Source organism: Vipera ursinii (assembly GCF_947247035.1).
Source record: "Vipera ursinii genome assembly, chromosome: 4".
NCBI lineage: Eukaryota > Metazoa > Chordata > Lepidosauria > Squamata > Viperidae > Vipera > Vipera ursinii.
Genome location: NC_139514.1, coordinates 39,824,919 through 40,109,866, shown reverse-complemented (window position 1 = coordinate 40,109,866; position 284,948 = coordinate 39,824,919). Strand labels below are relative to the sequence as shown.

At 39.7% G+C, this 284,948-nt stretch overlaps 5 protein-coding genes across 8 annotated transcripts; 2 read left to right on the top strand and 3 right to left on the bottom strand.

Moving 5' to 3' along the window:
• Positions 1-7,065: 7,065 nt before the first annotated feature.
• Positions 7,066-8,295, bottom strand: GJA8 (gap junction protein alpha 8; the record flags this gene model as incomplete). Its single annotated transcript, XM_083361980.1, has 1 exon — positions 7,066-8,295. The coding sequence occupies one exon, from the start codon at positions 8,293-8,295 to the stop codon at positions 7,066-7,068; it is 1,230 nt and encodes a 409-aa protein (XP_083218106.1).
• Positions 8,296-64,527: 56,232 nt separating this feature from the next.
• Positions 64,528-65,631, top strand: GJA5 (gap junction protein alpha 5; the record flags this gene model as incomplete). The annotated part of the gene is made up of 1 exon (XM_083361979.1): positions 64,528-65,631. The coding sequence occupies one exon, from the start codon at positions 64,528-64,530 to the stop codon at positions 65,629-65,631; it is 1,104 nt and encodes a 367-aa protein (XP_083218105.1).
• A 16,014-nt stretch (positions 65,632-81,645) lies between these two features.
• Positions 81,646-97,080, top strand: ACP6 (acid phosphatase 6, lysophosphatidic). The gene is made up of 10 exons (XM_083361581.1): positions 81,646-82,068; positions 83,549-83,677; positions 83,753-83,883; positions 84,196-84,275; positions 85,559-85,646; positions 91,156-91,288; positions 92,977-93,074; positions 93,242-93,337; positions 94,685-94,844; positions 96,279-97,080. Exons 1-10 carry the CDS (start codon positions 81,679-81,681, stop codon positions 96,417-96,419), a joined length of 1,446 nt encoding a protein of 481 aa, XP_083217707.1. The 5' UTR covers positions 81,646-81,678; the 3' UTR covers positions 96,420-97,080.
• A 2,982-nt stretch (positions 97,081-100,062) lies between these two features.
• BCL9 (BCL9 transcription coactivator) lies at positions 100,063-216,697 on the bottom strand. 4 transcript variants are annotated; one of them, XM_083362273.1, is made up of 11 exons: positions 216,595-216,697; positions 187,711-187,795; positions 140,648-140,731; positions 134,276-134,354; positions 130,421-130,717; positions 128,768-129,084; positions 125,717-125,906; positions 121,433-121,529; positions 118,837-121,072; positions 111,734-111,994; positions 100,063-102,181 (listed from the first exon to the last, which is right to left on the bottom strand). In XM_083362273.1, the coding sequence occupies exons 5-11, from the start codon at positions 130,471-130,473 to the stop codon at positions 101,079-101,081; spliced, it is 4,257 nt and encodes a 1,418-aa protein (XP_083218399.1). In that variant the 5' UTR covers positions 130,474-130,717; positions 134,276-134,354; positions 140,648-140,731; positions 187,711-187,795; positions 216,595-216,697; the 3' UTR covers positions 100,063-101,078. The 4 variants fall into 4 exon arrangements, with proteins under 4 accessions (XP_083218399.1, XP_083218398.1, XP_083218401.1 ...); XM_083362272.1 differs by lacking the exons at positions 187,711-187,795; positions 216,595-216,697 and adding an exon at positions 149,540-149,761; XM_083362275.1 differs by lacking the exons at positions 187,711-187,795; positions 216,595-216,697 and adding an exon at positions 135,563-135,621 and having other exon boundaries at positions 140,648-140,675.
• A 56,697-nt stretch (positions 216,698-273,394) lies between these two features.
• On the bottom strand, positions 273,395-274,327 carry LOC310639511 (olfactory receptor 5V1-like; the record flags this gene model as incomplete). The annotated part of the gene is made up of 1 exon (XM_083361261.1): positions 273,395-274,327. One exon carries the CDS (start codon positions 274,325-274,327, stop codon positions 273,395-273,397), a length of 933 nt encoding a protein of 310 aa, XP_083217387.1.
• Between the last annotated feature and the right edge of the window lie 10,621 nt (positions 274,328-284,948).

Sequence of the window (284,948 nt, the reverse complement as noted above, 5' to 3'; positions counted from 1 at the left end):
GCCAAACTATGAATTCTTGTCCTCTTAGAGATTACAGTGGTCTTCTGATGAACATTCTGAACACCTGTAATGCCTGAATGCTAGTATGTCATAAAGGTTTTATGGGAATAAATGAAATATAATTAAGACATGTAAGCATTGTAGCTATATATAAATTAATTTAAGAATTGCTCAAGTTCAAATTCACTTCACTAATTGGAAGCGGTACAAAATCTAATCTCACACACTCATCATAAACTTTCAGAAAACTGATTCTGTTCTTCACCAAAACATGTATGGCTTAATTTCATTGGTCCTTTTCCACTGGAGGGAAGAGAACTCTCCAGTGTCTGTAATCATAATGGGAGAAACCCCTACAACCTAAAGATGGCATTCTCTAAACATGGTTTACTTCATAAAATGTTGTACTGTGTTCAGTTGAAGTCAACTCCAGAAATGATTGCAATGTATAATACAGTATACAACTGGTAAATTTCCCATAATCATTTCCTATATTTGAACTAATATAATTTAGCAACCATCATATTTTCATTTATATTCGTCATATGGCATCTGTGGCCTTTGCTGCACATGTGATATTTGCCTTATATTTCTGTGACCCCAGAAAATCACTGATCTAAGACATTGTAATTTGCAGCTCTGAACTGATGAAATGATTTGTTGCTCCAAGGAAATGCTTTGAAAGTAGGATTGCAGGGTTTTCTCTAGAGCTGCAAGGTGAGTCTATTCCCAATAGCAGGAATGTCTACTGTCCGCCACGTTCTTTGATTCTTAACTCCAAACCGAAATCAAAACCTTGGGATGTCTTGCTGTTATTCCCCATCCTCCCCAGCAATTCAAGGGGTAGCTTTGCCACTCTCTCATGCAGAGGCCCTTTTACCCCTCTCACAGCACAATAGGAATGCCAAGACTAAGAATAAGGTAGACCCAGGGGACTGACTGAAGCACCATTTTTGCATTCCTCCATTGAGAACCTGAAAGGAACAGTGGTCAGTCCACAAGGTATCTTAGCAATTGGCAGTTAGGATGTTCACAGGGACACAAGTACAATTTTAAGGGTTTGTGGAGTGAAAAATGTGTCTGTGGAATGTTCCCTATGCCTTTCGATGCTTGTGGCGCATGTGTGAAGGGCAAGCAAGCGTTCTTCAGTGACACCTTTTCACATTTAATAAGCATGAGTACATAAGAGCGGCTGGAAATCTCAGATCAAATAGGAGCTAATCATCTCTGACTAAGTGCTATAAACAGTGCTGGGAAAGTGACTGCTAGTGTGCCTGTGTTCATTTGCTATTGCAAGTTGTCTAGTTCTACAATGCCATCCATATACATTATGGCTCAGAGCAGGGATACCTGAAAAAAAATCTCCTCCTCCTAAATGAGCCTACCCGTAATCTACAATTTCAGCAGAAGTCCTGCTGGATTTTCCCCACCAGGAGAGGTTACAATTGTGGATACAAACAGTAGGGACCTTTCTTTATAGGCTTCTTCTTAGGTGTCAGTTTGTCTTCTAGACCAGAGGTCCCCAACCTTGGCCACTTTATGACTTGTGGACTTCAACTCCCAGAATTCATCAGCCAGCCATGCTGGCTGAGGAATTCTGGGAGTTGAAGTCCATAAGTCATAAAGTGGCCAAGGTTGGGGACCCCTGTTCTAGACTGAGGAAGTCAATTTAGCCATCTTGCTACTGAGTTTTAGAAATGCTGTAAAAAATATTTTGACTTATTTTGTCCCATTAAATCATTTTATTTCACTGATTGGTTAGCATTGCTTTGAGGCAAGTTGAACCCTAAATATTTATAATGAAAACAATAAAGAACTGTCCTACAGCCTTCTTTGTTTACATTCCAAGGTATTCTTTTAAAATTCATTGATCTCTCCCCAGCAAGCAAAGGTGTAATCTTAGTGATTTCAAGTGTCAATAATATGCAGAGATTTAAATATCAGATTGATATATTTGCTTATAATTACATTGTACATCATAATGACTAGAATGTGAATTAGATCTATACAGGTGCTGTGATCACTTTCTTCTATATTAATTTTCTTTTCTTATAATCTTCAACATTTTGCAAAAAAGCAGATTAAAAACACTAAAATAATATAAAAAGTGACTTGAGAGGAAAGAACGTAAACATATTAAAAACAAAAACAATATTTTCAATAATTATTTTTAAAAATCATAGTAGTTTAATTTTTGAACTTACTTATTGAACTACACACTGCTAGGGAAGAAATTGTGAGCTGAAGACATTTTTCTGAGGTGACATTTGCCACTATGAACAAACAGCTGATGAATAGATTGGCTTCTTTGACCCTCTCAGAAATAAAAAAAAGGATGTAAGATTGTCCAGACTGCACTCCATATGGTTGCTCCTCCCAAGAAGACTGCAAGGCAATGGTCTCTGGAAAGTGCTGAAACCAGGAAATGAGGGAATTTACCATTCTTACTCCAGCCACAGCCGAAGCCTTCAAAGGACACTAAATTCAAGCTTTTTTTGTTAACCACCTTTTGTAAATTGCTTATAAACTGCTTTAAAAAGAATTTAGATACCTTCAAATGTCAAGGCTGGAAACACGGGAGTGCCTTCAATCCTTAATATAAGAAAACGACACAGTATCTTTAAAAGCCTTAAGAACTCAAAACTGCAAGAAAGGCAAAAAGCAAGACTAAGTACTGACTATAGAAAGTCTTAAACAGGTTAAGAAAAACTTGGAATATTTGATTTTAAATATTGACTGATATTAATTGTAAAGAATAAATACATTTTTGTGGACAAGAAAAATTATTTCCAATAGTGGAAACAAGTAGCTTACAATGGCATTCAGGAATAGCAAAGAGACTTTGAATCAACATTGTCAGCTATGTTATATTTTTATGAACATCCTGTTGCCAGATGTTGTTACATCAAAAAACATTGTTACAGAAAAAATAGGTAAAGGTAAAGGTTCCCCCGCACATGCGTGCTAGTCGTTTCCGACTCTAGGGGCCGGTGCTCATCTCCGTTTCATAGCCGAAGAGCCAGCGTTTGTCCGAGGACGTCTCCGTGGTCATGTGGCCGGCATGACTAGACGCCAAAGGCGCACGGAACGCTGTTACCTTCCCACCATAGTGGTCCCTATTTTTCTACTTGCATTTTTACGTGCTTTCGAACTGCTAGGTGGGCAGAAGGCAGAAAAAATATTTGGGGGGAAAATATATCTGAGATGTTTGAGGAGAACAACATGGGCAAGAATTTATCACTGAATGTGAAAGAAAATTGGATGAGCCTCTAAAAATTAGGAAGGAAATAAAAATGCCAATTGAAAAGAAGAATTGGAATAATTTCTTCCTGATGGATTCACCAAAGAGGCTTGTTAAAGTTCTGAAGAAAATCCTATGGGATGGTGATCTTTTGAATGGATTAAAGAGCAAGGGTTTTTTTGTGTGTAAAAAACGATGATGATGTTGATTGGGATGAAGAATTTTATATTTGCTAACTAAGAGGAAGTGAAGAGATAGTGAAATTGTTGATGCTTTTTGCAATAAAGGGGGAAGTTGCTTTTCTGGTTTTCTATTCTCTCTTTTTCTTTTTTGCACTTTTTCTTTTTTTAATTTGTATTTTTATTATTGTACTTAAAACATTTCATAAAAACTTTACCTTAAAAAGAACTTATTTATTAAACTTATTATACTGTAATGAACAGCTGCAACTTGTTGTTTTCTAATTTTATGATAAAAATTGTAGTCCATGTCATGGATGGAACTAGTAATTTATCTTTTGATTTCCTCCTAAATATTTTTTCTCCTATTTTAATCTTTTTGTAATTTTTAAAAAACCTGTTCAAAAGTTTGGTCATCTAAGGAAAATTCAAATGTAATTTGCTGTGTTTCTTATCTGTTCCCTCACTTCCAAGAGGATATATTATATATTGCAGGCATGTCAAACTAGCGACGTCTCGTGACATTACGCGACGTATCAGAGCTTTTTCCCCATTGCCAGCAATGGGATGGGCGCAGTTTTGTCGTGACGCATCCGGCCCGCGGGCCAGCAGTTTGACACCCCTGATGTATTACATCATATTACCTTTTGTTGTCATTGTTGTTGTTTAACATTCTGATTTATCCAAACACTTTGTGAGGCTTCCAAGTTTCAAAATTCCAAAAATAATAGATTTATTATTAATAAAAGAACAGTAGAATATTCTACTAAAATTTTTTAATAGAATAGTACTATAATTTTTAAAAAATGAATCATAATTACATATACTTAAACTTCTTTGCTTCATTTAAGAGATTCCCCTTCCTTGCTTCCAGGATTCAAATGATGAAGGATGATATCTATACATAAATAGAATACATTGTAATTTGGTGAGGTTTAAAGTCCTGATCCCAGATCATGGGAGTGATTATGGAGAAAAATCCCTGGCTTCATTTGACCTCTGAATTAGGCGTTTATGCCTTTAATCTGCTGAAAAATTCTATGGGTCCTTTCTGGGTGTGTTGGCAGTTTATGCAAAAGGGATTTTCTGAAATGGATTAAACCTCCCTTTGCATTGTTTCCGGACTGCAGAGAATTTGCTGAGCCACTAAGGACTGAAAAAACAGAGCCAATGAAAGTGCATACCTGCACATTTCTGCTGGTATTAGTCTCTACTCCCTTAAAAAAAATGTTTTGCTACACGTATGCAAGTAATATTTTCACCAAATCAAAAAGAGAGGAGGGGTGTTTTTTTTAGATCACAAGATAAAATTGACATTTTCAAGATTGATTTCTCTTTCCCTCTACTCAGGCACAAACCTATATGTGGGTTGCGCAAAATCTTCAAAGAGGTGTTTTGCAAATGTTCCACTACAAAGCATCTCTTTTGGGACTGTTAAAGCAGCACTACTCTTTGCATAGCAGCTTTCCTAAGAAAGTGGGAAATGAGCAAGTGTTTTACTAGATCAAGAACTAATTTGTATCACTCTGCACATTGTGAATCACTTCTCTGGAAAGTTTTGCTCAGCCCTAATAGTCTGCTGTTAGATAAACGGATGGCTTTGGCTGCCAGATAAACGTGTTGCTTTTTCTGAGGAGTTTCCCAGAGCTTCTGTTTTTACCATTACTCCATGATATATTGCTATCAGAAGAGAAAGCTGCTGAATCTTATTTCAGTATTGGAGATGGGACTTTGAAGGACATAATAATATTCTCTGTCACCTCGCTGCTACTTCTTGTTCTCCCAAGTAGCAGGAGGCTGCCAAGAAGACTGCTTTACTCTACCAAATAACAGGGTCATCACATGCTACTACTGAAAACACAATAGTGAATAGTAAATCTCAGTTTGCTTCAACAAAAACATTTAAAGGTCTACCCAAATACATCCAACTAGCTTCATTCTGCACTGGTCCGACATCTAGCTCAATGACTTGAAGCCTATGCAAAACAGACCATGCAATCAGCACAGTAGGAAATATATTACTAGGAGTTCAGCTTTAACACATAGCTCTAAAGCAAAAAGCAGAATAAGGTATCCTTTTGAATACAATTATAATTCAAGTCTATATTCTCAAGTTTTGTTTTGTTTTTACTTTCCATTTGCTGAAACTGATTTAGCTAAGGATAATTTAGCCTTCAGCTACCTATAATAAGCAAATGGCATTTTCATTATATAATACAATCTTGGGACCATTAAAATCCACATTTTATCCTGGAGCTCATAATATATTATAGCTACAGGGAAGAAAATAAGATACAGCACACTTCAGTACATACTGTAAAATGCCAGTACTTTCTTCCATTTCTAATGTGATCATTAATGGTCTAATAGCAATATTGTTGTTGTTGTTAGCTGCGAAGTTGTGTCCGACCCATCGCGACCCTATGGACAACATTCCTCCAGGCCTTCCTGTCCTCTACCATCTTCTGGAGTCCATTTAAGCTCACGCCTACTGCTTCAGTGACTCCATCCAGCCACCTCATTCTCTGTCGTCCCCTTCTTCTATTGCCCTCGATCTTCCCCAGCATTAGGCTCTTCTCCAGTGAGTCCTTCCTTCTCATTAGGTGGCCAAAGTACTTGAGTTTTAGCTTCAGGATCTGGCCTTCTAAAGAGCAGTCAGGATTGATCTCCTCTAGGACTGACCGGTTTGATCGCCTTGCAGTCCAAGGGACTCGCAGGAGTCTTCTCCAGCACCACAGTTCAAAGGCCTCAATAGCAATATATCTTTCACCAAAAACTGGAACAGTTCAAAGTGGGCACAGTTTTACACCAGTACAGCTTTTTCCCAAGTGTTCTAAGATACCCATTTAACCAAGCATTTACTACTTACTATACTGTACATTTTAGAAGAAGTTCAAATAAAATAATTTATATTTTTCACCTTTGTTTTCATCTGTCCCTGTCCCGTGATGAGAAACAATCAAACAAATAAATCATCAGATCTCCAAAAGATTATTTTGATTATGCCAACAGTTTGTCTGACACAATCACAAATATTGGCTCTGTAGCTAGGTTAGGTTGTCTGTAAGCTACGCTGATTTACAGAAGTAAAAACTCATTTGTCTCCATAAGCAAACATTTTTGTTCCGTCACTGGGAGATGAATCAAAACCCCTTTTTGAAAGGTAATTGATTTAAGTTCCACAACAAGGAAGCAGGAAAAGGCCCCGAGCTATCACTTTATCTCTATATATGACCACCAAAGAAATAACTCCCTCCAAACGCTAGGAGAAAAGCAGAGCATAAAAACAGTTGCAATCACAGTTGTTACATTTGTTTTCCACGTTGCTTTCAGTGGTTGGTTGTTGTTGTTCTTTGCCTTGTATCTTAATATTATTATAGTGCATTTTATTTTATAGTAATGAAATCATTTCAAGTGAAGAATTCATTTCATCGTTGCATTACATGACTAACATGATAACTAGTACCAATATCATGGAAAACAATCATGATAAAACAGTTAACTTTCATAGTACTTTCTTCCTAGCTAAAACATTGATAAAATATTAAGAAACCATATTAAAATGACCACTTTAGCATCTTGTTTCAGACATATGAGGTGTGTGTATATATGCAAGTGTAGGGAATGGACTCTTAGGCTCTCTACTCATACAGTCAGATCATCAGACCGAGCCCGACTACTACCTTTGCTTAACCTGCTAAGGGGTCTTGTGTCAGTTGTCACATCAGCAGATGATAGTGGCAAGTTCTGCTGTGGTGGTTCTAACTCATTCTCCATGGGTTTTTCTTCTACTTGTTTTTCTGTTTTCTCTGTTAACAGTTCTAACCTTGGTGGTTCAGCTTCTTCAGCTTCCTTCTCTTCTGATACCTCCCCTGCTTCTCCTTTCTCATTGTCCTGTTGGTCTATGTGTGTGTAGGAATGCAATTGTTCATTAAATGTCCTGGAGAGGTCTTTCAGGTGTTCCATGCTAACCTTCTCTTCTATGTCATGCAATGAAGTTTCTACTCCTACTTCTGTCAAAGGAAAGTAATGGAATTCTTGCTTCCCTTCCTCCTCTAGCAATTTATACCCCTTGGCTTTTTGGATAGATGAAACAGCAATAGAATGAAGACGAGTCTCTGGCATTTCCACTGGTGGTGGTTCTACTGGTTTTTTGAAAGCATTCAAAATTTTCTTCAGACCCAAGTGACTGATCTCTGCAAGATTAAGGAAGAGGGATACCGATGCCACAGCCAACATGAACATGATAAAAACAGTCTTCTCCGTAGGCCTGGATGTAAAACAGTCTACAATGTTGGGGCAAGGCCATCTGCCACAGCGGTAAAGAGGATAGATTCGGAAGCCATACAAAAAGTATTGACCCACTATAAACCCAACCTCAAAGAGGGTCTTAAAAAAGATGTGACAGATATAAGTTCTCAGAATGGTTCCCTCAAGATGGAACTTTTTGATCCCTCTGTGGCTTGTGTCCTTCACAGAAACAGAGTTGCCATCATCATGGTCAAAAGGTGAGTTTTCTTCCTCTGCTTTTCTCTGCTGAGCTCTTTCCGCTTCTTTCCTTTTCTGTTGCACCTTTACATAGTGGGCAGCGTGGCCCAAATATACCAGTGAAGGAGTAGAGACGAAGATGATTTGGAGGACCCACAGACGGATATGAGAGATAGGGAAGGCTTCATCATAACACACATTCTCACAACCTGGTTGCTGAGTGTTGCAAACAAAGTCTGACTGTTCATCACCCCATACAAATTCTGCAGCAGTTCCTAAGATGAGGATTCGGAAAATGAAGAGGACTGTGAGCCACACTCTCCCAATGACAGTGGAGTGTTCATTCACCTCTTCTAAGATGTTCCCTAAGAAACTCCAATCACCCATTGCTGGCTGTTTAAAAGAAAGACAACGATTACATTGTGTTATTTTAACAGTTTAAATATATTCTCTACATGTCTTATTGATTGCTCATTCGTTTTAACATGCTTCACATTTTCATGATCCACATGCCAACGAAATCAAAAGCTTATTGCATTCTGAACTGCATATTTTAATCCAAAGAGGTTGCTGCAGGCAAACAGCATAACAAAGGGTGCAAAGCCATGCTCTCTTCTCTATTTTTTTTAATTTTTAAAAAAATACTCCAACTACCCTGAAATTAGAAGCCATTTCATGCTATAAGTTGCCACTGCCTTCTCCAAAAACTCAAAATCCAGATATTTTTGGAAGGCAGCTCCTGGAATTCGGCATGCTCCTCTGAAGAATTCTGGTTCCAGTATATTGGAAGGATGCTAGGTTGGGGAAGATTAAAATGCAGATGGTTCTAGCCACCACATTTCCTGAAGGGAATCTTTGCAGATTACTTCTGCAGTGTGCTGGATTTTGTTGAAAGCATGTGGGTGGCAATGCCAGTGAGGCATATTATCAAAGAAAAATTATTTTCATTACGCATAAAATCTGGTCCTAGCAGCTTCTATTTGATTATCAGTAGGGTGGTCACTATCTCCAGAAAAGATTACATAATCTTTACATGTTAGATAAGACGTTGTTAATTATTAGATAGGCATTGTTATCTATATGCAGTTGTAACAGTGTCTATAATTACAATGTAATTAAAAGCAAATGCCTCATGGACATTTAGCACTTTATCAAACTCGGTGGTTTGGATTCATACCTTGTGCTAAGCCATGGTTCGTTCATTATGGTTGAGTTTATGCATTACTAGGTCGTAAACTTAGTACAAATTATGTATGTCACATAATATTACTAAACCAAAACCAAATAATCTACCATATGGTTTAGCACTATGAAACCAACCATTGTCTGAGAAATGACAGCTATGAGCTGGCTAGACTGGGAGTTGTATGGGATAGAAATTTGCTAAGAAAATATAAAGTTGGCTTGTTACAATGTGTAAAGGTTTGAGACGTACAAGCACTTTCCATATTGAATATAGAAATCAAATGGGAAATATGTAAGCTATCATTGCACTATATTAGAGATCTGAAGAGTCTGGAAATGTTTATGTTCTGTTCAACTGTACAAGCGCTCTGCTTCTCTAAGTAATATCAATAAGGCATTCCACATATTATTCTACATGTAGCATTTGTAAATTGCATTATTCTTTAACAATTATTCATTTCTCAGGGTATTCATCTACAGTGCAATTCAGTTACCAGTTCACAATAATTAAAAATAATATAAACCAAATGTAATTACTTAGAATAACTTCAGTAGCACGCACTTTCATTAATATAATCCAGAGCAATACCCACACACTACCAGTTATGCCCTTATAGTTTATGCCTGCAAGTCAAGGAAAGAAAAAGACCAACACATTGTACAGTTCCTTTTAACAAATTTAGAAATAATCTACTCTAGTTTATTTCAGTAATAGGATCACCATAGTCATAAATACTTTAACTTTTCATGAACAATTCCTGCCACAATGATAGGATGCCAAGGTTATGGTAAATTCTTTTGAAAATTCTTTTCAAAAATTGCAAAATCTTGGGCAACTTCAAAGTGTTTTGAGAAAAAACATATTCTGAGAAGACATTAATCTAATATTAATCTATATTTAAAGAATCATCCAAGCAACTTGTCCTTTAGTTGAAACAACCCACAGTTCATCCTAAGACCCAAATTGCACACTTTTTATAAAAAGCAAACAGCATTTGGGCATAAATGTGCAAGAAAATTCTTAACTCCAAACCTCCTATCAAACAGGACACCTTTTCATATTCAAGCTGAATGCATGTTTCCCCAAGTGCAGAAGTTCAGAAAGAAGAAAATAGGATATTATAGATGGTTTCACTAACATGTTTCTACCACCATGTTAGCTGTGTGCTTGTAAAATAGCCTGATATCGCCATCCATTCAGGTGTTTCTTTAGAACACCAAGACTTAATATATTTTTTTTAAAAAAAGGAGGAACCTAACAGTTGGCCTCTAGGTGCTGACATCTTCAGATTCCAGGAACTGGGTTTTTTTTCCCAACCACCTAGGAAGAAAACAATATTATGAATTTATGAAGCAGCAAACTTGCCACAGTGGAAGGATCCGCTGAAGATATGTGCTCCCGTTGTTGCTGGGTACTCTGCAGCCAAAAAAGAAAAAAGTTTTAACTTTTCCCTCCTCTAAAAGTCCCCAACTTTGTCACATGGCTGAGCAAAAGTGACTGGATCAGCATTGACAGGTAGGCTTTACTTGCCCCGTAGTATATAAGCTCTAAGCCAGACATCTTTACAAAATGAATGACATTTGGTGACAGGAAGAACAATAGAGAGAAAAGGCAAATAAAAAGAGGCCCATACTGTGATGAAAAAGAAAAAAGAAAAAGGTTCTGCCTGTTGAATAGAACTAAAATGAATTGGTAACAGGCTCTGGGCACCAGACACTAACAATATAGTGCAAGCAAACATGCTATTTTCAGATGCCAAGGTCATCTTTTAGAGTAATGGTCTTCAAAGTTGAGATCCCCAAGGAACCTGTATCCTTATGAAAAATTAATGGACCCATTAATAAATAAATTTTGTGTACTATAAATACATTTAATTTGAACAACATGTTACAATTATTCTTCCAACAATACATTTCGTTCAATGTAAGCAGAAACTGCCAGGGAACACGGTTTGAATGCTGGGGCTACAGAGGATATTCCACTGGCATATTATTCTTCTTATAATCAGAGCAACTTAATTCTGCCTAACTTCTGTTTGGGGCAAATCAAGAAAATTAAAAACATATTTAACAATTGTATCAACATATGGGGAATTGCGGAAAGAGAATCACGAGGAACTTGTGGGCCTTCATATGTTGCTGAATTGAAATTCCCATCAGCCTCATTCAGTTTGGACAATAGTGAGATGGTTGAGACTTGTAGTTCACAGATATCTTCCTTTAGTCTTAGACAAAGCATGACCAAACTTTCTTTCATAAATCTTAGAACAACTTCAGATGATACTTGAGTGTATATTTCTCTACATTTAGCAAGATGATACATAGTAGATTTTTTTCAGGATACTTATTTCACTTCAATTATGTGTTCAGTATAAATAGATTATAGGGTATTTTTACATCTAAGTTGCAAATTCCTACACTCAGTGAGCACACATAATTTGAAAGCAGTGCAAAGAATACGGACAAGAGCATCATATAGTGTCATTCCATTATAAGAACAAAGCAAAAGGAGTGTTGACAGAAAACATAGAAGAAACAATAAAGCTACTGGTACAAGGTTTAGGAAACTAGAGATTTTGAGAACAAGAGAGGAAAGAATAACATCAAGGCCATTAGATTGCTAGGTATAAGTACCCTATAGCACAAGATGGTTGGGGGACACACAAAGGAAAAGTGCCACCTTTTGCTCCTTTTCATTTTCCTTTATCCCTGCCATTTGCTCTTTCCATCTGCAGTCTTAGTTTGGCCACTCTCTATGGCAGTGCCAAATATGATTGTGAATCCATTCAGGAAGTAAACAAAATCCCTACTCTTCAGTCAATGGCAACATTCATTGCTTTCAATTGGACAGGTCTTCATGCTACAATGATGTTTTCTGAAACAAAAGATTTTTTTTTGCTGGTAATGCCCCTTGCTTTCTTCATATCTCACTTCCATCCAAGAATAGTTACAAACTTATCTCTAAAACTGGTTTACCCTATTAAAATTCGCATGGAGCCTATATTTTATATCAAGTGTGGATGCAATTACAATGACTGAGTGTAGGGTCAAGCCACTTAATATGCTCCAGATAAGAGACACTGAGTTTGTCAGTTAGAAAGTTGCTGAATCCTAGCTCCATGTGACAGGGTGAACTCCCATTACTTGCCTCAGCACCCGTCCCCTTAGCCATTTGAAAGCATACATATATAAGCAGATAAACAAGTGCCATTTCGGTGAGAGGGTAATAGCATTCTGTGTGCCTCAGTGGTATAATCATGCTGGTCACATGACCATGGAAGTATCTTTGGATAACCCTGGCTCCCTTGGCTAAGAAACAGAGGTAAGCACTGCTCCCTAGAGTCAGACACAACTGGACAGGGCAAACCTTTACCTTTACCTTTATACTCCAGATGTTTTGGATTGTGTCTTATTATTGGCTAGACCGATTCAAGCTCATGGAAATTGAAGTTCAAGACATCTGGACCACACCAGGCTGCTCATCTTCACACTAATGGAAAGGCATGTAGAGCCAGCCTCATTATTAAGTAAATTAAGTTGACTTCCTCAGGCAACAGGCTAAGGTCAGCTCTACTACATACATAAACATGTGCATGTTTTTTTCTAAGTGGCATTCTTTCTCTTTCAACAACAGGCTGGATTATTATTGTTATGGAAAGATTGGGTGACTTTTTTTATCTTATCCTTTTTCTCCCAGCATGTTGCAGAGTAATACTGGGAAAGATTTTTGAGTAAATGGCTCACATTATCTAAGGGGCCACCTCTTCCCCATTACATCTACCCAACCTATCAGGTCCATCAGGAGACGCATGCTGTGGGTCCCTTGTATGAAAGGGTTCCAGATGAGCATTTTCTGCATGGCATCCACTCTCTGGCACATCATCCCTCCTTAGGTGAGGTGACCTTGTGGAAAACTCACAAAACATTTTTTGTTTTCCAGCAAGCATGGGAATCCCCCAGAAATAGGAAGCCTGCAAGCTGGTTATATTGTATGTTACATCTTCCCTCTCATAATCTTGTTTTAGCTAGATGTATTGTGTTATGGGTTTGTAAAATGTTTTGATTGCTGATTTTATTGTGTGACACCCAGAATCACTTTGGATGAGATGGTAGCCATATATATTTATATAGCTATCTATATCTCTATATCTCTGTCTATCTACATCTACATCTATATATTAAAAAAGAGCAGCCTGAGAGGCTATGCATTCCAAGAGGATTCCTCATATATATACATTATTCTGTTCCTATGATCCATATTGGCAAAGGTGCCACATAGCAGGAGGCCCCATGTGGAACACTGAAAGAAGCCAAAATTACATGTTACACAGTTTGTGCAGCAGCCTTGAAGCAAATTAGCTCTGCTCAGTTACATTGGGAGGTGTTGTCCTGCTAGCATTTTTGTGTAAAGAAAGTCCCAGCAGCTTCTTTTTCTTTCCTTTAAATACCAAGACACTTTTTTGTTCTTCCATTTAGGTAGCAAAATGCCTTTGGGTCAACTTTGCCAAGTTTTGAAGGAACCTCACTCCATTTCTTGAAGAGGTTGTATTTCCATTAGATCAAAGCCAGGATGATGTAGGGATTAGCATGTTGGACTAGGAAGGAGAAACCTTAGTTCAAGACCACAGACATGAAAGTGTATTCTCATTTGCTCATTCACACTCAACGTAACATGGCTGTTGTTACACATATACATTGAAAGAAATGTTATGTTTGCCACTTTAGTTTCTTAAAGGAAAAATATGACAAAAATCTAATAAATATGTTAAAATACATTTAAACATTCCTATTAGACAATGCCAATTTATGTTCCTGTTCCTTACTCCTTACACTTATTGCCTTTAATTCACTAACATTTTAAAGACTGTTTGACTAAAGACTTACCAGCTATTAATTCAGATACAGAAATGAATTATCAATAGAAATATAGGATGGAAGCTGTTGTGTAGTGGGTTCTTTGGAAGCAGGAGGCGAGATGAGAGGGTTCAAACAGGAGCATTGCTTTATTGAAGTAACAGGAACAGAACTGAATCAGAGACTTCTGCGCAGCTACTTATACGGTTGGCCACTAGGCGGCGGCCAATAGGTTTAAAGGAACCTATTCCCACCCCAGAGCCAACCAATGATTGTCCTGGAGACTGCATGTCTGGGCAGTCAGAGACCGTTACACAGACACCCTAATTAAGCAATCTTAAGCAATATTCAAAAGACATGTGAAAACAGTTCAAGTAAAAGGCCCAATACATTACACCCCTCCCCCCTAGAATGTACACATATTATTAATATTATTTGAGAATAAAGTCTTGTAAATATGGTGGTGGTCTGCATGACCTTGCAGACCACCTGGGGGATCCAGGCAACTCCTGGTCTACCAGCTTGCCTGCCAGGCTGGGTAGACCAGGACTAATGAGTTCATGAGAGTCTGATTGATTCGAGTCCCTTTGGCCAGCCATTCCAGGTCGGCCCAAACCAAAGTCCAATGAAGAAGCAGAGTTAGCACAGCCTCTGTCTTGATTAGGTTGACTTTCCCCGTCAGGACACCCATGTTGCACTCCTGGGCTTCACCCATCTACGACCACCTCCCCGTTGTAGTGAATGGTTGAGTCCTCAGAGCATGTGAACTGCCCTGCTTGGCTGCCAGTTTCTGGCTCTAGGAGCGGACCCATTGTGAGGCGCTCGCTTTGTGGCCGTTCTGCGAACCACTTCTGCAGCTGATCAATACGGTGACAAATGACTTGCCCCCCCATCCAGAGCCACCTCATATGAGAGAAGGCCTGAGATTTTGACAATTTTACCCAACACCCACAAGTTCCCATGCCCATAGTTCTGGGCCCACACCCCACCAACCACTTGCAACCCCATTGGAGGCTTTAGGCACGAGGTGTCTGCTGCCACCCGATCAGGGTGCAGCATGTCCAGCTTCGTGATGAGCCTTCTCCCCCAGCGAAGCTCTGCTGGGCTCTTACCTGTTGCTGTACAAGGCATAGTGTGCTGGCAAAGCAAGAAATCAGCCAACCTATGGTGCCAATCTCCAGTCACTATGCACTTGAGTGACTCCTTTGTAGTGCGCACCATACGTTCAGCCTGCCCGTTAGTCAAGGGGTTAAAAGGAGCTGATGTAGCATGCCTTATGAGGTTAGTCCTCAAGAAGGCTTGAAACTCTGCCGCTGTGAACTGGGCCCCGTTGTCCGATACTACAACTTCCTGTAGCCTGTGTGTGACAAAAAGCTTTCTAAGCACCTGGATGGTCCTAGCAATAGTCATATTCACTATCAAAAACTGCTGTCCCTGAAAGGGCCCAGCAAAGTCAGTGTGAATCCTTGACTATGGTGTATGAGTTTCCTCCCATCTGTGGACAGGAGCATGTGGCATTTCTGGTCTGGATTGTTGACATGTGTAACATGCGTGTACTTGGGCCTCAATAGCCTTATCTAACCCTGGCCACCATAGGTAGCTTTGTGCCAATGCCTTCATCCGAACTATGCCCAGATGTCCCTCATGCAGAGATTGAAGTACATAGTTCCTTAATGAACTGGGGACAATAACCCTGCTCCCCCATAAAATACAGCCTTTGTGAGCTGAAAGGTCATGTCTACATGTGAAGTAATTCTGGAACTGAGGTCCAGGGCTATGTTTAAGCCACCCAGTGTGAATCCAAGCCAAAACTCTACTTAAAACCTTGTCTGCAGCAGTTTCTGCAGCCAAATATAATAAACTATAAACTATAAACATCCCCTGCATGGAGAGAAAATTCAGGCAAACCCTGAATTGACAAAATGCGAGCTGCTGGAGCCGGATCTGGCTCTACCTGTGGCAATGGCAACCTGCTAAGGCTGTCTGCATGGCCCATGTCTTTGCCAGGTTTGTGAACAAGCCTCTAGCGGTAGGCTGACATGAAAATGGACCATCTTAACATTCTAGGGGACAGAATTTGAGGCATCTGCCTATCAGTTGTAAATAGCCCCAACAGTGGCTTATGGTCAGTGTAGACTGTGAATTCCCTGCCATACAAGTAATCATGGAATTTCTTCACCCTGGCCACAATGGCCAAGGCCTCTTTGTCAATCTGAGCGTAGTTATGCTCAGATGAGGACAGTGTCCTTGAATAATAGGCGATGGGGACTTGAGTCCCATCACTTGACAAATGGCTTAGAACAGCCCCCACCCCATAAGGGGATGTGTCACATGCAATGCACACAGGCAATGATTCTTTAAAGTGGGTGACCACTGAATTGGAGGACAGTAGTGATTTTACTGCCTTAAAACTGTTTTCGTGAACCTTGGTCCACTCTGCCACTGCGGGCTTGTTAGGAAGGAATGCATGGTAAATATTAAGGAGACCCAGGAATGCCTGAAGGTCTCCTTTGGACCTGGGGCTAGGTGCCAGCTGAATGGCCTTCAGCTTAGAATTGGAAGGATGGATGCCTTCAGCATTAGTACAGAATCCCAGGAACTCAGTAGAAGGAACCCCAATGTTACATTTATTTCTTTTTAGTGTAAGGCCCGCTTCATGGAACCATGGAAGGATGGCTTTGAGCCTCCTTGCAAGCACCTCAGTGGACTCACTGGAGATGAGCACATCATCGAAATAGGGGCAAACCTCCGGAATGCCCTTGAGCGTACTTGAAATTTCTTGAAAAATCCCAGGGGCTAAGCTAACCCTGAATTGGAAGCGTTTGATTTTAAAAGCCCCCCTGTGTGCTACAATGGTTTGTGCAGCTGCTGTGGCCTTATCCACAAGTAACTGCTGATAGGCCTGTGCCAAATCTAATTTAGCAAAAATGTGGCTAACAACTGGCACCGGGTACGCATGCTGCTTAAGTGCCCTATTTATGGTGCACTTGTAATCAGTGCAAATCCTGACCTCCCCATTGGCCTTAAGTGGTGTGACAATTGGGGTTTCCCATTCACCCCTATCTACGGGCTGTAGTACCCCATGACTCACTAGCCTGTCTAGTTCTGCATCAATTTCATGTTTAAGCGCAAATGGCACTCTACAGGGTTTGATCCTAATAGGCATTACGGCAGGATCAAGTTTAAAGGCTATCGGAGGGCCCTTGTACTCTCCCAGGCTTGTATCAAAAATGTCCGTGAACGCCTCGCATACTGACACCAAGTTCACCGCTTGTGTCTGGTGGATTCTGGTGATTGGATGCCCAGAGCGTCAAACGAATCAAGCCCTATTAAGCTCATTCTCTGGCCCTCCACCACAATCACATCCAGGGGCCCCAAAAACCCCTTGAACTTGATGGCCAAGGTGGCCTCACCTTTGATGGCAACTCGGGATTTTGGAAGTCAGGATGATGTTGGATGGCCTAAGCTTGGCCCACCTCTTGCTGCGTTTGCAGATGAAACGGAAGGTCTCCAGGGAAATGATGGACACAGCTGAGCCAGTGTCCAGTTCCATCCTGCAAGGAACGCCTTGCAGCTTGACTTGAAGTTGCAGTTTGGCCTTAAGGGGACGGCGAGCTCCCTACATTAAGCTGCCCCAGGGCCCTGGTACCTCTCCTGATCGGAATGTCCAAATGGCGGTCCTTCTGGTGACCTCTGCAGACTGATGCAATGTGACTGGTCTTCCCACAGGCCCGACACGTGGCTGTCCAGAGCCTGCAGTCCGCTCGTTGGTGGCGGCCACCACAGCCCGGACACCAAGGGAAAGGAACTGCCTTGTAAGGAGTCTTCAGTTACTTTCATGGTACCGTTGGATCTTGTCAACTTCATGGTCGAAGTCGATGTCTTCTGGAAGTTTGGCGTCCTCATGGTGGACAGTTTCCTAGTGCTGAGTGCTTTTGGCAGGCCACATGGCCTTCACAGCTCTGGCGGCGGCTTCGTCCACCATGATTTCTTTTAAGGCTTCCTGGAGCGAGAGAGTTTCTTTTGCAAAAAGTTTCTGTTGTAGGTCTCTGCTCTGAATCCACAGACGAGTCGGTCTCAAAGCCTTTCTTCTAAGTCCGAAAATTGGCACAGGCACGAAGCTTGTCTCAACGCTGCAATGAATTCTATTGCTGTTTCTCCAGGTTGTTGAACTCATTGTTCAAAGGCGTGCCTCCATGCTATCACTGACAATTTGGGCTGAAAATGGTCACCGAGCTGTTTCTTCAGGTCCACGTAAGTAACGGACTCCAGCTGCACCGGTGCAACCAAGTTCTCCACGATATCGAAGGTTGCAAGCCCGCAGACACAGAGGAGTGTTGTGGCCTTCATCCCACCTTCGGTGCCAGTGTTGTATAGTGGGTTCTTTGGAAGCAGGAGGCGAGACGAGAGGGTTCAAACAGGAACATTGCTTTATTGAAGTAACAGGAACAGAACTGAATCAGAGACTTCTGCGCAGCTACTTATATGGTTGGCCACTAGGCGGTGGCCAATAGGTTTAAAGGAACCTATTCCCGCCCCAGAGCCAACCAATGATCGTCCTGGAGACTGCATGTCTGGGCAGTCAGTGACTGTTACACAGACACCTTAATTAAGCAATCTTAAACAGCATTCAAAAGACATGTGAAAACAGTTCAAGTAAAAGGCCCAATACATTACAGAAGCAATGCAGAATATTTATATGAGACTTCTCATTCTCTGGAAACATGAAATCAGTATATAATTAGACCACTATAGCACTAATGAGAGACTTGGTAGAAAGCTTCTCCTGTAAGATGGCAAAATTTTAGAGAATTTCTATAACTTTATTGGATTGTGTTCCCCCAGAGCTTGAAATATTGCCATGGTGTCTTAATAAATGAGAATTAATTTGATTAACTCTCTGTCTTATCAATATATTTTGTTTGCCCATCATATTCATAAATGAATTTATATAATGACCTATCTTATTTTATTTTAAACATGGACTTGTAACCTTGAAGAACTTTGCAAGCTTTACAAACTTTTGAAGTTTCTAAAAAAGCTAGTCATTGTAATAAAATATGGTCTATATATACCATAAAATCATTTTCCATTCTTTTGGGCTTGAGCTAAGAACGGAGATTCTTTGCTAATTATCTGTATTGTAAATCACTGAGGGTTTCATGGAGAACATAATGGTGCTGAACTCTAAGATAGTCATTTATCCACTTATCATAATGTCAAAGTGGGTTGATGCTTGTAAATGGATAAATTACTCTGCTCTTAGAGGAAGAAGACTAGTCATCTGAGTAGGACCAGAGAAGGAATAAAATGAAAAGAGAATGATAGCGAGCCAGCACAGTGGTGGAAGCATAATAGCTTAAGAAAAGGTGGAGAATATTTGTGGGGGGTGGGGGGAGAGGGCAGACTGGAGAATAGGCAGTTGCAATAAGAAATCACATAGCTAAAAGATTTTACATATAGCTGCAAGATCACTCCATGGAGTGATGCTTATGTAGTCACTGGGGATCAAGTATGATTCAAAGGTAGTTTTATATGCCTCTGTCATATAATCATTCCACAAGAGGGTGTTGTATTGCTACATTAGTATGCCTGCCTAAGATCAACATAGAAATTTTAGGTTGTACTTTGAATCTGTTTTCCCTGTTCCACTTACTCTAGATGGCATGATTCTAAATATAATGATCCTACACTGTATGTATATATGAAACTATGTAAATCTCTCTCTGTGTATATTCATATTTATGTGGGGTGCTAAATGCTTCATTTTACCTCAGTAAAAAGGCAATTGGATTGAGCCTAAACACAATCTCCTTCCTTCCTTCCTTCCTTCCTTCCTTCCTTCCTTCCTTCCTTCCTCCCTCCCTCCCTCCCTCCCTCCATTATTTTGGATGACTTTCTCATCTAATTTTAATGAGGAAAATCATGACATTTCGTTTAAGATAACAGTGTGCACTTTGTGGCCTGTAAACAGCAGGTAACCTCAACAATTATTTTTTGTGACAAGTTAGGCTGCTAATACTTGACATCCAAGTACCAAATAAGGTCTCCATTTTTTCCCCTGTTTTTCAGTAGGACTATAAATTGTGTTAGGCTTAACTCACTATAAAAATTAAACAGTCCAGTAGCACCTTTTCAGCCTAACAAATGTTATTAAAAGTATACTCTTTTATGAACTGCAATTCTCTTAATCATATGCATGGAATTCATAAAATATTATACTTTTTAATAACATTTGTTAGCTTTCCTGTTACAACTTCTATGAAAGTTAACCCACCCAAAGGGGAAGAACATGCTTAAAATCTTGCTCCCCCTCATCTATTCGGGTGATATCATTATATCACTATCCCATCCAACAGCAACCTTCTCCAAATATTAAAAATGTTGTTCGCTATTGCTGCCTAAGCTTGTGTAGAGAGATGTTTTAAAAAAACAAGAACATGATACGCAGGGATGGGCGATACTTGAATCTCGCTGCATGTGTCTTCAACATTGGCTTCAACAGCAATGAGTTCCATGATGCCCAATGCCCACCCATTGGCTATATCAGTGCAAATGAGGCATACTGTAGGAGAAGTTGCATGCCATTTTCAAATTTCTGAAAATTTAATTGCTTGTGACTAAACATATGTTTTTAGCATTTAGCTCTCATCTTTTATTATGTTCACTGGGACTTTTGGGAGGTAGTCTCTAACAATATCTAAAGAGCCACATGTTCTAATGGAGAATATGAAGATGATTTCTCGCTGCTCCATCCTTTTACCTGCCTGGATGTGTACAGATAGTCCCAAGTATCATAGTAAGAAAGGGGGGGGGAACCCAAATGATTTCTACTTCTGTGTTACTTCTGCTCTTGTTGGCTGCTTTCCCAGCCCTAAATGAAGCTATGTAAACCAAAAATACTCCTTGGATCTTTCCAAAAGCTGCCAAGGCCATCTCCTCTCTGAATAGTAAAGTCAAGTTATTGTGTAGTGGGTCCGACGCAAGGAAGAGACGCCAGCCGGTGTGTGAGTTCAGCTCTTTATTGGAAGGGGGGTAGCGAACTGGGGAATGAGGGTTACCTGGCCTCCTTAAATACCTAGCCAGGTAAGCTGACAGCCAATGGGGTTGGCCCTAGGTTTCCCGCCAAAACTGGGTTTCCCGCCAAAACTGTTCAGGCCAACGCCCCCTGGTGGCTGTTGCTATGCAGGTGGCTGCATACATAACACAAGTTCCTGCAGATATACTTCAAAACTGAGGAATAAGAAAAGCGCTACTGACAGAAACTGCCCTCTCATCTGAAATCATGACTGCCCCCATAGGAAGACATACACCCACCAGAGAGGAATTTTTCCCAGAGCTTCTGGAAGCAGAGCAAAGAGCCTGCTCAGAACCATTGGTATTTATACCTTCAGAGAAAAGGAAAATTAAGGGACCAAAAGAAAAATGATGAAAGGAATAAAAAAAGGAAATGCCAAGAGAACTGTAAAAATAAAAATTAAATGGAGAGTGACAACTGGCGTGGGTCCGGGTTACTTACGGGAGCACCTGCGGCCGGCGTCAACTTCCCTTCATCCAGTGCACTCCCACAGAGAGGGCCTCCTTAGGGTGCCGTCGGTCAAAGAGTGTCGACTGGTGGCCCCCAGGGGGAGGGCGTTCTCTGTGGGCGCGCCAGACCTTTGGAACCGTTTACCGGTGGAGCTCCGGATGGCTCCCGACCTTTGCTCCTTCCGACGTGACCTAAAAACATATTTATTTGAACAAGCCGGCCTGGTCTGATGGGTTTAGGGGTATTTTAATGTTATTGTATTAACGTATTGAATTGGCCTGTAATATTTAATATCTTTTTAAACTTTTATATGTTATATTTTATTGTATTGCCCTGTACACCGCCCTGAGTCCTTAGGGAGAAGGGCGGTATAGAAATTAAATTATTATTATTATTATTATTATTATTATTATTATTATTATTATTATTATTATTATTATTATTATTATTATTATTATCTGATATAGAGGGAATGAGAAAGGCAGCTAAGAATAAGGTAGCAAACAGAATGATCACCTCAAGAGAATAACATGCCTGGATCTTATTTATTTTAATATCCAAATATAAAGGTGTAAGACACAGATAGAGATGGGGCTGGCCAGGACCTGAATCTAGGATCAATGCTTAATATCAACAAACATATAATGGAAAAGCATATAATATATTTTAGATTAAGTCTTTATTGTGCAACTGTCACACTTCATTCATAGAATTAACTGCAGCATCTTTGTTCCAGCCACTATTCCTATTTCTTTTTCTTATGAGGAAAAATCCATTGGGGACACCTTGTGATAAGATGGCGGCAAACACATTTAATAAACATATAAACTCTGCAGTGGCTTTTGAGTGGAATTAGGAGCTATTATCTGGATGCATACCCAATCTCATAATTTCATTATATTGTACATGCATTCTTGTATGAAAATAAAGCATAATTACCCATTCTTCCAATGATAAAAGCTACATGTTCACAGATATCTTGAATGTAGGAATTCAAACTCAGTATTTTGGGGCTGCTCTGTGCTAATATCCATGTTTTATTCAGCACATACAGCATGTACAGTGTTCCCTCTTTCTATTTTTCCTCATAATAACCCAGTGAGTTGAAAGAGAGCTAGTGGCCCAAATTAGCTTCTATGTCTGTAGGTAGAGTAGAACTTTAGTCTACCCACTTCTAGTCCAACATCTTAAATCACTACATCAGTTGTTTATATTTATTCATAATTTTCTTTCAACAATTATTGACTTTTTAAAAACTTGAATATTCTAGATTTCCATCATTATTGTCTCCTGAAATAGTCATCAACTATTTTAGAAAGGGACTTAGGTTCAAGGTAAATATACTTACAAACATACAGTACACATCTAGCACATTACCCATTTTTGTGGGACCCAGTGTTGTACCTGTGGAATGTACAAGTGTAATGGCATGGATTGTTAGCACTTCAAAACCTAGTGACTAAAAGGGACAGTTGGGAAGTATTATTTTTCATAGTTGCAGTCATATAGATGTCTAAAATGGTTTTGGCATTTTTTTTATCCATTTATCAAGTCCTTCCCAAGGACCTGGGATAGGCAGATTTCGTTTATTAAATGGTGTTAAAGGTATCATCACAGGGTAAACTGTCCCAAATAAAGTGGTATTTCGCAGTTGACTAATGGTGATTTTGTCAATACTGATGAATGGCTCTAATGACTGAAATTGCACAGGTGTTAATTGCCTTGATTGTGTTTCCATAAGTGAGTTATTATTATTATTTATATGCTACCTGATGGTCCTCAGAAGAAATGGCAGCATGCTAAATATCTAAGACAGGACCCTCCCTAGCTTCTTGGATGGTAAACTGAGGAGGGAGAGACATACTTTCAGTCTTACAAGATTCTGTTACTGCAACCTTACAAGAAAGGTAGTGTTAATACTTATGGTTGATGCTTCTTGTCTGCATTACCTTGAAGGACAAACAGTATGTCACATTAGGCATTTTCTCTGCAATCCTTTGTTTCTTAAGCTACCCACTCTTTTGGGGTAACCTACTCTCCAAAACACACAAATAGCTCTCCCCAGTAATGCAAAGGGCATAAAAAGAATAGGCTTAAACCAAATAAATGACTGGTAAAGCATATGATTTGCATTTTGAAACACAAAGTTCAAACTATTATGGCATCACCAATTAAAAACAAACCTTAATTTTATGATGACATAAACCTCCTACCATAGCTACTGTATGTTGGCCTGTCTGACATCCCCACTTGGTTTCCAAAAGAAAAGAGCATGCAGTTGGGACCTGGCTTTGAAACCATCACTGTTTTCCCAGTCCTAACTGATCAAGTAGATACTTGGCCGTGAACCTTAATTGAAATTGGCCCCGCTGTTTTCAGCCTTTCTGTTTGTTCCAGAAGGTGGTTGACTTCCCTCTCAGGAGGACATCCGTAGAGACAGTTCCTGTTTCCTTGCCCTTCCCACTACTTGCCTTCCTGAGCCTGATATGATTGTTTCTCTGGGCAAAATACAAAATATGCCAGCAAGGAACGGAAGCCTCTCATACTTCAGCAATTTACCAAAAAAGAAAAGCTTCATGGGCATGGGAGCAGTTTCTTTTCCTGACATGGGATCCGGGCCATTCTCAGATCATTAATCTCTCACCAGAACTGTGGCCAGACACCCCCTGATTCATAGAAAAAGGCATGTTTGTGGGAATATTGCAAACTGTGAAGCAAGGCTGTGAGCAAGGCTGGAAGGACAGATTTATTTTGCCCATACATGGAGATGTTGGCTACTGCAACAACTTGGTTGAACAGAAATGTGAAGTGCTATCATTAGCTTAGTTTGGGTAATAGCCATACTTACTTCTACGAGACCCATTCTCATAAAAGCAGATTTAATAATGACTCAGATAACAGTTAAAAATAAATATGAGAATCAAATTGCATGTTGTTTCAATTATCCAGCAAACTAGATTCTACTGTTTATTCTACAGTAAGATTATGATGTTAATTCAGATCATGACTTAATGACCACACTTAGATTGGAAAATTCCTCCATTTAACACTTGATTCTTGATTTAAAGAAATAACTATAAAGTATCCATTTGTATCAATTAAGATCTTTCATCCCTTTTTCTAAATGCCCAGATTGAGGAGTGGGGAAACTAATCATACAGTGGGGTTTTAGTGGATCCAGTTTGTGTGTAAGACATGAGGAATAGGGCAACATGAGTATAAATTGTGCTGTGTTAGTGTGATTTGATAGGGGAAAATGTCTGGGATATGATTCTGAAAGACCTCCAATGCAACTGATATACAACTTTTTCAAGCATGAAGTGTGATAGTACTGTTTCATGTAGAGGGCTACCAAACAAGGACTTTTCTGCATCTCTGCAGCTGCACTCACCCTAGTAATTGCATGATCCAATTTAGGCAATTCTTTGATAGATGGGGCTTAAAACTTTTTAAATGAAATAATTAGATAGTTTTGGTGGGGAATAGGCAATTGGTAATTAGCTGTAATAGCTGAATGGCTCCCTATAAGCTCTACAAAATTGCATGCTAAATGTAAGCTGAAGAAGGGTGCAGGGAAAATGGCCAAAATTAAGGCTGAATTTAAGGAGGCAATGGCTTGCAAGTTACACAACTCCTACAGTAGTCTGAAGATTCTTTTTTCTACATGATTGTTGATAATATTCAGAGTGTTATCTGGATTTTAGTAGGTTGAGGATATACCCCACAAAATATTGTAAGTATTATTAGTTTAGGAGAAGGTACTATATTAAGAAGGGACGCGGTGGCTCAGTGGGTTAGGACACTGAGCTTGTCGATCAGAAGGTTGGCAGTTTGGCGGGTCGAATCCCGAGTGCCACATAGCAGAGTGAGCACCTGTTACTCGTCCCAGCTTCTGCCCACCTAGCAGTTCAAAAGCACGTAAAAGTGCAAGTAGAAAAATAGGGACCACTACGGTGGGAAGGTAACAGCGTTCCGTGAGCCTTTGGCGTCTAGTCATGCTGGCCACATGACCACGGAGACGTCCTCGGACAAGCACTGGCTCCTGGGCTTTGAAACGGAGATGAGCACCGCCCCCTAGAGTTGGAAACGACTAGCATGCATGTGCGGGGGAACCTTTACCTTTACCTTTTTACTATATTAAGCTTAGAAAAGGGAAGGAAAACTCCGAATATACAAGTCTACGAATTGAAAATTATACTTCAGGAACATCTCTGTGTCAACTAGAGCAGATGGGACAGAAGAGAAGCAATTGAACACTATAAGTTCTGTCTACCACTAAATTGAACTAGAAGCTGCATAAAATATGTGTGTTGCTTATAAAAAGACTTGTTTCAAAATAAATGTTAGAAGGAGGCGGGGGGAGGAGGAAGAAGAGGAGGAAGAGGAGGAAGAAGAAAGATTATGAAGTATCAACTGAAGAGCAACTTTCCCATGCAATTTTTTCATACATTCAAGTCCCATATACGTAGGGGTCATCAACACATCCTTACAAGAATGCTGAATACTGTGTCCATGACATCCAATAGTCTTGGCAAAGGTATTGCTACGTGGAAAGATTCTGTGAGCTACTAATCCTAAGAGATCAACACCTTGCACTTCAGTTACTGTTATCATTAAAATTCTCATTCCAGTTCTTAGAGCACCAATTACTTCTCGGGTGCTGGATTAAAGAGCAAAGAAATGCATTAAAAATAACTCTTACCACTTTCACACAACATGTTTCTTTCTTCCTCCTCCATTTCTTCCATTATTGGCATATTTTTAAAAGATTACTAGCTGTTAGCCCTCTTTGTCCTAGAATTAAGGTTAGCTAATTTTGTATTATTAAAGTATAACAACAGTAACACATTTATAGTCCTTCATTCATACCCCAAAATATTAATAAGGGCAAAATAGCCTATATAGTTATTCATTTATTTTATTTTGAATTTCTTGACCACATATCTCACTCAGGTGAAACAATTATAAAATAACCATAAGTACATCTACATTAAAAATAAATAGATAATGAAAATATTAAAATTGTGTAAATGTCTGTGCAGATTCTCGATCATCTAGGTCATATTTGTCTCAAAGGTGCTTTTTCAAAAGGAAATTTGACTGTTTTTTCCTTGAGGAAGAAAAACAAAGTATTTTGCTTCTCATCCAAGAAGCTTCATCAGTTCTGATGGTGGGGAGATGGAAGGATAGATACTGACAGTTGAGACTACATATTAAAATTGTGTAGGCTTTTAAAATAATTCAGAATTATTGATTTGAAGCTTGCATCAGTAAAAGATCTCTGTCATTCCATAAAATAGTGTCTTTTTTCCAAGCACTGATGGAAAATGTTGTTGTAGCATTTCAGAAGCATATTACTGTGTGTCCCCAAAAATAAGACCAGGCCTTATATTAATTTTTGCTCCAAAAGACACATTAGGGCTTATTTGGGGGGAAATACGGTACTAAATGCATCCGTCTGGCTGATGATCTTAACTGGGGCTTATATTATGAGCATTCTGAAAAATCATGCTAGGGTTGGGTTTTATTTTCGGGGAAACACGGTAATGGAGCAGGTTCTTTTAAAGTAGGCACAACAGATACACATAAAAAAACTGGAAAAAGGAGGTTGCTTTATTGTAAAATTATAAATAGAGACAATATTTAAGAAAACAAAATTTTCCCACCAAGTAGTAGGTACTCATAGCCAAAGGCAAAAGATGGGAGTAAAGATAGCAATCTTTTTTTAAGTCAAAATATAATGTAACCAGAAAAATATGACTATTTACTCAGTAAATACACTTTTTTGAAAAAAAATGAAGATCTATCCAGTTTATTCATGCCTATTAATGCATTCCTCTAATTAGTAAAGGATAGATTTTTGTTTTGAATATGGATATATGAATAAGTCCAGTAAGCCTCTGCCTGAAATCAACTAAACAGTGGTCAACTACAGTAAATCCAGGCTCTCAAAGGGGAAAGCTGAAATCTAAACACATATCACATTCTACTAACATGCAATTTTTTTAATACCCAGAAAGAAGAATTAAATGCCCAAGTGTTACCAATGAATAATGGACTCTGGGCCTTTATTAACAAGAAAGCCAAAAGAAAAAAAAGCACACGTCAGAATAAATGAGATTTTGGCAGAATAGCTGGTTCATTCCCTAGCCTAGTGGGTGAACTGTGTGAGTGCAGCAGGCCAGGCCATGTGCTGGGTCACAATGATAACATTGTGTGTGGAAACTGGCATGCAGTATCTTGATTTTCACAGAGGCCAACTAGGCCATGAAATTCCATTCTTCAATCAACTTAGTTCTTCTGTGTCCCCATAGAATTTTCTTAACCACACCCATGATATTTATTGCACCACTACGTTTTGCTTTTTCTTATTCATTAACTTGTTCCAAGGCTGATCTATCTTATCTATACCAGCTACATTATCAGAATCAGATGGAAACAGCTTGCTTTCTCTATATATCTGATACACATTCTTCCACACATCTTCCCTTCTTTTGAAACTTAGAGGGACCAAGCCCATCAAAGAAGATAACTGCAGGTAAAATGAAGGTAATAAGGTACCAGGTACTAAGAGAGCAGTCGTTTTTAACCCTAAATAAAACAATGATAAAACAATGCCTATTCTCAGGAACCAGAAGGCATGCCTTTTCAGTGGCAATGATTGTCTTTGGAATAACATCTCTCCAGAGATCTAGGTTGCTTCCAAGCTAATAATTTTCAGAAAACTATTATTTGGTTGCTAATTTGTGTTATTTTACTTTTTTTACTTGTAATAATACTTACTATATATTTTTATATTCTTAAGTATACATTTTTAAAAGCATGATTTCCCATAAAATTATGCAAATAGTTTATGTATTTATTGTTAGGTACATATTCTATTGTTTTCTAGGAGCTTATGGTAGCTTTTAAGAAAACTGTGCTTCATTTTATGCCTTGAACAACAACCTCAGAGGTGGGCTAAATTCACACACTGAATTTCTGTGTCTGAGGATGGTTTTGAATTTGGACTTTCCCATTCTAGTCCAATCCCTTAATATTATACCACACTAATATGATCTGCCAGGCAGCACAATCTCTTTAACAGATCAAATTATACTCCTTCTATAGTGACAATCTCTGATTCCAGTCCAAGGGCTACAGTATATTTGGAACACATCTGTGGCAGCAAATGTGGATTTTTAAAACTTTGTTCCGCCCAGAAAAAATTAATTTGAGTTCTATAAAATAAGTGACTTGGAGAAATGCCTTCCATATCTTTAGGGCAACCAGGACAAAAGATAGTAGCAGATACTCAGAAATGCAGACAAGATTTGGAGCTTTCATAAAATATATCTTAAAGTGCATGACCTCTTTTTTGGAATTAAATGCTGAATTAGCATATTTATTGCCTGCGTTTAAGCGAGCATATATTGAACTGGAGTTAATAGTATACAAAAGCCTTTAAACTGTTAAATAAAGATTTCATTCTGTCTGGCTACTAACTCCTTGTCTTTCATCATTTTACATCTTTCATCAATACTTTTTGTTTCTACATATTTTTTTCTTATTATTTATTTCATTCTTCCATCCCTTCTAGGTGTTCTGCTTTTTGTCTCCATTTGTTTACTTAATTTTATTTATTATCTTTAATTGTGGTGCTCTGCTACCTTCTTCTCTAAATTATCTCTTCTTCCTCGCAGGTCAGTTGATGCTCCCCCCACCTGCGGAACATTCTCCCTTTAGCCCTATCCTTCTCTTAGTCTCCCTCCATTTGTTTCATGAGGAACAGCTCAAACAGGTGCTGTGTGGAGTGGTGGCAACTGCCCAAGATCAACTAGGAGGCCAAGGAAAGGCATCAAGGATAAAAAGAGAGAATCCCATAAGTACAAAGTAGGATATACAGGAAATTCTTGCCCATGGAAAACCACTCATCCTGCAGCTCCATGAGAAATGCTGCAAATATTTGGAGCATTTCTGATGGAACAGCAGCAGCACTGAAATTCTGTATTTATTTAGTTAGTTTATAAATAAATAAACTAAAGGCAGGGGACAGGGACACATACAGAGAAGCCAGGGCAAATCTCAGAAGAGGCATTAGGATGGCGAAACAACAATATAAACACAAGGTGGAGAACCACTTAGCAGACAATGATCCAAGGCAAGTATGGCAGGGACTGCAGCACTTAACCAACTACAAGGGCAGTACGAGGAGCATGGTTAACACCAATGCCTCATTGGCTGAGGAGCTGAATATCTTCTTTGCTCACTACGAGGTGAAAAGACCAGACCCCGTAGCCTCTGCTAGCCGGCCTTCTGATTCTCAGCCACTCACCCTGTGTGAACACCAAGTGAGAGCTGTATTGAAGGCTGTGAATCCCAGCAAAGCCGCAGGCCCAGATGGGGTGCTGGGGATAGTGGTTAGGAATTGTGCCGACCAATTAGCAGGGGTCCTGACAAGGATTTTTAACATCTCCTTGCAAACGGCATGTGTACCATCGTGCTTGAAAGCAGCTACCATTGTCCCAGTCCCCAAGAAAACCACAATTGAGTGCCTGAACGACTACAGACCTATTGTATTAACGTCTGTAGTCATGAAATGCTTTGAAAGATTGGTTCTCCAACATCTCAGGATATGCCTCACACTGGATTTTGATAAACATCAATTTGCCTATAGGGGAAATAGGTCGACAGACGATGCCATAGCTACTGCTTTACACTCTGTAGCAAGTCATCTTGAGAAACCTGGAAATTATGTCAGGATGCTTTTTGTTGACTATAGCTCGGCTTTCAACACCATTTTGCTGAGCATTCTCATCGAGAAGCTGACTGACTTGAAATTCTCCCCCGCCATCTGCAATTGGATTCAAGACTTTCTTAGGGACCGGTTACAAACAGTGAGGGTCGGGTCTGCTTTGTCCACCTCCCTGAAGCTTTGTATCGGCTCACCACAGGGCTGTGTGCTTAGCCCCTACCTGTACTCTTTATACACATATGACTGTGTATCATCTGACCCATCCACTGCGATAATCAAGTTTGCAGATGATACAACTGTGGTGCGTCTCATTACAGGTGGGGATGAGACAGCATACAGGGCGGAGGTACAAAAACTATCCATATGGTGTAGTAACAACAACTTGCACCCGAACATTGGCAAGATGAAAGAGATGGTGTTAGACTTCCGGAGAAAAAAGGAGGAACCTGCCCCACTTTACATCAGGGAGGACTGTGTGGAGAGAGTTTCCTCCTTTAAATTTCTGGGAGTCTACCTCTGTGAAGATCTGACCTGGAAAGTTAATACAACCCAGGTGGCTAGAAAGGCCCAACAGAGGCTTCACTTTCTTAGGGTCTTGTGGAAGAACAGGGTAGAACAACGGCTAATGACCCTCTTTTACCGGTCTACTATAGAGAGCGTCCTCTCGTATGGTATTGTGGTTTGGTATGCTGGTGTGACAACCGCGGATAGGAAAGTATTACAGAGGGTGGTGAGTACAGCACAAGACATTGTGGGCTGTCCCCTGACACCACTGGATGACATCGCCAGGGCTCGTTGCCTTGGAAGAATGAGGAAAATTCTCAGGGATGACTCACACCCTGGACGGTATCTCTTTACTCTCCTACCATCAGGTAGGAGATATAGGAGTATAGCCAGCCGTACCAACAGGCTGAAAAACAGCTTTTATCCGTGGGCTGTTAGGCTTTTGAATGAGAAATAACTTTTGTGAATTTTATGCAGAATTGACTTGGGAGGCCGGTGTGTGGTGTAGTTGGTTCACATGGTATAGTAAGATGGAGGGTTTGTTGTCACTGTGTCATTTCATATGATGCCCCTCTTGCTGTCATACGATTCTGGGTGGCTTACAATCTGATACAACGATACTATAAAAAACAGCAAGACAATAAGTACCACATTAAATTAATCAGGACAGCTGCAGAAAATCTAGGAAACCCTCACAGTCTTCAGGAGCCATCGGCACAGTGCGTTCTTGCATTAGTGCAACCTTCCATGTACACAGGTTTCTATTTATATTCACCCCATGATTCACTTATCTCAATAGTACTATTCTTCTAAATCTCTGTAGACAAAATGTCATTCTCCTAATTTCCACCAGATACTTGTTGCTCAGGAAAATGTTAATGTGGAAAGTAACACTGGCAAAGTATGTGTCCTTTAGCAAAAATATTTCAGGAATTTTTTGCCTTCCATGTTCCTGCCAAACAGCTGAAGGGAACCAAGAATTCTGTCACCCCTACAAATTATCTGCTCTATATTTTTCATACTTCCTGAAACCAGCACTACCTTCAGACCACCAGCAAATGTGCTATCATATATCTGGCTGGATCCATGCAATCTGAGATGTCATCTATATCAGGGAGAATGATTAATAACCAAGTTTATTTAGAGCTATCCTTTTTTGACAGCCCCAGTGCATTTTTGGAATGGCAGGCAATGTACAGAGCCTTACAAAGCCCTTTGATCACTGGGAAAACATCTCTCAGAATGCACTGACTCCCTATATTAATCCAGTCCAGTCCTCTTTCCAAAAGTGTGTCTGTGTGTATGGATGGATGGGTGAGGAAGAGAGAGAGAGAGAGAGAGAGAGAGAGAGAGAGAGAGAGAGAGAGAGAGAGAGAGATGGCTTACATTTGATCTGAAGCTAATCTTTGCAAGGTTTTTGTTACAGGATCAATTTTTGCACATTTTATTCTGATGTTGCAATTTAAAGTGTGTACTGATGAACTGAAATAGAAATAAGTGAAAATCTTTGAGGACCAACATTGGGTTGACTGAGAATAGACAAAATGATGTAGAGAAAAATCCCCTTGGCTTTTATTCCAAGCAAATGCTTTTACAAGAGATGTATTATGCACTTAATAGGCTTATTTGGAATAGGGTAGTCAGTACATCCATCCTTTGCCTAGTTGACATCTCAGCAGTTTTCAGCACCACTGACACTGGTATCCTTTGGGATCAGCTCAGAAGATTGGAGTAGGGGGTATGGTGTTACGCTGGTTCACCTCCTTCCTTCGGGATCCATTCCAGTTGATGATGATTCGACTCCTGCTCTTGGCCTCTGCTATGTGGGATGGAGGGCTAAATAAATAAATAATAAACAAACAAACAAACAAACAAACAAACAAACATTCTCTTACTAACCACAGCTAAGTTAATGGGAAATCATTTCATCAGGCAATTTGACTGTTGTAGTTTGTTCAAAGAGCCTTGGTGGAGCAGTGGGCTAATGCCTCCTTAAGTAACACCGGCTGCCTGCAATTAGTGCAGGTTCACATCCCACCAGGCTCAAGGTTGACTCAGCCTTCCATCCTTCCGAGGTAGGTAAAATGAGGACCCAGATTGTTGAGTGCAATTAAGCTGACTTTGTAATAATGCCGCTTGGGGGTGTTTGTGAAAGCCCTAATAAGCAGGCATATACATAGAATGAAGGCTACTGCTAAGCTTGTAAGCCGCCCTGAGTCTTCGGAGAAGGGCGGGACATAAATGGAATTAAATTAAAATAAAAATAAGAATTCTTAAAAGTACCTGACAAAAGGTATTAGATTAGAATTATTTTTATGGCTACCTATTGTTTTGTAGACATTTAAGGTAATAATGTAATATAGAGAACCTGGGATACAAAAGAAGATAAATTCTGTTTTAATTTCTCTTCCCAATTACAGGACTTCTAGAGGTTATGTTTTCTTAATTTAAGTACCTTTGGGGAATCTTGAATGAGGTTCAGTTGCTTTAGAGAAGGCAATTCCTCTAGAGAGCCACATGGCCGCCATGAAGGTTTATTCTAAGCCCTCCTTAGAGTGAGGTAATAATGGGTGACCATTGTAAATGTCAAGATGGTAAACAAACATTGCTAATAAGTCCATATTCTTCTCAGTCTCTCATATTATCCAAATCTGAGCGCATTGAAAGTCCCGCGTCTGGTGCTACTACATATACAGTACTGTATAAAATATATGGTTAGAAGTTAGAACTGAGATAGAACAGTTTGAAATAAGTTGAAAATTGGCCACATACTGTACAAAACACATACAAATTTCTCAATGTTTTGAGTTTCACTGTTAGTTCCACTGCTAAAACTGTTGCATTCTCAGCAAGCCTGGTCAGAAGACTTCACTGGAGATGGTATTTTATCAGAACCAGAAGGAGGTAAAGCAACAAAGTGATAAGCAAGTGTTAAAAGTTAATAAGAAGGTGCTGTTGAAGAGGATTATGTCCTGCCAGGCACACATTCTGCAGCCTTGTACATGCAATGTCCTTAGTATTGTTCTCATTTTAATGTGTCCAGGCTTCGATAGCATTATTACCATGGAAAGACTGGCAGAATTAATGCCTGTTTCATGAAGATATCAAGAGGGAAACCTTTAGCATTTGTGTACATAAACTACATTATAGGCAAGTTCTGCATGCTGTAGAACCGATCTTTGGCCCATGTCATTTCCTGGAAAGAAAGTTACAGCCTGTCAGTAGCCATTGCTGAATAAAAGCGAACAGTGGTTTTATTAGGTAGAAAGTAATTTCTGTAAAGGTAAAGGTAAAGGTTCCCCCGCACATGCGTGCTAGTCGTTTCCGACTCTAGGGGCCAGTGCTCATCTCCGTTTCAAAGCCGAAGAGCCAGCGCTTGTCCGAGGACGAATCCATGGTCATGTGGCCGGCATGACTAGATGCCAAAGGTGCACGGAACGCTGTTACCTTCCCACCGTAGTGGTCCCTATTTTTCTACTTGCATTTTTACGTGCTTTCGAACTGCTAGGTTGGCAGAAGCTGGGATGAGTAACAGGCACTCACTCTGTTACGCAGCACTCAGGATTCGACCCGCCAAACTGCCGACCTTCAGATCAACAAGGTCAGCGTCTTAACCCACTGAGCCACCACATCCCTTGTAATTTCTCTATTTATTCTTAAATTCCTGTCATTAATGCCAAATACAAGCTTCAAATGCATCACTGTCAACAATTAGAACTTAAATAAGGTCAGTGGGTTTTATGCATCATGTATTTTGAAATCCATCAACTTTTGGCATGTCACAATATACTATGGTGAAATGGTTCATACTGTAGATAATTGATATAGAAACTCAACTGATATACTTTTTCATTACCAATATATCCTGCCTCCATATGAGCTTCAACACTTAATACATGTAATGGTTGAGTTTTTTTAGATCAAAAGCATAATCTAAAAATATTTCTGTGGAAAACCTTAAGTATGTGACAAATTATATTTTCTGATTTTCTGATCAATTATATTTTCTGATTTTCTGATCAAAGTTACAGTTATGGATAGTTATGATTGGTTATGCAAATTTATATTTAAGAGACTTAAATTAAGAAGATTTGTATTAGCATTACAGGTGATAATTTCAGATTATTTTTACACTTTAGGACAACTAGAATAATTCCACAAATCCTAGTTGACTAATACTTCGTAATAATGACTAGCTTGAGAATGAAATACAGCCTGCTTTATTTGAATTAGTTTAAATCTTCAGGTTCAGATAAATTACTTCCTGAGTTTTTGAAGACATGGTCAGCCTATATTCTTACATATTATATTTAAGAAAAAAGTGGAAAAATTATAAATTAGCAAATGAATGGACGAGGCCAAAATCTGACTTAATTTTTAAACAAATATATCTTCTAACTAGAAAGCAGTCATTATAAGTACATAATTGGTACATGGCAAGATTCTAGAGCAGAATCTCTCAGAATAAAGAATAAAAGAGTGGAAGGGACCTTGGAGGTCTTCTAGTTCAGAGGTCCCCAACCTTTTGGGCACCAGGGACCAGTTCCATGGTGAAAGGTTTTTCCGTGGACCAGAGAGTGCTTAGTTTTGTGTGCTGCCTGCATCTCACAGATTTGCTTGTTTCTGCGGCCCAGTTGCTGGCATGCTGCAGACTGGTACTAGTCCATGGACCAGGGATTGGGGACCCCTGTTCTAGTTCAACCCCTTGCCCAAATAGGAGACTCTATACCACTCCGGACCAATGGCTGTCCAACCTCTTCTTAAAAACCTCCAGTGATGGAGCACCCATAATTCTGAAGGCACACCATTCCACTGATTGTTCTCACTATTAGAAAATTTCTCCTTAGTTCTTCTCTCTTTGATAAGTTTCAGTCCATTACTTATTGTCTTGCCATCAGGTGCTTTGGAAAACAGGTAGTCCCCCTCTTCTTTGTAAGAACCCCACAAATATTGGAAGACTGCTATCATGTCATCTCTAGATTTTCTGTTCATTAGACTAAACCCAGTTCCTGCAACTATTTAGCATATATTTTAGCCTCCAGACTCCTAATCATCTTTGTTAGTCTTCTTTGCACTCTCTCAACATCTTATTTGTATCATGGTGACCAGAACTAGATGCAGTATTCCAAGTGTGTTCTTACCAAGTACATATGATCTTGATACTATTCCTCTGTTGTAAGCTGCATTAGCTTTTTTGGTATCTGCAGCATACCGTATTAGCTCATACCTAAGTGATTGTCCATTAAGACACCTAGATTCCTCTTACAGTTACAGCTATTGAGCCAGATACCACCTATTCTATACCTGTCCATTTGGTTTTTCTTTCCTAAGTGTAAAACCTTACTTTTCTCAATACTGAATTGCATTTTGTTGGATAGGGCCCAGTGTTCATGTCTGTCAAGATCTTTTTGTATTCTGAGCCTATTTTCTAAAGTGTTGGCTATTCCCTCTAACTTGATGTCAGCTGCAATTCTGACAAGTTCCCCTTCTATTCTCTCATTTAATTTATTTATGAAGATGTTGGCCTAAGACAGAACCTTTGGGCACCCCACTGCATACTTTCCTCCATGTAGATGTAATTACTTTAAAGGCTACACATTGAATGCAGTTGGTTAGCCAGTTACAAATCCATCTAGTGGTAATGTTGTCTATCCCACATTTTTCCATCTTACCAAGAAATAGGCTGTGGTCTACTTTGTTAAATGCCTTTCTGAAGTCCAAGTATACTATGTCCACAGCATTTAGCTGGTCTACTAATTTAAGTCACTTTGTCAAAAAATGCAATAAGATTTGTTTGGCATGATCTGTGTCTGACAAACCAATGTTGGCTTCTAGTAATAGCTTTGTTTGCTTTTAGGTTTTTGCAGATCCACTACTTATCTTTTCCAGGTATTGATGTCAGGCTGATTGGTCTGTAGTTTTAGAACCATTTTTTGTCCTCTTTTTGAAAATGGGAACCACATCAGATCTATTTTTCCCTTTTTGAAGATGGAAACCACTTTGGTGACTCTTTTTCAGTCCTCTGGTAATTCCTTGGTGCTTCAGGATCGTGCTTCAGGATCTTTGAAAGATATGGTTCAGTGTCTATGGAGATTCTCAGTCATCCAGGTCATAGTTATCCTAAAGTTGCTTTTCCACAAGGCAACTGGACTTTCTTGTTTTTCTTTGAAGATGTTTCACTTCTCATCCAAGAAGCTTCTTCAGCTCTGAAGAAGAAGCTGAAGAAGCTTCTTGAATGAGAAGCAAAATGTCTTCAAAGAAAAACAGGAAAGTCCAGTTGTCTCATGGAAAAGCATCTTTGGGATATGGTTCAGTGATTCCAAGACCATGTCTATCAGCTCTTTCAGAACTCTGGGAAGTAATCCATCTGATCCTGTTGATATGAATTCATCTAGGGTGGACAAGTGTTGCATTACTGTTTTCCTGTTTTGACTTGTATTCCTAGTCTGTTTTTTTCAGTAGGTTGGGCTGTTTTTTCCTTCTGCGTGAAGACAGATGCAAAAAAATGAATTACACAGTTCTGCTTCCTCCCTGCTGCCTATCACTTTCTTGCCATTAGTGGACCAATCATTTCCTTTATTTTTTTTCTTTTTCTTTTACACATTGAACTTTTATTATTTTTTGACAGTTGTTTCAAGTTTTAGTCCATTCTGTGCCTTAGCTTTCCTGACTTCATCTTTGCAGATTCAGCCCATATGTTGGTATTCTACCTTAGTTCTGTGTCCTTCTTTCCATTTTTTTATGCTTGTCCTTTCTGTCTTTCAATTTATCAGAAAGTTATTTATGCAAACATGTTAGTTTATTTTTCTTTTCAGTGGCATTATGCTGGACTGGGCTTTTATAATTTCATTTTTCAGACTTTTCCAAGCTTCTTGAGTTGTTTTCCCCTTTTAAGATTTTTATTCATTGAAACTTTCTCAACCATTCTCTAAGTTTGTTGCAATCAGTTCTCTTAAATCAGCTCTGTCTTAAAATCAGCTCTGTCTTAAAATCTAAGACACTAGTTTGATTTTGCTCTATTGCTAGTGTCTGCATTATTTTGAATTCCAACATAACACAGTCACTCTGTCTCAAAGTTCCTGCAACTTCAACCCCATCTACCATTTTGTCTATGTTAGTAAGAATTTTTTTAAAAATCCAGAGTAGAGAATAGAATTGATGATTTAAAGTGTCACATACAAATCTATAATGTTATGATTCTACATCCAAAGGATAAATTAGGAATGAAGTAAATTTTGTATGTAGAGATCAGGGTTCAAGGGAAAATGACAGTTCCTTTCTCAGCATCTAGCAAAAGCAGTTTAGTAACCTGAAAGCCCAGCTCTATGGCATTGATGTATTTGTTGACATCACTTATAATTATTAAAACCCTTTTTCTTTAATCTGATGAATTAATCTGAGGAATTAATTCATAACCATTTCTCCCTAAGTAGGTGATCTTCACGTTTGCAACATAAACTCCAATCTACACATAAAACCAGCCTAACTATAAGATATCTGTGTTGAAAATGACTGAGATTGTAGTCCAGAACATTAAAAGGTTGCCAGATAGGGGATGGCTTATACAAGGCAGCCTAAAATGGCATTAAATCAGGTTCTACCAGTGTAATTAATATTATGTTAAAATATCCTAACTAAATAGCTACCATTACAAAAATCTATTTGGGCCATATCTCCTAACTCTCAACTTTTGCCTGTTTAACTCAGAAAAAAAATTGACATATGCCAGCCTAGTTGAGAAACTAAGCAGCAGAATGAAATGCTGCAGAATCTTCACAGAATTGGTTGTAAAGAAGTAGATTATAAAGACATACAGAACATAATGCTGTAGATTTATATTTATATTTATATTTATGCCCTGTGAACCGCCCTGAGTCCCTTTGGGAGAAGGGCGGTATAAAAATCTCAATAAATTAAATTAAATTAAATTAAATTAGATTTAAACTGTTTTTAAAATGTTATTTCCAATTTGTAAGAGTTGTTTCTACATATATAAATATTCCCTTCCAATAGAATGAAATCCATTCTATAAATTATGTGGAAAGACAAACCAAACATAGATTTTAAGAAGTATAGTAGTGGGTCCAACAGAATATGCATAAAATCAATATAGTAGGCTTTTTAAATACAGTATATGTCAATTTAGAGAGTAAGGTGGCAAATAATAATTGTGCAAAGGACAATGCAATACATATTTTAATCTAAGGAGCACACTTCTCTAATTTTGTGGTCCCGTGTTAATTGAAATATAGTTCCAGTCAACCTCATCATGGCCAAATAAGATGAGAGTAGTAATCCAACACAGGGTTGAAATGGTTATGCTAGTTGTACTGGATGACATGCTGCTGCAAAGAAAGCTTGAATAGCTGCTAGAACAGCTTCTGCTCCCTAAATTACACCATTCAGAAAAGATCATGTTTGTCTTTTCTTTTAGTCAGTGTGGTGAACAGGATTTTTTTTCAAGTAGACGAGCAGTATTTTATCAAGCTATGTAAATGAGTGCTATTTTTGCCAGGTTTCCATGTGTCTGTTGAAAATCAAATGACTTGAATTGCCCTTCTTGACCTCTAAAAGTCTTGTGGAAATATTTTTGAAATGGAAAAATTCATTAAATATTTCATGCCTGCATTCCTTGCCCTCATTTTTAGCATAGATATTTTTTAGCAACAATGATATGCATCAGAATGGTGGCATTTGGGAGCCAAATATCTACTGTACATCAGGGCTAGAAAAAAACACACAAGACTATTCTCATGATAATCTCAGCCAGTGCCTCTCATGGTTGTTGTTTTTTTAAGCAGTTCTGTTGATAACCAATACAATAATTCATGATGAAATGGTTGATCAATACTCCAAAATCAAACATGATTTACTCTGGATCAAAGCTTTGGCATGTGATTACATAGAATTTTTTTAAAAAAAATGCTACTTAAATGTGCTGCCTTTCATCAAATTTTACATGTTTATGGGTATTATAAACATACATTCAAATCTTCTCAAGAAGCAAACTGGGTCTTTCCCTATTTGGTTGATTGCCACAACAGTAAAAAGAAAGCAGAAGCAAACCGAATGGTGAGTGCCTGTGAATATCAGTGAGAGGACTGGCTCTAAACCAGGGGTGTCAAACTCAATTTCATTGAGGGCCGCATCAGCGTTGCGGTTGCCCTCAGGGGGCCGGGTGGGTATGGCCAGGGTGGGCGTGGCCTACTGGGTGGGCGTGGATAGAGTGCATATGGCTTACTGGGTGGGCGTGGCCAGCTCTACATCATTCGCATCAAGGGTGCCTATGGGGGCCTGGGCAGGAGTGGGACAGATCTGAGGGTCTCTGGCAGAAGGAGGGTCTCTGGGCCAGGGCCAGGGCAGTGGGGGCCATTCCCTCACTGTTTCCAGGATGGCTTCGCGGGCCACATGAAACCTCTTCGCGGGCCGGATCCGGCCCCCGGACCTTGTGTTTGACATGTCTGCTCTAAACTAAGGTCAAATAAGCATAGGCCTGAGTGCCAAATTGTAGTCAGCACCAAAATTGAAAAGTCTTCCAACAAACACAATTAAAAAGAATGCAAAGCAATGCATCCTGTGAACCACTATGCCAACTCGAGAGTTAAATATAATTTCGCAGAATTGTTGCCATATGACAACAATGGGAGCTGATGTAATTAAAATTACCCACTATGTAAATAGGCGGAAAATGTCTGAGAAAAGGGGGGGGGAATACAGGGTTGAAAATCATAACTGTTAAGTCTAAAAACTCAAAGAAATTAAAAAGAAGAGGGTGTAACATTCCTAATAACATTGGAAGATGAGCCCAGCCTTAAAAGGCGCCAGCATATGAATTTGCCTAGGATACCAAAATGATTCTAGAGCCAGCCCAGATCACTGATTGTCTATAAGGGGATCAATTCTCTTCTTATATGGATAAAAAGCAGAATTTGGTAATGCCTATGAATTGCTGCAACCATAAATCAACATCAAAACTAAGATCTCAAGAATAAACATGAAAATAGCTGCAGCTCTGGGCAACAATTGCCATCAAGGTGTAATTCATGCTGCTTCCAGTGCCCAAGGGCCATTGATTGGAGAGCACTGTTCATCTGTTCTACTGTTTTATTCTTCTTTATCAGATATTCTCTGAAAAGAAACATAATGAAAGAAGAGGTGACAAAAAGCAAGTTACAAATCAAAAGTAATATCAGCTAGATACCGCTTCCTCAGATTCCATAAATAATATCCGGTGATCCTTCAATAAGAATCAATTAAAAATATCTGTAACTCTGTAACTGCTACCAACTCAAGATGCTGCCACATAAATTAAAAATATCTTTCAGTATATGAGCTTTTATTGGGGTTCTGCTCAAATAAGCCAGCCAAAGGATGGGAATGTGCAGAGGCTGTTCCTGTTGCATTGTCTCAAAGATCGACATGATCACTAGTCAAATGAAAAATAAACAGACAAAAGAGGCTTTAGATAGATCTAAACTACCACTTGACTCAGCGTCTAGGCAGGATATTGATCAGAAGGGCCATTCTTTATTGTTCTGCTATTGTTTAGCATTCACCCTGTCCTATCGTGGGAACCTAGCAGATTGAATCTATGTTAAATATCCTATTATCCACAAGGCAAATGTAAAAGCTCTCTGCTCCATGTAGAATGGGAGATAGGCAGTGCTTACAGTAAATTGTTTTCCTGAAATATTATGCCATATATCTTGTAAATATAACCGAGACCTTTTTGCCAGTTCAGTCTCTCACCAGATAAGAAAAAGTGGAAAAATAAAGTAATTTAAAAGAAAAGAAAAACACAGTCCTTCAGTACATTAAATGTATGTTTGCACACACACACACACACACACACACACAAACATATATATATATATATATATGTGTGTGTGTGTGTGTGTGTGTATGTGTATGTGTATGTGTATGTGTTTGTGTATGTGTATGTGTATGTGTATGTGTATGTGTATATACAAGCATAAAGGTAAAGGTAAAGTTTCCCCCGCACATGCGTGCTAGTCGTTTCCGACTCTAGGGGCCGGTGCTCATCTCCGTTTCAAAGCCGAAGAGCCAGCGCTTGTCCGAGGACGTCTCCGTGGTCATGTGGCCAGCATGACTGGATGCCAAAGGCACACGGAACGCTGTTACCTTCCCACCATAGTGGTCCCTATTTTTCTACTTGCATTTTTACGTGCTTTCGAACTGCTAGGTTGGCAGAAGCTGGGATGAGTAACAGGCACTCACTCTGTTACGCGGCATTTGGGATTCGACCTGCCAAACTGCCGACCTTCTGGTTGAAAAGCTTAGCGTCCTAATCCACTGAGCCACCGTGTCCCTTTTTATACAAACATAAGCATATATAAATACACATTAAATCTATTCAAATCTTTGTTACAGTCATAGATCAGCATATATACATACATATATACACATCCACACATCTACACATGCATACCTACAATAAAATAAAATAATACTCGTTGACATCAATCTAGGCCTTTCTAAAGCAAAATATTGTACAATATTTACGTCATTCATTTTTCAAAAAGTAATTAAAGCAGGCAAGATTATATATTGATTAGAACTTGACAAAATGCTAGGACTACCTCCCCAACTGTCAGCTTCCAGAGATTTAGGATTACAAATTCCATTATGCCTAGTCAGCAGGATTATACAAACTAGGTTGGAACTGCTAAGACATTAGGCCAGCATATCTTGCAACTAGCATGTTAGATATTAAAAATTATGCCTATCAGTTCCAAGACAATATTATGAGCCTTTCCCCTAGGCATAATTACACTAAAAAAACAAATAACATTTTTAAATAACAAGCTAGGAAAGAAAATTAAAAGAGTTATGAAATAATTTCTTTATAAGATTTTTATTCTGCTTTTATTATTTTAATAAATAACTGAAGGTGGAGAAGATACTTAATACTCTTTCCATGAGCATCTATCCATCCTAGATGAGTTCAAATCACCAGGACCAGATGGATTACACCCAAAGGCTCTGAAAAAACTGGGAGATGTGATTTCAGAATCACTAAACTATATCTTTCAAAGATCCTGGACCACTGGGGAACTACCAGAGGACCGGAAAAGAGCTGATGTAGTTCCCATCTTCAAAAAAGGGGGGAAAATGGACCCAGAAAACTACAGACCTATCAGTCTGACCTCAATACCTGGGAAGATCTTGGAAAAGATAATCAAGCAATGAATCAGCTAAAGGCAAAGTCATTACCGAAAGCCAACATGGGTTTGTCAAAAACAGATCATGCCAGACAAATCTTATTGCATTCTTTGACCAGGTAACAAAATTAGTGGACCAGAGGAATGCTGTGGATATAATTTACTTGGACTTCAGTAAGGCATTTGATAAAGTAGACCACAAGCTACTACTTGATAAGATAGAAAAATGTGGGTTAGACAGCATCACCACCAGATGGATTCGTAGCTGGCTGACCGGCCGTACTCAGCGTGTAGTCCTCAATGGAACTGCATCTACATGGAGAGAAGTGTGTAGTGGGGTGCCCGGGGCTCTGTTCTGGGCCCAGTGCTCTTCAACATCTTCATCAATGATTTGGATGAGAAGATAGCCATTTGGGGGGTGAGTTATTACCCCTCATAGATAGGGCTCGCAACTTGGGGGTCCTTCTAGATTCACAGCTCTCCTTAGAAGATCATATAGGAGCTGTGACTAGGGGGGCCTTCACCCAGGTTCACCTAGTACGCCAGTTGCGGCCCTATCTGGACCGGGATGCCTTGCGTACAGTCACTCATGCGCTCGTGACCTCTCGTTTAGACTACTGCAATGCTCTCTACATGGGGCTGCCCTTGAGGACCACTCGGAGGCTTCAGCTGGTGCAGAATGCAGCCGCGCGAGTTGTGTTGGGGGTCTCCCGATACTCCCATGTTACACCTCTGCTCCGTGAGCTGCATTGGCTTCCAGTTGCCCTCCGGGTGAGATTCAAGGTGCTGGTGGGTCCAGATTACCTACGGCATGGGTCCGGATTACCTACGGCAACACCTGCTGTCGGCGTCAACCTCCCTCCATCCAGTGCACTCCCACAGAGAAGGCCTCCTCAGGGTGCCACTGATCAGAGAATGTCGACTGGTGACCCCCAGGGGGAGGGCATTCTCTTTGGGCGCGCCAGACCTGTGGAACCGCTTACCGGTTGAGCTCCGGATGGCCCCCGACCTTCGCTCCTTCCGACATGATCTAAAAACTTATTTATTTGAACAAGCCGGCCTGGTCTGATGGGTTTGGGGTCTGGGATTTTAACATGGATTTTAACCAATGTACTACATCGGGCATAATTATTTAATGTTTTTAACTTTTGTATTTTGTATTTTGATATTTATTGCCCTGTACACTGCCCTGAGTCCCTCGGGAGAAGGGCGGTATAACAATCTAATAAATATAAATATATAAATATAATATTTGTCTGAAATGGTATAGGGTTTCCTGCCTGAGCAGGGGGTTGGATTAGATGACCTCCAACATCCCTTACAACTTTTGTTGTTGTTGTTATTGTTGTTGTTGTTGTTGTTGTTATCACCCTATTTTCCCAACAACTCTATGAGGTGTGTTGGGCTAAGAGAGGGACTGGCTCAAAGTTATCCAGCTGCTCCTCATGCCTAAGGTGAAACTAGAACTCACAATCTCCTGGTTTCTAGCCTGGTGCTTAAACCACTAGACCAAGCTGGTTCTTTTATGCAACTTATTCTTGCATAAAGAGGGGGCATTACCACTGCAATGAACTTACTTCATTGTAAGTGGATACCCTTCAGTCAACAAACCAGCTATTGAAACAGGACAGCAACACAGCCAAAGTTAAAGAAGTATTAATTTCAGCATGGGACACTAGCAGGCCAAGGCTGCCTACATTTTATCAGACTTTCCCACCACACCCTAATCATCTACAAGTAAGCAAGAGCAGTGGCATAATAAAAAGGCATAGGACCAGGTTTTCTGAGGAACCACTTCTCCCCAAGGGTACCTGCCCAGAATAGATTGGATAGGCATGCTCCAGGTCCCTTCTCTTAAACATTGTCACCTTGTTGATTCTCAGAACCATGTCTTTTGCACTTATCTTTCTTCCTCTTTAGTTTGATGGGTTTTTATTCTTGTTGTATATGGTTTTTATATGGTTAGGCTATAAGCCATCCAAAGGATGGGCAGTTATACAAATGCTTTCAATAAATAAACAAATAACTATCTCATAAGAAAACCATCTCTTTCACAGTAGTCAATGAGTTTTAAAAGGATTTTGCTTTGGCTCAGTAAACTAGATGTTACTCATCGGTTCTTATATACAAAACCCAAACCTCCCAGTATTATTGGTATGAAAATATTTAAGAAACTTTCACTCAGCTATATTACTTCATTTCTTTGACTTTTTAAGCATGCAAATGCTTTAATATTTATATTTTTTCTATGTTTGCCCTGTTTCTTGCCAAGACTAGGCAAATTTTCCCTTTCATAAGGATGTACCTATGAATATAGTTTGAGATGTCATTTTCGAAGTTATAATTTGCCTGACTCTTAAATCATTTCTAATGTTCTGTTAATAAAATAATGATCCAGAACATCCCATGATATACTTCACTTGTTGCCAAAACTTTCAAATAGTGGGTGCATTGTGTTAAGAATCCATTGCATTCTTTTGAACTTTAAAAATGATTTGCTTTACAGGGACACATAATAACTTTCTGAAAGGCTTTCAGAAGCCCACATGAAGATCACATGTGGCACTGATGTTCCATTTTTTCTTAAACAGTCAGACACTTAAATCATTTTGAAAAACAGTCTCAGATCTTCATCTGGTCATCCTAATCTGTCACCCATTTTCCAGCGTGCACGCATCTTTTTTTCTTTTTCTCTCCCCCCCTCCCCAATTTTCTGTCTGGCAGATGGCAGGTTTTTTTTTTTTTTGTGGCATTTCCTGTCATACAAAGAGTTTCAGATTGCAGGACTGAAAGATGTAGATAAAACGAAATAGTCAATTAGCTCTCTAGCTGCTTTTCCTTCTTAAAAGCGCACATAATGTACATTCTCACAATACTTCTGTTAAGAAAATATCCTTTGGAACGCTAGTTGAAAGATAAACTTGACTGCTGTTAACTTAATAAAGGTGGGGAAAGCCACCCTACTAGTCTCAGTGGCCAGGATACTTTTACAAACAGGTTTATAAACACACCCTAACAATTGGAATATTCCAGTTTCTTTTGTATTGGGACTGCTGTAGGAATTAAAGCACGGGTGTCAAACTTGCCAGATCATGTGACATATAGCGATGTATCGCAACTCTTTTTGCATTGCTGGCAATGAGATGGGCCGGCAGTTTGACACCCCTGAATTAAAGGCAACTGCAGTATCTGTTTTTTCCAGCTACTACACTAAAGTCTTTCCTTGATCCTAATAGCAGCATTAAGCACTGATCAATTATCTGATTGATCATCTCTTCTCTCCTCCTCACAGTGCACACACATTGCAAAAGATGAAAAAAAAACAAAAAACCCCAACACTTTTGGTAACATAGAATACTGGAGAATTTCTGATTTCTTTCACCTGCAACCAGTATTATAGGGTCACAATCAAAGAGGCTAACTTACAGTGATTATCAAAAGGAGTGTTCTTTGAATTTATCCTGACATGAAGTTCAGCATTACTTGCAGATCAGGAAGTCTTAAATATTACGCATTAAATCTTTGCTGCTCTGTTTCTAGGTTCTACTGTCTCACCCAAGTTAATCCTACCCTCCAAGGATGGACACTCCAGCAATTCAGAATTACATATGCTACTGTTTCAATTTCAGAATCAGAGCAGATGCACAAATACTCTTGAAGAGGAATACCCCTGAATCTATCCAACAAACCACTGAGGGAAGTGTATCCAGATATTCCAACATGAAGGCTTTCCTATGAGATGCAACTGGTAAATGATACAAATATTAGAGAATAGTGAAGGGAGGGTACACAAGCTCCAAACAGCAGAGAGGTGAAGTGTGAGTTCTCTTTCTTTGTAAAATTCTTTGTTAAACTCTCACCAGGTTTTATTCAGGGAAGCAGCAATACAGATGGGACATGAGCCCACTGTGGGTCAGATCATCCATTATTTGTTTCTTCTAAGGAAACTAGTATACATTTGTCAAAATAATTTGGACACACACAGCCAGCCTCCAAAACCTGTTTAAAACCTGACCAGCAGAGTTGCAATCAAGCCTCAACTGAAATCAGCTAAGCCCTAGCTGGAGAAGTGTATTAGTGATAGAATAGTGAATTTAAAGTGGCAGCAGCAGCCCATTTTAATTTCCCATAAGGACCCGTGGTGGAACGATGGTTAGAATGTAGTATTGCAGGCTAATTCAGCTCACTATCAGGAGTTCAATCCTCACCGGCTCAAGGTTCATTCAGCCTTCTACTCTTCCAATTCTGGAAAAATGAGGACCCACATTATTGGGGGTAATATGCCAACTCTGTAAACCACTTAGAGAGTGCTGAAAAGCGGGGCTTTTCAACTGGCAGTAGGAATACCACTGGTGGTACTTTGGCACCTTGTAGGTGGTACGTGACTGTCCTAGACAAGTGTAGCAGGGGAGGGGAATGAGCTGAAGCAGCGGCAGTGCCACACAAGCCTGAGGGAGAATCAGCTGGACCTGCAGGGCTGTCGGGACTTGACAGAGGTTCCAGGATTGGTGCGCATGGCTATAAGCTGATCAGTGCTTCTGCAGGACTGCAGAGGCGGGACAGAGGCCCCAGGATCGGTGCACACAGCTACAAGCTGATCGGCGCTTCTGGCACACCTGGAAGACAAAAAGAGGAGAAGGGGGGGAGAGAGGTTTTGGTGGGAAAGGGAGAGGGAAAAAATGACAGGGAAAGAGAAGGGACAGAGAAAGAGAGGCAGAGAAGAAGAGAGGCTTTTTGAGACAAGTAGAGGGAGAGAAGGGGATAGAAGAGTGCAAAGATTAATGTCAGAGAAACAGGCACAAGTTTCCCAATAAAAGTGTGGTAAGTGGGTGGACAGATAGTTCTCAGCCTACGACCACAATTGAGCCCAAAATTTATGTTGCTAAGTGAGAAATTTGTTAAATGAGTTTTGCCCCATTTTACAACTTTTCTTGCCACATTTGTTAAGTGTATCCCTGCAGTTGTTAAATTAGTAACACGGTTGTTAAGTGAATCTGGTTTCCCCATTGACTTTGCTTCTCAGAAGGTTGCAAAAGGGGATCACATGACGCTGAAGCATTGTGACCATCATAAATATGAATCAGTTGCCAAGCATCCAAATGTAAATCATGTGACCCTGGGGAGGCCGCAACGGTCATAAGTGTGAAAAATAATCATAAGCCACTTTTTTCAGTGCCATTGTAACTTTGAACAGCCACTAAGCAAACTGTTGTAAGTTCAGGACTACCTGTACATTATCACTTTTTTCCTTTTTTTTTTTTTGGTCGTCAAGTTTTTGACACCTTGCTAGGCGACGGGTGGTTCAGAAATATTGCCATATCCTAAAAGTGGTACAATCTGTGAAAAGGTTCAAAAGCACTGCTGTAAAGCACTATGAAGTGGCATATAAATCTAAGTGCCGTTGCAATTGCTACAATCCTTCAAAGTGATGCTCTTCAAAGGTATTATGGGAACTAAGATCGGTTGTTTAGTATTGGACCAGGAGTAAAAATTATGAGAAGGGGCAGTCAGGAGAAAGCTGTCTAAGCTGCAAAAAGCCATTGCCAACTTCCATGAGACAATTTACACGTAAATAAAATGGCACCAAGAAGGGCCTTTTATAGAGGCAGAAAGTTAGCTCCTCACCGTTTCGTTCTAATGTTCTCCAGTCATTAACCTGAATTCTATAAGCTAATAAGGGTCTTTAATGCTTCTGGCCCTTCTGTGAGGGAGAGGAGAATGGAATTACTTTGTGCAGCAAAATAACGCAGGCAGGAATGCGGACTCTCAAAGAAGACTCCAACACAAAATTCTCCAGATGCCAGCACTGTAATGTTTAGTCTTCCAAAATGCAGCCAGTTTCTCAGCAAGCAGCTATACTGAAATAGCAGTTTTCGTGCCTCTCCTAATTTACTCTGATTAGGAATAATTTTATTCATTAGTAAAAGGAAAAAAAGTGGAAACAAAACATTTTTGCATAGCCATCCTGCTGTTACAATTCACACCAGGTTGATTACAGAGGACACTTTAAAACAAACTGGAGACTTGCTAGTGAAAAGCCAACGTCATCCATAAATCCATATTTGATAAGGTAAGTTTTTTTTAAAAAAAAGACAAATTTCCTTCTCTAGAAACAAAAGTACAACATCTCCTTATACAAAGGAAGTTTTCCAATCAAGTTAATATAGTAATCTAAAAAAAAAGAATATTGGATACATATTTTACTGGCTATATCTATGCTACAGAAATATCTGCGTTAGGATCTACCTGAGTGGTTAAGATCTTCCTGTTTAGGAAGGTGTTAATTCTGCAGACAATGTACACTTTTTGTGCATACTTTTCCTAGAAAAAAACGGTTTGTAGCTTTTTTGGCTTATTTTTGGCTTTATGTTTGAAAGATTTAACATATTATTTTTATAAATTAATAAGACACTTCTGACTGTATTAAAATATGAATAATAAAGTATATATCTGCCATGATGGACATTGTCCCCTCAAATTCAGACAGGTTCTTTAATTTGTTTGTAATTTTCTTGCATCAATCATTAGAGAATTTGTAGCTAACTACAGTCTGGACCCTTCAGATATATAGAGTATAATCCACATCATCCTTGCCTATATAACATTCTGGGAATGTTATATTGTGTGTAACATTAAGGAATGTTAAGCTTACAAATCTAATGCACCAACTTTGGGAAAGGTCTTTAACAAAGTAAGTACATAAAGGTAGTCCTCAACTTACAACAGTTTGTTTAGTGACCATTTAAAGTTACAACAGCACTGAAAAAATGACTTATGACCGTTTTTCACACTGACGACCATTGCAGCATCCCCCAGGGTCACTTGATCAAAATTCAGAAGCTTGGCAAATGACTCATATTTATGATGGTTGCAGTATCCCAGGGTCATGTGATCCCGTTTTCTGACCTTCTGACAAGCCAAGTCAATGGGGAAGCCAGATTCACTTAACAGCCGTGTCACTAATTTTAAAAAAAATCTCTCACTTAACAGAGGGAAATTTGGGGCTCAGTTATGGTCATAAGTCAAGGACTACCTGTACTTCTCTACTGCAAAATACTTTTTAAAAGTTTAAAATTTCTTGCCAGAGGTGTTTGAAAGTGAAGATCACAATGATGTTAGGAAAATGGTTTAATTATTTATTTTGCATTAGTGCGATTGTGTGACTGTCTGATACTAATAAAGGAGCAATCATTTATTTTACATAAGCCAGTTGTGAATGCTTCAACATTTTATTTTTTTCCAAATTTTGCAATATTCTTCACATTATATATATATACATACATATATACATACATATATATACATACATATATACATACATATATACGTACATACATATATACATATACATATACATATACACACATACACACACACACACACACACACATATACATATATGTATATATATATATATATATATATATATATATATATATATATATATATATATATATATATATATATATATATATATATATATATATATATATATATAAATATATATATAAACTGGAAACAATCATCTACAAATCTGGAGAAATGGGCACCAAAGGTTTCTGTGAAATGAATAGAGAAGTTCTCCGCTTTGATCACCAAATCTTATTTGCAAAAATAGAAGAGCCTGATTGAAACTGACTAATCAAGAAAGTGACTCATTCATCCTCCAATAAACAGATTATATTGGTTGCTTTCACCTCCTCTCGATCATTGCACAACTGTTCTGAAGAAGGAATATAACTCAAAACCAGTTGCTGGCATGCATAAGTGGAAGGCTACTGTTCCTATGACATCTGGTGGGGCAATAGGAAATGGTTTCAATAAGCTTTTGGTTTGACCTATCCAAGCTTTTATCATGTGTTTACATTTCTTGACTGTTTAGGCAAAACATTCTTCCCCGTTCGGTTTGCCATTCATGTCCATGTGCACCATAATCTGTCTGTAAGAAGTGTAGTGTCATCCTTTTCTAAACACTTGTAGCCTTTGTAAACCATCAGTTTACTCAAAATATCAGGTTTCAAACCTACAATTAAGTCTTAGCTGAATAACTTTTTTCTTTGCTTTTTTTTTGGACAGTTGAAAGTGAAAAGTGAGAGGTATCATTATTTGCTCTTATGAACACATAACCTTTTCTTTTACCCATTACTGTATCAGGCTTTTCAGACAATAATAGAAACTTGCAAAAACCTGATTACTGGAAATGGTAGCAGAGCAGCTCAACATATTGTAGGAAAAGACCTCTCTGTTCTAACCCATTCAACACTACATTTCCAACTATGGATGATTAAACAGAAGAGATCATGCTAAGCCATCATAATATTTTACGTCGTTATTTGTTAGAATTCAAACAACTTGTCCTGTATGGAAAAATGCTGAATAAGGTTTAAATTAAAAAGTAGTGAACTTTTGTTTTAGTGCAGAGAAGAACAACAAAGATGATTAGGGGACTGGAGGCTAAAACATATGAAGGACAGTTTCAGGAACTGGGCATGGCTAGTCTAGTGAAGAGAAGGACCAGGGGACACAAGATAGCAGTGTTCCAATATTTGAGGGGCTGCCACAGAGAGGAGGGGATCAACCTGTTTCCCAAAGCACCTGAAGGCCAGACAAGGAATAACGGTTGGAAACTGATCAAAGAGAGATTCAACCTAGAAATAAGGAGAAATTTTCTGACAGTGAGAACAATCAACTAATGGAACAGTTTGCCTTCAGATGTCGTGGCAGCTTCATCACTGGAAGCTTTCAAGAAGAGATTGAACTGCTATCTGTCAGAAATGGTGTAGGGTCTCCGCTTGGGCAGGGGGTTGGACTAGATGACCTACAATGTCCCTTCCAACTCTGTTATTCTATTATATTATTAAGAAATAATGAGAAAAAAATGTATATCAAGAGCCCAGACCCTGGAACATTCTTCTCAACATTTTATACTTACAGTTTAAAAACAACGTATGAACATCCTTGTAAACAGTTATCATAAATTTCAATGAAGAGTGTGTAAGCAGATTCCCAGTGGACTATGCTCAGTGAGGCAGAGCAGAAGACTAGTATTTTCTCTGGGAAGACTTTCTTTCACTTCTAAAACACTTTTAATTCAAAATAGAATTACTTAACTGGGAAAACACTGTGGAGAAATGAGTATGATGGGCACAAACATTTAGCCTTAGAGGAAATCATACTGCAACTGTGCAGTCTAACAGATACTGCAACTATATTGCCACTAACATTTTACTTGAGGTGCTAAATTGCTGCATGGCTTAGATTCTGTTGTGGATTTTTTTTTAAGTATAAACAAGATTAGGCATGCGAGCCCTAAGAATTTGTTTTTTAAAAAATAAATAATCCATCCATCACATTAGTCTAATTGACAAGTCTATTCCAGCCCTCAGGGGAGGAACTAATAAACATTTAGATACTTTGCTATTGTTTTCCGAAAACAATTTGACTTCCTTTGCGATAACCCTGAATTCCTTCATTAAAAATAGAGAGGCTGAGAGCCAGAGGAAGTGCTTCACTGGAGCCAAGTCACTGCTTACAATAAAGCTTTCTTGGGACCACATTTACATCCCGATTCATGGCAATGACTCTATAGGAGGCTGACAGCTGCTGGGGCATGTCATACATCACGCAGAAGCTGGAAGACCCTACACTCTGCTTCTTTCAGGTTTTTTGGGATCCTCCAGCCAGCTGGTTGATCCCAGACAAGAAGGCTTGGAGCTCCAGAAACCACCATACTGGATATAAAGAGAAAAGGTACAGTCCTGCAAACTCTAAAAGAGATCTGAAAGCTAATGTATTATTAGTAATTGTATTATTAGCAATATTTTTAATTTGATGGTCATGGTTTTCTTCTGTGTTGTCAAAATCTAAAAATATATTTAAAAATGTATTTGTATATGTGTCCATGATTCCATTTCATTCTACACTTTCATACTTACATTTAATCCAAGAATTGGCAGATATTGTTGAATACAAATATGCATTTCTATAGTTTTTAAAGATGACATTGCTACATGATTCTTGGCCAATAATGTAGTATCGCAAATATATAGTCTGCAAGATAATCTGATAAATTAGATGTCATTGTAAGTCTTGTAGATGGGAGAGCTTCCCAATGGGGGGCTCCTAACCCTGCCATTCCAAAAACTGTTTCTCTGATATATGTGTGTGTGTGTGTGTGTGTATACACACACATATACACATACACACACACACACACACACACACGAAAACATAATTAAGGACAATGCAAGATGCTCTAAAACTATGAGAATAACTGGAGTGCCTGGATGATGAATGCCTTTTCTGGAAGCAATCCATGTCCTAGAGTAGTAAGTGGGATCCTTTATACTCAAATAACTGTGCAGGGACACTGCCGGCCCTAAACAGAATATTCATGAGATTGGCATGATTAAAAAAGGCTGAGGAAGAGTAGCTTAGATAATGAACTTCTGTTCAGTAGCTATTATTAAAAACCATTACAGCATGTTTAGAAATATGTTTTCTTTTACTTAAGCATCCTGACATATTTTTTTAAAAAAATCCTTGACTTTAATTTATAATGTAAAATATATCCTCTGAATTGTGTCAGGACCTCCTGACTCTTACTTGGAGTTTCTGCCTGCTCTTTTGTTACTGTGCAAAGTGACTGACTAGTGAAGCATGTAGACTTAAAATAGAAAAAAGATAATGGTCTGGATTTAACACCAAGAAGTAATTTTCGTATCGAGCAATGTTTCTTTCATCTCCTTCAGTGTCCAAAACCTTAATTACCAAAAAGCCTACTGTATGAAAAGTAATGCATGTAATGGCCGATGGTTTTAATAGGGTGCGTGTATATGCAATATGTTTAGACTACAAATCTATTAACAAATCAGAGTGCTAAGTACAGGGGCCAGGGCCAGGGATAGGGGTTGTTAGGACTGAGTAGATTACAATTTTTATGGATCTGAAGCACTAGTTTAACAAATTTGATGATTGATTAGCAGGAACAGCAATCACTTGATACTGAAAAGTACATAAAAAGCAGATGAATAAATTCACAAATTGGTATAGTATTAGGAAGGGATATATTTTTTTCCCTCATTTTGTATGCTACCCAAAGTTCACAGAAGCTGGGTAGCCAATAAATTTAAATAAATAAATATGTCAAATCAGTTCCGTTTTGAATGTTGATTCAGTTTTGAAGTCAAGCTTCATGACAAATTTGTGACACTGCAAGTTTCCAGTTTCCCCTTGTAGCTCAAATGACTGAAAGAATAATGAAATGACAGTATGGGTTTTGCCCCACCAATCCATCAGTGGGCCAGTGAAATACAAGCAAGCAAGCAACTGCTATACTGAGCAAAGATTGGACAAGAAGATTTCTAAAGTTCCTTCCATTGCATGATTCTTTGACCACTGGATGTTCTTTGCCCATGTGGATGGAAACCACATTGTCACAAAGACCTTCCCAGAGAAAAGAAAGCAAACAGCGCCAGGTGGAGAATCCATAAATTAGCTATTGCCATACCTGTTGTCCCAAAGGTTCTTTTTCTTCTTGTTGTTTTTTGTATTATAGAACACTGTTTCCTTTTTTATATATTATTTATTTAATTTATAAAACACAAAGAAAAATAAGAAATAAGAAATTAGGGGAAGGAAAAAGAAAAAGAGAGGAGGAAAGTGGGGGGGAGTGAGATACAAGGGGAAAAAGAGAGAAAAGGTGTTGACTTCCGACTCTTTTTAGCACAGTGCAAGGTAAAAAAATATTGCCGCCTCAACTTTTTGCTTTTACACATTAGTATAAATATATTCTCTTCTTTAAATAAAATTTGTTCTTTGTCTCTTTTTCAGACTTTGGCACAATTTACCAATTAATGCTATACAGAATCAGGGACCACTCCCATTAAAATAAGGAACATACTTTCTAGCAACGTGTATAGGATCATACTGCATATTTATTGTAAATAATTAAAAAAAACTTAAGGTGCTAGGAAAGGCAATTTAGTGTAGTGGATAGAATATCCCCACTTACCAGGTGTCCTTGGCCCTTTCTTATCTCTCAGTACAATTGACTTGAATGGCTGTCACAAGTGACAAACCAACATACCATGTACATAGGTTTGGGTTTTGGGAAAAGGTGTAACCAAATAAATACACTTGTAAGATTATTTTTTTAATTGATAAATTTTTAAATTATAGGCTCTTTCAGACATTCTTTCAAGTAGTGAGAACGTAGTTCCTGGATATAAAATCTTGCATCTTGAAAAGGACGATCTTCACTTTTTGTAACATTTAACAATATAAAGATTGAGCAGCAAAGTCAATTGTCCTGCACTGGATCTGCAAAGAAAGAAAACACTTACCCACCTTCCAATCTTTGCTGAGTTTCCTATTTTCCTAATTCAGCAAAAACATAGCCTGAATAGAAGGGCCTTGGCCTTTTCTCACATTTTGCTTCTAATTGGCTCAAGAAAAAGTGTGATGTGATCTATTTTTCTTAGGTCATTTTACCAACAATCTCCTCTATCAAAGTTGTGCTTGGCAATAATGTGCCTGAACATTAGAATCTATTACCTGGTTCCATGAGTCCCTTACCATCTCTTTCCTTTAAGATATCCATATTAGCTCTAAATTTCATTTTTGCGCAAACTTGCTTGTTCTTCTCAAAGTGCCATGAAAGAGATATTCCAATTTTATATTTACATCAGGCTTAAAAGCCTATTTGTTAACTCTGTTTGCTTGCCAAAGTTTCAGAGGTTTTTTTTTCTTTTTAATTAGAATATAAGATATTTAAAAAGCAAATGATGTTCGTTTTTAAAAAATCAATATTCATTCAATATATTAACTGACCAGTATATTAATCTTCCTTTCCTTTGTTTTCCCTTTTCTCTGTTACTAGCATTATACATTTCTTCCTGTATTCATGTCTTACTATGCCTTTTCACACTTGCTTTTCTGATTAACCCCTCCACTGCAGATCATGAGTAAGCCACCTACACCTCTAAAACTCTTGCCCCTTGGCCTAAATGCTCTCTGCAAGAATCAAGTCCTGCATTTGGCACAATCTGTATTATCAACTTCCCAGTTGAAAAAGGCCCCCAAATGGGAAAAGTCTCCCTGACTACCAGTTCCATTTGCTGCTCTAACAGGAGCTGTGAATGCAGGATCTCTCCGAAGTTATAGACTTTGCTGCTTTAGGAAGGCTGCAACCCCTTCACCTTCAACGCTGAAGCCAATATTGAGCCAGAATGACCACTAACATGTAATAACTTCATCCTCAAGGGATTTAGTCTAAGCTTGTTTTGGGCTCAAGTCCCTTACAGCCTCAAAGGACCAAGACAGGACTTGAATGACAACTCTAGCCTAGCCTAATGTTACTTCAGTCAACTTGAAGGATTATTTCCCCCAGCAGCTTCATGTAGCTTCATTACATAACAATATATGGAATAGAATAGAGCTGGAAGCTCTTCAAGTCAGAGAATCTATACCATTTCAGATAAGTGACTGTCAAGCCTCTTCTTAAAAACCTCCAGTGATTGCACGCCCATGATTTCTGAAGGCAAGTTGTTCCACTGGTTAATTGTCCTCACTGTTAGGAAGTTTCTCCTTAATTCCAGGTTGCTTCTCTCCTTGATTAGTTTCCATCCATTGTTTCTTGTTCTGCCCACTGATGCTTTGGAGAATAATTTGACCCCCTCTCCTCAAATGACAAATGATACTGCTATCATGTCATCCCTATTTCTTCTTTTCTTTAGACTAGCCAAACCCAACACCTGAAGCTGTTTTTCATATGTTTTAGTCTCCAGGCCTTTAATAATCTTAGTTGCTCTTCTCTGAACTTTTTCCAAAGTCTCTACATCTTTTTTGTAGTATGGTGACCAAAACTGGTTGCAGTATTCCAGGTGTGGTCTCACTAGGGTTGTATAAAATAATAATAATAATAATAATAATAATAATAATAATAATAATAATAATAATGATGATGATGATGATGATGATGATGATGATGATGATGAGGTTGGAAGGGACCTTGGAGGTCATCTAGTCCAACCCGCTGCTCAAGCAAGAAGCCCTATACCATTTCAGACAAGTGGCTGTCCAGTCTTTTCTTAAAAACTTCCAGTGTTGGAGCATTCACAGCTTCTGGAGGCAGGTTGTTCCACTGGTTAATTGTTCTAACTGTCAGGAAGTTTCTCCTTAGTTCTAGGTTGCTTCTCTCCTTGATTAGTTTCCATCCGTTGCTTCTTGTCCTGCCTTCAGGCGCTTTGGAGAATAGCTTGACTCCCTCTTCTTTGTGGCAGCAACCCCTGAGATATTGGAACACTGCTATCATGTTCCCCCCTCATCCTTCTCTTCATTAAACTAGACATACTCAATTCCAGCAATCGTTCCTTATACGTTTTAGCCTCCAGTCCCCTAATCATCTTTGTTGCTCTTCTCTGCATTCTTTCTGTACTATGTCCACAGCATTTTGCTGGTCTGTGGTACTAATTTAGTCACTTTATCAAAGAATGAAATAAGATTGGTTTGGCATGATCTGTTTTTAACAAACCTGGACTGACTACTAGTTATACCTTTGTTTGCTTCTAGTTGGGAATGTATCCGTCTCATGCCCAGGTCTGAAAATCCATAAAATCCATTTCCTCTGGAACCCTCTATAGTTGACACTGAACCATCTCCTCCTCCAAAAACAAAATTGGCAATTGGCTAATAGTTGTCAGAAATAGGTGGACTGAGAGGTGATCTCTTTAGAAGAGACATACCATACCATCTCCTCTTTAAAGGGCAGCCTGCACTAACCCCTCCCTTAAAGAAGATTGATCCACTCCTAAATCCAGTCAATTATGACTGCCTAGACATACAAACAAGCCATATAGACCATGTATCAATAACACAGTTCATGCCCTAGAGCAGGCATGTCAAACTCGCGATGTCATGTGACGTCGTGCGACGTATCGGAACTTTTTCCCATTGCCGAAAATGGGATGGGCGCGGTTTCTCCATGACACTCCGGCCTGCGGGCCGGCAGTTTGACACCCCTGCCCTAGAGGGTTCTTCTGCTTCCTCAGTTTCCACAAGTTCTGAAGAATCCCAGGTGATCTTAAAGGACCTGGCTGAAGTTATCTGGCCAAATAGTTATATTTCACATTCACTCAGGTATTGACAACAAGCTCCTGAAAGCATTTGCAAACTTCAGTTAGTGAGGATAAAGCAAAAGCAAGCTATGTTGAATTTCAGGCAATTGGAAATGTATTGAAATTATATAGATCATGGTGTGATAAGACTCAATATGAATGGTGCCATCATTGTCATTAAGCTGGTTGCTTTGCCATCAAAGTCCACAAATTTCTGGTTCTGTTTTTAACTTTCCAGCAATGCAGTATAATTTATGTCTATCTGTGTCTGTCCTTAAGAACACATCTTTGATAAATCAGGGACTTGCTGAATAAAGGATTGTTCTTTCATTGGTTGAGTTGTTCAGAAATAACTAGGGACAACCTATTTCTGTCCCACCCATTAACATCAACTATTCCTTTTCTTTATGAGTGGTAAAAACTTTTTCATAGAGCTGCAACTGCAAAAGGATTCACACTGTTTCTCAGTTTCAAAGGACACTTGACTAGCTCTCCTGACCACCAAAAGCAGCAATTGAAAATCTTCAATACAGCAATATTTATGTAGGAACAACTGCAAATGTATACCATGGAGGAAGAAAGAAACCTATAAAATTACTAATTTTGCCAAAAAAGTGTCTACAAAAGGGGTGAGCAAAACACATGATGGAGAAGTAAATAACATATAAAGAGAGAAGACAATAAGTGTCTGATAAGCTGCAGATGGAGAAAATAAAATGAATAAATGTAGAAATATTGAACACAAACTCCTAAGGCTCTATACCGGATAAAAAGAACAGCTAATTTCAAGAAAAAAGAAGTTAGGTAAGTAAAAGTGTTCTTTGAAAATCGTTACAAACAGAAAGCTGGATTGCAATGAGAAGGTAAAAATTAGTCACTTCTATCTTGAGAAAGAAAGCTGTAATTCTAAAACACAATTAAGAGGGTAAACGGTTGCCTTTTCGAGTATAAGAATTTGTCATTTTTATATTACGTTTAGAATATTTTAAAGTACATTAGCAATCATGATTAATCTAGAGATATACCAGGTTCCCTTTCACTGTGTATATTTAAGCTTATATAAGAATGACTAGAGGAAGCCACTTTCTAAATTGGGGTACAACTTTGGGACAATTCAAAAATGAGCAACAGCAGTGCTGTAACTTAATAGGCTTTAACTTCATTTTTTTTGTCTCATGTCTATGTTCCCTTTGTTACTCAGTGCTAACCTGCAAGATATTTTCAGAATTGTACTTTCAGAACATTGGGGGACACAACAGTTTGAATATATTCCCTTATTTATATTTCATAACCACAGAAATATACAACTGATCCACCCTTTTCAGTTGTAGATATGGATTTTTGTTGCTAATGAATTATATTGGAGGGGGGGATTTTATTTTCACAAAGAATAATTTTATAGAACGTTGCTTACAATATATCAGTGCAGTTCTATACATTTTTGCTCAGGAGGTTAAATAGGGCTACAGCTTTCTGCCTCCTGATTTGAAGCTTACATCTGTTAATAAAATAGAGAGGTATAGTATTGAATAGTCTATTTGCATGCTGTTTTTTTCCCATATGCTTTTAATTTTAGAAAATCACAAACCACATTCCCCTGTGATTTAGAAGCACAACAGTTGTTTAACTGCAAGCTAGAGACAAGCCTTATCTTGCAGAATACAATAATTATTTATTGTTATCTTATATCAGATTTATAGCAAAATGTAGACAGAAAATGAAGATTTGCTATTAATACATGCACATTGCTATTATGTGGTGTGGCTGAAAGTATTCTTTTCCCTTTGTATTTCTAGAGTGCTCGAGTTTGCTTCATCAGAATCAGAAGTTCCATTGAATTAGTATTGTCTGCAATTGATGAAAAAGCAGATCAAAAGAATGCAAATGACAAATAACAAATATTTTGAGTCGCTTCAAAATTAAATGGGTTGCATATAAATTTAATAAATAGTAAAAATAAATAAATAACAATATAATTTTGGAATTTCCAGGATATTTTTTTGTTTTAAATATCAGATTATCTAAATTAACCTAAGAAAGAAGGGGAATTGAAGAAGGTGTGGCTTAAGGATAGCAGGATCGATTAATTTCATGAAATAGTAAGGATTTCTATAACATCTTCTCTAGCATCAAGGCTTCTCCAACTACTAGGCTGCTTTGAAGTCCTAATCAGGCAAAAACTTGTTAAAAGATAAAGATTTTTCTCTGTATCAAATACAGCTGCATATAATCGGGGTGGGGGGAGAACAATACATCTTCTGGTGGTTTTTTGTTTGTTTCCAAGATTAACCCCAGCTTCAGAGATTACACATGGTTAGTCAGTTGCTACTAGCATATATGAATTCTTCTGGAAAAAAAATTTAAATACAGCATTTACCATTGCACTGATTATATTATATTATATTATATTATATTATATTATATTATATTATATTATATTATATTATATTATATTATATTATATTATATTATATTATATTATATTATATTATATTATATTATATTATATTATATTTATTATATTATATTATATTATATTATATTATATTATATTATATTATATTATATTATATTATATTATATTATATTTATTATATATTTTGAAACAATGATTGGAAAATGTGATCACCTCTTATTTCTATAAAAGAAATAACAACTAGTTAGGCAAACTTATTTCTCACAGCTTTTGTCTAAATTTTGGTATGAGAAGTTCAGAATGATACGATTCATCATCACTTGGGAATTATGCCAATTACAAATATTGCATTCTTTTTTTAACTCCTCTATTTTGCCCTTGGAATGCTAAAGCTAGAAGGATTTGGAAACATGAGAGAATGTGCTATTTTCTTTCTCTGTTTGGTTTGAAGGCAGATTTCACACATCCGTCTCCGCTGTCCTTGTCTTTTTTGTCACATGGCATTAAAAAAAATAGAAACAATGAACAGTTTATATGTCCTAAAGAAAAATCAATTGTGCTTCATTCCTTGGTAAAGCAGCGAACAAATTCTTTTTATATTAACATACTCTAATCAGTAAATTTGCTTATTTCCTTAAGAAAGAAAAGTTCAAAGCAAAAGTGATTTTTGGCGATCCATAATGCTCTGCAGAATGTGTAAGTTGCAGGTGCTATTGTATAAGCAGGATCATGTGGCTCCAACATTTAGCAGCAAATTAAATAATAAAAATGTTAGGTAAGGTAAAGGTTCCCCCGCACATGCGTGCTAGTCGTTTCCAACTCTAGGGGCCGGTGCTCATCTCTGTTTCAAAGCTGAAGAGCCAGCGTTTGGCCAAGGACGTCTCCGTGGTCATGTGGCCGGCATGACTAGATGCCAAAGGCGCATGAAACGCTGTTACCTTCCCACCGTAGTGGTCCCTATTTTACTACTTGCATTTTTACGTGCTTTTGAACTGCTAGTTTGGCAGAAGCTGGGACAAGTAACAGGCGCTCACTCTGCTACACGGCACTCGGGATTCAACCCGCCAAACTGCCGATCTTCTGATTGACAAGCTCAGCATCCTAACCCACTGAGCCACCTCGTCCCTAATAAAAATGTTAGGAAGTTTAATTAACCTTGCAAAGTTGCAGTTGAATTTAAATATGGAATTATTGTTACATACAATATAATGAAGATACACCTATCCAGCTATGTAACATACCAGGTGTTTAATGGAGTGATCATAATTTTATTTATAATGTAGTTGGTTATACAGAATGAATGCTGCCACTGCTCAAGAACACATGCACAATTTCTACTCATAGGGCCTCCTCAAGCATCAGCTGCACTACCCTTTCCCTTGCTTTCTCAATACTTCCAATTCTCAATTTATGCCATAAATCAGAGCATATCTGGTATAAGTTTGGGGCCCTTGAATTTAGAAGATGAATTAGAATAAAACTCCAAAAATATTGTTCTCATCACTCTTTTGCAAATTCATATTTGAGATTGGACAGAAAGAGTCTGACATTTTTCTTCCTTAGTTCTTGGATGTATCCCCAATCCTTTACACAATAATGCAAGCTTAAAAAACTATTACAAATGTGGATATATCTCACACTTGATTGTGTGTGCACCAACTGCAGCCCTGTGTTTCTTGTTCTCTGGAGATGGTTAAATGGTTCTTCTGGACTAGAACCCACTTTATTTTATGCATGAGATATTGTTCACAGTTGGGATACCTTGGTCAGAGGAAAGAGAGAAAATGAAGGATGAAGATATTATAGACCACAATAGACTTTAGTAGTAAAATCAAGAAGGAAGAATCTGAAGAAGCAATAAGAGATAAAGGGATCCTGAAAGGTAGAGTTAGGAATGCAGATTATTATTAGAGACACAGAGTGGGGACTTTTTTACTGCTCTGGAAAAATTTACTTTAAGTTGCACTTACTGTTTATCTTAAGCTGTGAGTTGTTTCTTTAATTATCTAAACAGAATCACATGAAAGAAAGAAGACATGCACTCTGTGATACTTGTCTGCAAAGCATAAGCATATAAGTACATAACACAAGTATTTCTTCTGAGGCTAAAGATTACATTGCATTTTTGCTATGTACTGCCTTTAATGATCCTCCATTTTAAAAAATGTATTCTTAAAAGAGTAAAAGTCCCTGTTACTGGCTGCAAACTAGTAAAAACTTGGAGAAATTCAGCAGCAACAGCAGCTGTAACTTTTTGTTTCAACTGCCTTAAAACTATGTCAATATGCCCTAATCTCTCTAGGTTGATCAAAATTATTTGGCTGTCCTCACATACCCAACACCTCCCAATTTAGTACCGGCCCTATGATTTTCACACTTAGTCATATACTGGTTAACTTGACACTGGAGTCACTGATAACAAACAAGCAAAACTAGATCTAACACCCATCTGGACAGCAGCCTTCTGTACACTCACACCCAAGGTCATTATCTCCACTTAGCATTATCCTTTGGTTGGAGTCTGAAGTTAGTTTGTCAAGTATACGGCAGCATTCATTGGAAGTTCAGGGTTGGAATTTATTTAAAGCTGCAAATGCTTTAAATAAATTTGGAAACAGAACATCTGTCAAGCATTCTAATTCCAGTGCAGCTGACAAATCAGTCAATTAAAAATAAGCTGTTTCTCTGGATGGAGCGTGTACAGTGCTACCAGGCAAATGATCTTCTGTAGCTATTGTATCTTTTTTTCATTCTCTTTTCATTTTGAAGAAGTAATGATGGCAGAAGCAATGGAAAAGAGATGCAGGGTAAGAGAAGACTGCAACATCTAACCCCTTAAATAAGACAAGAAAAAACTGTATAATAAAGGCTCAGTTGGAAACGTTAACTCATGTTTTCCTATTCAACTGTCTTTTTTTTCCTTTTAACTAAAAAGATAAATATATTAATGAGTCAGAGATGGGCAGCCTGAAAAGGGCTCATGACTGACTGTGCTAAGTGTTGTTTAGTGGGTTCTGGAGTGCAGGAAGGACGCCGAGACGATGAGTACAGCATGGCAGATCTTTATTAGGTGGAAGTGACTGTACTGGGGAATAGGGGTTACCTGCCCTCCTTTTATACCTGGCCAGGTGAGCAGCCGGCCAATGAGTTTGAACCTCTGTTTCCCGCCAAAACTGGGTTCCTGCCAAAACAGTTACAGTTCAACGCCCCCTGGTGGTGACTGCTATGTAAGTGTGTATGTGTTCACTTCACCTGGATACATAACACTAAGAATCCCCTTGAGTCTTTCTTCACAAGTGTTTCACAGTGGAATTCAGCCCTTGCAATAATTCAGAGATCTCAACTTTTGCAGGATGTGAGGACTTTGATCCCCAGAATTCCCCAGCCATGTTTATTGGGGATTACCAAAGTTACCAACGTTGAGAAAACTTGCTGTAGTGAAAGAAGGCCAGCATTTTTCTAACTTCCCATACTATCCAGGTATGCTGTGGCCAACAGAGAAGACAGTTGGGATGATAATGCATATGGGATAGTCTACTGCTAAGCTTGTAAGCCGCCCTGAGTCTTCGGAGAAAGGCAAGATATAAATGGAATTAAAATTAAATTAAATTAAATTAAATTAAAAAATTAAAGCAGTGTTTATCAGAATGGCTGACTGGTGAATTCTTGTAGTTAAAGTCTACACATCTTAAAGTTGCCAAGGCTGAGAAACACTGTCTAAAGCTTGGGAATATGAACAAATAAGGTTAAAATGAAAGGATGTATTACTCCCTAAAAATATTTTGAACCTATTTTCCTATGCTGCACTGATTTAAAGTTAAAACAAATAACATGCTTTGCTTATTATTTTTATGATAATCTGCATTTTAAGGTAGTATTTTCATGCCTTTAATGTCTTTTAAAGCCACTTTACAAAGGCTTGACAGCTTTGGCCAATATGTCATCCAGATGTGAAGGACCGGCCATCTGTAAAAAAATTAGAATCCAATATATCTGGAGGTCATTAAGTTGGGGAAGACATCTCGTTGCCCTACACATTGTTCACCATAACTCCCTTTTTCTCTTTTGCCCTCAGACGCCAGTCTCCCAATTGAATAAACATGGGTGATTGGAGCTTCCTAGGAGAATTCCTTGAAGAAGTCCATAAACATTCAACAGTAGTGGGAAAAGTCTGGTTGTCTGTCCTTTTTATCTTCCGGATGCTTGTCCTGGGCACAGCTGCAGAATCTTCCTGGGGAGATGAACAGTCCGATTTCAAATGCGACACCCAGCAACCCGGCTGTGAGAATGTTTGCTATGACAAAGCTTTTCCAATCTCCCACATCAGGTATTGGGTCCTTCAGATTATCTTTGTCTCCACACCATCCCTGTTATACATGGGTCATGCAATGCATACAGTGCGTATGCAGGAGAAGAGGAAACTTAAGGAGGCCAAGGAAGGAGCAAGGACAATCCAGAACAACTGTGACTCTTTTTCCCAGCAGGATTACCCAGCACCAGAGAAGACAGAGCTGTCCTGCTGGGATGAACCCAGCGGGAGGATAATTCTTCAGGGCACTTTGCTGAACACTTACGTCTGCAGTATTTTAATCCGTACCACTATGGAGGTTGCTTTCATTGTTGGGCAATATATGCTGTATGGAATCTTTCTGGAGACCCTCTATGTCTGCAACCGGCAGCCTTGTCCTAATCCAGTCAACTGTTATATCTCTCGGCCAACGGAAAAGAACATTTTTATCATTTTCATGCTTGTGGTAGCAGCCTTCTCTCTCTTCTTAAGCCTGGCTGAACTGTATCACCTAGGATGGAAGAAAGCTAAGCACACCTTGTCTCAGAAAATGAACCCTACACCAGCAATTGGAAAACTGGAGGGAGACTGTCAAGTGAAGACAGATGAAAACTGCACCCCTCCTCCAGATTTTAATCAGTGTTTAGCCAGTCCTACTGGGAAATATATCATCCCCTTCAGTAACAAAATGGCCTCTCAGCAAAATACAGTCAACTTTGCAACAGAGAGGGTTCACAATCCAGATGATTCAGGTGGAGAAGTCCCCTTTATCCAAGTAAACTATATGCAAAATTCTGAAGCCAATGTAAATTCTGCACCGAATCTGACACCAAATGGATACTTTCAGAACAAACGCAGACTTAGCAAAACTAGTCACACAAGCAGTAAGGCGAGGTCTGATGACTTGTCAGTGTGAGGTGCTTCTACTGGAGGTAGAAGAACGGAAGAAGCTGTTATAGCAAATACCTGCAGTTAAATTTTTGAAATCCTGTCAGTCTAAACTCTGGATCAATTAGCCTATTAATTCATGTTTAGCTGACATATTCCAAAAGGACTTTTTGCATGCTCTGAATCCCTTACTGTTCCAAAATAAGAACTGTTGCGTTTCAAAACAGCAAAGTAACTTTAGGCGTTACATGGTGTTCTTATACTTCAAGTGATTATCTCATAATCCTGCACTGTTAAAACAATATAATCATTGCAACTTTCCCCAAGAACCTTGGAAATTATAGTTTGGGAACAATGCTCAGGGGGTCTCTGTCCCAAGCCCTTGCACAGAATTACAATTCTTAAGAATCCTTGATTGAACAAAGAAAAGGAGTAAATTATAATTCTGGAGAAAAACTCAGGGCATTTCCACAATCCTCTGTGGGATTGGCTACAAGTGAAATGGATTCATGCTGTAATCTCTTTCTGTGAACTGAGTCAGGTTATTTCTGACTCTTCTCAGGTTAATTTAAAACTTTTGGATTTTTTTTCCTTTTAGATCACAGAGGTTCTGCAGACATTCTGGGCAATCTGTTTTCTCACTTGTGATAACTATTGTCTTAACCTTCTTCTCAGTTCAGTAATAGCTCAGGTTAGCTATTACTACCAACCTTCACAAAAGTTCAACCTTCATGGACCTTGACTTTTCTCTATGTGTTATTTACAATATGCCTTCCCCTCATCAAATCCAGCCACGATGGTCCTGTTGCAAGCAGGGATACAGTTATTGGAAAAAGTCAGAACAGACTTTACCTGTGATGGGGACATTAAAATACAAAAATGGAACAGTGGCAGAATAGATAAGAAGTCTTTGAGCTTTCTTACTTTCTTTTCTTTTAATTGATCTTTCCTGCTTCAAATTCCCACCCTTGCTGTTTTTCAGATTGTTTTGCCAGCCATCGAATGCACATAAGCCCCTATACTAAAAAAACACACGGATAAAGAGATTTCTGAGATTTTATCTTTGTGTGGAATGAGGTGAGGGGATTCAGGAAACGGAGCACTTGAATTACATTTGATACTCTTTTTTTTGATAAACTAAAGGATGAGCATTGACTGACTCATGGGGGCTCCTCCATTTTCCAAGTTTCAAAGACAACTGATGTGAAGACAATAGATCAGATTGAAAAGGCTTTGTGGGGGATTGGGGGGAGGACTATGTGGGTATGTTACTGATGTGGAATTTGCAAACTAAATTTGCAGCCAGTATCGTATTGTGAGATGTGTACAAAGGAGTTAGGATATATAGCACTATTTTTCTCTCCTCCAAGATGAAGCTCAAGCACTGGCTTGCTGAATCTCAGTGTAACTTCAAATTCTCATTTACAGTGCAAACATAGGGCCAAGGCGTCTCCACCTCTCTTAAAATCATTGGACCATTTGGAAACATAGCATACCAATAAGCTAACTCCCTTCTCCTGGAAAAGTAAAATTTTGCTTTTTCTTCTCTTCTCAAAACTATACAGAAAACCATGCTAATACCAATTAAAATGCAATGAATTCTACTTGAATATTTGATGTATTTGTCTATAATAAGCCTTGAATCCTGTTTGGTCTCATAGTATTAAATGTGCACCATCTCAGGAGGATAGCAATGGAAAATACTTTTTTGAGTTATTTCAACAAAAATATTGAGATAAAAAAGTTTCCCACTGAAATTAATACTCCCCTATGAAACAAAGTAATTCTCTGCAGAACACTAATAAATTGTGGCTTTTTAAATATGATATTCTCTATTCATTTTAAAGTTACTGCTGCTGGAACATGGTCACTAGGCCAAAATACATCAAGGAACAAAAAAAACCCCAACAACCAAAAACCAAAATCACAGAGGCAGACAATTTTACTACATCCAAACACAATGTTTCACGTTAGTAGTTGTTGGTGTTTTTTTTTCAGTATAAAGGAATCATAGGAAGACAGCTGTTGGTGATGTTATAACATCCACTGGAAAAATGGGGTTACATTTCATGAAGTTTTGAAGAATTATCTTTACGGTTTCAGGTGTGGACCATTTTTTCCCAACCGAAGTCCACTATGCCTATTCGGAAGACTTCACTGCACTGTTTTAGCTAATAGCTGTAGATATGTCTATTAATTTTCAGCAGTTAAGGATGGGATTTTATGGGCATAATCCTGCTGAGGTCAGAGAATGCCTAAAAAAGGTGGCTGGATCTCTTTAATAAGTTAACAGTATCAAAGTCAGTTCTGGTTGTTGCTGAATAATTGCTGTGGTGAAATAGGTAAGCATGAGACACTGGTAGGCAATGAGAACTGGGATAGTGCCAGGAGGTATTATCAGGCAATTAAAGAAGTAAAGATAATATTTAAGCAACCAAATCCGAAGATTCATCTTCAGGAATTGAGAGTTGACTGAAAGATCAACAATTTTTATAGCATTTCTAGCACAATCTAAATTCATGCAAAATCTACAGGAAATACAGTTCCCATGTAATAGTAGTATTTCTGCATCTTTGGGAAGTAGAAACGTATTTTCCTGACCTTCAAACATTTAACTTCAATGGTCTAGAAATATTTGAATTTATTTACAGGAAGCCAAAGGCTCTGATCCTTCTTCTAAGACTTTAACATTGGACTCACATTTTACTTGTTAAGCAAGTCACACATGACTGTTTTGACTGGGATTATTTTTTACTATGGGATATTACATCAAGTATGGTTGTTACATTTTCTCTTAACAAGCTTGTGAACCCTATAATTTAGAGTAGATATTCCACCCAATATCACAAAGAAAAGTTTAATTTGAACATTTGAACCAAAATAGTGTGAGCATCAATCTGATAAACTAAGTTAAGGAAATTCATTTCATTTTCCAGTTGTCACAATGTGTTCTACTTCATTTCCCAAAATATTTGTTTTACACTGTATCATATATAGTACAGAAAAGATTGAAGAGATTGGAAATTAATGCTCTCGCTGTTTTCAAGGCAAATAAGTATTTTCTCGTTTCTGGGAAGGAAACTAAGGGCATTGGGAGTATTTGTTTTTGTGCTAACGTACTTGACAGAAGACTGAAAAAGTTTGTGTCTTTAAGCTTCCTTTCTTTGTGGTCTATTTTCCTCTGTAATGTAAACCCAAGCTGGGAAGATGCATGTTATCTTTGATCATGTACTGTGCTTGTTATGTTTTAATAAAGTTTGGGTTAAAACTTGTCTTATTCACATTTCTCTTCTTAAATGGGGAGTAACATCTTATAATATCAACCTGTCAAACTGGCATAATTTTAATACAAAACAATTTGAGCCTAGATACGTATATTCAGGACATATACCCATTCAATTTTGCTAACAATAGTTGGAAAGGAACAAATAAAAAGATGCTCTTCTTAGGCATTGCAAAACGTATTGGGAGGATAGTCTTTCTTAAGTGGCTCTTCCAAGACAATTGTTTCTTCATCAGTTTGGGCACACTGTTTATTCTTTTTAGCTGAAGTTCATGTCACAGTTCGTCTTGTACTGTTAGTGGGTCTTTTTGCCTTTCTTTCTATCCTTTTTAGTTAAACAATTTATGCTATCAAAATGTGGAGAAATGTTCTTTATTGGTTGAGATCCTTTGTTACTGAAGTAGAGCAAGAGAACAGATATATTCCAAACTGATAATAACTCTCATATCTGATGCTTAATAAAAACATTTATCCCATTGTTAGTAACTCAAGATAGAAAAAGTGACACCGAAAAAGTCAAAACAAAACATAGCATTCTTTTCATTTAATTTTACAGATATGGTAAAACTTTATGATCGTTACTGCTCTCTGTTATACAATGTATTTGAACTGGAAAATGAAAAGGATGAATCACACAAATAAGGACAATTTAATTCAATTCCTCATAATACTAGAATCCAAAACTTACCATGTCAGATGTGGATACAGTATTGAACTATTTTTTTTTCTCATATAAGGAACTTTCCCTCTTTTTTCTTTTTTTAAAAACATGGAGTAGGTATCAAACACCAGAAGTTTCCGGATGATCACTACTTGACCACTCAAGGAGAGAAATAAAGGCAAGGCATCCCGCACCGGGAGCTGAAAGTTACGGAGACTGTTGAAGCAGGTTGCTAGACAACCTGTTCATGCTTGGCCCTTCTTACCTTCCCACTTTTGAATTAGCCCATACGGAATGTGTTTCCTTCAATTTGAGCTATCTGAAGGCCCGTCACTGCAATGCATTCTGGTCCTTGGCAATATGGCTGCCTCCTTGGTGTGCTCCTGAGGAGAATTTGGCTCTCTGGAACAGTTTCCTTCAGCTGTGTGTGTGTGTGCGTGTGTGTGTGTGTGCAAAAAAAAAGGTGCCAGAACACCATTCTGAGCGTTCTATGGGGGGGGGAGCCCTGATTTTTGGTATAGAGAGTACATTGTACAATTATATTTTTTATTCTGTTATTTTATTTTACATTGTGAGCTGCCCAAATTCCCTTTGAAGTCCAATGATGTCTACATAATGAAACAAATCATGTTTGTTTAAACATGGGAAGCAGAAAAACATTATCTTACTCTTCCTTGAGTAGCTTCAAATGTTTCAGAGTTATAATACAAACACACAAATCTCATTTAGCAAGAATGTTAGTTAAGAATATTTGTGAACTTCAGCACCAGAGAGACATAGAACCCCCGAATTGCTTAATAAATACCTTAGTAATTAGTGTTATCTATCCAAATGCATGCACATTTCCTGCAAAGTTCCTGGAATATAATAATAGATTTCTATGTGGGACAGGGGTCGGCAACCTCGGCTCTTTTATGACTCGTGGACTTTAACTCCCAGAATTCCTGAGCCAGCATAGCTGGCTCAGGAATTCTGGGAGTTGAAGTCCACGAGTCATAAAAGAGCCGAGGTTGCCGACCCTTGATGTAGGAGAACCAGCTTACTCTATACCAGTGTTTCTTAACTACAACAACTTTAAGATGTTATGTGTTGGCTGGGAAATTCACATCTAAAAGTTCCTGAAATTGACAAATACCCTTCTATGCTATATAGGGATCCTATCCTACTTTTCCCTGCCTTTAGGGAAAATTAATATTGTTAATTATAGAATGTGACTGGATTGAAATTCAATCACACCATGAATTTACTAGGTAATCCTGGACCAGTCAATTTTTCTTCATTTCATCTACATTATAGGACTGTTATGGAGATAATAAAGGGAGGTATGGAGAAAAACATACATACTACTCAATACTCCTTGGAAGAATATAATATGTAACAAAAATATAATGCACTTTGTGATTATAATGGTATGAGAACAGAAGGAAAATATGTCTATTTTTGTTTTACTGTGTGATTTTGCTGTGGCTATTCCTGTATTCCTTACACCATGGAATGTTACCAGTCAGAACAATTTTGCAGCACTGACGCTAAAGCTGTTTATGATCAGCTGTTGAGAGTCAAATGCCATTGCTGAGTTTCAGCTGCATCAGCAAGGAATTCAGAAACAAACTCTTTTTCCTCCCAACTGAATTAATGTTTACATTGAGGTTCTGTAAACAGAACTCCTGGTGCCTTTTTCTTTCTTCAAAAGTAGGTTTTGGAGCAGAGAATGCAGTATCTCCCTATAAATCAAATATGTTGCTCAAAACCATTTATTGATTATTGTAAACCATTTTTAAAGAATTGCAAATTTGAATGTGGGGAGCAATTGAAAGTAATTTACAATCAATTAAATTAGGGAACTTTAACCCTTACCTTTGCCACAGCAATTCCATATTCCTCTAGTGATTAGTAGCAAGGGAGGAGACAATAAAGTAATGAAAAAGAGACTGCTTACAATTTGCACCTGGAAATTATGAATCCTTTTAAAAAAAAGAAGAAGAAGAATCTGATAATGCACCTATATCATTCTCATCAAAAGAGAGACCACTTGTTGACTGAAAAATACAAAGGACTTCCCTGAAGCTTCTACATGTAAAGGAAACTATTCCCTCTGGTATCCTCCAGGCATTGCTTCTCAGTTTTTTGGATACAATCAAGCACATAGGTGAACTCTAGTTACTCTATGATTGGAGAGTTAAAATCAAAACTATCTGAAAGTACTACATTGAGAAAAAAATGAATATTCTTAACCAGTGCCTTGGGGAAGGGATGCTACCATGCACCTCATCCAAAATGTAGTTCGGCATTTCAAATGATCAGATAGTTTGATATTTTTCACTCCAAGCAGTAAAATTAGTCAAATATAATAAAATACCAAGTATTACATTTAATTTAATTTAATTTAATAATATTTCTATACCACCCTTCTCCCGAAGGACTCAGGGCGGTGAACAGGGCAAGAATAAAAATACAGGATTACAAAAGTTAAAAAATAATTAAATACATGCCCATATACTAAAAATACATCTTAAAACCCCAGTAAGATAACAATAACACCCCCCCCAGTCCCCCATCAGGCCAGGCCAGCTTGTTCAAAAAAGTATGTTTTTAGCTCGCGGCGAAAGGAGCGAAGATCGGGCGCCGTCCGGAGCTCAACCGGTAGCTGATTCCACAGCTCCGGGGTGCCCACAGAGAAGGATCTCCCCCTGGGGGCCACCAATCGACATTCTCTGACCGGTGGCACCCTGAGGAGGCCCTCTCTGTGGGAACGCACAGGGCGGAGGGAAGTTGATGCCGGCATTGGGGGGGGATATTGACATAAGATGCATGGAGGGGATTTCAAATAAATATTCAGACTTTTAATGGCTCTTCAGATCCTTTAAAGCAGGGGTGTCAAACTCAGTTTCAATGAGGGCCACATCAGCATTGCGGTTGCCCTCAGGGGGCCGGGTGGGTATGGTCATGGTGGGCATGGCCTACTGGGTGGGCGTGGCTAGAGTGCATATGGCCTACTGGGTAGGCATGGCCAGCTCTACATCATTCGTATCAAGGGTGCCTATGGGGGCCTGGGCAGGAGTGGGACAGATCTGAGGGTCTCTGGCAGAAGGAGGGTCTCTGGGCCAGGACCAAGGCAGTGGGGGCTATTCCCTCACTGTTTCCAGGATGGCTTCGCGAGCCACATGAAACCACTTTGCGGGCCGGATCTGGCCCCCGGGCCTTGTGTTTGACATGTCTGCTTTAAAGGCTCTATCAATATCATTTCAAAGAAAGGTTAGAAGTGGAGAGCCAGCAGCAAAGAGAATGGAATGTTGCAGTGGTGCTGAATGTATCATTAGAAGTTCAGAAAAAGCCAGCAAGAGACAGATCCCCATAGAAAAAAACCTATGTGCTTGCTAGGAGTTGAAAATGACTTGATACAAGGTTTCCTCTATATACTGAATTTGAAAGTTATGGGCCACCAGACATTTGAACAGAGTGTTCTCATTCATACTCACTCAATCTCCATTAGCTACTAATCCTCGTTATTTTCCCAGGATCCTCATTTGTTGGCTTACAAAACAAAATACTGAAACATAACAAAAGTCCCAGTAACTAAAAATTTGGGTATGCTGGCTTATCACTTCTGTCTGCTTCTTCTTTGATCCAAATTTTCTGCAATTTATGTATTAAAATTCACACATGTATGTGCCACTTTTTTTCTTCAAGCACAAATGGCAAATATCAGAACTTCCTCAAAATTTATTTCAGCAAATTCGGCATGAAAGACTGAATTAAAAGAGAATGGCTCAATACTATCTCACAAGTTCAATGGCTGAACAAAGATTTAAACTTGGATTTCTCCAAGTGCAATTCCTTAGCTGCTAAAAAGCAGGACCAGCTAGCTCTTAGTAAATGCTTATAAACAGAGGTTCAAGATTAACACGTTAATTCTGTCACAGGTGTTGTGGCTTGAAGACCAAGCAAGCATTTGTGGAACACAGTCATAAATATTAATGGGTATGTCAATTTCAAAGGTACCACAAAACTTTTTTGTTATTTTTCTGGCAGCACAATTATTATAACAAAGATCATTGGGTCTCTAGAAACTGTATATAGACAGTAGAGCTGCAAAATCCCTGCAATTTATATATCTCTATCACCGGTGCCTGGAAATGATCAGCTGAAACCTAGTAATCTTGTCAGGGAGCACAATCTAACATTATTTGAGACAGAAATGGCCCATGAGGACCACAATCTACTGGTGGAGAGGGAAGATAGGGGGGAAAGGTAACTGGGTGTTTGTCAGCCTTGGCAACTTTAAGAGATGTGGACTTCAAGTGCCAGAATTGTGAGTGACTCAGACCTCCTAGAAGTCCACATCTCTTAAAAGTTGCCAAGGTTAATAAACATTGCCCCAACTGATACCACTCTTTTTACTTTTGAGGTATTCTCTCATAACTTCTGGGGGGAAAAAACTCCTCAAAGTGCCAAACTGGTAATAACCCATTATTGGGAAAGCAATAAAAAAATAAGATACCAAGTAGTTGTGAAGTATAGATGCAGATCCTTACAATGCTATGTGACATACACCTGGCAGAAGAAACTTCCTAAAATTCAATGGAGTTTACTCCCAGGCAAATAACCCCCTGTATAGCCCTTTTAAAAATGGTACCATGAAAAGCCTTGCTAATAAAATTTCCTCTCATTCATCCAAAGTTCTATCTTTATCTTGTTGTTGTTGTTGTTAGTTGCGAAGTCGTGTCCGACCCATCGCGACCCTATGGACAACGTTCCTCCAGGCCTTCCTGTCCTCTACCATCTTCTGGAGTCCATTTAAGCTCACGCCTACTGCTTCAGTGACTCCATCCAGCCACCTCATTCTCTGTCGTCCCCTTCTTCTATTGCCCTCAATCTTTCCCAGCATTAGGCTCTTCTCCAGTGAGTCCTTCCTTCTCATTAGGTGGCCAAAGTATTTGAGTTTTAGCTTCAGGATCTGGCCTTCTAAAGAGCAGTCAGGGTTGATCTCCTCTAGGACTGACCGGTTTGATCGCCTTGCAGTCCAAGGAACTCGCAGGAGTCTTCTCCAGCACCACAGTTCAAAGGCTTCAATTCTTTGGCGCTCAGCCTTTCTTATGGTCCAGCTTTCACTGCCATACATTGCAACTGGGAAGACCATAGCCTTGACTATACGCACTTTTGTTGACAGGGTGATGTCTGCTTTTTAGTGTGCTGTCTAGATTTGCCATTGCTTTCCTCCCAAGGAGCAAGCGTCTTTTAATTTCTTGGCTACAGTCCCCATCTGCAGTGATCTTGGAGCCCAGGAAAATAAAATCTGTCACTACCTCCATTTCTTCCCCATCTATTTGCCAGGAATTGAGAGGGCCGGATGCCATGATCTTGGTTTTCTTAATGTTTAGTTTCAACCCAAGTTTTGCACTCTCCTTCTTCACTCGCAACAAGAGGCTCTTTAGTTCCTCTTCACTTTCTGCCATTAGAGTGGTATCATCTATCTTTATCTAATGGGCGCTAAACTTCAGCTGAAATCATCTCTCTGTGTTCCTTAATTTGGGACTCCTGAAAGTTTTTTTTCAACCTCACCCAATTTATTGACACAATTCCATCCCCAACACTCCCCCCTCCCCCAGGATTAGTATGTTTCTGAAAATAACATGCATGGAACAGCTGGGCAGACCAAGAATGTCTTGAATGCATGTAGCATGATTCCCAAGATCAGGCTAAAGCTGCTCGCTCATCCCCACCACCCTTTTCTCTCCTGGATTCTCTTGCCATATCAAGCAGCTGTTTGGAAAAGAAATTAAAATATAAATCAATTAGAGTGGGAAAATCATACAAAGGCATGAAATTTTAAATAATAATTTCGTATAAAACCAGTTTTAAAATAATACACTTCCTTAAGATTTGTCCTGAAGATAACTGAATGTTTTCAGGTCAGGAGCTTATTAAATAAGATTTGGGGATGTGATACAAATGTTGAAAATGCTTGGTACAACCATAATAAATTATTACCTTGCTTTCTCAAAAATGCTAGCCATTCATCATGGTTTACTAAATTGAACTATGGTTTACTAAACTCATACCACTGGTTTATAAAACATATTCAATTCCATAAAACAATCTTTTTCAATGCATCTTGCTGCAGTGTCCAACAATAGTCAACCAGCATTGATAGATTCCAGTTGCTCTGAAACTATTTTTCCGTTATAGCAATGTCTTGGAGAAATCTTTTACTATGTTCATCACCGACTGCACCTAGATTTGGGGGGGAGGGGGGGAAGTCCAAGTGTGAATGCAGAAAGATGAATCTTCAGTGAAATGTTGCACTTTGTGGTCTTGTATGTTGAAAGAAGTTTGTCAATCAGCCGAATACAGTTTTGTCCTCAATAGTTGCTAAGAAAATTTTCAACAACATACTTGAATATGTTCCAGGAAATTTTCTCTGGACCTCTGGATCTCTAACAGATCTTCAAACTGCTTGTCATTGATTATATATCTGATCTATGGGACAATAAAAACATCATCCTTAATCCTGGCATTAGTTATTCTTGGAAACATCTGTCTCAAATACAGGTAGTCCTCAACTTATAACCTTTCATTTAGTAACCCTTCAAAGTTACAATGGCACTGAAAAAGTGACTTATGAGCATTTTTCACACTTACGATCTTATGGTCATGTGATCAAAATTTGGACACTTGGCAATTGGTTCATATTTTATGACTGTTGCAGTGTCCCAAGATTATGTGATCCCTTTTTACAGCCTTCTGATGAGCAACGTCAATGGGAAAGCCAGATTCACTTTACAATCATGTTATTAACTTAGCAGCAGTGATTCACTTAACAACTGTGGCAAGAAAGGTTGTGAAATGGGGCTGCACTTTACAACTGTCTCGCTTAGCAATGGAAATTTTGGACTCAATTGTTGTCTTACGTTTACCTTCCTTGATCCTTGCTTTCACAAAATTTTTCATCAGTCTTGAGTTTTACGTGAAGTGGAGGCAAAAACATCTTTGCTAGGTGAACAGGTATTCATGTACTACCTGTTTCTGTCCTGGAAACAAATTCTTTCTGAGTGGCCACTTCTTTTTAATATAATGTGACTTTCTTGCACAGCTGTCCCATTTACATATGTAACAACAATACTTGGTATATCCAAGCTGCATTTCAAGCAACAGAAACATTACATTTTGATCTCCACAGATATTCCAGCTGTACTTGGTGTACTGCGTGTGCTTTAATAACAGTTCCATATTTCTGTATGCTTTTATGTTTGCAATGTAGCCAAATGGTACTGAAGGATATACATTGCAAAAACAAAATGATTTCAATAAAATGGTACATGATAGATTAAATTACAGACTATTTTTGTGTTTAGCAGCCAAAAATTTATAAGACACACCCCAAAATGTTCAAAATAAATTAATCACAATAGCTGGGTTCACACAACATCCTGAGATCTAAATAAGCCAAACACATTTAACCCTAATGTGATGAGAAACCAGCCCTTGTTTTTATAGTAGTACAAGACTGTGAAATATTTTGTGCTTCCATCTTAATTTCTTAAATGTTATAAAATTAAATATCCCTTCTAAAATGATGAGTGCCCTGTCTCTCTCTCTCTCTCTCTCTCTCTCTCTCTCTCTCTCTCTCTCTCTCTCTCTCTCTCTCTCACACACACACACACACACACACACACACCCTTTTTTCATCTCATAGGTACCTTTGACAGCTTAGCAATGAACAATTCTACCCAAAGTCTGTGTCTTCCTGGACTCACAGATCCTGCTTGAAGACCAAACAGAGATTGTGATCAATAAACTCTTTGTATGGTTTCATCTTGTATTTATCCAATCAAGGATGAAAACGATGAAATCTTTTCTGCTTATTTTTTTTCTCAGTTTGGTGGCTGATAGTAAATGAAAGGGGAGGGGGGGTTGTTTTGTTTTCCATTATTGCAAAAGAGATTAGTGAAGAGGAATGCTTATGTGATTTTTGGATATCCATGAGGAAAAATTATCTTATACTTATTCCTAAAATTTTGAGAAGAACTTAGAAATACTGTAATTCTGTTTCACATTACAAAAAGATTACTGTAAAACTGATAGATCTGTTTCTTGTTTGTTGACAGGGAGAAAAACTATATTCTGTAAGCGATTCTCTATCTTTATCTTATTCCTGGTTTTAGGGTGTTCAATTTAACCTTATGAATTTCTTAAACTCATGAATATTGTTCATGATTATCTTAGCTTAGATTTATACAAGATAGTACACTATATATTGTTACATTAAAAAGGTAGGACCCTTTTTTCTTTTTTCAGCTGAAGGGAATTTTCTGAGTTTGTAAATCCTTCTATTGCCCTCTAATGGTCAATGAAATTTAATGCAAACTTTTCATCAAAACTTATAATTTGAAATCATGTTAAATGTTAATGGACAGTCATAATGTGGTAAATGGAATAAAACACAAAAGGGATCTCTCATCAATGGCCATGCCACTAATTTCTCTTAATTTTTGCTTAAGAAAAAGGAGACAACAGATACAGAAGTAGCATGAATAACACACACGTGTCCCTGGCTGACCTTTTCTACCAGGATGCAACTGTCTTATAAACATGACAGAAACATCCAGCTTGATAGGATCTTCATTCTTCAAATAAAAATTCAGGACAGGATTTCCCCTCTTCACATTACTGCATAGTCCTTTAGGGAATGCTGTACCTAAAAAACCTCCAACAGCTTAACAATTTATTTCCCACAACACTACATCAGTAGGTGCATGAAACTCCTGTGTCCAATATATTGACTGACTCTCTCCTTCCCCAAGGTGTATGGAAAAGCTTGGCTGGAGAATTAGGAAACATGAGCCCTAATTTTACCTTCCAGGTTATGTTTGCCCAACCGTATCCACTGAAGCACTGTTAAAGGTAAAGGCAAAGCTTCCCCCGCACATGCGTGCTAGTCGTTTCCAACTCTAGGGGCTGGTGCTCATCTCCGTTTCAAAGCTGAAGAGCCAGCACTTGTCCCAGGACATCTCTGTGGTCATGTGGCCGACATGACTAGACGCCAAAGACGCACGCAACGCTGTTACCTTCCCACCGGAGTGGTCCCTATTTTTCTACTTGCATTTTTACGTGCTTTCCAACTGCTAGGTTGGCAGAAGCTGGGACGAGTAACAGGTGCTCACTCTGTTACACGGCACTCGGGATTCGACCCACCAAACTGCCAACCTTCTGATCGACAAGCTTAGCATCCTAACCCACTGAGCCACCGCGTCCCTGAAGCACTGTTACACATACAGTATAATTAATCCCCTAAGTTAATTATCTGTATAAGAAATCCCATGTGAGAAGCCTATTTCTGTCATTTAGGACTTTTAAAAGGTTATAATTTACAAAATGAAAAGAATTAGTGATGGAGCATATTCCCATTACAGTATGCATTAATTTTCCCATTTCAATATACTGTGCAGTAGCAGCCCTTTGCAGTTTATACATTGTTAAACTATAATTCGGGTCTGTATACACATTTGCCTGCTGACTAGCAAAGTATAAGGGTAGAGGCATTAGTCAACATATCTGGAAAGTGCTGAGAAAAGTTACAAAAGGCTTGCTTCATCTTATTTGCCACATTTTCAACAGATGTAAATCATGGCTTCCTTTAACTTTAATTTAAAGGAATAGTGTTGACATCTTAAGATAAGGCAAGAGCAAACAAACTTTCATATATTACTCAGCAGAACCTCACAGATTTATCAGTATTTGCAGACTCTAAAAGTGTTCTGGGATGGTCTCCCTCAGCTTGCCACCCTTCAGACAGGTTGGGATGCAAATCCCTGAATTCCTAGTGGCAGGTTCTATCCAAGTCATCTAGAACACTCCTCTGGATATTCTTGCTTGGGGAAAATAATATTTTAACTAAGCATCACCACTGCACCATTAGTCAAAAAGACTATGAATTTTGATAGCATAAACTAGATAGTTTGGATAGTTTTTGGTTGGAAAATGTTTTTAAAAATTTGTTAAAGTCTTTCAAGTCCACCTTAACTGTTATTGATGACATAAATATGTGTGTGTGTGTGGGGGGGTTGCAACAAAATTTATTTATTTATTTATTTATTTATTTATTTATTTATTTATTTATATTTAAATTTATATAACGCCCTATTCCCGTAGGACTCAGGGCAGTTTACAGGGAAAATTAAAAGTTAAAATACATCATATACAATTAAAAATGATTAAAACTAAGATTAAATTAATCCCTGAACTTAACTAAAACCCCATTAATTAAAAATTAAAACCCCTCAGTCTGGGCCAGACAACTCAAAAAACCAACTTTTCAAGTCCCTACGAAATGAGCGAAGGTTGGGGGCGGTCCTAAGCTCCGTGGGAAGCTGGTTCTAAAGGGCCGGCGCGCCCACAGAGAACGCCCTTCCCCTGGGGATAACCCGCCGGCATTCCCTAACCGGTGGTACCCTAAGAAGGCCCTCTCTGTGGGAGCGCACAGGATGATGGGAAGTTGATGCCGGCAGCAGGTGTTCCCTTAGATAATCCGGACCCAAGCCATTTAGAGGAATATTGCCTTTTTCTGGAATTTTTTGGTTACTTCCTAATGTAGCCTACAGCCCCAATTTTTCCAAATGGCCTTCCATCCAATTAGTAACCAAATCCAATCCTGTCTGGCTTTTTCAAAATCAGCCATGATCAGCTAGCAGCTGTTAACTATGGGGACAATTCACATGTATAAATTAATTGCTTGATATTTTCCTGTCTTAATTAGTGTGTGACTTAGCTGAATTGTGAACTAGGGCCTATTTACAAATCCAAGGCTCCATGCCTATCTGAGCATCACTCCCTGCCGCCCCATTCTTTCATTGCAATATCTCACATTAATGGACTTTTTGATAATTGATTTTTCTCCATTGGAAAGTCAGTAGTCTGCTAACTGAAAGCATGAGGGAAACGCGAAAGGCTCATTACATTCCAGTATTATTTTTAACTGATTCAGTGACATGGAATAAAAATTACTTAGAAAATACTGATAACTAATACTATTTAGGCGATGCACACTCCAAGTGCTGAAGCAATTACCCAACTGCCATCATTTAATACAGACATGTCAAACACAAGGCCCGGGGGCCAGATCCGGCCCACGAAGTGGTTTCATGCAGCCCGCAAAGCCATCCTGGAAACAGTGAGGGAACGGCCCCCACTGCCTTGGCCCTGGCCCAGAGACCCTCCTCCTGCCAGAGACCCTCAGATCTGTCCCACTCCTGCCCAGCCCCCCACAGGCACCCTTGATGCGAATGATGTAGAGCTGGCCACGCCCACCCAGTAGGCCATACGCACTATAGCCACACCCACCCAGTAGGCCACACCCACCCTGCCCATACCCACCCGGCCCCCTGAGGGCAACCGCAATGCTGATGCGGCCCTCAATGAAATTGAGTTTGACACCCCTGATTTAATAAGTCCAGGTGTGAACAGATCCCATGAGGAATAATGGATTTTCTCACTATTGGAGAATTATCACAAGAGTATTAAGTTTGTGCTTATCTTTCAGAAAGAAAGTAATTCCTGTGGGTATTATGTTCTTGCACTCTATGCAGCAAGTATAAAGTTAAGACTGTTTTATTTTTGTATGTTATTAAATAAAAATAAAATATGAAAACGAGAATACTGTACTAATCACACATCACTACCAGAGTTTTTAGCTTATTAGAATATTTTAAACTGGCACTTTTTGCATTATCACCGATTAATACCATTAATCTAATACACAACCGACTTGTGTTAGTATTTATTTACTTATTTTATTCATTTATTTATTTTAATTCCATTTATATCCCGCCCTTCTCCGAAGACTCAGGGCGGCTTACAAGCTTGCTTACTTACTTATTTATTACTATACTGCAACATGCCATGCTATAACTAAGTCTAAATCAAAGTCAAACTCTTCCAGGTCCCACCTCCACTCCCTTTCCCGACCCCGCACCAGCCACCGTCGCCCAAACAAAAAGGACCCGACGCTCCCGCCCTGAGATTTAAGTATCCTGATGTCCTCTGGGAGTCGTAGTTTTTTAGCCGCTGTTTGCAGAGGGAGGGAAGGAGGAACGAACAGAAAAGGAAAAGCTCATTTCTCACGATCCGCCTCCATGTTCAATGGGTTGGGAATTTGTGTCAGGAAGTCTTGGCAGTTGCCGAGGAGAAAAGTGGGTTGGCGGGTGTTTCTATTCGATGATTCGCGGGGCGTTCCCGGGCAAAGGCAGGGAAAGCCGCAGGCGGCTTCTTTTGAGTTGAGCTTCTACTTCCTCTGGATTTTTATTTTTTTAAGACGTTACATTAGCATGGATCTGTGGGCTCGGGTAGGCATGGTTGGCGCTCTGTCTTGTTACGTGCACCGCAAGAAGAGCGTCCTGGCCGAGGCTGGAAAGAGCAACGGAGAGAGCGGCAGCAATCGCGGCCGGCCAGAGCTGAAATTGGTGCAGGTTCTCTTTCGGCACGGGGCTCGTACGCCTCTCCGGCCAATCCCGGGCGTCGAGCAGGTGAGCAGGAGAGCGCCGCCTTCTATGTATGTACCACATATCTAGCTAAACCAGGGGTCTTCAAACTTGGCCCTTTTATGACTTGTGGACTTCAACTCCCAGAATTCCTCAGCCAGCTTTGCTGGCTGAGGAATTCTGGGAGTTGAAGTCCACAAGTCATAAAAGGGCCAAGTTTGAAGACCCCTGAGCTAAACCGTGATTGACACCCAAAGTTCTGAAGATGTGCATTAGGAAACACAGTTACCAGTCTCCTCTACAGGATGGTTGCTAAATTTAGATAACTTGCAACCATCCTGTAAAGGAGAGTGGCAACTGTGTTTCCTAATGCACTTCTTCAGAACTTTGGCTGTCGGTCACGGTTTAGCGCTCTGTGTGGTGCACACGTAGCCTGGGTGTTGGTTAGAGATCAGTGTAGTTGCTGTTCAGTCACTAAGTCGTGTCTGACCCTTCATGATTCCATGGACCATAGCACACCAGGTCCCCCTGTCCTCCATTGTCCCCCTGACTTTGCCCAAATTCATGTTCATTGTGTTGATGACACTAGCCATGGGCAATCATGTTCTACGAACATTGGCTGTGAAAGAGGATTCCTGGCTTGGGTGATTTCCTCTTAGAAAGAGAGAAGGAACTGGTGCTTTCAAGAATGTTTTTTTTTTTTTTCCATTGAGCCACAGTAGAAGTTGCCTTTTCTGGAAGCGGCCCAGCCATAATCTTGATTGCAACACAATTAAGACAGAGGGCTGTTGTACTCAAGTGGCAACGTGCATTTTACATGTTTGCACAGCTCAAGTTATGATCAAGCATGTAGAATTTTTTTACTGTACAAGATCAAATTTACAGTGTGTTTCTGTTTCACAGATCAAGTTAAGAAAAGTAACACATCTTCCAAAGGAAGTCAAATAAAATATAGAATTGGAAACAATTTTTTCAAACTTCCTGATATAATGATTTTTGCTCCTAGTGAATCTGATAGAAAGAAAAAAAAGGCATCCTAAGGCCTGACCCACAATGACAGTTAAACATGTTACAGTATTCATGGGTTCGAAGACGAGCATTGTACAGTACATCTATTTCATGGGACCACTGATTGTGTATGAGCAAGGGAAATTTCTTGGAAAAGCCCTTGCTTACATTGAATGCTAATGACTGGTACATCTGTATTCTTAATTTTGGCTACAACATAATAGTCTGAAGGAGCCCTTCCCACCAGCAGCTTTTAATATGTTGAGGACAGCCAAGATGGGAAGCATCTGAAGGCTAATAGATAGACCTGATATTTAACATTCTTTACTGTATTATATATTCAGTGTTAAGGTCCATAAATACATTGTTTTCCATTTTGCTTAGATGTAAAAAAAAATCCAATCTAGTTAGTTCTAATTCCTATTATCCCATCATTGATGATTGAGCTGAAGTATTATGTAAGTGGTTTAGAACTCATGATTTTTTAAATCAAACCTTTGTCATGTTTTTGAAACAGGTAGAGTGGGATCCTACTCTTCTGGAGATCCCTGCTCAAATGAAGTTTCCCTACATAGTAACTAATCTCACTGGTGGACCAAGACCATTTTCTCCTTATGAAGAAAATTACAAAAAAACAGTGCTGAAGGTATTTTACTTCCAAAGCATTGTGTTTTCCTGTCTGCTGGTGAGCAGCTTTAAATGATTTTTTCTTTCTTTCTAGGGAGATGTAATTGTAGGACAGTTGACAAAAGTTGGCATGCAGCAAATGTTTGCCCTGGGGGAACGGCTAAGGAAACGTTACATTGAGGAGACTAATTTCCTGTCATCATCCTACAAACCCTCTGAGGTCTTGTAAGTTAGTATTCAGTAGTATATTTTATGTAGTATGTACTAATATTGAAGAAAAATGCAAAACTTATTTTTCCCAAAAATATCTCTGTGAGGTGGGCTCGTCTAAGACAAATTGACTAGTTCAGCCACCCAATGAGTTTCCATGGTTGAGGATAGAATAGAACTTGTATCTCTCTCCCTCATAATTCAGCATCCTTAACCTTTATATCACATTTAATTTTACAAGTCTTGTAACACTCATCTATAATGTTTGTAAGAGTGTATGGAAGCAGTGGCCACCTTTGCTTAATTTCATTGTTTACTTTCTTTCAGCATCCGCTCCACTAATATTGATAGGAATCTGGAGTCCACACAATGTTTGTTAGCTGGGCTGTTCCAACAACAGAAAGAAGGTTAGCAGTGAAAGCTTTTCACTATTACTGAGTTTCCCCGAAAATAAGACTGGGTCTTAATTTTTTTTGCCTCCAAAAGAGGCACCAGGTCTTATTTTCAGGGGGTGGATTTTTATATTCACCTTGGCACCCACAGTCCCACCTAGCCGGCCCACTTCTTCTGTGGCCAAAGGAGCAGCTTCATTCTGCAGCTGCATTCTGGCCTGCAGTCAGGCCTTTCCAGAAGGCCACTGTATCCGAGTACCTATGGATGAATCCGTAGCTCAGTTCTTAGCTGCAGTGGCCTTCCGGAAAGACCCATGACTGAGAAATGTAGGCCTGGCTGCAGAAGAAGTGGGTGGTGAGGAGAGGCCAAGCTGCAAGATAAGTGGGTGTGGGGCGTGTGGGGCATCTCCACCCCCACCCTAGCTTGATTTTTAAGTGTGTGCCTTGCCCCAAAACTAGGGCTTATTTGGGGGGTAGGGCTTATATTAGGCCCAACCCCAAAAATCAAGCTAGGATTTTCAGGGTAAGCCTTACTTTCAGGGAAACACAGGAAGTTTTCTGTCCTGCTTCATATCATGTCTGCCATCATGGATTCCCAGCCATTTTGTCACTTCGTCTAGGTGGATAACCCCATAAATAATTCTACCATAAAATGAGGTGTAAAAATGCCAAAATCCACTATCCAAAACCTCACTAAAAAGGCAGCCCAATAAATTCCAGATTCTGTGTGGAATAGATGAAAGTTCTGGGATCCAAGATGTTAGAGGAGTTATAGGTTACTCAGAATAAAGTTATTTTGGCTTAAAGCTTGAAAGTCATGAAATTATAGGGAGAGGTAGTATCCTCTGAGCTTAGATTTGATTTGGTATCCCCAGCATTTATAATTATTAAAGGTTTTGTTTTAAGACATCAAAGCATATGTGATGTCTTTATAAAAAATTACAAAAATCTTGTAGTATGAGCTATTAAATGCAAGAGTTGAATATATCTCTGGCAAATATCTGATATGTTAATAAGTATTACTTGGCAGTATCTTTTAGTTTGCAGCCATGATATATTATTAACTTGCAAAGTAATGTACTTAGGAATAGAGGCTTGTAGACTTTCAAGAGTAGAAAACGTTCTTTACTGAGGTTGTTCAAGTAGTAATAAAATGGAAAGGATACCACAAATATTTAAAATCCAAAATGTAGTTCAGATAGTTTTATATTATTTCAGAATGCAAGAAGTCTTAGTTTGAATCCTTTATATCTTTGATATTACAATTTGTGTAAGAACAATTTTTCTTAATTACCCAGGAGCTGTTACCATTGTCACAGATAATGCAGAATCTGAAATCCTTTATCCCAATCCAGGGAATTGCCAACAACTTAAACGTTTGTATAGGTGAGTTGCCAGTATATATATATTTTTTTTTTAAAAAAATCAAGTTTTATTAATTTTCCAATTTTGCATCAAAATATCAAAATGTTTAGAAAGCAATGTGGTAATTGGGTAATCAGTAGTCCAGTAACAAAATCATTTGTACCTACCTCAGGTTAAATCATCTAAAAATCCTCTCTCTGTTTCCCATAATTACTATGTCACAATCAAGTTAATACATTTCTAGTTATAACACAATCAGTTAAGATATTTATCGCTATATTTTTACTTACAGTTACCATGTCCTGTTTTTAAGATTTTACCAATTTTCAATTACAGTGCTCCAATTTAGCTTTTAAGATCCATAGTATTTAACTTTCAGGTAACCCAAATTTCTCCTATTTCTTTACATAATAGTTATATCTAAAATACACATATTGCTTAGTTAAATACATTCTTATTTTATATCACAAATATATTTCACAGATATATTCTATTTGTCATCCTCATCACTTACTAATAAAGTATCCTTTATTGTCTCAATCCAACTTCCATATTATAAGTCAAAACTATATTCTAATAGCTAATTTTAATTTCCCTTGTAAGTCTAAATCCTAAATATTAAATCAAATAATATCTTTTAAAGTCACCCCTTGACCCATTAAGTAAAATTTAGGCTGTTCCATTATAGATAAAAAAGAAAAAGAAAAAACATTTTTTAAGTCTAACTCTGGCTTTCTTTTCGTGCCAAGCAGGCTTTCATACCCTTCATTCCTACACATGTTATTTGAATCAAGGGAGAGACCATCCAGTTGTCAATTTTTCAAAGCAACTGGCCTCTTTGTAATTAAATTGTGCTCTGATAGTTCAAGTCTCCGTGTTTGGATCAGTATATTTGTCATCAGTTCAGTCTGGTCTTCTTCTTCTTCCAGTTTCATCTGGCTTGGTGAGAGCTCATGTCCAGAGTTGAAGTTGTTGTATGGTTGTCTATGTTTTCAGTATGTTGTAGTTGTAAGTCTTTAGAACCCTCCATCTTAGTGTTGTTTTATTCAGTTTGTGTTGTTTTTTGGGTTGCAAGTTTTATAGTTGAGATCAAGGTTTGGCTATCGAGGTTCTCAGTAGATTGTACTTGTTGTTCTTTAAAGTCCTCTGTCTTGATATTAATTTCTTCCTCTTCTGTTGCTTTTTGGATTGTAGATTCGTCAGTTGAAATCAGGGCTTCATTTTGTAAATTTAGGCTGGCACCTTTGTCTTTCAGTCTGGATTTTGTCTTCTCAGTAATTTCAAGGATTGTTTCAAGTATAAGTTTATAGTTAAGTTGTGGATAGTATTCCTCACTTTCTAAGTTGTTTAGAGACAGTTCTTTAATGGAGGCTATTTTTAATAGAAGTCAGTGAATGTCCACCTCCACTATTTCTGGAAGTTGTTTTGTCCGCCAGCTGTTTCAAATGCCAAGGTCAGCTAGGCTGTAGCCAGGTCTTACAGTAAAAGGTAAATTTCCTTGCTGTTCCAGGCTTCACCACAAGATGTCCTTAGTAGCATATAAAATCTTTTTCCAAGCTCCAGTTAAGTTTTTATCCAGTTTAATTTTTCCCTTTTTCTTTCCCCAGCTTAACAAGTAGATAGGGCAGGGGCAGGCAACCTTGGCTCTTTTATGACTCATGGACTTCAACTCCCAGAATTCCTGAGCCAGCATGGCTCAGCATGAAAACCTCTCCCTTTCTCCTCAGCATGGCTGGCTCAGGAATTCTGGGAGATGAAGTCCACGAGTCATAAAAGAGCCAAGGTTGCCTACCCCTGAGATAGGGTAATAGGTCCCCATAGAAATAGGAACTTTTTGGGACCCCAAATATCCAAAAGGTGCAAGTCCAATTTTTAGTTGTTTAATTTAGTTATATTTTTCTTTTCTTTTCAAAGCTTTAAATCCCCAAGTAGGCAGACGCCGCTATTCCAAAGGGGGAGAAGAAATTTTCAAAACACTCCCACAGGAAAGTAGTTGGGGGAATAAGAAAGGTAGGGTCTCACCCAGTTCCTCTGCGCTGCTTTCTTCGTGCTTATTAGTGCTTTTGGCTTTTGGCTGGTATGGCCATGTTGATGGCCAATCTTTTCTTCGTCGTCCAGAGGAGCTGCACCAGATCAAGCAGAGGGGCTTCCGCCCCTCTGCGATCAGTCGAAAGGCCTCCTCATGGTTGTCGCCCCTCCAGGGCGACTTTCGACCCTTTTCAAGGTCTTCCAATGGAGGAAAACCAAGCGGCAGGAAGGAGAGCTCTCCGCGCATGTCCGCGAGCGCAAACCAGAAGCCAGTTGCTGGTATATTTTTGATTGATGTTATTGAATATTTAATATGTATAGAATACCCTGTGATGGCCCAAAAAGCAGCTTGTAACAGCCTTGTCCAAAGCAGCCATGGGTTCTAATTTGAATTTCTGAACAGAATAATTTTAATGTATGTAGAGAGCTCCAGGTTGATGACAACTGATGTAAGACAGCTTCATTATCAAAAGCAGCATGTGTTATCCTAAATTCATTGGTTATGCTTTTAGGAATGGGTAGTTAAATTTGGCTTGTTGTGCACAGTTGATCTTCAAAGAGTGTGGCCATGTTCCAGGTTTATGCATGGAGCAAGTTGAACCTTGCCTCTTTCACTATCATTATAGGTAAGTGTAGATAACTACAAAAGCCTTCCGCAAATGGTTGTAATCATTATTGCCAGAGTCTCAGACTAATGTAGTAAGAACAACTGCAAAATACTAATACAAAATAGAAAAAGGCTCGTTAGCTGTTTAGTTCACAGCTGTATTCCATGAATTACTAACTAGAACTCCCAGGAAACTGTAATAAATAACGTAACACACATTCCATTTGCAGTTTAGAAAATGAATAAAATTCTTTCAGAAGGTTCCCTGAGGTTGAAATGAAAAAAAAGTAACAATATGGTATCTAACAATGCCTACTCAATCATATGTTATGCTGATGTTCAAAGAAAGCCAATGGTATTTAGTTCCTGGGTCCTTCAATGGTAGCTACTAGGTTCCATGTGTCACGAGATCTATTTTTTCCATGTAGATAGAATTCAAAACAAATGGGAACTAGCATACAACCCTAATTTCAGGAATGTCTCTGGCCTCTGTACTTACCCCAGGGAACTTCTTGGGGAGAAAAAAAATGCAGAAGGCTGCTGCCCACTGATAAATTTTAAAGTGTCCCTATATAAAAGCAAAAGTGAAATAGGGTGGTGATAAGCATCTTGCATAGCTGTAAAAAGTCTCATAATAATAATAATAAACCTTTATTGTCAAAGTACAACCTGTGTACATTGAGATTAGCTGAGCCTCCCCCCCCCGTGCTCTCTCCCCCCAACACACAGTGATAACAAACCCTCCATCCTACCACACCATGTGAACCAACTACACCACACACCGGCCTCCCAAGTCAATTCTGCATAAGATTATGTCCCATTTAAAAGCCTAACAGCCCACGGATAAAAGCTATTTTTCAGCCTGTTGGTACGGCTGGCTATATTCCTATATCTCCTACCGGATGGTAGGAGAGTAAAGAGATACCGTCCAGGGTGTGAGTCATCCCTGAGAATCTTCCTCACTCTTCCAAGGCAACGAGCCCTGGCGATGTTATCCAGTGGTGTCAGGGAACAGCCCACAATGTCTTGTGCTGTGCTCACTACCCTCTGTAATACTTTCCTGTCCGCGGCTGTCAGACCAGCATACCAAACCACAATACCATACGAGAGGACGCTCTCTATAGTAGACCGGTAAAAGAGGGTCATTAGCTGTTGTTCTACCCTGTTCTTCCGCAAGACCCTAAGAAAGTGAAGCCTCTGTTGGGCCTTTCTAGCCACCTGGGTTGTGTTAACTTTCCAGGTCAAATCTTCACAGAGGTAGACTCCCAGAAATTTAAAGGAGGAAACTCTCTCCACACAGTCCTCCCCGATGTAAAGTGGGGCAGGTTCCTCCTTTTTTCTCCGGAAGTCTAACACCATCTTTTTCGTCTTTCCGATGTTTAGGTGCAAGTTGTTGTTACTACACCATATGGATAGTTTTTGTACCTCCGCCCTATATGCTGTCTCATCCCCACCTGTAATAAGACCCACCACAGTTGTATCATCTGCGAACTTGATTATCGCAGTGGATGGGTCAGATGATACACAATCATAAGTGTATAAAGAGTACAGGTAGGGGCTAAGCACACAGCCCTGTGGCGTGCCGGTGCAAAGCTTCAGGGGGGTGGACAAAGCAGACCATCCATATATCTTCTAATAAAAAAAGGTTGTATTCTTATCCCATGGCCATTTTGTTAGGAGTGCCATAATCTACATTCAAAATCTATGCTTAAGAAAACTGATAATTACTGATCTGGAGTATAATATAGGCTTCAGTTCTGCCATTCTTGATGAAGCCCATATAGTGATTGTAGCCTATATACAGGTAGCAGCTAATCCCAAGTCTCACTGACCACCTGCGTGCGCACGCACGCGCACGCGCGCACACAGATGGAGAGAGAGAGAGAGATTGAGATTTCAACTGACAGCAGTCACCTGGGACTTGCCACTTCCCTAGTGAATTTGGTTGTTGAAAACTAACATGAAATTGCAAAGAGGTGGTCAACAATTACATCACTTTGTGATGGAAATTACAGTCCCAATTGCCTTTGTAATTCAAGAGCTGCCTGTAGTGATATGGATAGATCTTGAAGATTCTGGTATTTTCTTAAAATATTGCAAACATTTTTTTTAAACTTTTTTACTTCAATCTTCTAAATCAGGGGTGTCAAACTCAATTTCATTGAGGGCCGCATCAGCATTGCAGTTGCCCTCAGGGGGCCGGGTGGGTATGGCCAGGGTGGGCGTGGCCTACTGGGTGGGCGTGGCTAGAGTGTGTATGGCCTACTGGGTGGGCGTGGCCAGCTCTACATGGTTCGCATCAAGGGTGCCTATGGGGGCCTGGCCAGGAGTGGGACAGATCTGAGGGTCTCTGGCAGAAGGAGGGTCTCTGGGCCAGGGCCAAGGCAGTGGGGGTCGTTCCCTCACTGTTTCCAGGATGGCTTTGCGGCCCACATGAAACCACTTTGCGGGCGGGATCTGTCCCCCGGGCCTTGTGTTTGACATGTCTGTTCTAAATGAATATGGGTAGAAATTTAAACATCTGCTTAAATGAGCCCGTGCTATTTGAAATTGATTTTGAATTTAGTATCTTCTATAGCTGTATGTTTTGAAAATGATGCAGAAAGAGTGGTTCAGAACTTGTCTGATAAGCCTTAAAGCAGTTGCACCTTTTAAGGGCTACTGTAGAAAGCACACACAAAAAACCCTCTCATTGAAGTATAAGCCTAAATACGTTTATACTTATACAGATTCTGAAACATGCAGAACTATACCTTCAGCCTGTGTATTTCACATTGCTATACCCTTCATTTTTGAGAGGTACAAGCCAAAAAACCCAGTACATCTACTGTTGATTTTTGTGACCTACAAAGCAACATTTAAGAAGCACCTAAAGCACTTTGTTTTCCTTGACAGAGATGGATGGGCTAGTTTGAATTTGCACCAAGGCATCTTAGAAGATCTGACAAACATTAAACAAAAGTTGGGCATTAGTAATGAGCAAAAAGTAGACTTCCTCCTCCTCCTTGACAACATTTTTGCAGAACAGGTAAACTTCTTGTTTTCTTCAACTGTTAAAGCGTTGTATGCAATTCTGTGGGAAAAACCACACTCAAGAAATCGTCATCAAGCATGCAAGATTCCTCAGTGCAGAAGTAGGAAGAGGGGTAAGTCTAGTGAGGCAATTGCACAACTTCCTTTAAACAAGACAAAATGCGTTCTTTTTCAAGTCTGAGCCTTAATCTCCTTCTCTCAATAGCTGTACCTTGCCTAAATGCTCAGTCACATTCATTGCTCTTTATTGTCTCCCCACCTAATGTATTTCCATTATTTTTCATAAAACTATTATTATTATTATTAAATATACCTGTTTGTAAATGCTGAATTTCTCAAGCTGATGTCATTCCTCTGCTTCATTTCCCGTAATCCCTGGTCTGAATATTTACAGGAATTAAGCATAAAAGGCAAGACAGCAGCAAAGGAAATATTTGGACCCGTTTTTTTACTAATATCCTAAGATAGGAGCAAATAATATGTATGCAATTCCCATTTGTAATGAACATGGATTAGATTTTGTGTAATATTAAGGTACGCGGTGGCTCAGTGGGTTAGGACGCTAAGCTTGTCGATCAGAAGGTCGGCAGTCTGGTGGGTCGAATCCCGAGTGCCGCGTAACAGAGTGAGCGCCTGTTACTCGTCCCAGCTTCTGCCAACCTAGCAGTTCGAAAGCACATAAAAATGCAAGTAGAAAAATAGGGACCACTACGGTGGGAAGGTAACAGCGTTCCGTGCGCCTTTGGCGTCTAGTCATGCTGGCCACATGACAATGGAGATGTCCTCGGACAAGCGCTGGCTCTTCGGCTTTGAAACAGAGATGAGCACCAGGCCCTAGAGTTGGAAACGACTAGCATGCATGTGCGGGGGAACCTTTACCTTAATATTAAGGTAAAGGACCCAGATTGTTGGGGGCAATTAAGCTGACTTTGTAATAATGCCGCTTGGGGTGTGTGTGAAAGCCCTAATAAGCAGGCATATACATAGAATGAAGGCTACTGCTAAGCTTGTAAGCCGCCCTGAGTCTGCGGAGAAGGGCGGGATATAAATGGAATTAAAATAAAATAAATAAAATAAATTAATTAATTAAGGTAACCCTTTTAAAATTAGTTTTATTTCTCTATATTTGTTTAGTTTTTATGTTGATTTTACTTGACAAAATCTTTGAATGGTAGACTTGGAAGTCAGTTGATCTATATGAAAGTCAGTTAATGTAGAAATGGCTCAGGCTTTGATAACATTTGCATAAACAGGAAATAATACCTGAACACATATTGCACATTTTGTTATGCAGTTAAGATGAGTTGTTTTTCAAGGAAACCTGGCATGGTGTGAATGGCATTTTATCATTGGAAGGTCAGAGTTCCTTGCAACATATTTAAAAGTCACAGTTGCTGTACACAAATTTCTAGATTTTTCAAATTTTGTTCCTGTCTACTATTTTTCTACTGTTGAATACTCTAGTCTTAATTTATATTTAGGTATGTCAGCATATCTGGATTCCTGACCATATAATTCTATTTTGGCCCAAGGAAATGTGCCGTTTTGCTATCGCCTAAAATTTCTGTCAAAATTACTATTAGTTAACTGTCTCCAGACATGCAGATGTATGTCCATGGTAGTGATCTCAACTTAGACGTCATTTTGAGATTTTACTTAATTTACACAATGTTATCTTTTCAGGCACATGACCTACCAAGTCACCCTGTTTTGAAGAATTTTATGCAACTAATTGAGCAGAGAGCTGTTGACTCATTCTTTTATATTACTAACAGCTCAAGGTGAGCATGGGATGGCTGAGTGGCACCATCTGTTCGATACTAGTAACTTTAAAGTCTACTTTAGGGTCTCTTACCTGTTAAACCAATTATGTAGAACTGATAAAGAGGCTATATACGGTATCTTCAAGACTTGTTTTGATAGTGTCCAATATTTTTCTTTCCCATAGGCAGATTCTTCAGATGACTGTTGGTCCTCTCCTGAATGCCATGGAGGACAACATTAAGAAGGCAATAGAGCCTCCCACTTCTGATATTAAGACCAGGTATGTAAATTGTAGAAATTAGTCTCCCTGTCTTCACTTGCAACAGAACACATAACTGAGAAGCATTCAAAGATCACCATTACTCTGAGCACATCTTGCTAATAAAAACCTGCACACATGGACCTTACATGCAATTGATAATTAGAGACCAGACCAGGCATAGTTTAAAGCAGGGATGTCAAACTGCCAGCCCACAGGCCAGTTGCATCATGCAGAGGCTGCACCCACCCCAGCTCCGGCAATGTGAAAAAAGTCATGATACATCACGACACGTCACGTGACGCGGCAAGTTTGACACCTGTGGTTTAATGTCCTATGTGTTATCTGTGCACTGGGAAATTCTGCACTGGGAAATACTAGTCTTAGACCAAAGCATCTGAATAGGCAAGACGTTTGTCTATTTTAATATTGTTGAGTAGTTCTGTAATCATAGCCCCTTCCAGGAATTGAATCGGTAGAAAAAGGCTAAATAAAATGATGAGACTGTGATGGCTAATCATCAATAATGAGTTAGAAAAGTAAAAAAGAGAAAGTTGGGGTAGCTTGGTAGGATGGAGAAGGGACAATGATTAGGCAATTGCTATTAGATTTAATATTAGGTCCTGCATGTTCAAGACTATTGTGCCTGCCTGCACAGCTGTCCTCTTAAAAGCACATTTGGGAACACTTGACTGTAAGGCTCATTTAAGGGTAGACCCTTCACCCTTCCAGAGTGTATGTTTGGAAGAAGAAAAGTATCATAGGCTTCCTAACATAGCCACCCAATTCCTATGGATTCAGTCTTTTTTTTTTTTTGGCAGGAGGTTCGTTTCTGGTTTTGTTACTGTTCATGTGTAATGGAGCCTTCTGTATTACATAGATGTAAGGAAAATGGGTAAACATTGGCAAACACTGGCGATTCACTTTGGTTAAAGGAAACTTTTGTTAGATGAGGAATGTAAGATTTGTGAGAACCATGACAAGTTTAATATTTTGGGTTGGTCGTTGCATGCTTTAAATTGGCATGATTTTCTTTAAATAGCCTGAATTATTTTTAATATAGATTACATGAGTGTCTTTTACAATAGCTACCATGAGACCCTTGAATATTTCTACTAGGTGGAAGCATTCTTCATTTAATTCAGCTACTTCTGCTTGTGTGATTTATAGAGCTTCTATCCTCTTCAAATGGAACTATCTCACTGAATTGTCTGAGAATGAAATCCTTGCAAAAGGATTGTGTATTTTGCTTTAAAGTATTAGTTCACTGTTCATGAAAACTAATCCTAAATGGAATGAAGATATGTAATAAATAGTTCCTTATACATTGGATGTGCTAAGAGTACATTATACTTATTTTGCATTTAGGAAGCTCATCCTCTATGCTGTTCATGATGTTACACTCTTCCCATTGCTGGTGGCGATGGGGGTCTTCAATTCAAAGTGGCCTCCATATGCAGCAGATGTGACTCTGGAACTCTATCAGTATTCCAAGGATTGGTTTATACGACTGATCTATAATGGAGAGGTACAAATTCTGGGCCACTTCTACTACTATTACTATGTGGCTATCCTTAGCAAATGTCAGGTTGCATGTTTCATACGAATATGAGCAATATAACAGATCACATCACTTTCCAAAAATGGCATATTGGATCTTTGCCATCATGGTTTGTTCTAATCTCTGCCTTGTTAAAAAATGAAGCAATCGGTACTACAGTGCTTCTGAAGAAATAACTAAGAATGATGTGCCCTATAAATTTGTTGTTGTTGTTAGCTGCGAAGTCATGTCCGACTCATCGCGACCCTATGGACAACGTTCCTCCAGGCCTTCCTGTCTTCCACCATCTTCTGGAGTCCATTTAAGCTCACGCCTACTGCTTCAGTGACTCCATCCAGCCACCTCATTCTCTGTCGTCCCCTTCTTCTATTGCCCTCGATCTTTCCCAGCATTAGGCTCTTCTCCAGTGAATCCTTCTTTCTCATTAGGTGGCCAAAGTATTTGAGTTTTAGCTTCAAGATCTGGCCTTCTAAAGAGCAGGCCCTATAAATAACAGGTATCAATGTGTCAATCTTCCCTAGATGCCGTTTGGGCTCTGTGCCTCATTTTTCATTGCTCAGGGCAATTGTTTTAAGAATGGGCAAACTGCTTTTTTTCCCATGGCAATTAACACATCCATGTAATGCATTCAAAATTTGAAATGAACCCATTTAGCAAAAAGTTGGGAGTTGTGCTCAAAAATGTATCCAATGGCAATTCAAAGTACTGATTGTCATCTTTATATGGCATGGGACCAGGTTGCTCATGGAACTGCTTTTCCCTATGCACATCTTTCTGTCCCACTAGTTTGGTAGATGCTTGTTCCAGGTCCCCTCTTTTAAATGTTGCCATTTAGTGGGGCCAAGGAAGCAGGCCTTTTCCATAGCCTCTTCCACAGCCTTCCTCTTGAGTTGCAGAGTCTCTTTCCTCCTCACCTTCTGGGTAGCTGTTAAGACTTGGATTTTACTTCAGGTGCTAAATCAGGAGGGGATGAGAGGCCAATATTTGTGATTCTGCAATGAGATTATTATAGGGCTTGGTGGCTTGAGTTGTTTTTAATTATTTTTATTTTATTTTTATTTTTATTCCATTTATATCCCGCCCTTCTCCGAAGACTCAGGGCGGCTTACAAGCTTAGCAGTAGCCTTCATTCTATGTATATGCCTGCTTATTAGGGCTTTCACACACACACACCCCCAAGCGTCATTATTACAAACTCAGCTTAATTGCCCCCAACAATCTGGGTCCTCATTTTACCTACCTCGGAAGGATGGAAGGCTGAGTCAACCTTGAGCCTGGTGGGACTCGAACCTGCACTAATTGCAGGTTCTTTTGTTATTTAACTGTTACCCATCCAAAGTTATTTTATATAAGGCTGGCCATTCAAATCTCTTTTTGCCAAATAACTTTTTTATTTTATAGGAGCTGATTCCAAGAGGATGTAAAGATGGCTTGTGTCCACTAGAAGATTTTTTAAATGCTCTTTCGGAACATAGCACAAAGCCACTTGTGTATAAAATGATTTGTTCCCAAACAGAAGAGGCAGTTTTGCAACACAATTGATCAGGAAAGCACATTACGTTTTCTAACTATTGTAAAAATAATGTATTAATCACTGCTATAATTTAGTAGCTGAAACAGCAAGAAAAAGCTTGCTATAATGGTGAAAATGGATCATGGTTTCACATTTTGGAAATGAGCATTAGTAGTAGAATGTAAATTATTTTAGACAGGGTATACATTACTACTTACAGACAGTATTAATGTCAAAGAGCAATTAGCTTATCATTCTTCATAATATATTCTCCAGTAATATATTCAAATTCCCTTTTATAAAGAACATGGACTGCTTTTTAAAGTTTGAATCTCTTACTAAACGTTTTAAATTGAGCTGAATATAATCTTTCTAGACAATTTTTAAAGTTAAGGTATAACCACAGAACTAATTTTTCCTACATATTTTAATTAATATTAATTTAATGAGCCTGCCTAAAAATATAGCTTTTAGAAACTACTTGCATTATCAATAATAAAGTTTCCTTCTTTTAACTGTCATGTTATCCTTATCATATCAATCAATAATAAAGCAGTTAAGGCTGAAAAATAATTTCTCATTTGAAATGGGAAATAGCTTATTAGGTACCATACCCTAGGGGAAATGGTTTAAAAAATTAGCTGTGTGTATATCATTGAGCCAGAAAACATGTTTGAGTATTTTTACTGTTATTAAGAATGCAGACAATGTTAATGTTGCTGAAGTACTGAATCAATGAATATTCCATGTGGCTCTTAACTGCGTTAGTAATTGTGTATAGTAATCGTATTTACTATTGTAATAGAACTAGTATCTGATTGTGATTTATGTTATGGGTTATAGCCAGTGCTTTTTTTGTATAAGAAAAAGGTGCCAGAACTCACACATGTCATACAACCTGCCTTGCCTGTCCTACAAGGTTCCATCCAAAAAAGGTGCCGGAACTCCGTTCTGAGCGTTCTGTGAGGAAAAAAAGCCCTGGTTATAGCAAAACTAGGCTACCTAAATTCACTATCTATATTCTTCAGCTATCAAGGCTTTCTAGTTGGTAAAATTTTAATTCCAGGCCCGCTCCATTACTGAGTAGGGAAAGAATTCACATCTGACCTACAGATCTGCATAGATCAGCTAAGATGATGGAATAGGGAAGGATATTTTTGTGTTAAATTTAGGGGTGCAGATTAGTCCTATCCATTTCTCTCATGCGATTCATCATATTTTTAACCTTGATCAATTTAGCCTATGGCTGAAAATATTGTTCAGTGATGTCAGTTAGGCAAAAACACACGGCACAGTGTGACTTAATAAAGATTCCTCTGCAAGGAAAAAAATAATAATAATCACTGTCAACATTTAAACCTGACATCTGTCAGCAAGACAGTAGTAATAAATCTAGGTGGTTTATTAATAGTTACTCCAAGCGCATGAAATACATGTTTTGGGAGAAAACATTGTTTATTTTATTAATACCCTGTCTTTACCATTTTTATAAATAGCTCAAGGCAGCAACAGTTCTTCCTCTTCCTCCTTTCCCAACAGTAACCCTGTGAGGTGGATTGGGCTGAGATGTTTCACAGCCAGCTTTCAAGACTAAGAAAAGGACTAGAAGTCTGTCTCCTGCTTTGTAGCTTCGTGTGTTAAACATTAGAGCAGGGGTGTCAAACTCAATTTCATTGAGGGCCGCATCAGCATTGCGGTTGCCCTCAGGGGGCCGGGTGGGTATGGCCAGGGTGGGCATGGCCTACTGGGTGGGCGTGGCCAGCTCTACATTGTTCACATCAAGGGTGCCTATGGGGGCCTGGGCAGGAGTGGGACAGATCTGAGGGTCTCTGGCAGAAGGGGGGACTCTGGGCCAGAACCAAGGCAGAGGGGGCCGTTCCCTCACTGTTTCCAGGATGGCTTTGCGGGCCGCATGAAACCACTTCATGGGCCGGATTCGGGCCCCGGGCCTTGTGTTTGACATGTCTGCATTAGAGGGAACTGTCCCATCTCCATCCAAGGCCATCTCCAGACGCCTATGTTTCAGCTTCCAGAATCCCTCAAGCCACATGGCAATTGGTGAGATTTCTTAAGAGAAGTCTGTACATCTGGAAGACCAAATATGTGGGAAGTCTGCTCATGTTTAGGAAGGTTACACTGCTAGCAGTGATACACATACATTCAAAATACAGTTGCCTGCAAATTTAAGTACCTGTAGTCAGTATTTCAGTGAGCGTTAAGTGAACAGCTGACACAATTTCTACATAATGCAAATTTGAACTTGAATCTTTCTGCAAACATGACTGTGTTGTGATTTATATTCAGTTGATAGATTCCAAATAAAGTAACACATACAGAAGACGTTTACATTTGGACATCTTCTCGTTCAGGCTTTGTAACACCTCCTTTGACTTCAAATGTTAGCAGTAGTGATCTAGGAATCTCGCTGTTGCTTTTGAGATTTTTCCCCACTCTTACCTTACCTAGGTCTGGTCGCTCAGAAATTCTCTTCCCAGAGATATCCATTGGAAAAACTTAGCATATATTTCATTGTTAATTTTGAGGCATATTTTGGATCGTCTTTTTGAAATAACCAACCTCTCCTTTAGTCTCATTTGTCCACTGACTATAGGATGTTAGCTTCTGATAGAGGAGAATGTTTGCAGCTGAGGGATGAAATGAGGGCTCCTTGAAGCTCTCTGGGCTTGGTTGTTTTCTTAACTGATGTTTCGTTTCCCAAACTAGATAACATCAAGACTGGTAGCAAGTGGGGTTCGCTCTCAATTTATATTTTAGTGACTTGCCCCTCGCCAACACTGACAAGCAGTTATTTCAAATGGTTAGAGCCCAAACTTCCTGAAATAACACAATCAGACGTTTGCCAACTTAGGTATTTGTTCACCAATTGACGTGTCTTCTTAGACTAATTAGAATCATATAATTTGAAGGGTCCTTCAAGGTCCTCTAATCCACCCTGCTGACCCAGTGCAGGCATTATCAAGCCATCTCAGAAATAATTGCCCAATTTTTGCTTGAAAACCTGCAGCTCAAGGAGGCAGAGTAGCTCTTATGTCAGAAAATTGCACCTTATTGTGAGTTTGGGTTTCTGTAAGGATTCTTGTCCTATCCTTGGGCACTATGGTAAATAAATCCAGACCTCTTCCCTGTAACTGCCTTTCAAATACTGGAAGACTACTGCTGCTTCTTAGTTTTCTCTTCTCTAGGCTGAACATTCCCAGTTCCTTTAATAGGTCTTTGTAGGATTTAGAGTTCAAGTATCTCTTTGCTTTCAAACAATCTTTGTTTCTTTGCAGGGATTCCAATACATTTTTCCTTCCGTGTGGATATATTACAGACCATGCACTGTATTTAATTTGTACCAAGCAGAGGTTACTTTGTCATTTTGTTTGCTTAGGCAAGCTTAGAAATTGCTTCTGTTTGCTTAGGAATTCACTGGAAACTTCAATGAATTCCTAAGTTTTTGCATGCCACGATAGCTCTTCAAGAACCTTTTGCGGCCATAATATTGTTTCTATTACTTTGCATGGTAAACTGGTCTATAGTTTAAGATGAAATACGTATTTTAAATAAATCTTTACTCAAGTTAGTAACTATTCCAGAAGTACAAAAAACTTTACAAGGCAAATTTGTAAATAAGTGAAAATACAAGGCAGCTGTAGACTGTGGCGGAATATTATGAAACTGATTCTTTTTTTTTTTGTAAGAAACAATATATTTTATTTTTCTGACACCACAGCCCTGGCAAGTGGTTTTGTACCAAATTTAATGGAGGTTACACAGAACGTTTTACGCTGGGGACAAAAAAAAAGCCACAAAAAAGTCAGGATAACTTTTAGTGTCTGTTCCACTCCCACATTAATGTCACTGGGGGGGGGAGAGAGAGAGGAGGCAGGGGTGCTGAGAAAATAAGAAACAGTAAGACTACTTTCAAGTGTAACAGTGTCCAAGTCCAGCCTCTTCCTGAAAGTGGTAACACTCTCAGCACAAGAAGGGGCTCTCCTAGATATGCTCCCCAAAATAATACAATGTATTGCAGCTGCCAGAGGAGGAGACAGTAAAGGGGTGGGAGGGAGAGGCAAAGTGCTGGACAGCACTCATAATCTGAAAAATATGTCCTTAACTTATTTTTTTTAAAGTTTACCCCCCTCACTGAACTTCAGTTCCTTTTGTGCTTTTCATTAATACTCTGCTCTGAGGTTGTAGTTTGGTTTTTCTATAGATTGAGTTGAAGGAAAATAGTCCAAAGTTCTGAAGATGGATTTTCCACCTAAAAGTAAACAGCCTTTCACCCCCAAGACTAAAGTCTCTGCTAAAATCCCTTTTACAATATAGTACAGTACACAAAAATAATCCCCAAAGATAAGTGAGTCCTGGGAGAAGCCAGTCCGAAGGACGTAAACATACAGAGAATGGTGCAACTCGTGACAAATGGCAATTCTCAAAATACAGCTACAGATTTTCAAAGCAGGTGCCATCACAGGATACCCAAGTACACAAAAATAATTTTTAAAAAATAAATTTTAAAAAAACAACCTGTTAAAATGAATTCATTTGTTTTCAGGAAATTCCATACATTCGAGATTTTCCAAAGCATCCTCTGGTCTGTTTTCACCTATTGCATGATCAAACTGTGCTCCTGGAATCTCATCTCAACAAGGATTGGAACCATCCAGTCTTTATGTAGCAGCTTAAAACATTAAATTCCCTGGATTTCCAGGGCCTTGGCTAAATCCTCCCATTCCTACATCAGCAGCCATGCCCCTTGGCCTCATCTGTGGAGGAATCATGATGTTCTGCTGAGGTGCTATCATGCCCTGCATTGACATCATCATACCAGGTGAACCTACAGGTCCTGGATGGCTGTACAGCCCAGCAGCAGCTCGATCCTTGCCTGGAATCATGCCTACTGGGTTGCTCATTAGAGTGGGTTGGCCAGGCATTGCCGTTTGTGCTGGTGACATCATCCGGTGGTGAGGTCCCATCATTCCTTGTTGAAGGAAGGCAGGGGGTCTCATAGGATTATGGCCCGGCATGGAGGATGCTGCACCAAGAGGAATATCAGGTGTGCCACCAGGGCCTCCCATACCAGGTAATGCCAGCCCCATTCTTGGATTCTGTTCTCCCATCATTCCCTGCATATGAGAATAGCCAGGCCCAACATTCTGTGGCTGTTTGCGGCCTGGTACTTCTCCACGAGGGAAATACTGCAATGTCTGACTTGGCTTCTCGGATGGAATTATCCTGGACAGGTCAAATTCTGGTATTCCAGTGGCTCCAGGGCGAATCACTTCTTGTAGCTCTGGATCAGAAAAAACTGAAGGCATATTGTTTCCTAAAACCGTGAAAGAGTCTGGCCCCCCTGGACCTCCAGACTTACAAAGTGCTGGATCGGTTGAACTTTGGGGCATGCTGGTGGGTCGCCCCAGAGGTCCTTCCCCATGGAAGCTCATTCCAGCTGGGAAGTTGCCTTGTCCTCCACTAGGACCGTTATGTGGAAATGGCACCTGCTGGGGAGGAGATTGTACTGGAGGAAATCCCTGTGGGAAGCCCAGGCGTCCTTGAGGTACCATTGGTGGGTCTTGGGAACCGTGGCCCATCATTGGATTATGTGACATCAAACCAGGTCCTACAGGAACCCCATGAGGAGGTATATTGGCTCCCATAGCATTCGGAGAGGGCAACTGATTACTATGAGTTAGTGGCTGTGTCATTCCCATTGGGCTAAGAGTTGCCATCGAGCCTGCTTGGTTGGGACCAGAAACACGAGGATTCTGGGGATTAATGCCCATTCCTGGAGAAAACAAGGGAAAAGCACATTAGAACAAAATAAGTAAACACATAAAATCATTTAATAGACACAAAACCACTTTTCTTCATTACTATACTATAGAGTTTCATGTAGGATATTGCTATATACCCAGTTTTTCAAATATTTGTTTATTCCATATTATCTATTATTAGAGAAACATTTCTCTCCTAAGGAAAACACAGATGTAGAAAACGCAAATATAGGAAAACATAGAAGTAATCCATATTGATCATGCTCACAGCTGTCTAAATGATTGAATTTTTTAAACTTTGGCTTCTCTGCCAAAGCAAGGATGTTGCGCTATAAGGGATTATAAGGCATAAAATCTAAGCCCCTATATCCCTGACACAGAATCAGTATTTTCAGTACCACTTACAATCCCATCAGTATTTTCACAGGAGAAACCCAAACTCAATACATTTCAGGAAATATCAATATGATAATTAAATCATGCTCTAGAAATAAATGTAATATGTTTCTCATACTGTTTCAGGGAACTATAACAATCACAAGTAAAATTTCCTAAAGTAACATAAATAAGAAATCCAGACAGTTACAGCCAACCTGCTGTTGTATTGTTTCCTTCTAAGCATTAATAAGCATTGGGGGTTTCTGGATCAACCAAGATATGAGTAAAATTTAATGACTATAGATTTTGAGCTGAAACGGTTATTCAAGATTTGAACCAATTTGATCTGATAAGCAAAATTCAAAAATAAGTTATAATGGGGAAATACAGAAACATCGGCTTTTGGGGGACAAAGCAGGATGAAAGCAGGTATAGACCTCCAGAACAGTATTTCTTAAAAGTATGTTCCACAGAAAGCCATTCTTCTGAAAACAACTTGCAGGTATGCTACATAAGCATGCCTGATCCTAGGCATACACCCTGAACTAGCATCCAACCTCTGCTTGTGCCTACAATGTTCTTACTCCCGAGATTTATCCTTTCCTGTTTTACAGATAATTGTCTATCTCCGTTATGCACCTCAGCTCCTTTCTCAGTGCTTCTGAGGCCAGACCTAAGCCGTATGCCTGCTTTGCTATGGTTAGTTTGGTTGGTGAGCCATGACCTTCCAGGGGATGTTCAATAAAAAAAAATCCCGTTTATATAAAAGAAAGGTGGAGCTGCTAGCTATGCTTTAAACATTATGGCTTAACTCACCTGCCAGGAACAAAATATAAACACCATACAATGAATAAGATGGGACATCCAGCAAAACAACACATAAAAACCAATCCAACAAAGGGCTTTATCCAGCCTAGCCTGGAAACACAGGAGATGTAGACAGCACCTCATATATTGCTGATAAAATAGCTGGAAAGATTTCAAAAAGTCATGTTCTCTCGGTTTCGCTAATTTGCTCTTTCTAGTTTTACAGAATGCTGGAGAGAGATTAGATAAAGGAACTTGGAACTTTCTTCGTCAGCAGGATAACTTTCTAAAAACCAAACAGAATTGGATCAAGTTTTTGTTTGGGAGAAGCCAACAACAACAAAATGTTCAAAATTGGGCCAGATCAGCTAGAAACTGTAAAAAGAAAAAAATCAGAAATTGGACAGCAATCAAGAGTGAAAAGAATTCTGGAAACAATACTCTATTCTTTCTCTATCTTGCCTCATTTTTCCAACCCAGTATGATATAGGTAGTCCTTGGCTAATGACTTGATATGAAATAATAATAATAATAATAATAATAATAATAATAATAATAATAATAATAATAATAATAATAATTTGTTGGAAGGGACCTTGGAGGTCATCTAGTCCAACCCCCTGCTCAGCCAGGAAATGGCTGTCCAGTCTCTTCTTAAAAACTTCCAGTGTTGGAGCATTCACCACTTCTGGAGGCAGGTTGTTCCACTGGTTGTTCTAACTGTCAGGAAGTTTCTCCTTAGTTCTAGGTTGCTTCTCTCCTTGACTAGTTTCCATCCTTTGCTTCTTGTCCTGCCTTTGGGTGCTTTGGAGAATAGCTTGAGTCCCTCCTCTTTGTGGCAGCCCCTGAGATATTGGAACACTGCCATCATGTCACCCCTCGTCCTTCTCTTCATTAAACTAGACATACCCAATTCCTGCAGCCGTTCCCTATATGTTTTAGTCTCCAGTCCCCTAATCATCTTTGTTGCTCTTCTCTGTACTCTTTCTAGAGTCTCAACATCTTTTTTACATGCCTCATTCAGCGACTGTTCAAAATGATGAAAATAAAGAAAATATTTATGACTGGTCCTTGACTTACGGCTGATTGTGACTTGGGTACTTGTCAATTGGTACTAATTTAGGACAGTCACAGCTTCCCATGATCGCCATTGTGACCTTCACAACTGCCTTCTGGCAAAAATCAATGTAGAGTTTGTAACTCTTACCAGTATAGTAACTCTGAAAACTATATGGAATGGGACCCAAGTCGGTATGCCAGGCAGAGCCAGGAAAGTATCTTAAGTACAAAAATAGACCAGATTTGTCCGTCCATTTGTCTGGGGGCTATAAACAAAAATATCCATCACCATCCCCCAAAACTCAGTACTATGGGCTAGTTATCACCCTCAAATATTACTGACTCTTCCATTCTAAGCTTCTGTCTCTCCTTTCCTGTCATCAGAGTGAAGTGTATGCCAGTTTGGTCTAGTCCAGGGGTCAGCAACCTGAAACAGTGAAAGAGCCACTTGGAACCGGTTCCCTCGCAAAAGGAAAAACTGGGAGCTGCAAAAAATGTGTGCACATGCGCGTACATGCGCAGAACAGGGTTTGTCTGAAGAGTGGAGCCAAGGCAAGATATGCACTTACCCTGCATATTTGAATTGATTGGTTGAACTTTTTTAGTCCCACTTTTTTTTTTGAACTGCACATGGCAGAGGACTGGGAGCCACAAGAGACGGCATGTGGCTCTGGAGCCGCGGGTTGCAGACCTGTGGTCTAGTCGTTTAGAAACCAGGAGACTCTGAGATCTAATCCCACTTTAAGCATGAAAGCCAGCTAAGTGACTCTGGGCTAGTCGCTTTCTCTCAGCCCAATTCACCTCAGGATTGTTGTTGTGGGGAAAATAGGAGGGGAAAGGAGTACTAGGCACATTCACTGCCTTATCTATAAAAATAATAAAGTTGGGATAAAAGCATCAAAAAAATGCTCTGTGTTTTGCAGTATGCATGTTAATCGTGCACACACAGCATGAGGGAAGAGAAGAAATATACACAGAGAAATATACCATATTACTTTATTACTAGGAGAAAATACAGATGCCTCCTATAGCCACTGCCAGTAAAAGGGTTGGAAAAATTCCAGATGATGCTCTGCATGCTTTTCCTGCTTTATTTTTTAAAAGAAAGGAGCACAGGATAAAAATTAATCCTGCAGATTTTGATCAGACAAGTTTGTAATATGTTTTTTAGCATAATTTTTAATAGTCACCAGCACCAGATTCCAAATTTCCCCGAAGAACTTAGAGCTTATAAAAATTGCTGAAACAATGCTGGAAAACTCTCAACATATATAAAACTCTTCTAAAACTGTTTTAAAGAATAAAATCTTACAACAGTTTAATAATCTCACTCTCAAGAATGCCTTGTTTTTCTAGTTGCATAAGCCTAGCTATTAGCAAAGCAAATTCTTCTAAAGAAAATGCGCTTGTACGCTGCAACTTTATTTCTAGTAACATATTTTTCAGACTTTTAAAATCTGAATTATACAGAAAATAGTCCAACAGCAAGGATGCCATCTCAAACTCAGTCAGGCAATGAAAAGAATTCATTTGGAACCAGATAAGACATACATTGCAAACAGAGAAAAAGAATATTATATTTTTTAAAAAATAGGTATGAATGAAGGATACTAAAAGTGCTAATGAATGCCAGATAGGCAGTACAGAGACCAACAGGCACTACAATACATGTAGTGAGAAGTGAACAAGAATAAGGATAAAAGATTCAAGCCTATAGAAGAAAATGCAAACTATATAAGGAAGACAAACAGAATTATCTGAATTATTTTTCTTCTTCCAAGCACATCTACCTACACAAATTCTAGCTAAAAACTGACATACAAAATGCAGGATGCACTTCAGTATTCCTATTTTCAGAAATAATATAACTTTTCTTATATATATCAAAGAACCTTCACACTTTCAACTTTCACACCTTTACATCAATCCCTTTTTACCTCAAGTCTGAGGAAAATAGACAAAAAATGATTGAAAATCTCCAAAGTCAGAAAATTCATTATTTGAATGCTCTCCAAAATATTCTGAAACTTTCACTTGATACTTTTGATAAATTTGAACATTTGATTCAATGATTTAATTCAAAGAAGTAATTCAGTCTAATCTCCAAATCAAATTACTTGAGCTTGTCGATCAGAAGGTCGGCAGTTTGGCAGGTCGAATCCCAAGTGCCGCGTAACAGAGTGAGCGCCTGTTACTCGTCCCAGCTTCTGCCAACCTAGCAGTTCGAAAGCACGTAAAAATGCAAGTAGAAAAATAGGGACCACTACAGTGGGAAGGTAACAGCGTTCCGTGCGCCTTTGGCGTCTAGTCATGCCGGCCACATGACCACGGAGATGTCCTCGGACAAGTGCTGGCTCTTCGGCTTTGAAACAGAGATGAGCACCAGCCCCTAGAGTCGGAAACGACTAGCACGCATGTGCGGGGGAACCTTTACCTTTTACCTTTACAACCTTATTAGCCACACTAGTCTCCCTGAACCACCAGGCTTTAAAAAAATTTTAAAAAAAGTTTGGACTCTACCATCATATACAAATAGAAGCAATTCATCCCCATTGTTACCTTAGCCAAGAGTAGCTCACCAACTAAGAACAATGGGCCTAATACTCTGGTGGTCTCAGAGAAACCCAGGTTGTCTAAGAAAATAAAAGCCTGTCTTTCATTGGCAAATGTCAATGTTCATAAAATCTCCATCAATGGATTACTGAACAACCTGTTAGGATTTCAAGGAAAAAGCCATTACCATCAAAAAAGAACATTGATGCCCATCTACAGTTTGTAGTGGGCAATGTCTATATGGGTAAGTAGAACAATGGTTCTCAACCTGTGGTCCACAGACTTCTGGGGGGCTGCAATGCCATCACAGGGTGTCCTCATAGGATTGAAGAAATGTTATGATTTGAATCTTGAATTAAATCTTGGGGTCCATGGTCATAAAAGATATTTAAAGGGAGTTCATAGTGAAGAAAAGGTTGAGAACCACTAAGCTAAAAGATTACTGACGTGTTCTTGGATAGATGAAACCAAAATAGAAGATTTGGCTTATGAAAAGCATTATGTTTGGAATTGTACCAGCAAGTTCTACAGGAAAATGTCAGAGTAGCTGTCCATTAATAGAGGCTGAAGAAAAAGTTAGCTATGCAGCAAAACAACCCAAGCATACAAGTCATCCAAACAAATAGTGAATAAAGCAAAATAAACTTATTTGGGAATGGCCAAATCAAAGTCTGATTTTCATCCCATAGAAATATTGTGGAAGGTTTGTAAGTGGGCATTTCATGCAAGGAAGCCCACAAAAATCCCTGAGTTGTTTTGTAAGGAAGAATGGGCTGAAATTCCTCCAAGTCAATACTCAAGACAGTTAATGAAAATGTTTACCGTATATACTTGAGTATAAGCCGACTCGAGTATAAGCCGAGACCCCCAATTTCACCCCCAAAAACTGGAAAAAGTTATTGACTCGAGTATAAGCCGATCCGCCGTTCTGCAAGCCTCTGCCGCCAGCAGAGGCTCGATCCGCCATTTTGCAAGCCTGAATACACAGGAATACCCTGTGTAGCCGCGGCTCGTCGGCAGGTCTCCGTTCCTCCTGCCGACCTTTGGGGAGGTTTGGGCGCCTCCCCAAACCTCCCCAAACCTCGGCAGGTCTCCGTTCCTCCTGCCGACCTTTGGGGAGGTTTGGGCGCCTCCCCAAACCTCCCCAAACCTCGGCAGGTCTCCGTTCCTCCGCGCAGACCTGCCGACCTTTGGGGAGGTTTGGGCGCCTCCCCAAACCTCGGCAGGTCTCCGTTCCTCCTGCCGACCTTTGGGGAGGTTTGGGCGCCTCCCCAAACCTCCCCAAACCTCGGCAGGTCTCCGTTCCTCCTGCCGACCTTTGGGGAGGTTTGGGCGCCTCCCCAAACCTCCCCAAACCTCTGCAGGTCTCCGTTCCTCCGCGCAGACCTGCCGACCTTTGGGGAGGTTTGGGCGCCTCCCCAAACCTCCCCAAACCTCGGCAGGTCTCCGTTCCTGTTTGGGGAGGTTTGGGCGCCTCCCCAAACGTCCCCAAACCTCGGCAGGTCTCCGTTCCTCCGCGCAGACCTGCCGACGTTTGGGGAGGTTTGGGCGCCTCCCCAAACTTCCCCAGGTCTCCGTTCCTGTTTGGGGAGGTTTGGGCGCCTCCCCAAACCTCGGCAGGTCTCCGTTCCTGTTTGGGGAGGTTTGGGCGCCTCCCCAAACCTCCCCAAACCTCGGCAGGTCTCCGTTCCTCCGCGCAGACCTGCCGACGTTTGGGAAGGTTTGGGCGCCTCCCCAAACCTCCCCAGGTCTCCGTTCCTGTTTGGGGAGGTTTGGGCGCCTCCCCAAACCTCCCCAAACCTCGGCAGGTCTCCGTTCCTGTTTGGGGAGGTTTGGGCGCCTCCCCAAACCTCCCCAAACCTCGGCAGGTCTCCGTTCCTCCGCGCAGACCTGCCGACCTTTGGGGAGGTTTGGGCGCCTCCCCAAACGTCCCCAAACCTCGGCAGGTCTCCGTTCCTGTTTGGGGAGGTTTGGGCGCCTCCCCAAACGTCCCCAAACCTCGGCAGGTCTCCGTTCCTCCGCGCAGACCTGCCGACGTTTGGGGAGGTTTGGGTGCCTCCCCAAACGTCCCCAAACCTCGGCAGGTCTCCGTTCCTCCGCGCAGACCTGCCGACGTTTGGGGAGGTTTGGGCGCCTCCCCAAACGTCCCCAAACCTCGGCAGGTCTCCGTTCCTCCGCGCAGACCTGCCGACCTTTGGGGAGGTTTGGGGAGGCGCCCAAACCTCCCCAAAGGTCGGCAGGAAGAACGGAGACCTGCCGAGGTTTGGGGAGGTTTGGGGAGGCGCCCAAACCTCCCCAAACAGGAACGGAGACCTGCCGAGGTTTGGGGACGTTTGGGGAGGCGCCCAAACCTCCCCAAAGGTCGGCAGGTCTGCACGGAGGAACGGAGACCTGCCGAGGTTTGGGGAGGTTTGGGGAGGCGCCCAAACCTCCCCAAACAGGAACGGAGACCTGCCGAGGTTTGGGGACGTTTGGGGAGGCGCCCAAACCTCCCCAAAGGTCGGCAGGTCTGCGCGGAGGAACGGAGACCTGCCGAGGTTTGGGGACGTTTGGGGAGGCGCCCAAACCTCCCCAAACAGGAACGGAGACCTGCCGAGGTTTGGGGACGTTTGGGGAGGCGCCCAAACCTCCCCAAAGGTCGGCAGGTCTGCGCGGAGGAACGGAGACCTGCCGAGGTTTGGGGACGTTTGGGGAGGCGCCCAAACCTCCCCAAACAGGAACGGAGACCTGCCGAGGTTTGGGGACGTTTGGGGAGGCGGCCAAACCTCCCCAAAGGTCGGCAGGTCTGCGCGGAGGAACGGAGACCTGTCGAGGTTTGGGGACGTTTGGGGAGGCGCCCAAACCTCCCCAAACAGGAACGGATACCTGCCGAGGTTTGGGGAGGTTTGGGGAGGCGCCCAAACCTCCCCAAACAGGAACGGAGACCTGGGGAGGTTTGGGGAGGCGCCCAAACCTTCCCAAACGTCGGCAGGTCTGCGCGGAGGAACGGAGACCTGCCGAGGTTTGGGGAAGTTTGGGGAGGCGCCCAAACCTCCCCAAACAGGAACGGAGACCTGCCGAGGTTTGGGGAGGTTTGGGGAGGCGCCCAAACCTCCCCAAACAGGAACGGAGACCTGGGGAGGTTTGGGGAGGCGCCCAAACCTCCCCAAACGTCGGCAGGTCTGCGCGGAGGAACGGAGACCTGCCGAGGTTTGGGGACGTTTGGGGAGGCGCCCAAACCTCCCCAAACAGGAACGGAGACCTGCCGAGGTTTGGGGAGGTTTGGGGAGGCGCCCAAACCTCCCCAAACAGGAACGGAGACCTGGGGAGGTTTGGGGAGGCGCCCAAACCTTCCCAAACGTCGGCAGGTCTGCGCGGAGGAACGGAGACCTGCCGAGGTTTGGGGACGTTTGGGGAGGCGCCCAAACCTCCCCAAACAGGAACGGAGACCTGCCGAGGTTTGGGGAGGTTTGGGGAGGCGCCCAAACCTCCCCAAAGGTCGGCAGGTCTGCGCGGAGGAACGGAGACCTGCAGAGGTTTGGGGAGGTTTGGGGAGGCGCCCAAACCTCCCCAAAGGTCGGCAGGAGGAACGGAGACCTGCCGAGGTTTGGGGAGGTTTGGGGAGGCGCCCAAACCTCCCCAAAGGTCGGCAGGAGGAACGGAGACCTGCCGAGGTTTGGGGAGGCGCCCAAACCTCCCCAAAGGTCGGCAGGAGGAACGGAGACCTGCCGAGGTTTGGGGAGGTTTGGGGAGGCGCCCAAACCTCCCCAAACGTCGGCAGGTCTGCGCGGAGGAACGGAGACCTGCCGAGGTTTGGGGAGACGCCCAAACCTCCCCAAACGTCGGCAAGTCTCCGTTCCTCCGCGCCCTGCCTGCCTGCTTCTTTCCGCTGCGGAAAGAAGCAGGCAGGCAAGGCGCGGAGTTTGGGGAGGTGCGCGCGCACCTCCCCAAACCTCCCCAAACCTCGGCAGGTCTCGGACGGCGGTGGCTTGGGAGAGGTGCGGGCGATCCCGGAAGCACCAAAGCCTCGGCCGCGCACAAGTCCTCGGTAAGTTTTTTTTGTTGACTGGAGTATAAGCCGAAGTGGAATTTTTCAGCCCAAAAAGTGGGCTGAAAAATTCGGCTTATACTCAAGTATATACGGTAGTTCCAACTATTGCTGCCCACGAGACACACCAGTTACAGAAAAGGCTCACATACTTTTGCCATACACAAATATATCATTTTTATTTTTCTCAAGTGAACAAACGAACAAGCAAAATGTTTTTGACCCATTTGTTTAACTGGGTTTTCCTTATCTAGTTTTGACGACTTGTGTGGATCTACTTATGTATGCAGAAATACTGAAAATTCAAAATGTTCATGAACTTTTAAACACCACTGTATAATTTAAAGAAACTTGGAAGTCACAGTGCTCCATTTTAAATATAAGGAAATATATTCAGAGAAGTACTGATAGTAGAAAGGTAAGAACAGAAAAAGAAAGGGCAGTAAGGGGAAAGCCCTTGCGTATATGTTTATAAGGAGAGTGTCTCACGAAACATATTATTAAAATATCCCCAGTACATGCCTTTTACTATGCTCACTGTGAATTCATGTCTGGCTAATCATAGTCAATTCTTTGCTCTCAAATCACGCTTTTTATTGGTACAACCTTAGTGAGCTAAATCTACAAATTCATCTGTTTTCCCCACATCATAATTGCATTTTTATTTATATTATCTCAAGACAGAGGGTAGAACTGTATGTGATCAGGTAACAGCATTTGCAGGATTCTTGCTATTTACCTGAAAGATTGTTAATTGATGGTAAATTTGGGGAACGCGCTGGAGGAGAGTCATCATCTGATGAGGCTACAGTCTTGATAGCATCATGATAGAGCGGTGTTGAACTGGGCATAGCGAACTTGGACATCCGGGACATCATGATAGAAAGAGGATTTTGAGAAAGGGTAGGTTCTGGAGGAATAGTATAAGGACTGCTGGAAGGAAGATTTCCAGAAAGAGTCACAGGAACATTCTGACTAACTGTTGAAGGCGGTGCACCACCTGGAAACAAATACATGCAAGTTAATTTTTTTTTTAAAAAAAAAGTACATTGCTTAATAAACTTTATCAGAAATATATGCATTGCCAAAAGTTCCTGGCTTCTAACTTAGAAGCTCCCGCAGCCATTTGAAATTACTTCGTAACATTTTGGTTTGTTCTAATCTTGCTTTTTATCATGTACTTGTAGAGTTTCCCCCTCAGCAGGAACATGCGAGGGATGAACTTAGAATCTGCTGTATGCAAGGTACATGATCTTCCACTGAGCTATTATAAGGAAAGCTGTTCTACAATTTGTCTACCAAAAAATAACTGAACACAACAACAGTCGCTCTCTCCAAAGACCACGATGCTTTGGCCACACTGTGTTTCATAATAAATGTTTACAGGAGACCACAAGATCTAACCATTCAAGGCTAATTAAGCTTTAAAGTGTTCTAGAATTCTTATGATGGATAGAGAAAGGTTCTGTAATTTAATTGACCTTTAGCTAATTTGTAAAAATAGGATCTTCCCAATATTAGCCCATCAATCTTCAAATAAAAAAGGACATAACCCTGAAGAGACATATTCTGTCCTTGTTGCTCATTCTGCTTTTTTGTGATAGCTAGGTTTGTCTTCAACACAGTCATACCGAGTCATATGAGTGCCTAAATGAAAGGAAGAAAGATGGGCTACATCTCAAGTGAAGCAACTGCAGCTTCTCATGACATGTTTGTTACAAGAAATGCACCACAAGAGTCAAGAATTATATTATATACGATATATGTACTACATAGGATTAAGCAGCAGTTTGAAAGCAAGCATTTATTTATTAAATTTGTTTGCTGCCCATCTCACAACAAGGTGGGATTAATGAATATGGTGGTAGTAGTCACCATATCTGTTTTGTACCTATCGATAAACCAGGGCAAGAGGTATTGTACTTGTAGATGGCTTTGGAAGAAAATGAATGGTTACAAAATACCACTTTCACAATCTTCCCTATTTTAATTAAACATTTATTTTGAATATTAGTTACCTTACTAGTGGAAATCCCAATGCAAGCATTACAGCTCCTTTTTGGAGGACATGGGGAAGTAAAGCCGAACAAGCAGGAAGCACTTCAAAGTTCACACACTGTTATAAACTATTTTTAAATGTAAAAGTCTAACTAGCTTGTATTTTTTCTCTAATGTTCTAATATGATAGTAATTAGTGACCATAGCAAAAATTCTAGGCAAAATTGTTTTACAATTTAAACCACATCCTGCATATAGTGAAGCATTTTTATTTTAATAATTCTAGAATTAAATTTGGTTAGTATTCAGATAGGACAAATAAAAGGACAAGGATGGTGTGTTGGTTGGAAACGTTACTACCGTCAGACTAATAATTAGAAAGTGAGGAAGAGAACCTTATTTCAGAGGGTGACTTTTGAATTTCAGAAATAACTTGTAATTCACATTCAAATGAAATCTGAGTATTTTACTTCATCAAAGAGGTATACCATCAAATAGCTATTTGCAGAAAGTTATAAAAGCTTAAGCATAAAGGGAAAATAGGCAAGCTAAAGACATCAAAGCAGCTTTTTTTGCCATGTCAGTAGTAAAAGAAAGAAAAACTGCTTGTATAATGTCAGATAGTAACAGGTGATAAGAAAAAGGCATGACTCCTGATTTCCTTTGAGTCTTCTCTCCAAAGGGAATTGTGTTTAAATGGAATGAAACAAAAAAGACAATGTGACACTCAAAGATATATGGGTAGGGAACCCCTGATTACTATAAATTAGTTAAATCTGTAGAATCAGGTCAGTCACATCTATGAATCTTGGAAAAGCTTGCTGATGTCATTCCAAAAGTCCCCCTGCCTGAAACATATAGTCCCAGATGACTAGAAAAGGGCAAATCTTCAAAAGGAAAAAAGAGAAGTACATCCCTGATAACTACAGGCTTAACTCTGATATTAGACAAAATTCTTAAAGTTATTAATTTCACTTTGGGAGCATTGGGAATACAATGGCTGCTTAACAGAAGCCAATATGGTTTTATCATGAACAAGCCATGCTAAATCAACACGATCTCCTTTTTATTAGGGCAACCAGCTTAAGTGATTGTGGTAGTGCAGTGGGCGTAGTACCTTGACTTAAACATTTGACATTGTCTCCCAGGAAATTCTAGCAGAGAAGATGCAAAAATGCAGGCCGTGCCATACTACACTAGCCGGATATACATCTAAATGAACAATATTTCCCAGTAAGTATACATCAGTGGTACAATTGTTTAGATGAGAAGCTAGAAGGTCACCAAATTTGCAGGTTACAAAAGATAAGAGAGACTTCTTAAGGAATACCTAAATTCAGAAATATTTTGACAAACTGAAAAAATGGGCAGAAATAAAGAATATAGCAACATCAATGTAACATATTTGGGTAAGAAAAAACAGAAGTATGAATATAAGATTGGATAACCACACTGGGCCTCAATACATATGAAAAGGATCTGGATGTCTTGGAGGATCACATACTGGACAAGAGCTTACACTGTGTTGCTGCTATGAACAACCACCACCATCAAATGCAATCAGACTACAATAACAAAAATGTAATTTCAGGATCAATTTCTCTAATTTTGTTTTCATCCTACTATACCTAGTGTATATCGCATCCAATTCTGGGCTCTGAATTTTTGTAAGAACATTGATAAACTTAAGGATGTCAAGAGGAGACCTATCAAGATTAGAAGAATCCCAGAAAAAGGAACAGTTGGGAAAATATGCTACTATTTACTGCTGCTTATTAGTGGAGCAGATTGCCATTGGGAAATGGTGGCTTCTCTTTCAAGCAGCAATACCTGAACATAAGAGAACTAACAGCAGAAAAAGATCTAGTGGTTCATCAAGTTTGCCCTTTTGAGATTTTATTTTTTAATTTTTTTTTGTCAGATGATGAACATGTATTTATCCCAAGCATGTTTAAACTCAGTTACTGATGACTGACCCATCACCTCTACTGGAAGTTGGTTCTAAGTTTCCAACTCCTCTTTCTGTGAAGTCATACTTTCTAAGGCTACTTTCTGAACTTCATTTCTGTCGGTTCTTGATTTCTGCTTAACATTGAAAATACTGCCTTCTACAACTTTATTAATGTTGTTGATATATTTAAAGGTCCCCTATTTCCCTTCTGTCCTCCAGGCTGTACATATTCAGTTCCTCCAATCTCTCCTGATAGGTAAGTGTTTGTCTCTGGATTAGTTCAATCTTATCAATATTTTAAATATCAGGAGGTCTCCAGAACTGAACATAGTACTCCAAATGGGGTGCAACTAAAGCCCTATATAGAGGGATTAGGACTTCCTCCCCCCCCCCCGCTAGTGATGCATTCCAGAATTTTGTTTGCCTTCATAGCTGCCTGCCCACACTGCTTACTCGTTATACAGTCATCTGCTATGGGTGTACTTAAATCCTTTTCTTCTGTTCTGTTTAACACCGTACTCTATTCTGGCAGAGTATGCTTTTTCCCTTAGTGCATGATCTTACATTTAGAAACACTGAACAGCAGTTTTCACATTTTTTGATCCATTTTTCAGCAACGCCAAATCATTTGCCTTGTTACGAATATCTCTAGGAACGTCAACTCTATTATACACCTTTGTGTATCATATATATATATATATATATATATATATATATATATATATATATATATATATGTGTGTGTGTGTGTGTGTGTGTGTGTGTGTGTGTGTGTGTGTGTGTATGTAGGAATATATATATATATATATATATATATATATATATATATATATATATATATATATATATATATATATATATATATATATATATATATATATATATATATGTAGGAATATATATATATATATATGTATGTAGGAATTCATTTCTACACTGGGCAGGAGATTGAACTAGATGGTCTCCAAGAACCGCTCCTACCTTTACATTCCATAATTCTATAAAACTTTATTCCCTTGCCTGGGTTACTTAAATTAACGGCAAAGCATTTAGGAGCCGGAAAGATCTATGTGCAGCTTCACCTTTTTCATGTTGAAGACTGATAGGAAACTAGCAACACTTTCATAAATTTTAAAAAGTTTGACCACTACTCAAGTAAAAATTCTATTGGCCTCAGAAGTACAAGAGATCCCTACTATTATTAACACAATCAGATCACTGCTCCATTGCAATGATTTCTCTGAGACACTAGAGGACAGTGTACCCAAATAGTTGACTTGGTTGGCTTCCTAATTCCTGGAATAACATGATTTCATAGACTGAATTGCTCCCAAGGCTGGATCTATCAAACAACTGCATGCAAACATTGCACATTTGAGACTTGTTTTATTACAACCTTACAGGATGAGAATAGTCCGCTGCCTTTAAACCAGGGGTCCCCAACCCCCGGTCCATAGACCAGTACCGGGCCGCAGCATGCCAGCAACTGGTCCACACAAACAAGGAAAGCCCCATTCGTGAGATGCAGGCAGCACACAAAACCACGCACCCTCCGGTCCACAGAAAAACCTCTCTCCACAGAACCGGTCCCTGGTGCCCAAAAGGTTGGGGACCTCTGCTTTAAACTATAAATCTGGAAGATTAAATGGCACTTGCAATTTCTTCAGGGAAAACAAAGCCATGTGACTCAAGACCAAGGAATTCCATTTTGTAGAATGGTAAAATTCGTGAAAATTTCAACTGCCATTTCTCTGACAACTCACAATGGAGCCAAATCTAAACTAAGTTCCATTTGAGTGTATAGTGAGAGCGAGCATTTGTGTGAGATCATTAAAATCACTAAAATACAAACAGCTTACCACATGGTGGTTACTATTCAAACACCCACACCCCCTTATAAACAGAAGAGCACTGAAACAGACATCCCCTAAACGCCACTGAAGATGTTACCTAGCCTGGTAACGAAACGTTTGGAAACCAACCCACAAATTCGGAGAATGAACCTTCACCCTCATATTACTCCATGTCATCATTTACTTTACAAGAAGAAAGCCAAAATGGAGAAGCCCTGTGTGGAAAAACGAAGTTATATCCTTACTGCTTCTACACATATGCAGGAGCTAAGTAGCAGCCAGGTGCTGCTAATCAAGTGCTCTTGATCAATTGATCATCAACAAGTGTGACTACCTCTATAAAAGCTGAAGTTTTAGGAGTTTGCTGGTCTCTAGCATTGAGGTGTGTGTTAATACACTGACAAAGAGGAAAGACCATAGCAACGATCTTGTTGCTGCTCATAAATCTGGGAAGGGTGTTAAGGCCATTTCTGAACAATTTAAAATCCATCTACAGTGAGGAAGATTATTCACAAGTGGAAAACATTAAAGACAGTTGCCAATCTTCCCAGGAGTGGACATCCCAGCAAATTCACCCCAAGATCAGACCGTGCAATACTCAGAAAAATTGCAAAAAAATAAAATAAAAATCAAGAGTTACATCTCAGACTTACAAGAATCGGTTAGCATGTTAAATGGTGAAGTTCATGATGGTATAATTAGAAAAAAAACTGAACAAGTATGGTTTCTTTGGAAAGGTTGTCAGAAGAGCCTTGGTGGAGCAGTGGGCTAATGCCTCCCTAAGTAACACCAGCTGCCTGCAATTAGTGCAGGTTCGCATCCCACCAGGCTCAAGGTTGACTCAGCCTTCCATCCTTCCGAGGTAGGTAAAATGAGGACCCAGATTGTTGGGGGCAATTAAGCTGACTTTGTAATAATGCTGCTTGGGGGGCTGTGTGTGAAAGCCCTAATAAGCAGGCATATACATAGAATGAAGGCTACTGCTAAGCTTGTAAGCCGCCCTGAGTCTTCGGAGAAGGGCGGGATATAAATGGAATTAAAATAAATAAATAAATTCTCTCTAAAAAAGCAGCAGCAGCACAGCTTTGATTTGCCAAGTTGCATCTGAACAAATCACAACACTGTTCTTTGGACCGACGAAACCAAAGTGGAGATGTTTGGCCATAATGCACAGTGCCGTGTTTGGTGAAAACCGAACACAGCAAATCAGCACAAACATCTCACACCAACCATCAAGCACAGTGGTGGAGAGGTAATGACTGGGGCTTGTTTTGCAGCCTCAGGACCTGGGCACCTTTCAGTCATTGAGACGAACATGAACTCCACTGTATACCAAAGTATTCTAGAGGCAAACGTGAGGACATCTTTCTAACAGCTAAAACCTGGCTGACACAGGGTAATGCAACAGGACAATGACCCAAAGTACAGCACCAAATCTACAATAGAATGGCTGAAAAAGAAAAGAATCGAGATGTTGCATGGCCCGGTCAAAGTCCAGCCCTTAACCCAATTGGCGGGACCTTAAGAGAGCTGTTCATAAATACCCACAAACCTCAATGAACTGAAAAGAAACGGTGAAGAAGAGCAGGCCAAAATTCCTCCACAAAGATGTGAGAGACTGATAAAAGTCATACAGAAAATGATTGCTTCAAGTTATTGCTGCTAATGGAGGTTCCTCAAACTACCACAAGTCACATTTAGTGTTTCACACATGGCTTCTCCATTCTGGATTTCTTTTTGTAAAATAAATGATGACATGGTGTAATATATCATGTGTTGTTCATCTGAGATTGTATTTACCTACTTTTAGGAACTGCTAAAGACCAGATGGTTTTTACTATGACCTGATACATGAAACCACAGAACTCAAAGAGAGTGTACTTTCTGTTTCACATGACTGTGTGTTCACAACTAAATGCTCAAAAGAAACAAATTGACCTGCTCCAACTGCTGAGCAATTGTTACTAGCATGAGAGCAAAACAATTTAGAAACAAGTAAGGGAGCCACACTACTGATCCAAAAGAAAAAATAAGCCTGACCTGATTCGACATTTCCCATCATGGCTGGTGAAGACATAGCAAGAGATGCTTTGTGGTTTGGGGGGATTCCAGGGCTCTGCAATGGGGGCTTTGGAGATGAAGTCCATCCAGGAGAAGGTGCAGGGAGGGAGGGAGACTTGAGGTGGACCGGTGAAGCAGCAGCAGAACCCATAACTGGGGGAGATTTGATTGAAGCAGCTGCGGCTACGGTAGTTGGACCTGCAAGGATCCCTGCCAGCTGTGATGGAGTCTGGGGAGACTTGAGGTTTCCAGAAGGAGAACCCAGCATGGGAGACTGAACTTGGCGCATTGTGGGAGATTTAAGTGGATTTATGCCTGGAGAATGAACTTGGCTGGCACCAACAGAGACATCCAGGGGCTTGCGTCCAAGATTGCGTTGAACTGGAGGAGTTGTGTTGAGGCTGTTTGGGTTACTGGAGGGGTTCAGAGGTAGTGGTGGCATGTGGCTAAGACGACTGTTAGTCCTTTGGTCAGGCCCTATTTGCTCTCTATGATTCCGGAGACCAACACCTGGGCCCTGAGACATAGGATGAAAAGGTCTTGGGCCAATCCCATAGTCCTGTTGAGGATGCTCACCAAATGGCAAGGGAACCATTTTTTGCTGAGAGGGGAGCATTTCTGAGACACCTGTGCGCATCTTCATAATTTCTTCTGGACCCACTCCAGCTTCCCTCATTTTCTGAGGTAACATTGGTGGATTGGAAGTCATGTTGACGTTCAGATTCACATCCCCTTTCATGCTGCTGGGGCCTATCCCAAATTCCAACTCTCTGTTCGCTGCCATCTGAGGTGGTATTCCTTTCGGAAACTCCCCCCGAGAGGGGCTCATGGGTCCCTCAACTGGCATACGTGGAAAGATGGGGTTATTGCCAGGCTCCATGTGTCTTTGAGGGGGAATCATCCGGTTCAACTCCATGCCGGGCCTAATTCCTTCTATGCTCATGCCAGAAGGAAGTCCTAGTTGTTTTTCAGCTAACTGCTGCTGAAACAAATCTTCAGGTAAGCCCTGAGGATTTGCAAACCTCTCCCCTCGTCCGGGACCACTGAACACACCTGGCCCAGGAGGAAAATTGCGGCCATCTGAAATTTTTGGCACTTCGTCTGGCCAAGGAACACCTGAAAGCCCAGGCCTACCCGTGGTGTTTGGGACATTGGGACCTTCTATGTCAGGGTTTATCATTCCAGAAAATCCAGGCAGTCGCATCTGACTGCTAGGTACACTGGGATGGGGGGCCATGCCTCTTGGAGGTAGTGAGTGAGGCATGGCTAGGCTTTCAGGAAAGGGTTCAGGGCCTCCAGGCCCCCAGCCATCACCTGGGGTCATCTGATATGGAGGTGGGGGGCCTCTAACTAATCCTCGTGGCCCATGCTGGTGAACTATCATGTCCTGTAAGGAACACTGCTGTACAACTTGCTCTTGCTTTCTCCTTTTCTCTTCGTAGAACTCCTGCTGCAATTTCAGCCAGGCTACTTGTTCAGGGGTCATGTGTTCCAGGTGGTCTGGTCCAATAGGACCAGATTGAGAATTAATGGATGGTGGTCCAACTTCATCCGGTGAAAATGGCATGTCTCTGTGCCCTTGGGAACCAAATGCAGCCCCTCCTTCTGTCCGGGGTCCTGGCCCTTTACCTAAACTTTGAGATTGGGCCATCATTGCCTGTATTGGCCCTTCAGGTTTCTTTTGGGAACCATCCAGAACTGCAGAATTTGGCTGGGACCCCCCAGTTTGGCCTCCGGCAAATTCTTTTTCATCTGGGAAAAGCATTCGCTGAATATCACGCAAAGTTTGTAAAGAACGTTCTCTATGCTCCAGTTGTTCCTGGGATAGCCCGTCTGGATTTTCACCCATGTTTGGTGGATCTCCTCCAGATACTTGCTGGTTGGGACCTTTAGGATCTGCAGTGGAACTATTGCTCCCTTGGGAAACTGGACTAACTGCTCGATTATTGGGGGTTGAAGTTTGCCCAAATCCTTCAGCTTGTAGAGGAGTGGAGTTAGCAGGACTTCCTGCAGGCACCACATTACTTTCTAGGCCAGGATGGTCTTGGTCAATAGGGCAAGAAGAGCTCGTAGATTTAGGTGCTGGTGCTGGAACTGGAATGGGAGGAGTCTGCTGCATTTTTGCATTCTGGGGAGGAGTCTGTTCTTGAGAAGTAGGCAGCTGTGATGAAACTTGAGGCTTTGAATCATTTCGGAGAGGCGGAAGCTGAGTGTTCTGAAGAAAACAGAATTTCATATGGCTCTTGTTAAGAAGAAACTGATCAAAGATGGCTTTCACAAACATAAGATTTTATCATCTGATCAAGTTCTGACGGTGAGGAACATTCTACAACATTTTAATGCAAGCCGTAAGGGCCTCCTGTCTGCCAGAATCTTCTGTCTACACGAACCAAAACCAAAAGTCACCCACCCAAGTCAAGCTACAGAAAGCAAGCCTGACTCTTTTGGCAAATGAGGACAAAACTGCACAGCACTTCTCATACCTGGAAAAAATGCATGGTAATACAAATAATATATAACAAATTTCTGCCCAGCTCTGTCTTCCATTCTCTTCTCCATTTATCAAGCTACTTACCAAGGATACACTGTTTCGTTCTGCCTTGTTAGAGATGTTCTGAACGTGAAAAGAGATAATGTTTTCTACTTGTCCCTTCAATACAGCTTCTGCAGCCCTGAGGAAAACAAAACAGATGCATCTAAGACATCATTTAGAATATTCTTCTCTGCCATAAAAATTCAAGTTCCCTTCTGTAACTGAATTTCTCATTGCCCAAAAGAAGAGTTGATAAATATATCAAAAAACATGTTTTGCTTTATTTACAACTACTATGCTGCTTCAATTGAATAGATTCTAGCAGCTAATGTCAAGACAAAGCAATATATACTTATAATCAAATCATTCTACAAATCCAGTGCCGTAACTTGTGTTTTTCCTCATACAGACTTCTTGACACTTTCCCAGTCAGGTCAAGACTTCTATCACATCTCTTACTGGGCAATTCAGAACAATACTATAGTCAATGGTATTGAAGGATGATGAAAGAAGCATCAGGACAAGAGACATGTTCCCTGCATCCAATCCTGCCATAAAGAGAGCAGCCAGTGTCCATTACTAGAACTAAACAGGTGCTGGCTGAGGAATTCTGGGAGTTGAAGCCCACAAGTCATAAAGTGGCCAAGGTTGGGACCCCTGGTGTAGATAATCTGCTTGCTCCAGAATCCTTTCTCACAAACTTCTCTAAAAAAGAAAGGATGATGACTAGGCAATAGTTATTTGACATGGGTGGATTCAGGGAAGTCCTCTTAAGCAGGAGTCATACCAGCACATCTTTTCAAGACATTTCTTAAAAAGACGTTTGCTGACATTTAAACGTTCATTCTAGCCACACAGACCTAGATGGGATCAAGTTCACAAGTGACCTTACCAAGGATTCTAGGCAACTGGAGATTCACAATTTCAAGGACATCACCTTGGTCAACTCTTCAGACTGGTTCCCAACTGAAGTCTTTGCAAAAATGAGTAACTCTACCCACAAATGCCTTCACAGTAGCTCATTCCTGGTTCTGACTCAACAGGATTCAGGTCATTTTAAAAAGGCAGAATGGTAGAAGTAACAACACTTAACCTCTCTAGTCCTGTAATGATGGCTCAGAGCTAAATTTGTATCCACATTCAATCATATTCACTTTGCCCCTATATTATCATTCTAGGTATCTTTTCTGCCATTTCATCTCAGGGAACTCCTTAAAGTACAAAGTAGAAGAAGTCATTCAGGAGCAATCCTATCAAGCATTTTTATTGTTTCAGTATGCCAAAGCACATTGGTTTGTGCTTAAAATTGTAAGCCACCCTGAGTCTTCGGAGAAGGGTGGGATATAAATGGGATTAAAATAAAATAAATAAAATAAACTATATGCCCAACAGAACTTCCCAGTCAATCATTCATACATTTTCATATGCTCTTTATAAGCCTGTGAAGTCCATTAGAGATTTGGAGAAACCATCTTCATTGGTCCATTCTCTCTGCAAGAAATGTCGGGCCTATTTAACCCCAGTTATTGACAAACTGTTAAAGGAAATGCTTTCCACCAACAGTTGAAGACCAAATGTAGCATATCTCTTTGATTAGACCCATGATAACCTCAGACCAGTCTATGGCCATGAATTTCAGAGTCCAGCTTCATTGACAGTAGAATGGAACTCAGTCAGAATCAGGAGGACAAGGGAATCAACAATCATCTTACTGTTAAATGCTAGCAACTTGAACTGGAATTCAACAGTAGAACAGTAGCATTCCTAACTTCTCCTACAAGGCTTACCACACAAATAAGGCCTTACCTCCACTCACATACAAAATAGTGCTTCTCATAAGGTCTCACAGAAAATGATTGCCACTCCTCCTTCCTTACCTAAGTATGAAGGCTAATGTAGCACTAGAAACTCAAGTGAATACATCTCAGATACAGAACACACTCATCCTTACCAATCAGTTATCAGTAATATATACCAATATCTATCCTCTTGTTCACAATGAGATCATGGATAGTGATAGATTTATTGCAAGTGGACCTGGCATTTGGCTTGATCCCAAGTTCTAACCATCTTGACTTAAGATTTGGGGAAGAAATCACAGACGTAGAAAGTGGGTCATAATTTTCCAATGCTGTGTAAAACTCAATTTGCTCATATCCTGCCAAACTTGTCTCTTTGCTATAATTTCCCCTGACCAATCTCTTCCATCCAGCTCTTCATGCAGATTGGGGTTAACCTCCACATTATCTTGATCCAATGGGGAAATCTTTGTTTTCTACTTCCACTCACGGAGTTACCACTCTTCCTCTCCTTTCCACCAATCTTTCTCTCAGCAGTCCAAGCTGCAGTACTTGAACAAAACCAGGCTGAACCAGTCCTTGCCTGGTAACTCCCACTGTTTCCTTGCGTGTCTGGTACAACCCTGGCCATACTCCTCCACTTCCTGATCCTTCCATGCTACTTTTTGCCTTTGCAGTTGTTTGTGTGGTTCCTTTTGCTACATCCTCTAGCCTTCCTGCTGAATAGTGGTAAGAGTAACTCTTTATTCCTGCCACTAATCTGCTGCTTCTCATGCTGACTGCTAATGATCTGCAGATCAAAGATTGACTGCTTCACCTTGAAGACAACAATCATAACAACTGAAACATTTCAATCCATGATGGTAGGCCATTCAACTGACACAACACAATTTTGGATGTGCTGGCCTTCCTCCCATTGTCTTGAGTCATTTAGAGTACAGGTCTTAAGTCTTCTTCTCACTAATTCCATTTTCTTCAGAAGTCTCCATTCTTTAGGACTTCTTCCCTTTTCCACTTGTGCCTCCCATCCTCTACCAGTTCTCTTCCTCATCCATCCACACATTCCTCAGTCACTCAAGTTCTACAATAAATGATAATCTAAACTGATACTGTCCTTCCCTGGTAGATTATCAGTTTAAATCCTGAACTGAAATCATCATAGGGACAGTATTTTTAGCTTTCTTACAATAAACCGACTTCAACACAGACAAAAACATGTATCACACATATGATGTGATAGATTTATAGATAATTACATCAGATGTATTTTTAATAGGAAGCTATGACTGGCTCTCACTTCTCATTAAGAATAACATTCAAAAAGATAAATCTGGCATGATTCTACAGGATGGCAATAATAAAATATGAAGATAATCCTATGTAAAGAAACCTGTGGTAGAATGTGAACTTGGGGAGTGGGGAGGGGGGAGAGAATCTCAATAGCACCACAGTTTCCCAGGGAGGAGGCAGCACATTCCAGAGAGAAGTCCAAATTAAGAGACTGCGCAGTCCTGAGCTGAATGGAGAGGAAGACGTTTAGGGCATTCACACTCCAGAATCTCTCAGGATATAGCTATAGGTTTAGAAGGTTAGAGCAATTTTCTGTCCAATAGGTAAAGTAAAGGTAAAGGTTCCCCCGCACATGCGTGCTAGTCATTTCCAACTCTAGGGGCCGGTGCTCATCTCTGTTTCAAAGCCGGCGTTTGGCCAAGGACGTCTCCGTGGTCATGTGGCTGACATGACTAGACACCAAAGGCTCACGCAACGCTGTTACCTTCCCACCGGAGTGGTCCCTATTTTTCTACTTGCATTTTTACGTGCTTTCAAACTGCTAGGTTGGCAGAAGCTGGGACGAGTAACAGGCGCTCACTCTGTTACACGGCACTCGGGATTCGACCCACCAAACTGCCGACCATCTGATCGACAAGCTCAGCGTCCTAACCCACTGAGCCACTGCGTCCCTTTCTGTCCAATAGGTATAAGCAAATAAAGAATAGAATTCAACTGGATTTCACTGCCATATTTGGCATTGGGCACGACAAAGACCTTGGAAATTTTCCTGTTATTGAATTTACAAAGGAGGGTTGTCAAAGCTGTGAAATGGGACAAAAAATGAAAAGAAATCCAGATTGTTGAAAGTAAAAGGAATATAAAATCGATTTACTTGATCAAGGTTAAAATAGATATGTTATCTCTAGTAACACTTAATGTTTTGCTGATCAGGTTTTGATGATAAGATATTAATGATTTGTTCACAGATAAGAGATGGGATATGGGAAACAGAGATCATTTGTTGTATTTTAAAATAAGCCACTAAAATTGTTTATATTTGTTGGGACGAAGGGGGAAGTAATTTATTTATATATTTTTTTCTTTGTCTTTACCATATTATTTTTTCTTCCTTTTCTATTATCTGTTATTTTCTTTTTCTTTTCTGCAGCTTCTATTTTTTTCTATTTTTTAGTTTAATTTTTTACCATTATAATTTTAATTTTTAATAAAATTATTTTAAAATGGATCCACCTACTTGTTAGCCATGTCTGTTGAAAAAACATAGACCACTTTGGATGGAGTCTTCTGTATGCTTCCTGGCTCTGAAGTTGTAGTCTGACCATGGGAAGGTGTGGAAGACCGTGGAACTGAACTATTTGAAGGAACCATGGAGTGTGTTGTATGCGACGCATCTTGTGATTTTGTATGTTCAGCAGAACCAAGGTCTAGAGAAAAACAAGTGAAGAGAGTTCTGTTTTGAAGCGTAGAATGTAGGTTTTAATTTCTTCAACAGTCCACTTTTTAATTTAATTGAAACAGAATTTGGGGGGAGGGAACTGTTCTCCATCTACAAAAGAATTTATTCATGTTACTTATTAGAAGCCTTGAAGCAAGGGAACATCCCAAGCAGTAGGGCATCTAGCTGAAGAAATAACTATTTCATAAAACATTTGGGATAGGTAACACACACAAAAGTTTCATCATGGTTCAGCAAACATACCAGTTGCTTCAGCTTCTTATAGTCTGCACATAAATAATATATATAACGAATATCACACATTATAATCAACAGGATTTTTTTTTAAAAAAGTCTAAGTACAAAAGAGATTCCTGGCTCACTTAAAAACTGAATACTGATATTGTGTAGGAATCAAAACTGCTAAGCTTGTAAGCCGCCCTGAGTCTTCGGAGAAGGGCGGGACATAAATGGAATTTAAATAAATAAATAAATAAAATATTCAGCTATTATTAAAGCAAGGGTGGGGAGGGTATAAAATACTGCAAAAAATTAAGTATACAACATGGTTCTTGTCTCAGGGCTCATAAAGTGGCAAAATAAAGAGAATAAAGCAATCAGGTCAATGGAGAAAATGCAGCCTCAAAACATAAAGTTCTGTTTTCCTTTACTGGTTCCTAACGCTGCGGGGCATTTGTGTCAAAGCTTGTTTGTGTTTGTTTATTTTTATCAAATCTGTTTGCCGCCCATCTCACAATTCAGGCAACTCTGAGCTGCTTACATCAGGATAAAACAACATATAATAACAATTATAAATACATTTATAAATTATAAAAAAAACTACAAAAAAATGAAACAAACTAAAAAGGAAGGTTTGGAGAAGAGAGTTCTCTGTTAGTGTACCAACCGCCTCCAGCCAATAAGTTTCTCCTTCAGGATCCCATGTCAGCCGGCATAGCCAGGTTTTAAGGGCTTTCCTGAAGGCTAAAAGAGGAGGCAGATCTTACCTCCTGTAGCAAGGAGTTCCAAAGGGCAGGAGTTGTGGTAGAGAAGGCTATTCTCCTGAATCCCACAGTTGACATTCCTTGGCTAATGGGATCCACAGTAGGCCCCCCTGCCAGCACAAGTGAAATGGACCAATCCCATTTGGGAAAGGTGATTCCATAGTCTTAGCATGCTTGTGACTAGCTGGCACTTAAGCAAATTATAGGCAGTCACTGACTTACAACCATTAGTTTAGTGACCATTACAACAGCACTGGAAAAAGTGACTTATGACTGGTTTTCACACTCAATGACCATTGCAGCAGTCCACTGTCACATGATTAAAATTTAGGAGCTTGGCAACTGGCATGTATATATATGACAGTTGCACTATCCCAGGATCTTATGATTACCATTTGCAACATTCCAGGCTGGCTTCCGACAAGCAAAATCAATGGAGGAAGCCAGATTCACTGAACAACCACACAATTCACTTAAAGACTGCAGATTTGTTTAACAACTGTGGCAAAAAAAGGGGACGAAACTCACTTAACAACTGCCTTGATTAGCAATGGAAATTTTGAGCTCATTTGGGGTTGTAAGCTGAAGACCATCTGTAATTAATTAATATTAAAAATTCAACTCATTCTAATGCACGCATCATTAAAAACAGCTTTCAATAATGAAAATGGGTACAAAATTTAAAATGTTCAAATAAACCAAAGATAAGATTTATAAACAACATGTCAGCCCTTCCAGGTAAACCAGACAGGAAACATAACCAGATGAGCTAATTCAATTTTATTCTAAGGCTACACTAACTTAATCCTGCAAGTCTGAAATCAGAAATGTCCTCTGCTCACTTTTAACCACCTGATTCATTAAAAGTGGGCCTTTCCCGAGATTCTTTCTGCGTATTAAACAACTTCGGGGCCTCCCCTATCTTGTTTGATCATTTCCTAGGCAGCACCTCTTCCCCCTGTCCCTCAAGATCATTCTCACATCCATTACACAATTAAGAAAAAAAATAATTAGAAGCCCTACAGAAGGTAAAATTTTCTAAAATGTTAATTTAAAGTGAAATTCAAGTGTTCCAAGAACTTAGAAATTTACCATATATTCATACAAATAATTCAACCTTGTCCATTTACTCTGCACATAGTTATGCATATCTTGTCTTGGAGATTCAATGTACACCACAGTTAGTACCAAGCCTCAAACAGGCAAAGTGGTTCAAAGCAATGCAATCTGGAGGCATCAAAATAGAAACAACTTCTCAACGTGCATTGTAGGATGTCCTGTGTAGGACTTGAGAGAACCAGATTCAAGTCTACTTGTTGACTTTGGACTATTTGTATGTATGTATGTATGTATGTATGTATGTATGTGTGTGTGTATGTATGTATGTATATATGTATGTAAGTAAGTAAGTAAGTGCCCATCTCAGCAAATAATTCTGGGTGCAGAACAATCTTAAATAAATTAAAAAGAAATTCTCATCAGAGATACAAAAATTAAACTAGCAGCACCCAAGGAAAATATCACTATTAATGGTTGTTACATTATCAATGGGCCAAGCCTATTTGTACTGCTGTTATAGAATCTGTACTGGTTTTATGCTGCTATTATAGAAATTTCCCCAGCTCACACAGTTCTACAGAGTTGAATTGTCGTGTGTGTGTGTGTACACACACTTTTAGGATCCTATCTATGAAACAACCTTCTAATACATATTCCTATTAATTTACTCTGCTTTTACAGCTCATGGCTAGTACATTGTTAAAGCAAATGAAGAGAATCAATTACAGAAGCTCTCAATCAAAATCAAAAGTCATCCATATTTCTGCACTTTTGCATATTAACATACCTTTCATTTCTGATTCGTCACTGGGAGTTCCAGCATCTCTCTGTTCAAACGAGTCGGCTGAAATGCTCCTTTCTCTCTTTCCTTTCCCTTTTGACCCATTGCCAGCCCCATTCTTCAACCCCATGCTTCCTCCTTGTCCTGGAAGCACTTTTGGTGTATGGGCCCCGCTCTTGGGATCGCATGGAGAAGGCTGGGATTGGCCTGTTGAACCCCCCTGTTTACCCTGATTGGAGAATTTAGAGTCCAGTTGCGGGTTGCCGGATGGGGACATCACTGTAGGGGGACGGACCATCACCTCCTGTTTTGATTTAGGACTACTGGCAAGGAAAGATGAAGAGAATAATATACAACACAATACAACACAATGCATAATAATACACAAACCAATTTACTCAGCAGTTGCTTCTAGCTCAGTCTTATTATATAGTGTGGAAACTCCAAGAAATTAATTCACTATATGCTTATTGTTCAGCTCCTACTTTAAAAAGTGCTTTGAAAGAGTTACTAAGTTGTTTGAGGCGTTATTACTTTAGTGAAGAGAGCAAGATAACAACCTCCCAGATCCTAGGAACCAGTCAGTCACATGAGGATGTACCTCTTTGACTTCTGTCAATAAAGACAATGGTTTCTATGTACAAAGAGGTGCCTCACGTTAAGATCAGCACAAAGTAAATAACAAGACACCATAAAGTTCACAAAACCACCCCTCTGGATTCAAACAGCTCAACTGTCAGAAGAAGAAAAAAAGATTGTTCTGGTTAGAAAATCACATTAATTATAAAATTTTGGTCTTAAATTACTTTTTAACTGATAGATGCAAATATATCACACAGTAATAATTAAAAGGTTGGGTCCAAATTTCTTACTTTATATACTCTGCATGGAACTAATGTATAAATTGTTTCAAAACTACACCCAATAGCCACTATATTTAATAGTTTTGCAGAGATAATATTCCAAATTGGGGAAAACTTCCCTGATAACAGAAATTAATCTGGAACATCATTTAAGTTCTCTTAAAATTTTAGTTTTCATACTTTTGGAATTATAAAATGCAGTCCACCACTGAATACAACATATCAATTAATTCTCAGATATGATGAAATTAGAATCAGGAATAAGACAGAGAAGGTTCTCTGCACTCACATCTACATGACTTTTCATTAAAAAAGATTGTTACTTTAGCAGAATAGGCATCATCTAACCAAATTACTTGTGGTTTACTATTCTTTTTAATAAATTTAGAATAAAGTTCAGCCGTGAACAGACTGTGCTTTTACAAATATCTATGAATATAAATATAAATGCTTCCTTGGAATTTATTCTGTCCTTCCACTCTCCCCAGCAGAGTGATTAGACCTATCACTTCTCCTAAAATGTACCTAGCAAAAATTATGCTAAGATTCTCAATGAAGACGAAAACAAAAATCAAGTATTAAGCCTGAATAACTTTCTCCAAGTGAAATTCAAAACAAAAGCAGAAAGCCCCGGAGAAGAAATGAACACAGATCTCACCATGTTCCATAGAGCTCAATAAAATTTAAGAGTACTCAGTAGATAAAACATACATCGAAATATTCAATAATCCATATTTATTTAGCAGTCATATAGCCATAACCATGTCCTATCTAAAGGTCAATGAATATTTCTTACCTCTGGGCATTTCCTGATGGGGAATTTCTCACTTTGGGGTTACTGGAATGCATTGACAGAAATCCTAAGCACACAATTACACACACTGACAGGCTCTTGTCAAGTCCTTCTGTTGCTTCTGGCTGTTGTGAAACACTTTCTGCCACGTGCTTTCTTCAGTGCCACCACTGGCCTACTTGTCTTTCTCCTCCGTGCTTCTCTTTTCTGCTGCACTGGACCTTTTCCTCTTGCAAATCCAGCATTCTCCAAATGAGTGACTCCTGCTTTTGTAAGGAAGTCTCTCATCTCCAGGGCAAGCTACGCAAACCAGTCAAAAGCAGACAAGAGTTAAAAAATAGTCTAGAACTATTTTGAGATCAATACATGGCCACTTCTCTTTCAAATGAAAGGGAGAAATGAAAGGTTTTAATCGGATCAAATATGATCACATATTCCGTCATGAAGTAGCATGCTCATATATTTAAAAGCAACCAAGAGGTGTGCCCTATCTAACAAAGAAGGAAGAGTTTCTCCGCAATCAAATGTAAGTTTTTTGGGGGAAAATGCATTATCTATACCGGGGGTAGGCAACCTTGGCTCTTTTATGACTCATGGACTTCAACGCCCAGAATTCCTGAGTCAGCATCAGACACTCTCTTGGTGTACTGGAACTACAATTTCTCAAAACCCAAACAAGCACATTCAGAGGACCTGGTGCCATGGCCAGTTCAGACTCAGTACTAACTGTGAGCAGCCAGTCCCAGCATTGCCAGACAAACTGCTACCTGAGCGGCTGCAGGCACAGGAGGCTACACCACTCACTAACCAGCTCCATTAGTCTCAGAAGGTGAGGCGTCTTGAGCAGGCAGCCTCTCTAAATACAAGTGTTGCTGTGCAAAGATGATGGCCCGTTTCTTCTGAAGAAAGGAACTTTGCCTTTCCAAATAAGCAACACCGGTTTTGTAAAAACAACAGTGAGCTCAAACTTCTCCATTGGCAATATTAACTCAGGCTCTGTGGCCTCTCAACTTGAAATTCTGCCATCATGATTCTGGAGCTGAACTGGCTGATGACTCTGCTACAACATTAGGACTCTTGGACTTGGCCCAATCACTCTTGTGCCTGCTGTTTTGGATTTGGACTCTCTCTCAAGGAGAGCTTGTTGGACTTCAGGCGACCTGATTTTTCCTGTGTGTGCGCGCGCGCACGCAAGCACATTTGCACACACGTCCTTTGTCACTTTGTTTACTTGAAAACCTCCTAGCAAAGTTTGCAATTCTCTGCATGTTTGTGAGCATGTGTCCTGAGACAGGACACGGGAGTTCCAACACATCTGGAAGACTGGTTTACAAGATTTAAAATTGGACCATATTACCTCAAAAGAGGTACTCATTACTTTAGAAAAACTTACATGGTAAAAGAGGAAGAGAAAGGGAGAACCTGTGTAGGGACACTTCCTAATTGCTTCTTAATAATCAAAACCAGCCTTAACCATAGTACTAATTTCTCTGTTATAGTTCCAAATGTGTACAGTTTTGACTGAAATTGCCAAGTTTAGAGTTGCAGCACCAAATTTTGTAAGCTAGCACAGAAATTTAGACACACTATGCATGATAATAATATTTGAGCAGATTTTGAGACAGATATTGCTACTGCATTATTGTCATTATAATTACTAAATAGATACTGGTGTTTGTCCCTTCAGATTACATACATACACACACACCTACACATCTCACATCTACACACATGATGATGATTTTGTGCCATCAAGTCACTTTCAACTTCATACATGATGATTGTCCCTAACTTGTTCTTTCAGGTCTCCCAACAGTGCATATTTGTACCCAATATAACATTAATTAAATATATGATTTAAGAAAAAAAAGTTTATTCCAATACCAATTTGGCATGTTTGTACATGCAATCAAGAATCACATATCTTAAATAATATTTAGGGAGGCATGATTCATTCTTATCAAAGTAACAACTTAAAACTTCTCTGTGAGAACATGCTAGATATAAATATTTGTTTCATGACCGTTAATCATTAATACTGAATTTTGTTATACTTTGTAACACTGTTGTTGTTGTTGTTGTTGTTATTATTACTACTATTACTACTACTACTACTACTACTACTACTACAAGGCAGCACAGAAACTTCATATCATGATTGTAGTAGTTCTCAGCACATTGTTCTTCCTTCTAATGCTTCCGAGTATCATTCTTCATAAACCTATCCCTTATCCCCTCCATATTAGACAAAGAATCATCATATAGAATGTAGGTAAAGCATTAGGATTCAGCTGTTGATTACAGTATGAGAAAAGAAATGTAAGTTAGGACCATTTATTTCTATTGTTTAAGACAGTACAAGATATGCAATCTCATTTTCGGTGTATAGAAATGCTTTAAATTAAATGACATACAGATAGCTAACACTTGCTTAACTACGGTCAGTGGGATTAGCAGCTAAGCAATCTGGTTGTAAAGCAGAAGTCACATGACCACATCAAGTTACAATGACAGTTGTGGCAATCCTACAGGTTTGTGATGGTCATTTGCTATCTCCTCCTACAGCTTTTCATTTGATTTTGCTTGTTGAAAGCCAACAGTGAAGATCGCAAATGACAATCAGAAGACCACAGGAATACTGCAAAGGCTACAAGTACGAGGGCCTATTGTAAAACTCCTTGTTTGCCACTATTGTAACTTCAAACAGTCACTGAACAAGTGGTTGTTCAATGAGGACTATTTCTTTTTCCAAGGCCAGATATGCTCTCACATTTCTTTCACTCAATATATTTGGCAAAATACATTAATATCCACCAATGTAAGGCATGAAAAGTCAGGTCCACCTATGAACGTTATTAACTGATTTGATTCTAAAAGCCTATGCCCAGGAATCTTCCCAACTAATGATCAGCACCTGGTTAGAGTTAGATAAGGATCAAGGCCATTCAAGGTTCTTAATTGGCTTATGGCTAGGTAACAAATCTAAACTAAGCCCTCTTTTAATTCCTCTCTCTGGCTTTGCCAGTCCTTCTCCTATAATTAATTAGACTAGTAAAGATTATTTAGAACACAAAGTATCAAGATTATCAAGTCAAAATGGGCATATACAGTTTTTTTCCCTGGATATGCTCTGCCCATATTTATTATATGCTTTGTTACATTGCCACTGGAATGTGTTATCACTCAGGAACAAGACAATCAAAAATCAAAAACAGGTTATAAAGATTATGATGCAGACAACAGTGACAATTATTAGAAATGCTAACCAAAGCATAATATAGGGCACCATTTCACATTTCAGTGGGTTTGGACGCTGAGCTTGTCGATCAGAAGGTCGGCAGTTTGGCGGGTCGAATCCCGAGTGCCGCGTAACAGAGTGAGCGCCTGTTACTCGTCCCAGCTTCTGCCAACCTAGCAATTCGAAAGCACGTAAAAATGCAAGTAGAAAAATAGGGACCACTACGGTGGGAAGGTAACAGCGTTCCGTGTGCCTTTGGCATCTAGTCATGCCGGCCACATGACCACGGAGACGTCCTGAGACAAGCGCTGGCTCTTCGGCTTTGAAACGGAGATGAGAACCGGCCCCTAGAGTCGGAAACGACTAGCACGCATGTGCGGGGGAACCTTTACCTTTACCTTTTACAGCTTTCCTACCTATAAAACTAAGTCCCTCTAATGTAATTGTTGTTGTATTCTGCGTAACTCCTAGAGACACTGGGCTGAAGTGACAATAAAAGTAAGAATTATATTCTTGTTCAATATTCTTCTACTTTAACACAATAAATATTTAAGTATACTAGTTGGACTTAGTGTTTCTGCCATTCTTTCAATCACTTCCCTTAGTTCAAAGAAGCTCACCAAAACTCCAGTGTCACGACATTGTGCTGATCAACCAGGAGAAGGGTTCAGAATCCCTCTGCATATATATAAAGATTCTCTGAAATGAGACAAAAAGAATACACAGTAAAAAATACACAGTAAAAAAATATCTTAACATAACCTTGGAAACAATGTAACAGGAAGATGCATTACTTGACAAATTATCCATCCTGCAATTAAAAAAACCCAAACAAACTTGTAGGCATGTTAAGAAAGAACAAAGAATACAGTTATCTTGTGTTCTAAAAACAAAACATCTCACTCAATTAAAAAAGGGAGGAATAAAAGAAAAAAAGCAATAATATAAAGGATCTTTTTGACACGCATACTGATTGGATTGAGAAACTTAACAAAATTAAATTAAAACTTAAAATATTAAATAGGGATGAACTCCAAATAATACACATTTGAAGACAAAACAATCACATTCCAAAAAGATAATTTGCGATAGCCAAACACACAAACCATCTTTATTTCAGCAACAAATATACACAGCACAATGCTAGACGGTCCTGATTCAAACACCAAGTAGAAATACAGAATGTGATTGAGATTTAGAAAACCAGAGTTGGGGACATATAAAATGTGAAAAGGAGGGGGGGGAGTGAATAGACAAATTGGTGAGACCAGTCTGTCCCGTTATCTTTATTATCTATGATGTCTTTTATCATCTCAGCTTGTTCTGGATTTTCCCCCCAAAAGACTGAATTACCAATACCCACTAATTTTACTTTCTAAAAATGCCTGTGTACCTGATGAAGAACCCATAAGCATTCTTGTAAATAAATTTAAAAGAATTATTCTAGAGATACTTTACAAAATGCCAGCTTTTCATTATATTTTTTTTAATTAAAAATGATATTATTAGAGCCCTATGGGACCTGGAACCTGACAAATACCACAACACTGAGAGATGGAGGTTATGTGATGATAAAAGTTAGTCTCCATCCCTTAGTGTTGTGACAATACCCGATATCCTTTCCATATGAAGATCTGAAAAGAGTTCTATAAGATCGTTCAGCTAAACGCATTTGCTGGATTTGTGAAATCACACATTTTTATTAGGTGGAACTCCTAAATATGGCTCTGTTGAAGCTATACAAATTGAACATGTTTAAATAACCTTTTCAATTTTTTACAATAAATGTATAAAAATGTGACAGTTGGCCACACAAAGGAGGGACACTGGGAATGTCAGGTCTTACAGGCTCACTAATATATCCCAAAATACTTTCTATATTTGCATCCACATGAATGCTTACTTACAAAATGGGATCGTGTCTTACCCATAGAAATCCCAAAGGATCATCAATTCTGGATTTAAGCTGATTACATAATAGACATTGAGATTTGTAAGATACTGTTTTGGTGGCTTTTCACAATCACAGAGTGGATCTGCCCATGAAAGCCATTCCATTAATGAAGCATATTAATATTGCTAGCAAGGAGAAAATTGCTACATTCTTATTTAAAGCACACTGCAGTTATTTTCTACTCAGTTGGTATGGTAAAACACAAAAAAAGCAAGCTAGATTGCAGCAGTATATTTTAGCTGATCATCAGCACAGACCTCAATTCAAAAAAAACTAAAACAACTAAGTATGAATAATAAAACGTTTTGCACTCGTGTATTCCAAACTTGAAAGTTATCTATTTTAAAATAACTTTTTTTTTAAAGATACAGACTTACATTCCCAGTTTCCCATGTGGCCCCTTGGGAAAATAAATTGGCCATCCCTGTTCTAAGGTAACGTTCTGCCTCCCCCTTCAACTCCTCCCAACTGCCTATTACACACACACACACACAGAGAGAGAGAGAGAGAGAGAGAGAGAGAGAGAGAGAGAGAGAGAGAGGGAGAGAGAGAGAGAGAGAGAGAGAGACCTCTGCTCTTTTGGCTGCCTTGCACTGCCTTGAGAGATAGCAAGCAACCCCAGAACTGTGCAGCTCTGAGGCTGCTTGCCACATTGTGCCCTGGTTCATGGACTGGTACCGGGCCACAGCATGCCAGCAAATTTTGATCAAGTTACCACTAAGCCACAATGGTTTTATTTATTTTTTCTGTGAAGTCCAAGTAGAGTGTTTTATAAACCACAGTTTGTTGCTTAGTAACTGTCTTATTAAAATAACAATGTGAGAACCTACTCAAATTATATCAAAATGAGAGATTCTGCAGAATAAAAAAGTGCCATTTTGAAACTGCAGAGTTTCCAAAGAGCTATGAAATAGATAACAACCGGGCATTTTAATTACCTAAACATTTTTGGGAGATTATCCCTAACAAACATGAGTCTTCCCCAAAAGTGAAACTGCCAGCAACTTTTGTAAAAAAAAAATATAACCATTTAATTCTGGAATTCTTGATTTTAAGAAAGTATAGTCGAATGTGCAACTTGGACTTCAATAATGCAAACTTTAATAGAGTAGTGGTAAGTAATTTTCCACGATGGAGAAGATAATGAAAAATGGAATTGAAGATGGGCAAGAGTTTTTAGAAAGACAGATACTAAAAGCACAACTACAAGCAATTTGATGAAGTAAAAATGTAAAATAGGGGGAAAATGCAATGAAACTGCACAAAATGCTTAGTGAAAATCTGAAAAACGAAAGGCACGCAAGAATTGGAAACGGAGACAAGTAGGGTTATGAAGTTTCATAGTCAAAAATACTTCAATATGTACACAGATATAAATATACATATAGCATAAAGTTCTTATATCTGTGATTGGATCTTGGGAAAATATGGAACTGCATTAAGGACTTGCCAGTACAGTAGGTGTTATTTGAAAGTCGTCATACATTTTGAAGCAACATTCTGCCTTTAAATCTGAAGTCACTAAAGTCAGAATATTTATTTGAGTGACCTTTGGCACCGTTTGCCTCCAAACCAATTCCAGACTCAGATCAATACAAAGATTAACCTAAAACTACAGCAATAATACTAGAAAGACAAAGACTATTTTTTATGAGTAAAAAGAATTTACAAAATATTTATTTTGTTCAAAATAAAAATAAAACTATCATAACATCAGCTTCCTGAGTGAAATAAAGAATACTTGAGGATAATAAATTCTGTTCCGATCATTAAAAAGGGGGAGAAAAGGAACTAGAGAGATAAATTTAGACCAATAACTGGAAGACATCTAAAGATCAGAGTAAGTCACCTTCAGGGAAAAAAACATTAAGATTCATTTATTATACTTGAACACTAGTAAAACTACCAATAGCATATAATGTTAAATAAATTAAATGAATTAGAGTATAAGATACTGCAGCAAATGCTAAAGGTACAATAAAAAGGTCAGAAACAAAAAATAATTAATCATAGTAATTAAAGATGACTTGCTGACCATTCAAGATCTCTTTGAAGGTGAAAAATTGAAATTAAAATAATTAAGATGTGAAAAGATATAAATTTACTATTATTCCAAATACTGTCTTATTGCAAAGCTTGCAAATGTACATGAAAATTTTTTTATTGTAATTTCAGTTATTCTCACTAGTCTCACCACAACATGATAATGCTAGAGATGCATTCAAGAGCTTCCCATACCAAACTAAGTTAGTATCAAAGACGAAGGACTTCACATTAGGGAACTGGTTTATGCAGCAATTATTTGGGAAGCTATAATTGAAACCCTACCGATATACCAATATAACCAATTCCCAGCTCACTAATTTACTTACTAACTTATTTGTTGTCGTTGTCTGGATTGTTGGGAATTGGATACACTTCATCAGCATGGCTGACAACAAAAAATAAGACAGAAGAACTGTCTTAGGGAATAGGGAACCAATTTTCATACAAAAATATGTTTAGATGCAACATATGTATCAGTTTTATTTTGTATGTCATTCATACAATGTACAGATATTGGAAAAGGAAAATGGGAGACCACTACAAAATTCACCCAAGCTATATATGAACAAGTGTTATTTGATAGAATTCCTATTTCCTATCTGGAGGGCCAAATTTTGAATTAATAATATATCAATACCAAAGATTAAATTACGGTAATACCAAAGATGAAAACACATAGAACTAATATCATGGGTGATATTAATAAGCAAAATATTTGCTAAAGAAAATATCTTTGACTATGTTTGGATTTTTAAATAAAATATTGAAACTCAGTTATGAAATGTGGTCAAATCATTAGAGATTTAATAATTTCTTTAGTGAAAAAATAGAACTTTTATTAATCAAGCAGTACTTTTGCAACCACAGATTGAGCCATGTGCACTTTTCACATTAACTTCTGCTACTGCCATCTAATCCTTAAATACATTTGCAGATATCTTTGAACAAGACTGTGTTTGGAAATACATAATTTTCAGGTTATAAGCCTGCCCTATTTAGAAACAAGTTTTTAAACAATAAGTTTCAGATAGAGATGGGGGAAATTATCATTTCAAGTCCCTTCTAATTAATTTATTGAGGGGAGAGTAGCTGCCTTTCAGTCCACAATCATGGTATTTTTCTGGCCTGAATTTAGGAGTGTTCTTGCCCTTCTTTTATCATTACCAAATTATAATTATCCTAATCCTAAATGTTTTCCAAAGTTTGTACAATAAAGAAGAGAAGTAGTGATATGAGTGGTGTATTCAGAAATATATAAATGGCATGAAATTTTATATACTTTTCCAGTCAAGAATTCTGGAGACTCTGACAATATCCATATGTATACTGAGAAACTTAATCTGGTGGGTGGGAAATTAGCTTTGAGGACTAGTGCAACAACTTCTAATACTCACTACATGCTGCGTGAATAACAGCTGAATGCAACATCACTTACTTCTAAGTTAAATGCTGTAGCATGCTTTACATGCAAATCAGAATGTCTGGCCACTACTGATCTGGAACCAATAGATTTCTTAGTCTATGAATTAATCCTAACTTGATCTGAAGCCATTTTAGTCTTTTAAATAATTGAAGATTGCCTTAATTCATGACTTTATTAAACTTTATTTCAGAACTTATGAAATGTTCACCATGAGAAATGGCTCGATTGAAATAGATAATACTTAGAATGAGTTACTGAAAGGTGTGACAGTATTTTGGGCTGGAGCACAAAACATTTTGAATTTGAAACATTTGAATTAAAATATCTCTCTTCAATGTTTGAAATGCTTCCTTCTGTTTGGATCTGAAATGTTCTGTGCTGTTCCAAACATTTCAGAAGTATCCTAAGCTAAAAACAATCCTCTTTCAAACTCCAAACATATTTCGAAGTCAAAACAGTGTTAAAACACTTCCAATACAATTAGAATAACCTGATTGAAACCAGAAATATTTTAAATTTGAAACATTTGATGCACTCTTGAGTATTCTTAGATATGTCATTTGGTATTAAAATAAGAAATATTGGAAGCATTGTTATGTACTTGTACCTAAATCACAATTTAAAAACTCTTTATCTCACACACACACACATACTTCTGTAGCAGAGATAACTACCTATATTGATATAGTGTTACAATTTTTTCATACTCTTAGAACAGGTCTTCAATCTTTTGGGCACCAGGGACCGGTTCTGTGGAGAGAGGTTTTTCCGCGGACCGGAGAGGGCGTGGTTTCATGTACTACCTGCATCCTGCGTTTGGAGCTTTGCTTGTTTGCGCAGACCGGTTTCTGGCATGCCATTGCCCGGTGCCGGTCCATGGACCAGGGGTTGGGGACCTCTGTCTTAGAACACCTTTTCCAAACACAGAAGGCTTAAAATGTGTGAGGATTGTAATTCTCAAAATTCTCAACCAGGCAGTAGTTTCCAAGTTATAATCCCAAAATAGCTGGTGGGTATCAAGTTAGAAAAATCTGCCTTACAATTTAAGACCATAAGGCAAACCCGTTTTATTATATCATTTCAAAAAACTGTTACACCAAACACAACACTGATAGTATAACCAATTACTTCTAAGACTTTCCAATCCTTCAGGTTAACAGAACTTTTACATCTTTTTCTTCTGTTTTACAATGTATTTCTGATACTTCTTATGTGTAATGCATGCTCTCCACCAGTGAACATAATACAACTCTGTTAACAAAAAGACCAACAAAACGCATAGTTCAACTATTTTTGATACTATCTAGGGATTTGCAAGCTATAATGGGTAAGGTATTAGACTAGGAATAGAGAGCAGCAGTTAAAAATCATTCAGTGATTCTGAGCCAATCACTCTCTGTCAACTCAAGCTATGTCACAAGATTATTGCCAAACGGAAAAACAGGGTGAGGAAAAGCTGCTTGAGCAACTAATGAAAGATAAACTATCAATCTAATATATAATATTGACATACTACTCATAGCGTTAACATGCTAATGAACAATATACTGGGGAAAAATGTGCTCTTACCATGATCAGAGTATTAGACAAGTTACAGCATCAGTTCTGGATTTCTTTGGATAGTTCATCTGACAAATTCCAGAATTCAGTAGTCTATGAGGAAAAAGATGGACCAATGTAGGGGGTTTTGATTGGTTTCTTGGTTGTTTACAAGTCTAGGAACAATGGATACAAAGTCTTCTAAAGCAGCACACTTTGCTTGTTGTTTTATGTTTTAAAAAGGTTTATTAAGATCAATTTGAACAGATTTAAGAAAAGTAATTTGGTTAGTTTTTCACGTGTATGAAAAGAAATGGATTTTTCCCTTCATAACAAATGTGAATAGTTAAAAACAGCATTTTTGATGTCAGAATCCATTTATCTTTCATTTCTAACTATCTCTTCTGTGCAAAACCCAAATCTCACCCTCCCCTGGATTCTGCCATGCCCAAGGAGGAGAGGGGAGTCTTATTGCTTTCACTTCTTGCCTTAAATGTAACCTTTTGTTTAGTCCCCCTGCCTGGAATCCATCACAATATAATCAATCGCTTTCTCACTAGGCATTCCCTCTCATCTTATGGGAAACCAGGAAACTATATGTATATTTCCAGACCTATTTTTAAGAGAAATTACTTTGAACGTAGTAAATTCTGAACAACTGAAGTTCAGAATGGAACTGGCATTGACTTCAGAGATAGGTAAAATATTCTAAAAATTTAACACATGTTGTAGAATAACAATATTCCCTTCTTAAAGACAATGAATTTGGTCAGACAGTAAATTAAGCAGTCAGAGGCTTAACTCCTTACTCAACCCTGAGTTCAACAGATGATAACATTTCCCAGGCTAATCTTCCTTAACACAATAAAAAAATGCAGTGAAAACATATTCAGATATTTATCCTTGAACTCTTTATAGTAGCACATAAACAGCATGACATAAATTAGCTGAGGGTGATAACATTTTGTCTAATCATGAATATTATTCATATTCCCCCTCATAGACACAGTACACTAGAGCTTTCAATGTGTCTTTTCTAATCCCAGGCATGAAGACATGCCATAATTCCATGCCCCAAAGTAACTTCAGTATTTCTCTTTTAAGTATATTTCTTATAAGGTCAATCTAACAATAATATTCACCGCCCTGAGTCCTTCGGGAAAAGGGCGGTATACAAATTAAATAAATAAATAAATAATATTTCACAAGAAAAGTGGGCAACCAATGCAACTGACACTGGAACTTTTGCAAATAAAAGATTATTGCTAATCCTTAATCTATCAAGGATTATGCATGACATACAATCTTGCTGACATATTTCAAAGTCATACAGGGAAGAAAGTAGACACCAAACACTTAGGCTTTACAGCAAATGCTTACTAAATGTATAAATATTAACATGTTTAAATCATAGTAAAACTGATGAACTATTTGCAGCAACGTTTATGGCATACAGCCAGACTATTTGATGGACCATCCATCTCCTGCTTGTTTGGTAAGATCAGAGAAAATTGGTACACTTTGGTCGCCCTGATCCAGCAAGACCATCTATCATGATCAGGAAATCTCCTTTCATTGTTGTGAGCACTTGCCACCTGAAATGATGTCTCCCGAATCCATTTAGCTCTTTATCTAATGGTGTTCAACAAGTCTTTAAAATCTGTTTTGTAGAGCCCTGGGTTGTTTTGTAGTTCATTCCTTAGCTTCTCTGTTCTCCTACTTTAAGGGTAAGCCACCCACAGTCATTCTGGAGTCAGGCAATTTATAAATAGAATAAACTTTCATTAATAATTGGACAAACATTCTAATAATTTAATCAGAAAATTCCTATGTGTGAATAAGTAAAATAACTACAAAAGTATGGATGCTTATGAACATTACTAGAGGCTACAACTCTACCTGAAAATCCAGAAGCCATCTTTAGTAGTAGTGTGGAATATTCAGATTCCTTTAAAAAAAAAAGAAGAGCAAGGTGCCTTGGATCCAGTTTGGAAATCATTTACTCTGTCACCTATTCCTTCAAGCAGTGTTTCTTCCCCCCCACCTCCACTCATAGACTTAGAAAAAATTTTGAGTTAAGGTATTGGCAATAGGATGTCACATAGCTACACCCTACTGCCATTTCATTTTTTTAAAAATCCCATTTATATCCCACCCTTCTCCGAAGACTCAGGGCGGCTTACAATCTAAAGCACAAATCAATGTGCTTAGCAATAGCCTTCATTCTATGTATATGCCTGCTTATTAGGGCTTTGGGGGCCCCCAAGCGGCATTATTACAAAGTCAGCTTATTGCCCCCAACAATCTGGGTCCTCATTTTACCTACCTCAGAAGGATGGAAGGCTGAGTCAACCTTGAGCCTGGTGGGACGCGAACCTGCACTAATTGCAGGCAGCTGGTGTTACTTAAGGAGGCATTAGCCCACTGAATCCAGAAAAAAAATATATGGCCAACAATGAGGAAAAAATACCCACACTGGATATAAAGTCTCCTTTCCCCACTTTGGATCCAACAGCTAATAAATTCAAACAAACAAATACTGCACACCACTTACACAGAATTGAATGTTAACATTAAATAATCTATTTTTTTCAGCAATGTTTCAGATTTCTCCAAGTACCTTACCGGCACTTTCAGGAAATATTAAAAAAGGTTCATCCACTAAGTCTAAATTCAGAAGACCAAGGAAATATGAAGATAGTTTCTACAGCATGGTACCAAGGTTAGCCATAATCTACGTAATTTTGTGAAAAGTGTAAGTTGTAGGATTTGAAGAGATTTTACTTGTTATACAAATGTAGTTTTAGCAAAGAATTTAGATTTTCATTGCCATTGCCACTGCCTTTATTCATATATAAACCATGTTTGATGAGAAAACTTTCTATATCATTTCTATATCATTCAGACCTCTCGTCATTGTTGTCAGTAATTCAGTCATGTCCAATCCTCAGCCACTCCATGGATAAACACTTTCCATGCCCCTCTGTCTCGCACTGCCTCCTTCAAATCTACTATGGTCATCCCCTGGTCAGACCTCTATATAAAATCAAATAGGTGGTCACCAGTTTTTGAAGGAGGTAACTCAGAATTATTCTGTGCCTTTTTCATCAGATTTTTAACTATCTTGACTTGTGTCAGCTTTTTTCCAGAAAGTGACCAAAGCAATAACATAGGTTGTCTATAAAAATCCTAAACATAAAGTGAAAGCCCATAGTATTAACAGTGTCTGTTTCCACTATAACTCAAAATAATTACTGAACTTTCTTCTCATTCAATGAAATATGACCTCTTACTCAGAAAGCTGATCTGAAAGCTCAGGACACAACCAAATTGCTGATGCTAAGCAGATTCTAGGTCTGGTCAGTTCTTCACAAAAGAAAGATAAGAGTAATTTATTATTGTTCCAGGTTTTCCTTATGAGTAACAAACATGTACAGGACCTCCACTGGTATTTTTTGTAAGAAAAAAATAACAGCATGCTTGCTGTGTGTGTAGCCCATGAAAATAATATTAAAAACTTGTATTGGATTAAGATTTTCAGGAAGGCTGCTTCGTTAATTGGAACCTGCCAATAAAAAGCTCTCTTCCAACAACTAGTCACTACCTCTTTGGTTTCAAATATGGCAGTTAAAGGGCTACAGATCTTCAGATGACAAGGATTACAAGATTATAACAGATATGAATGGTAGGACAACATATTTAAAATACAATGCACTGGGATTTTAGTAGTAACGTAAAACCATGTAGTTCAGAGTACAATGGTGTTAGACATGGAATCCTTTGTATATTTAGCTGAGCAATAAATAAAACAGCCAGGAGGTAGTTCATCAACATAATCCCTACTCCAGCAACAGGCAATCTAATGTTATCTAAATGTTTTCTCCTACAATACCTACAATTTCTTGTCACTAGCCATGCTGGCTAGGGCTGATATAATGAAGATCAGCCCATCAGGAGGTTATCTTTAATCTGTCCTTGGAAGAAAATTCTAGCTATGCAAGCTGTAATCACACAATATGCAAATTTGTGGTTGGCTAAAAAAATGTATTTGCCTATATTCACTAGTCTTAAGCTGTTGTTCATAGCCAGGTTCCCCCCAATAAGTCACAAACAAGCAAATCCTATTTACTCAGGATGTTGTGCAACTCTAAGCCCTTCAATGGAAGAAAATTTCTCAAATAAGTCACAGGGTGAAAAAAAAAGTGGTATCAAGTAATTCTGCTTCTTCATGAACTCAATCTTCTCTCAGTGATAAGTACCCAGCAATTCACAAACAGTTGGCTTCATTGAGTCATAATGGCAAAATTAACCGTAATGACTGTTTCATCCAGTACCTAGATTACAGACATTATATTGAAACTATCTTACCAATAAATATATAAGAACAGGAAATTGGAAATCAGTATTTTTTGTGAACTGGGGTGGCAGAAGGAGATAGGGCCTAGTCCTCCTTCCTTCTTATGCAATCTACCCATCTCATTCCATTCAAGTAATTGTAATTGTGATTCACAAATGAATTTGCTCTTTTATGAAACTAAATAAATCAGCTTTATTTTCCTCATTCAAATTATCCAACGTTCTCCAACTTCCTCTTCCTTTGAAGAAAAGGGAAGCACAGCCAATATTCATCTTTTCTCTCAAATATCCTGCAAATTATATATAAAGAGACTGATTATAGTCTCTTTAACATATTGTTAATATTCCATATGGCTTTTATGCTGAAACAATTGGTCTGCTAACTATCTGGAATAAAATTCTTGCAAAAGTTTGAGTTCAGCAGTTGCTATTATTGGATTTACTTCCATTTCTTAAGATAAGAGATAAGGATCACTCAGGGATTTACGAATTTACATAAGCTCAAGTGCTTTTTAGAAATTAACACCATGTTTTAAGATTCCAGTCTCCCATGCCTTGAAATTAATAAGATAAATACCATATTCTTCTGGCTGAAGAGCTGAAAAGAGAAAAGGTATCTCCATTGTTTTGTTTGTTTGTTTCTCAGATTTATGTGGCCACCCATATTAAACAACTCTGGGCAGCTCACAATAATAGTAAAATCAATAAATAAAACAAAGTTAAAGCAATAAAAGCAGTGAAACAATAAACCAAAACCCTTTGCAGTAATTGTTTCCGTTGGGATACACCCCAACAAGTTTGTCTGCTCTCATTCCATACTTGTTCCCTATACAATCCCAACACCTCAGTAAAAAGCTAGGTCTTGGGTCTTAACAGTTTTCCAAAAGGCTAGAAGTGGGTGCAGGTCAAATCACCAGTAGCAGGGTGTTACACAAGTTAAGGGGAAGCCACAGAAGACATGCTTCTGAGGTCCCACCACAGTAGATGACAAGATTCAAGGCAAGGGATCTGGAGCATGCCCACCTTATCTGATCTAGTGGAACAGACATATATTCTTAAGGTAGTCTAAATAACCAGGTCCTGTGCCATGTAAGACTTTAAATGTGATAACTAGCACTTTGAATCACAGCTGGAAGAAATCTAGAGCCAGTGCAATTTGTACAATAAAGGTTTAAATGAGTAAACCTATGGGCACCCATTACTCTGTGCATTATTGCATCCTGGACCTCTTGCAATTATCGATATGCCTCATAAATACTTTGACCACAGTGACATGTTTTTGCTTCAACTCCAATTTATAGTGATCCTACCTGTTCGAAAACTGGCCTTGCAAACAGTGGAAGGCCTTACATCAACTCAAATTCACAATGTAACACACTAATTGTCTCTTGTTTCTAGACATAAAGTGCCATAATTACCCTGATGGTTCTTCATAAATCTGTTTGGCAATCATCATCCTTTAATCTGTTTGCATAAAGTTTTCAATAATAATTGACAGTAGTTGCATACCGTATCCCTCATCTAGAGGATTATGTGTCTTAAATACAGGGGAGGTTCTTTTTAGTTGCAATTTCAACATTTTAGAATACTGGTCCTTTAGACCTCAGCTGACTTCCTCACTTAATTTTCAGCTTAATTACCACAATAGCCGTGTATCATTGTCAGTTTCCCCCACTCCATAAATATATACATGGTTTAGTGTTGCTGTTTTTGTTAATAACTGCCAATTTTATATTGTAACATTGCATAAATTTGTAATCTATCTCATAAGCCAACTGGCAAGCTTCTTCAGCTGAAAAGTAAGATATGAATTTTCTAAATTAATAAATGTTGCAGACCACAAAGTTAGTCCCTTCTTCAAGAGGGAGAAGTAAAGAGGTGACAATGAATTGTTCTTGCACTGCAGTTTCTAGAAATGCTTCCTTTCTCAGCTCCAGGGGGAACAAGGCATTTTAAACTTGCACTCAGTTTGAAGCATGTTGTCAAGATCCAAACTTGGTTTCTTCATGGTATATTAGGAACTGTATTTCAAAAAGTCATCAAAAATGAATTATGAAATCGAACTAAAAGTATATTACTACATATATGCCAAATCTCTCTACAAATCTAATGGTTTTCTAGTTTCAGTGTGTACAACTATTGCAGATGTTCCAATAAGTTGTACATTCCCACACTATAATTTGTCACAACTTCATTAAAGTGACCAAAATATGACCTGGGACCATCCTAATGCCTGATCCATGAATCAGCAGACTACATAAAAACAGACAATGAGTTTGTAAAATCTCCATTTGTAATTTTTGCTTCCCCATAAACTACCACAGCCAGGAGATACGAATTTGAGCAGTCCTTGTCAGGTCTACTTTCATAGTTTATCAGAATCTCTTTAGTCAACTGAGCAACTTTCTTAGACAAAATATCTCTACAGTGACTTCAGTTTTCATAAGCATAACATGTATAAAAATCTGTGTACTTAGTAGACTACATGATGGGGTATTGTATGAAATGAAATTCACAGTGATCATACTGACATGTATGCTTAATCATCATTCCTATATTTTAATGTAGATGCAATGATCTTCAGCTAAGAAAAAAGGAGAAAAAAGGAGAATCAGTATTGGCTTTTCTCTCTCCCTACCCCCATCAGTATCTATTGTTCTTAGGTCATAGAAGCTGATCCAAATATCCTTCTGGATTATGACTTTCCAGACTTTGGCTGCAAAAATGTCACTGGTTTCATGAAGGTGTCAGTGTCCTAACATGCTCAATCTGTGATCTTATTCTGTTTGTATCAGTACAGAATAAATGTAACATAGCTGACTTTGACTTTACACCTAAATTACATGACAAATTACGCTGGCCAATCTATGTAAAATTTGATTATTTTGAAGTATCCAACACTTCAAAAAAAATCAAAATTGCATTCATATTTTATTCCTTCCATTTTATACCATCCATGTAGAGTATATCGTATTCAGAATAGCCAAGTAAAAAACCTACACTATTTTATATGAAATCTCTTCTACATAATTAAGCACTAAAACTAGGTAACTCTATAATAAAGTGATGGCTTACAGGACAAAACTTAGGAGCAATTTTGTCTTTCACAAAACTTGTTACTGCAGGAATGAGCATATTACCTTGAAAGCAACTGTGATGTAGTATTAGCGCATTAATTGCAGAAATAAACATTACATCCAAATCTACAATATATCTACACATGTAAAGATTTATGCAATCTATCATTTATAATAGATATTAATGACTATTGAGTAATGAATTGGCAACATGCCAATCTTCCAGGGGAGACCCAGGTTCTAGTGTACTTTCAGCCAGTCTAACCAGATGACTTTTGACGGATTCCTCTCCTAGGCCAGCCACATGGTTGTTATGGGGAAAAATAAGAGTAAGGACTGCTCTACATGGCAGCTTGGGCCCTTGAATGAAAAAGGTAGATATAAACCTAATAAATACATTGAAATAGATTACTCTCTTTAGCACCATTCTGACTATTCGCTGTATGTATGCCTCCTTTTATGCCAATACTCTGACCTGCACTAGGGAAACAAAAAGAATTTGCTTTCCTAAGAAATCAATACAGTGGCATCAATTAAATCCAACATTTTCATCCTTACCCATACAACTCAAAAACACATTCATAGACTGCTATATTTTTTTTTATTCTTCCAACCGGTTTACAGCTAGCTGACTGTAGCTTAAAACAAGCCTTCCTCTGCACACCACAGACATTATGGAGCTCATCCCCTCCAAACCATGAATTAGATGCTCCTCATTCCCTATTATCCCAGTAACCACAAATCACCTCGTCCAACGATACTTCTTAAGAAGGGGAAGGCAGAAAGGATCCTCATCTCCAGTTCTCCAGGCACACTTTCAGGTATGCTTAGTTTCTTGCACTTTTCCACCAATAATCCCCTCCCCCCCCCACACCCACCCACCTTTTGTATCCCCACCGCCGCCTTTTAACTACCCAAATCCCCTTCCAGTCTCCTAAACATAACACAAACTCAAATCACAGACAACACCCCCCCAAACACACACACACACACACACCCCTTTCCCAGGGTTAACGTTCAAACCCCCCCGCCGCCGCCCCGCCCGTTTGTTCTTCCCTCACATCCAGTGGTCACGCCTTCTCCTTTCGGCCTCCTCCAAAGCCTGTTTTCCTTCCTTCCTTCCTTCCTTCCTTCCTTCCTTCCTTCCTTCCTTCCTTCCTTCCTTCCTTCCTTCCTTCCTTCCTTCCTTTCCCCCACCCACCCAGCCAGCCAGCGCTCTGGGAGAGTAATCGGCGTGACCCCCTCCCCAGCCTCGCTTTACCTAACACCGACCCCTCCCGCCTTATGGAGTCTCCTTTCTTCCATTCCCCCACGCGCTTTCCGCCCGCCCGCCCCGGGTTTTTTGTTTTTTTTTACCAGCCCCCCCCCCCGAACTCTGAAACTTTCCCCCGAACAGGTCCGCAGTTATTCAGAGTCTCGCCACCACACACACACACACAAACACACACACACACCCATTATCACCGCGTTGCCCCCCCTCCCTTCTCACCTCCCATGGCCCGCAGTTTCCAGGGGAGCTGGCACCATGCAGAGCCTCCTCTTGTTTCTCCTCCTCCTCCTCCTCCTCCTCCTCAAGACTCGCTGCTCTCCTGAACAAGGGCGGAGGTGGCCTGGCCTGGCCCGGCCAGGGGGCACCCCTCACCCCCGGGCAGGAGGGGGCGGCGCTGTGACTCTCCCCGGCGAGGGTGAATTCGCTCCCTTCCCATAAACACACACAGGCTCCATTGTCCGCCAGTCAGTCTCCCTCCTCCTCCTCCTCTTCCACATGGTACCGCCCATCTCCCTTCTACCTCTTCTCCACCCCCACCCGCCCCCCCCCCGCGCGCCGCCGCCGCCATCGAATGAAACCGCCTCTCGTCACTCCCCCGCCGTACCCAATCGATGGAACGTCCCCCCTTCTTACTCACTTTCGCTCCTCAACCCATAGGGCCTTTTTTCTCCCAGCAATGGGAATGGTATTGTCTCAAAGCAGGGGGGACAGGGGGAAAAAGAGCCGCGCTCTCTCCCCCCCTTTTTTCCCCCCGTAATGGTACGAACGGGTTCCTTAAAGCGAAACACACGGGCCCTTCCTCGCCTTGTAAGCTGTGCCGCCCTTACCTCCCTCCATTCATCCCGGCGCCGCCTCTCCAATTAGCATAGACCAACCCCATACTTCAAGGTAGTTTTCGTTCCACCGCCTCTTCCTTTAAAAAAAGAGACAATCGCCCAATCGCGTTCTTTTTTTAAAGCAAACGCGCCGCCTGGGCGATCCCTCTCGCCCGCCGCCGATCTTTCTCCTGCAACTCCTCAAAAAAAAAAATCACCCTATAAACGCAGCCCGTTCGTCGTTAAAACGATCGAAAGGCGTAAAAGTCGCTTGTGAGACCCGCAGTGGATTATTTTTTTTCTGTTAAAAGAGTAACCGGTTGTCTCCGTAGAACAGGGGTCTTCAAACTTGGCCCTTTTATGACTTGTGGACTTCAACTCCCAGAATTCCTCAGCCAGCAAAGCTGGCTGAGGAATTCTGGGAGTTGAAGTCCACAAGTCATAAAAGGGCCAAGTTTGAAGACCCCTGCCGTAGAAAGACCCCAGGCAGGCAAGCTAACACTTCCCAAGCCTTTAAAGCTCCTTCAATAGGAGAGACATCCGAGGTAGGGGAGCTACTTTCCCAGCCTAAACCACACCCAGCCCGGGCACCCAAGCGTGCCCCGGTTCCCACACCTCAAGGCTTCCCAACTCACAGGTAAAGACAAACCCCCATCGATCATTGCTACCGCAAAGAGCGAAAGAACCAGAAAGCAGCAGTGCAGCACAAATGTGAGCGCGCGTTCCCTTCCTGGGCTTCCCCGCCTCAATAAAAGCAGACCTGGATGGGGAAAGGAAAAGGAAAAGGAAAAGGAAAAGAAAAAGGTTCGCGTCGCTTATCTCAACGGCAGACAGACTGGAATGTGCAGAACTTTAAAAAAATAAAAAATAAAAGCTACGGCCTTCTAAGAGGAGGAAAAAAAAAGAAGAAGTCGTCCTCGCTTCATTCCGGATTTGCTTCCCATATATTCCATCCCACCCCTCCCGCTACTCCATTTCCGAACCGGTTTCCCTTACTCTTTGCGCCTCGCCCGCCGATACGCTCGCCCGCCTCTTGTGCCCTCCCGCGTAATCCTGCGACAGACAAATCTTTAAAATGTCCATTTCAACAGCTTCCCTCGGTGCTTTTCAAATTATGAGAATGGTGACCTTCGTTTCGACAGACGTGGGGACCTCACCCATTGTTGTTACAAGTGAAACCACTAACAGAAAAACTGGGGGAAAGAGAGGAGACCTGGTTCACATTGATTTGGTACGCCAGCTTCTAGCCTGTTAATTGAATATAGCTAGAGAGATCCATAAACTGCAAGTTGTCATGAAGGATTTACAAGAGCTGCCTTTCATCCTTTATAATTTTTTTTTATGCATCTTGCCACTTAAATGGCGAGACCTTGAACCGAAATAATTGTTCAACTCTACGGTCTAACTTGAATGTCTACCCTATTTGCATGACTACAATTACTGTCAGCCCTTTTAGGCAGACCAAATCAGGAAACAGACTCTACAGGAAGATTAGAACTATACTTTATTGTGATCCACCAAAATCTTGCAAGCTTGGTTGTGCTTCATCCTTCCTCCCCTTTATACTATATTCAATTCATCAGATAGGAGCTTCCTAAGTCTCTTCTGAATAATATCTTGTTTCCCAAGACTTGGGGAATGTTCTTGCCCTATTTTGCTCAAGGTCCTGTCCCTGATTCTCTAAATCTAGCTTGGTTTGCAAAAGGCCATGCTGGTTGAAGTTAGCATTTTGTAGCCCCAAATTGGAAAACACTATATTATATATTTCCCTAATTCCTTGTCTCACTTTCATCTTCTAGAGGTAATTTTCCTTTTACCATAACCTACAGTATAATTTCGAGAGTAGGATTTGCAAATATAAACATCCTCCAAATGACTTGGACAACTTCTGCCATCCTGTGCTGATAAGATTTGATCTAAAATACCAAAAGGACGTATTTTAGTAAATATATGCATGCTTCTACAGTACTATTATAAGATGATGATGTTGTTGTTAGCTGTGAAGTCATGTCCGACCCATCGTGACCCTATGGACAACCAGGCCTTCCTGTCCTCTACCATCTTCTGGAGTCCATTTAAGCTCACGCCCACTGCTTTAGTGACTCCATCCAGCCACCTCATTTTCTGACGTCCCCTTCTTCTATTGCCCTCAATCTTTCCCAGCATTAGGCTCTTCTCCAGTGAGTCCTTCCTTCTCATTAGGTGGCCAAAGTATTTTGAGTTTTAGCTTCAGGATCCGGCCTTCTAAAGAGCAGTCAGGGTTGATCTCCTCTAGGACTGACCGGTTTGATCGCCTTGTAGTCCAAGGGACACCCAGGAGTCTTCTCCAGCACCATAGTTCAAAGGCCTCAATTCTTTGGTGCTCAGCCTTTTTTATGGTCCAGCTTTCACTGCCATACATTGCAACTGGGAAGACCATAGCCTTGACTATACGCACTTTTGTTGCATATGATGATACTTGGCAGTATATTTCCCAAGCTTCTCAATCTTGTATCCAGGCTGGTGTTGATTCTTAGTTACAGCTGCTGAAGACTCCCAATCTCTGTATCTTAGCAGCAGGTTCAAGAATGGGTGTTCACAGCCATCATGATAACATGGGATTCTCCAGCCTGAATCATACATGTGGTCTTAATCTAGTTTTTAGTTTGGAGAAATTGATTCATAATCTGAAAAGGGATAACATTTCCACCTATCTTATGTCACCATTCAATAATTTTCACACTGCTATGAAGCTTAACTTTCTGACCTCCGCAGAGAAGTAGTACCAGTTAGAATGGTCTATTCAGGTAGCTTATGGATCGGATTTACCCAACACACTGATGGGCAATTCAATCATACGCCTCACTGACCTCTGGAATTCAGTCAACTAGAAGTTGGACGTGATGGACCCTGAACAAACCAAGGAACTCTGGAAAAAGAAGTAACTGAATATATGTTTAGAACAAGAATGATATAAAAAGAGCTGGGAATCTTTGAATGACTATACACAAGAAGCCATATTTGGGTCCACATTACGGAGATAAAAATGTTGCAGAACTATTGCTGTCCTACCACAAATGCCATTCAGAGAACCTGTTTAAGGTGTCAGGCTTCCTTTGTGGATTAGAAGGCAGACAAAATAAAATTAAATATATTTACTTTATAAAGTAAATAAATAGAAAGTCCTCAACTTATGGCCACAATTGAGTCCAAAATATCAGTTGCTAAGCAAGATAAGTGAATTTTGCTCTATTTAACGACCTTTCTTGCCATAGCTGTTAAGTGAATCACTGCAGTTGTTAATAACAGTTAAGTGAATCTGGTTTTCCCATTGATTTTGCTTGTCAGAAGTCACAAAAGGTGATCTCATGACCCTGGGACACTGCAGCCATCATAAATATGAACCAATTGCCAAGCATCTGAATTCTGATCACATGTCAGTGGGGATGCTGCAACAGCCATAAATGTGAAAAACGGTCATAAGTCACTTTTTTCAGTGCCGTTGTAACTTCAAATGGTCATTAAATGAAACTGTTGAAAGTTGAGGACTACCTGTATTTTGCATCTCTTTTTATTGTTGAATAATGTTACCTATTCTATGACATTTTCCTCTTTTATGTTATCTTCAGAAACTAGGCATTTTGTCCCTTAGTTAAATAATAAGAGCAAGTTTTACTAATAGCTTTCCTAATAATTCACAAGTATTTTCCAAGAAAGGAGAGAAGTAAAGAAAATGTCAGAATAAAAAAAATTCTTTGGCAGATGTAGATATGTGGAAGAACGTGCCCAAAAGAACCAAGAAAGTCAAGAGATATTCATGATAATAGAATTCTGGAATTGATACCAGGTTCTCATTGTAAAGGACATTAGACAGCCATCTGAGCCAATCATGTCATCAATCAGAGTAGAACAATCTTCCATGGATTGAAGTCCTATAACAGTAAATTAGAAAAAAAGGAGCATGCCACAGTGTGGTAAGTAATTCTCTGTTAAAAGGAACCAAACCAGTTGTGTGCAGACTCAATATGACGCTGCAGGAAATGTACTGCCTTCCATATACAGGACAGCCACCAACAAATATCCTCTCTTCTTGATTCATGTGTGGATAAATTAACCTGGTCAGAAAAAAACATGAACGAATTTCTGCATTGTAAGAGGTGCTGGCAAGAAGGTTAAAAAAATGGAAACAAAATGTTTTCATCCTACTAGTTGAGGGTCATGGTGCAAGAAGGAAAAAGAGGATCCTGAAAGTCAGTAACTGGCTATATAAATGACTAGGATTTAATAAAAGTGACCTATGACCTATGCCAGGGCATTTCAACCTTTTCACCCATTGTGCCACTTTTAGGATATGGCAACATCCGAGTACCACCGGTTGCCTAGCAAGGTGTCAAAAACTTGACCAAAAAAGAAAAAAAGTGATGAAGCACAGGTAGTCCTTGACTTACAATAGTTCGCTTAGTGACTGTTTGAAGTTACAATGGCACTGAAAAAAGTGCCCCCCCAAGCCACAGCCGAGCAAGACACCTGCCTGCCTGCCTGCCCAGCAGCGCTCTTCCTCCTGTCTGAGGTTTTCATTGTGAGCATTTCTGTTGAGGATTGGGGGGTGGGGGTGGGGGGGTGTTTGGTTTTTATTCCCCCTGTCTGCTGGGTGGTTGCAGCAGGTTTTGGTCACTTCACATGACCCTGGGACACTGATCATCATAAATATGAATCAGTTGTCAAGCATCTGAATGTACATCACAAGACCCTGGAGATGCTGCAACATTCCAGCTGATCGGCGCTTTTTCTGAGCTCAGAAGCGCCAGGATCAGCGCCGAGCTCCAGCTAGAGACTGGCACTGATCCTGGCACTTCCACTGAGCCCTGACAGCCCCGAAGAAGCGCTAATCCTGGTGTTTTCGCTGAGCCCTGACAGGCCTGCAGCTCCAGCCATCTCTCGCTCAGGCTTGTGTGGTGCTGCCACCATTTAAGCTCATTCCTCCCCCCCACCACCACTTTTCTAGGATGGTTGCGTACCACCTGCTAGGTGCCAATGTACCACAGGTGGTACCCGTACCGCTGGTTGAAAAGCCCTGACCTATGCTATCTTCACAAAGGTCTCTTGGAAAGAGACTGGACATATGTTATAAAAACTGGGAAGGAAATGTTTGGCAAATGTCTCACCAATCGTTTCAGGAGAATGTTAAACTTGAACTAAATGGGGAAGTTAGCTAAAGCTCAGGATCAAATTTGGAGCCAAGAGTGGGACCAAAAAGGCAGAATACAAAAGAAGAAGCAAAAAGAAAGGTGATTCATAATTTTGCAGGACAGTACCAGGTAGATGCCAGGAGCATTCAAAACCTCAGGTATTTCTTCTTTCTCTTTGGATTTCATTTTATTTCTAAGAGGATCTCTAAGAACTAGAGATCCTAAAGCAGGAAGATAAGTATGGTGAAGGAAGAAATTTGGTGGAATGATGCTCTCACACACAGCATTAGAAGGCTACAGTTTATTCACAAGGAAAAAAAGAGAGAAAGTGAGGGATATTGTACTAGATATAAAGAAATATTTATGTTTCTTGCAAACTTTCAAAAGTATTAATCAGAACATGGAAATCCTACTGAAAGTATTTGGGTAAAGAATAGAAGAAACAAAACATATAAGGATGGGAGATTCTACAAAATGAAGGATACCTGAATACATGAAGAGCTTTCTAAACTTTTAAGGGAGAACGAAGAATATGGTTATGAAATAAAGGAAGGGGAACATAACTGAAGAAACATATTCTGTAGTATCTCTAACAGAAAAGCTAAAGCAAAGAATGATCTGAGCCTTGCAAGGAATATCAAAACTAGCAACAACAATAATAACAAGGTTCTTAAGTTATGTTGGAAATGAAAGCCACAGGAAGCAGAGAAGTATTGCTAGGAAAATATGATGAAGCAAAAAAAGTGAGAAGGCAAACCTATTTTGAGTCTGTGGAAGGAAGAAGATGGTTATGCCACTAGGGAGGAAGGGAAGGAAGTGTAGCTTAGGATGGATAAGAAGATAGTAAGAAAGATCTTACCATTCACTAATTTTAATTAGTTAAAGTTTCCAGGCCAGATAGACCACCTCCCAAGATAACTGAAAGAACTAACATAGGTAACTGCAGGGATATGCAGTTACAGCCACAATTGAGACAAGAATTTCAGCTGCTAAGCAAGGCAGTTGATAAGTGAGTTACACCCAATTTTGCAATCTCTTTTACTGTGGTGGCTAAGTGAATCACTGCAGGTAAGTGAATTGTGGTTGTTAAGCAAATCTGGTTTCCCCCGTTACTTGACTTGTTGGAAGCCAGCTGGGAAGGTCACAAATGACGATCATGGCAATCCAGGATGCTGTAACTGTGGTAAATACATGTCAGTTGCCAAGCCTCCAAATTTTGATCCCATGATAGTAGGGTTGCTATGATGGTCGTAAGTGCGAGGCAAGATTGTTGAGTCAATGGCTAGATAACCGAATTAGAGAGAAAGGAAGGTGATATGTATTTTTGAATGTATTCTAGTAAGAAAAATATTATGGATTGAAAACTTAATATTTTTTATTATAATTTACTATATTTAGTGTTGCTTGTTGTTGTTGTTAGCTGCGAAGTCGTGTCCGACCCATCGCGACCCTATGGACAACATTCCTCCAGGCCTTCCTGTCCTCTACCATCTTCTGGAGTCCATTTAAGCTCACGCCTACTGCTTCAGTGACTCCATCCAGCCACCTCATTCTCTGTCGTCCCCTTCTTCTATTGCCCTCGATCTTCCCCAGCATTAGGCTCTTCTCCAGGGAGTCCTTCCTTCTCATTAGGTGGCCAAAGTACTTGAGTTTTAGCTTCAGGATCTGGCCTTCTAAAGAGCAGTCAGGATTGATCTCCTCTAGGACTGACCGGTTTGATCGCCTTGCAGTCCAAGGGACTCGCAGGAGTCTTCTCCAGCACCACAGTTCAAAGGCCTCAATTCTTTGGCGCTCAGCCTTTCTTATGGTCCAACTTTCACTACCATACATTGCAACTGGAAAGACCATAGCCTTGACTATACGCACTTTTGTTGACAGGGTGATGTCTCTGCTTTTTAGTGTGCTGTCTAGATTTGCCATGGCTTTCCTCCCCAGGAGCAAGCGTCTTTTAATTTCTTGGCTACAGTCCCCATCTGCAGTGATCTTGGAGCCCAGGAAAATAAAATCTGTCACTACCTCCATTTCTTCCCCATCTATTTGCCAGGAATTGAGAGGGCCAGATGCCATGATCTTGGTTTTCTTAATGTTAAGTTTCAACCCAAGTTTTGCACTCTCCTTCTTCACCTGCAACAAGAGGCTCTTTAGTTCTTCTTCACTTTCTGCCATTAGAGTGGTATCATCTGCGTATCTTAGGTTGTTGATGTTTCTTCCGGCAATCTTAATTCCAACTTTTGATTCATCTAGCCCTGCCTTTCTCATGATGTGCTCTTCATATAAGTTAAATAGGCAAGGCGACAGTATACAGCCTTGCCGGACTCCTTTCCCAATTTTGAACGAATCAGTGGTTCCGTGTCCAGTTCTCACTGTTGCTTCTTGGCCCGCATATAGGTTTCTCAAGAGACAATTAAGATGGTCTGGTACGCCCATCTCTTTAAGTACTTGCCACAGTTTGTTATGATCCACACAATCAAACGCTTTAGCATAGTCAATGAAGCAGAAGTAGATGTTTTTCTGGAACTCCCTAGCTTTCTCCATGATCCAGCGTATGTTGGCAATTTGATCTCTAGTTCCTCTGCCTCTTCGAAATCCTGCCTGCACTTCTGGTAGTTCTCGATCCACATACTGCTGAAGTCTAGCTTGTAGGATTTTAAGCATGACTTTACTAGCATGAGAAATGAGTGCAATGGTGCGATAGTTTGAACATTCTTTGGCACTGCCTTTCTTAGGAATTGGAATGTAAACTGATCTTTTCCAATCCTGTGGCCACTGTTGAGTTTTCCAAATTTGCTGGCAAATTGAGTGTAGCACTTTTACTGCATTGTCTTTTAAGATTTTGAATAGCTCAGCTGGAATACTGTCACCTCCACTAGCTTTGTTGTTGCTCAGCTTTTCTAAGGCCCACTTCACTTCACATTCTAGGATGTCTGGCTCGAGGTCAGTGACCACCTCATTGTGATTATCAGGGACATTAAGCTCATTCTTGTATAGTTCTTCTGTGTAATTTTGCCACCTCTTCTTAATCTCTTCTGCCTCTGTTAGGTCCCTGCCATTTTGGTCCTTTATCATGCCCATTTTTGCATTAAACGTTCCCTTCATTTCTCCAATTTTCTTGAAAAGATCTCTGGTCCTCCCTATTCTATTGTTTTCTTCTATTTCTTTGCACTGTTCATTTAAGAAGGCATTCTTATCTCTTCTAGCTATTCTCTGGAATTCTGCATTCAATTGGGCGTATCTTTCTTTTTCTCCCTTGCCTTTCGCTTCCCTCCTTTCCTCAGCTATTTGCAAAGCTTCCTCAGACAGCCATTTTGCTTTCTTGCATTTCTTTTTCTTTGGGATGGTTTTGGTTGCTACCTGTTGTACAATGTCACGAACCTCTGTCCATAGTTCTTCAGGCACTCTGTCTATCAGATCTAATTCCTTAAATCTATTTGTCACCTCTACTGTATATTCAACAGGGATATGATTTAATTCATACCTGACTGGCCTAGTGCTTTTCCCTACTTTCTTCAGTTTAAGCCTAAACTTTGCAAGGAGAAGCTCATGGTCTGAGCCACAGTCAGCTCCTGGTCTTGTTTTTACTGACTGTATAGAGCTTCTCCATCTTTGGCTGCAGAGCATATAGTCAATCTGATTTCTGTGTTGACCATCCGGTGATGTGCATGTGTAGAGCCGTCTCTTGGGTTGTTGGAAAAGAGTGTTTGCTATGACCATCGTATTCTCTTGACAGAATTCTATCAGCCTGTGCCCTGCTTCATTTTGCACTCCAAGGCCAAACTTGCCTGTTATTCCAGTTATCTTTCGGCTTCCTACTTTAGCATTCCAATCCCCCATGATGATAAGAACATCATTTTTTGGTGTTAGTTCTATAAGGTGCTGTAGTGCTTCATAGGACTGGTCAATTTCATCCTCTTCAGCACTGGTGGTTGGGGCATAGACTTGTACTACTGTGATATTGAATGGTTTGCCTTGGATTCGAACTGAGATCATTCTGTCATTTTGAGGATTGTATCCCAGTATTGCTTTTCCTACTCTTTTATTGACTATGAAGGCTACTCCATTTCTTCTGAAGGATTCTTGCCCACAGTAGTATACCTGATGGTCATCTGAATTAAATTCACCCATTCCTGTCCATTTTAGTTCGCTGATACCTAAGATGTCAATGTTCAGTCTTGTCATCTCTTGTTTGACCACGTCCAGTTTTCCTTGATTCATGGATCTTACATTCCAGGTTCCTATGGAGAAAAAATCTTTACAGCATCGGACTTTCCTTTCACCACCAGACACATCCACAGCTGAGCGTCCTTTCGGCTTTGGCCCAGTCGCTTCATTCTTTCTGGCGCTACTAGTACTAGCCCTCTGCTCTTCCCCAGTAGCATATTGGACGCCTTCCGACCTGAGGGGCTCATCTTCCAGCGTCATATCGTTTTGCCTTTTGGTACTGTCCATAGGGTTTTCATGGCAAAGATACTGGAGTGGGTTGCCATTTCCTTCTCCAGTGGATCACGTTTTGTCAGAACTCTCTGCTATGACCTGTCCGTCTTGGGTGGCCCTGCACGGCATAGCTCATAGCTTCATTGAATTACGCAAGCCCCTTCGCCACGACAAGGCAGTAATCCATGAAGGGGATTATTGTTGCTATCAATCATTAACTCTAATATTCTCAGTTTTATATATGTACCCAGACAATATGCTGTTTGCCAAACATTGAATGTTATTGGGGGAAAACCCCAACCCCTATCCCAACCTTCCCTGTATTCCAACCCCAATCCCCACCCCTCCTTTTTCCTTCCCATCCTTATAAAAACCAATAAAACCTTTTTTAAAGAAAATAAAAGCCAGACTTCCCCCCCAAAAAACCCTGACCCATCACAAGACCCTCACTTGACATAGCCACAGCTGAAGCCCTTATAAACAGAAGAGCACTGACGCACACAAAGTTCTCTCTCTCTCTCTCTCTCTCTCTCTCTCTCTCTCTCTCTCTCTCTCTCTGTGTGTGTGTGTGTGTGTGTGTGTGTTTGTAGTTTCACCGCTGTTTTGAGAATTTTGATCACATTAGATTACTATTGATGTAAACCACTGTGAAGACACTTGAAGAAAAGATAGGACCGATAGCAAAACTTGTTTGAAAAAAATATACAATCAAGGTTTTTGAATAGACAAAAATTATGCCTGAAGAACATTTAAATCAGATGAACTACCAAAAGCCAAGTCCAAACCCTATTTCAGAATATAAGAATGAAGGGAAATCCACTCCTGGATAATGTCCCAAATACTGTATGCTAATATTTGACAGATGGAACTCTGCTGATGATTCAGAAAATAAGGCAAAAACTAGTCTCGTGTTTTACAAAAGAATTGTATTGAAAAATGCACATGTAACTTCTTTGCTTAGTTTGGAAATCCAGCCCACAGACAAAAATTGCTGTAAAATGTCAGATCATTACTTTTAATATTATCTTATGGACAGGAGCTTTTCATAAATACACAGATGCTCATTTATGCAAAGAAGTAATTATAACGTACAAAAGGGCATGAACATTTTATATACCGTATTTTCCAGCGTATAAGACAACTTGGCGTATAAGACAACCCCCAACTTTTGGGAAGATTTTCAAGATTTTTTGTCTTATATGCTGGAAAATACTTACATGCCAGTTGCCAAGTGTCCGACACAAGCCTGATTCAGCCCCGTCTGATGCAGATGGTGCAAAGCCTCCCTTTTGAAGCCCAAAGGGGCTTTTCCTTCCACCCACCCTTTGGAATAAACGCAAGAGCTGCGTTCACAAGACACGCTCTTCCAGGCCAGACTCTGCAAACGGCACGCCAGAAGCCGCAACCACCGCGGGAACTCCGAGTCCCCGCCTTTCAGCAGCCTGCACAGCTGAGCGCAATCCGACTTTGAGAGCGGATTTGCAGACGGAGCAGCCGCGTGTCTGGAGCCAAGCCCCTCCCAGGAGGTGGTCAGCCAGGCGGGCCTGGAAGACGCGCTGGAGAGCCGGGCTTGGGGCGGCCATGCCGAGGCCGGCTGGTGAGGGCCGCTGCGTAGTCTGCGGGCAAGAGGGGCGCCAGGCTGCCAAGTACCGCTGTCCATACTGCCGGTAGAGATAGCGGGTAGCAGGGCGCGCTCTGCTTATGCTCAGATGCCGCTTGGGGGAGGGGGAGGGGGAGGGGCTTCCTGCCGCTCCCGGGGTCTGGCGTTTGCAAGGGGAGGGGAAGGGGCTTAGAGGCTCTTGTGGGTGAGAAGGGAGAGTCACGTTGGAGGGGGGACTGGACTAAGGAGGCTTGAAGTTGCTTTGGAAGAACGGGGACACTCGATTGATTTATGTTTTTTTTTCCAGCGTATAAGACGACTGGGCGTATAAGACAACCCCCCAACTTTTGAGAAGATTTTCATGGGTTAAAAAGTCATATGCCGGAAAATACAGTAACAATTCAAGATAACTATCCTCTAGTCACAAACCTTCCCTTTCTAGAGAGGAAGATGTTAGACAACAATCACAGAGGACTATGGAAGTAGAATATCTGGACCCATTTCAATCAGGTTTTATGCGGCGATACAGAATGGGGACATTAGCTGTGCTTATCATGACGTCTCAGAGAAAAAGGTTAGGGTGGTGCTTTTCTCCTCCTAAATCTCTTAGCAGCTTTTAGTATCAGCCAAAGTGGTTTACATTCATAAAAAAATACTGAAAACAAAAAGAGGTATTATGGCTTGTAACATATTATTTATGGCTTTCTAGGTTGGCTTATCTCAGTCGGTTGTGGTTTAGTCAAACCATAGTTAAATAAGCTATCTCAATAGATCTGAATTCAGTTGTTATTATAAATTTTGCCTACAGTGCAGGTATTATACTTGGGCTGCTACCTAGTGATCATCAGGACTTTTGTAGCCAGAAATGAAGCTTGGATATATCATATCATATAGACCCTTGTTGTGAAGGTATAAGCAGATGGTGATAAGTATGTGTATTTATTTTACTACCAGCAGGAAAGCTAGGAGTTAAATGGAAAAAAAGCATATAAATATGGACCTGCAATAAATGTGTGAATGTAACATACTATTTTTTCTTGTTTAGCAGTATCAGTTGTGTGTGGGAAAACAGGATTGGGATGAATGCACGTGGCATATTTTTATTATTCTTTTTTACCCAATAAAAATCATTGGCATGGGCCTCAGAAGAGGGATATTTTATTAGATCATAAGATGAGGCGGAGGGAGGAGAAATGAATAACAGAACCACAGCTTTCTGCAGAATAATCCTATAATAATATTTTCCTTTCCACATGACACAGTCCTGCCTGATTTTCTGGGCAAATTATTTGGAAGGAAGGAAGGAAGGAAGGAAGGAGTTGCACTGATATATTTAACATTATATTTGCTGCTTTTTGAAGCAACTCTTTGGTTTTGAAGCAAACCTATATACTATATTGATGTTGACCCAAGCTTGCTCTTCTCCATTCTGATACACACACACACACACACACACACACACACACACACACACACACACACACTAAACGAGCACTGGAATAGAGTAAGAAAAACTAAAACAGTTTTTATTGTTAAAAGATCAAGCTTTCGTTGGCTAACTGCCAACGTCAGGATGGAAACGCTGGCGTGGGGAGATCGCATTTATACTGTCAGTGTCTCTGCGCTCTGCTCATAAAGCGCATCACCGATCTGTTCATTGAGGCCAGCCGTATTTCTTTGAGCGGTCTCGCATCCATTTTGGGAGGATGCGGTTGTCCCTGGGTGTCTTTTATCAAAAGTGGATTGTTGACAGTTCCGTGTGTCATAGCCATAACTCTAGTCCACGGGTCGGCAACCCGCGGCTCCGGAGCCGCATGCAGCTCTTTGAGCCGTCTCCTGCAGCTCCCAGCCACCCGGTGCACGTGCACCTCTTCGAACGGGCAGTGGTGCACGCACACCTCTCCAAATGGAGAGTGGCACCGCCTGTTCCGAGAGGTGCGCGCGCATCTTTCCGAAGGGCGGAGGTGCACGCGCACCTCTCCAAGCTGCCGCCATCCCGTCCGGAGACCTGCCGCGTTTGTCAAACATTGACAAACACGGCAGCTGTGCAAATGGGATGGCGGCGGTTTGGAGAGTGCGCGCGCATTCGCCAAACCGCCGCCATCCCGTCCGGAGACCTGCCGCGTTCATCAAACATTGACGAACATGGCACTTGTGCAAATGGGATGGCGGCGGTTTGGAGAGTGCGCACGCACTCGCCAAACCGCCGCCATCCCGTCTGGAGACCTGCCGCGTTCATCAAACATTGACGAACACAGCAGCTGTGCAAACGGGATGGCGGCGGTTTGGAGAGTGCGCGCGCACCTCTCCCAAGCCGCCGCCGTCCGGAGACCTGCAGACGCTTGGGGAGGTTTGGGGAGGTGCACGCACACCTACGGTCGTTCGGAGAGGTGCGTGCGCACCTCTCGGAATGGGTAGCGGCGGCGCTTCTTGCGAAAGCTGCCGTGGCCCATCTGCAAAGCTGCCGCTTTCGGCAGCTTTGCAGACGGGCTGCGGCAGCTTTCCCAAGAAGTGGGGCCGCTACCCGTTCGTGCGGAGGTACGGAGACGTTTGGGGAGGTTTAGGGAGGTGCACGCGCACCTACGGTCGTTCGGAGAGGTGCGCGCGCACCTCTCGGAATGGGTAGCAGCACCGCTTCTTGCGAAAGCTGCCGCTGCCCGTTCGCACGGAGGTACGGAGACCTGATGGAACCGGTTCCATCACACATAAAAAAGCAACCGCGAGCGTTCGCGCATGTGCAAGAAAAACCCATTTTGCACATGCGCAAAATGTTTTTTTGCGCATGCACGTGCATGGATGCACGCACGCGGCTCCCACTTTTTTTATGTGTGATGGAACCGGTTCCCAGTGGCTCTTTTCCTTTTTCAGGTTGCCGACCCCTGCTCTAGTCATTGCCCGTGTTCTTATACCAGACATTCTAAATGATCGTTTCTCTTCTTCCCTGTGTTCTACAATGTAGGGTGATTGTATGGTTGTGTAATCTCGATTTTGATTCAATGAGGCGCTCTGTAAGTGCTTGCTCTGTTTGCCTCCATATCGTGCATATCGTTTCTCTTCCCAATTCCTTAGTGCCTGGTATGCAGGGGGGAGGTCTATGTGCCGGTTGATGGAGGAGCGGTTTGAGAACCAGGCTTCCTTAAACAAATGGCCGCCTTTAGTGTTATCACTGGCAATTGCCTTGGTCCTTGTTAAATTAAAGACATGGTTATGTGTGGCCATGTGTGCCCACACCTGTGAATGTTGCTCGTCTTCTAATAGCGAGCTTGTGTTCGTGCACTCTAGTCCTCAGTCATTTTGCCGTCTCCCCAATGTAATTGTAATTACAATTTTGGCATGACATCTTGTACACAACCGAGGATTTTTCTTCATTAGGGAGTGGATCTTTAGAGCGCATGACACAAGCTCATAGAGTCCGATCAGGTCTGTGGGCAACACTGACCTTGTGAGGGGCCAGTATGTGTGCTGTGGCCTTGGATACACCGTGGATATAAGGCAGTGTTATCTGTGATGTTAAGGCATTTTCATGTTGATGGCGTATCAACGCGGTCTCCTCACCCCAGCGTTTCCATCCTGACGATGTTGGCAGTTAGCCAATGAAAGCTTGATCTTTTAACAATAAAAACTGTGTTAAGTTTTTGTCACTGCATCCCAGTATTCGTTCAGTCTGTTAATTTTAATAGGCCTGGGATTCGCATTTTTATTCTGTTAATTTTAATAGGCCTGGGATTCGCATTTTTAATCTCATCAAGGAATATATATCTATCTATATCTCTATCTATCTATCTATCTATCTATGCCAGACATGTCAAACACAAGGCCCGGGGGCCGGATGCGGCCCGCAAAGTGGTTTCATGTGGCCCGTGAAGCCATCCTGGAAACAGTTAGGGAATGGCCCCCACTGCCTTGGCCCTGGCCCAGAGACCCTCAGATCTGTCCCACTCCTGCCCAGGCCCCCATAGGCACCCTTGATGCGAACGATGTAGAGCTGGCCATGCCCACCCAGTAGGCCATACACACTCTAGCCACGCCCACCCAGTAGGCCACGCCCACCCTGGCCATACCCACCCAGCCCCCTGAGGGCAACCGCAATGCTGATGTGGCCCTCAATGAAATTGAGTTTGACACCCCTGATCTATGCACATACATACATACATATACATATACACACACACACAATATACACACACAACACAAAAACACACATCAGAACTATATTTCTCCTTTAGGTTTAAAACACCTGTGAAGACAGTGGTCGAAATAAATCTATTATTTGTTTTATTTTCTTATTTTCTTCTATATTGTCCTTATATTTGGATGCTCCTAAAAGAATTTACAACACTTGCCTCTTTTCTGAAGTTCTGTTGCTATTCAGCCTTGTCAACTGTGGGAATCTGCTGTAGCAACTGCCTGAGGAAAATGAATTCCCAAGGCAGAGATTCTCATACAAGAAATCCATACTGAGAGATTTCACCATAGGAACAAACAGTAGTACATCTCAGGTAAACTAAATTGCTGCTTGACAGGCAGAATGCTGAGAACCAGGCTTAGATGAAAAGATCCTAGTCTATTTGGGATTTTAGCAGCCATTGCCAACAACTTAAACTGAGCATCAATAAACAATTACCTATTGCAAATAATATAAAAATCCCATTTCTTTTACTAAAATAAGGCTATAATTACATAGAAACACCATTAGTACAGAGGTAGCATTGCACATAAGAATTGAGATGGCATTAAATTCATCATCAATTGTTTAGGTCTTTAGGTGCTAGCTAATTAAATATTATTAAAATGAAATAACAGCTTACCATTTCATTGTATTCTGCAGTACTGAAGCCTTTTCATACCCATTGTCGTAATAATTCCAACTGTTAAATCTATCAGCACATCAGATTTTCCATATATTTATCCCGCAAGAAGAGATAGTACTTATCCTAATTCCTTCTGACCATTTTCCCGATCCAGTTCCCAACTGTCCTTTTCCCATATTGGAAAAAACATGAATATCTACAGGGAATTTGAGGAATTTAAGCAGAAAACAGAATATAGCGGAAGCCATGATATTTTAGGCAAAGTATTCTAAAGAGGTATAACAAAATACTACTTTTAAATAATTAAACAACTTTGTTTGCAAGATCTGCAAGACTGCTTTGGAAGCTGTCTTGGCTGTTTCTCAATGTATATGTATAGAAAGTGTAGTGGCCATGCATGAATACGTATATCGAAACAGCCAGGGGCAATTTCCAAAGCAGCAACAGTTGCACAAGCTTTGTACACGATGTGTCTGTTCTAATAATTATTAAAAAATATTTTATACACATTCCTGCAAGTTCAGAAGCATTTCTGTCAAACTTTTTCCAATAGCATACTACAACATACTATTGTTCCTGGTAGAATACAACATAACAGAAAAGTTTCAGCATCTGTGGCCTTTCTGTAGTAGACCTAATGCAGCAATTGCTAACGTGGGCCAGTGCAAATTTAATTATTTATTTTATTTATTTATTTTAATCCCATTTACATCCCGCCCTTCTCCGAAGACTCAGGGCGGCTTACACTCTAAGCACAAATCAATGTGCTTAGCAATCGCCTTCATTCTATGTATATGCCTGCTTATTAGGGCTTCCGCCCCCCCCCAAGCGGCATTATTACAAAGTCAGCTTATTGCCCCCAACAATCTGGGTCCTCATTTTACCTACCTCGGAAGGATGGAAGGCTGAGTCAACCTTGAGCCTGGTGGGATGCGAACCTGCACTAATTGCAGGCAGCCGGTGTTACTTAAGGAGGCATTAGCCCACTGCTCCACCAAATGCTCTGAAAACATCACAGAGGAAGCCTAATAGTCTGATAGCATGGAGAGTTTCCATAGGATGGTGCTGCTGATCCACATACAACCTCTAAGCACCTTTAGAAAATATATTGGGCGGGGAAGGGAAGAACCCTACTGCGGCTATAAGGTTAAGTATGAAAGAACTTTGGAGGAGTTAACATGTACAGTTTGAAGTGGAGTTACGATGTTAAAGAATCTCACTACCTCACCAAACTGATAAATAAAGGTGTACAATTTAATATGACTGGTACTCAGTTTTCAGACTTGTTCTGAAAAAAGGATCACTGCTGAAAATGGTCTGCAAAGTCTACAGCTGAAACAAAGGCTTGGTTTTAACGGCCTGTCAATTCAATAATAAAAGTAATATTGGTGTTTTTATGGCTTTATTGATACACTGAAAACTGCCTAGAAACACAGATTTTCCATTAAGAAAATAAACTGATAATAAATTGAACGACATACTGCACGTATGAACATGACACATTAAAATATTCACATATGCACATGTTTGGAACTAAGGGTACATTTATTTCCTATGATAATGTACAAGAGGATCCAGCAACTTATACTCAGCAGTGGTTTTCTAATTGTTTTCAGAATTGGCAATAATTCGACCACTTCTGCTCCATTTGGCTGGCCAATATTTCCTGCATATTTTTTGAAAGTTGCTTCAAAGCCACTGTGTATGAAGATTGGCAAATTTAGTTATTTGATTTTTTTTAATGCCACCTTTATTTTTTTATTATAAATCCTAAGCCACTCTCATATCCTTGTTTCATGAGCCATTGTGGAGCAGTGGTTTGAATGCAGTATTGCAGGCCAATTCTGCCAATTGCCAGTAGTTCAATTCTGACTGGCACAAGGTTGACTTAGCCTTCCATCCTTCCAGTGTTGGTGAAATGAGGACCCAGATTCTATGCTGAATCTATAAAGTGCTTAGAGAGTGGTGTAAAGCATTATGGGGTGGTATATAAGTCTAAATGCTATTGCTATTGCTTTTCCGGTTCATATATACAATTTCACATGCCTATAAGGAGGGGTGTGTATGGTGTATGTATGTGTATGTATGTTTGTGCATGAAAGAAGCAATCCAGATCTACTTCATGTCTGTTCTCCTTCTCTTCTATTTGTCCATTGGCCAAAAAGGATAAGTAGTACATGAGACCATTGTTAATCTTGCCATGCTATAGTTTAGCATTTCCTGTGATTTAGATCATAATATTTAAGTTGCACATCCTTCATGATAAACATGTAACATGATTCCTAACCCATACACTGGAGCAACTGCATTACAGACTTATAGGCAAAATGAAAAGTATTTCTTTTGAACTATAATCTCTTAATTGGTCTAACATTGGCCCATTTGACAGACTTTCTTCTTACAAAGAATTATTCAGAGGTAAAAGGAATATATACTCCCTTTTGATTTCATTTTCTTAGAATTCAAGGATTTTCTATATTGATTCAGTATATATGCTAAACTGTTGCATTTTTTTTCTCAATCTATTTATAGGGTTTTATAGAAAAAATAATATAGATTGAGATATATGAGTGAAGGGACCTCAGCAAGCAATTAAAAACCCTCTAGTGTTTTAGTCTGTGGATACTTGTTAAAGGTTTTCATTAATTAAAGAGTTGCACTGTTTTTCCATTATATGGAGGAACAAATTCAGAATCATTTTTAAATTATACTATATACATGATTAAAATTATTAAATCATTAAAATTTAGAAACTGGTCACTAGTTTGGTCTATTGACCAGTTTCTTAATTTTATTTATTTTAATGGTCTAGTCACTAGCGGCTAAAGCAGAAGGCTAGAAACTGGAAGACTGTGATCTTGCCTTAGGCATGAAAGCTGTCTGGATAACTTTGAGCCAGTCACTCTTTCTCAGTCCAATACATTTCAGAAGGTGGTTGTTGTGGGGAAAATAAGAGGAAGAAGGAGTACTAGGTATTTTCACTGCTTGGCGTTTCACTACTCAAGGCTGGAAACAAACAAATCTTCCAAATAATTAAATTTTCCTTTCTTGATTAAATCTTCACACCTTCCTACAGTACCACATATTCAGGACACCCAAATTGTAAGCAAATATTGTAAGCAAATATTTTTGTATGGTTTTTGAATGAAGTAAGCATAAACAAAAAATTAAAACAAAAACAATGTTATTGTATGGGCAACAACTACATATCTTAGTTAATGGTGATTAAACAGTGAAATTCGCCATCTCAGAGATGATAATCCATATGTTATTTAGCCTTCAGTGACAGAGCAAAGAAAAACTGAAATACTACAAAGGAGAACCATGTAAAGTGCATGTGTCAGGTTGAAGTTGGCAGAAAAATAATTTCCAAACTTCCTTACTGATGATTGTGGAAGATATAAAAATATACCGTAGACTTCAATTTAGTCCTCTGAATTAGATAAAGCTATGTCCAAACTTTACAGTGCTTTATCAAAATTCTGGAAGCTATTAAAAATGCTGGTTACTTATCTATTAATGAAACTCTCTGAGTGCTCAGCTATAAATTCACATAGTAATCTAACCCAATGCTTTTTGTAGGAACATTCAAAACTCAGATATTTTTCTCCCACCATTTAGTTGCAATTTCTGATTATCTCCAGAGTGATCCCAGAAACCAAGAAATTAAAGTGATCAGCTGATGTGGAGAAATTTGTAGGTTAAGTGGAATATCCAAGAATCTCAGTTATGGGTATGCAAAAATTTATTTTAGATTGTGATCTTCTGTGACATACTGGCAAATACTAAGCTGAATTATCTGAAACATTTCCTCTATTATTTTCTGCCACTATTTGAATAAAACCCATGACAAATCAGTGTATATTTTGCTTCTGACAGAGCTCATAGGACAGACCTTTAAAAATTCACATATATACATGTATTATACTGCAGATTTTAGTTTCAACTACTTCTATGGAAATGAAGAAGTGAACTGTGAGATTAGGGAAGCATAATGGGTTTCATTAGAATACAGCATGTTTTATGCCAAAGGGCACAACTGTCAATACACAATATCACCTTGATTGGGAATGGGGGATGACTGTGATGGTTTGTGAGATCTTAGTGTTAGTAAGTGACATTGCTTGGAAAACAAGTATTTTTACATGAAACAGGACCATAAGGATATGCTACTGCTGCTGTACTGATTGTCTAACAGTCCAAATCAAAAGTGTTGGTAATGTCCTGCAGTGCTCTACATTGCATAGCACGTCAGGTTACGTCAGACATTACTTTGCAGAACTGAATCTGCCTGTCCAGTGAGAACAACTCAAGAAAGCCTGTTAAACACATCAGTAAACACATAAGACATTATTAACATCTATAGGTTTGCAAAATCACCCAGCCCAACAAAAAGATCCAAGCACCTCTCCACCAGCAATCAGCACCCAGATCAACATATATTAACTTCAAGGTTAACATCAGACCAACAATCAAGTAAACAATACCCCAATCAAGAAACAGACAAAGAAGCCAACAGCAAACAGCCCAATCAAAGAATCTCTAAGACTATCCCCACCAACACAGGCAAGCCACTAGAATATAAACTGACAGCAAACTGCACTCCCTACTAGCACTGATGACGTTACCTAGTTTGGATAATGAAACGTCTGCAAGAAAACAAGCTCAGAGAGCATCAAGGACCCCTTCACGTCAATCCCGAGCTACAAATATTCTCCTTTATTAAAGTCTGTTAGAGAAGGTAAACGCCATTTGCCATCCTACCACGTGATCTCCCAAACATATAAACTGTACTTGTGGTGATAACATGAAGTTGGGAAACAGTAAAAAAAAACATGCTTTTCACACAAGTAGAGGCTCTCATGGGGTATAGATTAGAAATAGTCAAAATAACTGGTACTGATAGGAAATTTATAATATTGAAAATAGAGTGAGAGAAGAAAAATGTCAAGTAAACAAAGATGGGATTGTGCAGTTGAATTGTGAAGAGATGTAAGTTTCAGATGATTCAAGATCATTGAAGAATAGCTGGAATAGAAATTGCTATGTAGATAGGCGAAAGATGCGGCATGTTTATCTGGTGCAAATGTCCAGAGGGAGAAATTACTGAAAAGAACACAGGGACTGAAGTAACTAAGGTATGGCCAGGTAAATTTTAATTGAAGTCCTTGATTTACTCTTTGGGGAATTAATCACAGCTGTTAGCTACAACTTAAGATAGTATTATATTAGCAGAAGCAATACTATTACAGGCCAGGAGATGGTTAATCGTGAAAGGGTAGAGCAAGTAGGCCATCACTACATTCCAATCTTCTTGGAAGGCAGATGACAGAAGGAGGAGCTGAACTCTGTTGTTGTGCATTACCTTTGCCCCTAGCAAATTTTTCGAGCTGCAAGAGTCAAATCTCACAGAATTTGTGTTTTATCCTTATAATAGGATGAATAAATAGACTTCTCTGTGGCAGCCCCACACTGTGGAACTCCCTATTCTGAGAGATTCATAAAGCCTTCTCATTTACACGTAGAACATCATTTTACTGAGCTTTCAACCTTAATTAAATTTACTGGCATCTGTCCTGGAGTAGTATTGATTTATCAGTTTTTAAAATTCTTTAATGTGCCCAGAGTCTTTGATTTGGGTAGGTTATAAAAACTAAGAAAAAACAAGCAAACTACCCAATCAGCTCATCAGCCTTTCCCAAACTAGGACTCTTCAAATGCGTTGAATTACAACTCTCATTATCCATAACCCACACAGCCCACTAGTAATGGAAATGTAGCGCAACTTTTCTGGAAGGTATCAAGGCCAGGATGGCCAAGTTAAACTAGAAGTGTTTCATTAAGATAACATTTTCTGTTGTGGCATCCCTTAAAAAAACAAAAACTAACTACTAGGGTGGCTTTACTACATACCCTATTCCACTTTATTATTTTTTTATAAATAAATCATGGCTGCAGACTTGCCTAATAATCCTTCCTGTTCCTTTTTTCTCAACAACAATAACCCTGTGATGTGAGTTGGGCTGAGAGAAGGGGACTGCCCCAAAATCTCCCAGCAGGCTTTCATGCCTAAAGCAGGACTAGAACCCATATTTTCCTGGCCCTAGCATGGTGCCTAACCACTAGACCAGGGGACCCCTAACCCCTGGTCCGTGGACTGGCACTGGGCTGCGGCATGTCAGAAACCGGTCCGCTCAAACAAGCAAAGCCCTATCCGTGGGATGCAGACAGTACATAAAACCACCCCCCTCCGGTCCACGGAAAAACCTCTCTCCATGGAACGGGTCCCTGGTGCCCAAAATGTTGTGGATCTCTGCACTAGACCAATGAAAGGGAAATAGTTGCAAAGTTAAGTTAATAGATAGCAATTTGTGAATAATCTTTAGCAGTTTTTGGCAAGCTTTCTGGTAATAATTCTTGGTGTGAAAATAAGGAATTAAATATTTGATATGTGTAATTCTAAGCAGGTTGTATTCTTCTGTGTTCTGGAATATTTTCCAACAGTTTGCACAGTGCTAAGCAGAATACATTTTGCTCAAATTTGAAAAATGCTTAACATTTTCCTTTTTCTAGTAAAATAATGTGGCTTCATATAGTATGTTACATACAATAGCATCTCAAAACATAAAATACAAAAATTCAGACAAATGATGTGATAAGTTTAACTGATCCCCAATTAGAAAGATTTTTTTAAAAAATGGGTGATTAATATTTACATAATTTAAACAATTATACAAAAAATCAGCATTTTTGACTAATTAAAATCTGCATTAATATCATTCAACATAACTGCTTTATACTTATTGACCAAAATTGGAGTAGCTTAGATTGACATACTGTAATGAACAACATTTCAATATAAATCATTGGCTTATGTCCCCAAACAACTATCTCATATTTTTCCATTAGTGCAGGGGTGTCAAACTCAATTTCATTGAGGGCCGCATCAGCATTGCGGTTGCCCTCAGGGGGCCGGGTGGGTATGGCCAGGGTGGGCGTGGCCTACTGGGTGGGCGTGGCTAGAGTGCGTATGGCCTACTGGGTGGGCATGGCTACAGTGCATATGGCCTACTGGGTGGGCGTGGCCAGCTCTACATCGTTCGCATCAAGTGTGCCTATGGGGGCCTGGGCAGCAGTGGGACAGATCTGAGGGTCTCTGGCAGAAGGAGGGTCTCTGGGCCAGGGCCAAGGCAGTGGGGGCCGTTCCCTCACTGTTTCCAGGATGGCTTCGCGGGCCACATGAAACCACTTTGCGGGCTGGATCTGGCCCCCGGGCCTTGTGTTTGACATGTCTGCATTAGTGCATTTTTATTGTAAAAATAGGAGGATAATAACAAAAAAACAATGTCTAGGACCCTATAAATTATGTTAAATGAGGCAGGATGGTTACCAAAAAATGTTAAAACAATTAAAACTGAAGCCAGTAGGAGACTTGGAGAATTGTTTTCCTATTGTTTTCTAGCTCCACAATAAAAACACTGAATATGATTTTGACTAATTCTGAAACTAATCCTCATATTCTTTCAGGTGTATTAAGAGCTAGAATTGGGACATATGTCTCATAGATTTAAAAAATTGGCCCCAGTATTTCTGAACAGAAGAGAGAACACAAGTGATGAGATATATTGCACTGAGGCAGCAAATTGCAGAAGAACAAATACTCAACAAGGGAGAACAATTTAAAAGCACAGTAGAAGAGATATGAAGCATGAACAAAAAGCGTATACTGTAAATTGGCTGATGTGGGAACAAAGATTGAGGTAGAAGCTGTTGTACTATATGTTGCTTTGAAGCACCTAGAGCAGGCTATACGACTATATTTTAAATTAAAATAATTTGTAAAAATAATATGCCCAGCTCAAATACTATAGAATTGAATGGGTCATGTCACATTGGACAAGCATCAGACCATCTACTGGTCTGATGGAATGTGTGTGGACGACCATTGGGAAGGAAGAGGAAGAGATGATGCCTAGCAAACAATCAGAAACCACTAGTGGATTATCAATCACAGAAAGAAACTTAGGAAGGACTTTCCATAATGAGTTAAGCATTAAAAGTATCACCAGGAAGTTTGAATCATTCAGACTTGTAAGATTCTGTAAATGTAGCCTTTCAATAAAGTACAATTAGTTCATGAAGTCTTGTTCTCTGTCTGGTTTACCTTCAGGACAGACAACTGCAAACAGGAAAATCATAGAAGAAACAAAATAGCAATCTTTAAAACAAAAGGATATCAAAGTGAGTGTTTGGATACATCCCCCCAAATGACAAAATGACCTCAATCCTAATACAAGTACGTTCTAATAATTGCTATTACAGAGGGGGAAAAGCATTATTTCCTTCCTCCCTCCCTCCCTCCCTCCCTTCCTTCTCCCACTGCAATCAAATATGACTGTTTGTAGTATATACTGAAAATAACTAAAGGGGTCATGGTAAACATGACTAAAAATGTGTAAAATTAATTAAATTATGAGGCAATCAAAAGTAAATCAATCAAAATAATTATACATACTAAACCAAAAACATCCAAGATATTCATTTCAGGCTAATACTGGTATTATAAGCAGTTTACAAAACAGCTGAGTTCTAATATTTACCTAAACGCAATCAGGAGAAGACCAATCTAACCTCCATTAGAAGATTGTTCCCAAGATCTAATCCTATCACTGAGAAGCAGCATCTTCTAGTTTCAATCATATTCAGCTCCTGTAAGCAAACTCTTAATTATGTGGCTAGAATGCCAGAGTTGGAAACGGCATCTGAAATAACAGGAAATTTATTTTTTGTTGTGTGACACAAATCGAGAGAGAGACTATGGAATTTTCCCAAGATAATTCAGTGTTTGTAGCAAACACCTTTTTCCACAAAGATCTTTCTACACCTGGACTTTGCTGGATGGACAACATTGAGATCAAACTGAATGCATGCTATGCAAATAAAGGTGGGGAAGCATTAGTCAGCCAGCAGAAAAAGAAAAAGAAAAACGACCTGGTTTCAATTGTGGCTCAGAGCACGAGCTTTTTCTTCCAATTTATAACTTAAGAAAACAAACAAAACTATCAGCGTAAGAGCATATGATCTCAGCAATATTATTCCTCATGGTTTTGCAGTTAAAGATAGATTTAATTGATTAGATTTTACCTGAAGAACTCTGCTTCAACTTTAATGATGCCAAAAAAAAATAATTTGCAAATAAAAATATCCCAAAATGAAAAAAGCAAAAACAAAGGATAAATGGTTGGCTTTGATATCTGATATTATGAAAAAAGTCAGAAAACTAAAGACAACAAACAGATTAAAAAATGGCCTGAGGAATCCCTGAGTTGCAAAAAACAGCAAAAGGATGTATATTTAAATAGGCAATAAAGTGAAAATGACAATAACAACTGAATGAAAAGGCTATGAAATTTATTAAAGTAAAAAACAAATCAGGGGAAAGCTTTATGCAAATATAAGCATGATTAAGGTTAAATAATGTAAATGTCTCCTGGAAAAAGAAGATACCAGTAAGAAATTGCATGATTATATGGAAAAATTGTACAAAATTATATAGAACTGTGCAAAAAAAAAGATTTGAAAATTGATGATGCAGATGAAAGTCTGATTAATGAGCTGGTGCTCAATATTACAAAAAACGAAATAAAATAGATCCTAGAAAATATTAGTAACAATGAAGATGTTGATGAACACCAGCCAACCTGTTTAAAATTTTGCAAGATGACCCAGTTAAAGGGATAAGTTTGCATTTGCAAGCAGGTAGGAAAAACACAGCATATGGTCAATGTACTTGAAATTTATATACCAATAACAAAAAAAGGTAGTGCTAAAACAATTCTCAAGTGCATTTATCTCACATAGTACAGGTAGCCTTCGACTTACGACCATAATTGAGGCCAACATTTCTATTGCTAAGACATTTGTTAAATGAGTTTTGCCCCATTTTACAATTTTCCTTGCACCGGGGGGGGGGGTGAACCGAATCAACTGCAGTTGTTAAATTACTGACATGGCTGTTAAGTGAACCCAGCTTCCACACTGACTTTGCTTGCAAGAAGGTTGCAAAAAATGATCCCATGACCCCGAGACAATGCAACTGTCATAAATATGAGGAAATTGCCAAGTATTTTCATCACGTGACTACGGGGATCCTGCAACAGTTGTGAAGTGTGAAAAATGGTCGTAAGTCACTTTTTTTCAGTACCGTTGAATGGTCACTAAATTAATTGTTGTTAAGTCGAGGACTACCAGTATTAGATAATGTTCTGGATTCGCAATCCAGACCTAAACAATGCATAACGTAAGTACTGCCTGATATATAAGATGGATTCAGAAGATGCATAAGAAATTGTTAATAGCCCTTAAAAATATGAATGTATTGGTCTATCTAATTTTTCTATTGAAGAGTTAATATAACAACCAGAAAGCAATAACTATACAAAAATATGAAACAGTTTAAAACTGAGGAATTTGAGAATACCGAAGTATGTATATTGTCACCTTATTTATTCAACGTATATGCAGAATATACAGTATATAAACATGTTGACCTACAAGAAATTAGAATTAAAAATTATATGCTAATAGTACAACTTTTGAAGGCTGAAGTGGAGAAACTTAAAGAAAAAAGGATTTTCTTAAAACTGAACCTCAAAGAAGCAAGGGCTGCCAACACCAAACTTTTGCCTACAGCAATGCCAATTCAATGAATGTAGATAGGAACCTGAAACAGGTATTTTCCTAGACTCAAACATTTACAGAGGGGGTGATTGCAGCCTTGAAATGAACAGATATCTGACACTTACAATAGATACAAGCAAAATATTAAAATGCATAGAATCACAGTAACAGTGAAGGTCTTATTGCAAGACTCTACCCAAACAAAAAAAATGAGCAAAGGAACATTGATGCCTTTGAATTGAATTGCTGGGGGAAAAAGAGAATACCCTTAACTGCAAGATGAATAAAACATTCAGTAGATGTATGTAGGTATGCCAGGATGTATGGTACAAGATTTACATCAGGGGTCTGCAAGCCCCAGTCCGTGGACCGGTGCCACACCGCGGCATGCCAGCAACTGGGCCATGCAAACAAGCGAAGCCCCACCCGCAGGATGCAGGCAGCATGCAAAATCACACACCCTCCAGTCTGTGGAAAAACCTTTCACATGGAACTGGTCCCTTATGTCCAAAAGTTTGGAGGCTGTTGATTTACATGGCTGTTCCAACTGAAGAAATGTGAGTCAGGGCAGGTTACAACAAAACAAAGAACAAAAATATAAAAATAAAAAATGTCAGCTAAATCAAAAAAGTCAGACTATTCAGTGAAACCATTAATACTATCGTATTTTCCGGCGTATAAGACGACTTTTTAACCCATGAAAATCACCTCAAAAGTTGGGGGGTCGTCTTATACGCCGGGTCGTCTTATACGCTGGAAAATACGGTAAAGCTAAAGCTTCTCATTGTTGAAGACCCTGTTGCTTGCAAAATCTGAAGGCAATAAATGATGCTCACAGAAGAAAAGATGATTATATACTATCACTAATGATCAAGCATGAGCTAACAGGGACTCAGTTACTGACATTCATACCTGACAATGTGCCCGAGGGCAACTGAGCAAATGAACAAGAACAATCTAAAACTAAAATTTGTATGCATAAAGTCGGTCAATGATTTCAATTAACCATTGCAGCAGGTATTCAGTTAAAAAGGACAAGTTATATATATGAAACTTAATGTGGGCTGGTATTTTCTTCTCTCCCTGATCTTCCTGTTCTAAATCTCCCAGAGTCACTTAGATCAGGGCATTTCAACCTTTTCACCCATTGTGCCACTTTTAGGATATGGCAACATCCGAGTACCACCAGTTGCCTAGCAAGGTGTCAAAAACTTGATGACCCAAAAAGGAAAAAAGTGATGAAGCACAGGTAGTCCTTGACTTACAATAGTTCGCTTAGTGACTGTTCGAAGTTACAATGGCACTGGAAAAAGTGCCCCCTAAGCCACAGCCGAGCAAGACACCTGCCTGCCTGCCCAGCAGCGCTTTTCCTCCTGTCTGAGGTTTTCATTGTTGTGAGCATTTCTGTTGATGATTGGGGGCTGGGGTGGGGGGGGTGTTTGGTCTTTATTCCCCCCGTCTGCTGGGTGGCTGCAGCAGGTTTTGGTCACTTCACATGACCCTGGGACACTGTGACCATCATAAATATGAATCAGTTGCCAAGCATCTGAATGTACATCACAAGACCCTGGAGATGCGGCAACATTCCAGCTGATCGGTGCTTTTTCTGAGCTCAGAAGCTCCAGGATCAGCGCCGAGCTCCAGCTGGAGACTGGTGCTGATCCTGGTGCTTCCACTGAGCCCTGACAGCCCCAAAGAAGCGGTAATCCTGGTGTTTTCGCTGAGCCCTGACAGGCCTGCAGCTCCAGCCATCTCTCGCTCAGGCTTGTATGGTGCTGCCACCGGTTAAGCTCATTCCTCCCCACCACCACCACTTTTCTACGATGGTCGCGTACCACCTGCTAGGAGCCAATCTACCACAGGTGGTACCCGTACCACTGGTTGAAAAGCCCTGACTTAGATGAGATGGGTGGTATAGAAATTTAATAAACAAACAAACAAATCTATAGGCATAGACTAAAGAAGAATGGCTACTTGTCATTACGTGAAGAAGCCAACAAACAATACATGGTATTTCTGATTTAAAAATAGCTGGGTGAAGAAGAGCTATGGAGGTTTCTCCCCCAAGATAGCAATGATGGATATTGCTCAGGGAATCAAACTGCCTTGCATTGATTTACATTTCTACAGTATTTGAATAGCTCCTCTTTGAAGATTTGAAGGCAATTGGGCATGAGGACATAGAAGAAATTATCAAATTGCTACCCAAATATTATTTCTATTATTTGGACACGGAAAAACGGTGTAAAAGGGTTGCTGCTCTGCTGATTTCTCAGTCCTGGCTCCAGCAGATATACTGTAAATTGCTACCCCATCACCAGCATTCTCTCCTTGAGAAAAATCACTGAGAAAGTGAGGGGACTACAATTTTTGAAAGCTCTCGAGGAAATGGATTAAATGGACTCATAGCAGTCTAGCTGCATGCATAGCATAGAATGGAAACTGTCATGGATAACCAGTAGAACAGCGGGGCCCTTTTTGGCACCAGGTGCCGGTTTTGTGGAAGACATGAACTTGGGGTGGGGGTGGGGAGATGGTTTCTGTTTCACTTGCTCACCTGCTGTTCATCTCCAGCTGTGCAGCCTGGTTCCTAACAGGCCACGGACCAGTACCGGTCCGTGGCACTATCAGTAAATTTAAAAGGTTTGTATTATTATAGACTGTATTTTAGTTTTTTGTTATTTCTTTCTGTAACATAAGATAATACTAATAGTGTTCTAGCTAGGGAAGTTGAATCATGTCCACTTTTGTTTTTAAATGTATATTTAATAAAATTTTCTTTAAAAAATGTTTGTATTATTTAAAAATGAGTTCTTACTGAATTTGTCACTGTTCACTGTTTTGACAAAAACTGCCGATAGCAGTTTACTTTCCTGAGTCTGACAGAAAAGATACGTCGTTTAAGAAAATGCAAGTTGTGGTGTATATTTGCCTCATTTGAAAACAAGGATTTTTTAGGAGATGCCTAAAATTCTTCTCCCTTTCCATTCATTTGAATTTCATCCTCTGGCCCAGATGCGGGGGGAGATTTTCAGTGAGAAAAGGTGGGATTATTTGACATTTAGGTTAGGGGAATTGGTTTTCTTCGCACTTTGAAAATACTAATTCAATTTTCAAAACAGTGACTTTGCTGAGAGATATGATTCATAATTGATATTTTGAAAATTAGTCCAAGAAGAAATGGGTATTATTTCACCTCTGTTTTCAGAAAAGCAAATTTACTAAATGCTAATCTGAGTATCCACCAGACATAAACACACACAAAAAATTACCTCCTAGGACGAAAGGGCCTTGCGCTCCACAAAACTTACAGCTGTCAAAGCATTTGCTGCATAAAAATTACTACTGTGTAGAGCAAACTGAATCATTTTAGATTGAGTGTGATCAGTGCTTTCTTTCTAAAAAAAAAAAGGTGCCAGAACTCAGAGGTGCTGTCACTGGGAGCGATGCCGGTGTCTTGCTACACTGTTGCCACCCGTCCTTTGCACCCCCGCCCCTGCGGCTCAGAGCCACATGCGGGGATTCCCCTCCCCACAGTTGCCACGCCGTGGCCCATGCTGAGCCACCACCCGAAGCTGCTCCGAACCCCGACCCAGAGCTGTGTTCCTCATGGCAGTGGTCTCCGGCGCCAAACAGCCTCTTTCCAACCACATCCAGAGAAATTTGTAACAAACATTGGAATTCTCAAGGCCATGTTTGGTATTTCCCAGCAATCTGTTACTGGAAGGAAAAAGCAATCCCTGCTGCGTTACTGATCCCAGAGAAGCATTTGCATGTGTGCAGGTATCCTTAGAGTGCCATAGTTATGGATGAGAAATATTGGTTGCAAAGTTGGCATTTCTGGATGTAATACAGATATTTTGGACTTATTTTTGTTTCTTTGTATGTTTGATATTTTTAAAAAGGCATATGCTACTGACTACACTTATGTACATATGTAACATCTTTTGCTCCCCTTCATGCATTACTGCCTTGTCGTGGCAAAGGGGCTTGCGTAATTCAGTGAAGCTATGAGCTATGCCGTGCAGGGCCACCCAAGATGGACAGGTCATAGCAGAGAGTTCTGACAAAACATGATCCACTGGAGAAGGAAATGACAATGCACTCCAATATCTTTGCCATGAAAACCCTATGGACAGTATCAAAAGGCAAAAGGATATGATGCTGGAAGATGAGCCCCTCAGGTCAGAAGGCGTCCAATATGCTACTGGGGAAGAGCAGAGGGCTAGTACTAGTAGCGCCAGAAAGAATGAAGCGACTGGGCCAAAGCCAAAAGGACGCTCAGCTGTGGATGTATCTGGTGGTGAAAGGAAAGTCCGATGCTGTAAAGATTTTTTCTCCATAGGAACCTGGAATGTAAGATCCATGAATCAAGGAAAGCTGGATGTGGTCAAACAAGAGATGACAAGACTGAACATCGACATGTTAGGTATCAGTGAACTAAAATGGACAGGAATGGGTGAATTTAATTCAGATGACCATCAGGTATACTACTGTGGGCAAGAATCCCTCAGAAGAAATGGAGTAGCCTTCATAGTCAATAAAAGAGTAGGAAAAGCAATACTGGGATACAATCCCCAAAATGACAGAATGATCTCACTTCAAATCCAAGGCAAACCATTCAATATCACAGTAGTCCAAGACTATGCCCTAACCACCAGTGCTGAAGAGGATGAAATTGACCGGTTCTATGAAGCCCTACAGCACCTTATAGAACTAACACCAAAAAATGATGTCCTTATCATCATGGGGGATTGGAATGCTAAAGTAGGAAGCCAAAAGATAACCAGAATAACAGGCAAGTTTGGCCTTGGAGTACAAAATGAAGCAGGGCACAGGCTGATAGAATTTTGTCAAGAGAATACGATGGTGATAGCAAACACTCTTTTCCAACAACCAAAGAGACTGCTCTACACATGGACATCACCAGATGGTCAACACAGAAATCAGATTGACTATGCTCTGCAGCCAAAGATGGAGAAGCTCTATACAGTCAGTAAAAACAAGACCAGGAGCTGACTGTGGCTCTGACCATGAGCTTCTCATTGCAACGTTAGGCTTAAACTGAAGAAAGTAGAGAAAAGCACTAGGCCACTCAGGTATGAATTAAATCATATCCCTGTTCAATATACAGTAGAGGTGACAAATAGATTTAAGGAATTAGATCTGATAGACAGAGTGCCTGAAGAACTATGGACAGAGGTTCGCAACATTGTACAACAGGTAGCAACCAAAACCATCCCAAAGAAAAAGAAATGCAAGAAAGCAAAATGGCTGTCTGAGGAAGCTTTGCAAATAGCTGAGGAAAGGAGGGAAGCAAAAGGCAAGGGAGAAAAAGAAAGATACACTCAACTGAATGCAGAATTCCAGAGAATAGCTAGAAGAGATAAGAATGCCTTCTTAAATGAACAGTGCAAAGAAATAGAAGAAAACAATAGAATAGGGAGGACCAGAGATCTCTTCAAGAAAATTGGAGAGATGAAGGGAACGTTTCATGCAAAAACGAGCATGATAAAGGATCAAAACGGCAGAGACCTAACAGAGGCAGAAGAGATTAAGAAGAGGTGGCAAAATTACACAGAAGAACTATACAACAATGAGCTTAACGTCCCTGATAACCACGATGAGGTGGTCACTGACCTCGAGCCAGACATCCTAGAATGTGAAGTGAAGTGGGCCTTAGAAAAGCTGAGCAACAACAAAGCTAGTGGAGGTGACAGTATTCCAGCTGAGCTATTCAAAATCTTAAAAGACAATGCAGTAAAAGTGCTACACTCAATTTGCCAGCAAATTTGGAAAACTCAACAGTGGCCACAGGATTGGAAAAGATCAGTTTACATTCCAATTCCAAAGAAAGGCAGTGCCAAAGAATGTTCAAACTATCGCACCATTGCACTCATTTCACATGCTAGTAAAGTTATGCTTAAAATCCTACAAGCTAGACTCCAGCAGTATGTGGATCGAGAACTATCAGAAGTACAGGCAGGATTTCGAAGAGGCAGAGGAACTAGAGACCAAATTGCCAACATACACTGGATCATGGAGAAAGGTAGGGAGTTCCAGAAAAACATCTACTTCTGCTTCATTGACTATGCTAAAGCCTTTGATTGTGTGGATCACAACAAACTGTGGCAAGTTCTTAAAGAGATGCAAGTACCAGACCATCTTATTTGTCTCTTGAGAAACCTATATGCAGGTCAAGAAGCAACAGTGAGAACTGGACACGGAACCACCAATTGGATCAAAATTGGGAAAGGAGTCCAGCAAGACTGTATACTGTCGCCCTGCCTACTTAACCTATATGCAGAGCACATCATGAGAAAGGCAGGGCTAGATGAATCAAAAGTTGGAATTAAGATTGCTGGGAGAAATATTAACAATCTAAGATATGCAGATGATACCACTCTAATGGCAGAAAGTGAAGAACTAAAGAGCCTCTTGTTGCGGGTGAAGAAGGAGAGTGCAAAAGTTGAGCTGAAACTTAACATTAAGAAAACCAAGATCATGGCATCCAGCCCTCTCAATTCCTGGCAAATAGATGGGGAAGAAATGGAGGTAGTGACAGATTTTATTTTCCTGGGCTCCAAGATCACTGCAGACGGGGACTGTAGCCAAGAAATTAAAAGATGCTTGCTCCTAGGGAGGAAAGCAATGGCAAATCTAAACAGCACACAAAAGAGCAGAGACATCACCCTGTCAACAAAAGTGCGTATAGTCAAGGCTATGGTCTTCCCAGTTGCAATGTATGGCAGTGAAAGTTGGACCATAAGAAAGGCTGAGCGCCAAAGAATTGAGGCCTTTGAACTATGGTGCTGGAGAAGACTCCTGCGAGTCCCTTGGACTGCAAGGCGATCAAACCGGTCAGTCCTAGAGGAGATCAACCCTGACTGCTCTTTAGAAGGCCAGATCCTGAAGTTGAAACTCAAATACTTTGGCCACCTATTGAGAAGGAAGGACTCACTGGAGAAGAGCCTGGGAAAGATTGAGGGCAATAGAAGAAAGGAATGACAGAGAATGAGGTGGCTGGATGGAGTCACTGAAGCTGTAGGCGTGAGCTTAAATGGACTCCAGAAGATGGTAGAGGACAGGAAAGCCTGGAGGAACATTGTTCATGGGGTTGTGATGGGTCGGACACAACTTCACAGCTAACAACAACAACAAACATCTTTTGCTAGGATACATGACCACTGCTTGTCCAGAATGTGAAAAGTGAAAGATTGTGACTAAACAAAATTTTAATGTACAGATAATACCCCCAGAAATTATTTTAGCTTTTTAAATAAATGTTGTTATTTATGTTAAGCTCACCATGGAAAACATCATATATTGTTATGTATATACTAGGTTAATTATTTAAAGACTGAAGTGCAACATAACTAGATTCTAAATAATCTATTTTTCAAAACACACAACAGTCCAAACAGTAAAAGTAACGTCCAAATTAAGAATATTTCATTCTTAAGAATTGTTTAATTTAAAGTGGTTTAGTTGTAATAGATGGTTATAGATTCAAAATAGTTTTCAAGAGTATGTACAAAAGATACTATTTTTTCTAGCATCAGCTAAATTAGACATATTACATTGAGAAAAATGTTTCTCATTTCTTTCCTGTTACCTTTATTGATTTCATTGCAGAGATGTTAACATAGGAAATAGATTATTTTGTTATCTAATTTTACCTTCCAAAAGAAAGAAGCAGATGAAAAATGTGAGGTTGTTTCCTGTTGGCTTTTTTGAATTAGCTGTTTTAGATTCTAAAAGTTTAGTTCCTAAAGAAGTAACCTTGTAAATAATTTTAATGTCCTCCTCTAGTTCAGGGTAGGCAACGTTGGCTCTTTTATGACTCAAGGACTTCAACTCCCAGAATTCCTGACCCAGCATGGCTCAGCTTGGAAACCTCTCTCTCTTTCCCCTCAGCGTGGCTAGCTCAGGATTTCTGGGAGTCGAAGTCCACGAGTCATAAAAAAGAGCCAAGATTGCCTACTTCTAATGCCAGTAGAGGGAGCTTTTTTTTTTTTTTTGCAAAAAAAAGGTGCCGGAACGCCGTTCTGAGCGTTCTATGAGAAAAAAGCCCTGATTGTGATCATACATAGATTTACGCAAGTTTAAATAATGGATTAATTAATATAAACTGTATTCCTGAATCTGTATGCTATGAAATAAATTCCATCCTAATGTATTTACTTCTCAATAAGTTTGCGTCAATTTGCATCAAGACCTCACAATTAACAGAGACAGAACTATAAGCAGAAGCCAGCATTATATCCCATTTGACCAGGCTGGGAACACAAAGCCTATCTATATTCCCCTAAAGGCTTTTGTTCTTGCTGCTCCTTATTGGTACATTGAGTTCTGCTATCCTTCCCAAGCATTTGTAAGATTGGACGGATGGGGGGGGAAAAACCCACTCATTATCTTGATTTTTTTTTCTTTGTTAATTAAATAAACTGCAGATAAATAAAGAAATAAAGAAGATAAATCAAAAAGCAATGGAGTGAGTGGAAAGAAGCAGGTGAAATTTTAATAGAACAAGAAACAAACTACAGCTACTAACTCTGAAGTTATTACGGAGCTGACAGGTACATAGTTCAGGAACAACATGGTTGTCTACTAAGATGCTTACTATATTATTAAATATGTTCTCCATTTTGCCATTTAATTTCTGTGAAGTTTTCACTCTGAGAAATAAAGCTTGCCGCATAATAGCTTCAGGTCAATTTGCATATTATTCTGAGCCCTGAAGATAGAGCATTGCAGCTATATTCATGCTTTCTATGAACCACATTTGTGTTTTATATATCCTTAAGATCCAGAATACAGCTAATCCTCGAGTTACAATAGTTCATTTAGTGATTGTTACAAAGTTACAACAGCACTAAAAATGTGATTTATGACCATTTTTCATGCTTACAACCATAGCAGCCCCACAGTCACGTAATCAACATTCAGGGCTTGGCAACTGGTTCATATTTATGACAGTTGCAGTGTCCAAGGGAATCAGCTTTTGTGACATTCTGACAAGCAAAGTCAATGGAGAAGCCAGATTCATTTAACAACTGTGCTACAAACATAAAGACTGCAATGATTCACTTATGGCAAGAAAGATAATAAAATGGGGCAAAACTCACTTAACAAATGTTTCACTTAGCAACATAAATTGTGGGCTCAGTTGTGATCATAAGTCAAGGACTACTTGTATGAGAAAAACAATATTTCTTATCCTTGAAGCAAGAATAGGTTAGTTTATACTCTTGCAGCTTAAAGCATTACAATTACTGAGCTAATAAATAAATAATAAATAATAAAATATTACAATAGAAAAAAAAATACAAGGCACTCAGAAGGCTAAGTCCCTAAAAATAAAGGTGGATGTAACTTTTTCCTTCCAGCCGATAACACAGTTTTGATTTCTCTTCCAAATGTTTTTTTTAATTCCATTTATATCCCGCCCTTCTCCAAAGACTCAGGGCGGCTTACAAGCTTAGCGGTATGTTATTTGGTTTTCTCACATAGGTCGTAGCATACAAATCTGTTCCATCCAAAACTGTTTTGAAAAAAATTGTTGTTGAAACACTCATTCTAATCTAGAACAATGTAAAAAATCAAAACATTATATTATTTGTGGCATAAATATTGTACTAAAATCATAGATCATTCAACTGAAGTGTTTGTACAGTTTAATCGGGGAAACAGTATGCAGTATATCTTACGCAGAGAGTCTATGGCAGCCAGTTTGTTCTAGTGGATGGATGTCCAACCTTTTGGCCTCAGCCTTATTGAGTGAAGAAGTACTGTCTTAGACTTCATATAAAATATATAATATACCTAATGTATATAAATCACATAATAATATTTACGATTTAGTGGGGCCACATTACTAGCTGTCCAGGGCCACCTTGAATTTATAAAAAATAATAATAAAGGTAGGATAAATATAGAGAAATACCCATTCTATGAAACATCTATGTTAATTGACTGCACTAAGTGCAAAAAAGAATCTTTCAGTACTTTAAATACTAATTTTATTATGCTATACTCTTCCATCACCATTCATTTCCTTAGATGAATAAAGTATATTATCCTTAATTATCACATAAACGTATATATACACACAGAGAGATAAATATAGCTGAATGGCAGTGTAATAAACACATGCATTCTGTGACAATTCACAATTAAATTATACTAAAATGTAATTGCATTATTCAACATAATATACTCATTAACACTGTAATAAATTTCAGGATCACCTCCAGATGACAGTGGATCAGTTTTTATCCAGGTTGAAGCATAACCATGTTACCAAAAACAGATCCAAGTGCAAGGTGCATGGACCACCCACAATATTCAAATATAGTATTTGAGAATTACATACACAGATTTTTCTCCCCACATAAAAATATATGTTGCCTAAGGCCAATGAAATCTTGGACAATGGCCTCTTGAAGTAGACCATTATATTTTTTGTTTTGAAAGCAAAGGCAAAAGAAATTATTTACCAAAACATATAAATTTCTCAACTTTTTTTTAAAAAGACAGATAGTTCTCGATTTATGACTAGTCATTTAGTGACCATTCAAAGTTACAATGGACACCCAAAAGCTACTTACAATCCTATTTCAAAGTTATTATTGCCCCAAGGTCACATGACTACATTTTGGACACTTGGCAACCAACTCCTTTTATAGACATTTTCACCATTCTGTGATCACATGGCCAGATTTTTTTTTTTACTTCTGTTGCCAGTTTACATTATTTATTTCTGGTTTCTAAAAAAAAATTCCCATTGGGTATAATGGATTCACTTAATGTCAGTCACAAATAATGTCATAAAATTGGGTCTGGTCACATGGTAACCCCCTTAACAACTGCAACAACTTATTACCGTAATTCTGGGCTCTGTTACTGTTGTAAGTCAAGGACTATTTGCATTATAGAAGTCTCCCTCGACACTCCCTCGGTTGAAGAATCTGCAGCAAAAATGAAAACTCAAATTTAGGATTGAAACCTAAATACAAATAGAAACCAAGCAGAACTGAACTCAAGGCAAGAGTTAACTTCATTTTAGAAAAACTAAAAATGGTAATATATTGCAGAGTGGGAAGAGCTAGAACAGGATTAAATATCATGCAACAGTACACTTCCTAGTTGTTTCCACATTTGGTTGAAATTATTCAGGAGTAACCGATCTCAAAGAAAATCAGCCTCTAAGATCCTAAAATATAAACTGTTTTGCTCATCTCAGAGTCACTGAGCTGGAAAGCCAAGTTACCGTCTCCCACCCTATCCATTTTCATTTATAGCCCCTCATCACTGACATTATTGAATCCATACTGTGCCACAAAACAGCCTCCCAAAATGAACTTATTTCAGCTGTCTTCAAATAAGTGCTTGGCTGAACAAAACTATCACGGAAGCTAGAATGTTATACTTAAATATTTACTCCAGATTATCAACAATATTCCTGATTCTTGTCTGTGACCAAAAAAAACTTTCTGCTTTTTGCTGAATGTACTTTTCTTATTTTATTGGAAAATAGTCTGATATTTACGTTTACGTTTACGTTTTACGTTTTATTTAATTTATATACCGCCCTTCTCCCTGGGGACTCAGGGCGGTTCACAGGGCATATAAATAAAAATACAGTACTATACAAAAGTTAAAACAAAGATTAAATCAGTGCCCAATTAAAAAACAATAATGCAATCTAAAATGACAATTTAAAACCCAGCTCCCCCATCAGGCCAGACCGGCCAATTCAAACAAATGGGTCTTCAGACCACGACGGAAAGTTCGGAGGTCCGATGCCGTCTGGAGCTCCACCGGCAGTTGGTTCCACAAAGGAAATAGGAAATTTCCTTTTTAATAGGAAAATGGGATAATTTTTAAAGGCCACTTCAATTTTTTTTTTCCAAAATAAATCTTAATTTTTTAAGCAATTCGTGTAGCATTTTTCCTAGTTTTTCTTCACACCCATGTATGTACACTAGTCTTGAACAATAATAACTCAAAGGAGACTGATGATTTGAACCACTCACGTGGACATGTATTGCACCTACTGGCACCTCCTTAAATCAAATGCGTCTTTTTCTGAGGGCATGGCATCATAAAAGTAGTTCAGAAGAATATGCAACTACCTTAAAGAATTTTAAATAAATGTGGCATGCATATCCATGCACGCTCCAAATCACTGTTATTTTCAATAATCAGACTGTATGACAGATTTGATACATAAACATAAAGCTTTAAAAGACAGATTTGACTTGAAGGAGTTTAGATCGAATTAGCCTTTCTAATCAAACTCTGAATTTCCATTCAGCTTAGTGCTTAGCAATTTGGAGTTAGCTATGTGGTAGTGGTGGTGATGGTGGTAGTAGTAGCAGCAGCAGCAGCAATAGTAGTAGTATTCTTTTCTATCGGCCTTAAATGAGGAACAAGGAAATAATAAATATATATTGATCGATCTATTGATTCATAGCCTTATATGTTGTTTTCTGTCCAAACCCTACAAATTCAGGCATTAAAAACCTGCCCAAAAGTAAGTAAAGATGAAAAGAACAGGAATGTTTAAGGAGTGAGCCTTATTCTAAAATATTCTGCAAATGGTTAAAAATATTCTGAGGGCTGCAGCAGGGTTGTATTGCTTTATCAAACTGCTAGTAGTGACTATAGATAAAGATAAATTTCTAGACAGTGTTTCTAACATTAGCAAGATGATTACAAATATATGGTGTGTGTTTTTTGGTTACAATCCCCTATCCCCTATAAACATGAGTAAATGAGCCATAGATGAACATGCAATAAATGCCTCACATGAAAGCAAGTTCTGACATCATAATCATTACTGAAACCAACATGGAATCAATTGATGCATGTTTGATCAATTGATTTCCTATGGTTTCCTTCCTGCAGTAATTACAAAGACCACAATGTAGTAAGCAACTACTGTTATATCATGGAAAAATCTGAATAACCAAAAAAGCAAAAGACTAAAAGCTGATCAGAATAAATGATAAAGTGAAAGTCAGAACAAATATTATCACAGCTGGTTAATCCCCAAAAATTCATAACAGTGTGAAGTCTGTATCAGCCACGCACTCAATTTTGCAATAGCTATTTCATAACAAAGAAGTTGTAATATGCATCTTTACAGAAAACAAATGAAAAATCTTTCAAAATGTAACATTTTTACACCAAAATGAGGATTGTATCTTTTGAAACTGCAGATATATTTCAAGAAAGCTCATTGGTTTTTAATGAGCCCATATAAAATTTCCAGAACATCAAGCTGGGAGGTACACTGCTATTTCCCATTAGAAATCCTAGTAAGTAAATTAGTCAGGAAGCTTTTCACACAGAACAGCATTTGCAAATGCAACTTACCTACATCTTTAGTATAAAGTGGCACAATTCCAAATTCCACTTCACCATAAGATAACAGTCTATTGGAGACAGTCCTCGCTTAACTCCTAGAATTGGGACGAGCAGTGGAGATGCTAAGTGGAAAATCAAGGTTTGCCATCTTACTCCCCCTTTAGTCATTAAGCGAAGCACTGCAATCAACTAAATGAAACATCACATGACTGCAAATTACAATTTTACTTCTGCCATGTCAACCCTGTTGTCATAGTTTGTGAAGAGGGCAAATGTGGTCATGTGACCATAGGATTCTGCAACAGCTGTAAACAGAAGGATGAGGTTGCAAATCTTTATTTATTTACTGAGGTCATAACTTCAAATAATCACTAAAGAGGCAGCCAGTAAACATGAACTACCTGTAATACCTCATATTAAGTAAGTCTAATTTGCAGAAAACTGGTACTACAGCCTTATTTTTCTTGATATGTAGTTATGTTCTAAAATGAGATGCTTATAAAATGAGAAGGCATTAAATAATTCACAACTATACTTTTTGATGATGATGGTGATGATGATGTAGCCTCTTTCCTGACTATTTGTGGAGAAATTCAAAAACATTCTCATGTTATTACAGGAATGACTAAGGATGGCCCAAGATCAGCAGAAGTAAGACCAAAGGTGAAAGAATGTAATGAAATGAAACTAGCTGATTATGGGTCATTATCACCTCCTTATGCCTTTTCACCTACAGTAGACTTAGACCACAGTAAAATGTAGACTATAGTAAACTGTTGGTAGACTTACCGTGTTTCCCAAAAATAAGACCTACCCTGAAAATGAGCCCTAGCTTGATTTTTGGGGGGTGGGCCTAATATAAGCCCTACCCCCAAATTAAGTCCTAGTTTTGGGGCGAGGCGCACAAAAAAGGAGGTAGTGGTAGAGGGAGATGGGGGGGAAGAAGGTGGAAATACCCCATAAAGAGTATTTTTACAAAAATCTGGTTAAATATGACAAGCATACTGAACTTAACAAAGATCAGTGCAGGAAAGAGGGCAGCACCACAGGGGTTAGGGATGTCTTCAAGCCCTTCTAGTCAGAGGTCCATTGATGACATGCTACAAAGGGAAAGGTCAAATTCCTTTAAAGATCTACAAGCCCTTCTGCAAAATATGCAAGAAGCAATGACTAAGAACCATGAAGAGATGAAAAAAGAGATGAAGAAAGAGATAGGCCAAGTGAGAAATGATACCAGTGAGCTCAAGGAAAAAATACAAGTGATTGATGGTAAATTTGAGGTGATTCAACAACAATTAATAAAAAATGAGCAAAGACTACAGGAAATGGAAGTAAGAATGGAGAAGGAGGAGAAGAAAGTAGAGGACTTAAGTGAAACACTAATCCGGGCGAACAGAGAGCTCGAAACAACAGTGATTTTCCTAGAAGCGGAGAAAGCCACCCACTATCTGCACTTTCAAAATGTTAAGGAAAAAAAAGGTGAGGATTTTCCAGATATGATGGTGGACTTAATGGCGAAAGCACTAGGCATAGGAAAAGATGAAATGTTGGCGGAAATAGATGAGACATATAGGGTCCAAACTAATTATGCAAGGAGGCATAACCTTCCGAAAGAAGTCCATGTGAGATTGGTTAAAAAATCGACCCGGGATGAATTACTACATAGATCAAGAGAGGAGCCGCTAGATTATGGAGGACAACAAATAACAATTCTCAAACAAATACCTAAAAGAATGAGAGACTTGAGACGAGGCTACCAATTTTTGACATCGAAACTGATTAGATACAATGTGAACATTAGATGGCTGACTCCAGAAGGCATCCTAGTCACGTGGCAAGATAGAAGGTATAGATTAGACTCGATAGACAAAGCAGAAGATTTTTATAAGCTCCATTTTAACAATGAAGATGAAGTAGAAGACCAAGGTGGAGGGGACATAAGAGAAAAGGATGCAAGACAGATGGCTATAGAAGGGAAGGTACTAGGAACAGAGGATAGAGGAAATAAATCTGGAGAGACTACAGAGAAATATGAAGGCAGAGATAAAGAAACAAAAGAGATCCGCACAACAAGAAGCACAAGACCCAGATATAAGTAAAATAAAGGAAGTATGTAGGATTTTGTCATTGAATATTAATGGATTAAATTCGCCAATGAAAAGACAGAAAGTCTTCAATAAACTTATTCGTCAAAAATTAGATATACCGTAATAGCAATTCAGGAAGTTTATACAAAAGAACAAAAACACCTGTTAGACCAGCCAAAATTAGTAAATATATTTGTATCATTAGATCAACAAAAAAAGAGGTGGGGGGTATTATATGTGAAACTGGTAGCTAAACAAATTTATAAAGATAGAGAAGGTTGAATATTGATAGTAGAGGTAGAAATAAACCATAGGAAAATAGTGATAGTAGAAATATATGCCCCAAATGGAAACCAAGAACAGTTTTTTAAAACGTTACATAACAAGATATAGATTACGACAAGATCTCTGTGTTAGGAGACTTCAATGCTATTATCGATAATAACTTGGATTACAAAGGTAACAAGACCAGGAAAAGGAAAAGAAGAACACTACCAAGATCCTTCTTTAAATTGGCAAAAGACCTAAACATTCAGGACATATGGAGAGAAAGGAATCATGAGGTAAGACAGTACACATATTACTCAAATCGACACAGCTCATGGTCTAGGATCGACACAGTGTGGATGTCAAAGGAAATTAACTCTGAAGTTGAAGATGTGTGTATAGAGATAAGCACCTGGGCAGACCACAATCCTGTGAAATTTAGCTGGAAAGGGCCCAAAAAAACATCTAGATGGACTATACAAAGGTCAATATTAAAAGAAGATGACTTCAGACTAAAGATGGAGAGGGAACTGGACTTCTTCTTCAAAGAAAATAAAAATGAAGACACCTCTGTCCAAAATCTTTGGGACACAGCTAAGGCAATTATGAGAGGTGTAGCTATAGCATATATGCAAATAAACCTGGTCGATGGCTTGCACATAAATTGGAAAAACAAAAGGAGAAAAGTTGGATTAGTAAATTATGAGATGACAAAGGGAGAATACATTATCAAGAAGAGGAGAAAAAAATTATAGCCCAGGAATTCTATGAGAAATTATACAAGGAAGATAACCAGGAAATTGAGGAGAAAGTGGAAGAATGTTTCAAAAAAGCAACACTACCAAAAGTTACAGATGAAATTAAAAATATGTTGAATGAAGAAATTAGGATGACAGAGGTGATTATGGCCATTAATAAACAAAAAAATAATAAAACATCAGGTCCTGATGGCCTTCTGATAGAAATCTATAAGGAACAACAAAACATTTTAGGACAACCTTTTTTGGATGTGTTTAACACGGTCCTGGATGAAGCAAAAATCCTAAAGTCATGGTCAGAGGTGAATATTGTTCTGATCCCAAAAGACAATACAGATCATACATCAATCCAAAACTATAGACCAATATCTTTACTCAACTCTGATTATAAGATATTTATAACAATTATAACTGAGCGATTAAAAAGGTTTTTAAATGATTTTATACACATGGGTAAGAACGGATTTCTAGCCAAAGACAAACTAAACACAACATTAGGATAATATTGGATATGCTAGAATAGTGAACAACAAATGGCGTTATTATTCTTAGACACTCAGAAGGCTTTTGATAAAGTTAAGTGGTCATTTATATGTCAACAACTTAGGTATATGGATATGGGTGAAAAATTTATAAACATAATTAGGGCAATATATTCTAATCAGAAAGCTAAAATAATAAATGGGGAAGTAACCAGGAAATTTCAAATACATAAAGGAACACGACAAGGATGCCCTTTATCCCTATTACTATTTATACTGACGCTAGAGATCCTAATGAGGATAATTAGAAACGAACCACATATAAAAGGATTAGAAATTTAAAAAGAAATTTTTAAAGTTCAAGCATTCGCAGATGATTTGGTCTTCATTATGGAGGATCCACAACAATCGGGACCGAAACTGTTGGAAGAACTAGATAAATATGGAGGAGCCGCTGGGCTGAAAATAAATAAGGGTAAAACTAAAATTATTGTTAAAAATATGATGAATAAACAGAAAGAAAACATGGCTAGGATTATGGACATACAAATAATTCAGAAGATAAAATACCTAGGAATTACTATTATGGCCAGATGCACCTCAATCAAAGAAAATAATTATGACAAAATAGTAAAACAAATAAAAGAAGACCTGGAAAGATGGGGAAACTTGAGCCTTTCACTGTTAGGGAGAAGCGCTGTCATAAAAATGAATGTACTACCTAAAATTCTATTCCTGTTCCAAAATATTCCTATACAACTAGATCAAAAAATTTTTGGGAACCTGAACAAACTGACACCAAATTTTATATGGCAAGGGAAAAAACCGAGGATTAAAATGAAACTCTTGCAGGATGCTAAAGAAAATGGGGCTTTTGGACTACCGAACTAGGAAACATATTAACATGCAGCGGCGTTAACCTGGATTAGAGAGTGGATCATTTTAAAGAATAAAAGATTATTAATTTTAGAAGACCATGATTTGCAACTAGGCTGGCATGCGTTCCTATGGAATGAGAAACAAGGGCTATATCAACATTTTCAAAACCATTGAATTAGACAAGCGCTATTCAAAATTTGGAATAAAATTAGAAAACAAAATTACATTAAAGTACCAGTCTGGTTGTCCACCCTGGAGGCGATAGTTTATTCAAATTTGTTCAATTTGGAGAACAGCAATAAGTATGAGTATAGGTACTTTGGTGTCAAAGCAAGAACCAGAGATACACAAGCCAGACAGAAACATTGGGCATATATAGGCCAGGTATTTCTAGTCTAAAACTGGATAAAGGTTTGTGACTTAAAAAAGAAAAAAATAGTGAAAGAGAAATAGAAAAGGATTACCTTTGATTTTTTCCAATAGACATATATAACACATACATACATACATACATACAAACATTTAACATACAGCACGTACATATTGCTTCCAATAAAGCAATACCTCTAAGCTAAGTCAAGCTATGAAGCTCCTTCTGCCAGCAAGCTATTGAATATGGGCATAGGTTCATGGAGAATACAGATTTATGTTCATATTTGGTGTGAAGTTTAACAGCTGTGGGAAAAGGTCCTCAAAATACCAGTGAAACATAATTCATTTTACATGTGGAGTCATTGTTGTACCAGTTTTATTAAACATGGAAAACAGAGCATTTTAATACTGTATAAGAAATATCAAGCTATTTGTATGTAGGTTCTATAGAAATGAGAGTTGGGATTTAGAAAAAAAACAAGATGTTGTCAGACTAAGACATAATCATTTCATTTATTTTTCACAAAAGGAAAGCATGTTATTATTAGCTAATGCTGATGGACCCACAATAGATGAGGAAACAAGTGGGGGAGAGGGCAATTAATTAGATGGCATTTGCATCCTGCTCCTTTTGCAAAACAATTAACTGATTAACAGGAACCTGGTTATAACTAGACATAATTTATGGGTACTATAAAAAAAGATTTTTTAAAAAAAGTACATTTATATACCTGTTTGTCTAGCAATATGTCCTAATGAGTTCAAAATATCCTATTTCTGTCTGAGTGGCCATGAAATTGCAGCCTTACAGGCTGACTGAAAAAGTACAGATAGTATTAATAATATATAATCCAGTACTTGCTTAGAACAAGGCGATGTTATTGTCCTCGGCATTGCTATAAGCTACTCCCACAGTATAATTAGCAATTAAAGTGCCTTCTATAGTTGAGCAGTAGTGTCACAATTATGAAATTGCATCCAGGTTGAGATTCACCATGTTTTTAATAAAGGACCTGTTATTTTATAATGCTTTACTGATTTTACCCTTTTCCTCCTATTTTTAACAATTATGTTTATTAAATTACTTATTACTATTACTGTGTTATTATAGTTTGATTTTATTAAGTTAATGGATATTATGTATATTGTTTCACTGTTACATTGTATTATGTAACTTTTTATAGTAAGCCATGTTAGCTATTTTATAGAATTAATCAGAATGAATAGAATACTTAACTATATGTATGTAAGTATAACTATGTACCACTATATGGAACAGTATGTATATGTTTGTTTCTAAAAGCTCAAGGCATATTAAATAATAAACCTTTATTGTCAAAGTACAACATGTGTACATTGAGATTAGCTGAGCCTACCCCCGTGCTCTCTCCCCCCAACACACAATGACAACAAACCCTCCATCCTACCACACCATGTGAACCAACTACACCACACACCGGCCTCCCAAGTCAATTCTGCATAAGTTCACAGAGATTATATCCTATTTAAAAGCCTAACAGCCGACGGATAAAAGCTATTTTTCAGCCTGTTGGTACGGCTGGCTATATTCCTATATCTCCTACCGGATGGTAGGAGAGTAAAGAGATACCGTCCAGGGTGTGAGTCATCTCTGAGAATCTTCCTCACTCTTCCGAGGCAACGAGCCCTGGCGATGTCATCCAGTGGTGTCAGGGGACATCCCACAATGTCTTGTGCTGTGCTCACTACCCTCTGTAATACTTTCCTGTCCGCGGCTGTCAGACCAGCATACCAAACCACAATACCATACGAGAGGACGCTCTCTATAGTAGACCGGTAAAAGAGGGTCATTAGCCATTGTTCTACATGCAATCCAACATTCAACCCATGATTTGTTTAATTATTATTTAATTATTATTTCTATTTTATGGTTTTGCACACATATTCAAACAAAATCTTTCCACATGGTTGAATTCACATGGTATGATAGCTAAAATCTGATTGGCTGGTTCAGCCAAAAAACAATTATATTGTCCAGTTCATTAATCAAACTGAAGCTTTTAAGCCTCCTCAGGTATGAATTTCTTCTTAGGAGATATTTTCATAGAATCATAAAATAATATGGTTGGAAGATCTTAAAGGTTTTCTAGTCCAATCCCTTGCTCAATGCAGGAATCCTCAAGCATCCCAGACAAATGACTGTCCAATCTTTTTTTAAAAAAATCCAGTCATGAAACAAGGCAGGCTGTTCTATTATGTAACAGGTCTCACATTCAGGAAATTCCTCCTTTCGTTTGCAACTCTTTGTCATCATCTCGGATACTCTGGAGTATAAATTGAAATCCTCTTCCTGATGAAATCCCTTAATGCAGGGGTGTCAAACTCAGTTTCATTGAGGGCCGCATCAGCATTGCAGTTGCCCTCCGGGGGCCGGGTGGGCATGGCCTGGGTGGGCGTGGCCTACTGGGTGGGCGTGGCTAGAGTGCGTATGGCCTACTGGGTGGGTGTGGCCAGCTCTACATCGTTCGCATCAAGGGTGCCTATGGGGGCCTGGGCAGGAGTGGGACAGATCTGAGGGTCTCTGGGCCAGGGCCAAGGCAGTGGGGGCCGTTCCCTCACTGTTTCCAGGATGGCTTCGTGGGCCGCATGAAACCACTTCGCGGGCCAGATCCGCCCCCCAGGCCTTGTGTTTGACATGTCTGCCTTAATGTGATAAAAGATTGCTATTGTCTCTTGCCTCCTCTTTAGGTTAAATGTAGCAAGTTTCTTCAAGAGCTCTTTGTAGGATTTAGTCGTCAAGCTTTTTAGCATCTTTGTCACTCTTCTCTGCATTTTCCAGTTCCTCATCATCCATTTTGTACTGTGGCAACCAGAACTGGATACAGTAGTAGTCCAAGTACTACTGTACTTTTTTTTTCCAAGATGGCGCGTTCACATGCAGCGGCCCTGAGCTCCCGGTACTGGTGTGTGATGATTGGAACAATGTGTGTATGGATGAGTGTGCACAGTGTAGTGCGAGGGGCTAAATTAGCCTACACACGCACAGAGCTGCTAAACATCAGGCTTGCAAGGTGATTGTCTGGCAAAAGTACGCAAACGTCTAGGATTATCAGTTCATTTCAACTAGAAATTAGAGTTGACAGTTCAATGAATAGGATGATAATCAGTTTGAATATAGTAGGTCCTATCTTATTTAAAGAACAGAATTCTAGTATTTACTATCGTCATCTGATCTTCACAATACAGATATCTGGGTCATGGCTAAAACAAAGGAGATTTCTGAAGAATTCCAAAAAAATTGTTGATGCTTACTAGGTTGGAAAAGGTTAATACTCCACCAATTTACTATCAGGATGATCGTGTAAAAATCGAGTTAAGTCAACACCATTGTCACCCTCTCCTGAAGTGGTCAACCAACCAAGATCACACCAAAACTAAGGCTTGTACTAGTTTGGGAGATCTCAAAGAAGTTCAAGGCGATGTTTAATAAATGAAAGACTTCTCTTGCATTAGTGAATGTAATGAACAAATACAATATTTTTGACTCATTTGTTTAACACAGTTTTGTATCTGGTTTTATGACTTGGGTGGAAACAGATTACAAATCCTGAAAATTCAAAAGGGTTCACAAACTTTAAAGCACCATGATATATTCTTGAGGGGGCACGGTGGCTCAACAGTTAAAACACTGAGGATCAGCTGGAAAGCTGACATCCTGGATTTGAGACCTGAGGGTTGCATGACAGGGTGAGCTCCCGTCCCCTGCCCCTGCCCCTGTCTACCTAGCAGTTCAAAGGCATGCAAATATGAGTAGATAAAATAGGTACCACTTTGGTGGGAAGGTGACAGAGTTCCATGTGCCTCGGCATATAGTCATGATGGCCACATGACCACGTGTTCAGATGCTCCCTTGAGTAAGAAATAGAGATGATCCCTAGAACCAGACACAACTGGTCAGGGAAAACCTTTACCTTTATATATTCTTGATTATCTATTACTTTTTACCACTTTCTTCTTTCGCCTATTTTAGGTATGATTTTAAATATTGGTCTCTCTTCCCCTCAAGATTTAAGGTCTCCAGATGACTTTAGGCAAGGTATCTTCCAAAGACATTCATCCTAGCCTCTATGAAATGGAGCTCTTCTCTTGCCAGAAGCACTTCCTGTGTAGATAATGAAGACGGTTGTGCAGGAATCCAAAATGTTGTTGATTACATCATCTCTTGAGCCAGAACTATACTTCCAGAATCTTCCACTCCTTCCTCAGATCATGACCATCAGTTGAAAGTATGGGTGAAAACACTACCTACTGTATGCTCCAAACTCTTTTGCTTTCCTGCCTAGTAGTTTCAGTCTTCGTATACTCTTCCCAAGCTGTTTTCAGCAGTGTCATTTGTAACAGAGCCTTGGTGGAGCAGTGGGCTAATGCCTCCTTAAGTAACACCAGCTGCCTGCAATTAGTGCAGGTTCGCATCCCACCAGGCTCAAGGTTGACTCAGCCTTCCATCCTTCCGAGGTAGGTAAAATGAGGACCCAGATTGTTGGGGGCAATTAAGCTGACTTTGTAATAATGCCGCTTGGGTGTGTGTGTGTGAAAGCCCTAATAAGCAGGCATATACATAGAATGAAGGCTATTGCTAAGCACATTTGATTTGTGCTTAGATTGTAAGCCGCCTTGAGTCTTCGGAGAATGGCGGGGTATAAATGGGATTAAAATAAAAAAATAAAATAAAATAAAACAGCATAAAACAGAAGAAAGGGACCATGGTCAGTAGTGTTTTCATCATATCTTGGATCTATGTACTTGGAAGATAATATGCTTTACTTGATAACATATGTGAGCTGTTGACTGAAGATTCTGTTCCCCTGAGCATCAAGTTAACCATCACTATCACCAGTGCTTTTTTTGTAAAAAGAAAAAGGTGCCGGAACTCACACATTTCATACAACCCGCCTTTCCTATCCTACAAGGTTACATCCAAAAAAGGTGCCGGAACTCCGTTCTGAGCGTTCTATGAGAAAAAAAGCCCTGACTATCACATATCTTTCCTTTTGGAGGTAGTCATTGCATTCCTTGCCTCTGTGACAGTCTGAATTTTTCTCCTTACTCTTACTAGAATGCTGGATGAGATCCCTTCCGTAGATTCTGTGAATCTTTCTTCAAGGAACATGCCTGAAATTAATTGTACATCTCATTAACAGAGACCATTTGCTGGTTCTCTTGCTCCTCTGAGTTACATGCTACACCTTTCTTTCTTCAAGGCTCCCATTATCTGCTTCTCCGTGTCTATATGTCTCTGTCTCTTAGAGATTGTGCAAACGCAAAATGCTCCTTTCTTTTTACAGTTCTTGCACACTATTAGGCATGTAAGCTACTACCTTGAGCTGATGAGACAGTCCCACGACCCTACTGCTCACCTTCTGCTCAATTCCCAGCATGCTCCAGTCCTATGTAAATTCAACCATTTGGGGTATGTTTAGTCAAGCTAATGGAATTCAAAAATTTTGTTCAGGAAATAACACTGTAATCTAGACCAACCTGAGCACACTGACTAACAGTTAACATGGCAGATATCTAAAATAATTGACTAAGGTCAAAAATGTACTTTTAATTCCAACTCAAATAGACCAGATAATTTTTAGCCAGTCGTTATCTCTTAATATTAAGTATTTCACAGGTTTGTGCTGGGAATAGAAAATTAGAAATGACCCAGATACACCAGCCTTAAGCTACTGAAAGAAAAGATAAAATGTGAATGTATGAAGTGTGAGACTAGTTTCATACCTAAAGATAAGACAAGCATGTAAGCAGGGTGAACAAAAGCCATGAAATGCTCCCTTAGGGGAAGTAGTTAAGAAGGAACCAAGTCATTAAGGAAACAAAGGGAAATTGTCACCTGAACCAGACAAAAGAAGTTGGGCCTCAGCACATGGGAACTTTCCCAAGTTCCATTAACAACTACCAGAATTGGAAATCAACAAGACAAGAGTAGCCATCAGTCTCATGAATCAACAAAGCAAAGACTTTGGGGGATAAAAGGAGGTCTTCAAGGCCACCCACTCTTTCAGTCACCTTTGGATCCAGACTTGGAGGCTTCCATCCCTCTGGCTAATGCCTGCCAGCCTAGTTGAAAAGGATATGGATAAGTATGGATAAGTTGTGTGTGTGTGCATGAAAGTGCAGATATGTACATTGTAATCAGTAAAGTTTTGCTGTTATTTTAAATTCACTGGGTCTCCATGAATTCTAAAGAGCTGGTTGTGCCTCAGTATTCAGGTGAAAGTGATTAGACTGTCGCTATTTTCCAGGGTTGGGTGTGTATGAGTGAATGATTATAAGCTAGGAACGTGTAACAGAACTAAACAAACAGATGGACTGGAAAATTCTCTCTAGGTAGGAAACCATATAAATTAGAAACCTATCAGTTTTAATTTAATTTAATTTAATTTATTTAATTATTTTTACTTACTAATAAAGTAATTAGAACTGAGACTGTAGAACTCAGTATTTGGTATGCAGGCTTTCAACGTAAGAAACATCATCTTATGTTCAGGCGATGAACAAAACCCTTGGTATAGCATTATGGACCAGAAGAGTTGAATTAACAGAACTGGAATTAAAAATAAAGGTGCTGTAACTGTTGGTGTGTGTTACTGGCCATGCAGTGAAATAGAAGACGTGGGTGCTGTTTTCTAGAAACCAGTTATAGTTCTTTCAAAGGAAGATGAAGAACAAATAGTAGAAGACTTGAATTCTAAGCATATTTGTTATCGAATACATTTTAAAAAACTTTCCAAAGCATAATTCTTCTATCCTGGATTGCTGATAAATGTCTCCGTGAGAGGATAGAATAAAGCAAAAGTAACGACTAGCACGCATGTGCGGGGGAACCTTTACCTTTACCTTTAGATTACTTAAGAATTTCATCCTAACTAATAGAGACAACTTATTGTAAAAAGTGGAAAAAGAACAAAACTTGTGTTAGAAATCTGATATTAAAGGAGGATTCAAAAACTAGAAAACAAAACTTTATAGGTTAGAAAGTGGGCTGAAAACAATATAATGAAATTCAATACAGACAAATGAAAAGTTATTTAGTGAGAAAATAAAAATCAAATGGATCATTATAGGATAGGAAACACATGGGTTAGTAATAACATGTATAAAATGGCTCTCGGAATTGTAATTAATTGGAAACTGAACACGAGTCACCATTTTTATGTTGCCTTACTTTCAAAGAGTCAAAGAAGTTTTAGGTGTAGCAAAAATAAAAACAACCACAACTCAGCAAAGGTAAAATAGCCAATATTAACACTTCATGAAAAGCAAGCAAGGTTGCCCCACAAGGGGCAACATAAATTGCCAAGAATCTGGTTTTGGAACTCCTCTCCTTTTACTTTATGGGGGCTGGCTACCTTTAGCAGCCCCCTTTCAGATATATACACAGGATTTTATCATTCTGGTTAAGACTATCCATTACAGAAGTGTTGAATCATTTCAGCCTTTATAGGTTGAACTGGGCCTAGAAACATTCAGTGCAGGCATTTCAAGACAGGAATAACACTATTGAACTCATTTCTCCCTGTTAAAAGTTAGCCCACTGCATTTTAAACCAAATGAAGCTTCTAAGTTCTAGATAGCCCATATAAAGTCCTATATAAAACACAGTCTAAGTATGAAGTGATGATAAGCCTGAGTCCAATAAGCATAGCTTGGTGCTTTGACTACACCTTCCATCACCTACTTGAGCAGGAACTGTGAATCCAGGACCTTCCAAGTTGTTGCAGATCTGCATGCTTAGTGAGGAGCGCAACATCCAAGGCTCAGACCAGGAATTTAGTTAATTCAATTATCTACAATCAACAACTCAGTCTTGCATAAATTTAATTTCAGCTTGTTTTGACATTTTTATTTATATCCTGTCGTTATTATTTTTACAAGGGGAGGAACATATCCAGCAAACTTCCTCCTCCTATTTTCCCCCCAACCTTTAAAAGTGGGGGGAGTAGTATTAAAAGGTAAAGGTTCCCCCGCACATGCGTGCTAGTCGTTTCCAACTCTAGGGGCCGGTGATCATCTCCGTTTCAAAGCCGAAGAGCCAGCGCTTGTCCGAGGACGTCTCCGTGGTCATGTGGCCGGCATGACTGGACACCAAAGGTGCACGGAACGCTGTTACCTTCCCACCGTAGTGGTCCCTATTTTTCTACTTGCATTTTTACGTGCCTTCGAACTGCTAGGTTGGCAGAAGCTGGGACGAGTAACAGGCGCTCATTCTGTTACGCGGCACTCAGGATTCGACCCGCCAAACTGCCGACCTTCTGATCGACAAGCTCAGCATCCTAACCCACTGAGCCACCGCGTCCCTGAGTAGTATTAACAGGGATGTAATTAATGGCATTTAGAATGGGAATAGAGACCTACATTCTTCCCCATTTTGTATGATATAAAGGCTACCTGGACAAGACACTTCTCAAATGACTCCTGGCCAAAACAAGATATGTAATGCTGACTGTAGTCCTTTAGCTACATGGACCAAGTAAGAATGAAACTCAATGAAGCAACATGTTACAAATTGTATTTCTGCCCTTGTTCTCTGTGTTATACAAGATACAAAGAGTTGAAATGTGCATTCACAGGCCTCTATAATGATCTTTATACTAATATGTCATTTGTTCTGAATGATTGTTAATACAAACATTGACATTTCTATTCTATTCCTTCATTTACAAAGCAGTTTAAAAAGATCTCTTGAACAAGGAGTCAGAATAAGCAAGGAAGTAAAGAAAACAATACTGAGTAGACAATATTTTTTGTATGCTTATTAGAAGCTTTCAAATGGAGTCATACTTTCTGACAGAATATATGCAGCTTTAACTGCTTCATGTCCACAAAAAATTCAACAGATAAAGATTTTCTGTCCTGCATCCGTTAAAGAGAAAATCACTAAGTGTTGCAGCTATTAACACTTCAAGGTTTCTATATGCCTCCTTAAGTAACACCAGCTGCCTGCAATTAGTGCAGGTTCGAGTCCCACCAGGCTCAAAGTTGACTCAGCCTTCCATCCTTCCGAGGTAGGTAAAATGTGGACCCAGATTGTTGGGGGCAATTAAGCTGACTTTGTAATAATGCCGCTTGTGGGGGGGGCAGGCGAAAGCCCTAATAAGCAGGCATATACATAGAATGAAGGCTATTGCTAAGCACATTGATTTGTGCTTTAGATTGTAAGCCGCCCTGAGTCTTCGGAGAAGGGCGGGATATAAATGGGATTAAAATAAAAAAGCAGTTGATAAGATTGCCACATGACCAGGAAACCATACCAGGCATTCAACAAAATGCTGCTTTAGCATGCTCTAAAACTAGCACAAATATGAAACTTGTAAAAGTATTTTTTGTTTTGGAGCACTCATAGAATCATAGTATTGAAAGGGATGCTAGAAGTCTTCTAGTCTAATCCTGCCCAGAGCAGAAATCATCAAACCATCCCAGGCAAATAACTGTCCAATCTTTGCTGATAAACCTCCAATAATACAACAGCAACAACTCTAGGAGGCAGGTTATTCCACTGCTTAATAACTGTTACGTTAGGAAATTACTCCTTATTTCAAATTTGAATCTCCCTCTATAAATATTTTACCCATTTTTGTTCTGTCTTTGGAAGCTATGAAGAATAATTTTATAACCTTTGGAGATTCTCAGTCATCCAGGTCATGGTTTTCCCAAAGGTGCCTTTTCAAGAGACAACTGGAGTTGTCTCTCTTTGATGAGAAGTGAAACATCTTCAAAGAAAACCAAGAACATCCAGTTGCCTCTTGAAAAAGCACCTTTGGAATTCCATAGCTTCTTCCCTACAGATAGCCTTTCAAAGACTGGTACCATGGTTTCTTTATACCATTCTCCTTTAAATTCCTTAAAGGATTTAGTCTCAAGCTCTCACCCTCTTTGTCACTCTTCTCTGCACTGTTTATTTTTATTTTATTTTTATTTTTTTAATTCCATTTATATCCCGCCCTTCTCCGAAGACTCAGGGCGGCTTACAAGCTTAGCAGTAGCCTTCATTCTATGTATATGCCTGCTTATTAGGGCTTTCACACACACCCCAAGCGGCATTATTACACAGTCAGCTTAATTGCCCCCAACAATCTGGGTCCTCATTTTACCTACCTCGGAAGGATGGAAGGCTGAGTCAACCTTGTTTACCATTCCTCAGCATCCCTCTTGCATTGGGGTAGTCAGAATGGGATTACCCACTGTTCCAATGTGCAGTATGGCTATTGAAACATAGCACTGTCACTTCCCATGATCCCTATCTTTGTTGATGCAACCCACAATTGTGTTGGTTTTTTTGGCAGGTGCAAACCTATACTCATGCGTAAGTCAGAAGAGGTAAACATAAAACCTCATGTGGTCTACTGGGATACCGAGATCCTTCTCACAAGTGCCACATCTATTTTGTACTTGTGCATCTGGTTTTTCCTTCTTAAATGCAGAACCTTACATGTCTCATGATTTAACTGCATATTATTGGATAAGACCAATCTTGAGCCTGCATTCTGAGGTATTAGCAACAGTCTCCTTCCCAGCCCAGCTTTATAATGTACAAATTGTTGAACATCTCTCTTATTCCCTTATATAAAATATTCAGGAAATGTTGATGAGTTCTGGACTCCTGAGTTATCTCATTGCATATACCTCTCTCCATTTAACCATAGATCTATGAAGGACCGCAATGGCTTAGTGGTTAGGATACCAAGTCTTAGACCATTAGTTCAGCAGTTTAAGACCCAAGTGCCACAAGATGGAGTGAGTTTCTGTCATTTGTCCCAACTCCTTCCACCCTAGCAGTTCAGAAGCATGTAAAAGCAAGTAGATGAACAGGTACCACAAATAAACATGCAGGAAGGTGACAGCATTCCATGTTTCGCCGTATGCTCTGTGCTGCAGTGTGATGTCATTCTGGCCACATGACTGCAGAAATGTCTCTGGACAATGCTGCTGTTTGGCTTAACAAATGGAGAAGAGGCTCATCCCCTAAAGTTTTTCACAACTAGCAGTGTAAAACCCGCAGGGATACTTTTATCAGTTAAGAGCCATATTGTAGGCATGGATGTTCAATCAAATGCAAGTTCAACTGGCAGTAGGATCACTCATCCCACATTCCATTTTATCATGAAGGAGGCTGTCATCAACTTTATCAAATACATCCACAAGCATTCTCTTAATCTACCAGTCACTTTGTAGTTTAGTCACTTTGGCTAAAGCAGTAAGATTGCTCTGGTATAATTATGATCTGTTTTGAACAACCCATGCTGGCTTCTAATAATCATTTGTTCCTTTCTTAGTGTTTGCAAATTCACTGCTTGATTACTTTTTCCAGAATTTTCCCAAGTACAGGAAAAACAAGTAGTGGAAAAACAAAACCTTAGGTGAAATGATTTTAGTCCAAATTCATAAGTAAAATGTTTTTACATATAATGGAGGTAGAGTTCTCCCCACCTTCTATGGCAGTGATGGAGAACCTTTTAGAGACCGAGTGCCCAAACCGCAACCCAAAACCCACTTATTTATTCCAAAGTGCCAGGGCCGCATCAGCATTGTGGTGCCCTCGGGGAGGGGCAGGGAGGCGTCTCTGAGTGCCACCTCTGGCACGCAAAAACCGGGGGCACAAAAATGGGCCACCATGCTGCAAGGCGCAAAAATGGCTGTCATGACGCCGCAGGGTGCAGATACAAAGCGCTGCAGCACACAAGAATGGGGCAGGGATAGTGAGTATCACGCAGGCCCTAGCCCTGCCCCATTTGCTGTATGTGCGGGCTCACGGCCCCATGCGCGCATGCATGCATGTAAAATGCTTCCCCCTCCATTTTCTTCCAGTCCACCAATCGACAATGGTTGGTGACCTCTGCTCTACCACCTCTACTCAAGCTTGCTAGTTGGCCGCTTCGCCTCCTTTGTGCTAGGCGGGGCTCTTGCTCCGGGCAGCGGTGGTGGCCTGATGGACCTGCTGCTGGCGATGGTGGTGTACATGCCAACAGAGAGGGCTCTGAGTGCCGCCTCTGGCACACGTGCCATAGGTTCGCCACCACTGTTCTATGGTTTGAGTCACACAGAATCCCAATGCAGTTTATCTGCTATTTACTTAACATTATATGATAACGCTGACTTCTGTGTTTCAAGGAAAAGGACTGAAATAGCTGCTAACAAAGGCAGGCAAAATTGTGAATCCTTATATTCATGCCTAGGTAAAAATCAATTGGGTAACTTTTTGGTGGTTAAGGTAATACTTAATATTTTTTGAGGTAGCAAATGTTGCAATTAATAATGCAAAATGTATATGGCATATATGGAGTCAGGGGAGAAGAATTTTGGTTTTTTTTTGTTTCAATTATGTTGAGTCTATTTTTGGAATTATATAAACATTCTAGGGTATTTCTCCATTCAAAGTAATAGATGGAACTAAAGTAACTCTATCTTATTTGACTGTAAAATAGACATGTAGGTTTTTTTAAATGTATACTTTAATAAGCATTATAACAATTACCTGTGCTAGGTCAAATAATATTGTGCTATAAAGTCATAAGTACTTGCAACAAAGAAAGGGTAAGGTAAAGGTAAAGGTAAAAGTTCCCCCACACATGCATGCTAGTCGTTTCCAACTCTAGGGGCCGGTGCTCATCTCCGTTTCAAAGCCGAAGAGCCAGCGCTTGTCCGAGGACATCTCCGTGGTCATGTGGCCGGCATGACTAGACGCCAAAGGCGCACGGAACGCTGTTACCTTCCCACCGTAGTGGTCCCTATTTTTCTACTTGCATTTTTACGTGCTTTCGAACTGCTAGGTTGGCAGAAGCTGGGACAAATAACAGGCGCTCACTCTGCTACGCGGCACTCGGGATTCGACCCGCCAAACTGCCGATCTTCTGATCGACAAGCTCAGCGTCCTAACCCACTGAGCCACCGCGTCCCGAAAGAAAGGGAGGGTGACATAAATCTAATAAACTAACAAAAATTAATTGCACATCTCTGTATCACTTTAAAGCATTTTAGGACCTTAGCAATCCCATAATACGTTAGAAAGCTAAGCTGATTTATTTCTAGCTAACCCGTAATGTAGCTTAAACTATTGTGAAAGTGGTGGGGAGGATGAGGAGTCTATTGATGCCTTTAGTTGGCAGTTTGCTTGCTTTTCTGTCTATGGTAGGAAACATAGGAAATGTTTCCTTCTCCTTCTCCTAGTCCCCAGCCTTATTTCCCATTTAAAAGAGCCAAACAAAGCAAGGATGAAATTGACAACTGTTTCATCCTGTTTCTCTCTTCAGCAGGAGATACTTTGATGCTGAAGCCCAATGAACTGACTTTTTTGTTTTCTTGCTTTCCTTTCCTAAGGAATGGGCAAAGGAAGTAAGTTTTGTTGCTCCAAAACCTGCTGCCGTAACAATGATTTTCACTCTTTGTTCTCAGTATTTCATCTACTCAGTCATTTATTTCTATACTGCTTCAGTTTACTGCTTCTGTCCTTAAGCAGCTTACAAAATAACCTAATACAATACCAAACAATACAATAAAAAAATGAACAACTTGCTGTAATACTTAGAAAGTCTACAAACTGGCAGAAGTGAAGACAATTGTGGATACCCTAAAGTTTTGGGGAATGAAAATGGACTGTGTGGAATACTCATAGATTTTTTTATATTTATATTCCACCTCTACTATTTATAAATAATTCAAAGCAGTGAACCTACCTAATCCTCCTCCTATTTTTCCCACAACAACTCTGTGAGTTGACTTAGAAAGAATGACTGGCTCAAAGTCACCCAGACAGCTTCCATGCCTAAGAGAGGACTAGAATTCATTGTCTCCTGATTTCTAGTCTGGTGCTTTAATCACTAGACTAAACTGGTTTAAAATTAAAAATTGCATTGTACAATTTTTATACATATCTAATTATACATATCTAATCATAGATAGCACACTATTTTCTGAATCAGTGTTCAGTGATCTCCTTGAGGCTGCTGGACTCACTGTTTAATCAGACATAAAACAAATCACTTGCCGAGGCAGAGGAACATAAACTGGCTTTAATTACAATATTGTAACACCAATTAGAGATCTATCTATTCAAGGACTGAGTAGTTCCTACTTCAGTATTACTCCCATGTTGGGATAATTGCTACTAATTAAGCTTAGAACTAATTAAGCCAAGTGATCTCATTTATATCCTCAAATATGACTTCCTAGTCCAGCAGAAATACCAGGATGATTAAAAAATAAAAATATATATTCTTTGAATGTTTGCTCTTACATTTTGCTTTCACATGGGACATTTCTTCTGAACATTTTCCTCCACTATGTTCTCCTTAGTCTCCAAATTCTAATCTCTTTTTCAATTACTGTCCCAATAATGCCTTTTATGAAAGTACATTCACTGAATGTTGCAATATCTGTCATTCATTTTAGCTCAACCAAAATTTCAGTTCTTGTGAATGTGAAAAAGGTGATATTATAAGAAATTATACAAAATTATACAAAAGTATTCTATATATTATCCAGTCATGCCTTGGAGAGAATTCATTCATTTGGCAAAGCCTAAAAGGATGAAATATGTATTTTGCATCCTAGACAAAATATTTCAACAATGGACTAAGAGAAAATTGGGCAGAATCCATAAACTAGTTCAGTAGAGAACTGAACCAATGCTAAATATTTCCAAATGTAATATTTTTATCTACTTAAAATTAGCTGTTTTAAATGAATAACATTAATTCAGTTATAATATGAGTTAGTCATTCCTCACAGCTACAGCTTTCACACTTTGCTAGAATTATACAACTATGTTTTTTAATCTTTTTAATTATTTTTGTAATTCGTTTGTTTTTTACTGATTGCAAAACCATAGAGGTCATATATTTCACCTCCAGCTCAAGATAAAGTCTACTATGCAAGATGCAATCGCTGCATTTCTGGCAGATGGCAGCTGACCCTTGTTTGAATAGACAACCTGCCACCTTCCAACGCTATCACTTCATTCAGAACAGCACTTAATATTTGGAAAAGTATACCTGAAATGTACTTCCCTACAATCTTAATTCTAATTCTTTACTCTCGGACAAAATAGAAAAAAGTCTGCTGCATTTTTCTAATGGATGCCTTTCAAATATTTTAAGAAAAGTGAAACCTGTCTATTTTCCCCAGAGCACCTAGCTGCCCCTAGATTACATCATAATAATGATTCCACTCTGCAACAGATGGAACTTCAGGCATGCAAATACAATCTTGCCAGAGCTGTAAATTTACTAGACTTTGCCACTGCTGTTTATGCAATGGTGATATAGAAGTTCATTTAGTGTACTAGAAGCAGGGTTAAATTCTTACTCAATCATCTAGCTCACTGGTGATCCTAAGCTATTTTTGTAAGAACGAGAGTAAGGGAAAGAAACATCATCGGTGCATCTTGCTTTCCAACAGATTCTGTAAGAATTTCCAGAAGATGGATTCAAGTCCATAAAGTTGACCAGAGATGATCAGAAAGCTATGTCACTAGGATGCAAGACAATGTGACACTAGAGTCAGTGGTTTGCCCAATCTTTAATACATTCTTCCTTCCACTGCTTGCAAGGAAAGGATAACAACTGTCTGGCATAAAGCACCACTTTCTCTACCTAGTATTCCTCACTGCTTTGTGGAACTGGTATAATTTTTATAGACCAAAAGCTGTTCTTAGTTTTTAAATGCCTCAGCGCAAGTTGCAGGTTAAGAGCAATCCCATTTATTTTATTTTAAATATAACCAGAAGTAAATGTTGTCTATATGGCTATTATCTAATATTTAATATAATGAATTTAATAACTTCCCCCTTTTACCATATTAACTATTACAATATGGTTAAAAACAAATCAAAATCTCTGGTGGCCACCTCCAAGGCTTTCTTGGACTACAGGCAGTCGTAAAGTCTTGCATTGTACAGCTCTTCACTATGAGTTTGATAGGAATCATAGCCAAAGAAATATGAAGACATGGTGATGAGCAAAATTGACTATGTAAAACATTTGCAAGATGGTGCAGAAGTGTTTCTGAGAGTATTTATTTATTTATTTACAACTGTCTATAAGCCTGAAATCCAATGTACATTAACCAGTAATAATTGATTAAACAGAGGAGATTTCTTCTGAGCAGCTACGGACAGAATTTGACTACACAAAAAAGATGGTACTGTGGTTGATCTGGATTGCTACTTTGAACCTGGTCTTCAAGGACTTTCCTTAGTAAATTTATCTCTTACATGAAATAGGAACTTAAAACTGACTAGACCAGGGGTAGGCAACCTCGGCTCTTTTATGACTCATGGACTTCAACTCCCAGAATTCCTGAGTCAGCATAGCTGGTTCAGGAATTCTGGGAGTTGAAGTCCACGTGTCATAAAAGAGCCAAGGTTGCCTACCCCTGGACTAGACCTATACTGGTGGAAACTTACACCTCTAATACTTTTTCCCCTGAACAGGAACAATGGAGTTTAACATAAAATGAATATCATCAGCAAAAAGCAAAACAGCAAAAATGTTTCTGTAAAATGCTTCTCCATTAAATGGTAATACCTATATAAATTACAGAGGCATTGCCCATTTTGTTAGTGCATTTATTAGATACAAAAATCTTCTTTTAACATGATTTTAATCAAATAAAAATTCTACAATAAAAATTTGCAGCCTATATCTATAAGACGTGGTCTGTGCATTTTTAAAAGACCATTAAAAATGGACATATTTACAAAACTCCCACAGAAAGGACAAAGGAAGACCCCCAAAGCTCTCCCTCTTTTACGCAGCCTCCAGTAAGAGCAACTGACTGAAGTGTCTGTCACAGCTTTAGTCTTGCCTTCTTCTCTAAGGACAGATAACTGCATATTTCAGGATTGCCGTTCCAGGGTTTGTGCTCAATTTTACATTCATGCATAAGCACATTTAAATTCCATTCAGGATTTTCAAAAGCATCATAATCTCCCAAAGTCAGAGCTTTCAAAATCTTCCTTCTGCTCACTGCATTTAATGTTACTTAATTGCATTTAATGTCAGAGTAAGCACTGAGTATCAATATATTCCATTTCTGAAATAACCACCATTGTTTCTCCTTTCTCATTAAAATGCAGCAGGACAAAGAGCACAAATCCTGGGAAAATATTTGGCAGATCTTTTCCTTCAAAATGTAACTGACCGTAGGCAATGCATCAGAATAAATTTTCCTTTGAAGAAACAGATTTGCAACACACACACAGCGCTTCCTTGATAATCACTCAATATATCATTCCACAAGAAACACGGGAAATTCTACGTCCACTTAATCTACATTAATAATATTTCAAATTGCTAGCAAAGGAACTGCTGAAATATCTCCTGCAGATGAGTGACAAAAGTCTGTCTGTTATAAAGTGCAGTTAATAACAAGGTGTGTATCTTGTTTGTTTATTCCTAAGGAGCAATGTTTATCATGGCTGTCAGGGATTATAAAAATATTTCCATGCCTTGAGACAGCTTGATGGTATGGTGTGTAACTCAATGTGTAGGCAAATATGCAGGTGGAACACTGAAATAAACAAGAAATCTTCAGTAAGAAGCTTAATTAATGCTTTCCAAAGATGACAGAGAAAGTAAGTTAAAGCCAGGAAGAGAGTGCAAAGCATGAGACAGGGACATTTCTATTTCTATTAGCATAATGATACACATAGCTGTGCCTGTATGCCATCCAGCATCATAACAGAAAGGAGCATTTTACTATTTATGCTGTCTAGATATGTTCCCAGCCTTCTTGTTGCATCTAGCTTTGTAATACTAAAACTACTTAGAACTCAAAAACATATAGCTGATTAAGAACTACATAAATTAATAGCATATTGAATCCCATATGTAAGCACCATGATAGTAAAAACAGATGGACAGAGGCAGGTAAATAATAGGCAGATGATAGATAGATAGATAGATAGATAGATAGATAGATAGATAGATAGATAGATAGATAGATAGACAGACAGACAGACAGACAGACAGACAGACAGACAGACAGATTTCAGTTTGCCTATTCAATTGCTGTAACTCCTAGATTTGCAGAGTCTGTTAATTCAGGATAGTCATATTTTCAGGTTATGTTTTTTAAAACTATAAACAATCTGAAGTCTTGGGACTATATGTAGCTCCCTAGATATCTTCCACAAGTTGCTCCAAAATTAATAACATGAAAAATTAAGGAAAACTATTATATGTATTGAGTACACATGTTGATTGTATTTCATTCATTAATGTAATTTCAATGAGATTTAAAGTTAATTTTTTAAAAATAGGCTTTTTTTCCTGCCCCTGTCCACTTGGACATACTCATTTTTGCATGTTGGCATTCCACTTAAAGCTTAATGTGACCCTCAGATCACAAGAATTTGAACATCTATTTAAAAAATAGGTATTTTGAATGGAGAATGTGGATCAAATATTCACCAAATTGGTCTGATATTAATAAGATATCATTGTTTGTTGATTGGTTGTAGTTGTGACAAGCTTGTCTCATACATGCAATTAAGTTGTGACCTGGATTTAGTATATTTCATGCATCAATTTAACTTTTTAGTTCAGCATCCTCAAATATATGTGCTACACAGGATTAGTAGTCTACCTCACAGGGTAGTTGTGATTATAAGCCAAAGACACCAACTATAGTAGAATAATCTTTTCAAGGTGCTTTTTCTTTCCTTTTTTTTACTGTGATCAAATTTCATGAATGCCATAAAATCTTCAAAGATATTGCCTACTAATCTTGGAAAACCTGCGATGCACCTAATGTGCAGTTCCATTGCTAGAAGCAAAAATATTTTGAAGATGCAAGTGTATCAGATTACAAGCTGATAAAGTTCCCTAAAATGCAGCATAGCACTGCTACAGGTTCAGGGATAAATCTCACTAGATAATTATAACAGTTATTAGCAGTGTCTATCAGATCTTGCTTAAATAGCAATAGCACTTAGACTTATATACCGCTTCGCAGTGCTTTAAAGCACTCCCTAAGTGGTTTATAGAATCAGCAGATTGCCCCCAACATTCTGGGTCCTCATTTTACCCACCTTGGAAGGATAGAAGGCTGAGTCAACCTTGAGCCAGTGAGAATTGAACTGCTGACAGCCGGCAGTCAGCAGAAGTAGCCTGCAGTACTGCATTCTAACCACTGCTCTGCCATAGCTCCTCTCCATTAAAGCAGGGGTGTCAAACTGCCGGCCCATGGGCTGGTTGCATCATATGGAGGCTGGGCCCTCCTGAGTTCCGGCAATGCAAAAAAAAAGGCACAAGTTTGACACCCAGGCATTAAAGCAAAGGATATGGCTGGAACATGGATTTTACTAAAAACTAAACAACCTTTGACCTGTTGGGCCATCATTTCAGACACATTTTACTCACCTCAACAGAGAAACAGAATAATCAAGGGCAAAAGAGCAGTGGGAGCAGGAGTGACTTCTGACTTCCTGCCATCTTAACCGTGGCTGACCGCTCTCTGGCAGCCAATGGTGGGACCAGCCTACCCAGCCTACAAAAGGCTAGTGTAGGATTAGTCTACCTTATCTCCAGTGGCCGAAGGAGAGACTGGTCTTCCCAGGCTAGTGAAAGACTGTTACTGAACCTCCAGGCACTAGCGCAGCAACACAGTAGCAATAAAGTAATAAGAAATTTGCTAAATTTCAACCCCATGGGAATCATGGGTCCAAATTTTGAACAAATTCCATTTGGGATACCTTGGTTCAAAAAATGTTGCCCTATGATGCACTGTTTCATCCAGCTAAAGATTACATGAGAGTTTTAGTAGTATGTAAAGAATCTATGGCACATAATGCAAAATTATTTTCTATAACATGCTAAAAACATGCAGAATTAGGAAAAAGGTTTTCATGATTCCTACCATTGGACCTAACACTTCCATATTTAGAAAATAAATATTGGATAGCGGTTTTAATTACTACACATTAATTGGAAGAATCTTTTCAGCTACAGATGGCCAGTTCTCTGGATGTTTTCATTTGCCCATCATCATGCTTGAAGGAAAATTATTAGCTCAGAATAGGGTTGGTTTTCTAAATCTGTGAAATCTCATTATTTCACTTGTGAAATTGGCTGGAACTGGTATTATTGTGCTCTGCTTCTTTTTTGCAAGACCTGAAGGAGAATAGATTGGACTTTGTTTTCAGTCACTGTTTGAGTTTAGTTTCTTGTTTTCTTAATATTGTTGTTGTTGTTGTTAGTTGCGAAGTCGTATCCGACCCATCGCGACCCTATGGACAACGTTCCTCCAGGCCTTCCTGTCCTCTACCATCTTCTGAAGTCCATTTAAGCTCACGCCTACTGCTTCAGTGACTCCATCCAGCCACCTTCTCATTAGGTGAGAAGGAAGGACTCTTAATATTATCTATCTGCATTTTCACCAGTTGTAAACTAAACTGGTCCACTAGAAAAATGATATCTGAATCCCTATTATTATTTTTTCTTATTTAGTTCAAGAAACAGAAAACTTTAATACAATGATTATATAAGGAAATAGTGTACCTTGAAAGGCTACTATATTTCTTGAAATGCATTATTAAACATGCATTCTAATATCTGGAACAATCTTCTACACATTAGCAAATGTAGAAGAAAACATGAAGAATTTTTGCTGTAGTAGTCCCTTGTGTAGATGTGTCCTTAGAGGGGAATGTTGCTACTACCTGTTGCTAAGGTTATATAAAATAAATAAGATCAAGTAGCATTTGTTTAAACACTGAATCTATGATGCAACTAACATTTAAAAAGCTTTAACAGCAGCAAAATTGGCCAGAGATAAAATAATCAAGGAACTATATTCTCTTAGTGTAGAGTAGAACTATTTGTTGCAAAATAAATCTTCTGTTTATCTTTATTAGTACAGATGGGAAAGAACAATTGTAAGAAAGAATTATCAAGTGGTTAGGAAAGGTTTAACTTATCTTACCGCTCTTAAATATTCATAGTAAGTATGCAGATTGAAATCAGATTAATTATCCTTAGGAATGAACCGTTTTTATTTGTGTTATCTTCCCAATCCTGATTTGCTCCAGTCAAACTACTGACATTTTATTTTTTTTGTTTTTATTAACTGTCAGAAATAAGTACTCAAGTGAAATTGCATGCTTATTATTTGTGTACACACACCCACACCACATATTAAATCTACCATTTAAAAAATATGCTGTCCCATCCTGGCACATCTATCCTTTTTGAAAAATGTAGTTAGATATCAAAATATAGGACAAAGATAATAAAGACATATTCTTTCAGAAAATAGTTATGAAATCTGGTTGTTGGAACTTCTATTCCATATTTTACTTCTTCAAATTCATTTCATTTCATTTCAGTACACTTTTAACAACACATTTAGACACAGAAAATACAGCTAATAGTTATATCAAAAACATTTCATATAGGAAAGAATGCACACAGGGCACTCATTCTATTTAGCTAGGGTTAAATAAGTTATATGTGACCCAGTTTTCCTTCATTTTCCTTTCTCATGTCCTGACAAACCGTGTGAAGCTAACCTTGATCATCTTCACTTCTGCTGGTTAGTAATGCAGCAGGAATCACCACACACAAATCTGTCTGCTTTCTGGCACAAATTACAGGATTCAGACATTGTACTGTGCCCTGACCTGCTGTAGTTCCTGGTGTAACAAAAAACATTTCGGGCTACGCTGCATACAAAAGAAAAAGAAAACACATTGGTAACACTTTCTCATGCATGGTCACTGTCAGAAAGGCAGGCAAGCAAAACATTTGTTATCTCTTCTGCTAATAATGAGCTTCTTATACTAGTATTTTTTGCAACCCAGCTCTTTTCATAACTTGGAAACTGTAGTAACCAGCTTCTAAGGGACTAGAGGAGCTCAGCTTTGTTTTACTTATAAATTATCAGTAGTAAGCCTCAAAAACACCAGCAAATCTCTGAAAAAAAGCCATAATTTTTAGGAAGAACAGTGTGAATGGTGCATATGGAGGAATCCTTTCAGTCTGTCCAGTTCAAAGGATGCGTGTAAGGTGAATGCAGTTGGTTTGGAAGGAGTAATTCAAAAGAATGTGTCCAGTTCAGGCAAATGTTGGACAGTTTAAAAAATTCAAGAAAACTGACTGCTATTTTGCATTGGTTTCATCATTTCCTGTACTCAACTTTTGAGGAGTTTTATTAAAACAACTTTAATAAACAACATTTAACTGTTAAACATTTATCTGGAAATTTTACTATTTTCTTGCTATGAGCATATGGACTTAGACATATGGCATCAGAAATGCTTACCTAAATAAATATAGGTAGTGTTTCACTTACAACCACAACTGAGCCCAAAATTTCTGTTTGCTAAGCAAGAAATTTGTCAAGTGAGTTTGACCCCATTTTATCAACTTTCTTGACACAGTTGTTAAGTGAACTATTGCAGTTGTTCAGTTACTGTGCATTGTTAAGTGAATCTGGCTTCCCTATCGACTTTGCTTGTCAGAAGGTTGCAAAAGGTGATCACACAACCCTGGAACACTTCATAAACATGAACCAGTTGCCAAGTGTCCGAATTTTGATCATGTGACCATGGGTATAATGCAATGGTTGTTAAGTGCAAAAAACAGTCCCATCTTCAAGAAAGGGTAAAAAATGGACCCAGGAAACTACAGACCAATCAGTCTAACATCAATACCTGGGAAGATCCTGGAAAAGATAATCAAAGAAACAGATCTGCAAACAACTAGAAGCAAACAAAGTTAAAACCAGTAGCCAGCACGGGTTTGCCAAAAACAGATCATGCCAAATCAATCTTATTTCATTATTTGTTAAAAGTGACTAAGCTAGTAGACCAGCGAAACGCTGTGGACATAGTATACTTAGATTTCAGCAAGGCATTTGACAAAGTAGACCACAACCTGCTGCCTAGTAAGCTAGAAAAAGGTAGGATAGACAACAACACCATCAGAAAGATCGGTAGCTGGCTGACAAACCATACTCAGCAAGTAGTTCTTAATGATACTACATCCACATGGAGAGAAGTAAGCAGTGGGGTACAACAAGCCTGCGTCTTAGGCTCAGTACTCTTCAATATCTTCATTAATGACTTAGAAGAGGGAATACAAAGGGAACTCACCAAATTTTCAAATGACACTAAACTGGCAGGAGTCGCCAACACCCCAGAAGACAAGCTCAGGATCCAAAAAGATCTTGACAGACTTGAACAATGGGCCCTATCCAACAAAATGAATTTTAATGTGAAGTAAAGCAAAGTTTTACATTTAGGAATGAAAAATCAAAGATATAAATACAGATTGGGCAAGACCTTGAAGTCCAAGTGGACGATCACTTGACTACGAGCCAGCAGTGTGCTGCAGCAGCCAAAAAAGCTAATACAATCTGGGGCATATAAACAGAGGCATAGAATGAAGATCACACAAAGTATTACTACTGCTTTATAAAACCCTAGTGAGACCACACTTGGAATACTGCAACCAATTTTGGTCACCATACTACAAAAAAGATGTTGAAACCTTAGAAAAAGTTCAGAGAAGAGCAACTGAAATGATCAAAGACCTGGAGACTAAAATATATGAAGAACAGCCTTGGGTTTGGCTAATCTAAAGAAAAGAATAAGCAGGGGCAACATGATAGTAGTATTCCAGTATTTGAGGGGCTGCCACAAAGAAGAGGGGGTCAAATTATTCTCCAAGGCACCAGAGGGCAGGACAAGAAACAGTGGTTGGAAACTGACCAAAGAGAGAAGTCACCTGGAATTAAGGAGAAACTTCCTAACAGTGAGGACAATTAACCAGTGGAACAGCTTACCACCAGAACTTATGGGTACTCCATCACTGGAGGTTTTTAAGAAGAGACTAGACAGGCACTTGTATAAAATAGTATAGATTCACCTGCTCAAGCAGGGGACTGGACTAGAAGACCTGCAAGGTCCCTTCCAGCATTCTATTCTATTCTGTTCCGTTCTTATTTTTTCAGTGCTGTTGTAACTTTGAACAGTCACTAAATGAATGGTTGTAAGTCAAGGACTACCTGTCTGTTTAAAAATGGATTGTGGTCACAAAGAACATTTCCAGCACAAACCACCAGTATATAAAATGAGAACAAAATTCCACTCCCTTCTAGCACTAATGATATTATCTAGTTTGATAATGAAACATCTGCAAGAAAACAACCAAAAACAACCAACTCAGAGAATACCAAGGACCCCACAGTTCAACTCTGAGCTACAAATATTCAAACAAGACCCATCTTACATTACTAATCATAACATCATTCAAAGGAAGAAGAAAACACATAATTGAGAAATAATGTATTTATCCATATGCAAATTTAGATGATGCTGGGACCATAATCCCCTTCATGCATTACTGCCTTGTCGTGGCAAAGGGGCTTGCGTAATTCAGTGAAGCTATGAGCTATGCCGTGCAGGGCCACCCAAGATGGACAGGTCATAGCAGAGAGTTCTGACAAAACGTGATCCACTGGAGAAGGAAATGGCAACCCACTCCAATATCTTTGCCATGAAAACCCTATGGACAGTATCAAAAGGCAAAAGGATATGACGCTGGAAGATGAGCCCCTCAGGTCGGAAGGCGTCTAATATGCTACTGGGGAAGAGTAGAGGGCTAGTACTAGTAGCGCCAGAAAGAATGAAGCAACTGGGCCAAAGCCGAAAGGACGCTCAGCTGTGGATGTATCTGGTAGTGAAAGGAAAGTCCGATGCTGTAAAGATTTTTTCTCCATAGGAACCTGGAATGTAAGATCCATGAATCAAGGCAAGCTGGACGTGGTCAAACAAGAGATGACAAGACTAAACATCGACATCTTAGGAATCAGCGAACTAAAATGGACAGGAATGGGTGAATTTAATTCAGATGACCATCAGGTATACTACTGTGGGCAAGAATCCCTCAGAAGAAATGGAGTAGCCTTCATAGTCAATAAAAGAGTAGGAAAAGCAATACTGGGATACAATCCCCAAAATGACAGAATGATCTCAGTTCAAATCCAAGGCAAACCATTCAATATCACAGTAGTCCAAGTCTATGCCCCAACCACCAGTGCTGAAGAGGATGAAATTGACCAGTCCTATGAAGCCCTACAGCACCTTATAGAACTAACACCAAAAAATGATGTCCTTATCATCATGGGGGATTGGAATGCTAAAGTAGGAAGCCAAAAGATAACTGGAATAACAGGCAAGTTTGGCCTTGGAGTACAAAATGAAGCAGGGCACAGGCTGATATAATTTTGTCAAGAGAATATGATGGTGATAGCAAACACTCTTTTCCAACAACCGAAGAGACGGCTCTACACATGGACATCACCAGACGGTCAACACAGAAATCAGATTGACTATATGCTCTGCAGCCAAAGATGGAGAAGCTCTATACAGTCAGTAAAAACAAGACCAGGAGCTGACTGTGGCTCTGACCATGAGCTTCTCATTGCAACGTTAGGCTTAAACTGAAGAAAGTAGAGAAAAGCACTAGGCCACTCAGGTATGAATTAAATCATATCCCTGTTGAATATACAGTAGAGGTGACAAATAGATTTAAGGAATTAGATCTGATAGACAGAGTGCCTGAAGAACTATGGACAGAGGTTCGCAACATTGTACAACAGGTAGCAACCAAAACCATCCCAAAGAAAAAGAAATGCAAGAAAGCAAAATGGCTGTCTGAGGAAGCTTTGCAAATAGCTGAGGAAAGGAGGGAAGTGAAAGGCAAGGGAGAAAAAGAAAGATACGCCCAATTGAATGCAGAATTCCAGAGAATAGCTAGAAGAGATAAGAATGCCTTCTTAAATGAACAGTGCAAAGAAATAGAAGAAAACAATAGAATAGGGAGGACCAGAGATCTTTTCAAGAAAATTGGAGAGATGAAGGGAACATTTAATGTAAAAATGGGCATGATAAAGGACCAAAATGGCAGGGACCTAACAGAGGCAGAAGAGATTAAGAAGAGGTGGCAAAATTACACAGAAGAACTATACAAGAATGAGCTTAACGTCCCTGATAATCACAATGAGGTGGTCACTGACCTCGAGCCAGACATCCTAGAATGTGAAGTGAAGTGGGCCTTAGAAAAGCTGAGCAACAACAAAGCTAGTGGAGGTGACAGTATTCCAGCTGAGCTATTCAAAATCTTAAAAGGCGATGCAGTAAAAGCGCTACACTCAATTGCCAGCAAATTTGGAAAACTCAACAGTGGCCACAGGATTGGAAAAGATCAGTTTACATTCCAATTCCAAAGAAAGGCAGTGCCAAAGAATGTTCAAACTATCGCACCATTGCACTCATTTCTCATGCTAGTAAAGTTATGTTTAAATTCCTACAAGCTAGACTTCAGCAGTATGTGGATCGAGAACTACCAGAAGTACATGCAGGATTTCAAAGAGGCAGAGGAACTAGAGATCAAATTGCCAACATACGGTGGATCATGGAGAAAGCTAGAGAGTTCCAGAAAAACATCTACTTCTGCTTCATTGACTATGCTAAAGCCTTTGATTGTGTGGATCACAACAAACTGTGGCAAGTTCTTAAAGAGATGCAAGTACCAGACCATCTTATTTGTCTCTTGAGAAACCTATATGCGGGTCAAGAAGCAACAGTGAGAACTGGACATGGAACCACTGATTGGTTCAAAATTGGGAAAGGAGTCCGGCAAGGCTGTATACTGTTGCCCTGCCTATTTAACTTATATGCAGAGCACATCATGAGAAAGGCAGGGTTAGATGAATCAAAAGTTGGAATTAAGATTGCCGGAAGAAATATCAACAACCTAAGTTATGCAGATTATACCACTCTAATGGCAGAAAGTGAAGAAGAACTAAAGAGCCTCTTGTTATGGGTGAAGAAGGAGAGTACAAAACGTGGGTTGAAACTTAATATTAAGAAAACCAAGATCATGGCATCTGGCCCTCTCAATTCCTGGCAAATAGATGGGGAAGAAATGGAGGTAGTGACAGATTTTATTTTCCTGGGCTCCAAGATCACTGCAGATGGGGACTGTAGCCAAGAAATTAAAAGACGCTTGCTCCTCGGGAGGAAAGCAATGGCAAATCTAGACAGCACACTAAAGAGCAGAGACATCACCCTGTCAACAAAAGTGTGTATAGTCAAGGCTATGGTCTTCCCAGTTGCAATGTATGGCAGTGAAAGCTGGACCATAAAAAAGGCTGAGCGCCAAAGAATTGAGGCCTTTGAACTATGGTGCTGGAGAAGACTCCTGCGAGTCCCTTGGACTGCAAGGCAATCAAACCGGTCAGTCCTAGAGGAGATCAACCCTGACTGCTCTTTAGAAGGCCAGATCCGGAATCTAAAACTCAAATACTTTGGCCACCTAATGAGAAGAGCCTAATGCTGGGAAAGATTGAGGGCAAGAGAAGAAGGGGACGACAGAGAATGAGGTGGCTGGATGGAGTCACTGAAGCAGTAGGTGTGAGCTTAAATAGACTCCAGAAGATGGTAGAGGACAGGAAGGCCTGGAGGAACGTTGTCCATAGGGTCGCGATGAGTCGGACACGACTTCGCAGCTAACAACAACAAAAACCATAATTCAATTGTGAAGCACAGAAGATGAGGAGTCTAGGCAGTTCAAATGAATACATAGGTTTATTGCAAGCTTACATTCTCCACAAGAATCTGAACTAGTATCAAAGCAAATTGGTGGTAGATAAGAGCCAACAGAATTCAAGTGGGCTGGACTTAGATCTGTTATGGGTGCAAAGGGACTCAAGACTGATGGTGCGTTTGACCTCTCCCTCGGGCTCAGCTTGGTCATCTCCTACATCAACAACTAGACCATTGATCAACAAGGTACTATAAGTTTCTATCTTACTTTGTATGCCGTTTCTACATGAACTGGGACACTGATGGCATCCATCTCTATTGCTTCTTACTATCTAGTTCTAAGGAAGTAATCACTAGCCTTAAACATTGTCTGATAGTAGAATGAGTAATAGAAAATTACCTAAAATTAAATTCATATGAAGTAGATACACAGTTAGTAATTCTGGGGAGATTTTTAACTAAATAGGAAAGCTAGACATAAGGACCAAGGCTCAACTAGTTTTCTATAGGATTACATTCTCTCTGGCAGATTTTTATTATTGGAATGCCTTTTTTGATCCTCAATTATCACTGAATTGACAGCTAATTGTGGAGGAGCAATTTTGCACAATTATTGGTAGACTAGCTATATCACTTTTCAACTAGGTTTGATGGTGACTACCTTTGTCTTTGTTACATCTTGATTATTACAACATGCTCTCCATGGGGCTTTCCATGAAAAGGGTCCAAAAGTTGCAGTTAGTGCAAAGTAAGGCTTCCAACTGGCACAAGATATAGGAATTGCATGTTGTCTGCAAAGAAATACCTATAGTGGTTACTTATTTGCTTACAAAGACAATTTATTATTATTATTATTATTATTATTATTATTATTATTATTATTATTATTATTATTATTATTTTTTAAACTTGTATACCGCCCTATTCCCGTAGGACTCAGGGCGGTTTACAGGGAAAAATTAAAAATGCATAATATACAAAGTTAAAATCGATTAAAACTAAGATTACATTAAGTCCCTGAATTTAAACTAAAACCCCATTAATAAATAATTAAAACCCCTCAGTCTGGGCCAGACAGCTCAAAAAACCAGGTTTTCAAGTCCCTGCGAAATGAGCGAAGGTCGGGGGCAGTCCTAAGCTCCGTGGGAAGTTGGTTCCAAAGGGCCGGCGCGCCCGCAGAGAACGCCCTTCCCCTGGGAATAACCCGCCGGCATTCGTTGACCGGCGGTACCCTAAGAAGGCCCTCCCTGTGGGAGCACACAGGACGATGGGAAGTTGATGCCGGCAGCAGGTGTTCCCTTAGGTAATCCGGACCCAAGCCATTTAGAGCTTTATAGGTCATTACCAGCACCTTGAATCTCACCCGGAGGGCAACCAGAAGCCAATGCAGCTCACGGAGAAGAGGTGTTACGCGGGAGTATCGGGAGACTCCCATAACAACTCGCGCAGCTGCATTCTGCACTAGTTGAAGCCCCATGTAGAGAGCGTTGCAGTAGTCTAGCCGGGAGGTCACGAGCGCATGGGTGACTGTGCGTAGGGCATCTCGGTCCAGATAGGGCCGCAACTGGCGCACCAGACGAAGCTGGGCAAAAGCCCCCCTGGTCACGGCTCCTATATGGTCTTCAAAATTGAGCCGTGAATCCAAGAGGACGCCCAAGTTGCAAGCCCTATCGATGGGGGGGTAACACCTCACCCCCCCATCATTAGTGGTGGAACAACCTGGTTTATCCGAGATGCCGGTATGCACAGCCACTCAGTCTTGGCAGGATTGAGATGTTATTGTTGACTTTAAACGGCAACTGTTAAGATGGGCAGGAAATTCCTCCTTAAGATGTCTTGGATTGTTATATTCATCTTTCTGCCTTTATAGAAGGCATTCTACTGCATTGCTTCTGACTACTGAATATATCACCTCTGGAATTGCCTTCAGCGTCCATTCTCAGTGTTTAGGAAAATCTGCAAAGATATATCTCTTTTAACAGGTTAAGAGCTGTAGTGGTGCAGTGGTTAGAATGCTAATTCTGCTGACTGCCGACTGCCAGAAGTTTGGCAGTTCGAGTTTCACCAGCTCAAGGTTGACTCAGCCTTCAATCCTTCCGAGGTCAGTAAAATGAGGATCTAGATTGTTTGTTGGCAATATGGTGATTCTTTAAACTACTTACAGAGGTATGTAAAGTACTGTGAAGCAGTATGTAAGTCCAAGTGCTATTGCTATCGCCATTCATAGAAATATAATTTTATTATTCCATTAACAAACTCAATGTTTATTTTAAACTTTAAATATATAAAATAAGTAATAATCTACCATGCACCCCTCCACAATGGCCTGTTTACGGCAAAACACTAGTATACATTAATCAATAAGAGTTAACAACAATTATATTTTTAATATTTAACAATTCTGTACAGAGGAACTAAATAATACTATTTTATCTTTCCTCCTCCTATTTTCCTCACAACAACAGTGACTGGCCCAATTCACCCAGCTGGTGTTTCATGCCTAAGCCAATAGACTAAAACTCAGTCTATTGCTTTCTAGGCCAACTCCTTAACCTCCACACCAAATTGGTTTGATATAACATACATAATTTACATTCAGATACGCATATTGTGTGATAGATTAGCTTCTATCTTGAAATAAAGGTTTGAAATGATGAAGGAAAGAGTTAATCTTATACTACTAAATTGCCTCAGGTTATACCTCAAGTCAGCAAAATGCTTCTGACTAACCCTCATCCACTAGAACATACTGTCTCCAACAGGCCCAGTGAAGCAGAAAACAAGAACACTTCTTTAGCAGAGATATCTGAGCACGTATATCCACATGGTGCAGCAAACATCAACAATAATAGTCTTTTTTCCTGTATATGCATATGCATATTCATAAACAAAAATAGCAAGAGCAAATAGAAGATGAGCAAAATAATAGTGGTTGTGGTCTATCCATTTTTTTTATAAATTTTGCAACGCATGAATATTCTACACAGTATAACAATCTTTGTGGCTTGAATGTCTGCTAGACAGGAACTATGTTGGTGGAGCAGTCTGGTTAAAAAGGAAGAAAAAAGCCCTGTTGACTGTTAACCCTAGTCTGTCCAGAATACTAATCAGAGACATGCAGATGAATTTTTAAAAATCATGAGGCAAATGACAATCAGCACAGTTCCTGCAAATTTTTAAAAATAGTATTCAGTTTGTCACAACAATAAAAATTAAAAAACATAGAATAAAAATAATTTAAAAAATAATAAAACAATAAATGCAAAATTACAAGACAATTTAACCCAGTAAAAAGCCTAATTAAAAACCGTAGTCAGTCCAGGCCCGCTTGTTGGAACAACCAGGTCTTCAGGTCACAGCGGAAGGACCGAAGGTCAGGGGCCGTCCGCAGCTCCGGGGGCAGTTCATTCCAGAGGGTCGGCGTGCCCACAGAGAAGGCTCTTCCCCTGGGGGTCGCCGGCCGGCATTGCCTGGCCGACGGCACCCTGAGGAGGCCGACTCTGTGGGAGTGAACCGGGCGATGGGAGGTTGACAATGGCAGTAGGTGGTCTCGCAAGTACCCCAGGCCTAAGCCATGTAGGGCTTTACAGGTTATTACCAGCACCTTGAATCGCACTCGGAGGGTAACCGGAAGCCAATGCAGCTCGCGCAGAAGTGGTGTAACATGGGAGTACCGAGATACTCCCGTAAGCACCCGCGTGGCCGCATTTTGCACCAGTTGAAGCCTCCAGGTGCTCTTCAAGGGCAGCCCCATGTAAAGAGCATTGCAGTAATCCAGGCAAGAAGTGACGAGGGTGTGGTTAACTGTGCATAGAGCATCTCGGTCCAAAAAGGGGTGCAACTGGTGCACTAGGCGAACCTGTGCGAAGGCCCCCCTGGTCACGGCCATTAGATGATCTTCCAAATTAAGCCGTGAATCCAGGAGGACACCCAAGTTGTGAGCCTTTTCTGAGGGGGGCAATACCTCCCCCACATCAGAAGAGATGGAACTTGTTGGAAAATACGAGATGCCGGTATCCACAGCCACTCGGTCTTGGAGGGGTTAAGCCTGAGCCTTTTCTTTCCCATCCAGACCCGCACCACCTCCAGGCACTGGGACATCACGTCAAGGGCATCACTGGGTTGGCTTGGGGTGGAGATGAACAACTGGGTATCATCCGCATATTGGTGATACCATATTTTCCGTTGTATAAGATGACTGGGCGTATAAGACGACCCCCTACATTTCCTGTTAAATTATAGGGTTTGGGCTATACTCGCCGTATAAGACTACCCCTCTTCCAACGCACACCAAATAAAAATTAAAAAACATCAGATTTGATTTTAATATGGTAATTTTAATTCAAATGCTTATGACATGCAGGTACTTAGTAGGAAAACTGTCACTTATAAACATAAGGCTGTTTGTCATCAAACATGTAAACATAAAACAGTGCAAGTGGATTAAACTTTTCCTAATTCACTCTAAAGCTTTCCCTGCGCAGACCAAATGGGAGATCCGCTCCAGGTTTTCCAGCCAGCCCACCCAGTTCCTGAGTCAAATGTGTCCTTAGAGCTAAGCAGCTGCTCTGGTGCTGCATTCCCCACCTGCCTTTCAAGTTGGGATAGACTGCAGATGCTCTTCAACTTTAGAAGGAAAGACGCCCAGACCCCAGCCTGTAAAAAATCACAGACTGCAGCTTCTTCTCCAATTGGTCCCGCTTTCCCTGCACAGACCAAATGGGAGATCCACTCCAGGTTTTCCAGCCAGCCCTGTCCCTAAAGTTTCAGCACCCGGCGTATAAGACGACCCCTGACTTTTGAGAAGATTTTCATGGGTTAAAGTCGTCTTATACACTAGAAAATACGGTACCTCACCCCAAAGCCACGGATGATCTCACCCAGCAGCTTCATATAGATGTTAAACAGGAGGGGGGAGAGAACCAACCCCTGGGGCACCCCACAACTGAGGGGCCTCGGGGTAGATCTCTGTCCCCCTGCCAATACAAACTGCGAGTGGCCCGAGAGGTAGGAGAACCACCATAAAACAGTGCCTCCCACTCTCAACCCCTCGAGCCGTCGCAGCAGGATACCATGGTCGATGGTATCAAAAGCCGCTGAGAGGTCAAGAAGGACCAAGACAGAGAAACAGCCCCTGTCCCGGGCCCGCCAAAGATCATCCACCAGTGCGACCAATGCCGTTTCCATGCTGTAGCCGGGTCTGAAACCAGACTGGTACGGGTCCAGATAGTCCGCTTCATCCAGGAATTGCGGGAGCTGACGCACCACAACATTCTCAACAACCTTCGCTACAAAGCGAAGGTTGGAAACAGGACGGTAGTTATTCAACGAGGCCGGGTCCAGAGCAGGCTTCTTGAGGAGGGGCTTCACCACCACCTCTTTTAAGGCGGAGGGGAAGACACCCTCCATCAAAGAAGCATTGACAACTGCCTGGAACCAGCCCCCTGTCACCTCCCAGGCGGCCAAAACCAGCCAGGAGGGACATGGGTCCAGTAAACAAGTTGTAGTGCTCAGTCTACGCATGATCCTGTCCACATCCAGAGTCACAGGGTCAAACTCACCCCAAACGGTATGATCAAGACCTGCCCTCTCCACTTGCCGGATTCTGCCCAGTCGGAGTCCAAGCCAGTCCGGATCTGAGCAATTTTGTCCTACAGATACGGTACAAATTCCTCAACCCTACCCTGCAAGGGGTCATCCCTCAGTCCCTGATTAAACAGGGAGTGGGTCACTCTAAACAGGGCGGCTAGGCGGTTATCTGCGGACGCAATGAGAGCGGAAAAGTAGACACGCTTTGCCGCTTCCATCGCCACTAGGCATCTTTTCTGGCGCTTCATCTCCCGGAGCTCCTCGGTAAACCAGGGGGCCACCCGGGGTCTGCGCCGGGTCAGAGGCCGTAAAGGCACAACTCGATCCAAGGCCCCAGCAGCCGCCCTCTCCCAGGCTTCTACTAGGGCCTCGGCAGAGTCGTGGGCAAGGGAAGCAGGAAATGTCCCAAGCTCCGTCTGGAACCTTTCAGGATCCATCAGGCGCCTGGGGCGGAACCACCTGGTTGGTTCCGCCTCACAGCAGCGTGGGGTGGTGTACTGAAAGTCTAGCTGGAGAAGAAAATGATCGGACCATGATAGGGGTTGGATGATTAAATCCCCCCTACCCAAATCATTAATCCACTGCCCAGAGATAAAAACCAGGTCGAGTGTGTGCCCTCCATTATGGGTCGGGTCCTGAATTATTTGAGTCAGGTCCATGGCCGTCATGGAAGCCATGAACTCCCGAGCCAACTCAGACGCCTCACCCACGGAAGGCAGATTGAAATCCCCCAGAACTATAAGCCTGGGGAACTCAATCGTCACCCCGGACAAGACATTGAGAAGCTTAGGCAGGACCGATGACACGCAGCTGGGAGACAGGTATGTAATCAATAGGCCGAACTGAACTCCAGGACCCCACTTCAAAAGGAGAGACTCACACTCGCCTATCTGAGAGACAGTGGCCACTCGCGGACAAAGACTCTCCCTAATAATAACCGCCACCCCCTGCCCCTGCCCTGCGCCCGCAGCTGGTGAAGCACCCGGAACCCTGTTGGGCATAATTCCGAGAGAGGGACACCCCCCTCTTGGCCCAACCAGGTCTCCGTGATGCAAGCCAGGTCCACGTTCTCCTCCTCAATAAGATCCTGTATGAGGGGGGGGAAAAATCTTATCTGTAATCTTTACAAAATGTTAGGGAGTCTTCTACAAACAAGTATGTTCACAATGTGGCATGTTGGCTGTCTTCTACGAACCAGCATTTTCCAGGTGTGTTGATCTGAAATTTCCCTCATCCCAAGCAGTAAGGCCCATGCTGGCTGAGAATGACAGGAATTATGACAGGAATTATGGTTATCTGGAGGCAACGAAGATGGAGAAATCCACTTTATAAGATACACTTCATTCTAACAATCGGGACTACAATTTGTGAAAGAGCTGGTCTAGTGCAATAATTAAGGTAATACAGGAACATCAGTTTAAGTCAACTTGCAGCAACAGACACTCACCAGGTTATCTTGAGCAGTCATTTCCTCTTAGACAAGCTTAACCTATGTTGTGGCGGTGCTGGGAAAAGAAAGAGAAAGGCTATCTAGACTGCCATTTGCTTCTGAATAAAAGTCAGGATATAAATCAAATAAAGTGGAAAGGAAGTAGTTGTTCTACCATACTTCAGCTGACTAATCAGTGAATTTATTACTTTTAAAGTGAAGATCTAATCAGAACAATCACTTTGAAAGAGTAAGGAAATGTAAAATCTAGTACAAGGGTTTCCATTTATTTCCCTTCAAATCTACCACTTTTAAGAAAACAGCAGTACTATCCTGCTGTCCTTTCTGGAAGTGAAACTTTTAGCATTCAAATGGTACCAGTTTATGACCTTGCTACCTTCAACATACTATGCAGGATTTATTTCCTATGCTAGAGAAACCACCACCCCATTTTTATTTTCCTCTTAACACTTCTTGGCAACATTTATTTTCAGTCTGCTACCTAGGGGCCAATTAGTACATTACTGTTGTTGAGCTTTGTGATTTATATAGATCAAAATTAAATAGTGCATCAAAGAGCCATGAGTAGATATCAGCATTATAGGGTACATTCAAACAGGTGGGAATTCTTAATGGGAAACAATAATATGTGCAATAGACTTAGCTAAGAAGGTTTTTGATTTAAAAAACCCCCACATTCTAGGCATTTTTAATCACTGTAAAAGAAACAAATGAAGTTATGGATGATTTCATCAAAATAAAATCAGTCTGAGATCAACATCCATTGTTTTTAGTTTTATGTATACAGTCCATGTTTAATTGGAAAACAGAAATAATGTGGTGGATCGCATCAGCTGAGAATTGTAGCCTGGAGAGAAAAAAAAACCAGAAAAAGCTAATAGAAGTAAAACATCTCGATCCATTTGATCAAAATTAAGAGAAAACAGCTTTTCTGGAAATGTTTTGTGTAGGCATGTGGGTGTGCATGTAACCCTGGTGACTGCCTGGACAAGTCCCTGCAGTTTTCTTGGCATGATTTCATAAGTGGTGTGCCAGTCCCGCTTCTAGGTTGAGAGGATATGACTGGCCCAGGGTCACCTAGCTCAGGGGTCTGCAAACTTGACAACTTTAAGACTTGTGGACTTCAGCTCCCAGAATTCCTCAGCCAGCTATGCAGTTGCAGACCCCTGAGCTAGCTGGCTTTGTGCCTAAGGCAGGAATAGAACTCAAGGTCTCTTGATTTCTAGGCTGGTGCCTGAAGCAGTACACCAAAATGGCTGTGTATTTCTGGTGAAACAGTTTTTTATCTGGTTGAACAAATTCATGGACCAAAAACTACATTGCACTATAAGAAGGAAACATACAAGATATACTGTACCAATAGTCAACATTCCACACTATTTTACTGAGTTACAAAGTTACTTTCTCCAGTATGTAAATTATACATTTTCACATTTTTCTTAGGCATTTATGTAAAATATTGCCATCACAATATAGTTTTGAAGGGATGAAGGATATGCTTGCTATTAGAAGCAGAAGAAAAAAACTGATATTAGCATGTACATTAATTTTCCCTATTAATAATGTCTGTGTCACGGAAGAGGTATACTTTTGGAAAATGTACCTCTAAAGTCTTCAAAATGAAATATTTCACATTTGAGGATTGCTTATTCTGACACAAATCATATCTCTGAGAAACACTTAAAATCAGATGCACTTTTAATAGTGTTATCAATATGAGAAAAGTGTACACAAGTACCAAACAAAATACAACAATATCTAGAAATATTTTGAGCAACAACAGGTTGCTAACATAAGAGGCAGAGATTGAGGATTATTGCTTGTTCATTACATTATATATGCCACAGTTTCTTCTGAAGTCTTCACTCATTTTCTATAAGCACTACCTTCCCAGTTCTCTTCATTTGTTAAATGTACCAATCCCTTTTCACAAACAGTAGTGTAACTCTTATTGTCAACAAGTGACAAATGAGCCTCTTTTATGTCAACATTTATATTTAATATAAAGCGTATACTGGAGTCACCCACTTATATTCAAACTCCCATTGTGTCTTTCCTTCTTCATAATGTATAATTTTGCCAAGCATATTTTAACCTACGTAATTTCATCTACCGTATATTTCTTCACATAAATAGTTGAAGCTTCTTGATAAATGTGTACTTGTACAATGAAAAATATACAAGCTTTACAATCTTTACACTTAATAACACAGATAAATGTGCAGTTTTGCTGCCAGAGATATAGATAAAGCATCACATTTAAGGCCATTGTATAGTGCAAGCATATTCACCTCTGCAGGTCTTCCTATTCAGATAAACTGCTCCCTTCTCCTTTATTGTTAAATCTATTTCCCCTCAAAATGCACTCCTACAAATATTCCAAGTTTCTTCTACTTAGAAGTAAATTTAAATTTATCATTAATATTATTTATAACTCTGCCTTGCCCCACTTCAGGATGTCATTGATCACCTTCTAACCATATTGCAAAGTTTCCTTAAAATATGTGGGCTACATCTAATAACACATACTGTATCAAAGAAAGTATACATGTGGAAGAACACTAGGAGCAAAGCTGGACATGATTGCTGCTTTACACTTTGCAGAAAGAGAAGGAGCCTCCATTTTCTTTGCTAGACTGAGGAGGGTCTCAGGGCAATTTAATCTCCCTCCCCCTCTCTCCCATCCTGCTTAGATTCTTTAACATACACACACACACACATTCTCCTTCAGGCCTTGGCTGGGAAAGCATGATCTCCCACACACACACACACACAATTTTTTCTCTCTGTGGGTGCTTTTGTATGGCTCATGTTGTGTTAGCCTTCTGAACATCTGTACCACTCAAGACTTTTTTATGCGTTTCCAAATTCTCGTTATCTGTCCCCAAATAGTACATACTACAATGATGGCATGTGAAAAAAGCAGACTTTAGGAAATTCACTTCAAGCTTCAGTTAAATGTTATCATGATTTTAAATGGACTGAAAATCCACAAAAAATAAGGGTAGTTTTTTTAAGGGAGTGGCAATGCCCTTTTAGCTTTTTAAAGACTACCTTAAAAGCACAAAGTTAGATCCAAAAAAGCATCAGTACAGTATGAATAAACAGTTCTGTTACACTGTGACCATAACATTTGGGAAGCAGTTTAGCAAGTGAAAAATAACCTCATTTCTTAAATAAATGTTTTTTTTAATCTCCTAGATTCATAATTGTTCTTTCCCTCCTCTTTTCCTTGCTTCCTTGCAAAATTATTTATGCTTCCACTATATTCAAAAACACACAATCTGTATGTAACAATGGCAAAAGATTCATGATCTCCTTTTTTCCTGGCATCTCCTCTTTTTTTTTTTTTAACATATGTACAATTAGAGAGGCGGGTGAAAAAATTCCAATTTCTCCTCCCACCTCATTCTTAGTATTAATCGCCTGGTAAAGCTTCAAAAAGACACAGCCGACAAGACAAGAAGCCAACAGGTGTGTGTGTGTGTGGAGGGGGGGAAAAATTGCAATAATATTGCAATTATATATATATATATATATATATATATATATATATATATATATATATATATATATATATATATATATATATATATATATATATATATATATTTAAAAAAAGCAGCTTTGTGTCCTTTATAGAAAGCGATGTACTGTGAAGCTAGGTACGCCTTCCTCTTTTTATTAAAAGACAGCGAACGTGCTTTCTGACATGCGGTTTGAAACCCGTTCGCGAAAAAAACCGTGACAAGTTGGACCTTTTTTCCGAGAACATAAAAAAACAAAAAAAAAAACGACACCAACATTTAACAATTCACATGGGTGGGCGTGATCCTTTTTATTCTTTGAAACGCGCACCCAAGGGAAACCCGAGGCAGGGATGGCTGGGATCGCCATCCCTGTGGGGAAAAGTTTCGGACTGCCTCCTCCTTCGCTGTCCTCCCTTCTACCCTCCTCCTTCTTCCCTGCCCCGACACTCCAGTCGGAGCGCTCACGCCGCGGGGCATCTCCCAGCTTTTTCGGCAGCCGAGGCAAGCAACAAGCAGCAGCAGCCGCACAAGGCGGCGGCGGACTGGGCTGGGTTAAAAGACGCCACACGCGCCCGGAGCTTAGCAGGCTTGTTGCTGGCGGTGCAATCACCGCGGCCAGCCCAGCAACCTCGTCTTCTTCTGGTCTGGAGCTGTGAATAAACACATACACACACACACACACACACACACACAAAGCGGCCGGGGGGGGGGGTTTAGGGGGAAGGAGCGGGAAAGGGAGACTCTTTTAAGCGCGGAAGCTGCGAGGCAGAAGCCCTGCTGCTTTTCCGCGCTCCCCTTTCCCCTCCGACAGTCCCCACCGCACCCCTTTCTTTTCCCTCCCGGGCTTTGCCAGGGAGGAGGCGGGGAACGGGGCGAGAGAAGCGCAACTGCAAGGTAAATAAAACGGCACCAAGCCCCCAAGCTACTTCTAACCCATAAGGAGACGGAGGAGCGCGCCAGGAGGGAAGAGGGGCCGCGCAAGCCTCGGGCTCCCTTTCCGAGAGCGCCTCTGCAACGACCAGCCGCCTGCACCAGCCAGCCACCAAGCCCGTTCTTTGGAAGGAGTGCGCCCTCTCTCTCTCTCCCGCCCCTCTCTCCGTGCCAAGCACGGGGAGCTCAAGGCTGCCTTGCAAAGAAACCCAGCTTTGTGCTTGTGTCGTTGGCGGCGGCGGCGGCTGCTCCTGTGGCCAGCGAAGGAAAAATTGTAGCCTCTCTCTTACCTTTGCCTCTTTCTCTCACACAATCTTTCTCTTTTTCCCCTCTCCCTCTCTCCCTCAATTTCTCTCTCTCTCTCTCTCTTTCTCTCTCTCTCTCTCTCTCTTTTTTTTAAATTGTGTGTTATGAGGAGAATTTCTGGAGAATCATTCCGCCAAGGCGAATGAGGGGGGGGGGGAGGGGAGGGAAGGGAAGAGAAATAAACAGAAAAGGCCACAGACACCCTTTCCCCGAAGTCCTTCGGTCTCCTGGCACCAAGACACCGGGACAACATCAAAGCAACTTAGGGGGAATACTTGAAGGTCCCGTTGTCTGCGCCAGACCGCTCTCTGTTTTCTTCTGCCTCCCCCTCTTGCTGCCGTAAGACTTGGTATGGCCCAGGCATTCATGCCAAGTAGCTTTCACACATGGAAGCTTGTCTCAAGCAATTGCTGACAAGCCACAAACAAGACGTTCTCCCTCCTTTCTCCCTCCTCCTTCCCCTTCCTCCTTTCTTCAGAATGCAAACTAAAACTCCAGCGACAGGCAGGCTTGGCCTACACGCCGCCGCCGCCGTCCCCCCCCCCCCCCGCCCTTTACGAGCACACAGATACACATGCTCAGCTCACTGCTGTACTGGTGGAGTTAAGAGACGGGGAAAAAAGCCCAGGCTGAGTTGGGGGCAGGGAGAGAAATGTCTGCTGCGTCCCAGTAAAATGGCAGAGAAAGACAGAAGCTATGCACACGATGTTGCATAGCATTTTTTTCGATTCGGTTGTGATGGGGGGGAGAGAGATTAAAGAATAAGCAACTGGGCTGGGGATGAGGAAAGCAAACTCTTGCTTTGTATTGGGGATATGGAGGAGTAATAGCTGCAAAAATTGTGTTTCAACCTCACTTGAATGAAAGTATGTATATGTATATATATATATATATATATATATATATATATATATATATATATATATATATATATATATATATATATATATGTACATGCCATAGATTTTATTTATGCATACCTGCTCAGAAAAACAGATTGAACAGCAGGGGATAATATGCATCACCCACATTCAGTATTCTGGATATCCACAGCATTCAGAAATTTCCTTTGCGTACCCACAAACATTTTTACATTATGCCAAAGTACAAATGTTCGTAAGATGGTTCTGAGTTCATTTACATGTCTTCATAAGAACTTGGAGAAAGATGGGTGCGGTATTAAGAAACAGTGATTTAGAAAAACTGCCCAGTGAACTTTAGAGGCAAAAATAGCTCCCAGCCAGTCACGTATATTGATCCTGAGGCTACACATTGTGCAACAGAAGCTCCTACAAAAATTCAACTGTTCACATTGTTCTAATGAAATGAAATCATACAAGAGAAAGAGGTCACTCAAGGTCATGTATAACGCTACTAGTAGAAAAAGGGCTAAGGTTAGCACACCTTTTACTATCTCTTTATTCATGATTACTTCCAAAGACATTAACAGGAAGCACCAGTGTAAAATTTGACAAACTAAGCATGCAGAATTCAAATATGATATAATCCAGATCACATCTAATCTGCCTCATAGAACTGCTTTGATTTTAAAAAATGGAGAGAACCATGCACAGTGTTCCAACTCTTTGGAAGAAGATGACAGGTGGATAAAAGTGCAGTAAAATTTATGAAAGGTACCTTCAGAAAAAGGATTTCATTTAAAATATTGTGCTTCCATAACTGACCCCTTTGGGATTTCTAGGAAAAGAGAGAGAGAAATTATGCACCATGAAATTAAGAACAGTAATGTTCTTAGTCAATGGTCACACTCATAACTTCTCAAACAATCACTTGAATCCAAATACAAGTTTGTGACAGAATTGTATGTTTTCTTAAATCCTCCTGCCAAGTCCCACAATATGATGATATTCTAAAGTGATCTTTGCTAAAAATGCATGAGTATCACTGTCTGACTGGGTGATAATTCTCATCTCAGAATAAAGGCATGTTAGTTAATAACATGAATATGTCATATAATATCAAAGGTCTGAACAACAGAATAGGATGCATTGATGCATTTCCATGTCATGTAAAGCTTTGTAAAGAGCAATCAATAAAATTATACGGTCAATTATTATAAACTAGAAGGGGTAATATAAAAACTTTTTCCCCCAAAAGTTTTCCCATTAACAGGTACAATAATAAGCTGCCACCAGTTTGCTTGAACTTTCTGGTGGCCAAAGTTTGTTCATCTAGGAAACTTTTAATCTTCTACTTTTCATTCAGCCCCAAGAAAATTCACGATATTAAAATACCTTAGCTGGTCCTGCTCAAAACCCGTGTAAGAAATCTTGCAAACATCCTGAAACACAAGGGGTAGCTGTGGAACTATGCAGCCCTGCATATGGGTAAGATTTGAAGGAGAATTCTTACACCCAATGTGGCCAAAACTCAATATATATATAAAAAGAGTTTATTAGGAAAAGGGAAACGCAAGGAGTGGCAGGAAGTAACAGTCACAGAAACAAACTTGCAAATAGAATCTAAACAGCCTAGTTCAGGGGTAGGCAACCTTGGCTCTTTTATGACTCGTGGACTTCAACTCCCAGAATTCCTGAGCCAGCATAGTATAGCTGACTCAGGAATTCTGGGAGTTGAAGTCCACGAGTCATAAAAGAGCCAAGGTTGCCTACCCCTGGCCTAGTTAAACTGCCTACTTAATGATTCCCTGAATGTGATCCTGCATTTCAGCCTATATTCAGAGTTCGCTGCAGAGAGTATAAGTTAGTGTTTCTTAACGTTGGCAGTTTGAAGATGTGGGGACTTCATCTCCCAGAATTCACCACTCATCTTCAAGCTGCCAAGGTTGAGAAATACTGGCATAGTTGGAGACAGATCCTCCGGCTCTTGTGCTTGAGTATTTGTAGATAGCACCTCTCCCTAAACACAATTCCTCTTCCTGTTCCTTTCCTTTTTCCATTTTAAATTATTACAGAATACTTATAATAATTTGAAGCAAAATATTTTGAGGAGATGGGCTTTTCTTTTCTCCAACAAGGGAAATACTGTACTTATGATATCCTGGGTCTAGAATTTGATTTCCAACAAATCTGTAATCATCTGCTAGTTATATTCAACTTTAATAGATTCTTTTCATGAAATGATAAGAGTGCAATTCAGTTTTGCACATTGCATTGGATAGGCTATTTTTTTGGAGAAGCAAAAGCAAGCAATACACAATTGGGCCCCTAAACATATTTAGGAGTATTGTTATCCTATATCCCCCACCCACCCCCAAAAAACCAACCCTAGGAATTTGTCCTACTAGGCTAGTTGGGAACTTCCACTGTTACTTTGCCTTATGCAAATCTGCTAATGTCACCCCCACACAATTTTACTACATTAGATATAAAATGTGACTGTTAATGAGCATACAGCAGTTGTAATCGTGTCAGTCCAATACTGAAGGATCTGTTCTCTTGATACTCTATTGTTTTCAAGGCTCAGTACAAGATGGTGGTTTTACTCTGGGAAGCATTGAGTGATTTAGAGCTTTTCTTCTTTGAGAGAAAGTTTGATTTTTATAAACCTCCCAGATAGCCTCATTTATTCAGATGATTGTCTTCACAGATATGCACACTGATAAAAGAAGGACACCCCCTCCTCACCCCAAAGAAAAAATATCTTGGCAAATACGGGAAGAACCCAATACAAACTAGTCTGACTCAGGGGCAGCCTGAGGCTAAATAAACACTTCACACACACACACATTGGCTGCAAGGAATGCAGAACTGGCTAACAGCAATTAGGATTGATAGAATTAGAATAGAAACACCAAAAGGTACACAACACTAAAATAATTAACACCAGATCCCGCCTGGAGCAAATGTTAACACCTTTTAGGCAGAATTCAGAAAGAAATTAACCCAACAATGGACACTGACCAACAAATCAGAAAAGACAAATTTAAACTCTCCAAATTTAAACTCACCCATCAGAAATGACAATTTTGGAAATCATGAAAAGGTATTAGAACTCATGCTTGAGGACCATTTTGTCTAGCTAGCCGGGGATTCATGCTGAATTGTCACTCAACTTTAATCTCCGTGATTAAACCTCTCTTTCCAGTAGCTGGCTTTACGTTCTATTTGTTCTCCTTTGCGCTGCTTGTGAGAATCCCAGCTGGAAGAGCCTGAATGGGAGAATTCTTCCCAACAACACCTTTCCAAATCTATCATTTGCTTCTATTCAATTGCCATTTTGGAGATAAGTGAACTTACCTTTTAAGGACTGTTAATGAGTTTCGAAATACTTTCTCTGTGACTATTACTTTTAAATGTTTTTTTCCTCCTTGAAAAAGTTTTGTGGTGCACTACTTGTCAAAAAAACTAAATACAACATAATACAGGTAGTCCCTGATGTACAATCACAACTGATGTCAAGCTTCTGACCCATGAACTCTTCAAAGAACTCTTGAGGCATTGTTTAACCTTAAAAGTCTTTTATTGGAGCAATATAACATTGGCAATTCTTGGTTAAAGTTGAAATCTGGATTCCTCTCCCCTAAGCACAATAATATTAAAGCATAGTTCCCTCTTTTTGTTGCTGTCATAAATCAGGGCTTTTCAACCAGTGGTACATTGGCACCTGGCAGGTGGTATGGGACCATCCTAGAAAAGTGGTAGCGGTGGAGGGGAATGAGCTGAACCAGAGGCAGCACCGCACAAGACTGAGCTGCAGGGCTCAGGATCAGCACTTCTTCAGGACTGTCGGAGCTCAGTAGAAGTGCCAGGATCAGCACCAGGCTCCAGCTGGAGCTCGGCACTGATCCTGGCAATTCTGAGCCCAGAAGAAGCGCTGATCAGCTGGAATGTTGCAGCATCTCCAGGGTCTTGTGATTTACATTCAGATGCTTGGCAACTGATTCATATTTATGACGGTCACAGTGTCCCAGGGTCATGTGAAGTGACCAAAACCTGCTGCAACCACCCAGCAGATGGGGGGGGGGAATAAAAACCAAACACCCCCCCACCCCACCCCCGATGCCAATCCTCAACAGAAATTCTCACAACAATGAAAACCTCGGACAGGAGGAAGAGCACCGTTGGGCGGGCAGGCAGGTGTCTTGCTCGGCTGTGGCTTGGGGGCCACTTTTTTCAGTGCCATTGTAACTTCAAACAGTCACTAAGCAAACTGTTGTAAGTCGAGGACTACCTGTACTTCATAACTTTTTTCCTTTTTTGGGGGGGGGGTCATCAAATTTTTGACACCTTGCTAGGCGACTGGTGGTACTCGGATGTTGCCATGTCCTAAAAGTGATACAATGGGTGACAAGGTTGAAAAGCCCTGTCATAAATCACATTATCCAATTAGTTTAAGGGTAAGTTCTCCCTCCTTAGCTTAACCCCCAGTTCTTATCTCTCTTATTACATACAACCTTAAAAATGCTCTGCTGCTATGTTATTATGTCTAACTAATCTCCCATGCATATTCTTCCTTCCCCCTCTCTTCTTCATCTAACTTTAACTCTAAGAGTGACACACAAGTAGAAATATAAAATAGCTGCTTCTTCATCTTGTCAAAGCAAGAACATCCGATGTTAGCAGTGTTGACAACGGAACCCAAAACTTCTGTTGGTGAGACATTTTTTGAGTGAGTTTTGCCCATTTTACGACCTTTCTTGCCAGAGTTGCTAAGTGAATCACTGCTGTTGTTAAATTAGTAACACGGTTGTTAAGTGAATGTAGCTTCCCCATTGACTTTGCTTGTTAGAAGGTTGCAACAAGGTGATCAGAAGACCCCAGGACACTGCAACCGTGTCTTAAATATGAGTCGGTTGCCAAGTATCTGAATTTTAATCACATAACCATGGGGATGCTGCAATGGTCCTAAATGTGAAAAACAGCCTTAAATACTTTTTCCAGTGCTGTTGTAACTTCAAACGCTTACTGAATGAACTATTGTAAGTTGGGGAGTACCTGTACAATAAATGTAATATGTAATATGCTGAATTTTCATAAGAAAATGGTGCAATTAGGAAATGTTTAAACTTCCAGTAGGGGACCTGCAGCTATCATACAACAAATTTTAGAAAGATATTAAATGCCATTATATTCTTTTATTGCTAGATCTACTTCTCGGATGTGTGGCCAAAGAAGGCAATACAGTACAGGAATCCAGAACAAAGGGGGCAAATGATCTGCATAACATGATGGGGATCGCATGACTTATTACTATTGTAAGACATCATGAAATGCATACATCATTATATCATTTAAGGAATGACATCATATTGCATGTATTGTCATTCTAACATCATTGCACTTATAGTTGACACCATTATTTAGATTTAAACCGGGAAAGGTGCTTTGAATCCAACTTAGGCATACTCACTCTGCCTGTCACTGGCTCTTTATAGAATCCATACCTTTTCCTGGTCTTGTACAGTAGACACAGAGTCCAAAATACCTATTTGATTTAAGAAGACATAAAAGAAACATGGACAGTGTGTGTGACCATATGCCACCAAACTGTCATTTGTCTCTGTGGTACCTATTTAACCCAAATCACACACACACACCCAAGTAAATGCACAGCTTCCTTAATCTGCAGCTGATAGGTAAACACACACAAAACTGACAAACCCCCCCACACACAATAACCCCATTTTGGGTCCAAATGGCAGCATATCCCATGGTAGAAAAATAAAGTAAGGTAGATTGAATCTTTGGAGACTGGGTCTTGGATTTTTGGAGTTCACCTTATGATTTTCTGCACAATGTTAAAACTGTATGGAGGCTTACACTGCAATGTTTGAAAGTTATTCATTAGAAAGTGGATAAAATATGCCAACATTTTTTCAACAGTAATGGAACAAATTGTTCCAACAGCATAGAAAATAGGGACCACATATGACTCTTACAAGGGACGCAGTGGCTCAGTGGGTTAGGACACTGAGCTTGTCGATCAGAAGGTCGGCAGTTTGGCGGGTCGAATCCCGAGTGCCGCATAACAGAGTGAGCACCTGTTACTCGTCCCAGCTTCTGCCAACCTAGCAGTTCGAAAGCACGTAAAAATGCAAGTAGAAAAATAGGGACCACTACGGTGGGAAGGTAACAGCGTTCCATGCACCTTTGGCGTCTAGTCATGCCGGCCACATGACCACGGAGACGTCCTCGGACAAGCGCTGGCTCTTCGGCTTTGAAACGGAGATGAACACCGGCCCCTAGAGTCGGAAACGACTAGCACGCATGGTTTACCTTTACCTTATATTGTTCTTATTATACTGATTTGAATTTGACCACACATTTTGCAATCTTTTTCCTCCTTTATACCATGTGTTAAAAATTATGCCATATTCATGCTATAAAAGCATTTGTTAATTTAAAATGTAGGCATTTCCAAGCATGCCAAAATCATGTACACCTCCTCCTCATGTGTCCCAACCCCAGTATAAACATACTCCAGTAACCATGTTTATACAGTACCTCCTCATAAGGTTGCCTTTCTCTGATGCCCAGTCCATGGTTTAGCCATGTTTAGCTGCCAATATAATGTTTTCCTTGCTCTACCAACAAATATTTATTGTGGAGGCAGTTTAACGCTCTTCATCAATTTCTGTTAGAGGTTGGGATCTGCCCAGTCTCTATTGACCACTTTATATTGTTGTGGACATGTCTCCTTTCCTCTAATCATTGCCCCACCTGTCTTACTTGCACAGAGATTGATTTAAATGGGGAAAGACCCTGGTTTGGCCAGTTGTTATTTCTCTTAATGATGAGTGCATCACAGATTTATAATGCTTCTGCTGACAAACACTTCCTTATGGGAACATTTTCTATTGCAGTTATTAATTCAGTCAGTACATACGTAATAGTACAGGTAGTCCTCACTGTACAACCACAATTGAACCCAAAATTTCTGTTGTTAAGTGAAACATTTGTTAAGTGAGGTTTGCCACATTTTACGACTTTTCTTGCCACGGTTGATAAGTTAGTAACCCAGTTGTTGAACCTGGCTTCCCCAAGGACATGGCTTCTGAGAAGGTCGCAAAAGGTGATCACATGACCTCGGCACACAGCATAAATATGAACCCATTGCCAAGCATCTGAATTTTGATCACATGATCGTGGGGGATGCTGCAATGATCATAACTGTGAAAAACAGTCATAAGTCATATTTTTCAGGGGCATTGTAACTTTGAATAATCATTAAATGAACTGTGGTAAGTCGAGGACTACCTGTACTGTTTCTCTGCTCCTAACACCATTTTGCCTACTCCACATGGACTACTTCTGACTGCTGCCAGCCACAGTAGCACTGTCCTTTCCTTGAAGCACTAACAAAAAAAAACCCTCACTGATTATTAACCACTCTCTCAAACATCCAGGGCTTTTTTTCTCATAGAACGCTCAGAACGGAGTTCCGGCACCTTTTTTGGATGGAATCTTGTACGGTAGGCAAGGTGGGTTGTATGACATGTGTGAGTTCTCCGGCACCTTTTTCTTTTACAAAAAAAGCACTGCAAACATCACTCTACACTCCTGCTCTGTAGCTGGTGGCTTTAATGATAGGCAGCAAGTAGAAATGGCAGGTGGAAGTAGAAATGGAAAGGAGTTGCACTGCACCCTGTGCTTCCTCTACTTGCAAGCTAGCACTGGGCTAATTCTGAACACAGATTTAACTCTCTTCTGAAAGAGAAGCAAACCCACATTCAAAAATAGTCTGACACAGTACATGGTACGCTGCACGCTTGCAACATTTTAATTCAGACATCTTGAAAGGTGGCTAAAAATACTTATTCTCAGGCATCTGCCTACACTTGTCCAGCCTCACATTGAGAACAGCAATTAGCTATTGATTTTCCCATGGGCAATAATGCTTGGTGGGAAAAGAAATAAAGCCAGGGGAATCCACCAATTACTTATGTTCAGTCTGTAAGGACAGCACTATTCACTAAGCATAATAATGCTTAGCAGTTGGGCAATGTAATTTATGTCAACATACATTTTTGCCAACTTAAGACTGGAGGATATGAAGTTAATGTCATCTGGCTGTGCCCTAATTGCATTGAAATGGAAGCTGAGTCTATAAAGTGTATTTGTAGCTTGTCTTGTGGTGGGGTGTTTTGGGGGGGATTTCATATGAAGGAAGGGTTGGAATCATGATAATCATGTTTAGAATGTCAACACTGAACAAAACCTTAAGTGTTACCTTCATAATATTTTGGATATCTTATATGAATTTTTATCAGGGACGCGGTGGCTCAGTGGGTTAGGATGCTGAGCTTGTCAATCAGAAGGTCGGCAGTTTGGCGGGTCAAATCCCGAGCTTCTGCCAACCTAGCAGTTTGAAAGCACGTAAAAATGCAAGTAGAAAAATAGGGACCACTACAGTGGGAAGGTAACAGCATTCCGTGCGCCTTTGGCGTCTAGTCATGCCAGCCACATGATCACGGAGACGTCCTCGAACAAGCGCTGGCTCTTCGGTTTTGAAACGGAGATGAGCACCGGCCCCTAGAGTCAGAAACGACTAGCACGCATGTGCAGGGGAACCTTTAACTTTACTTGCGGTGGGAAGGTAACAGCCTTTGACGTCTAGTCATGCCAGCCACATGATCACGGAGGCGTCCTTGGACAAGTGCTGGCTCTTCACTTTGAAACGGAGATGAGCACCGGCCCCAAGAGTTGGAAACAACTAGCACGCATGTGCGGGGGAACCTTTACCTTTACCTTTATATGAATTTTCAGGGGCTAATTTAGCCACGAAGTTTGATGTCTTTATAAGAGAAAATGGCAATACTCCACCTTTGAAATATATAACATGTTTAAAGTGAACAAAAGTTTCTGATCCATAGCTTTTCAAAATTATTATGTATTTATGTATTTACTTATATTTCATGTTTCTGGACTGCACATCTCCCTCAATGTTTACAAGGACATGCTATGAAATTTCATGCAAACATCAGCTGAATTTGTGTATATAACAGTTTTCATTTAAGGATGTTAATATGATTTTATAAACAGGTGTATATGTTCTTATCTCTGGTTTTGTAGAGGGGAAACACACAACTGATTAAGTACTTTGCCATCTAGAGGAGGAGAATGGTATCCATGCCTCCTGACTTGAGTGTTGATTAAATTAATGAAGCCATGAAACATGGTGCCTACTTTAAGCCTCATTCAGAAAGGGCCTGTCTTGAAGCTCCACTATTATTAGACAGATCATGCCTACTACATCATGACTTAGAATTAGGCAGGAAAGAAAAAAAAGTCAATCAGAAGCATGAACAATTTGGGGTAGTTATATTTCTATCTTTCAAAGGTATTTGAAAAATGGAATATAAACAGAACATTTCAAAATTCCAGGTGGCATTAAGACTCACATGAATAGGAAACCTGTATCTGAAGAAGCAATATGAAATGTTTGCAAATAAAAGATACCCAGGGTAAAGAAGGAAAGCATAATCAGTTAGAATTTGTTAGTAGCCAAGTGACTTGAATTTTAACCAATCTTTTTCACCATAAGCATAATACATAAACAAAAAGAATAATGCCATCTGAATTAGAAATATCCAGTAGATACTCTGTTTATTTTAAAAAAAATAACTTGGAAGATGATTTCTGATTTACACATGCATTACATTTTACTACATTTCTCTATAAGGTCCTTTTGAATAACCTATTGATCATTTTATGAGTTTATAATACTGGCTCACAGTGTAATCTTAACTCAATAAAATGATCAAATGATCCTTCATTCTTACAATCTAGATCTATGTAAATGGAAAACAGAGGAAATGCTAGAAAGAGTACCACAGAAATGTTTAGAACCACAAGATTAGTCAGACTTTGAATTCCAAAATCCAGAGATGTGTTTGTACAAGACCTGGAATGTCAGGAAAGCTACCTTGCAAAACAACTTAGAAAAAATATTCAAAATGAGTAAATCATATTGTTATAGTTGCTAGGATTACTTCATCCAAACATTTTTGGCATAAGGAACTATATTCTAAATAAAAGAATTATCTATGAAGATTTGTTGAGAATTGTTTGTATGCACACTTATCTCTCTTGACACAGCCAGAACCAGATAAATGATTTTGTAACCCTACTTGCAGCTCTGATCTACTAGAGCAGGGCATTCTATTCACAAGGAAAACATTTCTTCCGTTGGCAGACATTTAATTTACTGAAATTGCTTTCATTTTAAATTCTGGATACCATCTTACTTCTGGGCAAGTGGTCTGTTGGGACTATTAATTTTCAATCATGCTGTCATGTTGTGGCAAAAACAGCATATTCCCTTCTCATTTTACTTATATACTGATGGATTTTAAGTTGTGATGGCTAACCAATATAATTTGATTGCTGGTCCAATAAAACAATACTATTAGTTTCCAACTTTACACCCATTAGACCGAAACCCTGATGTCTGCTTACATTGCAGGACTAAGACTATATAGGCTGACATATAGGCAGTCACACATTACCCTAAGAAAGGCTAGGCAATTTATAGCCCCAGAACTGAAGATGACTATCCTTTTTGTGGCTTCAGCACTCTGTCTGTCTGTCTGTCTGTCTGTCTGGCTGGCTGGCTGGCTGTCTGTCTGTCTGTCTGTCTCTCTCTCTCTCTTTCTCTCTCTCTCTCTCTCTCTCTCTCTCTCTCTCTCTCTCTCTCTCTCTCTCTCTCTCTCACACACACACACACACACACACACACACACACACACACACACTATACAATATTCAAATTAGAGAGCCAGCTTGGTTGGTGGTTATAGTGTTGGCCTACAAACCAGGGGACTCTGAGTTCTAGTCCAGTCTAAGGCATGAAAAGTCAGCTGAACTGACTTTGGGCCAGTCATTCTCCTCAACCCAGCTGCCTCACAGAGTTGTTGTTAGATGAAAATAGGAGGAAAAATTTGCCTTCAGTTATAAATAAGAAAAAATGAGATGATAATAATACTATTCCAGGTCCCTGGGAATGGCTTGACAATGAACAAAAATCTAGTCTAGACTTCTGGCTGGCTGTGAGACCAACCATAATAATAGTGTGGATAATTGATGTCACAATACCGATGAATAGTATAATTGATAACAAAGAATTGAAGAAAGTCACAAAATATTAAGATCTAAAAATCAAAGTTGAAAGATTATGGCATAAACTGGTGGTCCCAGTGGTTAGTGGCACATTGGATGGCATATCCCAAAATCTTGCCTTACATCAAGAAAATATGCACATTAGCAAAATTTCTATCTGTCGATTAAAATGACACACTGCTGGGGTCTGCACATGTATTACATTGATCAATTGTGATATCCTATGTTCTTGGGAAGAACTTGATAAGAATAAAGGCCAAACAGAAGCTACAGAATTGGCAGCTGTGATTTCATGCTGCTTTATATATAATAATTATATTGTAATCCATATCAGCTTATCCCCTCCTTGGAAAGGACTCAATAGGTAGACAAAAATGCCAAATCCAGTCTGAAGGGATTGGCTGAATATGCGACAAACCATAATATTTATTTATCTATTTGTTAAATGTATTTGCTGTCTGTCTCACCATGGGATTACTCTAGGTGGCCTACAACAATAAAAAGGAAGAAATGAAAAGAGTATAATCAGAAGTAAAATAATAGAACAATAAAATAAACAATGAAAAAAACCCACATCAATATGATAAGCAAAAGGATGGATGGGTGGAGAGTAGACAGCAAGTGGGAGAGGTGTAGTCTGCCATCAATCCAGCAGCCACCTCCAGTTTGGAACTCCCCCATTTGAATCCCAGGACAAAGCCCTGTGGCAGGATAGGAAAGTGAGGCCAGACCTTACTTTAGAGCAGAGGTGGGGAGTTGAAGTTCACAAGTCATAAAAGGGCTATAGTTTCCCATCCCTGCCTTAGAGGGTAAGATAAGCCAAAGGGCAGGCACTACAGCAGAGAAGGCTTTTCTTCTGGATCCCAATAGTCAGAGTTCTTTGACTGACAGGATCCGAAGTAGGCCTTCTCTGGGGGCATGAATAGGACTGGCTTTGTCCTAGTGGACAAGCTACACTTACAGCAAAAAGTGTAAGGCACAGGTTCCCAACCAGGGGTCCTCGCACCCCCTGGGGGTTGCAAGACAATATTCTAGGGGGTGTGAAAACTTGGGTTTTCAAAATTATAATGTATATGCATAATTCGTTGCCGTTATTTCGAATTTTTGTAAGGGGTACAAGAATATATCAGAAGCATTCTAGGGGTATTAGAAAAGGATGGGAACCACTGGTGTAAGGGATGGGTGGGGAGGGTTATTCTTTTTATTATTATTATTATTATTATTATTATTATTATTATTATTATTATTATTATTATTATTATTATTATTCTCTATACTGTGTTTTTATCTTTTGTAAGCTGCCTAGAGTTGCTGTGAGTGAGTAGGCAGCTATACAAATCTTCTAAATAAATAAATAAGTACAGCATCACTATTTAGCTACAAAGCAAGTATATGTCAGCCAGACAATGTCGGCTGGCGACCCCCAGGGGGAGGGCCTTCTCTGTGGGGGCACCTGCCCTGTGGAATCAGCTCCCCTCGGAGCTCCGGATGGCCCCTGACCTCCGGTTCTTCCGTCGTGACCTTAAGACACTTCTTTTCCAACAGGCCGACCTGGACTGATGATAAGAGGTTTTAACATGGTTTTAACGTTTTATTGGTTTTAGTTGGGGCTAGGTATAGTTTAATTTCTTCTTAATATTTGTATCCTATTTGTATTTTATTGTTGTTAGCTGACCTGAGTCCTTCAGGAGATAAGGCGGCATATAAGTCCCAATAAATAAATAAATAAATAAATAAATAAATAAATAAATAAATAAATAAATAAATAAATAAATAAATAAATAAATAAATAAATAAATAAATAAATGAGTGAATGAATGAATGAATGAATGAATGAATGAATGAATGAATGTTCTTCATTACCAAAATCAAGTTGAATAGCATTGTCTACATTTACTGGTGACTGGAAATTTTTTATATACTTTTTGTGCACAAATGAAAAAAATATTATTTATGTTTTGATAATTATATACCATATATACAGGTAGTCCTCGACTTAGAACAGTTTGTTTAGTGACCGTTCAAAGTTACAATGGCACTGGAAAAAGTTACTTATGACCATTTCTCACACTTATGACCATTGCAGCATCTCCATGGTCATGTGATTTACATTCAGAGGCTTGACAACTGGTTCATATTTATGATGGTTGCAGTATCCCGGGGTCATGTGATCATCTTTTGTGACCTTCTGACAAGCAAAGTCAATGGGAAAGCCAGTGTCACTTAATAATGGTGTTATTAATTTAACAACTGCAGTGATTCACTTAATAAATATGGCAAGAAAGGTATAAAATGGAGCAAAATTCACATAACAAATTTCTTACTTAGCAACATAAATTTTGGGGTCAATTGTGGTCGTAAATTAAGGACTACCTGTTTTCTAGAATGAAGTATGTTTAACTTTAGAGAGAGAGGTTAAATATATTTATACTCAGAACTGCTGTGAAGAGTACTGGAAGCTAAAAAGGTAAAGGTAAATGTTCCCCCACACATGCGTGCTAGTCGTTTCCAACTCTAGGGGCTGGTGCTCATCTCCGTTTCAAAGCCGAAGAGCCAGCGCTTGTCCGAGGACGTCTCCGTGGTCATGTGGCCAGCATGACTAGATGCCAAAGGCGCATGGAACGCTGTTACCTTCCCACCGTAGTGGTCCCTATTTTTCTACTTGCATTTTTACGTGCTTTCGAACTGCTAGGTTGGCAGAAGCTGGGACGAGTAACAGGCACTCACTCTGCTACGCGGCACTCAGGATTCGACCCGCCAAACTGCCGACCTTCTGATCGACAAGCTCAGCGTCCTAACCCACTGCACAATACAAAACTGAGCAAAGACCCTCCTAGCCACAGCTGCCACCTGCTTTTCAAACAGGAGTATGAGTCCAGGAGAACACACAGGTTACGTACTGGATCTGTCTGGGGTAGTGCAGCCCCATCCAAGATCAAAGTGATAAACACAGAGAGTTCTGCCCATAACCACTACATTTTACCCTGCTTCAGCTGCAGTCTGCTGTTTCCCATCCAGACCCCACAGCCTCCAGGCATCATGAAAGAACATCCACTGAATCACTCACTTCACCCAGGGCAGAGATATATAATTGGGTATCACTAGTGTACTGTTATTAATTTCTGCAACCAAATGAAATGTTATTTGGTAAATATTTGGAATATAGAGGAGTATGAAGCTTTCTCCCTCCCTCCCTCCCTCCCTTCTTTCCCTTCCTTCCTTCCTTCCTTCCTTCCTTCCTTCCTTCCTTCCTTCCATTCTGTGAGATATTATAAAAATACTGCATGGTCAGTGAATAAATCTCAAACTGTTTGGAGTAAAGCTGACTTTATTTATTTTTCTTTTCCTTAATGGCTTTTTAGGGTCTTTTTCTGTTACACAACTGCAATCACATTGCAACAGATAATCAAACTTGTTGTTTGTGCTGACTTATCTATCTGTGTGGTAGTCCAAAAGCCCTTTAAGATGATGTATGCATGATTCATTTCCTAATTTTTCTCACAGCCTGTCTGTCTTGACTGGTTGCATCGTATTAAATGGTTGCTTGATGCTTCTTTCCATTCTATAATGCTGGAGGAGACATTCCTAGAGCAGCCCAGGAAAGCCCATTGTTGCAAGATGTAACAGTGTTTCTAGCAGTGCAGAATGTCTAAATTTTAGAATCTTTCAAAATCTTCTCAAGGTTGTACATTTTACATTGATGTAGTTATTACCATGTTCCACTCATTATTGCATTAGTGAGTTCATATTTTTAAAAATATTACAATTGCAATCTATTTTTAATTTGAATGCTTTCTGATTCCTAATAAATGGAAAAATTCTGTGGGAATATTTTAATTGCTCAAAAATTTCTTATGTTTTCAGTTACTGTAAAAATGCATTTAAAATGTTGGTTCTACAAGGAATATGTCTTTTGAGAAGCTAATGCATTATTTTGTCTTGCCTGCACTCTTTTCTGTAGTTTTACAGACTTTCATCTTCTTCTCTCTTGCACTTTGGATGCAGTTGGCTATTATTTCTTATTGTTTGACTGGGAAAGAAGAATCTGTTTGGAAGCTGAGAATTCCATGGCTTTAAAACATTATGTTCCATTTGCTTAGCTGGAAACCTTGAGACTTTCTCTCCCCAAAACTATCAGAATATGAGTTACCTTGAAGTCACTGCAGCACACTCATTTTTAATGGGGATTTGCAATACATTCAACAGCTATCCATAAGATTCTTGGCAGTTTAGAAGATTGATGTGTATAATAGTTCAAAAAAGAAAGCTAGGGTAAATTCATGCTTAGTAGTAGGTCTCATTGTATTCAATATGAAATATTTCTTTAAATGGAAATTGCTTAATTAAAGAAAGAAAAATGAATTGAATGGAAAAATGTATTAATGTTCATTCATGCAGATAGATGACAAACCTGTTTCTTGCAAATCAAATCAACAGGTCTGAGTGAATCACTGAACTTTAATTTCTCATCTTTAAAAGAGAAATTATTACGATCAACAGGATTGCATTGTATGGAAGTGAGGGAAGTCAGCTCCCCAGAGAAGGAAATATTAAAAGGGCAGAAAATTATATTTCCTAAAAAGAAACTGAAGAACCAGGAAAGCATGCTCAGTTTTCTTAATAGTCTCAGGTCTCCTTCCCCCCACCTCCCCAAGCAGAAAACCAGTTCTATAGACATGCAATTGTGAGCCGTCAAGAAGGTTGGAGCCAAGAGCTTAGGTAGACACTTAACATCTACATACTCCAGCCCCAGGAAGGCAGGGGCTGGGACATACAATCAGCAAGATTCCTAGAAAGGCACACCTAGACTCAGGACAGAATATGTGACACAGGAAATACAAAGCCTGAAACAGGAAATAACCAAGCAATAGAGTCCAGGGGGGTATAAAAAACCCCACCCCCACATATGCTCAGTCCTTTTCTGCTGGATCCATCTTGCTGTCTGGCTTTTTTCTGGAATAAACTGTAACCCTCTTCCCAAAGCAGTCTCCATGTTGTTTATCCCCGGCTTGGATGGAACTATGATGAAGACTTTTCTTCCAACAGAAGTTTTCAGGTTAAACTAAATAAATATTGTAAAGTGTTTTGTACATTGAAATTGCTACATGCATGAATCAGATTAGAGAGAATGCTATTTATTCAAGCTAACCTTGTGCTGATGTGATTTACAAACTTGGCCCTTATTTGTTGCCAGATTATGACTTCTTTCAGTGGTGCATACATACTGCACTCATGATGTGCAAAAATTTTCAGACCAATTGTGCTGTCCTGCTGCTTTACCAGGTGATGTGAAAATATCCACTTCACTTAGCAACTACTGGCTTATTTGGGACACACCTATTGATATGCATTGTTAAAAAAAATTAAAAAGGAAAGGGGAAAAGAATATCCATATTCTGAATATCCATATTTTGAACAAGAATGCAGTTAAGCATTCTTGTTCAGAATATGGATATTCTTTTTCCCTTTCCTTTTTAATTTTTTTTAAACAATGCATATCAATAGGCATGGAAGAATATAGAAGACAAGTCTGCTGTCCTTTGATGCTGCATCTAGTAAGAACAAAGATGTAGCATTATGATCACGTGTAAAAGATGGTGATGGAAACAGAGACAGAGAAAGCTATTACTACCTGGGTTGGGTTGTTTTTTTTTAATCAATAATGAGTGCATTCAGCCGAAAGCTTCAGAAGGCCAAGTGGCAACCAGTGTGCTAAGGCCAGCTGTTGTTGTCCCAGAAAAGATGGTTTGCCTAATGCTTTGAAGTGTTCTCCAGAGTGGATCAGATACTTCAGTTGTTTATTGTCTTGAAGAGAGACTGTCCTGACAACAGCATTTTTCTTTCTCTAGTAGTAGAATGGAGTGATTGCTTTGATGTGGTACCCTCTGAAATTCCAGTATGCTGGACATAGTGAATACTCATAGGAACTTGTGACCTGTGTTTCTTCCTTTTCCTTTTGACGGGGAGTCTAACCAAGTGGGTCGGCATAAAAATGTGGCATAGTCAGCAAATCCCAAATTGTTTATTTTGATGAGTTGTGTTTATCACTTTCTTTGGAGGGTTGATCTTTGGGACTGAATGGGACAATGGATGCAGCGTCCCAGTCGAGGGATTATAGTTATAGTTCTTAGCCCTGTAGCTGGCCTGGCCTGTTGTTTTCTTAGGCACTACTGGCTGTTGTTTCAGTGTTGGTTGTTACAGTCAGACTCCTTTAACTTTTGTCTTGTCCTTATGTTTAAGAATTAGGGGTGTAGCCTGGCTGGTTTCACCTACCACCTTTAATGGACTGGTTCTGCTGGGAATCCTGGGGATGGGATTAAGATAGCAGGGAGATCGTTGGTAGTTATGGTGAGTGGATGTTTGTGATCTAGACCAGTAGACTTCTTATAGGTTGCCGAGTGCTAGATGAAGGAATAACCAGGGCGTTGGTGGGGGGGTGGTGAGTTATTGGGATGGTGCTAAGTTTGAATGTGGGGTGAGTGGATATGTTACTAGGCCTGGGCACTGAGACTGATGAAGAGGAGCCCAGGCAGAGGTGGGGACAGGGTAGGTTCTTCCATTATGATTGTGATCAGCTGAAAAAGATATGGCAGAAAGCTACCACTCATATGAGCAACAGAAACAGTAGTTAAAACTTGTCCCATCTTCAAGCTGTCAGCATCCCCTATGGAGGTCAGGCTATTAGATCTTTCATGCTCCAGGTTATGCAATAAGAATTACATAATGAATCAGGTTATGTAATAAGACCTTCCTGTGCATGACTTAATGAAGCACCAGATCTGGCATGTACAACCAAGAACTGGGAAGGTGTCATTTGTTATATAGAAAGTCCAGAGGCTCTTCTCTTCAGATAGCTGTGTGTAAACCTATTGTTGGTTTTCAGAGAACAATTGAACTTCCAAGGAAGGTTGTTTCCTCCCCACCTCAGGTATCCCAGGAGTAGTTCAGTTGTGACCCTGATCACAGCCTGGAATGAGCAGTGATGAAGATTAGATTGCTTCCGTGCAGCCTCTCACTGTTTGTCCATCCCAGGATGCTCATGGTTTTGTAAGCAAGTGTCAAGGATGGAATGCAAATAGCACTGTTGGAGGAAAACAAAGAATTAATCCAGCCAAATAAATTGTCTTGTCTAGTTCACCACTTTCAATTTTTAGGGAAAGTTGCAAGAAGAAGGTGGGGTTGTGATTAAAGTAAATCTACTCAGAGTTCTCATTCAAGACACCAGATTCAAATTATCCTAATTTGGGCATAATATGTGAAGGCCCAACTCACTGGGAATGCTGGAAAAGGTGGGAAAGAAAAGAAGAGGACAACTAGCAGCAAGGTGGATGGTCTCAGTTTCAGTGGCGATGAGTGCACCATTGGGAGACTTGAAAGAACTGGTTAGGGATAGATCAGGGGTAGGCAACCTCGGCTCTTTTATGACTCATGGACTTCAACTCCCAGAATTCCTGAGTCAGTATGCTAACTCAGGAATTCTGGGAGTTGAAGTCCATGAGTCATAAAAGAGCCGAGGTTGCCTACCCCTGGGATAGATCATCATGAAGAAAATTTATCTGTGTGCTTGCTAGGAGTTGAAAATTACTTTTTTTAAAAAAAAATCCCATTTATATCCCACCCTTCTCCGAAGACTCAGGGCGGCTTACGATTTAAAGCACAAATCAATGTGCTCAATGACACTTATTTAATTAACCAGTAATGCTATTTGCAATTATATATATATGCAAGCCAATTAAGGCTGTGCCAATTTGGATAGGAAGAAATTGTCTCCAACTCAGTCCTACCAAGATTGAGTGACTGTCGTTGTTTAAACCTCTCAGATCTGGGGCTATTCCTTCCTTGACCTTTGGTACACAATTGGAGGACCTTCATGGGCTTGCAACGTATGCTTGAAGAGCAGACATAGCTAGGATGGCCTTTGTACAACTTTGTTATGACAGGTGCACCCTTCAGTTAGTCATACATGCCTAGTCATCTTGTGACTTGACAACTGCAATGGGTTGCTCTTCAAGACAACTCAGAAGCTTCAACTGCTCCAAAATGTGCCAGCAGTGGTGACCATGCCTGAGTATGCCCATATAACACCCCTATCTCATAATTTTTTTCCCCAAAAGGTCCACATTTACCCTGGAAGAGAAAAGGCAGAGTCTACCTTTAACTTGCTGTGTGTACTTGAAATCCAAAACTTACTATTTACTAAAGGAGAGAACATTTATAATAATTAAGCTGCAGTGTTTTATGGTCATGTATTTTACAAAGCAGCATAATAAAATCATGTAAATTCTAATTGGATCTTGCAGGTAAACCAGGGCTGAATCTATAACAGTCATTATGCCAAGACCTTCCTTCCTTTTGTTGGAAGAAAAGTCTTCATCGTGGTTTAGTCCAAGCTGGGAACAAACATGATGACTGCTTTAGGAAGAAGATTATAGTTTATTGAAGAGGAGAGCCAGACAGGAAGGTGGCTGGCAGAAAAGAGAGTGAACACATGTAGGGAGTGGGTTTTTATACCCTCTTGAGCCTTTTGTTTGGAGTGATTTCCTGTTCCTGTTTGAGGCTATTTCCTGTGTCATATATTCTGAGCTGAGTCTGGGTTTGCCCTTTGGGTAAATCCTATTATGGGTTAATCCTATTATGTCCTGTCTTAGAGTTTGGGTGGGGTATGTAGATTTTAGGTGTCTTTGTCTTCCCAAGCTTCTAGCTCCAATCTTCCTGGATTTATATCTGGATCTCTATCGAGCTGGTCCCTGCTTGGGGAAGAGAGACCTGGGCGTATTAAGAAAACTGGGCATGCTTTCCTGCCTCCTCAAGATCCTTTGAGGAAATATATTTTTCTGCCCTTTTAATATTTCTTTCTCTGGGGGCTGACTTCCTTCCTTCCTTCCTTCCTTCCTTCCTTCCTTCCTTCCTTCCTTCCTTCCTTCCTTCCTTCCTTCCTTCCTTCCCTCCTCCTCTTCCTTCTCCTCCTCCTCCTCCTCCTTCTCCTTCTCCTAGCAACACAAATCAGCATAGGGAATAGAGCTATATCAACATGAGGGGGAAATGGTCAAACAAGATGCTTCCCTTCTGTTCTGGTTATTCTGATTCTGTTTTCTATGAATATTCCGGAAGGCTGTCATCAATTGCTTCAATGATTCATATGCAAGCTGCTTGATCAAATCATTGCCTCCTGTAAAATTTTCAGTGAAGACCATTTTAGGGATTTCTATCCATCAAATTCCTAGAAACAAACATAAATTTACAAGAATCCTTACATGGTAATGCATAGAACATGTACTGCTCTTAGCTTGGAATCCCTTATGGGGAAATACAAGGAAGAACACAGAACACAGGAAAAATCTGTTTTAACTCTCTTTTCATTTTCACACACCACTACTGAAGTCTTTTCCCCCCTGTTGTTACTGCTCCTTGATAAGACTTTTAAAATACACCACTGCATTTATAAGGCTATCAAATGTCACATACGATTGCTAATGTGTTATATAGTAATTCTTGAAGAAATAGATCTTTAAAAAGTCATATGTGCTTCAACATATCTATATGGCATATGACACAAATCAACGGAGCTATAACTATGAAAGAAATAGGACTCTATTGCTATTCAAATACATGCACATTTCTACAGCTATATAGGAATTTATATTTTAAAACTAAAATAGTGAACAGCTGTGCAATAATGAGATGTATTTTTAAGTCTTCCTTCTTCCTGTAAATTTTTGGCCTCCATACAAAGATCAAAGCTGAACACAGGAGAAAATGTTGCAAAACTTGTTCTAAAGCAGGGGTCTTCAAACTTGGCAACTTTAAGACTTGTGGAGTTCAACTCCCAAAATTCTTCAGCCAGCCCAATTCTGGGAGTTGGAGTCCACAAGTCTTAAAGTTGCCAAGTTTGAAGACCCCTGTTCTTAAGCTTTAAAGCAATATCATCAGTAGAAGTTAAAATAGCGCATAGCTGCTACATACATATATAAATTAATACCATGTGGACACTGCATAAGAATTGTAATAAAAGTACCCCAAGGCAGAGAGCAGCAATGGGCAAAAGGATGCTGCATGAGTGAACAAATGCTACAGTAATGGAGAAAAAATATAAATTGGACTATAGTGATGTAGAATCTCATTCTACATCATATATTATTCAATGCAAATTTGAAGGCATTCATTCTGAGATAGATAATGGCCAGAATCACTAATACTGGAAATATTTTCTGCCGCACATGAAACTCATGTATATTTCTTATACTTTCTTGCATTTTTCAAAAAAAAGCTTAAAAATATGTGTTCTAAATATATTTCTTTACAAGCTGAATCATTTACACTGGACACTGTGGTGGCCTTAGTCATAATGTTCTGATTCATGAACTGTTGATCTTGAATCATGTACAGGTGGTCCTTGAGTTACAACAGTTCGTTTTGTGACTGTTTGAAGTTACGAGGGCACTGAAAAAAGTGATTTATGACTGTTTTTCACATTTATAACCATTGCAGCATCCCCATGGTCATATGATCAGAATTCAGATACTTGGCAACTGGTTCATATTTATGACGATTGCAGTGTCCCAGGTTCACAGGATCACCCTTTTACAAAACTCACTTAACAAATGTCTCACTTAGCAACAAATGTCTCACTTAGCAATGGTTGTCGTAAGTTGAGGACTACCTGTATTATTCCTGTTTGGCCTTCAAAATGTCCCATAAATGTCTGGCAACTCTACTGGTGTAAATGGTTCTGCTGTGGCATTTTTAGACTCCTATCTTTTTGACAATCGGGGAACAGTCCATGGAATATCTAGAGTGATGTGCTGATGCATCAAAAAGGTAAGACCCTTTTTAAGCCCTCAGAATACTACCCCCCACCCCCCCGACACTGGGCAGACCAGAGCACTATAACAATACAGCACAGACTATTATTCTTATGGTTTGTCACACAGATATTTATTCAGATATTTACACTAGATTTGACAATTTTGTCCACCTGTTGAGTTCTTCCTAAGGACTTGGGATAGACAGATGTTGTTGTTTGATGGTCTTACAAGTATCATTGCAAAATATAAAGTGTAAATACAGGTATAAGGGATAAGCTATAAGCAGGTAGTCCTCAACGTATGACCACAATTGGGATCAGAATTTCCATTGCTAGGCAAAGTGGATGTTAAATGAGTCATGCCCAATTTTAATACCTTTTTTGCTACCGTTATTAAGCAAATCACACAGTCATTAAGCACATTTGGCTTTTCCATTGACTTTATTTGTTGGAAGTTAGCTGGGAAATCACAAATGGCTATCACATGATCCCGGGATGTTGCAACCATTGCAAATACATGGTGTGACTGTCTTAAGTGTGAGGACCAATCATCACCTTTTTAAAATGCTGTTGTAACTTTGAACAGTCACTAAACAAATGGTTGTAAGTCAAGAACAACCTGTAAAGCTGCCTATTGCAATTGACTGAAGGTGATTTTGTCAATGCAAGCAGTGTTCAAAGGTTGCTCCAGATGTTTTGGGATTGCATCCAGGGTACTATTACTATTTGCTTTTTTATTTATCAGCTTATTTAAAACATTGATATAGCCACCTATCTTCTAACCAACTCTGGGCAGTTCCCAATCATAGTATGCCAATGTGATACTACTTCTATTTGCAGGTCCTTGTATTTTGTAATTTTCTCCATTTCTTCTATTTCTGTTCTGCTTTCTCTAGCTACTATAACATCCACTATCCACTATCTTTGCCTTTATTATCAATGCTTCATTGTTGTTAATTTGTCATACCATTCCTTATAGTCAGTCTATGCAAACTTCTTGCAACAGTTAAGTAGGTGTTCCACTGTTTCATTTTTCCATTATCCATTTTTGTTTTCAGAAAGTTAAAATACAAACTCTAAAAAAGGAAATTAAAAAAACAAAAACAAAATGCAATTAAATAAAAACATATTGGCACACTTGGAATTATAGCAGAAAATCTTGGACAACCCTTAGAAATTCTGGGCATTGATAGAATTTCCACCTGTCAGTTACAAAAGGCCACACTGCTTGCATCCACAGACATATACTACACCAGACATGTCAAACACAAGGCCCGGGGGCCGGATCCGGCCCGCGAAGTGGTTTCATGCGGCCCGCGAAGCCATCCTGGAAACAGTGAGGGAACGGCCCCCACTGCCTTGGCCCTGGCCCAGAGACCCTCCTTCTGCCAGAGACCCTCAGATCTGTCCCACTCCTGCCCAGGCCCCCATAGGCACCCTTGATGCCAATGATGTAGAGCTGGCCATGCCCACCCAGTAGGCCATACGCACTCTAGCCACGCCCACCCAGTAGGCCACGCCCACCCTGGCCATACCCACCCGGCCCCTTGAGGGCAACCGCAATGCTGATGCGGCCCTCAATGAAATTGAGTTTGACACCCCTGTACTACACTGATACATTATGACATCATATGTTCTTGGGAAGAACGTGATGTGTATTAAGATCAACATCAGCTAAAAAATGGCAGCTTTGATTTCACTTGATTGTGCGTATAATTGTCATATGTTTAGAAGATGCTTTAAAAGTAACAACAGCTTAAAACATGATTTAGAATTCTGCACTTGATTGCTGATTTATCTCTGTTTCTTTATATAAATTATAGAATTGAGTACAGATAGTCCTTGACTTATGACCAGTGATTTAACAACTGTTTACAGTCATAATAGCCATGGAGCAGGTGCTTTATGGCTTGCCCTAACACTAATTTTTATTTTTATACAAGCTTTTAAGTTACTAGAATTTATTCCAGATACCGAATTAAATAACAAGGCCAAACATATAATTGAAACATGCATATATATTATTAAATCTTAAGAGATACAAATCAGCTTTTCTATTTTACGTTCACATTTAAAAAATCTTGTTTCTTCTCTCTCATTCCAGAAACATTCATAAAATCTTAAACTAAAGAATCCTGAGAAAATGCATGCAGGTGGATGGTGAATTCAAGTCCCACAGCTACCTCAGGCTTCTAAAATAACTTACTGTCTTTGTAAACCAGCTGTGCCAGGGGAACTTGACACTCAATTTGTCAATGTTTTATAAATTGTTTGCTAGACAGCAATAGAACTCTGGAGAATAAGGTCACAATCCATTGGGAACAACTCTCATACAAACCCAGTGGATTTCAAAAAAGTTCTTTGAAAAATTCATTTTCCATAATATCCACTGCTAAGTTTATAAGTAAATTCTAACTAGTCTTGCATTGGAAAAATTGCTGGCACAGGCACCCTTCCAGGAGTATTTCACAAATGACATTTAAAATAATGTGTATATGTGAATGGTAATGTTTTAATCACTGGTGCAAGTTACACTTTCATTTAAATAATAAACAAGGCAATATATTTTTTCTATTATAAGCACCCTGTAATCTTCTGAAATAAGGTTACTGCTCTCCAGTGCTTTTTTTCTTTAAAAAAAAAGGTGCTGGAACTCAGAGGTACTATCACTGGGAGCGATGCCGGTGTCTTGCTACGGCGTTGCCACCCGTCCTTTGCACCCCCGCCCCTGCAGCTCAGAGCCACATGCTGCGGGGATTTCCCTCCGCACAGCCGCCATGGGGATTCCCCTCCCTGGAGTTGCCACGCCGCGGCCCATGCTAAGCCCCCACCCGGAGCTGCTCCAAATCCTGACCGAGAGTGTGTTCCTCGTGGCAGTGGTCTCCGGCGCCAAACAGCTGATGGCCTCCGGCACCGGCACTCATTCACTTACTGCCTTGTCACTTCCAAATGCAGTGAGTGAGCAAGCAAGTGGTGTTTGGAAGCGTTTGGAAGCAATGGGGCAGTAAGTGAGTGAGTGAATGAGCAAATGGTGTTTGGAAGCGTCGGGGCAGTAAGTGAGTGAGTGAACGAGCAAATGGCGTTTGGAAGCAATGGGGCAGTAAGTGAGTGAGCGAGCAAGAGGCCTTTGAAAGAGACGGAGTGATTGGGGGAGAGACTGAATGAGGTGCCTTTGAAAGAGACGGAGGAGTGAGTGAGAGCGACTGGAGGCTTTTGTGAACAAAGTGTGGGTGAGTGGGGGGGCTTGTGCGAGCGAAGGGTGAGAGAAAAAGGGAAAAGTGAGGGGGAGAAGGGAAAAAGAAAAGGCACTGACTCCTGACTTCCTCCATTACAGGAGTAGAAGGAAGCATACATTGAACCTCAACGTTTTGCTTTTCTATAATATTATAAACTAGCCATTTTTATAACAATAAATGAATCTAACCAATGAAACACAAAATACCCCCCCTTTTTTTAGTCATCAAGTTTTTGACACCTTGTTAAGCACTGGTGGTGCTTGAATATTGTCATGTCCTAAAAGTGGTACAATTTCTGAAAAGGTTGAAAAGCCCTGATGTAAATGCAGCCTAAATTGTTTATTGCCATCCTACTTGCAAATAATATCTTACTTACCTAGTTGAGATGGTGTAGTTGGGCAGCAGGGAGGGGTGCAAAGTTCCTGCCTTCGCTGCAGACACCTTGCCTGTGCAATGTTTGCTGGCTGGGTCTTTTGGCGCGCTCAGCAGCAATTCCTATTGGCTTTCGAAAGCCAATAGGCCAGGCATAGGCAAAACCTTGGCTCTTTTATGACTCGTGGACTTCAACTCCCAGAAGATGTTACATAACATAACATCAACTGGAACATGTTAAACTGTCCTTCTGTTTCTTTCCTTCCCCAAAATTGTGTTAATGAGTCCTCTCTAAGCTCTGCTGATCATCTTGTCCTGGATTGTTTTGCCGCAAAACGCGACTGTTTGCAAATTGCAGTTGAGACATCTCATTTTAGATATATCACATATAATTGAAGATTGTAATTAGTTGCGTGTGCACGTTCAGCAAGTGTAATGTATTTGTGCTGGCATTTCTAGGCCTCTTTCCAACCACATCCAGAAAAATTTGTAACAAACATTGGAATTCTCAAGGCCATGTTTGGTAGTTCCCAGCAATCTGTTACTGGAAGGAAAAAGCAATCCCTGCTGCGTTACTGATCCCAGAGAAGCATTTGCATGTATGCAGGTATCCTTAGGATACCATAGTTATGGATGAGAAATATTGGTTGCAAAGTTGGCATTTCTGGATGTAATACAGATATTTTGGACTTATTTTTGTTTCTTTGCATGTTTGATATTTTTGAAAAGGCATATGCTACTGACTACGCTCATGCACATATGTAACATCTTTTGCTAGGATACATGACCACTGCTTGTCCAGAATGTGAAAAGTAAAAGATTGTGACTAAACAAAATTTTAATGTACAGATAATACCACCAGAAATTATTTTAGCCTTTTTAATAAATGTTGTTATTGATGTTAAGCTCACCATGGAAAACGTCATATATTGTTATGTATATACTAGGTTAATTATTTAAAGACTGAATGCAACATAACTATATTCAAAATAATCTATTTTTCAAAATACACAACAGTCCAAACAGTAAAAGTAAAGTCCAAATTAAGAATATTTCATTCTTAAGAATTGTTTAATTTAAGGTGGTTTAGTTCTAATAGATGGTTAGATTCAAAATAGTTTTCAAGAGTATGTACAAAAGATACTTTTTTTTTCTAGCATCAGCTAAATTAGACATATTACATTGAGAAAAATGTTTCTCATTTCTTTCCTGTTACCTTTACTGATTTCATTGCAGAGATGTTAACATAGGAAATAGATTATTTTGTTATCTAATTTTACCTTCCAAAAGACAGAAGCAGATGAAAAATGTGAGGTTCTTTCCTGTTGGCTTTTTTGAATTAGCTGTTTTAGATTCTAAAAGTTTAGTTCCTAAAGAAGTAACCCAGTAAATAATTTTAATGTCCTCCTCTAGTGCAGGGTAGGCAACGTTGGCTCTTTTATGACTCAAGGACTTCAACTCCCAGAATTCCTGAGCCAGCATGGCTCAGCTTGGAAACCTTTCCCTTTCCCCTCAGCATGGCTGGCTCAGGATTTCTGGGAGTTGAAGTCCATGAGTCATAAAAAAGCCAAGATTGCCTAGCCCTGCAATAGGCTTTTGAAAGACAATAGAGGGAGCTTTTTTTTTTTTTTGAAAAAAAAAAAGTGCCAGAACGCCGTTCTGAGTGTTCTATGAGAAAAAAAGCCCTGCTGCTCTCCAAGATGAAAATATCAGGTATTGTTTATTTTACAACATGTACATTGTGATATTTTTCTGAAATCATTAGACTTTCCAGAAGGAATCCACAACCATTTAGTCCCTGTTCTCTTCTGAAAAAAATATTTGAATTATACTACAGGTAGTTTCAACTTATGACTGGTCACCCAGTGACCAGCCAAAGTTATGATGGATCCCCAAAAAGCTACTTATGACCTGGATTCAAAGTTCCAATTAGTTTCCCCCTCATGATCACATGATCATATTTTAAGCACCTGGCTACGAAACCTGCTTTTATGGCCGTCTCCAGTGTCCTGTGGTCATGTGACTGTGAGTTCCAATGTTTTTACCAAAAACCAGCATTTACACAAAAATAGCTCATAGCAAACAATGGGTTCATTTAACAACCATGGGATTAAGCTTAATGACTGGGGAGCTTGTTTAATGGCAGCTTTGTTCGCTAATGACTGCTACAAGAAAGGTCCTAGAATCAAGTATGATCATGTGTGGTGACCTACTTAATGACCATCCCTAATTATGACTGAAACTGTGGGCTCAATTACAGTCTTAAGTGAAGAATGTACTGTACTGTGTTTGAGAGTGTAGGATGGATCAGTAGATGTTTTCATGGCTGCAGAGAAGGATATTGCAACAAATGTTGAGGATAGCGTTGTTTCCTTGCAGAGGAAAAATTAGTAGTTCAATATTAAAATTTATGAGTTAAGAGATTCTACAACACATAACTAATTGAATTAGTTGATGAAACCTTGTTTTCAAAGTGTCCATACCTTAGAATGACAATATCTACTTGCCTGCAACTGTTCACATTTTCCTGGTAATTTCCATTTTCTGCTTATACCTTGCTTCTTTTCATTTTTCATTTTCATTTTCTTAAATTGTATACAAAAGATGTCTGATCACTTTTAACTTTTGTTGCCAATATGAGACAAGCCCAAGCCTTCCTGAAATATATTAATCTTTGTTTAATTTTTCAATATTTGCCTGAACCCTAACCTATTGGCTGGAGTCTGTATCATGTGGGAGAAACTGCACAGTTGGACAAAGTACCAATTGTTTTTTGAATCATGAAACACTATCTTTGCAGTTAGCAATCTCTGTTAACTATTCTGCCAGTTTGGCATGTAAAAAAGGTGATTATGTCTTCTTGAGTACTGAGCTACATAATCTAACAAAACTAAAATTCCACATCTGGAATTTCTTAACTCATAAAAACATGTCACCTGAGTTTGTCAACAGAATCACAATATCAGCAAATGAATGAACTACTTATATATTATTTGATATTCTTTTCTTCATTCATTATGCCTGGAGCAACATATAAATTCCTTCATGTCCAAATGCAGTAAGAATCTATTGAGTTAGCCATTCATAACAGCTAGTCTTACAATTCCTATATTTCTATAGGCTGACTATTTGCTGTTGGTCATGTAGAAGGGAAGAGATCTGGAAAGAAGGTCTTCTTGAGTCTCAGCATTCTGTGCATTACAGTCTTTATGTACACTTTGGTGAGAAAATAATGGACACATCTTTAAGGCATATCAGAAACAAAGAGCAAGAAATTTCAAAAATTTCCTTCATTATTTGGAAGTTACCACTTGTAATTGATCAAATTATTACTTCGGCAAAAGATTGTTTATGTTCCATGAATAGAACATATAAATGGACAATTAGGAGAGAACAATTATGAATAGTCTTATAAATCAAATGAGTGAGTGTGAATGAGTGAGTGAGTGAGTGATGAATGAATGAATGAATGAATGAAGGCTATTAAAAAAACCCTTTATTCGGCTTCAGAAACAATCAAATTTATAATTTTCCAGTAACAATTTTGTTTATCAATTCTTCTTCTCTTAACATTCTTAAGAAAAGCACTGCTGGAAAACTTTCAGTTGCAGGTACAGACTTTTAAAGCTGCCTCCTTACTATTGCAACAATTCACTTTGCATAGCTCTGAGTTATTTTTTTTTCTTCCACCCAGTTCTTTAAAATTTTCAAGCAGATATGTTTTAGCTCAAAGATTTTGCTTAACTATAAATATCTTTTGACTAGTTAATTGGAACCATCTGCTTGCAGAACATGTATGCCAATTCTAGGCCATGGTCCTGCCTAAATTTTGATAACGGAATAACCTACATCGTTCCTTCTATTTCAACTTTTTTCCCCCTAACAAATGTTGTTATGGTGCTAGGTTCCCGGCTTTATCACTGCTTTTGTCTGAAATACCAGTGGTTCTCCAAGAATGTTAACTTGATAAAATATTTAAAATTTCTGTGAAGCAAGGTATCAGAATCCCAGTCCAAGAATATTTGGCTAAGGATGATCCCAAATATTATCAACAGATGAGTATGCTTATCCAAAATTTTGCTTTATTTCATATACTTTTCTCCACATTTCTTCCGTATTATTAGATGTTACCAGCTAAAGCAGGGGTCCCCAAGCCCTGAGGAGAGGCCCACTACTGGGCCATGGTGTATTCAAAACGGCCACACGAGTGTCGAGCCGGCATGCACAGTTTGACGTGCGCAAACAGTGGGCTGGTAGCATGCACAAGCGCAATCAGCTCAACTCACGCAAGTAACTGTGTGTACATGTGTGGGTGTAGCTGCTTGCACAAATCAAGCTGCACATGGATGCGCACTGGCCTGCCACTTGCACAGATTGGTTACCCCCCCCAAGCCAGGCTGCCAAGCCGCAAAGACTAGGGACCTCTGAGCTAAAGCAGAAAGATGCACAATGTCCTGTTATATTTAGCTATAGCAGATATTAAAGAGAAAAACTAGTTGACTAATATCTAGTTCCACCAGCCACCAGGATATAGCATGTTATTTTAAATATTTATTGTATATTTTTTTAAAATCCCATTTATATCCCGCCCTTCTCCAAAGACTCAGGGCAGCTTACAATCTAAGCACAAATCAATGTGCTTAGCAATAGCCTTCATTCTATGTATATACCTGCTTATTAGGGCTTTTGGGGCCCTCCAAGTGGCATTATTACAAAGTCAGCTTATTGCCCCAAACAATCTGGGTCCTCATTTTACCTACCTCGGAAGGATGGAAGGCTGAGTCGACCTTGAGCCTGGTGGGATGCGAACCTGCACTAATTGCAGGCAGCTGGTGTTACTTAAGGAGGCATTAGCCCACTGCTCCACCAAGGCTCTAGTTGTATTGGGTTTTGTGTTACTAGGTTTAGGTTTAGGTTTATTAAATTTTTATACCGCCCTTCTCCCGAAGGACTCAGGGCGGTGAACAGGGCATATCATAAAACTACAAAAATATAAAAGTTAAAAAAAGAATTAAATTATTGCCCACAGTAAAAACAATAGAAAATATATATAAAAATATATATAAATATTAAAACCCTAAGTAACTCCCCATCAGGCCAGGCCAGCTTGTTCAAATAAATGGGTCTTTAACCCGCGCCGGAAGGAGCGGAGATCCGATGCCATCCGGAGCTCAACCGGCAGCTGATTCCACAAAGCCGGAGCGCCCACAGAGAAGGCCCTCCCCCTGGGGGCCACCATTCTCTGACTGGAGGCACCCTGAGGAGGCCCTCTCTGTGGGAACGCACGGGGCGGAGGGGAGTCGACGCCGGCACCAGGTGGTCCCTGAGGTATTCCGGACCCATGCCATGTAAGGACTTAAAAACCATCACTAAGACCTTGAACCTCACCCGGAAGACAACTGGTAACCAATGCAGCTCGTGGAGCAAAGGTGTAACATGGGAGTACCGGGAAACTCCCAAGACAACTCTCGCGGCCGCATTCTGTACCAGTTGGAGCCTCCGAGTGGTCTTCAAGGGAAGCCCCATGTAGAGAGCATTGCAATAGTCAAGACGAGAGGTCACGAGCGCATGAGTGACCGTACACAGGGCATCCCGGTCTAGATAGGGCCGCAACTGCCGCACCAGGCGAACCTGTGCGAAAGCCCCCCTAGTCACGGCCACTACATGATCTTCTAAGATAGGCCGTGCATCTAGGAGGACTCCCAAGTTGCGAGCCCTATCTACGGGGGGGTAAAGACTCACCCCCCATAGAAAGTGATGGAACATTTTGAATGTCCCGGGATGCCGGAATGTACAGCCACTCAGTCTTGTCAGGGTTGAGTTGAAGTCTGTTCCTCCCCATCCAGACCCGAACCGCCTCCAGGCAACGGGACATCACAGCGAGGGCATCACTGGGGTGGTTTGGGGTCGAAATGAAAAGTTGGGTATCATCAGCATATTGATGATACCCAACTCCAAAACCACGAATGATCTCACCCAGCGGTTTCATGTAGATGTTGAACAGGAGAGGCGAGAGAACCAAACCCTGAGGAACTCCACAAACGAGAGACCTAGGGGCCGATCTCTGCCCCCCTGCCAACACCGACTGTGAACGTCCCAGGAGATACGAGGAGAACCACCAAAGAACTGTGCCTCCCACTCCCAATCCCCTGAGACGCCGCAGCAGGATACCATGGTCGATGGTATCGAAAGCCGCCGAGAGGTCTAATAGGACTAGGACATAGGAATATCCCCTATCCCGGGCCCTCCAGAGATCATTCACCAGAGCGACCAATGCCGTCTCCGTGCTGTACCCGGGCCTGAAACCCGATTGGTAAGGGTCCAGATAATCCGCTTCATCCAGGACCAGAGGGAGCTGATGCGCCACCACACTCTCAACAACCTTCGCAAGAAAGCGAAGGTTGGAGACTGGACGAAAGTTGTTCAAGACAGCTGGGTCCAAAGCAGGCTTCTTGAGGAGAGGTCTCACCACCGCCTCCTTCAAGACGGTGGGGAAATTACCCTCACTCAAAGAAGCAGATATCACCACCTGGAACCAGCCTCGTGTCCTCTCCCTGGCTGCATAAACCAGCCAGGAAGGGCACGGATCCAATAAACATGTGGTGGAGCTCAACCTCCCCATAATCCTGTCTACTTCATCAGGGGTCACAGAATCAAACTCCTCCCAGATAACATTGACAAGACCGTCCGTGTCCTGATCGTCAGACTCTGCCCAGCTGGAGTCCAAACCGGTCCGAATCCGAGCGATTTTATCCGACAGATGTTGACCAAACTCCTCGGCACGACCCTGCAAGGGATCCTCCCTCACCTCCTGATTAAGGAGGGAGCGAGTCACCCTAAACAGGGCGGCCGGGCAATTATCTGCGGACGCGATGAGGGCAGAGAAGTAATTGCACCTCGCTGCCCTCATCGCTGCGAGATAAGACCTAATATAGGTTCTTAACCGCAACCGGTCGGATTCGGATCGGCTGGACCTCCAGCAGCTCTCTAGGCCCCATTTCCGACGCTTCATCTCCCGGAGCTCCGCAGAGAACCATGGAGCTCGATGGGATCTGCACCGGGTCAGGGGCCGCAAGGGTACAACTCGGTCCAGTGCCTCAGTGGCTGCCCTTTCCCAGGCTTCCACTAAGGCATCCGCCGAGCTGTGAGCGACGGAGGCAGGTGGGGATCCCAGCGCTGCCTGGAACCCGTCAGGGTCCATTAAGCGTCTGGGGCGGTACCATCTAGTTGGTTCCGCATCCCCACGGTGGGGGGTGGCAAGACGGAAGACCAGCCGCAGGAGGTGATGATCGGTCCATGACAGGGGCATAATAAATGGAGAGCCCCCACCAAGATCAACCACCGTCCAGATAAAAAAACCAAGTCAAGGGTGTGGCCTCCCTCATGAGTTGGTTCAGAAATTACCTGCGTCAGGTCCATGGCCGTCATGGAAGCCATGAACTCCCGGGCTAACTCAGATGACCCTCCCAGGGATGGTAGATTGAAGTCACCCAAAACTAGAAGTTTGGGGAACTCAATCACCAAACTGAGTGTATCACGTGGGTTTTGATTGCTGGAAGGTTGCTCAAGCAGGGAGCTGGCTAATGGCTTCCAGCTCCTCAGACAACCTGTCTCCAGCACCACCATTGGCTGCTGCTAGGGTGGCAATAGGTTGCTTTAAACTTATTGGCTGCCACCTAGAGGCCACGGTATAAATAACTGCATTCGCAGCCCTGTTCCCAGTTTGGTTCCTGCAAGCAAATAAAGAATGTTTCTGACTGAACTCATTCGCCAGGACACAACATTTATTGTTTTAAAATTTTATGTCAGCCACCTTTGAACAGAAATGCTCAAGAAGCATTTAATTCAAAACCACTGAAAAGGCAGAAGAGTAATTAGGATATAAATAATAATAGGTCAGGCATGATGACCCAAGTAGAAATCAGCCAAAATGCCATAATTTGGTAATTGATATGATATTTTCAACTTTGTGGATGCATTCCAAATAACATACCCAAGTAGCATCTCAACATATGCGTAAATACTTAAATTGCGTTCTACAAGGATGACTCAGAGAGAGTGCTGCAGAGCAGAGACAGTATAAGAAAATACATGGGACTACATGAAGTCGTGTTTGGCAAAGCAAGTTGAATGTTGGCAGGCAGACAAGGAAGATATACTATCTAAAAGAATAAAGTTGGAGAGAGCTGCAACAAATGGGATACAATTTATAGGAAGTGGTATTTTGCCAGACCTTTGTTGTTCATGGAGTAGATGTTTGGAGACTGTTATAGGATCAAAACCAATATAAAAATCTGTTTCCATTTGCTTTATTTTAGCTATATACTAAAGAGTAATTTTTAAACATGTATTTATTTACTACCAGGCTCTGCTGCCCTCTTGTGAGGAGGAGGAAAATATCTAAAAGAATAATCCAATTTCTTTCTTTATGGCGATTTTCATCATTTTTAAAGGCAATGCATCATAAAAATAGAATTTGCAAGTTCCATAATTTTAATTTTCAAAAAACTACTGTTTTGTCATATGATTGTTTTCTGACATTGCCTAATAACATTCTATTCCCTTTCTCTATTTTCTGCCTGTAGAGTAACCTTCCCCAATATGAAGCCTTGCAGTTGTGTTGAGGTAAAAGCACTTGAATTTACAGTTTATAATTTAAGAAGCTGTATTCCCCGAATATCTGGAGAGTTCTCTCTTGAAGAAGGCTGATGCAGAGACTGACCAATGTTTTAAACTGTGAAGCCGTTATAGAAGGTTGAAACTGAGAAAGATGAAATCTGTGACCATCTATCATAAGCCATACAACAGCACAGACATGAGCAACTTCTTTAAATTCATGGACACATTAGGAATTTTGAGAATATATTACAGGTGTTTTTACTAAACTATTGCCCTAGGAGACAAACCTGCCTATTCATAAAATGGTGTTTGTGGGTGGGCATAGCCAACCACCAACCACCTAATTATTTCCAGATAAATTGATGAGACTTATTTCCTGCCATAATACACTCTATCCCACAATTTGTTTTTGTCTATTTTTTTGGTAGATGTGGGTTCTTCCAAAGAATGTGGTCTGCATTCTTAATTTCCTAACATAAATATCGGCCACCTGGACATATTCCAAATATTTATGACTGTATTAGCTGATACTTTGCTCTACCACGTGCCATTTTCCAGTTTTTCTTTAATTACTATGATCTAAACATTTTTCAACTGAAGCAAGTAAATGGAGGATAGCAAAGGAGCTTTCTGTGGGCACACTGTTTTCCCTAACAAAAGATAGCTAGCGTTCCCTAACAGATCTGTTTCAAAATAGCTAAAAACATCCCTGCTAGTAGCAAATGAAATATATGAGAATAGTTCTGAAAGATTGAAATCGCTAGGTGTTTAAAACTGCCCTTAACAACAAGCTTACAGTCTTTGTGGTTCTGCATGTTTGTAGAAAACAAAGCATCTTGCTAAAAATTTTAGGATTAGATGGGGAGGAAAGAAATTATAGTGTGGAATATAAATACCTAAGTTTAAAATGCTAAAATAAACATAAAAAGGTAAAGGTTCCCCCGCACATGCGTGCTAGTCGTTTCCAACTCTAGGGGTCGGTGCTCATCTCCGTTTCAAAGCCGAAGAGCTAGCGCTTGTCCGAGGATGTCTCCGTGGTCATGTGGCCGGCATGACTAGATGCCAAAGGCGCACGAAATGCTGTTACTTTCCCACCGGAGTGGCCACTATTTTTCTACTTGCATTTTTACGTGCTTTTGAACTGCTAGGTTGGCAGAAGCTGGGACGAGTAACAGACGCTCACTCTGCTACGCGGCACTCGGGATTTGACCCGCCAAACTGCCGACCTTCTGATTGACAAGCTCAGCGTCCTAACCCACTGAGCCACCGCGTCCCCTAAAATAAACATACCCATTGCCTATAAAGTGTCTTGGGAATAATAACATTTAGCATAACATTTTGAAAAATGTCTTTTTCACATGTTATGTATAATAAAGATTTTTTTTTGTAAATATTCAGAGACATTTACTAATCTCACTGTTTGAAAACAGAGCAGGGATAAGCCAAATGTATATGCTCTACATTGGATGAAAGATGGAAAGTATATCAAAAATTCATAAATAAATATGTACTTGTTTATTTATTAAATTTCTATGCTGCCCATCTCCCCTACAAGGTGATGTGCTTATTTTATTAAAAATGAAAAAAAGGAAATAAAATGCTTACTCAGTATATTCCTTTTTAGATGTTTAGGTTTTTCCCTAGGGGCAGTTATGGAACTTTAAAGAAAAGGCTTCAAATAAAACAAATATTATGGTTAACTACTTTTCCATAAGAAATTACAATTAGTAACATTACTATTTTGAATGTCAAGTTTAAAAACAGTTGCCCTCTGTTTATCTAATTGCACCTAATTGATCCAGTAAAAGATACATAGAACTCCGCAGTTGACTTCTCAGGGAGTCGTAATGAACTGAAAACATCTTCACCAAAGTGAGCCAATGATCACAACAAAGACTGAAGAACTGGTAAGTAGACCAATTCTTTAAAACTCAGTTGGGTGAAACAATATGTCATAGAGGAAGGATTATTAGAAACATAGAAAACTGACAGCAGAAATAGACCTATTAGTCCATTGTGTCTGCCCTTTGAGGGTTGGGTTTTTTGTTGAACCATTTGTTGAATTATTGTACCAAGGTACATCAGCTAACTTACAGAATGTTGGAATCCAATACTCCACATGAATGAAATTTGGGAGATTTGTGGTCACCTCAATGCTCCCATGCTGCTGCTACTTCAGTGCTACTATATTGCCACAGTCATCCACAGTCATGTTATCCTCATTTCCAGCATTTCCTTACAATTTCCAACAACTCAACAAGTCAAGTCAATGGAGAAGCCAACAGGGAAAATATCATCCATACTGTTATGTATTTGGTTCTTGCAGGCAATGAGCGAGACGAAGGGTTCAACAGCAACAGGCTTTATTGAGTCAGAACATAACAGAAGCAAACTAATAGCTGCTGCACAGCTATTTATATGGTTGGCCTCTAGGCAGCAACCAATAGATTTAAAGCAGCAGTTTCCTGCCCAAAAACCTACTTAACTGGCTGGAGACAGCCAGTTTAGTTCAGCCCAGCAACCGTTACAAAACACGCAAGTAAAGTCAGCCATTAGCAAACAGTTTAAACTTAAGTAAGTAATTACAGCATATAAGGCCAGTACATTACACATACCTCAGCTACTTTGTGCTTGAACCACTCAAACACCACCATACATCCTTCCTGACCCATGCCATTCTTGACCTGCACAGAACCTCTTGTGCATTCCCACACAAAGGGAGGGAGGGAAGGAGGGAGGAAGATACATTTGTAAGCTCCTGGTCAGCTTTCCACAAGGAAACTCAATGGGGAAGCCAGGAGGAAGTTGATAGTCAATCCCACTTTCACTTTTTCAAAAATCTTTGAGAAACATTCAAGAAAATGCTGCTTTGGCTGTCTGGTTACCAAATGCTCAGTGTTTGTAGTTTCTTGTGGTAAAAGCACAGAATATCTGGACAGCATGACCTTTGCTAATGCTATAGTCAGAAAATCATGTTTTATCACCCTCCATCCACTTATTTTAAACATAAACAATCCATTAAAATTGGCATACAATTGCATATTTGCACTATTTTGCATCCAAAAGTTTTCCTAGATGTCTTTGACAATAGCAGCAACATTCATTGCCTATCTTCCTTTCTTTGAATACCCAAGTTATATATATCCTCCAACATTTCATAGTTCCAAGATCATTTTGAAGCTACTTTCATAACTTTCTTCTGGGATCCAGAACACAAGAAATGTTTGATGTACAAAAGTGGCCCTTTAACCTCCAAAGGTAAACAAAGCCATAAAATAAACATAGCGATCTGTCAGATAATGCTTGAACCATTTATTGCTCTGGGGATAATTCCTTTTGAAATGCGAAATGTCGATAATTTCTTTGCAAATTAATTTCCCTTAGGTGACCACAGAAATGTTTTTATTAAAGGTTTCATTGTAAGTTACAGCTTCCTTAATTAGAAACCACAGGAAAACTAATAGTATAAAATTATTTTAAGCAAATATTTATGAATTAACAATAGAATTGTCTTATTAATAATAATTATTAACAATTATAAAAAATAAAATGTGACTCATTCTAAAAAACACACACAATATAATAGTGTAAACTGCAGCCTAATCTTGGATCTGTTAGTCTTTTCAAAATGGACGAGTAAAAAGATTTATCTTCAGTGTAGAATACAAACAAGGAGAGGGCAGTTTAATTTATCTTGGGAAGTGTTCCATAACTGGGGCGCTAAAGCTTTAGTGGGTGAACCATCCAATGAAATGATAAACAGAGCCTTCACAGTTGACATTAATGTCTAGGTTGGATGGTATCTGGAGAAATAATATTTTAGGCACCTGGGTCCTAAATATTGGTAATGTTGTAGACTTTTCCCCCCCTCTGCTCAAGTTCTAACTGCGAAAGAAAAATATTTTTCTCATTTTCATTAGACTGGCCCTTACCTCTTTATTCCTAAGACTATAAATAATTGGGTTTAACATGGGTGTCACAATACAATATAGAGAGGAAATCAAAGTATCAATATCCAGAGAGTATCCTGAACTAGGCCTGTTATAATTGAAGTTAGCAGTACCGTAAAATACTATAACCACAATCAGATGTGAAGCACAGGTAGAGAAAGCCTTAGCTCTGCCTTTGGAGGTCTTGATCTTCAGAATGGTGGCAATGATGCGGATGTAGGAGATAAGTGTAAAGAGGCAGGGGGTGAGTCCTATCAAAGCACTGGCTAGATGGAGTACAGCTTCATTCACTGATGTATCTGAGCAAGAGAGCTTCAAAATTAAGGGGACATCACAGAAGAAGTGGCTGAGCTGATTTGACTTGCAGATGATTAAGGATGATGCAAGAAGGGTGTGCACCAGTGAGTTTGCTAAACCACACAACCAGGAGAATCCTGCCATCTTCCTGCAAGCAATATGGTTCATGATGCTAGAATAATGTAAAGGACTACAGATAGCCACATATCGATCATATGCCATGACAGCCAACAGTACACATTCTGTTCCTGCACAAGTAATGAGGAAAAACAATTGGGCAATGCATCCTATATATGAGATAGTTTTCCTCAGTCGAAAAAAATTAATGAGCATAACGGGGATTGTGGCAGAGATATAACAAATGTCTAGAAAGGACAAATTTGTCAAGAAATAGTACATAGGTGCATGCAGAGTAACATCAGTTTTGATCAAGATAACGATCAGAGCATTTCCCACTAAAGTTATTATGTAGATTGCTAAGAACATAAAGAAAAATAGAATATAGAGATCAGGATGGTTTGAAAAACCCAAGAAAATAAACTCCTTTATAAAAGTTTGGTTTTCCATGACAACAGGATTGTTTCTGAAAAGGTAAAGAAAAAAGTCTCAAAGTTGATATAAGACATTCAAAAAAAGACACTGGCTAGATTCGTATACCACCATTAATCTATAATATTGTTTATCTGGGTATTGTGTGAATCCAGCCTCTGTATTTCAAAAAGCATTGCTTAATTGCTTTCATTATTAATTAATTACTTTAAATAATTATTAACTACCATTAATAATTTAATTGATTATACAGTTAGTTTATAAGTATGTAAATGCACATACATATGATAGATAATAAATAGATCAAGAATTATTTCCATAACTGCTTGACTATAAAGCATAAACTAGATATAAGTTCTGTATTGTATGTAACATAGAAGTTCTACATTCCAGTATGTCCCTAAATAGCATAGCTTTCATTTTTGCAATCTATTTATTCTGATCTCTTGTAATAAAAATACATCTGCTACTATTGATTTTGTTAGTATTTTACGTTTTACACTATGTTTTTGCTCACTAGAAACTAAATATACAAACTGTTTCTGTCTTTGTTTTGTTTACATGGAATACCTTCAAAGTCTTTATGTAGTCTCACTTTCATTCCTGATTTCTAATTGCCTGCTAGAAATAAAAGAAAATTGCAATGACTGAAGGAGAAATGGATTCATCAACGTAACCAATAGGTAGTAATACTTACAATTGTAGACATTTTTTAGGGATTTGGATGGATGAGCCCATAGAAAAGATTGAAAGGGCATGTGAAAGCATTCTTAAAATGCCTTAAAATGATGGAATCTATTATTAAATAATGGATTCAGATTTGCAATCTTATGAAGAAATTCCTATCAGCCAGCGGAGATCATAGAATCAATTCCTTTGTTCAAGGGAAGCCTGGGCAGCCATCTGTCAGGATGCTTTAATTTGGATCTCCTTCTGGAGCAGGACCATTACAATTCTGTCAGTCTGGTACAGTGAGATTATACAGCAAGAACTGTACACAGCAAAATGATTTATAGATTCTGGGTACATTTATTTGTATGATAAGCGGTGCCACTCTCACCCCTACTGCATTGCTTACCAAGATACAATGAAAATATCCACAAAAATTAACAATAAGAGAATAAACACAAATGTAATAGTAACAGTAAAAAAAACAGGTATATAACAAATATTTAAGTTTTCTCCTAACGTGTCACAAGAAGGCCTCCCTCACCTCCAGGGGGCGTTTATGTTGGCTCTCCTCTTCAATCTGCTTCAAAAGTAATCTTTCCTTCTTTTCCTTTTCCTTGTCATCAGGATAGAAAGAGTAAGGATGCACACTTTATCTTAAAGCACGGGGTTTCTCTTGAGGGATCTCTCCGTGTACAAGATCCTACTGTACTTCCTGTTTAGTACTGCTAAGGATGAGCCATTGAACTGAGCCAAAGAAAAGCTCTACATGGTGCAGGGCAGATGAGGTTAAATAACTAGCCTGAGGGCATAAAAGGGTTTCAAATTGGAACCCACCACAGGAAATTGTGCACAAATCCACCTGCTGCAGTATCAAAAACTCTTTGACAGATTTTAGCTTTAGTGCACTCAAAACTGGGGCAGTGGGGAGTAGATAGAAAGGTATTAATAAAACAGATCAGGTGTTGTTTTTCTTTCCACCTTGATGAAAAGCCATCAAACAGAATTAATGAATGTTTGAGCTATTGGAAAATAGGAGTTTAAGCTAGTAAAAAGTTCAACAGATTCTGTGACTTTGTAAATTTTTAATGGACTATATGGGGTAGGGTGAGCCCTGTGTCATGTTTGAAACTGCCAGGGCTATATTCAGTTCTCCCAAGGGATAACACTACATCTAGGACAATGCAAACAGACATTAAAATATTATGTATGAGATGCTCAAGAAGGGGGACTCATTGAACTGAAATCTTCCTCAGAAGGGATGTTAGCAAATAGAAACATTAAGCACATGTCCAGACATGGAAAGAGTTTAAGAGATGGTAGCAGTTACAGATCAGTAAATGACTCTGTGAAAAAGGACATTAGGTTTTGGCTTCAAATACACTGCTCTCGGGATGCGGTGGCTCAGTGGGTTAGGACGCTGAGCTTGTTGATCTGAAGGTCGGCAGTTTGGCGGGTCGAACCCCGAGTGCCGTGTAACAGAGTGAGCGCCTGTTACTCGTCCCAGCTTCTGCCAACCTAGCAGTTCAAAAGCACGTAAAAATGCAAGTAGAAAAATAGGGACCACTACGGTGGGAAGGTAACAGCGTTCCGTATGCCTTTGGCGTATAGTCATGCCGGCCACATGACCACGGAGACGTCCTAGGACAAGTGCTGGCTCTTCAGCTTTGAAACGGAGATGAGCACCGGCCCCTAGAGTCGGAAACAACTAGCACGCATGTGTGGGGGAACCTTTACCTTTACACTGCTCTCAAAACATGACAACCCTACTGATGGGAGTGGGTTAGAACAATCCTTCCATATTGTGTATTTGTTAGTTTGCCTGTTTTTTATTTATGATATTGTTAATCTCAGGGTCTCTTCCTTTCTGCCTTAGTTCCTTAGATGTGCATTTACAAAACCTCTCCTTGATAGGGTTTAGCTAGCTAGGTGCTTTTCTTTTTTGCTTATATGTTTTCTGTAAATAAATCTTTACATCAACACAAAAGCAGCTTCACTAATAGTTGTTCACATTATGTTCCTGTTTTAAGGTAAATGCGTGCTAGTCGTTTCCAACTCTAGGGGCCGGTGCTCATCTCCGTTTCAAAGCTGAAGAGCCAGCGCTTGACGTCTCCGTGGTCATGTGGCTGGCATGACTAGATGCCAAAGGCTCACGGAACGCTGTTACCTTCCCACCGTAGTGGTCCCTATTTTTCTACTTGCATTTTTACGTGCTTTCGAACTGCTAGGTTTTACAGGAATACAAATTCTCTCCAACATTAAAGTCAATTTTCACTCCCCAAATAGAGCGAAGTTGGTTTATCGCTAAACTAGACAAAGGTTTCATTTGGTAGATATATTATTAGTAATATTGATATATTATCAATGCTAAATCCAGCAGAATTTCAGAACCATGCATATATATATATATATATATATATATATATATATATATATATATATATATATATATATATATGTGTGTGTGTGTGTGTGTGTGTGTGTGTGTGTGTGTGTATTTTAATTCAGCTTCAGTTTGGTCCTTCATATCACTTACAATTTAAGAGACACAGAGGATCTTAACACATCTAATACAGGGCTGGCAGGAAAGGAGGTTTAAGCTGAATAGCAGTATAAGCCTATGTATGCGCGTTTCATGCAGATATTACATAACATGATATACAAGAAGAATCATCTAGAGCAATTTCTAAGAATTCGGGTGGATGTCTCCAATATTTGACAATATCTAATTGGTAAGATAAAATCTACCACAGTCTGATGCAACTCTCAATTTCTTCAGGTGCTCCTAACATAGCCATGGTATTCCTGTGACACTATGGAAGTGAATATTGAATTTTACTTAAACAGGATAGGAGAAGTATTGATGCTTTTGAACTTTGGTGTTGAATAAGATCCCTGAGAACACCATAGACAGCCAAGAAAATCAACAAATGGATCATTAAACAAATCAACCCAGAGGACAAACATCGAGGTTGAAATTATCCTACTTTGGCACATTACACAGAGACCGGTCTCTCTGGAAAAGGCTCTTATGTTGGGAAAGGTGGAAGGAAAGGAAAGAAGAACATGACAACCAGCAGCAAATTGGATGGGCTCAGTTAAAGTGGAGAAGAGTGGTCCATTGGAAGACTGAAAGAAGAGGTTAGAGGTAGATGGTCATGGGGAAAATCTGTGTAGTCTCTAAGAATTTAAGAAACTTAATAATATAACGTAATGGGGAAAAGAACATCCAAAAGACCAATTAAGGCCATCTCTGTCAAATCTGAACAGTTCTAGATAATCTGTTTCCTCTTACTCAATGCACAAAGGCATAAATTTGAAGTATCAACAGGAATGAAACTGTTTCTTCCAAATCAGTTTAATTTCTTCTATTTCTTTATCTAGAATATAGGATTCTAGAATATTTGATCTCTGGCATAAAATACAAAGCAAGCCATGCAAAAACAGAATACCTTATTGCTTGCCATCCTCTTTTTCTCTTTCTTTCCATCTTTCCCAGCATTATAGATTTCTCCAGAATGTATCCCAAACTGAACCAATTAGAATTAAGGTACAAATGTAATTTTGTTTGGATTTAGCACAAAAGTTTAAAGCAATTCATAATCAACTATGTTTAGTGGAAATAAACAAGATGCAACAGACTGACCTTTGTTAAGCAGAAATATCTGACTAAGATGACATCAGATAAATTGCTGGGTTACCATCTGGAAAAGAAACAAGACAAAACAACTATTCTACTCGAGATGCAATGAATATGCTTCCACAGTGACGGATATAATGGAGCAAATGTTATGTTATGTTATGCATTATATTATATATTACATTACATTATATTATCATAATATTTGGTTTCCATAACATATCCAAAATATGATAATATGATATTGGAGGACAATACTAAAATGGCATTCTTCTCATTTGATATCAAGAAGTAAAATAGATTAGAAGTAATTCTTACTCAATAGATACTTGCTTCTATCACATCTGAGGATAGATGGCCATTGGGTGTAGGACAAGCTGGTGTTCGTGCAGCTGCAACATATGCTCAGCATCAATTGTCTGACATGATTACATTACTGTCTAAATGACAGAGTCATTTTACATGGTGACTCCCAGTGACTAGGCTTCTTAGTAAGCAATTTATTGTGAATGAGGGGAAAGTAATATTCTCTATGCAGAGACTGAGTTTTTAAAAGAAATTGTATATATAGGAGAAATCCCTGGAATATATTTGAAGTAGAATATATTAATGCTGGGTTATGCAAAGTCATAGTTATAAACGTATTAAGAATAGTCAAGTTCAAAATAATATTTTACACTTGTGCTCAAAGAAAGCAGAATTAATTGTTCACGTACATTACTCTGTTACTTACGTTGTTGAATGCGTCAACGGCATTCATTCAAAAGTTCTATATTTGGATTATATTAACATTCCTCTTGTTGCATTGGTGATGGAAGTTTCACACATGCCACTTATCATGAATTTTTTTTTTGTGCTGAAAATTTTGTGAAGTCACACTTGATAGTATAAAATCCTTTGAATATTTCCAAAATAAATCAATTATTATATCCAAAATGTATATCTCATTTCTAACAATCTGCCCCTAATAAAACTTTATTAGTTTTATTATAGTTTAGGGCTCTCTAGGTAAGGGAGTGTTACTTACCAGTTTCACAATCTAACATGTTCAGAAAAAATATTGCACCTACCTGCATTTGCTGTATTTACAACAGCATTGCTTCCTCTATGATGCCTATAGATTAATTCAGGAAGCATTATTTAACTATTGGAACAAGACCTGGGGGACATATTGTATTGAGAGAAGCATCTCAGGAAAACATACAAAGAACCAGTAATTAGACTGATTCTATCTTGATGAAGACTAAATTCTAATAAATCCAATAGAACATAGAAGGTAGTATTGTAAACTGTTTATTATTTTTATTAGGAAAAATTATGCCATATTAAATTATACGGTATACGGATGAATTTTAATTGGTATTTACCTATCCTATTTTCATGAAAAATATATTCATAAATATCCTATACAGAATATAAACTGGATTTTATTTTAAGATCTAGTATTGAGTAAATTTTTTATAATAAATCATTTTTGCAATTAATATTAATTGACAGGACTTCCAACGTGGGTAACTTATTTTACAAAATCATTCTTTGATTTTTTTTCAGTTGCCCAATTAGCCCTGATGGATAGAGGAGAAGAGTGAATGCAGGAGGAAATTTCTCCTTTATTTTGATGCTGACCATAAAATCATAATCCTGGAAGGGATCTTGGAGGCCTTCTAGTTCAACCCTCTGCTCAAGGAAGGAAACGTATAACATCCCAATCAAATGTATGCCCAATCTATTTTTGAAAACCTGCAGTGATGGAGCAGCCACAACTTCAAGAGGCAAGCTATTCCATTGATTAATTGTTCTCACTGTCAGAAAATTTCTCCTAGTTTGGATCTCTTTTAAACAAGTTTCCACCTATTACTTGTTCTGCCTTCTAATGCCTTAAGAATAAGTCAATCTCCTCTTCTTTATGACAGCCTCTCAAGTATTGGAAAACAGTTAACAGTTAGCTTTGTCAAGCTAACTGGCTTCCACAACTGTTCATTGTACAATTTAGCCTCCAGAATCTTTATCGTCTTTGTTGCTTTTCTCTGCACATTTTGTAGACCCTCAACATCTTTTTGTATTGTGGTGATCCAAAACTTGAGGCAGTATTCTAAATGTGATCCCACCAGTGCAGTGTGAAGTGATTATCTCAACCCGTGGTGGTGACCCTATGGCACAGGTGCCACAGGTGGCACGCAGAGCCCTCTCTGTGGGCACCCGCACCGTCGCCCCGGTCCTAGGTCTTCAGCTGGGTTGTATAAAACCTTTTCATTTTAGGCCTCCACTGCCATGTGCAAAAAAAAGGTTCAATCAATCAATCAATTTCCACTTCTCGTGGGGAAAAAAAGATCTTACAAAGTTGGAATTGATTGAACTTTTTAGTCCCATCCAGTCTGCTGTTACCACCACAGCCACGCCCACCCAGTGGGCCACGCCCACCCAGCACCCGACGATACATAATTGGGTTTGAGGTTGCAGCTTGGGCACTCGGTCTCTAAAAGGTTCGCCATCACTGATTTAGACACTGTTGTTGTTAGCTGCGAAGTCGTGTCCGACCCATCGCGACCCTATGGACAACCTTCCTCCAGGCCTTCCTGTCCTCTACCATCTTCTGGAGTCCATTTAAGCTCATGCCTACTGCTTCAGTGACTCCATCCAGCCACCTCATTCTCTGTCGTCCCCTTCTTCTATTGCCCTCAATCTTTCCCAGCATTAGGCTCTTCTCCAGTGAGTCCTTCCTTCTCATTAGGTGGCCAAAGTATTTGAGTTTTAGCTTCAGGATCTGGCCTTCTAAAGAGCAGTCAGGATTGATCTCCTCTAGGACTGACCGGTTTGATCGCCTTGCAGTCCAAGGGACTCGCAGGAGTCTTCTCCAGCACCATAGTTCAAAGGCCTCAATTCTTTGGTGCTCAGCCTTTCTTATGGTCCAACTTTCACTGCCATACATTGCAACTGGGAAGACCATAGCCTTGACTATACGCACTTTTGTTGACAGGGTGATGTCTCTGCTTTTTAGTGTGCTGTCTAGATTTGCCATGGCTTTCCTCCCCAGGAGCAAGCGTCTTTTAATTTCTTGGCTACAGTCCCCATCTGCAGTGATCTTGGAGCCCAGGAAAATAAAATCTGTCACTACCTCCATTTCTTCCCCATCTATTTGCCATGAATTGAGAGGGCCAGATGCCATGATCTTGGTTTTCTTAATGTTAAGTTTCAACCCAGGTTTTGCACTCTCCTTCTTCACCCGCAACAAGAGGCTCTTTAGTTCTTCTTCACTTTCTGCCATTAGAGTGGTATCATCTGCGTATCTTAGGTTGTTGATATTTCTTCCGGCAATCTTAATTCCAACTTTTGATTCATCTAGCCCTGCCTTTCTCATGATGTGCTCTGCATATAAGTTAAATAGGCAGGGCGACAGTATACAGCCTTGCCGGACTCCTTTCCCAATTTTGAACCAATCAGTGGTTCCATGTGCAGTTCTCACTGTTGCTTCTTGACCCGCATATAGGTTTCTCAAAAGACAAATAAGATGGTCTGTTACTCCCATCTCTTTAAGAACTTGCCACAGTTTGTTATGATCCACACAATCAAAGGCTTTAGCATAGTCAATGAAGCAGAAGTAGATGTTTTTCTGGAACTCCCTAGCTTTCTCCATGATCCAGCGTATGTTGGCAATTTGATCTCTAGTTCCTCTGCCTCTTCGAAATCCTGCCTGTACTTCTGGTAGTTCTCGATCCACATACTGCTGAAGTCTAGCTTGTAGGATTTTAAGCATGACTTTACTAGCATGAGAAATGAGTGCAATGGTGCGATAGTTTGAACATTCTTTGGCACTGCCTTTCTTTGGAATTGGAATGTAAACTGATCTTTTCCAATCCTGTGGCCACTGTTGAGTTTTCCAAATTTGCTGGCAAATTGAGTGTAGCACTTTTACTGCACTGTCTTTTAAGATTTTGAATAGCTCAGCTGGAATACTGTCACCTCCACTAGCTTTGTTGTTGCTCAGCTTTTCTAAGGCCCACTTCACTTCACATTCTAGGATGTCTGGCTCGAGGTCAGTGACCAACTCATTGTGATTATCTGGGACGTTAAGCTCATTCTTGTATAGTTCTTCTGTGTAATTTTGCCACCTCTTCTTAATCTCTTCTGCCTCTGTTAGGTCCCTGCCATTTTGGTCCTTTATCATGCCCATTTTTGCATTAAACGTTCCCTTCATCTCTCCAATTTTCTTGAAAAGATCTCTGGTCCTCCCTATTCTATTGTTTTCTTCTATTTCTTTGCACTGTTCATTTAAGAAGGCATTCTTATCTCTTCTAGCTATTCTCTGGAATTCTGCATTCAATTGGGCGTATCTTTCTTTTTCTCCCTTGCCTTTCGCTTCCCTCCTTTCCTCAGCTATTTGCAAAGCTTCCTCAGACAGCCATTTTGCTTTCTTGCATTTCGTTTTCTTTGGGATGGTTTTGGTTGCTACCTGTTGTACAATGTTGGGAACCTCTGTCCATAGTTCATCAGGCACTCTGTCTATCAGATCTAATTCCTTAAATCTATTTGTCACCTCTACTGTATATTCAACAGGGATATGATTTAATTCATACCTGAGTGGCCTAGTGCTTTTCCCTACTTTCTTCAGTTTAAGCTTAAACTTTGCAAGGAGAAGCTCATGGTCTGAGCCACAGTCAGCTCCTGGTCTTGTTTTTACTGACTGTATAGAGCTTTTCCATCTTTGGCTGCAGAGCATATAGTCAATCTGATTTCTGTGTTGACCGTCTGGTGATGTCCATGTGTAGAGCCGTCTCTTGGGTTGTTGGAAAAGAGTGTTTGCTATGACCATCGTATTCTCTTGACAAAATTCTATCAGCCTGTGCCCTGCTTCATTTTGTACTCCAAGGCCAAACTTGCCTGTTATTCTGGTTATCTTTTGGCTTCCTACTTTAGCATTCCAATCCCCCATGATGATAAGGACATCATTTTTTGGTGTTAGTTCTATAAGGTGCTGTAGGGCTTCATAGAACCGGTCAATTTCATCCTCTTCAGCACTGGTGGTTGGGGCATAGACTTGGACTACTGTGATATTGAATGGTTTGCCTTGGATTTGAACTGAGATCATTCTGTCATTTTGAGGATTGTATCCCAGTATTGCTTTTCCTACTCTTTTATTGACTATGAAGGCTACTCCATTTCTTCTGAGGGATTCTTGCCCGCAGTAGTATACCTGATGGTCATCTGAATTAAATTCACCCATTTTAGTTCGCTGATACCCAAGATGTCGATGTTCAGTCTTGTCATCTCTTGTTTGACCACGTCCAGCTTTCCTTGATTCATGGATCTTACATTCCAGGTTCCTATGGAGAAAAAATCTTTACAGCATCGGACTTTCCTTTCACCACCAGACACATCCACAGCTGAGCGTCCTTAGACACTATTCCTCTGTTGATCCAGCCTAGGGCTGCATTGGGTTTTTTTGGCAGCTGAGACACTTTGCTGGCTCATATTTAAGTGGTGGTCCATTAAAACACCTATCCCTCTCACAATCACTACTATTGAGCCAGGTACTGCCTATTCTATATTTATGCATTTGGTTTTTCCTGCCTAAGTGCAGGACCTTACCTTTCTCACTATTGAACTGCATCTTATCGGATAGGGCTCAATGCTCAAGTCTGTCAAGATCCTTCTGAATCTTGAGTCTATCTTTCAAAGTGTTAGCAATCTCCAAGCTTGTAACATCTGCAAATTTGATGAATTCCCTTGCATGCCTTCATCTAGATCATTTATGAAGATGTTGAAAAGTACTTGACCCAAGATTGAACCTTGAGGTACCCCACCGCATGCTTCCCTCCATGTAGATGTAGTTCCATTGAAGACTACCTGCTGAGAGCAGTTGGTGCTCAATGTGGTTGGCCCATGAATCAAAATATAATAAAAACCTTCCCTAAGCAGCACAAATATGCCCGCATCCATGATGGAGACAGCCATAAATCATCCTGTGCTAAATATTCTTCTGATGTCCCAAAGGAGCTTTTTTCATGAACATAGATGACTGAGAATCTCCATAGACATATTCTTCTGATTCCAATCAAATACAGTGTTTGTTAGACTTTGTTATACATCAACATGAAGGAGAATCAAACAACTAGCAAGAGGCAGTTAGAGAAAGGATAGAAATTGGCAATTGGAGCAGCAAATTCCAGACTGGTACAGTTTTCTTATTATTTAAGGATAATAGATAGCACTTCAATGCAGCAGTGGAGAAAACAAAATGCTTCCAGATGTTTTATTGTACAATTGTTCTGTCCTATTCATGGCATTTCACAGTGCTGCAGATAACCGTATATGCATCCTCTATGTAACATC

Excerpts from the sequence above, each read along its gene's own strand:
- ACP6 (XM_083361581.1), top strand. The coding sequence starts at position 81,679 with ATGTTCAATGGGTTGGGAATTTGTGTCAGGAAGTCTTGGCAGTTGCCG. Across the intron at positions 83,884-84,195 it reads TACAAACCCTCTGAGGTCTT|CATCCGCTCCACTAATATTG; the intron begins GTAAGTTAGTAT and ends ACTTTCTTTCAG. Across the intron at positions 85,647-91,155 it reads CAACTTAAACGTTTGTATAG|AGATGGATGGGCTAGTTTGA; the intron begins GTGAGTTGCCAG and ends TTTCCTTGACAG.
- BCL9 (XM_083362273.1), bottom strand. The coding sequence starts at position 130,473 with ATGCATTCCAGTAACCCCAAAGTGAGAAATTCCCCATCAGGAAATGCC. Across the intron at positions 121,073-121,432 it reads AACGAAACAGTGTATCCTTG|AACACTCAGCTTCCGCCTCT; the intron begins GTAAGTAGCTTG and ends TGTTTTCTTCAG. Across the intron at positions 111,995-118,836 it reads GATGGGAAATGTCGAATCAG|GTGGTGCACCGCCTTCAACA; the intron begins GTCAGGCTTATT and ends ATTTGTTTCCAG.